The 209,471-nt window shown below is 38.7% G+C and overlaps 12 protein-coding genes across 19 annotated transcripts in view; 8 read left to right on the forward strand and 4 right to left on the reverse strand.

The window, feature by feature from the left end:
- The window catches only part of zgc:136858 (uncharacterized protein LOC678543 homolog), a 12,735-nt gene extending 10,074 nt beyond the window's left edge, over positions 1 to 2,661 (reverse strand). For both annotated transcript variants that reach the window (XM_063000039.1, XM_063000038.1), the window contains exons 1-3: positions 2,561 to 2,661; positions 469 to 547; positions 255 to 369 (exon numbers count right to left, since the gene is read on the reverse strand). In XM_063000039.1, the coding sequence (XP_062856109.1) occupies positions 255 to 369; positions 469 to 526 (173 nt within the window). In that variant the 5' untranslated portion in view covers positions 527 to 547; positions 2,561 to 2,661. The remainder of the gene's footprint in view (positions 1 to 254; positions 370 to 468; positions 548 to 2,560) is intronic.
- An 875-nt stretch (positions 2,662 to 3,536) lies between these two features.
- Positions 3,537 to 13,964, forward strand: LOC134319505 (troponin I, slow skeletal muscle-like). Of its 5 annotated transcripts, none has more exons than XM_063000714.1 (11): positions 3,537 to 3,614; positions 3,911 to 4,138; positions 4,276 to 4,330; positions 6,446 to 6,489; positions 8,293 to 8,324; positions 8,601 to 8,642; positions 10,130 to 10,261; positions 10,342 to 10,431; positions 11,922 to 12,095; positions 13,470 to 13,560; positions 13,808 to 13,964. In XM_063000714.1, exons 7-10 carry the CDS (start codon positions 10,139 to 10,141, stop codon positions 13,554 to 13,556), a joined length of 474 nt encoding a protein of 157 aa, XP_062856784.1. In that variant the 5' UTR covers positions 3,537 to 3,614; positions 3,911 to 4,138; positions 4,276 to 4,330; positions 6,446 to 6,489; positions 8,293 to 8,324; positions 8,601 to 8,642; positions 10,130 to 10,138; the 3' UTR covers positions 13,557 to 13,560; positions 13,808 to 13,964. The 5 variants fall into 5 exon arrangements, with proteins under 5 accessions (XP_062856784.1, XP_062856785.1, XP_062856786.1 ...); XM_063000715.1 differs by having other exon boundaries at positions 3,911 to 4,104; XM_063000716.1 differs by lacking the exons at positions 6,446 to 6,489; positions 8,293 to 8,324.
- Positions 13,965 to 14,693: 729 nt separating this feature from the next.
- LOC134318725 (troponin I, slow skeletal muscle-like) lies at positions 14,694 to 25,625 on the forward strand (the record flags this gene model as incomplete). Its single annotated transcript, XM_062999656.1, has 6 exons — positions 14,694 to 14,747; positions 18,182 to 18,226; positions 18,320 to 18,451; positions 18,677 to 18,766; positions 24,941 to 25,114; positions 25,208 to 25,625. Coding segments are annotated over 6 exons (585 nt in total), but the record flags the coding sequence as incomplete, so codon positions are not given.
- Positions 25,626 to 30,087: 4,462 nt separating this feature from the next.
- Positions 30,088 to 33,114, forward strand: LOC134319052 (troponin I, slow skeletal muscle-like). The gene is made up of 6 exons (XM_063000041.1): positions 30,088 to 30,173; positions 30,283 to 30,414; positions 30,512 to 30,601; positions 30,945 to 31,118; positions 31,628 to 31,717; positions 33,069 to 33,114. The coding sequence occupies exons 2-5, from the start codon at positions 30,310 to 30,312 to the stop codon at positions 31,712 to 31,714; spliced, it is 456 nt and encodes a 151-aa protein (XP_062856111.1). The 5' UTR covers positions 30,088 to 30,173; positions 30,283 to 30,309; the 3' UTR covers positions 31,715 to 31,717; positions 33,069 to 33,114.
- A 4,685-nt stretch (positions 33,115 to 37,799) lies between these two features.
- LOC134319053 (troponin I, slow skeletal muscle-like) lies at positions 37,800 to 40,519 on the forward strand (the record flags this gene model as incomplete). Its single annotated transcript, XM_063000042.1, has 5 exons — positions 37,800 to 37,889; positions 38,566 to 38,697; positions 38,805 to 38,894; positions 38,989 to 39,162; positions 40,189 to 40,519. Coding segments are annotated over 5 exons (576 nt in total), but the record flags the coding sequence as incomplete, so codon positions are not given.
- A 1,400-nt stretch (positions 40,520 to 41,919) lies between these two features.
- Positions 41,920 to 46,741, forward strand: bpgm (2,3-bisphosphoglycerate mutase). Its single transcript, XM_063000043.1, has 3 exons — positions 41,920 to 41,972; positions 45,205 to 45,826; positions 46,288 to 46,741. The coding sequence occupies exons 2-3, from the start codon at positions 45,226 to 45,228 to the stop codon at positions 46,455 to 46,457; spliced, it is 771 nt and encodes a 256-aa protein (XP_062856113.1). The 5' UTR covers positions 41,920 to 41,972; positions 45,205 to 45,225; the 3' UTR covers positions 46,458 to 46,741.
- A 13,719-nt stretch (positions 46,742 to 60,460) lies between these two features.
- Positions 60,461 to 76,342, forward strand: cald1b (caldesmon 1b). Its single transcript, XM_062999657.1, has 15 exons — positions 60,461 to 60,534; positions 63,349 to 63,483; positions 64,585 to 65,038; positions 66,296 to 66,337; positions 66,424 to 66,711; positions 66,823 to 67,146; positions 69,451 to 69,518; positions 70,236 to 70,494; positions 71,247 to 71,384; positions 71,797 to 71,840; positions 72,212 to 72,287; positions 73,543 to 73,686; positions 73,797 to 74,393; positions 75,455 to 75,523; positions 76,229 to 76,342. The coding sequence occupies exons 1-15, from the start codon at positions 60,461 to 60,463 to the stop codon at positions 76,340 to 76,342; spliced, it is 2,826 nt and encodes a 941-aa protein (XP_062855727.1).
- A 3,479-nt stretch (positions 76,343 to 79,821) lies between these two features.
- tnnt2d (troponin T2d, cardiac) lies at positions 79,822 to 87,304 on the forward strand. 3 transcript variants are annotated; one of them, XM_063000721.1, is made up of 11 exons: positions 79,858 to 79,877; positions 79,969 to 80,071; positions 80,622 to 80,678; positions 83,324 to 83,381; positions 83,477 to 83,593; positions 84,467 to 84,544; positions 84,653 to 84,766; positions 85,868 to 85,980; positions 86,680 to 86,770; positions 86,874 to 86,911; positions 87,074 to 87,304. In XM_063000721.1, the coding sequence occupies exons 3-11, from the start codon at positions 80,641 to 80,643 to the stop codon at positions 87,108 to 87,110; spliced, it is 684 nt and encodes a 227-aa protein (XP_062856791.1). In that variant the 5' UTR covers positions 79,858 to 79,877; positions 79,969 to 80,071; positions 80,622 to 80,640; the 3' UTR covers positions 87,111 to 87,304. The 3 variants fall into 3 exon arrangements, with proteins under 3 accessions (XP_062856790.1, XP_062856791.1, XP_062856789.1); XM_063000720.1 differs by having other exon boundaries at positions 79,822 to 80,071; XM_063000719.1 differs by lacking the exons at positions 79,858 to 79,877; positions 79,969 to 80,071; positions 80,622 to 80,678 and adding an exon at positions 83,118 to 83,237.
- A 2,984-nt stretch (positions 87,305 to 90,288) lies between these two features.
- dnm1l (dynamin 1-like) lies at positions 90,289 to 111,148 on the reverse strand. The gene is made up of 18 exons (XM_063000722.1): positions 110,956 to 111,148; positions 109,126 to 109,270; positions 106,308 to 106,354; positions 105,120 to 105,191; positions 104,943 to 105,029; positions 104,679 to 104,841; positions 103,756 to 103,876; positions 102,705 to 102,836; positions 102,409 to 102,615; positions 100,376 to 100,496; positions 100,085 to 100,240; positions 99,431 to 99,520; positions 99,250 to 99,342; positions 98,189 to 98,242; positions 95,728 to 95,883; positions 95,405 to 95,514; positions 92,542 to 92,701; positions 90,289 to 90,677 (listed from the first exon to the last, which is right to left on the reverse strand). Exons 1-18 carry the CDS (start codon positions 111,055 to 111,057, stop codon positions 90,621 to 90,623), a joined length of 2,073 nt encoding a protein of 690 aa, XP_062856792.1. The 5' UTR covers positions 111,058 to 111,148; the 3' UTR covers positions 90,289 to 90,620.
- Positions 111,149 to 113,410: 2,262 nt separating this feature from the next.
- Positions 113,411 to 119,292, reverse strand: dnajb9a (DnaJ heat shock protein family (Hsp40) member B9a). The gene is made up of 3 exons (XM_063000044.1): positions 119,248 to 119,292; positions 116,986 to 117,214; positions 113,411 to 116,631 (listed from the first exon to the last, which is right to left on the reverse strand). Exons 1-3 carry the CDS (start codon positions 119,260 to 119,262, stop codon positions 116,201 to 116,203), a joined length of 675 nt encoding a protein of 224 aa, XP_062856114.1. The 5' UTR covers positions 119,263 to 119,292; the 3' UTR covers positions 113,411 to 116,200.
- Positions 119,293 to 122,446: 3,154 nt separating this feature from the next.
- On the forward strand, positions 122,447 to 178,851 carry si:dkey-219c3.2 (transcription initiation factor TFIID subunit 4). The gene is made up of 15 exons (XM_063000723.1): positions 122,447 to 123,521; positions 124,654 to 124,817; positions 126,434 to 126,523; positions 126,713 to 126,868; positions 129,693 to 129,815; positions 130,920 to 131,009; positions 132,084 to 132,257; positions 132,366 to 132,441; positions 132,543 to 132,642; positions 138,264 to 138,433; positions 141,520 to 141,650; positions 145,182 to 145,307; positions 146,017 to 146,073; positions 154,034 to 154,150; positions 175,357 to 178,851. Exons 1-15 carry the CDS (start codon positions 122,462 to 122,464, stop codon positions 175,519 to 175,521), a joined length of 2,799 nt encoding a protein of 932 aa, XP_062856793.1. The 5' UTR covers positions 122,447 to 122,461; the 3' UTR covers positions 175,522 to 178,851.
- A 2,915-nt stretch (positions 178,852 to 181,766) lies between these two features.
- Positions 181,767 to 206,295, reverse strand: kctd15a (potassium channel tetramerization domain containing 15a). Its single transcript, XM_063000045.1, has 5 exons — positions 206,172 to 206,295; positions 200,252 to 200,427; positions 194,288 to 194,432; positions 189,870 to 190,175; positions 181,767 to 182,627 (listed from the first exon to the last, which is right to left on the reverse strand). The coding sequence occupies exons 1-5, from the start codon at positions 206,181 to 206,183 to the stop codon at positions 182,469 to 182,471; spliced, it is 798 nt and encodes a 265-aa protein (XP_062856115.1). The 5' UTR covers positions 206,184 to 206,295; the 3' UTR covers positions 181,767 to 182,468.
- Between the last annotated feature and the right edge of the window lie 3,176 nt (positions 206,296 to 209,471).

Raw genomic sequence — 209,471 nt, forward strand, 5'->3', positions numbered from 1 at the left:
GTGCATTAAATACAGCACGTTTCTGTAATGAGTATTATCACATCAAACCACATACTATCAGATTTAATATGGCCATATAAATATATACAAAATATGTGTTGTTAAAACATTTAATATCTTTCTGTTTTCAATTAAATACAGGTTAAAAAGAGTTTTATTTACATTTTCCTAATGTCCTATTTTTTGGAATTGACAGAACACAGGCTGTCTGGAAAGTCCACTAAAAATAGAAGCAAAAATGTTTCCTTGTCCACCTCAAGTTCTGGGGGTATGGCATGCCATGTGTGATGATGGTGCTCTCCAGAGCCAAAACAGGCTGGCGCTCAGATATTGCCTTAATCACAGTAGGGTGGATTTTAAACAGTCCCTCTGCCAAAAAAAGTTTAAAGATAAATCACATCTTTTTGAAGCATCTGATAGAATGTAGAATAATTTATTGTTCGAATATGCACTAAAGGTAGGCTTTACCTGATCTGCAAGAGGTTGAAACGAAGCGCTGCACTGTGGATGACAGCTTCCCCAGCATTTTAAATTTAAAGCAATCTCACTAAAAAAAATTTGCAAATAGCAAAAATAAATGAGCCACTCACACAACAATCATAACTCTTTTTTACAATTTAACAAAGGACTGTGTGCAAATTAAGATATTTGTTTATTTATCTTCACAAAGTGTTTAACCTTATAGGAAGACATGTGCCTATAACTTTATACCCCCTGACATCTAAGAGCAATTTAAAGCTGCCAATCAATCTAATGCCATGTTCTAGTAGGGTTAAAAGATGCAGTAGATAGAGGAAACTAATAGCAACAAAGGAATGAAATTCTAATGGGTCCCATTGTGTGGGTGATACTATATCTGCTGTGCCACATTGTCAAAATAACTCATAATTTATGAATTAACGTTTTTTTCTTCATTAAAAAAAGTTGTCTTTTCTTGATAAAGGTAAATAAATATATAAACTAGGGCTGTCGAAGTTAACGCGATAATAACGCATTAACGCAATCTCAATTTAACGAGATTAAAAAAAATAGTGCCGTTAACGCACTAATTACATTACGAGATTTTTTCACTTCTAAAACTAAAGCAATTCATTTTTCACCCACGGGAGACAGATTGAATTATTCTCACTGACCACGCTCACACGCACGTTTAATGTTATTTAGTTCCGTTTGACAAAAAAAACCCTTAAAAATAGAGCTAACAGCGAAGATAAACCGGTTACAAAAGCAGCGACCGCTGTTTGTGTTCAATTCTCTGTTCACAGTGTCGATACAAGTGATTCAAGAATCGATTCATTGTAAGCGCAGCGTAAGTTTCTTTTCTCAGTCATCTCTCCGTGTTTACTGTTATAATGAATGATGCGGTTGTAAATAAACACCAAATACTACAGAACATTTTGTGTGACTCGCTTACCTTATAAAGCTCAGGCTTAATTATACTGGTTATTACCACAGAGCGGGAGTCGACTCAGAGTCGTTTACGATTTACCGAGGTGAACCACGAACGTGCTGATAGAATCGGCTCAGATGGGATCGGACTGTATTATCTTTTTAAAGTAAATATTTCAATCAGCAGAATCGCATCGCATGTATGATGGATGGTGCACAACGTTAATTACGTGCGTTTATTAATGAACGTTTACGTTAGCTTGTCAGAAGCTTTCTCAATAATGTCTGTGCGGTGTTTTTTTTTTTTTTACAATTAGTGATGGCAAGCAACTGTTCCACTGCACTTTTTTACACTAAAAACTACTCTATTCCATAATGCTCCAGATTGCATCATTCTAAATAGGTATCGGCGAGTACAAAAATACATGTACTCGTACTCGGTTGGGAAAAAATGGTATCGATGCATCCCTAGTGAAAACACACTCACTTCGTGTAGAAACGTCCATCAAACCATCGTCACGATACAACCACAGAAAAGTCTGTTACAATAACTACGCATCTGACATATATACGAAGTCAAGGGTCTCTGCTAGATAGTATTACTGCCTAATATGTGAGTAAATAAAACTCCCTTACAGTTTTCTCTTGTCCCAGCAGTTTTTAACATCAGTACATTTAGCATAAATATGTTCACCATTTTAATTGTAACATTTCACTTAAAATCCTTGTTTTCTATAACATTTACACAGATTTTTTTTAATGCGATTAATCGCGATTAACTATGTAAAATTCTGAGATTAATCGCGATAAAAAATTTTAATCGTTTGACAGCCCTAATATAAACATAATAATAATAATCTTGGCTGCAATAGATTTTGCAAACCTAAACAGTGCAATGCATTTTGTGTAGTGTGTCATGTAGCCTATATTGCACAATACATGGCATGCTTCAATAATGTAAAGTCTCCTTTATAAAAAGCACTCATTTACTACATTTTTTACAGTTAACTTCGACTTTGGTGAATACAAACTGCATGTATAATGCTAATCATGTTGGTCAAACAGTTTTCTTTTAAATAGAAGTTTACAAGAGCAATTAAACAACTTTATAATCCCTATGCATGTTAGGTAGTCCACAATTAACTGTAATTACAGTGACTCATTTACTTACAAGGAAAGGAAGCTCAGGTCCAACAGTATTGCGATAGGTATAACTTCACAAATATTGTATTTAAAATAAACTACACAGGTAATAGCCTAACATGCACACGAGCTGGCAAGCTAAACAGAGGAAATGAACTTTGACCCAACTAGTGGTCGGTTTTTGATTAAAGGCCACGTCGTTTCAAACCGTCTACTAGCTACTACAGAGTGCGCACTAACGGTACTGTGTGTTGTGCACTGTTTTCAGTGTTTGGACGGCAGTACGCAGGTTTTGCGCATAGCATACTTGATGAACTAAAATTGTGCGCTTAATTAATTTAAAATATCTACATAAAACATTAGAAAATACATAAAATATTATACATAAATGAATTATGAATCGTATGATATTTGCAACGCCTGTTTAAAATGAAAAATATTTTGGTAAATGTTTATAATCATTTGTTATTTCATTATTTTCATCAACCGCATTGTATGGCTTAGAGCAAAACTTTTTATGATTATATTATTATTATTATTATTATTATTAATAATAATAATAATAACGTACGTGTGTTTTTAACTGATTAATTACTTTTTGATACTAATACTGTCTTTGTAAGTATAATGGAATTTTCATTGAATTTACACAATAATGTGAAATAAAATAGTTTTTTACATTGAAAATACTTTATTAATGTGTTTTCTTTTTTTAATGGACAACATAAAAAGCTACTAGTCATCGTTTTTTAAGTTTTCATGATGCTTTTACCTGCCTATCGCTTGTACAGCCTTCTTTTGTCCATCCTTTATGTGCTTTAAGAATATAAAGACAACTTGATGCTCATGAGCTCATCGACACGATGCTCAGACAGCAAGCGACTCCGAATCGGATCCGCTTGACAGAGTCACCTTAGTTTGGCAGATTTGGTCCGGCGGCATAAAGGTTTCGGTTCATGACTCGGTTCTTTGTGGCTCAGAGGTTGATTCACTGCCGCTGCTGGTCCAGAGGAAAACGTTCTGAGAGCTGCGCGTGGCTTTTTTCGGTTTAACGGTCAACTGTCGACAGCCGGTCGTTTGAGGTGAATTATTTTATCTCTATATTAACTCATATTTGCCATTCATTAAGCTATATTGGGCATATGTTTTGTGTTTTATATAAGAAACAACGGTAGCTCTGTATTTTTTGGTCAATTTTCAACAACACATTTTAGTCTGTTCCTTTCCAAGGAAAGTTTATGCTAGCTGTAAGTCCTGTTATCTAACTTGAGGTGAAGGCCTGAATGCGTTTCCTATGTTTAATTAAAGTTGTGAATAACTTGCAGAATAAATATAACCTTGGTTTTTATTTGACTTTAACTTTTACTTGTATCCCCAGCATCATATGAACTGTTGAAATGAGGAGAACATGATAAAGACGGTGGAGGAGAAATATCTTCTCGGAGCAGCCGCCTTCCGCTCCAAACTGTACAACCTCATAGATGCAAAAAGGAACCCCCAAATTCTGCACCAAGGACGTTACTGATATTTTGAAGTTACAATGTAGTGCTTGTTATTCAGCATCACAATAATGTAACCCAATATCTCAGAAATGAGCTCTTTAAAAGTAAATAAGTTAGAATATAAGCTATTGGACTGTTATTCGAAGAATAATATTTTAATATTTAATTTTATATATATATATATAACTTTTTTTTAACGGGATATTTTTTGCTGACCTGAGGTTCTTTTTACACACACTAGAGGGCGACAAAAAGCTTCACGACCCTTCGCGTTTCAACGCAAATTGAAAGAATAGGTATGAATGGGTATAAACAATGCATTTGCGTAGATTTATATTTCTGTTATAGGGATGTCATTGCATTCCAAATCTAACAAGATAAAAGCAAGTGGTGGTAAAGACCATAGTGGCTGTTTTCTGAACGCTGCAAAAAAACAAAAAACTGCTTAATAGGCACTACAGTCTGGTCCATCTGTTTCTCTACATACTTTTTTAGCCTGCTTTCACCCTGTTCTTCAATGGACCACCACAGAGCAGGTATAATTTAGGTGGTGGATCATTCTCAGCACTGCAGTGACAACTACATGGTGGTGGTGTGTTAGTGTGTGTTGTGCTGGTATAAGAGGATCAGACACAGCAGCACTGCTGGAGTGTTTAAATACCGTGTCCACTCACTGTCCACTCTATTAGACATTCCTACCTGGTTGGTCCACCTTGTAGATGTAAAGTCAGAGACGATCGCTCATCTGTTGCTGCTGTTTGAGTTGGTCATTTTCGAAACCATCAGTGGTCACAGGACGCTGCCCACGGGATGCTGTTGGCTGGATATTTTAGGTTGGTGGACTATTCTCAGTCCAGGAGTGACAGTGAGGTGTTTAGAAACTCCATCAGCGCTGCTGTGTCTTATCCACTCATAACAGCACAACACACACTAACACACCACCACCATGTCAGTGTCACTGCAGTGCTGAGAATGATCCACCACCTAAATTATACCTGCTCTGTTGTGGTCCTGGGAAAGTCCTGACCATTGAAGAACAGCATGAAAGGGGGCTAACAAAGCAGAGAAACATGCAGAGAAACAGATAAACTACAGTCAGTAATTGTAGAACTACAAAGTGCTTCTATATGGTAAGTGGAGCTGATAAAATGGACAATGTGTGTAGAAACAAGGAGGTGGTTTTAATGTTATGGCTGATCGGTGTATATATGTGTTCACATAGTCTATTACATTTTGTTGGGGATGAACAATAAAATTGTGGAAAATAACTAAAACAATAAATGGCTGAAATAATAAACACTAAAATCTTGGTTTAAGGTAACGCCTTTGCCCTGCACAGAGCCCTGACCTCAGTTCCACTAAACAGCTTTGTAATGAACTGAAACATCAATTTAGGCTTTCTTGACCAACATCAGTGCCCAGTCATACACATGCTTTTTTGCCTTCTGAAAAGAGTGGCTGTTTTCCTTTTGTTGGGATGTCTAACAAGCTCCTATGTCAGGTGTTCAAATACTGTAGAAGTCTGGTGTTTTGGGGTTGGGTGGGCTGCCTGAGAGTGTAGAAGAAATGTCCTCTAAATAGCCTTTTTTTTTATTATTGTTGTCTTACTCTGTAGTATGTATTTTGGGATGCAGCAATTTGTTCATCACTAGCCAAGTTAGTAGGCCAACAAATCATCTAACCTAATAAACTAGCTTGTAAGTTTTGCCGTTTTCTTGTAGTCTGATTATTTAATGTCATGAATCGTAAAGAACGCCAACACTCTAAAGCTAAAATATCATGCTTCCTTTATCACTGTTACAGTATTTTATGGCATTTTTGTTTAGGAAACATTAGGATCAGATTAGAAGTTGAACCATGCTGTTAATACCTGAGTGAACAGGCATGATTTATAGTCTGCCCTCAACCTATTTTCTAATGTGCTGCCAAACATACAGCAGCTAAATAGATTTAGCTTTTATGGTCTTCTAACATGGGCATGATTGGCCATAACAGATGTCTCTTAATTACTTAGTATTTACAAGAACATTATTTTATTATAAACGAGATTATTTTAAAAAATAACAAAAACAAAGGATTACATTTATGTATGTGTTACAATAATTTAGTACAGTTTGTTTTACACAGCGCTGTTTTTATTTTTTTGTAAATGATGTGATTCATTAGATTTTTGTTCCACGTGATGCATAAATCAAAACTATGAATGATTATTGTTCCCTTATGTGTGTTCTTTATTCAAGTCCAATATAAATGCCAAGCTAAATGGCATTCGTGAAGGGCACTGGTTTATGCTAACGCACATGTCAAAGCAAAGAGGCGTAACAAGAGATCTATTTTAGTGAGCCATTCACGAAAGGGGTTCCAACCCTAAATCAACCATCAAAAATAATAAAGTGACTTTTCTTCTCCAGCCTCGGCACACTGCTCTTCCTCTCTCGTCCACATCTTGTTCAAGGTAGGTTTGAGTCAGAACTATTAAATTAAATGATCTTTAATGTTAAAACTAGCTGTGTATTTTATTTGTGGCTGATTTATTGTAATTTAATATTTACTTTCATTTATTCAAAATTGCTTGTATGGTCCTTATAAGATCAGAAGGGATTTAGAAGGATCCAAAGGTATTTGAGTTACAGGTTGCTCACACTAACCTTGGTGTGTTATAAAATACTAGAGCTGATTTACTGGTGCTGTTCAGCATTGCAAAGTGGAGCAGTGAAACTAGATACTTTAGCACATTGTTCACTCAAACATGTGACCTCGAACCCAGTGCTGTTGTGTAGAGGTGTCAACTACAAAACCTTAAGTTGTCACCTCCAGGCCTTTAGTGTTCTGGCTCCTTTATTAGCTCCAATTTTATTATGGGGAGATAATAAATGTCACTTATTGTTTGTGCAGTGATCTGGTTTCTAAACATGTAGAGAATTTCTTATGAGGTCAGGGATCCAGGGTAATAATAGTTAACATAAACCAAGAACACTTTCGCAAGTACTAGGGCAGTGGTAGCTCAGCGGGTCAAGCCCCAATGCCTCCGAGTTGCCAGTGTTGAGCCATTGGGCAAGGCACTTAACCTTCAATTGCTCAAATTGTATTCTTTTTGGATAAAAGCATCTGCTAAATGCCATAAATAAAACCAATATTTCTCTACAAAACAACAACATATTTAGCCAACAGTTAAAGAGGTTAAACCTAAAAATATTCATAATATCACAAAAGTGCTAATATTGGTTTTACCTTGCCTCTTGTTTATTTTCTCTAATCATTATTCTGTCCTATTCATACATACATAATTCTATGTATGTATGTACTGTATGTATGTATGCATTATTCTAAAGACAGTGACAACAAGTCAACATTACCTTTATTACTATTATTGCTGTGGTTGTTGTTACAGTATGGCTTTAAATTCATTCAGTTTGGCAAATCAGTTAGGCTATAATGACTACAGTCTTAGGAATAATTGTAAGAGTGATATAATAAACACAGTCTTACAAATAATTGTTAGACAAATAATCATCTTACTAACCAACCTACACATGGAAATGATTGGAGAACCATCTTTAGAAACCATCAAAAAACTTGTGGAAGGTTCAACCACTAAATGATTTTATGGAAGTAAACATGGTTCTATGTCTGCAAGGGACATTTGCTTTGAGAAAAAAATAATCTAAAATCTAGCAATAGTTCACAGAGGTCTCCAGTCGTACATTTGAGTAGCCACATCACACTGTTCACTGATGAGAATGCAAGCACAAAAGAGTAGAGAAATACCATCTGATTGCCTTTATCATCAGTACTCATTGCCAAAAAGTTTATGGTCACCAACCTCAAACATCAAAGCTGCAGCTGCTTGTGTTTGTGGGACTGAGATAGGAACGGAAGCAATGTTCAAATATAGTCAGCCAGCAACATTCACAGCACCTCCCGGCTTACAATCAAAAATGCATGATACAACATTAACAAACCTGCAGAACTGGACTCAGAACATTGTGAACCGCACTGCTGATCTATATTCAGATTGTAATATGCATACACCTAGAAACTGCTTTTTGTTGTGGCCTTTTAAAAATCTTGACCAAATGACCGAAGTAACAGTGTTTCCCATCAATTCAGACATTAGAAGCAGCAATTTTACTTTCTCTGAGTGATCTGTTCATGTTGCTGCTTTGACCTAATTGGCTGGTTGACAAACTGGTGTTGTCACTAATTAATAATGACTTATTTATAAAGCTTATATTAATTTGTTTCCTTTTTTAAAAAGGGCACATAAAGAACAACAGCCATGTCTGAGGGGTAAGATAATTGTTTTTTAATTTCTGAAAGTTATTATTTATATTTGTAAATATAATATTTATTATATTATATGTAATACTTTTAAAATACAGGTTTCTTGTTAAATTAAACCTTGTACTTTTTTTCTGCATTTTTTACCTAATGAAACAGACCGGTACGTTTGAACCTTTTACGTCATTTACACTTGTATAACACTACATTCTAAAAACAACATTATTGTTATTAAAATTCACTCACATTTGGTCAAAATGTATTTCTTGTTTTTTTTTCTCTTAGAAAAAGAGCAAGTATTCAGCCTCACGCCGGCTACTCCTAAAAGTAAGACCTACTCGTAAAAGTATACTTATTTTAGTCTATTTACATACAGAGGGCTTAGTAAGGCTTATTTTTTTACTGTGCCATTGGCTGTGCCATTGGCCGGTTGGGAATCTGCATGGGCAGGATTGGTTAATGTCTGGGGGGCTGAAACAGCCTAGTCACTGGGAGGCGCACACATCAGTGTGCTCTTAGAGCCAGTCCCAGTCCCGGATAGAAATAGGAGGTTGTATCAGGAAGAGCATCCAGCATGAAAACTATGTATGCAGTTGAAAGAAAAAAATAAGTATGTAGATGCATACATATTAACTGTTATGATTGTACTGTACTATATCATACTATATATTCATACACATTTGGGAACAAATGTATTCTGTAATACAATTCAGACTGCAATACAGTTTTGTTCTACAGTACATCAGGGTCAGTGTTGCCTTTTTTATTTTTGACATAATATTTTTAGAAAAGTACCAATTTGTTAAATAAAACTGATTAAAACAGTCAATTAAAAAAGTTAAGCAGTCATAAAATAAAATGTGAGGTGGTGGTTTTCATGTTTCACCACTGCTTTGTTGTGGTCAGGGTTTCGGTTTCCGGCTTCCATGGAATCACTGGGCATAATGAAATATCACACCCAGACAGGCATAAGGACCCCTTATGCAGCCTAACCCCTCCACTTAGACATAGACAATCATTTTTGTATTTAGAAGCCTGACCTGCAGATAACACTGCTGGGGATTCAAAACCTGGATTCCAGCAGTAGTTAACTGCAACACAAAAGTCACATTAACTGCAAAGTAAATGTCTACTTTAATTCAATACAGTGCTGACCAGAAGATAATAAGTAACTGTTTACGTATGTCTAGTCTTGTGTTGGATTGGCACCCTGTATCAGATGTATTCCTGTCTCATTTCCAAGTTTTAATTTTAATGTAGTTACATTGGAGGCCATCTCAATGGAATTCAAACCAGGAATTTTGATTGAGCCAATCCAAAACTTTAATTTTGTTTCTTTTGAGTCATTCAGAGGTGGACTTGCTTGTGTGCTTCAGATCATTGTGGTGTAGCATAACACAACTGTGCATTGCCAGTTTCTACTGCAGTGATGTTTAGATTCAACAGATCTGGCAGGAATTAAGCCTGAGTGTGGCTGGTAAAACTGAACCCAATTATTAACTTTGGTTAACTGGCTGTTTTACTTGTTAAGGGTGCAATTACTTTTTATACAGGGCCAGGTAGTACTGAACAGCATTTTTCCTTTGATAAATAAAAGCATTTCAAAAAGTATTTTGTGTTTATTCGAGTTATCTGTATCTAGTAGTTTGATTATCTGAAACATATAAGTGTGACATGCACAAACGGAAGAATTTGGGGAGGCACAAAAACTACACCGAATATAGATATAGTGATAACTAATTGGGCTAAGCTAAGTGTACTTGAGCTTTGTTAGTGTGGTGGCCTAATTTTACAACTGAACATTTCTATAACAGGGCAAGCTGATGAAGAATGCCACATCTATGCTGGTGGCTGAGAAAGAGCAAAACAAGCGTGAGAGACAAAATACTCTAGAGGAAAGAGTTCCTCCTCTCAAACTCTCCGGTTTGTCTTTACAGGAGCTGCAGGTAATCGCTATACACACAATACACCTACACAACACAAGATAAAGTTTTAGGTTGTTTTTTAAGACTAAAATCTTTTACAGGAGCTCTGCAAAGACCTGCACCGTAAGATTGACACTGTTGATGAGGCACGATATGATCTTGAAGCAAAAGTGGTCAAAAATGAAAAGGAGGTATGCTATCTTGTCTTCATATCTGCATATCAAACTTGTGCTATATGAGTATGGCTAAACATAGTATAAACATTTTTAATATTGGATTACCAAAAATATAGTACAATTTGGTAATGCCAGTGAAGTGATAGTTCAGGGAACCAGGCGGGGCCAGGGTGAACCAGCAAACTCCCAATAAATAATCCAGCATCCTACTTATTAAGCTACCACATGTATCTGTTTTTTTCTGTTTACTTTAAAACAATCAGTTGCTCTAAGTATGAAAAAAATAGTTGGTAGAACATATAACCTGATTAAAAACATGCTGCTTCTTCAGTAAGCACATACACAGTTGAGTCACATTATTATTTCCACCAGCTAATATCCAGAGTAACCGCTGTGTGCAGCACGGACAGCAGCTAGACAGGCTGGGAGTAACTTAATAAACTCCTGGTAGGTTGTCACAGGTATCTGGAGCCATGCTGACTGCAGTGCATCCTACAGCTGCTGGAGGGTGCGTGGGGGAGGATCCATAGAGCGAACACAACGATCGAGGTGGTCCCACAGATGCTTAATTCAGTACAAATTAGGCGGCCATGGTAGTACTTGGAAGTCTTGGTTATGCTCTTCCAACCAATGTCGGACATTTCTAGCCATGTGACATGTCGCATTGTCTTGCTGGAAGATCCCATCCACCCCAGGGAATACAGTTTTACCCATGGTACTTTTACCCATGACAGCAACGAGGGATATATATGCAGACAGCCTATCGCACATCTTATATACCCACCAAGCCAGCTCACAAAACACGACTCCCTTCATGAGCTACATGCTGCTGCTGTTGAAAGTCTGATATGGTCATAATAATGTGACTCGACTGTGTAGTATGGTCATAAATCATTAATCAATATTGTAAATGATTCATAAGTCAACTTAACATACACCTAAGCAATTACACTGTCCAACTTGTTCAATTGCTTCTGTTGTTACGCGACAGTGGTAGCCTAGTGGGTAGAGCTTTGGGCTAGCAATCAGAAGAATCTGCCATGCAGCCAGTGTGGGACCCTTAACGCTGCCAACTCCGGGGTGCCGTATAATGGCTGACCCTGCTCTCTGACCCCAGATGCCAAACAAGCTCGGAAAAAGAATTTCATTGTACTGTACATATGTATATTTAACAAATAAAGGCATTCCATTCTATTCTAGTGGGTAGAGCTTTGGGCTATAAGTCAGATTTTGGTTAGAATCCCGGCTTTGCTAAGCAGCCACTGTTGGGCCCCTAACCGTCTCAGCTCTAGGGATGCCAGACAGTTGCTGACCCTGCATTCATACCCTAGCCTCCAAACTAGCTGGCATATCCGAAGAAAAAAACAACATTCCATTGTTCTGTACATGTATATACTTTATGTATATATGACAAATAAAGGTGATTTCATTGAACTAAATAATTTATTTTTACACTAAAATTATGTAATCAGTTATTTAGTATTACAATTGCTCTTCTGCTGTAGATCCAGTCCCTGACACAGAAGATCTGCGAGCTGAAAGGCTCCATGAACAGAACCAAACTGAAGAGGGTAAAGAAATCCGCTGATGATAAGCTGGGAGCCCTGACTGAATCCAAAATGACAGCAAAGGCAGACTTTAAAGCTAACCTAAAGACAGTCAAGAAAGAGGAAGAAAAGGTAGATTTCTTTACAATGCTATTACAAGGACTTAGTCCTTTTTCATGTACATAACCATAAAAGATCATTCTAACACTGTGTGAGTGTGTGCAATTACCTTAATACAATATGGCTTGGTGGGTAGCACTGTCACCTCACAGAAAGAAGGTCCTGGATTAAATTTTCAGGTGGAATTGTCCAGGTCCCTTCTATGTGGAACTTGCAAGTTCTTCTCGTGTCTGTGTGGGTTTCCTCTGGCTGGTAAATGGGAGAAATAAGATTGACCCTGACGGTGGTTGAGCTTAATCTTTAACTGATAAATCACGTAGAACCTGTAAATACAGTATCTGTCCTGTCATGAATGTAATCTTATGTAATTTAATGATTATTTTATAAACTACACTTACCAAACAGATGCACTCTGTGGTATACTATTACTGACTGTAGCCCATCTGTTGATCTGAACACTTTCTCACCCCTGTACCCAATTTATCAAAAGGGAAGCCCCATGGGAAGCCTCACTTACCAGATAATGGTTGGGTGGTGGATCATTCTCAGCATTGCAATCACACTAACATGGTAATGACATAGTACTGGTGTTAATGTGCATCAGGTGCAGCAGTGTTGTTGGGATTAAAAACTTACAAGCCTTCATTTAGGAACACATACCCTGCTAGTGTGTTATCGTGAGACTAGGGTAATTTTCTGTTCTCATGAACAATGTGTGAAAATTTGAATTCATGAGTTGCTGGTGATCCTGATCAGTAGAGAGTCGTTTTCACCCTCTGCCTGGATTTAGCCGGTTGTTCCCAATGTCTGCTGACTGACCTTGTTATAAATGTTAAAGATGGAAGCTGACACTTCGTATTCTTCTCCTCACTCTAAACTTTCCTTGTCGATTTTTTTTGGCATGGTTTTGACATGCAGATGATTTGGAGAATGATTTGTAGTGGTCTTCTCTAGTGGCCTTCCTGCATTTATTTCTGAAAATGCACCACTTTTGCCAGAAAATTGCTGCAATTACAACTGCTTTGGTATTTACATGTTTATTTCTTTTAAAAAGATCAAATCTGATCTTTTAGAAATAGACTGGACAAAATTATTGGCACTTTTAACTTAATATTTGGTAGCACACACTTCAAAATATCATTTGCAACTGCTTTCAGTGGCATAGTTTAATTAATAAAGTCTAGAAGCATTAAGCATTAAATGCATCAAGTAAGCATTCATGTACACAAACCAAAGCATGCTAACTCTAAACATGAATGTAACAGCTAATCCTCACCTTTTATTTCAGTTTATTTAAAACCATAATGAGTTAGGTTTAATCTTTGTGGTATTTCTTTAATGATTTTATGAAGTAAAGACTACTCATAATGAATTTCTTTTACACAGAAAGAGGAGGTGACTGACTGGCGTAAGAATGTCGAGGCCATGTCTGGTATGGAGGGCAGGAAAAAGCTCTTTAATGCTGGTCAATAAGAAGGTACATCAAAGCTGTGGAATCAATAGATAAACAAAACAAGATGACACCCTTGTGGAAACTGAAGAAAATCTAAATTCTGCATATTAATCTAACGGCTACTTTTTGTGAGAGATTTCCATGTATTTATTTTTCATGCAGTAAAGATTTTATTCAGATTGTGGTATTGTGTGTTGTGGTGTATGTTAACAATTAAATTAAATGTTTATTGAAATTTTGATGACCAAAAATTTGTTTTTTTTTTAAATAGAGACGAGCAAAAACATCTAAAGCCATCTAAAGAAGTTCTGTGGCATTTTCATAATTTCGCCTCAAGTATATGTATTCCACCTTTGATCAGATGCTATGAAATAATAAAAACTGTAAATATTTGAATGGATACTGTTTGTTCTGGAGTACAATAAACAACAGAGCTCTTATCATACATGATTTCTAGTTTTTATTACATTCATATTATTATTTATAGATTTATTTGTGGTCATTGTAATAAACTGGTCGTCATGTTCACCTTGTCAGACCTCAGCCAACACCTCTCCCCCTTGTAGGCTCACAGTGGATGGAGGTTGACCTAGGTTGTGACAAAGTAAAGAATGTGTCTAAGTAAAGGGAGCTTGAAGGGTCTAGTCTATTTTAGTGAGCCACTCACAGAAGGCCATTGACGCCATAAAACTTGATTGTAATGCCCAGCTGAACTGGCATTGTTACACACTGCTCATTCTCTTGGAGCTTTCCTGCACAGATCAGGTATGTTTTCACTGCTTATTGAATTTGTTTATGAGGTAGAGTCTTGTGCTGGTTTGAACACACCTGGTCACATTTGTCAAATGTTTCTATGATTTATAGGGTAAAAAGTAAACATATCATCCACAATTCATTGAAATTGAAATTAATTGTTTAAAGGTTATTTGTCTTTGTGAGAGCCAATTAATGACGTACACACAAACCAAACAATGTTCTGCCTTGTAAAAATAGTAGAATGTTTTAGAACAATGAGCTTTAGAAATGAATTACACTGATTAATCACACATTATGTCTTTTTCAGACCTGAAAAGTCACAATGTCTGAAGCGTAAGTATGTTTGAAATCAAATCATGTTTTCAGTGGCATGAATTTAACATGCATTGTTCATACTTTTCTTTCTAATAACTTTCCTTCTATTTCTTTTACCTGCCATCTGCATCTCAAGACCGGTAAGTCGCAAAAATCCTGCTGCATTTTACAATATTGGTGACCTTATGCTCATGTGACAAGAGCTTGTTTAAAGATACAGAATAGATAAGGATTGTTAAGGAGAAAGGATTTTATACTGCTATTTGTTGTATACTGCTATTTGTTGTCAGATCTACACTCAGGAGAAAACATTGGACTATTTTGGACCAGTGACCACACATTGTCACCCAAAATCTTAGTAATTTAGTAATGGTAAATTTGTATAAATATTTAGTATTTAGAAAAAATCGTGTTTAAATTGTGTTTATGTTTGCCAAAGTCAATTCCTACTCAATTTATAGAGGGATTTTTTCTAAATCTAATTTAATATAAGTTTTTATAATGACTGGACCTCAACATGGAAAATATTAGGTAGCATGTAAATAAGATTTAATGGCACTGTTTGGTAGTCAGCGAACATTCCAACTGTTTTTATTACACAATAAAATGATGTCTCTTACATAAGTTAATAAAGATAGCAACTCATATGGGTAATAGACAGATTTGGAGTCTTTATGTCATGGTTTAATTCTTGGCCCTGGTCACTCCAAGTGAACTTCATTTTCAATTTCCAACCTAGAGCCAACTTCCCTAAATTGGTGTAAGTGTATGGGGTGGTTCCTTGTGATAGACTGGCGCCCTGTCCGAAATTTATTCCCACTTTGTTCCTTTTGTTTCTGGGTAGGCACCCATTCTACTGATCAGAATAAAAAAAATCTAGGGCAGATAAAACACTTTTATTTGTCATATATACAGTATATATATATAGTATATATTTACTGTATATATACAGTATACAGTGTATCACAAAAGTGAGTACACCCCTCACATTTCTGCAGATATTTAAGTATATCTTTTCATGGGACAACACTGACAAAATGACACTTTGACACAATGAAAAGTAGTCTGTGTGCAGCTTATATAACAGTGTAAATTTATTCTTCCCTCAAAATAACTCAATATACAGCCATTAATGTCTAAACCACCGGCAACAAAAGTGAGTACACCCCTTAGTGAAAGTTCCTGAAGTGTCAATATTTTGTGTGGCCACCATTATTTCCCAGAACTGCCTTAACTCTCCTGGGCATGGAGTTTACCAGAGCTTCACAGGTTGCCACTGGAATGCTTTTCCACTCCTCCATGACGACATCACGGAGCTGGCGGATATTCGAGACTTTGCGCTCCTCCACCTTCCGCTTGAGGATGCCCCAAAGATGTTATATTGGGTTTAGGTCTGGAGACATGCTTGGCCAGTCCATCACCTTTACCCTCAGCCTCTTCAATAAAGCAGTGGTCGTCTTAGAGGTGTGTTTGGGGTCATTATCATGCTGGAACACTGCCCTGCGACCCAGTCTCCAGAGGGAGGGGATCATGCTCTGCTTCAGTATTTCACAGTACATATTGGAGTTCATGTGTCCCTCAATGAAATGTAACTCCCCAACACCTGCTGCACTCATGCAGCCCCAGACCATGGCATTCCCACCACCATGCTTGACTGTAGGCATGACACACTTATCTTTGTACTCCTCACCTGATTGCCGCCACACATGCTTGAGACCATCTGAACCAAACAAATTAATCTTGGTCTCATCAGACCATAGGACATGGTTCCAGTAATCCATGTCCTTTGTTGACATGTCTTCAGCAAACTGTTTGCGGGCTTTCTTGTGTAGAGACTTCAGAAGAGGCTTCCTTCTGGGGTGACAGCCATGCAGACCAATTTGATGTAGTGTGCGGCGTATGGTCTGAGCACTGACAGGCTGACCCCCCACCTTTTCAGTCTCTGCAGCAATGCTGACAGCACTCCTGCGCCTATCTTTCAAAGACAGCAGTTGGATGTGACGCTGAGCACGTGCACTCAGCTTCTTTGGACGACCAACGCGAGGTCTGTTCTGAGTGGACCCTGCTCTTTTAAAACGCTGGATGATCTTGGCCACTGTGCTGCAGCTTAGTTTCAGGGTGTTGGCAATCTTCTTGTAGCCTTGGCCATCTTCATGTAGCGCAACAATTCGTCTTTTAAGATCCTCAGAGAGTTCTTTGCCATGAGGTGCAGTGTTGGAACTTTCAGTGACCAGTATGAGAGAGTGTGAGAGCTGTACTACTAAATTGAACACACCTGCTCCCTATGCACACCTGAGACCTAGTAACACTAACAAATCACATGACATTTTGGAGGGAAAATGACAAGCAGTGCTCAATTTGGACATTTAGGGGTGTAGTCTCTTAGGGGTGTACTCACTTTTGTTGCCGGTGGTTTAGACATTAATGGCTGTATATTGAGTTATTTTGAGGGAAGAATAAATTTACACTGTTATATAAGCTGCACACAGACTACTTTTCATTGTGTCAAAGTGTCATTTTGTCAGTGTTGTCCCATGAAAAGATATACTGAAATATCTGCAGAAATGTGAGGGGTGTACTCACTTTTGTGATACACTGTATATATATATATATATATATATATATATATATATATATATATATATATATATATATATATATATATATATATATATATATATATAGGGTGTCCCAAAATTCACGCAAGTTTTGAATTTGGCACCATTTGTGCGGTAAAGATCATGTGATTTAACGCCGTTGGGGTTTTTTGAAGTCTAAGGTTTATGCCATCAAGCCCATGACCACCCACGCCTTGAAGGAGGAAATTGAGCGCTGTATCAACGAAATTCAGCCACATTTATGCAAAACGGTCATGGAAAATTTCATGGGCCAGCTGTAGCCTAGTGGTTAAGGTACTGGACCAGTGATCAGAGGGTTGCTGGTTCAAGCCCCACTACTGCCAGGTTGCTGCTGTTGGGCCCTTGAGCAAGGCCCTTAACCCTCAATTGCTTAGACTGTATACTGAAAATGTAAATGTAAATTTCGACAAAAGAGTGCGTATGTGCCAGCAAAGCCGTGGAGGCCATTTACCCGATATGCTATTCCATACATAACCCTATACTGTATACTTTATGAATCAAATAAAAATTTACAATTTTTAATTAAAAACCTGTGTTCTCTATCAAAATTACTTCTTGCGTGAATTTTGGGACACTTTTTTGGAGCTGGGGTCAGCGTGCAGGGTCAGCCATTGAACGGTGCCCCTGGAGCCAAAGGTTTAACCCCACAACCTTCTAGGTGGTAACCCACAGCTGTACCCACTAGACTACCATTGCCCAAAGGCCAATGTCAGGAGTGGGATAAAGCAGTTAACTGACATTCTAGTCTGGTTTTGAATACATAACTAAATGTTTGGCTCAGAGCAATCTACATTAATACATTAATGTTATCTTGTAGGAAAATATGGGTCCTGTGTAAATCACATAATGTAATAAATAGTTCTGCTCTAATAGTTTTTTTTTTTGCATGTGTGCTGATTTGTCTGTTCTACTGTCACCCACCTTCTCACTTTTAGAAGCCAAAACCCAAGATTTCAGCCTCCCGAAGGTTGTATCTGAAGGTGGGTGTGTTTTTGTTCTCATTTTTGAAATGCACTTAAGTTTTCTATAAACATTGCAATAAGAAAGTTTAAAACTACAGATTCCGTTTACAGACTAAAATACTAAAAAAGGCGAGCACACTGCTGGTCAATGAGAAAGAAGTGAAACAGCAGGAGAGAGAACGGGTTTTGAGTGAAAGAGTTCCTCCTCTGAAACTGTCTGGTCTGTCTGTGCAGGAGCTACAGGTTAAACATTATTTCAAAATGTTATTATATATTTGAATGGTTTGTAATTTGTATAGCCACTCAGTGTGACTGATCTTTCAGTACATTAAAAATTTTGTTGATGTTGGAAAATGTTGACGTCAAAGCCTCCCATTCTGTTTGTCAATTTATATTTTCATATAGTTTCATGTTTTCCAATAACCTCTAAACTCCTAACAGCTGCATTGATGTGTGTATTATCTCCAGGCTCTATGTCGAGAACTTCATCAGAAGATTGACATCGTAGATGAAGAGAGATATGACATTGCAGCCAAAGTGGCCAAAAATTATAAGGAGGTAATTCTAATAATACCTTAATGTACACACATACACACTTTAAATATGTAATAAATAATACCCAAAGAATTGTTCTATTCTAACGGAAAAGACAAAGACAGTGAACACCATGACTTCAATGCTTCTTATAAAAAAATTAAATCAACACCAACACCAAATATGTGGGTTCCAACTTGCATACACCAACCAATTACTAGTTCTGGCAACTGAGTGGCATCACAAAAATGCATTTTCCTTGTCATGGGGACATCATTATCATATATCATTATCATTGTTCCTTTTGTAGGCACCTGGGTTCCTGGGTAGGCACCCATTCCACTGCTCAGGATAAGGATAACCTAGGGCAGATAGAACACTTTTATTTTTCATATTTAGATATACACATGTACAGCCCAATGTAATTCATATATCACAGCTTCTTTGGAAGCTGGGGTCAGAGTGCAGGGTCAGCCATGGTCAAGAGTTTGAACCCCCAGCATTCTAGGTGGTAACCCACAGCTGTACCCACTAGGCTACCACTGTCCAAAGGTCAATGTCAAGAGTGGGATAAAGCTGTTTACTGACATTCTAGAAAATTTGGCAGTATCATTGCCAAAATTGAGGAGAACATATGGCGTCACATCAATGTCAAAACTAGAGGGCGCAACTTTTAACATGTCGCGTGTGTAAATATCCCTCTCGCGAGCACAAAAAGAGGAATTGCGTGCACACTGATCATAAAATCGCTCTCAAACTGTCTTTTTCACTCTCGAATGTTGTTTTTCTGCTCGATTTCATTGTTGTGCGCGCGCGCGAAAGCAAATTGCGCTCGGCTGCTCTTTCTGCGCGAGAGAAGATTTTGCGCTCGCGTTTTCAAAGGGGCGGTTTTGACAGTTTGGGGGCGGAGTCAGGGCCGGCTCTATCAGCGAATGCTATTGGCTCTATGCATGCAAGCTCTGTGACGTGTTTCCGTTTAGCCTTAGTCGGACAGTCTAGCTTCTGTTTTGTGAGAACCCCCAGCAAAGTTCTAAACGCAACATGTCGTATAGCGGTGAATATGTAGAGTTTGCGTTTTCAAACACAAGATCGAGGTGGATCGGAACATTCTCAGGGTTCATGTTGAACGCTGCATTCGACGGGTAAAAGAGCATAAGTTGTTCGACACGGTGATCGCTATGTCCATTTCTGTTTACTGTGTTTTGCCTGCATGTGAACTATCGGATTGGACCACTTGACAAGGCATGAAGCTAAACACTCGCCTTTATCTGCAATTTTCTTTTTAAATAACGTGTACATTTAAATATTGTAAATATATATTATAGTTTATACTCTATTTCTGTGTTTAACAAAAGCATAAAAACCAACAAAAGCCTCTTTATTATGTAAACATCTTTTATATCTACACTCTTTGATTATTTTATCAGTTCTACAATTACAGACTGTAGTTCATCTGTTTCTCTCTATACTGTGTTAGCCTCATTTCTGTTCTTAATAATCAGGACCCCCACAGAGCAGGTATTATTTAGGTGGTGGATGATTCTCAGCACTGCAGTGACACTGACATGGTGGTGGTGTGTTAGTGTGTGTTGTGCTGGTATGAGTGGATCAGATACAGCAGCGCTGCTGGAGTTTTTTAATATCATGTCCACTTACTGTCCACTTTATTAGACACTTCTACCTAGTTGGTCCACCTTCGCACATCTATTGCTGCTGTTTGAGTTGGTCATCTTCTAGACCTTCATCAGTGGTCACAGGACGCTGCCCACCGGGCGCTGTATTTATCGTCTTATTTACTCATACCAGCACAACACACACTAACACACCACCACCATGTCAGTGTCACTGCAGTGCTGAGAATGATCCACCACCTAAATAATACCTGCTCTGTGGTGGTCCTGATTATTAAGAACAGGGTGAAAGGGGGGCTAACAATGCATGCAAAGAAACAGATTACAGGCAGTAATTGTAGAACTACAAAGTGATTTTATATGGTAAGTAGAGCTGATAAAATGGACAGTGAGTGTAGAAACAAGGAGGTGGTTTTAATGTTATGGCTGATCAGTGATAGATGGATGGATGGATCGATATCAGAAGAAACAATAAATGAGCTGGTGTTTCAATACTTGTCCATATTGAGTGTGTAAAACAGTTTATCTCCACCTTTGCCGTTTCTCACGTTTTGTGAATCTGGCAGTTGTTTAGCATTCATTTCATGATGAATAGACCACTTGAATGGTGTTAAAGACTTGAAATAAAATCTTTTTACATTTAACTTTAAATGAAAGTCAGTTTTTTCTCTTTTGTAACATGATACAAGGTTTTGAATTGAACAGCATATTGCTGCCAGCTTGACACTGATAAATTCTGTAATGATTATGTCTTGATAACCTGCCGTAAGAAACATAAAAAAAAAAAAAAAAAATCAAGTTTACCCTCACATTTACTACAAAAAAATGTTTTTTTTGGAGAAAGACATGTTAATACTGTAACATCAAATTAATTAAATGACATGAAAATTTAAAGGTCTGACATAACATTTGATAATAAATAAAAGATAACTCATTAATATATTGGCAAACAAAACTTTTTACACTTAATGAAAAGATTGAGGGTAAATTGGTAATATATTCAGTCAGATATGTTAAGTTTGTTTTATGTTTTATTAGGAATTTAAAGTCATGTTTTACATTTTGGTTACATTCATGACAGAAACGGTAGTTACTCATTACACAAGATTCATCAGTTCAATTCATCAATATCAATTAATTATCAATTAATTAATAAATATAAATTATATTAATATAATAAATAATTAATATCAAACAGTCATGGACAATTTAGTGTCTCCAATTCACCTCACTTACACACTTCTGGACTGTGGGAGGAAACACGGAGGAGCACCCGGAGGAAACCCACATGGATACAGAAAGAACCCAGACCACTCCACCTGGGAACTGAACACACACACATACATTATATATATATATATACATATACCTGACACTGTGCAAGGAGAAGATGCATCAAAATGAAATTGTAATGGTATGCTTCAAAGCTAACTAAAACATAAATCTCAATACTGGTCTGTCAAGCTAGATGTAGTGTTTGTCTAGTCTAGCAAAACAATCACTAACCAGTTTACAACTAGCCTACCTGCATGGTTATAAGGAAATGCTTGCAAACGTACTTACCTTCGTATTTGTCAATGTAGCTGGTGTTGTACATTTAAAATCGTTCACCGTCAGACGAGGTTAATCTTGAAGACAACAAGTGTAAAAGAGAGAGCCACAATATCTGCTTGTTGACAACCGGCGTCTGAATACCGGAAGTTGATCTGTCCCGTACACGAGAACCCGGAAGTAAGGCGTGCATAGAGCCGGCCCTGACTCCGCCCCCAAACTGTCAAAACCGCCTCTTTGATAACGCGAGCGCAAAATCTTCTCTCGCGCAGAAAGAGCAGCCGAGCGCAATTTGCTTTCGCGCGCGCACACAACAATGAAATCGAGCAGAAAAACAACATTCGAGAGTGAAAAAGACAGTTTGAGAGCGATTTTATGATCAGTGTGCACGCAATTCCTCTTTTTGTGCTCGCGAGAGGGATATTTACACACGTGAAATGTTAAAAGTTGCGCCCTCTAGTTTTGACATTGATGTGACGCCATAAGAACATATCATATAATGCCGTCAATGATAGGGACAGTTAACTCCCTCCTCCAGTGGTGTTGATTTGCTAAATGTCATTGCAAGTGGAGCAGTAATCTGGGTTGCACACGCCAGCCCTCACCCTTCCATATAGCTTGTGTAATAAGTGAGACTTATTAAGGTGGTGAGATTTATAGCAGTAATTAATCTGGATTTAAAAAAGAACTGTTTTATATGTTCTGCTTACTCGTAACTGAATGTGAAAAAGTACCCAACTTTTCTAGTCTCTTGTTTCTTTCTGGTCTTTTTTTTTGGTTTAGCAGTGCAGCGGTGACAGTGATTGTTTTTTACGGTGGCCGAGAAGTGCAAAACAAATTTACATTTCAGAAAACAAAATTACAAAAAAACCAAAACAAATTTACAACAAAAGCAAAAACAAATTTACAAGTGCTCGGGTACCCAGTGTTTGTAAATTTGTTTTGGCATATGTAAAAGTGTTTCAGCACTTGTAAATTTATTTTCGGCATATGTAATTTTGTTTTCTAAAATGTATATTTGTTTTGCACTTCCCGGCCGCACATTTCTGACGGAAAAGGCAGGGACAATAAACCGGAAGTGCGTGTTGCTTACCTGCTGTCAATCAAACTGTTTCTCAGCGATAAAGTGAACGGAGTTTGTGATGGTGACGATAAACAAGGTTTTGTCTAGTTTGTGGAAATCATTTTATCCAGTTGACCCGCTATTGTTTTTCTTGTGGAAAGTTTTGTGCAGATGTTTAGACGTGGCGTGTGCATCTCTATTTACCGTCCGCTCTTCTAAACATCTAAGAAATTCCCACAAGAACAACAAAAGCGAAATAATGAAAATAATTAACACAAAATGGACAAAACATTGTTTATTAGGGACGGAACATTTGATACCGAGGCTTTAAAACTTGTTTCACTTTTGTAACACTGGACTCAGTGTATCGGAGCTTATATTAAAGCAGCAGGAATGTGCAGGACTGATGAAGCTTTGTGCTGAGTTTTATCTCACTCACTATATAAGAGACAATCAAACCAGGGTTACCCACCGTCCTGTAACATACACAATCCTTCTTTATCTGGAGACTAAACGCCGCGTTCAGTACTGAACTGATACAGGACGCTTTGTTCCGTATTTTTATCAATGGGAGACAGTGTGATGTATAAAACAGAAGGAAACTGCTGCTTAATTCATTATATTAAGTAGTGTTCACTTTTATTCTTAGTAACGTGACATAACCTGTTTAATACACCGCTGTATGAGCAGCACAGTGGGCGGAGTGCGTTGTTTTGCCTAAAATATGGTTCTGACTTATTATAAAGAATGAAAATAATAAATGTTAAACACCATAAATAAAACCTTTGTTCTCATGACTGTGTAAGGTCCCCCCCTGCTGCTATAACCAGCGCACACACACCGTTACTAAGAATAAAAGTGAACACTACTTAATATAATTCCCACAGTCTCCCACTGATAAAAATACGGAACAAAGCGTCCTGTATCAGTTCAGTACTGAACGTGGCGTTTAGTCTCCAGATAAAGCAGGATTCTGTATTTACAGGACGGTGGGTAACCCTGGTTTGATTGTCTCTTATATAGTGAGTGAGATAAAACTCAGCACAAAGCTTCATCAGTCCTGCACATTCCTGCTGCTTTAATATAAGCTCCGATACACTGAGTCCAGTGTTACAAAAGTGAAACAAGTTTTAAAGCCTCGGTATCAAATGTTCCGTCCCTAATAAACAATGTTTTGTCCATTTTGTGTTAATTATTTTCATTATTTCGCTTTTGTTGTTCTTGTGGGAATTTCTTAGATGTTTAGAAGAGCGGACGGTAAATAGAGATGCACACGCCACGTCTAAACATCTGCACAAAACTTTCCACAAGAAAAACAATAGCGGGTCAACTGGATAAAATGATTTCCACAAACTAGACAAAACCTTGTTTATCGTCACCATCACAAACTCCGTTCACTTTATCGCTGAGAAACAGTTTGATTGACAGCAGGTAAGCAACACGCACTTCCGGTTTATTGTCCCTGCCTTTTCCGTCAGAAATGTGCGGCCGGGAAGTGCAAAACAAATATACATTTTAGAAAACAAAATTACATATGCCGAAAATAAATTTACAAGTGCTGAAACACTTTTACATATGCCAAAACAAATTTACAAACACTGGGTACCCGAGCACTTGTAAATTTGTTTTTGCTTTTGTTGTAAATTTGTTTTGGTTTTTTTGTAATTTTGTTTTCTGAAATGTAAATTTGTTTTGCACTTCTCGGCCACCGTAGTTTTTGCCATGGGCAAATTTCAGCATTATTACTAATTTACAACTCTAGGTTACATTTAAGTTTATGGATCTATTTCAGGTGCATCCATAAATGAACGCACACAAACCAGTATGTCCCTTGACCTCACAGTTATTATCTTTCTTTAGACTTTTTTCGCAAGTATCAATGTCAACATTGGGATTTGAGATTTGGGAATTGGTTGAGTTCTCTAACACGCAATACAATTTTGTTGACTTCAGATTTCAGATCTGTCTATTAAAATCATTGAGCTGAAGGGGAAAATGAAGAGACCTGCTCTGAAGAGGGTAAAGATTTCTGCAGATGCCATGCTGGGTGCTCTTCTGGGCTCCAAGGTTAAGGAGTCTGTGGACTTCAAGGCCAATCTTAAAACAGTCAAGAAGGAGGAAGAGAAGGTAAAGCATTATGTGCAAACTAAGAATTAGCAAAATGATATTATTGTTTTATATTTTTGGTCACTGAGAATTATTGTTTGTATTTTTACACAGAAAGAGGAGGTGACTGACTGGCGTAAGAATGTGGAAGCCATGTCTGGTATGGAAGGCAGGAAGAAGCTGTTTGATGCTGGTGGTCAATGAGATTTTAAAGCATAAAGTCATAAGAAAACCTCCAAAAATAAACAGTTATTTGTACTTATTGTACTTATGGCTGGCTTACCATCAGTTATACTGCTATAACAAAAATACACAGAGCCAGTTTCATACCCACATAAAGCCCTGATAAGTTATTTCTGATGTACAGATTTAGATCATTGTCATGTTAGTTGTACAATGGATTGATCTCTGTTATAATTTATTATTATTGTTTGGAATCAGCTGCATTGCATGAATAAGTAAAAAACTAAAAATAGTTTTATTACTGGTTTTCTGAGTCTTTGTTTATTCCTAAAGTCATATTGGCAGTTTTTTCCCTGAAAATTAATAAACAGGTATTAAACAAAAGTCTATAAAAGTGTATTTTGTCCATGGCTTTAGTAAAACACACTATATGTAAGTTATGTGTCTGTGTTTCTGTCTAACAATAGCACATCAGTGTAATATTTAGGTCACTAGATCATGTGAATATAAGGTGGTCAGTAGATCATGTGAAGAATTACTAACATATCATTCTATTAAATTTGAGGCCGGGGCATTACCATAAAACCTCGCCTAGGATTTGCTGCTAGGTCAGAAGCTTAATGTACAAAGCCATTAAAGGACCCATAGTATTTGCCCAGGAGTTATCAGCAGGCATTAGAACTAAAAATAAGTGAGGAACAAAGGGTGGTGATAATTCTTGACACCTCCGTCATGGGCACAGTTCACTTAGAGAATGAACAGCTCACATTACAATAAGACAACGCTTCCACCTGCTCTCAAACATCTAAATGAAACTTGATTTATACTGCTGAGATACCAGATAAGCAGCCAATGACTGTTCTGCCATAGTGCTTGGATATTATCACTTAGCCTACATGTGATTCTGGATGATCAGCATTACTGACCTAAATAAATGATCTATGCTCTTTAATTTAGATATTCAGTATTTACATCTATATAATTCTGTATGATTACTCCACTACACCTACTTATTATTTAATGTATTTAATTTCACACAATTGTAAATAGATACACTTATATTCCTACTAATTATTTTATATATTCACACTAGTGTAATTCAGAATTATTGCACAAATATAACAATAAATTATTTTACATACCATTGCAGCCAACTATTGAAAAGTGGTGATGGCGTAGTGACATGACATGTTCAGTCATTTATTCATTCATTTGCTTTATCATGACCAGGGTTGGTGTTGGTGCAACACCTTCACGAATCACCAAGAGCAGGCAGAAATACAGCTTTGACAGAGTGCTTATAATTCCAGGGTATCACACACTTATCAATTTACTCATTCACCTACACCCAGGGACAATTTAAAGCAACCAACATAGCAATAAGGCGTGTCTTTGAAAGAAGTCAAAGTATTCAGAGAAAACCCACACGGATACAGAGAGAACATGCTAAAAACCCTCACAAACAGAACCCTGATGCTGTGCAGCATCCACATTACATACTGTGCCACTGTGCTGCCTTTAAACATAATACAATAAATACATTAACATGGATTATTACATATTAGAAAGTTCTGTATCTTTATTTTTGTCAAATCAATTTTCTCATTTGTTTCTTGTTTTGCCACCCTTTATCCAAAAGTTTCCGTAAATAGATCTACATCATAATTAGATGTACACTGTATGGCCAACAGTGGCGATTTCTCTAAGACTGCAAGGGAAGCTCAGCTTCCCCTAAAATGTCAAAAATTAAATGGTCAAATATGTACAGTTGTGTTAACATTTCATTGACTACAAATGCGTTAGAACACGTTCATCTCGAAGACGAGTTCGTTCAGAATCAGCTACTATCACAAATCGACTGACTCAAACTTCTGACTGACTCGAAGCCGAGCGTCTATTCACTTCAATGGGACTGCATGGAAAGGTTTTTTTCATTGCTTCGAAACTCGCCGGTCATTGGATAAATGCCACGATTTTGTCCCGCCCACGGACGCTGAGCGTCTCTGGGGGTGAATGGAGCTGTGGGCGGGTCTGGACGCTGAGCTTCTGCAAGAAGAGATCAGTCGAAAGGCTAAATCCCGTATTGATTGAAAGCTATTTTGATCTCTACACCATCACTTAATTACTGGGAGCTTCAGTCCCATCGCGGATTTTGCAAGTGAAGTCGAAAGACAAACTGCAACCCATTTCAGGCCATTTTCTTGCAATGGAACGGAGGGCAGTATTTATGTATAAATAAATTTACAAATTTTATGATGTAAGCCGACAATGAGCTTCCCCTCTTTGAAAGACCAGCAGCCGCCACTGATGGCCAAGTATATATATTTAAACACCTGACCATGAGCCTAATGGTATTTAAAATAGTGTGACCTCTATGTCTTTTCAGTTACACTGAGAAGGCCTTTCGGAAAACGTCTATGGATATCTGTGCCTCTTCAGAGCTCATTCAAAAAAGCATGTGTATGGCTGGGCACTGATTTTGGTCGAGATTGGTTCCAGTGCGAGATTGGTTCCAGTTCCAAAGCTGTCCAAAGAGATCAGGGCTCTGTGCAGGACACTGGAGTTTCTTTAAACCAAGTTTCTTTATAGAAATTAGAAGGGGTGTCCCAATATGGTGTATCTCAATGTGTCATATCACTATGTGCCTCATGAGAAGGAATTTTAGTTCCACCACCAACTTCACCACCCCTTCTTCACAGCATGGCCAAGTCAAATAAAAATTGTTTTATTACAGCAGTTAAGTGTGTGAATCGTGTTTGGAAGGGTTATGCAGAATGGTCAGTAGAATGTCAGAGGCAGAGGTCTATTTTAGGGAGGCATTTACATGGGCGTTAGAAACTATAAATCTGAATGATTTTCCTCTATTCGCTCTCAGCCAGTTTGTACTCTGCTCTGGATTTTCGTCCACATAAAGGTATGTCTTATTTAACTAAATATGAGAAGCTAAATAGTGTGTCTGCAAGTATTTTTTAGCTGTTTGCATGCACTTGCACACAAAAAATTAGATTAAAAGATGATGGTCTTGGCACCTTGTTTGATTGATAATTAACACCTGGAACAATGTCAAGCTTTAAACTAACGCAACTAAGAAGGGTTAAAGCCATTTGTCATTTATTCAGACACCTCTGAAAGTGGTTGCGATCCATGCTGATTTTCAGCTATGCAGAAACTCTAGATTGCTATGTTTAGAAGTGGGTCTGCTGGAAAAACAATAAGGTCAAACTGATTAAACTTCCTAATTACAGGCATTAGCAACATTTATTTATTTGTTCTATAAGCACATACAGGTTATTAGGAGTATGCACAAAAAAAATCTGGTGATTTTTCGTCATTTTGTCTTTATATATATTAATAAATATATATATATATATATATACAGTATATATATATATATATATATATATATATATATATACAATAATTTACTTTTTTTTAACATCAACTAAATCAAACAATACTAATGTTTTTTCTGCTGGTATATAGCAGCTGGGCACTTGGGTTGCCAAGTGGTTTATTGCACTAGCCAATGACCTCTAAGAGCTGAGCGCGTATGAAGACGTGGCCCAGTGGTTTATTCTGTTAGCTCACTACCGCTAAGATCTGAATTTTCAGCTTTTCAGTTTTCAGTTGTTTCAGCTTTTTTGTGTGTAGCAGGCATCAGATTAAAATGTGTTTAGGTTGACAAAATACAATAAAGTTCATCAGCCAAAAGTAATTTCTTTGTACTTTTATCAGTTAATTAAAGGTTTAAGAGAATAACCAAATGACAAATTCTTGTTTTTGTTGCTTTTTACAAAAATGTCCTCTGCATACTTGTTTTCCATCCACCTTCCAATCACATGCCAGTCAGATGATTGACTCTTAACTTCCCTAAATAACTGATGCATCTTTAATACCTCCTAAGTTCACATTTATTTTCACTTATGAGCATCATTTACATATACATTTACATTTACATTTTTGGCATTTAGCAGACACTCTTATCCAGAGCAACGTACAGAAGTGCTTCCATGGTGAAATGATTCCATAGTATCATGTGACTAATGGCATGTTTTTTGGGAGGCCAAAGAAAACCAGAATACTAGAGGAAAACCCACATAGGTAAGCAGGAGGTATTGAACTCAGATCATTGGAGCTGAACAGCACCATCACCACCTTTTGAATAATTGAATTAATGTAGTAAGTATTACTAAAACTTTAAATTGTGATGATGTTAAGTATAACATGTAAATATTCTTTGTGTGTTTTGTTAGGAAACTGAGACCCACAAAAAACAATGGCTGATGCGTAAGTTTGCTTCTTGTGTATCATGTAGAAACATTTTTTTAAGGTTTTTTTTTGTGGGGTTTTTTTTGTGGGTTTTTTTTTTTGTGTGTGTTAACTTTGTTCTAACCTTCTATTTTCTTTCTTTCTATTTTCTCTTCACTTTTACAGACCGGTAAGTTTGAAATAATATAGTAACAGTACAAAACAATTACTTACCAACCATTACTCATGCTATATGGATGGGTGAATCAGCATTCTATACCAGTAGTATAGAATTGTTCCATTATATTAATCATACAGTAAGCCTTCTAACAAGACAAATGAACCTAAACCAGCAAAATGCCCCCCACAGCATAACAGTCACCAGTTATTCCCTTGATGTTCAACACATGTACTCACTAATAAAATGAGTGCTAAATGCAGTGCACAGTGAAAGGACATGCACCTGTAAATTTTTTCCACAAATTTTTTACTTGGTCTGTCACCTTTCTGCTTCACTGATAAAAAAAAAAACAGAAATTGATAAATGTGACAGAAATAAAACAAATATAGTAATAATAAATTGTTTTACATATTACAAATCCCACAGAGAAAACCAAAGATTAGTTCAGCTCGTCGGCTTGGGTTGAAGGTAAGAATAAATCACTCTGGACATATATACCTGTGAAACAACATACACACTAATTTGCGTTCACACTGGATATATTTGGCAAAAATTAAAATGAGTTCTTTTTGTATAGATCAAGTTGCTGTACACAGCCCAGGAGATGCTGGCAGTTGAGAAGGAAGATAAGAAAAAAGAGAGAGAGACTGTCCTGAGCGAGAGGGTCCCACCCCTTAAACTCTCGGGTCTGTCTGTCCAGGAACTGCAGGTGAAGTTACTGGCATTCCTAAACTTCTGGTACCTTTAGCATTTAAACTAGGTTTACTTTTAATCCTCTCTTAAATCTCCATCTTCTTTTTACACAGGATCTCTGCAGGGATTTACATCATAAGATTGATGTTATTGATGAGGAGCGCTATGACATTGGAGTTAAAGTGGGCAAAAATGACAAAGAGGTACACACATAATATAAAAAAGTAAATAAATAATATAAAGATTTCATAAAGGGTCTATTTTATGCCGCTTGCACAACCCATGATCTGAACAAGGAGAGTCAGATCACCACACGCCCTTACCAACACATATCCAATCTGCAGGTCGCTACTTATTACCTGACAGTGTTGGTTTCCCACACATCGTCATGTTACGTACAGAGAGTCACGCTAGGCTCCATGTGACCCCCCTTCCACTCTCACAGGTGCCTGGACCAACAAAGACAAAACAAACAAAACCAAAAAAGTCTCTATGAGACAAAAATCTTGGTTTGTGTAAAAGTATAAATGTTGCTTACTTGTACAGATTGAGGAGATGAACCTGAAAATCATTGAGCTGAGGGGTAAAATGAAAAGGCCTGCCCTGAAAAGAGTAAGGATCTCAGCTGAGGCCATGCTGAGTGTGCTGCTTGGCTCCAAACTTAAAGAGTCTATTGACTTCAAGGCTAATCTTAAGACGGTGAAGAAAGAGGAGGAGAAGGTAAGTCTTTCTTTAATGTCTTGATACATCACCATCATCGTTCCAGGCGTACTGTCATGCTGCAGTGTTTCTAATGCACTGGTAACGCAGGGACAAAACAGACAAGACATTGCTAATCTTGGACCAAGGCAGTGCTTATACAATATATTCATTTACATTTGCAGCATTTGTTCTGTTGAAGGCTTTCCGGAACATTTTAAGCATGTTGGTAGGAATTTGTGGCTGTTTATTGCCTATTTGAGGTTCCTCCACATTAAACTTGTCAAGCAATGTGTTCATGGACCTCACGCTGCACAAGAGCACAATCGTGCTGGAACTGGAGCGAGCCTTCCCCAAACTGTTGCCACACATTCAAATGCATGTAGTTTATTTTATAATCTACTCTAAGCTCATTATTTTCATCTCTAACCCTAAGAACTATGCTAAATTACTAGAGGAGATTTTAATTATGTTAAAATCCTAAATGTTACCAACAGTATGACCTAAATGTGTTTGTTTGTCCACCACAGAAAGAGGAGGTGACTGACTGGCGTAAGAATGTGGAGGCCATGTCTGGTATGGAGGGCAGGAAAAAGCTGTTTGATGCTGGTCAATAAAAGGTATACAATTAAAAAAATATTTAAAATAATAAAGAGTTACAGACAAAACAAAGTATCCACATGCTTTAGACACCTTAGATTTTTGCACAGTTTATTGTGTTGTGGGTTTGAATAATTGCTTCTTCTTTTTTTTTACCACACATAATCACCCATAATGACAAAGTGTAAAATGTGTTTTAAGTTAAATTAGGAAATTAGTTTAGAAAAATCAAAAACTGACACAGCTGAGTCTATACAGGCCCACAATTTATACTGCATTGTCAGGGCAAGGGAAGTGTTCTGACAAGGCAGGTGCTTCTTAGCAGCAGAAAAATGGGGACTGGTGAGAATTGTGGGATAGATGTCAAGTCAGTTGAGGGATCTAAATACTTTTCTGAGTCTACTGTTTCAATCCTAAATAGACATAAATATAGCTTAATATAGCATAAATCATCATCAACTTAAACATAAAGGCAAACAGTGTTTGTAGTATTGCTACAAGTACTAAACCTGTCTAATAAACCTTGTAGCTATAGAGCATTGACAGAGTTTATATAATTCAACACAAAACATATACTTTTTTATATATATAGTTTGTATTATGTCACCATCCTCATGCACAGAAAGTGTTATAGTTTGTGCAAAGACAACATTAATAATTAAGACAACAGACTGTTTTAATTATTGTTATCCATTATTGATTAGTTTATAACATATACCATTAATTTGGTGAGTATTTTCATTGCAATGATTTACATTTAATGTCTGGTTAAGCACTTAAAATTGCCTCGTCATCACTGATTGATCTCATTGATATTAGTAATATTTTATTTAGTTAAATCTTTGCCTTATTTTTGTAGTTATTTTCTAAATATTATTTAAAAACATTATATAATCATAAATAATACCTGCTAATCATGCAAATTATGTGCAGAGTAAACATTTTGTATAATCTAAATAATAATAATAATAGCGTTTGGGTGGCGCAGCAGTGTAATACACTAGCCCACCACCACTGAGATTTGAACCTGGGTGCTATCGGTCAGCACATCTACACACTAGACAGACATGATTGACTTTGTCTGAGGGAAAGTGGCTAAAGTCCTATGATGGACTGGTGCCCTCTTCAGGGTATTCCTGCCTTCCACCCAATGTTTCCTGGTGGAACCAGACCCACTGTGACCATGATCGGAATAAAACAGTTGATCAAAATAAAATAAAATAAAATAAAATAAAATAGAATAAAATTAATAATAAACAAGATGGCAGGTTTCTACATTTGATTAGTAATTGTAATTAGCAAAGGATGTGATATTAATGTTATTTATCTAACTTCAAGTGGCTTGTAATATTTTATCTGTTCACTTTTCAGATTGTTAATTCTGCACATGGCTGCACTGTTTTACTGAAGAGGACTGCAGAGGTGGAAAGAAACTGCAAAACTGTAACAAACATATTTTAAGACTTTAGATATTTCATTGTGATTTAATAGATTAGGTTAACTTTTTCTAAAGCATGCATGGTTTATGCTGCATACATTAAAATGTAATATTGGCTTATTGCCAGGCACGTGCACAGACATTTTTGGGGGCAGGTGCTTAAGCCAAAAAAAAGGGCACCCATCGCCAAAATTATTAATAAAAAAAATAAATAAAAAAAAACACAGTAGAATATTTAACTTATATATTTATTTTTGTTAACACAATCAACACACATCTAATCAAATAACTCAAATTATCAAATTGCATAAATAAATGAAAAACAGGCAAAAACAAGGCCATATTGTGCACGCTTTTTAATAACCAAACAACTGATACTGATACATCTCCCTCATTTGCTTTGCTGGTAGGTGGCCTAATCCAGGATAAAAGAGAGCTGCTACCCTGAGCTGCTTGCTGTAGTTCCTTTTATTTCTGCTTTTGTATTCTTTCTTTTCTTGGCATTATGCTGCAAAATTTGTAAATGAGATAAATCAATGTTGTGCATAAAAATCAAGAGTGACTTACTGAATCTCTATAAAGGGGAGAACACAGTATACATCATTTTACTGTTTTCTGACAGAGTTGAAGCATTACACTAATAATATACCATTACTAGTATCAATTTACCTCACCAGACTGTCATGTAGCTCAACTTAAGACCTACCTTTGATTTCAAATCAGAAACCCATTTTGGGTAGTTAATGTTAACAATGGGTCTATTATTATGCTAATAAAATCAAATAGACATCTAAATAACATTTTCCTATTTATTCATCATTTTTTTGTATGCTGTTCTATATAGAGCATTATATTTAGCCTTTTACATATATTAGTTTGTAATGTTAATTACCTAGCAAAATTATTCCTCATTTGTAAACCTCAACTGTTGAAGTATAAATGCTTGCATGAAAATAACTCCTTGACTAAAGGTGACTTTTCCTACACGGCGTTTTGGCCAGGATGTTGTAATTATAAAATATTGTATGTTTGTCTCTATTTTCAACACTTTACTGTGAGAGCTACTTGACATTCTCCTGCAAAATGTTTGTGCTCATGCTTTTTTTTTCTTCAGGCTTTCACATAAAAATAAGTAAGATTTTAAATGAAACAAAACTAGTGAACTTGTCTAATTTGTAAAACTGTCTTTAAGTTCTCTGTCTGTCTGTCTGCTGCAGTTTGTCCTTCTCCCCTTCATTAAACATGACAAACATCAGTAAACAGCTGGACAAGGCTTTGAAATCACATATTTCATGACTCATGAGTACAAAACGTGTAGGCTATGCATTATGCATGGATGCTCTTTGTATGAAACACTGTCATTACCTGTCTGTCTGATGCTGCGGGTCAGAGGAGAAGTGTGTAGCAGCGGTTTGGCCTGGCGTTCAGCACTGCATGAGTACTGACCGGAGGAGGAGGAGAGAGGGGCAGGGCGGGAGCTTGTGCGCGCCGCGGATCAGATCGGGGCAGAATTGTAACAAGAACTCAAATAAATGCTCATCAGATATCAAAACACTTTTGGGGGGAATTGATGACAGAGAGGGTAATTTTTATTTTTAATATTGATGAATGTAGAAAAAAAATTGGGCTCCAGCAGAAAGGGCACTTTTCTCATCCAGGGCAAAAGGGCAGGTGCTTGAGCACCACTAGGGGTCTAACTGTGCACGTGCCTGCATACACTATATAGGCAAAAGTATTTGTTCACCTCACAATGAGCTGTACACAATGAGTATTGAATTAATAATATAGTATTATTAGTAGTAATAATTACTAGTTAATTGGAGTGAACTCTATGCGATCATTTTAGCTATAACAGCCACTCTTCTGAAAAGACTTCTCACAAGACTTTGAAGTATTTCTGTGAGAAATTGTGCCCATTTAGTCAACAGAGCATTTGTATGACTGGTCACTGATGTTGGTCAGGAAAGCCTAAACTGATGTTCCAGTTCATTCCAAAGCTGTTTAGCGAGGATGAGGTCAGGGCTCTGTGCAGACCACTGGAGTTTTTTTTTTAAATCAAGCTTTTCTTCATGTCTTTTTAAAGCTTGCACTGTGAGGACAAGAGTAAACAGAAAATAGCCTTTCCTAAACTGTTGCTGCAAAGCTTAAATCATATAATTTCCTTTATTGATCTATCGGCTGAAACTTGTGTATTCAATAATTAGAAGGGGTGTCTGTGGCTAATAAGATTATAGGCAATAACTCGTGGTACAGAACAACCCCATAAAAAGGGGTGTGAGAGCAGTAAATTCCTCAGCCTTCGGGGCATCCTGCTCTCTGTAATTGCTGCGCCCAGCTTTGCACACACCCACCCCCCAAAAAATTTGGTAAAACCATAAACCAGATAAAAGCCAGGAGAAAAAACTGGTTAGGACAGGTTGGTGACTAGGGATACGGGTCACTTTGTGAGCATAAGGTTTGGCAAGGGGTATAAAAACTTTTTGCATGCACAGGATGGGGTCTGTGCTTCAACTTCCTGCGAAGGGTGAAGACTCAGAACGCTGCAGCCTGAGAGCCTGGGGAGAGCTGATTTATTTGCAACATTTTAATAAAACGCTTAACTTTAAAATGAGTGTGTTGACCTGATCAATTATCTAGAAAAGATTCATTAGACACAACATGTCCCAATACTTTTGTCCATACAGTGTATAAGGTATGTAGCTCTAGACATTACGCAATGCTGCATGTCATCTCTCGAACTAATGATGGAAGCATAAACCCACATGGCAGGTTGTGAACAGTGTTAGAGCATGGTGTGTGTGTGTGTGTGTGAGAGAGAGCGAGAGAGAGAGAGAGAGAGAGAGAGAGACTATTGTTTTGTTAAAATGCACATAATATAACAGCTACATAATTATAATTCAATTAGAATGTATTAGAAGTTACTTCCTATAATAAATATTGCAATGTTCAGTGCTGACAAGTTAGACTACATTTCCTATATTACCTTTAAAAATAAAAATATTCCGGCTTGACAAATGTCACTACTTTTTTATTTCTTTTTAATATATTTCCAAATCACATGTATTCTGTTTTAAAGCAAAGACTAGGTTTTAACCAGAATGCCTGAGTATGGCGCTCACAATACAATACATATAAACCACACTGATCTGAGCTATTTGTTTATCTCATTAGGACTTAACAAACAACTACAACCCCCATTCCAGGTAACGTTGAGACATTTTGTAAAATGCATTTTAAACTAATGTGGTATGGTGCCTTGTTGAGGCCAGAAGGATTGAGTGCATCAGGGAAGCAAAATGCAATGCTAACAATTGTAATTTGGATCTGTGATTTTTTTTTTAAACAAAGTACCAAAGAAGATTTCTAATATTTAAAGACTGATAATATTGAATTGTATGTATATAAACAAATGTAGTTTTTGATGACACTTTAAATTTGGGACAGAAGCATTTATCACTGTCACATCACCTTTCCTTTTAATTACAATTTTTAATAAATTGTGAACTTATGATAGCAATTGTTGCAGTTTTGCAAGTGGAATTTTGGCTCATTCTTGCAAATATGAGATTTTAGATACAAGACAACTTTCATGGTCACCTTTGTATAAATATTAATGATGGCATGCAGAATTAGGACTGTCACTATCTTGCCAAAATAACCAGTGATTTCCATCATCTTGATGGCAGCATGTCTCTCTAACATCCTAATATACTCCTTTGCATCAGTGGGACCTTCACACATACGCAAGTCACCCATGCCATGGACACTGCTGCACCCCATATGATGACAAATGTTGGCCGTTCAGTGGAGCCTCTTTGTTCACCCTTCCTCTAGTGAACTGCGGTAAACTATTGTACTGTTCAGGCCATCAGTCATTGAGCAGGACATTTGCAGACAAGGCTCTTCTACATTTCTGAACAAGAACATTGTGGACAGTGGGCTATTTTAGTGAGCCACTCACAAGAGCATGGACCTCTATAAATATGCTGCCTTTCATTGTTCCTTACTCTGAAGTCATTATTCTGTTCTACACAAGGTAAGTTTTAACTTTATTGCTAATAACACAGAGTAGCCTCTGTCTGAAATCTCAGCAGGGTTAAGAGTCAGTCGTAAATTTGGCTGATGGACAGTTTAATTGCTTTGTGCCAAGTGAACCGCTATAACTATAACTGTTATGTTCTTTATATTGTTGTAGATATAACAGATTAATGTTATGACTTTTTTTTTATATACTCACTTGTATATTAATATAATGTAAAAATGCCCAAAATTAATAGTTGGACTAAAATGATAACTTTTTTAACTCTTCATAGTAACCAGAAACAGCCAAGCAGTAGCAATGTCTGAGTCTGGGTAAGTATTTCCAAATACATAATACTAAAACAAAAGTATTTTACATTATATTCTTGTTTTATATATTTATCTTGGATACTTTCTCTATTAACATTGCATTTTCCTCTTTCTGTCAAATGGCATCAGAGTGGTGAGTGAAAATAATTATATTACAAAATGACACACAATTGTATTTTTAATTATAATGAATGCTTTATATCAGACAGCATGATTATTTATTCCGAGTTGTAGTTTAGTACATACAGTACATCAGTATCATGTAAATAAAGTAAACGTATTTACAGATAATGTCTGACCACTTATAATGTCTATATGAAAGTCTACCTAAATGTATTACTTTCTGTTTATTGCAGAAAAAAACAAAGCCAAAGATCTCAGCATCACGGCGATTATTCTTAAAGGTTGGTTATGTTATATTTTTGCTGCAAAACTTCTTTGGAGGGCGCTTGGGTGGAGCAGCAGTAATACACACTAGCCAACCAGTGCTTAGATTTCAAGGTCTCAAGTCTGAATCTCAGCTCCTCTATCAGCCAGCCGGGTGCCAACACACACACACACACACACACACACACACACACACACACAATTGGCTGGGGTTTAAGAATTCATGGCAGACCCTTTGGTGGTTCTTGGATAACATATGACTATCTCTCATCATACAGTGACATTTTTAGTTTTTGTTCTAACCATGTCATATATTTGGCGCCATAAAACTAGCTGTATTTAGATGATCACAGAAAAGTCACCAGCTGTAGTATGTTCCAATTTAGTTAAAAAGTTATATGCCATATACCTGCCATAAAACTCACCACTTTAAAAACAATGATTGACACAAAAACAATTCTTAATGCTCTGTGTGCCGCCCTAAACAATCAAACAAGAACTGCTGTAATCCAGCTAAACACATAGAGAGGACAAATCAGGTTAAACCACCTACCAAATCCTGCTGCACTGGGTTATAATGACTATTAATTGGCTTAGACAATAGATGAGTTGGAGAAAAAAGTATTAAAACCAGACCAACAGGAGTTATGGGTGTTGCCAGCTTTCAGTTATTTATTTTTTTTATTACTGCAGACGAAAGTCCTGAAGAAAGCTTTTGTTTTGCTGGAGGAGGAGAAGAAAGAGAAAAAGATTGAAAGAGAAACAACCCTAAATGAAAGAGTACCATCTCTCAAGTTGGCTGGGTTATCGATTCAAGATTTACAGGTGCCTGTATTGAACATTTGAACAGTAACAAACCTATAATATGAGCCCTATAATACATTAACATGTTACATATTTTATTTACATGTGATCTCATGTTCATTTTACAGAATCTGTGTAAAGATCTGCATCGTAAAATTGATGTTGTTGATGAGGAACGCTATGACATTGAAGCAAAAGTGTCAAAAAATGAAAGAGAGGTGATTACATTCCAGTAAAAATGACTGAATACTTCATATACAAAATAAAAAAATATTTGGAGGGAGACTTTATGTAATGCTCTTTCTTCTTTAGATTGCAGAATTAAACCACAAAATATTTGAGCTGAAGGGTAAAATGAAGAGGCCTAACTTGAAGCGAGTAAGGGTGTCTGCGGATGCCATGCTCGGAGCTCTGCTTGGCGCCAAACACAAGGAGTCCATCGACTTCAAGGCCAACCTTAAGACAGTCAAGAAAGAGGAGGAAAAGGTAAAATCTGTCTATGTGGAATGTTGCATGTCCTCCTGTGTCTCCTTTGGGATTACATACACTTTACCATGAGGTTTTTTGCAGTATGTGTGTCATCAGCTCAAATAAATATGTTGGTAACATAACCGTAAATTTTTCCCTTAAAAAAAAAACAGCCCCATCTCTAAAAGGAGGTGTTAAGTGTAAAGGAAGTTGAGTGTTTTAAATTTATTTAAGGCAATAAAAAATAAATTATACTCTATAGGTACAAAAGCTGGATGAAAAGTTACGTTTCAGGTGCCCTGTCCAGTGTGTATTCCTGGGCCCAGTGTTTTTGACTGGCATTAAACCCAGGATCAGGATGAAATAGTAATGAAGATTCTGGCTTAGTGATCAGAAGGTTACTGCTTTGACCCCCAACCACCAAGCATGGTCTTTAAATAAGTGTCAACTAAATGCCATAAATAAAGAAGCATGAATAATCAAATAACCTCAGGTGACAATAAAAAAATCTATCTATCTATCTATCTATCTATCTATCTATCTATCTATCTATCTATCTATCTATCTATCTATCTATCTATCTATCTATCTATCTATCTATCTATCTATCTAGTTTTGCCTTTATAGAGGTAGTCACAAATGTATTAAACTATTACTGCATTACTCTCCTAATAATTGTGTTAGTGTACTTATTTTTTCCCACCTGGTTTCTGAATGTCGATTTATTTGTGATAAAATGCTATATTAAAATCTGTTGTTTTTTTTATTTTCACCTAAGCTATTAGTTTGTTTATAGCTGTTGGTGAGGACTATTGTTATTTAATGTCCGATAAATAAAGAACCATAGAAGTGCAGGTTGCATTCTTTTCTTCTCAAGACTATAAGTTTACATAATTGTTTACTGACTGCACCAAAGATGTTTATCTTAAGTGTGAAAAAAAATTTAACTGGGTGTACAAATGCTGCCATAATCCTTTACTATTCATTTAGACAGGTGAAAATGGACAAGTTAAATACCATGTTCAAAATGTTATCTTTTTACAGAGAGAGGAAGTGACTGACTGGCGTAAGAACGTGGATGCCATGTCTGGTATGGAAGGCAGGAAGAAGATGTTTGCTGGTACATCATCTTAATAAAAATAAAATGCAAACAATTCATACAACACAAAGTTTACCAGAGCAATGTATTAGTAATGTATTATTATGTATTAGACTAAATGACAAAGCTGTGAATAGCTGACATAAGTGGAAACACACAGAACAACAATGTTTATAATATTATTGTATACTGATAATACACAGTATAATTGTAATAATAATGCTTTGTTGTTTATGTGTGGTGAAGGTTATCAGCCTAATAAAGAAGTCTTTTTCATCCTGTTGACAGTGTTTTGAAACATACAAACATTCATACTAATTTAATTCATCCTCATGGATATTGATCCTGTATTATTATTTGTGAAGTTCAACACTGCAAACAAACATCTTCAACTAGCACCACTGAGATTCGAACCTGTACCTCAGTGCTGGTGGGTTAGTGTATTAGTGCCTGCATATTAAAATATACATTTAAAAGACAAATATCTTTAACTCCCCTAATGAGGTGCTGGATGTCAGGGTGAAAAAAGTTATGTTACAAAAGGCAATTTGAATGTATGGAAAATGGCACCATAAACCTCAATGCTTGATCTAAAAGGTCAAAACAATATAGACATACTGCAAAATGTTGTAAATGTCATAAACTTTGTTTAAAATAATAGAAAAATACGATAGCATGTTAGGGGTGGTTGCAGGTTAAAAACTAACTCCCTTCAGTTCTACCACAGCCCACTAACGGGCTGCTGATGTAGACTACTAATTATTGTCTTTTCAAAGACATTTAGTTCTGTTTAAAAAGCCATTGTATATTAGTGTGGCATAATGTCAGTGGGGGGAAAACTATTAAAAAATATTGTTTTATTTACATCCCCAATTTTAAAGTAGGAATTTTGGGTGAAATGTAAATAAAAACAGAAAATAGTGTGTCCTTCACATTTATTCTATTAAAAACAATGACAGAGAATTTAAGGATTTCACCATCTACAGTCTATAGCATTATTAAAAGGTTTAGAGAATTTAATCTGGATGACTCTGCTTGTTTTAGCAAGAAAATGCAACAAAAAAAGGTAGTGCATATACACAAAACCTGTTGTTTAGTTGGAACATTACATATTGACTTTGTGTGGCATTAATTCATTGTCTTTATAATGGTCAGGGCCACTGTGGGGCTGATTTCATGGGTGAAAGGCAGGAAACACTCTGGACAGGTTCCCAGTTCATCACAGGACAAACACACACACACACACAATGGGTGTACACAACTTACACTTAAGGGCAATTCGGACAAGCCAATCCCCTTTACAGAGCACCTGGAAAACCCTCACACGGCTACTGGAACAAAACAATGTCATGAATGGAACCAAACTGTACTAACTAAATAACTAACCCCGTATCTGCGTTTATACCTACGCAGACCCAGTAAGAACTATATTATTATTATCGTCATATTTGTTTTATTACTAATAACTGGGGTTTTAAACCTGTTTGTTAGCTTTTTAAACATTTCGGCCACCGTATTTGGTATTTTTCCGATTCAGGTTCCTATTCAAATATCTAAATATTTCTAACACTAGTGCCCTAATGTGGCGCATAGATCAAGTCTATTTTGCACCCTTCGTAGGGCTCTTTTGGCATTTGGAATTTAGCCCAGCTTAGTTTACAGCCGGTTACTGTGCAAACCGTATATGGTGACAACGCTTCGTCAATACTCAGCTCTTTGCTGTTTAAAGGTAAGTAATGAATAATATGACTGTATTTTTAGAATTGATCATTATCCAAAAGCAAGTGTGTATATTTGAACTTTTTTAAACAATTATTTTCTGCAATGTAAACACTGTTTGACGGATGTTGTCAGCGGACTCAGAATGCACCAGTTTTAAACTGCGGTGTTGATAAAAACAGTAAGTCTTGTAATAGAAACAGTAGCTATTAATTCTATTAGCAATTTCATGCACTCCACAGCACATTAGTGTATATGTATACTTAATTAATGCTGAGTTATCATAGAGGATCAGACAGGTGCCACAGTCTATCTGACCCCTGACATTTAATCTATCGTCTCTGACCTTTTGCCTTTTCTCATCTAACTGCTTACAGAGATGTTTATATAATTAGTTTTAACTATATATGTATATGACGCTTAATGACGCTTTACATACGTAACACATGATTTTAAAATGTGAAGTTGAGTGTTTATAGATGACAGATTCTCCGGGGAACAGTCATATATGCAAAACATTCTCTCCAGGAATAAGACTGTATAAATGTGTCAACCTTTACAGATGTGGATTCACTGCTTACACTACTGATACAGTAGAAGATAAAGTTTACATATACTTATAGGGGACATACACAATACGTCATAAATGTTTAGGGATTTTAATGATCTCTGGACTTCACAGCTTGGTTTCTGTCCTGACAGTTTAGTGCCCTTATAGAACCAGATGGGTGCCTTTCCAAAGTATGCCCAGTTAATTCAAATAGCAGCAGGTGGATTTCAATTGAGTCTTAGACACATCACAAGAATAATTAAAGCAAACTAGATGCAGCTCATCAGTGTTTTGATTGCCACATCAAAGGGTCTGAATATTTTTGTGAATAAATGTAAAGCACTGTTTAACCCCATAAGCATCTGCATGAAAATAAGTCAAGTCAAGTCAACTTTATTTATATAGCGCTTTTTACAATAGACATTGTCTCAAAGCAACTTTACAAAATCCAGGACCAACAGATACAAAAACCCCTGTTGAGCAAGCCGAGGGCAACAGTGGCAAGGAAAAACTCCCTTAAAATTACAGGAAGAAACCTTGAGAGGAACCAGGCTCAGCAGGGCCCATCCTTCTTGGGTGGTCTGGAGTAGGGCTGGGCGATATGGATCAAAAGTAATATCTCGATATTTTTTCGCTGAACCACGATATACGATATATATCTCGATATTTTTTCATCCCATAAGGTAATAACAAAAAGACACTTCTGAGACAAAGCTACATGTTCCAAATTTTTTACAGGCACTTTTATTAATATTCATGCTGGGGAAGCTTTACACAAGAATTATTTTTCCTTAAAAAAAAAAAAGAACTATTCTAAGAAAATGTTTGTTGTTTTCTAACGTCTCACCTGTCATGTAATGTGAATTACAAATATATTTTTAAGAATGTTAAGTGCACTATAGGGCGCAGGGAGCGAGTGTGTAGGGAACATATCAGAATTTATCGTCTCCCGCTGTGCTTGTGTTCTTCTGTTGTTTTGCACTGAGCTTGTGTGATATTAAATATAGCAGTTCTGTAATACAGGCAGAACTAATCGTTCATGTTACTGTGTAACTATTACAACATTTATAATCAGCGTTCTGCTTCATGCACTTCGTTATTATTTTACAGATTTATTTGTTGTTTAATTGCTGTTTGCTTCTTGTTTACTGCAGAGTTAGTTCATGCAATTGTATCAATTTTTGGTTGTTTATTGGCCAAGAACAAGAAATACTATAATACAAGATAAATAAATAAATGATGTGTCGGAGGTCGGGCGATCATCCAGTATAAACGTGTATATATGAAGTAAATACGTGCATGCGCTTTCGTTTTTTTAAACGAATAACGACTCGTTTTCTTGTTTTTCAACTTTGGGATTTGAAGTGAAAAACGAATGACCAGAGGTACACGGAGCTGGGTCCTTTTGTCTTGTTTTCGGCGTTCTCTACAGAATACATTATTCTGCTGCTCATCTGACACTTCTCCACCACTGAATCCGAATCATCTCCAAATAACTGAGCCATTATTATTCTTTTTACTAAGCAGCTCCTCCACCGTCTCCATGCTATCATGGGAGTTTTACTTACAGAAATGTGTTCTGAGGGCAGAAAGAATTGGCGGTGGGGAGGGGCGAGTTGTGTTCAGTGAGGGAGAGGGGCGGGGCAGGTGAACATGTGCAGAGACAAACTGGGAGAAGAGCAAGACGAACTGTCGGATCTAATTGGAACGCAACATCTATATCGATATAGACGATATTGTCTTATCCTATATCGCGTATGAAAATATATCGATATTTTATAAAATCTCGATATATCGCCCAGCCCTATTCTGGAGGATACTTTAAATAAATAGTATTTACACAAATCATACAAACACAGAATTAAAATGAACTAAAAGTTATAACTAATAATAATAAATAAATATAATAATAGAGTTATTATTCAGTCCAGTCTGTAATAAAGTCTGTAGTGAGTTCTTGACATTCTTGGTGCAAACACGCCAGGTCTCGACTTCATTCCTTAACCTTGGGCAGGTAAACAGGTTTCCATCAGAAGGACCTCGGGGGAAAACAACAGAAGCTGTAGTTAAAAATGTAAAATGCGAGTTGAGAAAAATATCAGTTTTACAGAGAGTTTTAGACTCCGGCAGCCCTAATTATTACAGCATAACTAAAAGGGAGAGCAAGCAGGTAACAAGGTCATAAACCATCTACAGACTGTAGCTCCCTTCCACATAGCCCATTAATGGAAATGGTCCATCACATTGCTTTTTGTCAAGTAAAATTGGATTGATGTCAAAGTTTTGCATAAAAGTAGCAAAGTTCTGACTTAAAGGCCACTAAGTGGCAAGATATTAAATTAGCAGTTCATGCACTGAAACCCTCCCGTTTGGCTTAACTAAAACAATTTTGCAATAAGAGGAGGCCAAATTTCTTTACAATGATGTAAAAGACTTGTTTTTTACTGTTTGTTTGCAGTTGCTGTTAAAATAGTATTAACAGTTATTAGGTGGTTGATACAGGTCTAGGTGTTGCATGATATGTTTTTTTAAACAAACTGTTTTGTTATCTGTTTTACTAAATCATTTAAAGTAAAAATATAGAAAATCAGAAGGACACAAATATATTTTTTACAGCACTGTTTATATTGAGTAAAATAAGCGTCTCCTTAAGTTTATTATACATCTCAAATGGGTGCTTTACACTTTACAGGCTCAGCACTGAACCTCCTCGATGTCGAAGCACAAACTCTTTCTTCTGCGTCATGGTGAGGGAGCGTGGAACAAAGAGAACCGTTTTTGCAGCTGGGTAGACCAGAAGCTGAGCGAGAACGGGGTTTTGGAGGCTCAGGAGTGTGGGAGGTTGCTGAAGCAGCATGGCTACCAGTTTGACCATGTTTTTACCTCCATCCTCAGCCGCTCCATTCAGACAGCTTGGCTTGTGTTGGAGGCCATGGCCCAAGAGTGGGTGCCCGTCACCAAGTCCTGGAGGCTAAACGAACGCCACTATGGAGCGCTGATTGGCTTGAACCGGGCTGAGATGGCACTAAACCACGGTGAAGAGCAGGTTAAGCTATGGAGGAGAAGTTATGACATCACGCCACCCCCCATTGATGAATCCCATCCCTATTTTGCAGAGATCTATAATGATCGTAGGTACAGCACATGTGATGTGCCAAAAGATCAGCTGCCCAAAACGGAGAGCCTAAAGGAAGTGCTGGACAGGCTCTTACCCTACTGGAATGAGGTTATTGTTCCTGAAATAAAGAGTGGCAAAACGATTCTTATTTCAGCTCATGGAAACAGCTGCAGAGCCTTGCTTAAACATCTAGAAGGTAAGCACTGGGAAAACACACCACAATCAACAAAAACTGCCAAACTTTTAACAGCCATTGATACATTTGGTGGTGAAAGTTCTACATAGTCATTGGTACCTTAATTTCTAATTAGTTATTATAAATGACTACAGTTGATTACTTCTCCATGCTCATATAAATAGGGCTAGTTTGACTGAGCCACAAGCATTAAAATGGAAAAGTCTCAAAAGTTCTGTAAAGATCTTGGGATCTGAAGTTGCTTGCAAATGGCTTTAAATGACATCTGTGATCCACTTTCTAAAATCCTCCCAGAGCTTTCTCAGTCTAATTAGTAAAGTCAAATTAGACCTATTTATGTGGTGTTATTTGTTTTAACATCTTGATAGGGATATGTGGTATCGTCCTAAATGACCTATATTTAAAGTAAACTGTACTGAGTATTTTTACCTTGTGTCACACTATTCTTTGTTTCCTAACAGGTATATCAGAAACCGACATTGTTAATGTTACTCTACCCACTGGCATACCAGTTCTGCTGGAGTTGGATGAAAATCTTCAAACAGTAAAGCCCAGAGAGCTGCTGGGTGATGCGGCCAAAATTGAGGCAGCCATCAAAAAGGTTGAGAATCAGGGGAAAATCAGACAGTAAAGCCTCTGGAGCTGATGTGCGATCTGGCCAAAACTGAGGCAGCCATCAGAAAGGTTGAGGATCAGGGGAAAATTGTCGGCGAAAACAAATGAAAATTTTACTTTTTGGTTTGTAAGATTGGTGGAGATGTGTCTATGATCCACTGCTAAACATTTTATCTGCAGTGAACAATTGCTTACTTTAGTTTCTTGATGTTGGTGTTGGTTTGAGAAGTATCGCATGTTGTAGACCGATGTAGTACATATAGGTACACATACAGTGGGGTCAAAAAGTATTTAGTTAGCCACTGATTGTGCAAGTTCTCCTACTTAGAAAGATGAGAGAGGTCTGTAATTTTCATCATAGGTACACTTCAACTATGAGAGACAAATTCTTTAAAAATCCTACCATGTGATTTCCTGGATTTTTTTTTCTCATTTTGTCTCTCATAGTTGAAGTGTACCTATGATGAAAATTACAGACCTCTCTCATCTTTCTAAGTAGGATAACCTGCACAATCAGTGGCTGACTAAATACTTTTTGGCCCCACTGTAGAACTACTTTTCCCACACCCCAGAAGTTTTATTACCATCGATATTTTAATTCAGTACACAACTAGGCTTTAATCACATCTGGGAAAACCACTAAAAGGGACATTTTAATTATTTTAAAAATGTTAATTACAGTGTTTAAAGAGAATTGGTAGATAATATAGTAATGGTATAGTTATACTAATAATAAACCAGGCTTGTGTGTTTGAATTTTATTGGTATCTGGTCTAAATAGAAAGAAGAGCATTGTGTTGTCTTAAACAAGTGTTTTGCATTGACGTGTTTACACCATTTGTTCCAAATAGGTCATTTTAGTAGAAGTCACTGGCAATGAAGTGTTTAACAATTTATGCACTGAAATACAAAATGTACCTCAACATGATTAGCATCTGGGAGGCATTGTAGACCTTATGAAGTGTGAGGTAACCCTTCTAATTATTTTATAGGATTGATAAGCTTTGAATGTTGCAGTTAAATGTTGTACTTAATGGAAATGTTGCGACAGTTATGCTTTGCACTGTGATAGTGAAAGCCAAACAATTCTGTTAAATTTCAGTGACTTAGAAGGATTTTTGCACCTTAAATACTATTTATTAAAAAGGAAAAGCACTTTTATTTAGTTACTAATATATTACTAGGGTATTATTTTTGTTTTATATTTAACTTGCACTTGAACGGGAAATACATAAAATGCATAAGTTACATCATTCAAAGCCCTTTTGTATGTTTTGTGTATCATGTAACCGTATTTTGTCTCTGTGACTGTTATAAATTGCTGTTCTGCCTATTGTCTAAGAGCCTGTTTTTATTCTACTAGATGTTTTACAGTCAGTTGCCAGTTTATAAGGTACAACCACCACATAGGAACATTTGATAAACATAAATTCATGGATTTTGCCGACTCGACTCGACTCCTAACACATCCCAAAGGTGTAATCCTTTTCATAATCATTAAACCAGTTTAAAGACCCTTGAGAAGAATGTCAACCTGAAAGAGAGAACTCCAATCAGAGTAGAACTGCCAAACATATTGATTAGAAAATCAGTATGAATAACGTTGTATTCTTTTGCAGTGACCCTTTCTCTTCAGTTAACCATGCAGCAAAATGCTACACTTAGTAGAGCCAAACCCCCTCATACAGTCAGTCCTGAAGGCTCTCTTTTTGTTATCAGGGATAGGATGTAAACATAGCGTCAGCCTAAAAGACTGTAAACTGTATTGGAGGGTGGTGCAGAGTAGATGGGATTGGTGCCAAATGTAAAGAATAAAGAATATATAGTGGCTACAAGACAAACCTGTATGGTGGGTGTACATAATAAATTGGCAACTAAGTGTACATCAATGCTGGTATTTATTTCTTCTATTATTATGAGGTCAAATTTTTATTGTCAGATGCGAAGTGCATTATGAAAGTATGTTAAGTTATGGTTTTAAGAGTGGGGTTGTGTATTATTATAAGTACTATATTATTTAAATCTATTAATGGTATTATGTCATGGGCTACCTAATTACACACTGAAGACATGAAATAAAACTGCTGGCTGTACAACATGTTTTTGATTGGTTGGTTTTGTTTGTTATTGTTTTTTCCCCCCAAATTATTATTTTATTAGAGTTTATTGCAGTTATGACCCTATATTAATATTACCAAAAGGGGGTACAGCTTTACTATTATGTATTAATTCTTGTATTTATTCTCCACATTTTTATACATCCTCCTTGTAAACAGTTTGGTTAAATGTCTGTTTTTTTGGATTATTTTATTAAGCTAGAAAACAATGACTATTAATATTCAATAATGCATATTTTTATAGACGGTGCACTAATTATAATCTGCGCTACACTAATGTTTACCAGCACACTAATACACAACATTTTTACTTTTACAAAATGATCTAAGTGCTTTACACACAGCTTTACACACAAGCACTGACACGTGTTATTTTCAGGTTTATCAGTTAACTCAATAATGCTACGAATGTTTGTCTTGTTTACAATACATTTGCTTTTATTGGTTCTAAGTAATTTGTACAGTTAAAGACATCTTTTCTGTTACTTTGCCTACATTAGGTCACAAGTACACACCCATCAAGCTCTCTAAGGTGCACCTATATAGTACATACATTTATTGATTATTTTATAAACTACGTCTATGATATAGATACACTTTGTGGGTATACAATTGTTGACTGTAGCCCACACGTTGCTCTGTACATGTTCTCACTCCTCTGTACCCCAATTATCAATTCTAAGCGACCCCAATAGGACCCTCATTGACCAAATGCTATTTGTCTATAAAGGATTTGCTGCTCAGGGCAGTCTTTTTGTTTGGATTATGATATATGTAAAAAAAATGTAAGCAGTTTCTTTAATTTTATACCTGGAGAGGGTATGCAATATACAGTGTATCACAAAAGTGAGTACACCCCTCACATTTCTGCAGATATTTAAGTATATCTTTTCATGGGACAACACTGACAAAATGACACTTTGACACAATGAAAAGTAGTCTGTGTGCAGCTTATATAACAGTGTAAATTTATTCTTCCCTCAAAATAACTCAATACACAGCCATTAATGTCTAAACCACCGGCAACAAAAGTGAGTACACCCCTAAGAGACTACACCCCTAAATGTCCAAATTGAGCACTGCTTGTCATTTTCCCTGCAAAATGTCATGTGATTTGTTAGTGTTACTAGGTCTCAGGTGTGCATAGGGAGCAGGTGTGTTCAATTTAGTAGTACAGCTCTCACACTCTCTCATACTGGTCACTGAAAGTTCCAACATGGCACCTCATGGCAAAGAACTCTCTGAGGATCTTAAAAGACGAATTGTTGCGCTACATGAAGATGGCCAAGGCTACAAGAAGATTGCCAACACCCTGAAACTGAGCTGCAGCACAGTGGCCAAGATCATCCAGCGTTTTAAAAGAGCAGGGTCCACTCAGAACAGACCTCGCGTTGGTCGTCCAAAGAAGCTGAGTGCACGTGCTCAGCGTCACATCCACCTGCTGTCTTTGACAGATAGGCGCAGGAGTGCTGTCAGCATTGCTGCAGAGATTGAAAAGGTGGGGGGTCAGCCTGTCAGTGCTCAGACCATACGCCGCACACTACATCAAATTGGTCTGCATGGCTGTCACCCCAGAAGGAAGCCTCTTCTGAAGTCTCTACACAAGAAAGCCCGCAAACAGTTTGCTGAAGACATGTCAACAAAGGACATGGATTACTGGAACCATGTCCTATGGTCTGATGAGACCAAGATTAATTTGTTTGGTTCAGATGGTCTCAAGCATGTGTGGCGGCAATCAGGTGAGGAGTACAAAGATAAGTGTGTCATGCCTACAGTCAAGCATGGTGGTGGGAATGCCATGGTCTGGGGCTGCATGAGTGCAGCAGGTGTTGGGGAGTTACATTTCATTGAGGGACACATGAACTCCAATATGTACTGTGAAATACTGAGCAGAGCATGATCCCTTCCCTCCGGAAACTGGGTCGCAGGTCAGTGTTCCAGCATGATAATGACCCCAAACACACCTCTAAGACGACCACTGCTTTATTGAAGAGGCTGAGGGTAAAGGTGATGGACTGGCCAAGCATGTCTCCAGACCTAAACCCAATAGAACATCTTTGGGGCATCCTCAAGCGGAAGGTGGAGGAGCGCAAAGTCTCGAATATCCGCCAGCTCCGTGATGTCGTCATGGAGGAGTGGAAAAGCATTCCAGTGGCAACCTGTGAAGCTCTGGTAAACTCCATGCCCAGGAGAGTTAAGGCAGTTCTGGGAAATAATGGTGGCCACACAAAATATTGACACTTCAGGAACTTTCACTAAGGGGTGTACTCACTTTTGTTGCCGGTGGTTTAGACATTAATGGCTGTATATTGAGTTATTTTGAGGGAAGAATAAATTTACACTGTTATATAAGCTGCACACAGACTACTTTTCATTGTGTCAAAGTGTCATTTTGTCAGTGTTGTCCCATGAAAAGATATACTGAAATATCTGCAGAAATGTGAGGGGTGTACTCACTTTTGTGATACACTGTATACTTAGAAGTCCTCCTAATAAACACTGTTTTATATTCGGCCATTGGTTTGAGCATGATGGCATAGATTGGCTTAGAATATTTAGCTAAATTCTGAGCCCAACCAAACTAAACCCAGACCCCTCAGACTTTCAGACTCGTTACAAACCTTGGTCTTGGTAGACTACCATGTCTACAATCTATAATCCTGTGTAACGTACCTCTGGTACATAAGTGACTGGCCCTGTCTGTGTGGAGAAAAGTTGTTTGACTTGTAAACAGCATAAAGCTCTGATGTTTACATGAACATTTTCTTCCTTTAAACATGAACTGCTGATATCAGCTAGAGCTAGCAACTTGCTCACTTACCAGTGGTGGCTGAAAATGTGTCTGAAAACAGAAACAGTATAAACTGCTGCACTGATAAAAACTTACAAATTATTTACCACCAGGATGGAAGACTAAAAGAGCTGAAAAGCTCAGAAGTGTTAAGTTTTATTACAAAGCACTACAAGCATTTTGTGATTTTCTATTCTTAAAAAACATTTGTCAGCCATTCCCATTTAAATTTCAGTTAGGATTCCAAACAGTTAAAAAAAATGCTACAAATGCACATCTAAAGAGTTGAGTGTTAATTTTCAGTCTAAAAAGACTATTGCTACTCATCATAAAAGTAAGCATCATGCAAAGATCACACTAAGAGTGCTAAAGGTCCCAATAGATACAGAAAAAGACTAGCAGAAACATCTAGTGCTTGCTAAAGTCTATGTTCATGTGCCAAATACATTAAAAAAAAATGTGTTAAGGGCAGTGGCGTAACTAGGAGCTCATGGGCCCCAGTGGAAAAAAAATTTGGGCCCCCTCAACAATGTCAAATGTCATCAAAATGTCATAAAAATGATATATATATTATTCCATATTTATCAGTGTTTGCTACATATTACCTGTTTGGCTTGCCATAATACATGCATAATACGTGCAGCCAATGGGTGGGGCAGTGAGGTGGGTGGTTGAGTTCATTGTAGTGAAGGGCCCCCCCCTGCCATGGGCCCCAGTGCACCTGCCCCCCCTGCACCCCCTGTTGTTACGCCACTGGCTAAGGGGAATTGTATTGGAGGAGGAAGAAGAAGACAGGGTATAGACAGGGACAATATATGGAGGACAGGGTATAGACAGGGACAATATATGGAGGACAGGGTATAGACATGGACAATACAGTGCCTTGCAAAAGTATTCAGCCCCCTTGAACTTTTCAACCTTTTGCCACATTTCAGGCTTCAAACATAACGATATGAAATTGTAATTTTTTGTGAAGAATCAACAACAAGCGGGACACAATCGTGAAGTGGAACGAAATTTATTGGATATTTTAAACTTTTTTTAGAAATAAAAAACTGAAAAGTGGGGCGTGCAATATTATTCAGCCCCCTTGCGTTAATACTTTGTAGCGCCACCTTTTGCTGCGATTACAGCTGCAAGTCGCTTGGGGTATGTCTCTATTAGTTTTGCACATCGAGATACTGAAATTTTTGCCCATTCTTCCTTGCAAAACAGTTCGAGCTCAGTGAGGTTGGATGGAGAGCGTTTGTGAACAGCAGTTTTCAGCTCTTTCCACAGATTCTCGATGGGATTCAGGTCTGGACTTTGACTTGGCCATTTTAACACCTGGATACGTTTATTTGTGAACCATTCCATTGTAGATTTTGCTTTATGTTTTGGATCATTGTCTTGTTGGAAGATAAATCACCGTCCCAGTCTCAGGTCTTTTGCAGACTGCAACAGGTTTTCTTCCAGAATGGTCCTGTATTTGGCTCCATCCATCTTCCCATCAATTTTAACCATCTTCCCTGTCCCTGCTGAAGAAAAGCAGGCCCAAACCATGATGCTGCCACCACCATGTTTGACAGTGGGGATGGTGTGTTCAGGGTGATGAGCTGTGTTGCTTTTATGCCAAACATAACGTTTTGCGTTGTGGCCAAAAAGTTCGATTTTGGTTTCATCTGACCAGAGCACCTTCTTCCACATGCTTGGTGTGTCTCCCAGGTGACTTTTTATAGATATCTTTGAGAAATGGCTTTCTTCTTGCCACTCTTCCATAAAGGCCAGATTTGTGCAGTGTACGACTGATTGTTGTCCTATGGACAGATTCTCCCACCTCAGCTGTAGATCTCTGCAGTTCATTCAGAGTGATCATGGGCCTCTTGGCTGCATCTCTGATCAGTCTTCTCCTTGTTTGAGCTGAAAGTTTAGAGGGACGGCCGGGTCTTGGTAGATTTGCAGTGGTCTGATACTCCCTTCATTTCAATATGATCGCTTGCACAGTGCTCCTTGAGATGTTTAAAGCTTGGGAAATCTTTTTGTATCCAAATTCGGCTTTAAACTTCTCCACAACAGTATCTCGGACCTGCCTGGTGTGTTCCTTGGTCTTCATGATGCTCTCTGCGCTTTAAACAGAACTCTGAGACTATCACAGAGCAGGTGCATTTATACGGAGACTTGATTACACACAGGTGGATTCTATTTATCACCATCAGTCATTTAGGTCAACATTGGATCATTCAGAGATCCTCACTGAACTTCTGGAGTGAGTTTGCTGCACTGAAAGTAAAGGGGCTGAATAATATTGCACGCCCCACTTTTCAGGTTTTTATTTCTAAAAAAAGTTTAAAATATCCAATAAATTTCGTTCCACTTCACAATTGTGTCGCACTTGTTATTGATTCTTCACAAAAAATTACAATTTCATATCTTTATGTTTAAAGCCTGAAATGTGGCAAAAGGTTGAAAAGTTCAAGGGGGCTGAATACTTTTGCAAGGCACTGTATATGGAGGACAGGGTATAGACAGGGACAATATATGGAGGACAAGGTATAGACAGGGACAATATATGGAGGACAGGGTATAGACAGGAACAAGATATGGAGGACAAGGTATAGACAGGGACAATATATGGAGGACAGGGTATAGACAGGAACAAGATATGGAGGACAAGGTATAGACAGGGACAATATATGGAGGACAGGGTATAGACAGGGACAATATATGGAGGACAGGGAATAGACAGGGCACTGGGGCCCATGGCAGGAAGGGGCCCTTCCACTACATGAACTCAACCACTCACCTCACTGCCCCACCATTGGCTGAATGTATTTTGCATGTATTATGGCAAGCCAAACAGGAAATATATAGCAAACACTATATATCAGTGGCTTAACTAGGAGCTCATGAGCCCCAGTGCAAAAAAAAATTTGGCCCCCCTCAACAAATTTCATATCAATGCCCCTATAGTTACACCCCTGATATACTGTATATATATTACGCCACTGACAAGGATAAAGAAGGTGAGGAGTAGATGGTAAATTGAGAAATGTGTAGGAATAAGAATTAGCAGAAGGGGGTATGGACACATAAGGAGAATAAGACGGTCGAGGAGTATTAGGGAGGACATGGAGAGGAGATGATAAGGAGAAGATGAGAACGAGATGAAGAGGAGACATTACCAGTGAAGACTAGTAACAGTAACAGGGGGCGGGGCTTAAACCGCTGGGTTTATTTAGTGAGGTGAGAGCGCGCGCAGATTCTCTCTCTCCTCATTGGTGCGCGTGCCAGCATCTGAAAGCTTCATTACAATCCTGCAGTTTCTCTCAGGTAAACCGCCATTTTCATTATTTCAGCTTTTTTATGTGAAAGCAAATAACGTTCAGAATGATGAAGTAATGCCTACATTAAACTTTACAATGATTAACTAACTCTTACAGTGTTTATTGTACAAGGCTAAGTTGTAATTCAAAGTTACTTAAAAGTTTAGAACCCTCCACAAGTTTCATGTTTTGCAAATTTTCTGAATGAAATTTTTTTTCTTTTTCTTAATTTACTATTTACTTGGTGCATTCAACATAGAAACTAGAAAACTGTTAACATAAAATGTTGCATGTTTAAATGTAAGAGTTTTATTTTTTTCCAATGTCTTAAGCAAATTAATGAAAACCATACCAACCAAACCAAAATGCTATTTTTAGGTTTCAAACATAATTTGATACTTAACCAGCGTCCAAACTGAACAGTCAAGAGTGCTACTGTGTAGTTTTATAAAAAAACAGTAGCTTTACTGGTCCTTTGTGATTTAGAATGGACACCCATAATTTAAAACAGTGGTCCTTGACTTCTGAGGACCCATTGTCCTTAATTTTCTCTAAGGACCCGCTTTAAAGTCTGCAGTCGTCCCCAATACATACAGCTCATCTACATGGTGTAAAAAAAACTTGGTGTAATCTACTTGGTGTAAAAAAATCACAACCAATCCAGAGTGTGGATTGTGTAGTAGAATGGTAGATTTAAAAGACTGGGGTTGTGAATTCCAAGTTTGGTATAACCAAATGTTTCCAGATGAAACTGGACCCACCGTGACCCAGACCAGGATAACATGGTTATGAAAATCCGGTGATTGTGATACAGACCAAATATAAGGCTCTCATTTTCAATAGGTCTTGCATTGTACTGTTGTAGTATGAAACTGACATTGCAAAATAGAGTGATAGCCTACCATCTTTAAAATTCCTTTAACCCATTATACATTTCTTAAATGACCACTCTCACATTTTATCCATCATACTTGACAGATGGATTCCTTTAACATTTTATATTTTTTCTGCACATCAAAAAGTTAATGTCTGTGAACCTAACACCTTAAACTCAGATTTGTCTGTCCATAACACCTTTTTCTAATCATCCGCTGGCCAATGTCTGTGTTCTTTTGCCAATTTTATTCTTTTATTTTATTGTCCTGTCTTAGATATGGCTTTTTCTTTGAAATTGTGCCTAAAAGGCCAGCATCCAGAAGTCACCTGTTCACTGTTGAAGATGAGTTATTTGTTTTATAGGTACTATTTAATAAAGCTTTCAGCTGGGGATCTATGTGTTATCTCTTTCTCAAACTAGAGACGTATTTATAGATTTACAGATTTTCTGCCCATACAGTTGTGGGCCTCCCACCAATTTTCTTAGCCTAATTAGTGCCAATTTGTGCTATTTTGTGAAGGAAGTAGTACGCATAATATAGGATACTAGCATTACTTTGCCACCCTTTATGTTTTTTTTAAATAAGGTGCCAGAAAAGATTTGTGGAACAATGCCATAGTAAAACAGTATCATGTATAGTTGTGTCTGTTTTCATCATCTAAAAACAATTTACAATAGTAATAAGTCTTCAGTTCAGTGAGGAACCAAGAAAATGCCCTGAATTGCTTCACTCTATTAAAGAACCAGCTATCAAGTCCATTACTCTCATGAGCCTCTCCTGGCACCTTTTAAAGAATTTCCTATGCTCCAGAGCCATTTCTTCTTGAGCTGGAAAGAATACAAGAGCACACAGACTAACCAGTAATGTTAAAAAACAGAAACTTAAACTACTTAATTTTTATTTAAGTAGAAATTGGGTATTCTGTAGATGTTCAGTGAGAAATATTAACATTTAAAAAATCCCTGCACTGAAGCTGTTCTAGCATTCTGTTTACCATACACTAAGCAGGCGTCTTGCAATGGAAAAGCTTTGAGGCTGGAGGACAGTCATGCCAAGTGAGGTCCTTTGCCTTAGATGGTATTGCTTCACATGCATCTGTCTGGCTGTGATAGATACTTCACTTCCAGGAGACTAAGAAATTGTTTCATTGCCACTCTTTCAAAGAATCTTGGCGGAATCTTCTTAATCTCACTTCTTATGTAAATGATCCAACATTTGTAAGTTGCCTGACATACCAAGCAGTGGCAGCATCTTTTAAACTTTCTTGGGTGTTACTAATTTAAAAACATTATGACCATGAAATGTTAAAGAAATGTATAATAAAACATTTCATCCACTGCCTTACTAAGAAACCTTGATCTAGGGATTTGTAGCAAGGTTTTTACCTCTGGTACAATTGTTTATGGCCATGGTGGAAAGTAGACATGGTCATGATCAAAAGCATATTTGTATAACTCAGGCCTACCTTGTGAAGGCACTAATAAAGATGAAAATATACATTCAAACAGAGAAAACCTGAGCTTTATGAATAAAAGTCTTAAATATGTTAAAGAAGTAAACAGACATGCAGTAATTTAAATATGCATCTGGAGATCTGTATTGTGCATGGAGAGTCACGCACCATCTCTCATTACTCCCCGTCTTTGTGCAAATGCCATGTATCAGCCAGCAAAGGTTGTAACCGCACTCCCTGCCTTGGATGAGCCAATCATTGTCTGAATAGGTGTCCGGCCTGCTGGTAGCAGAGTTGAGTTTTGAACTCGCGAGTTTGAGATGTCAGCTCTGGTGATCTAGCATGTTTTACTGCTGTGCCACCCAAGCTCCCCAACCTTTGAAAACCTTAAAAAAATCTCTCTGTTAAAGTGCAATTTTTTTTCTTTCAACATGTTTGAATTTTAGTGAAAATCTGAAAAGTTGGCTTGATTTCTGGTAGTTAAAGAACTTTCAGTTTTCTTGATTATTGGCTAATCCAGAATTTTTTGTTAATTTTAAAACTTTTATCTTAGTTTTAGATTTGTAATAATTCTAGCTTTTACACCTTGAGGTAACCTGCAAAACCACTTTTAAATCATGTAAATAGCTCTTGGAGCCAATCAGCTTTCAAGGTACCCAGTGCAAGACATCATGGGTGTTCCTCTGCTTTGGAGAAATGTATTGTGACATGATGTTCAACTGTTTGTTTATAAAAACAACATGGGCTCATATGTACAGTATGCATAGGAAGTTGTGCATGGAATTGTAGATCTGTGTATCTGAGAGAAAATGTGGATTTTCCAGCTAGTGTAAAGTCCAGGTGTCCATTAAATAAACCTGATATTACTTCAAGTAAAGTTTTATAAGGTGCTTGCAAAGCATGCACGTTATCAAAGACAGACCTCTCTTGTGAACAGTTTGAACTTCAAGAGCTGTTCATTGTACATAATGATACCCGGGTGTCCCAAAATGTGTGCTGCTGATCAAACACAAAGCCAGCTAGAGGAGATTTTTGTGGTGAGATGACACAAAGATAAAGTAAGTTGGCCACAATGATCAGAATGGTATGGTATAGGTGAGGTTAGACACTGGAACAGAACAGCACTATACGTTCTGTTAAGCTATTATGCTTTAAGGCTGTTTTGCTGCCAGTGGTGCATTGCACAAAGTGGACCAAAGAATTAGGAAAAAAGATTACTTCCAGCAGCTCAATGACCACAAACACATTTCAAACTGCTTTTAGAATAGCTAAATCAGGCTAAAATAAATGGCTTTTCTAAAGTCCTGACATCAACCCTATTAAGCATATGTGGACTACTAACCACAAAATAATTTAAACTGACTCTGCCAAAAAAAGAAATTGTACATTTTTATTTTTACCAATTCTGAAAGAACAGTTGCAAAATTTGTTCAAAGCCTGAAACTGCTACGTATCCGTAAGTGCGTGTGTGACCTCAATTGTGGGTACCTGCTCCTCCTTGAGAACCAAAATTGGTGTCTGTTACATTTATGACACTTAGCAGATGCATAAGTGAAGTAAATAAACGTATTTACATGCTGCTTTTAAAGGAACTGTGGTGCATATATAGAGAGATGCACTTTAGTATCTGTGAGCTTTAACGATCATGGTATCTTTTACCATGTTTGGTTATGCTTGTACACACTGATATGCAACAGTCCTAACCTCCACCTCCCTATTTTACTCCTTACACTTTACTGCATGTCATGGAATGTGTAAACTTTCATCTTTTAGACCTGTGAGTGTTGATTACTTGTTTCTGATGGAGGGTTCCCATGTGTTTGGGCATCCGGAGACAGAAACAGCGACGCTCTTGTCCCCATTAGGAAGTAGAACTAGAGGAAGATGACTGCGTGCCAGTTTTAGAGAGGCAGTAATTACATCATGTCTTTTCTTATGTGATCTGTGACCTGGATTACTGTTAATAATGCTAATTAGTGATTTATTGTGTAAAAAAGTATATACACAGAGAATAGAGCATGAAAATTGCTATATAGAAAGAAAGCAATGTTCCAAAACACAAATTAAACATTTAAACACATTAAAAATGTAATTAAAGCTTTTCAACATGTGATACTCTAACAAATACAGTAAATTGTTAGTTATTAGTTAGCATCTAACACCTTACAGTTCCACTTAATGCCAAGATCACACTACAAGTTGTCAGGTCGCTGTACAGTTCACACTACACAACTGGATCTCTTGTAATCGGGAGTCTTTCAAGTCGGTGTGGCTTTCACACTACACGACTGATCGGCCATAGGGGGTTTCACACTACACGATCTATCACCAACTGGAATCGCAGGCGAGCTTCTCTGGTCTCCCAAACTATGTTTTGTCAAGGACACAAATGCGAGAACTAATGAGGGGTTTAACGATACCACGTCCAAAAATGCATATTAACAAGTAGCGAGCGATAAAAATTTGTGCTCTGATATGCAGCGTAAAAACAAGTAGGAAAAATAGGAACAGCATGAATTGTTCTATAGTGAGTTGGAGGTTAATAAATATTTTTTGCAATGCAACGTTGGTGTTTTGCAGAGAACGATAAGGTCAGAAATACTGTATAAAACGTGTGTGTATGCCGATGTATTCTGATAATATAGTTTATATGTCCCTGTCCCACCTTTTTACAACTTCTTCCCTGCGTTTCCCCTCACCCGGTATCTTGCGTTCTCATTGGCTGTTTGAAATAGCACTTATTACCAGTCGGGCAAGATCCAGATATTCGACAAGCTAGAAATCTCTCTTCGGTCGCTCGGCGAGCCACTCGGATCCAGTTGTTGAGTAGTTCACACACAGCGATTGAGAGCCGAGTTTTGATCGCCGAGCGAACACGGAGTTGCTCCCGAGCCGGCAAATCTAGTGCCGACCAGTCGGTGAGCGAAAATCAGGGCAAAAAACATGTAGTGTTTTGCAGAACAGGCTTTAAATCTCACTTGACTGTAAACAGTGTCACCTACAGTTATGGTGAAAAAAGAAGGAAAGAGTAGAGAGGTGCCTGGAACCTGTAATAAATCACAAATGTATAAATTAGAATGTGTCTTCAGCCCCGTCTCATGTGGAAATATTCTGCGACTGTGATTCTAACTAGGAAGTCTGTGACATGGTCCGTACACCTTAGTGTTTTTCCCCAAATTATAGAAAGAATGAAGTATGCCAAGTCTTTCATGCACAGTAAAGTGTGCATCTGTACATCCCTGATAAATTTACTAAAGGGGTTGGTGATAAGGCAAAAATAACATGGTCAATAATGCATTAATGCACAATACACATTTATCCTGACAACCACTGGTCTCTGTATGGACTGGACAAAATGATTGTCACACACACACACAAACAGCATAAAGACACAGTCCTGTTGTGACTACTTCTTTAACCTGTGTGATATATATTTTGTCCCACAGTGAGGACTCAATTATTTTTGAAGTGAGACCTAATGGAAGAGGACTTTGAACGCCGCAGAGAGCTTCGGAGGCAAAAGCGAGAGGAGATGCAGAAAGAGGCAGAGAAGTAAAATACACACCCGCACTGACATACTGTGAATCTCACTTACGTTGTGCATATGCAGATACATTTACCCACAGTGCTTGGTCTCCTTAAATACTGGGTGATGTGATAGGATGGTGTGATATTTTCTTTTTTTAAATTATTTTCACTTACTGCTTGGTCAGGTTTTTGCTACGTGCTGGACACAAGACAGGAGCAAATCCCTTACACACCCCAATCCATTATAAAGTACATTCACTCACGTACTCACACCTAGGGGCTATTTAAAGTCTACGAAAACCTATTTAAAATCTATGAACCTGGAAACTATTGCTGTGCAGCACCCACTCTCAATATGTGCCAGCATACTGCTCTGCTGTGATAAAGAATATTTTAACATTATAGGTGTCATGCAATACAAGGGTCCAGGAATTTGGGTTCACTGTTGTATGTACTTCCAATGTCCACATAGTGTTCCCCAGGCATTTTGATTCAGTCCTGCTTTTTAAAACACGCAGAAGGTGGGCTGCTTGATCTAAATTATTTTAGGTGTGAATGAGTATAGCTCAGTTGTTTACAATTTGGGAAATATATATTTTTATTTTTTAGCCTTAATCTTTTAATATAGAATTTATACAGTGAAAATTGATTAATGGATACTCTGCCATGTTTCCCGTGCCCAATCATGAGTGGTTAAATGAACACGTGTTTTGATATTTTATTAGGTAAAGATGAAAGAACTCAAACTAAGATATCTAATAGCACACTCTCAGTTTCTACAGATACTCCTTTGGTCTCTTTTTACTGACTCTCCACCCTACTTGATTATAAAAGATGGCTATAGCATAGACTTGTGTCAGTATATATGGTCTGTGTGGATTTTGACCCTGTTTTGGCTAACTGGCGGTGGCAGACAGAAATTCATTATTAATCTTTTGGTACTTAATGGTGTCCACAATGCCATGTGTCCTAACACAGTTTTTAGCACCCTGAACATAGCAGATTATTAACCAAATTTAACACTCTATTTAAAATCATGCTATTTTTAAAAGCAGATCCACCTTGTTTGTTGCCAAAGTGCTCTTATTTACAAATTACGTGCACACATGCAAATGAGTACTCCATATTTAGAATCTTAATGAGTCAAAGGCTCTGTCTCAGTCTGTCTCCCTGCTGGACTTTCATGGCAAGACAGAAAGGTCTGCATTTCTCCAAACCAAACAGCGGCCTGTCAGCTTGCTTCTGTTTTCCTTATAAAGCATGTAGCATCTGTAAATCTTCCTCTCTGTGTTCTGGTAACGTGCTCATGATCTTGCACTAGCAAAATTTAACTGTACGCAAAATATGACAGCAGTTGTATTAAAATATTAAATATCCCAGAATTGGTGATAATAGGGAAGGTGCTGACAGTTTATATAAAATAATGTAGTGGTGGGGGGACTGTTAAGCAGAGGGCTTTGCATTGCTGTAAACAAATGCGTTTTAGGATGTCGTGTATCGGTGTTGCTTGGTAGGTGTATATTTTTTTTATCTTGTCTGGTATGTCAGTGGAAATTAGCAAAGGACAAATTAGTGTAATATTGTTTTGTAATTGAAAACAGACAATAGTTGCATGTTTGTCCTAACCTCAGACATTGTGCAGCCACAAATTAAAACAAACCGAAAACCAAAACTGTTAAGGTTTGTGGGATGAATCAGAATGTTTACAGTTTGAGATAATTTGCTCAGATTAAATGCAGCCTAACGGGGCTCCCTTGCTCATTCTGGTCTCACTCTTCTTATGAATCTGACAGTCCAGCTGTCCTTATAAGGCTTGGCAAGCAGTTGTGTACAATTGAGTATGACAGATATTCTGATGCTGTGTGTATTAGAGGGAATGTGTTTCTGTCTCTGGAGTGTGTACAAGTTGCTGATGGCAGAGGTACTGCAAACCACACCCACCCTCCTTTCAGAAGTATAATATTCTGTCTCCTATATTCTTTTCAAGGAAAAATAACACCAAAAAACAACATTAAAAACATTTGTTGGGTGAGTTGTAAGAAACCTAGTTCTACATTAGGCATGTATAATTTGCTGTATTGTTTTATTACTATTGCTACTATCTTTAAACCACAAAAAGTAAGTAACATTTGAAAAACCAAATGACTACGTTATTGACAACACATGAACCTGTCCAAAATAATGTGGTTAATGAAAATTAGTTAAGATTTAATCCACTTTGTGACATTTGTTTCCAAAATAGGCCACAAAACTTAAATGCACAATATGAAATGCAAAAATACTTAAGACATATTGAAAAATGCAGATGTAAAATCAGTCTCTTTAGATTCAGTTTCCTGTTTGGCAATTAAATTAAGGATAGGGCAATGCCCTTTTTATTAATAAAAATAATTATGGTTGTTGTCTATGTTTTGTATCTTTTCACCATCAAAAACATCTGTAAGTCATTGGCAAGAAAATGTCCAGAGAAGAAAAGAAAAATAACCCCCATCTGCTGTCAGTGGGCAATTTCAAACACTCTCTCTGCATTTTCATCAATGGCATGCCAAGGCAAACTGAACCAAGAGCTATTCACAGGTGAAAGTAGGACTAAATGGTTTGTTTAAAATCCTTATCTCCAGTGGTCAGACATCATAACATAATTGGTGAAAAACACACATCCTTATCTATCTGGTGTAATAATAATTTTTTCCAGAGATGAAAAGTTTTAAATATCTGTTTATTTTTTCTAGTCGCATGGTGCCGTTAGCCGTTAACCACATTAATCCTTTATTAACTTTATGAATTTATATTCTTTCTTGACTCATTTCAAGTATTTATATCTTGCTTTTTGTGTAGGATGAACTACCAAAATCCTGACGATGATGAAGAGGCCGCTCGAGAACAAAGGAGGCGAGCCCGGCGGGAAAGACTGCGCAACATGGAGAATGAAGAGAAGAGCAACACTAACTCAGAACTCAACAACACTGAATGGTAGGGTCACACAGACTTTAAAAGAACAGCGCTGATATGTGTTGCCAGTTTGGTTGAGGAGGTCAATTTTGCCACATTTTAAAACATATTGTGTTTCCATACATGGAAAGGGTTTATGCCCTCCCTGTCTCTTAATGACAGTGCACTAAGCAGGGTTCATGAAGAAATGCTTTGTATGTTGGTTGTGGAAGAACTTGACCTGCCTGCACAGACGCTTGACTTCAGATTTATTCAGCAGGTTTTGGATGAGTCGACACACCATCTACATGTCCGGCCTTATCATTATGGGTGTCTGGCCTCACTTATGCTCATGACAGATTATTTACAGATCTTATATTACCTTATAAAACAAAGATGACACTCAGGTGCTTGGACAGGTATTTGGTCTCTATCTTAAAACTGGACCACTGCAACTCATTTTTGTCAGGTTTTTCGAGGTCCAACTCCTGCAAATGATTTAAAATGCAATACCACATTACTCCACTGCTGCACTTCATTCAGTGACTTTCTGTAGTGGCCCGCATTAGATTTAAAATAAAGACAAAAATGGACCAGCCCTCAAAACGACTCAGCAAAATGTCCTAATTTTTCCAGAATGGGGTTAGACCTTGTCTTTAGCTGTATTGCCTTCTAACATTGATTAAGTTCAATATGACTTAAGACTTGTACTGAAAAAATACAAATCACCTCTGTAAGTTGCTTTTCTTAGATTCATCTGTCGAACACTGTATATGTAAATATTGACTGCCTTATTATTTTTTTTGTCTTTTTGTTTACTGTTTGTTAATTGTCTGTTTTGTACACATTTTTGTCTTAGCTGCTTTGCACAAAAGGAACATTTTGGAACAAATTTGTGTTGTTCTTGTATCTTCATTTAGCCACTTTGGCCACACACTCTCAAAACAGCAATATCTATGCTTGTTACCAAATACAGTGAACACAGTCGAGGGTCATATAAAAAAACCCTGACATTAAACTCTACCACCATCAAGTTGCCACTGTTTGGCCCCTGACCAAAGGCGACATAAGGAGACATAACATTTAACTACATCTGGTTCTGAACATAGCTATGTTCATAAGGAATGTATGTTTTGTCTCCAGTGTAACGGACACAGCAATAATTACCAATCCAGCCACCAACGATGATGATCAGGCTCTTCTAGATCGGCTAGCAAAGCGCGAGGAACGCAGGCAGAGAAGGATGAAGGAGGCTTTGGAGAGACAGAAGGAGTTTGATCCAACCATCACTGATGGAGAGATTACTGTTACTCAGACCTCTGAAGACAGGCCAGGCCACAGTAGCCGTCTTACTGATGCAGAGGAGGAGACGACCAAAAACCAGGTCTCCACATTAGAGAGTAATGCCTGGAGAGAGGAGGAAAAGAAAGACGAAGAGAAAGTTGAGGACGTAAAGGTGGAAGTGCAAGAGACCTTCACAGTAAAGGAAGAACTAGAGACAGAGCCAGCTTCAGAAGAATCAAAACAAGAAAGTCTGGAGAAGAACGTGGAGGAGAAGATAGAAGAGAGATCCTGGAGATCCTACCTCAAAGATGAGGTACATCTTTTAACCTTTTACTATATTTCCTATATTAGGACCAAAATGTTGTTGCAATCTTTCAGCCAGCACAGATGGCCCACAGGGTGAACTCCGTACATATTTATCCAGAGGCCTTTGCTGCTGGCCCATACCAATTAATAATCAGGAAATGTGTCCTCTCTGTACCTACTTATAGGGATTTATTGGATGGATAAAGGTTAAATTTATAGGTATTTTTTAGGCACTAACAGTTGCAAGACAAAGTTTGTATACCATTTGGATTTTGGAAGCCATTAAAATAAATTTTGTCCATTAAAATAGATTTAGGATCAAACAAACACAGTTAATAATTATTTACATTCCACTGTAAAAATCTGTGTGAAACCTTTCTTTTTTAGAGAAAAATAAGAAAACATTTCCAAGAACAAGAAGACTTTTCTAGGGTTATCAGCACATGGTTTACACTCCTACCTACTTGGTCCACCTTGTAGATGTAAAGTCAGAGACGATCGCTCATCTATTGCTGCTGTTTTAGTTGGTCATCTTCTAGACCTTCATCAGTGGTCACAGGACGCTGCCCATGGGGCGCTGTTGGCTGGATGTTTTTGGTTGGTGGACTATTTTCAGTCCAGCAGTGACAGTGAGGTGTTTAAATACTTCATCAGCACTGCTGTGTTTTATCCACTCATACCAGCACAACACACACTAACACACCACCACCATGTCAGTGTCACTGCAGTGCTGAGAATGATCCACCACCCAAATAATACCTACTCTGTAGTGGTCCTGTGGGGGTCCTGACCATAAAAGAACAGCATGAAAGGGGGCTAACAAACTATTACAACAGTCAGTAATTGTAAAACTACAAAGTGCTTCTATATTGTAAGTGGAGCTGATAAAATGGACAGTGAGTGTAGAAACAAGGAGGTGGTTTTAATGTTATGGCTGATCGGTGTACAGTATTTGTCTAGCTTTTTATATGGTAGGGAACCTCTACAACCTACACATTCACCGGTTTCCCTGACTTTCCCTGACCTGAAGTCCAAAGTTGCCCAGACATTGCCACAATTTTTCCATGAAGTGCAAAGTGTTTGTAAGTTATAAGTATAAGAACAATCCAGAATTCTATTATTATGGCTTGAATAAAAATCATACCATCTTAATTAGTAATTTGTGCAAGGTGAAACCAAATGGCTGGCAAACATTTTTGCAATGAGTTGTTATTCTGGATGCACTTTAAATTAGTTTTACGAATGAATGTCATCATTTTTACAGGAGTCAATCGAGGAAAATAAGCAAGCTCTCCTAAGAAATGAGGTATTGCCCTGCTTACACTAAATTGTGTGTTTTGCTTAGAGAATGAATCTGTTGCATAAATAATAAAAATGTGTTACATTTTATAGGAAGAGATTGAGGATCAAGCTGTAAGAACAAACAAAGTGGCTGAGGAAAATACAGAAAAAACAGAAATAGAAATTATGGATTTAGAAAAGAATCAGGATAAAGATGAAAGTTTGCTAGCAAAGGATGACATACTGGTTGAATCTGTACAAGAAAAGGAAAAGGTTGAGGTTGTTGCCAATGAGGAACCCACAATTGAGGTTAAAACTGAGGAGGACAAAAGGCCTGCTGGGAATGAAGAGGGGACACCATCAGAAACACCAGCTGCTCTAATTCAAGAGGAACCTCCAGTAAAACAGCAAGAGGTGAAAGAAGTCCTGAAACATATACCTGAGCCTGCAGTGGAGAAAGAAGATGAAAAAAATCAAGCGCCATTAGTGGAGAAAAAGAATAAAGAGGAGGTAAATGAAGATACATTTAAACCACCACTGGAAAACAGAGTAGTAGAAAAAGTGAAACAAGAGGAACAGAAATCTTACATGCTAGAGAAGAAACCTGAAGAAAAGCCAGACAGGTCAAATATGGAAATAAGGGTAAAGATTGAACTTCCAAAAAACCAAGTTGAAGAAAAGCCACCTATAAAAGCTGAGGAAAAATTTGTAACACCGCAGAAGATTGAAGAGAAACCACCAGTGAAAAAGGAAGATGAGCCAAAACAAAAATGGAAGAAGGAGGTAGAAGAAAAACCCAAAACAAAAATAGAGGACAAAGCTAAACCGAAGGAGGTATTTAATTCTCAACTTGGGTTCTAGTTTTGCATATCATACATTTTGTTGCTTAGTCTCTTATGATTTTCACAAAGCACTTGTTCTTGATTATCTACCACTGTACACATTACAGGTTAAGGCCTTATACACATATCCAGTTTGGCTTCTGTAATAAAACAGGGCGTTTTCTTTAAATGAAGCCATTATCAATGTCCGTACTGAGCTGACAAAGTAAGGGTGAGCACAAGTGCTTAAGGAACATAATTGGGCAGGTCATTTTATACAAATTTTATATACATATATACATTTGCCAGTCAATCTAGAAGAGCCTGATCATCATTGTTGGTGACTGGATTGGTGATTATTGCTGTAAAAACTGTGTCCTTTACACTGGAGACTAAACATCAATTATATATACAGTGTATCACAAAAGTGAGTACACCCCTCACATTTCTGCAGATATTTAAGTATATCTTTTCATGGGACAACACTGACAAAATGACACTTTGACACAATGAAAAGTAGTCTGTGTGCAGCTTATATAACAGTGTAAATTTATTCTTCCCTCAAAATAACTCAATATACAGCCATTAATGTCTAAACCACCGGCAACAAAATTGAGTACACCCCTAAGAGACTACACTTCTAAATGTCCAAATTGAGCACTGCTTGTAATTTTCCCTCCAAAATGTCATGTGATTTGTTAGTGTTACTAGGTCTCAGGTGTGCATAGGGAGCAGGTGTGTTCAATTTAGTAGTACAGCTCTCACACTCTCTCATACTGGTCACTGAAAGTTCCAACATGGCACCTCATGGCAAAGAACTCTCTGAGGATCTTAAAAGACGAATTGTTGCGCTACATGAAGATGGCCAAGGCTACAAGAAGATTGCCAACACCCTGAAACTGAGCTGCAGCACAGTGGACAAGATCATCCAGCGTTTTAAAAGAGCAGGGTCCACTCAGAACAGACCTCGCGTTGGTCGTCCAAAGAAGCAGAGTGCACGTGCTCAGCGTCACATCCAACTGCTGTTTTTGAAAGATAGGCGCAGGAGTGCTGTCAGCATTGCTGCAGAGATTGAAAAGGTGGGGGGTCAGCCTGTCAGTGCTCAGACCATACGCCGCACACTACATCAAATTGGTCTGCATGGCTGTCACCCCAGAAGGAAGCCTCTTCTGAAGTCTCTACACAAGAAAGCCCGCAAACAGTTTGCTGAAGACATGTCAACAAAGGACATGGATTACTGGAACCATGTCCTATGGTCTGATGAGACCAAGATTAATTTGTTTGGTTCAGATGGTCTCAAGCATGTGTGGCGGCAATCAGGTGAGGAGTACAAAGATAAGTGTGTCATGCCTACAGTCAAGCATGGTGGTGGGAATGCCATGGTCTGGGGCTGCATGAGTGCAGCAGGTGTTGGGGAGTTACATTTCATTGAGGGACACATGAACTACAATATGTACTGTGAAATACTAAGCAGAGCATGATCCCCTCCCTCCGGAAACTGGGTCGCAGGGCAGTGTTCCAGCATGATAATGACCCCAAACACACCTCTAAGACGACCACTGCTTTATTGAAGAGGCTGAGGGTAAAGGTGATGGACTGGCCAAGCATGTCTCCAGACCTAAACCCAATAGAACATCTTTGGGGCATCCTCAAGCGGAAGGTGGAGGAGCACAAAGTCTCGAATATCCGCCAGCTCCGTGATGTCGTCATGGAGGAGTGGAAAAGCATTCCAGTGGCAACCTGTGAAGCTCTGGTAAACTCCATGCCCAGGAGAGTTAAGGCAGTTCTGGGAAATAATGGTGGCCACACAAAATATTGACACTTCAGGAACTTTCACTAAGGGGTGTACTCACTTTTGTTGCTGGTGGTTTAGACATTAATGGCTGTATATTGAGTTATTTTGAGGGAAGAATAAATTTACACTGTTATATAAGCTGCACACAGACTACTTTTCATTGTGTCAAAGTGTCATTTTGTCAGTGTTGTCCCATGAAAAGATATACTTAAATATCTGCAGAAATGTGAGGGGTGTACTCACTTTTGTGATACACTGTATATATATATTGTGTGTGTGTGTGTGTGTGTGTATTTTATCATTATAACAATTATTATTAGAACTGTTTTCAAACAGCATTTATTCTGCTTGAAGTTATGGTCAGTGATTTTGGTGAAAGTAAGTTTAAGCTAGATGTTAAAAAGCCAAAATGGCCTCACTAAATTTTTACATTAAGCTTCCTTGGCCAATAACCATGTGTGATCCATGTGTGTTTAGGTGTAACTGACCAATTCTATCTTTACTGTTTTTGCATGTAAACAGAAGGAACCTCTGAAGCAGCAGAATGAAGAAGACACTTCAGATAAACTCAAACATGAGAAGCTATTTGGGTATAAACATCTTATTATCTTATTATTACAGATACAGAAATGACTAAAAATACATTTCACTTCCACTGTTAAGGGAGTCCATGAAGTTGGGTATATCACAAACTGTAGGAAGAAAATCAAAGAAAATTATTTAAAAAAAAATTAAAACTTAAATATATATACTTAAATATAAATGGACTTAAATATAAATGAATGCTCTCTAGCCTCAGTAAGATCCCTGTGCATTAAATTAAATATATCATCTTCAGCATACATTAAGTTAGACTCATAATGACCAAAGGTTATACTCTTATACATATTCTTATCTTTAGATTTCTAATGTTCCTACTTTTTTTTCCTTATACAATAATTCTGATAAGGAGGACTGCATGGTGGCTCGTGGGTAGCACTGTTGCCTCGCAGCAAGAAGGTCCTGGGGTCGATTCCCAGGTGGAGCGACCTGTGTCCTTTCTGTGCGGAGTTTGCATGTTCTTTCTGTGTCTGTGTAGGTTTTCTTTGGGTGCTCTGCTTTCCCTCCACAGTCCAAGGAACTGCAGTCATGTTAATTGGAGATACTAAATTGCCCTAGTTGTGAATGTGTGTGTGTGTGTGTGTGTGTGCCCTGTGATTGACTGGCAACCTGTCTATATAACCTGTGGTATATAACATATCTTACCCATCTTACCTAGATTGCCAGTAATTTAAGAGCTGACTGTGTGCACGTGTGTGTGTGTGTAGCCGTGTGGCACTGCGTTCACCTGAGGTGAAAAAACCAGACCCCACAGCAAAGCAAGAAGCTGAGCATAAGCTGGTGGAGCTGAAGCGTCGGAGGAACGAGACGGATGGTGAAGAGATTGAGAAAATGAAGCAGAAACAGCAGATGGCCGAGGCTGAGCTCGAGGAACTGAAGAGGAAGAGAGAGGAGAGGAGGAAGATCCTGGAGGAAGAGGAGAGGCAGAAAAAACAAGAGCTGGCTGAAAAGAAAGCCAAGGAAGAGGTAGATACTCTATAGTATACTCTATAGAATAGTGCAGTATGCTATAGTACAATGTAGTGTAGTATAAAATAGTATAGTATGGTGAAGTGTAGTATATTATGGTGTATTGTAGTATAGTATGGTAAAGTATAGAATGGAATCTAAATTCACGGAAAAGTGTGCTCAATTTCACGGACCTCGTCTTTGAAAAATCACAGATTCCACGGATTTTTAAAGAAAAGTGCCACATTTCACAGCAGTCATTAAATAACATTTATAAATTGAATGATAGCTTCCATTAATTCTACATTACACAGCACAGCCTACCTTAATAGCTGAATGTAAACCTAGAACATCCAGTGACGGTGCGAGGCTTCATGTTCTGTCTCAAAAAATCCCATCTGCGTCTACAGAATTGGTCGGGAGTTTTTCAAACTCAGTTACCAAAGTCATGTTTTTAGCTGTTTGCCATAGGATTGCTAATACCACCTTGTAGTGCAAATGAACCAGTAAACATGAGGCACTTGGAGGCTATGTGAATAAAAAAACGTTAAATCACTTAACACCAATTTTAAATTTGGAATTTCACAGCAAATTGCATATTACACAGGAAAAGGCTCATTTCATTTAGGTTTGTGAAGCGATTTTCGTGGCCGTAAATTAGGTAGGTATTAGGCATAGTATAGCTTTAGTATAGTGTAGTATAGTATGGTGTGTCTATACACACACACACACACACACATGTACAGTATATATGTGTATTATTATTTTAGCAAGAGAGGCAAAAGATGAAGGAAGAGATTGAGCGCAGAAGAACCGAGGCAGCTGAGAAGAAACGGCAAAAAGAAGAATCCACTGAAGACGCCAAGACACCATTCAAATGTGTGTCTCCTAAAGGAGCTTCAGCAAAGGTCAGTGGTTACAAGGCAGTGAAAAATTATTTGCCCGTCATTCGTTTTTTTTTTCTTTAATTTTTATTGAGTGGACAAAAGAAAATACTGATATTGAAAGTATAGATTTCTCTGGATTCCCTGATTTTTTTAAATATTATGTGCAATGGATAGTAAAGTAAATACATAAAAGTAAATAAATTACATAATAATAATGATTAATAAAGCATGACAAACCAGAAAAATGTATAATGTAAAAAGCTTGCAATTACAAAAACTGCAAATTAGCTAATTTAAATGACCTAAAAAAAAATTTGCAAAGCTATTTAATTTTGCATTATGTCAGTTGGTGAATGATATTTTATGCAATTCTTTGTACTGTGTGAAGATATCTTGCATATATGCATGTTGTATTTCTTATTGGTTTGTACAGATTGGGGAGAAAGCTGAATTCCTAAACAAGTTAGCCCAAAAAACGTAAGTTCCATATTTTAACACTAATTAATAGGAAAAAACATTCAGTTATGAACATTAATTCTATATTTTGGCTTTAGATTCCTTTAACAAAAACACTTGAAGGAATCTAAATGTTACAAGTTAGAAGTAAAAATTTTGCTTCATATGCACTAATCATGCACTAAAAATAATTGAAAAGCCATTTTGTGGAAAACAACCTCACCAAACTTTTGGCTATTGGTTAATTTAGTTTAAAAACATAACTGCAACATAAAAATTATGGTTTCTGGATGTTTTGCACATCTTGTAGTCCTGATTAAATTTATGTTACACAAATTCGTGTTCCAATGTTGTTCCCTAAAGAAAATAACCTTTGTCTGGCTTTTTTTTAGAACGGTAAAGGCACCCCACACTCCACTTGTATGTAAGATAGGCAACAGGCTGGAGCAGTATACCTCCGCTGTTCAGGTAAGCACCAATAACATATTAAACTTGGGCAGAACCTATTTTGCTGTCAGAACTGCCTCAGTTAAATGTGGGATAGAGTCCACAAGATATTAACAATCCTTTGATATTCAGTTCATTATTGACATGATTGTTTAAAGTAATTGCTGCAGAATGGTCAGCTGTTTTAGATCCAGTGACTGTGGAGGTCACTGAAATACACTTAACTTACTGTCATATTTATGGAAGCATTTTAAAATGCTTGTGCTTTGTGACACATTGCATTATCAAAGAATTACTGCATGACAGCAATACTTAAACAGGCCATGGCACTCAAACTAAGCCATAACATCAACACAAGGCAGGTTTTGTCCAATGACACATACTGTTTGCAACAAGTCATGACCCTATCATCTCCATGTTGAAATCAAGACTCATTAGACCAAGCAACATTTATTCAATCTATAACCATCCAATTTTAGTAAGACTGTGCCACTGTAGCCTCTGATTCCTGATTTTGACAGGAGTGAAATAAAATGTAGTCCTCTGTATTGTGGCTGTAGGGCGGCACGGTGGCTAAGTGGGTAGCACTACCGCCTCACAGTAGGAAGGTCCTTGGTTCGATCTCCAGGTGGGGGTTCGGGTCCTTTCTGTGTGGAGTTTGTATGTTCTCCCCGTGTCCGTGTGGGTTTCCTCCGGGTGCTTCAGTTTCCCCCCACAGTCCAAAGACATGCAAGTGAGGTGAATTGGAGACACTAAATTGTCCATGACTGTGTTCAATATAACCTTGTGTGAACTAATGAACCTTGTGTAATGAGTAACTATCGTTCCTGTCATGAATGTAACCAAAAGTGTAAAACATGACGTTAAAATCCTAATAAACAAACATATTATGGCTATAAAGATAGGTTACTTGTGTTACAGTAGTAGCTGTATCAAGAGTAGTTAACCAGTCTGGTCAGTCTCACCTGACTTATCGCATCAACAAAGCTTGTCTGTATGATTGTATGCACTGTTGACACATGACTTTATATGTAAAAGAATTTGTATACATATAAACCAAATGCTGGTATCATACATTTGTCTTGTATTATCAATTTAAGCTCAGTAAGGATCATTTTCCATCTTAGTCATAAAATTGGATAGAAGGAGAATGATGACAATTGGAAGTTTAAGATCTAATTTGTTTATTGGCTGAATAGCTCTGACAGTGGTAGTGCACATTTTATTGGGATAGGTAAATCCTTGTTTTAGAATAAAAAGCCAGTTTTTTTTTCAGACTAAGGATATTAAGTCCCCTAAGTCTCCTAAGGACCTTCCAGTGGTGGAGGGTGTTCGTAACATTAAGAGCATGTGGGAGAAGGGAAACGTACAGAGCTCTGCAGCTCCACCTACCAGCACCACTGACACCACCGTCAACAAGGTACAGTCAGTGAAGGTGCAGGCATAATAAAATAAAATGTCACATTAACAAATATGGTCCAAATGTGGTCAATCAATTACTGGTTATAATAAACTTCATATCCTGCTCAGGAAATAGCTGGAATGAACACTGGAGTGTCAGGTCGCATCAGCAGCTGGAAGACCAAGACTCCAGAGACTAAGACTCCTGAAACAAAGCCCCAAGAGAAAAAGATCCCCGAACTTAGGAGCCCAAAACCAACTGAGACAAAACCGACTGAAACTAAGCAACAAGATACAAAGGTTTCTGAGAAAAAGACCACAGAGGTAAAGACTCCAACAGTCGAGAAGCCTATCCCAGAGGTAAAGACCCCTGCACTCGGAAAGCCTATCCCAGAGGTAAAGACCCCAACACTCGGAAAGTCTATCCCAGAGGTAAAGACCCCTGCACTCGGAAAGCCTATCCCAGAGGTAAAGACCCCAACACTCGGAAAGTCTATCCCAGAAGTAAAGACCCCTGCACTCGGAAAGCCTATCCCAGAAGTAAAGACCCCAACACTCGGAAAGTCTATCCCAGAAGTAAAGACCGCAGCACTCGGAAAGCCTATCCCAGAGGTAAAGACCCCAGCACTCAGAAAGTCTATCCCAGAAGTAAAGACCCCTGCACTCGGAAAGTCTATCCCAGAAGTAAAGACCCCTGCACTCGGAAAGTCTGCCGCTGGAAAACCGGTGAGTACTTTAATTCTTCCAAATACCTGTTAGGTACCTATTAGTTCAGTTTTCTAAAGCATCACAACCCAACCCACTGTTTTCAGCTGTAATAGAAGGTAAACATAAGCCATAGCCCAAAGCTCTAAAAGGATAGAACAGGTAAGCGAACACCACACTCCACGTCATGACAGATAGAAAAGGGAGGCATCATAGGGGACATAACCATAAACAGCCATGGTGATCACACAAAAAAAAAACACAGGTGGTCATCCAGTTACCGCACATGGGAGTCATCTTTCACAAAGATCACAAATAAAACGCAGAGTGAGAGAGGGAAGAAGAACCATGAAAACATTTCATAGCACAGGCTATGGAGCAAGTGAAAAAAAGACAGGCAGGTTCAAGCATAAGACCTTCAGCCAGGCGTATCAGCCCCAAAAACAAAATAAGTGCACACAAATGTCAGGGAATAAGAGCAACATGCTAAAAAACAAGACCAGTAAATAAAGGACCCTGACAAGCTGCAGCGAATTAATTCTCAATGAGGTACAGAGACTGCACTTAATTAAGTGTCAATTAAAGGACCTTGCACTGTCAGTCCTCTGTGCCTTTATGCCTCTTATCAGCCCTTAACGGTGTGGAAGGTGTGCTTGATATAGTAATCTGCGCCCCCTGCCGGTCAATACAGTAGGTGGGCCTGTTACATAATTTGCCACCTACTGTATATAACGTGTTCAATAATCAGCCACCTATATAACACAATCTGTAGGCTGCATTTGGCCCCAAGACTGACCTTTGCACAATCCTGTTTTAGAAGAATGTCTTGTTCTGTTGTGCTCTAATAAGTATAATTGTCTCATTTCAATCTCCACTTTTCTATTTCCAGTCTTTTTATTGCTCTCTGAATAAGCTTTTTTGTACTCTGTAGCTCTGTTTTGGCTTTATCCTGCTTTGCTGTTTTACTCTTTCACCCCTCTGTTATGACCAGGTAAAACTGCTGTCTTTTTTAACCAAATGATTTCTGCACATATACCTGCAGCCATTAGTACCCATTGTGATGTGCTGTATGTGCTTTACAGGAACCAAAGCCAAATGACGTGTCTAAAACCCGCGGCCTGTGGGAACCCAAGGGCAACACCACCCCCAAGGTAAGTCGGGTCCTGTACATCCTACTTTCCATTTACACTTACATTTTCAGCTGATCCAAAGAGAGTTACAGAAGTGCTTCCATAGTAAACATTACCTTGCTCTAGTTCAAGTAGTTTGATTCCGTCTAAAGCACTGATACATAGCCTAGATAAAAAATTCAGACCACAAGTATTAATTACTGCATTATATTACTTTTATTTTAGCTTGCACTGTATTTGGCTACAATTGTAAGTTGCTTTGGATAAAAGTGCCTGCTATGTGCCATAAATGTAAAATGTTAATGCATTTGAACAAGAGTATAAATAGTGTAATAAAGTTTGGACAAAAGAGGATGTAGCTGTGCTAATTGCTGTGAAATAGCAAGTCCTAACACACAATACATACTACTAATTATTAAAGGGTTTTTGCTCATTTGTTTATTTTGATTAATTAAAAGTGAGATCTGGTGTTGTGTGGCAACCAGGAATAAGAGTATTTGAAATGGTATTATATTCAGAAAATCAGACAATACTAATCCAACTCAGATTCAGTAATGACCTCTTTTTATTAAGTGAGCTGACTATGTACAGGCTACAATTTATTTGAAACATCTCAGGCCTGATAGCATGCATAAATATGTTTTCATGCAGTTATGTGATACTGAACAACACCTTAATACTTATGACTTAGCCTTAATTTATTTTATTTTATTGTACTATCTTAAGGTGTTTGGACAGAGGACTACACCATTCACAAACGGCAAGTATAAATTTATACGTTTTCCCCTCTTTCTTTTTAAAAAAAATACAATTCACACAATCTTTCTCCAATCTTTCTAGTTTGTGTGAGATTATTTCTTATGCCTTTTAAACATTGTTTATATTGATGAATATAATTAATCAATAAAAAATAAATAAATCTACTGCAGTGTGGGGGCCTATTATAGGACATAAATCTATCTGAGCTCTTAATGGAGTCATATGGTGCTATAATGGTGCTTAGGGACTTCCCTTGGGGAAATGAGAGTGGAAGGGGGCTACAGGGGTGTTGCAGAAGTGTACTGTACAGGTGAGTATCTTTTATAGACGAGCGTGACAGCACAATCGCCTGTCTACATAAATCTGACCTGTTGTACTGACGTGAATGCCACATTGATCTATATATACAGATTTGACCTTGCTTTCTGACCTGTAGAGAACATAGCAGGCCAGAGGCAGGTCGAGCATGTTTTTGTTTAACTGAACAATGTAGCACTGCTGTGTCTGATGGTGAGTTGCATTCCTCACTGCAGCTGTCCTACTGTTGCAGGGCAGCAATGCGTAGCACTACAATGACAGGGACGATTTTCATAGAGGAGAATGAGTTATATTACTACCTAACTATTACTAATTAAATTGACACAATGTGGGTTAATACTTGAGTTAGAAACCACTGTAATCCGATGTGATTTAAGTAGTTCCATATGATAAAAATGGTTGGGCTACTATTACTACTACTATATACTCCTATGCATGCACCATCTATTGTTACCATACTACTATTGTATGGTAATGAGGTATCCGGCATTCTCACCCGCGTATGAGCTAATAATTGTTTGTATAGGTGCCCGGCTTGCTGGAAACAGAACTGAGATTTGAACCTGTGAGTTCGAAATGTCAGCTCTGGTGTGCTAGCATGTTTTACTGCTCTGCCACTTGTTTTTCTTTTTCTTTAGTGAAAATGTTCTTATTTATTTCCAAGTTCATCTAAGTGTTAAGAAAACTTAAACATTTACTACATTAACATACAATAATTTCACCAAGATGGACCAGAAATAAAATGTTTCATTTTGTTTTGTTTACAGGAACAAGAAAGTAAACACTGTTGACTGTGTCCTTCTAAACAAAGATAAGATTGCTGTCTGTTGTTCTTTTGTCAGTATAGTTCATCTATGTACAAAAAGGTTACTCACATAACAGTACACTTAAAGCTTGATCTTATTATCCAGGTTCACTATCTGAGCTGCCAGGTTGTAATGGATTCCTCTCATTTTGTTTTTATTTAATATACACTATAATGTACACTAAATGGCCAAAACACTGAAAATATAAATGATAAAATGATAAAATCATTGGTACTTTCTGCAGCATTGTGGTTCAAATTTCACAGATTTCTTCCTGCTAAATTGTTTTCAAATTCCCAAGGTTATTGTAAGATGCCACTTGCATAAATCAGCAGGACAGCCTGAGGTCAGCAGGACTTTAGCATTGGGGGTAGGAACATGATTCTTTACTGAGTAACTGTTGTTCCTGCAGGTTTCAGGTCTTTCAGCAGCCCTTTCTGAGTGACTTTTTATTATTCATTAGGAAGAATTTGTGCTCCCATGAATTTTCCACTTTCCCATTACTAAACCAGTTTAGTGTTGATGTACTGTGTGTAAATCTGAAGTGGCTATTCACACCAATAGTATATTAAATGAAAGACACAGAAGTGGCCCATATCAAGCCAGTAGTGTTCCATAATTAGAAATGTCACTCACACAGGCTTTAAAAACACAAATTGAGCATTAAATGATAAACTCAAACAAACAAACAAACTCATAGTCAGGTGTCCACATACTTGAATAATGATGGAAACTATAGTAGTTCCCTTCCATTTATTAACAGAGAATGATTGAAACATGTTCATAGGATGACTACTGTCATTAACTGTATACCAAATTGCACCTAGATTTTATCTGGTGTACCAGATAAAATGTCAGCTAATTTCATCCACCTCAAGCATTATGTAAAAGATAATGGAAATATCCCTGACTAGCCTAGCATAATTCACTGTTTTATTGACACTTTTAGGTTTAAAATAGAAGCTCATATAGCTCATTTATGTTATTTGTTCTGTTGTGCAGTTTCACACACATATAGTCGTAAGCAACCTAATCATAAGCAACTTAAAAAATCATTTTAACAAATATTATTTGTACTTGCTGCACTTATCGTTTTATCACAGTTTTGTCTTTTGAAAGTTATAATCTCTGCAAGCACAGTGAGATAAAGCACAGATTTAATATTCCACTCTTTTTATTGTTGTTGCATTCACGTTGTTAACCGCAAAATCATTTTTATTGCTTTAGATCATGTTGATGTTTTAGTCGTTCATGATTATCTTTTGATTATCCTTTTTATTAAGTAACATACATAAAAGGCTTGCAGGCATTTTCACAGCAGAAATAATGTTTACAAGTGCAATGCAAGAAAGTAATCAGTATTCTGTTATGTGATATTACACAAAGGAAACAAAAGTAAACCACAAAAAAGTAATATTTTCTCTTATACAAAAGAACTAAGTGCACTATATTAAGCGATAATAATTGCTTATAAATTAATAAATGTCACAGTGGCGCAGTGGGTAGCAGGTTTGATGTCCTTTGTGTGTGAAGTTTGCATGTTCTCCATGGGTTTTTACTGGAGTTCCCAGTTTTCTCCCACATGTCCAAAGACATGCAGTCAGGCTAATTGAAGCTACTAAAATTGACCTAGGTGTAAGTGTGTGTATATAAATGTGTGCTTGCCCTGTAATGGACTGGCAACCTGTCTGGGGTTGTCTCTCGCCAATTAATCTAACTTACCACAACCCTGAAAAGAATAAAGGGGGGCATTCAAAGATCTTTTTTAGCATGTTTTTGTAACTCATTTCAGATTTATATTCAGACATTTTTTTCTTAGCTTTTCTGGAAATACTTTGTTGCATAGTGTTTATATAGACATTTTAAGATGCTCATCCTATATAGTAGGATTCCAGATTAGCAAGATCTATATTAAACAAGACTGGTTGAATCAATGCCTGGCTGTTTTTAATTAGCTAGATTGGCTTGTGGCACAGCAGTTTGTCATGCTAGACCACTACTACAGAGGTAGGGGTTTGAATCTCAGTTGTGTTATTGACGACTACACAGACATGATTGCCTGGAGGGGGGATGGCTGAGGTCTTGTGATGGATAGCTGACATGTCCAGGGTATGCCACAACCCAGACCAGAATAATGCAGTTGATGAAAAAAAAAAAAAAATTACAATTAAATTGGCTTGTCAATTTTCTGAGTAATTAAAATGTTGTTCCCTTTGTGTAAAATCACACTTTGTTTCATTTTTGGTTTATTTTGCTATCCAATAACAGAGGAAATCAGAATGGAGGCAATTTAATTTTCACACTACTGTACTTGTCCTATTACATTGTATTATTTACCAAATTGTAACAATTAAAGTAATTAAACTGCATACAATTAAATACTTGTTTTGTGTTTTAACTTACACTTTCACTTGCTTTAAATGGCTTTTGCTTTAGATCTCTAGAACTACGACAGACGGCGTCTGAATCATAAGCATCCTAACAGACAGAATGTGAGATTTTTAAAATTCTTTGAATCATGTTTGGAAGTGTTGTACGGTCTAACAATAGAGCAAGGTCTTCAGTTCACACCAATGTGAACAGCGCTGGTGATCACGTGAGAGGGTGAGAGAGTTAACTCTGGTGATGGGGCGCACCTGTTCAGCCGCACACTCCAAAGAAGAGCCTCTCCTCCACCGAGAGCTGGGTAAGAATAATTCACATCACCACTGAATAATGAGTTAACTTTACTAATACAGAATTTACTATGGGAATAGATATGTTACTGATATCGTCTTAGCTAAAAGGAATTAATTTAGGCTTCCCCAAATGTTTATAGACTTTATGTTTTATGTAATGTGAAATAAACTGCATATGGATCTACATATTTGAAAAAATGGTAAATACTGTAGTACTAAGGTGACTATAATATGGTTTAATTCTTCAAATTGTTTTTGCACATCTTTTAAAAGGCTGAGTGATAGTATGCTTTATTAATACCACGATTAATGGTATAACCAGGTTTTTCTAGAAGTTTTGAGTTGTATGTGTACAACTCTGACCTAGTAAGTTATTACCAAAAGTACTAAATAAAAAACTGTAAATCATAGATAAGTGTTTTAAATGTGGATCTGCTGTTTTGCTGTCACTTATTGTAGCACACAATACAGATCAGGTATCTTAAAATGCCTCCAAGTATTGTGATACTATTTGTCCTGTAGTACCCACCACAAATCATATCTTCATTACTTTATTAGGAAATAACAACTAACAGACATGTCTGACACTGAAGAGGTTATGGATGAGGGGGTTCAGTAAGTAACATGATTTTTATTCATATTTCACATATTGTTAATTGGCTTTCTTTTTATGCTTTTAAAATAACTAAGAATTAAAATATATGCAAATACAAAACATGGACAAAATACCACTTGTGAGCACGCCTGTAACTATCCACATCTTGTAGCTTCACACCTATTGTTACCAACTACATAAAATCCACTATACAGCTATGCAGCTCATACCTTTAGCATGGCACCATCACAGGATGTCACCTTTCCAACAATTTAGTTGAAGTGCTGAGATTGTGAAGTGGAAACATTTAAGAGCGCCAGCAGTCCAGGAAAAGCTAACAGTGGGCTAACAGCCCACTCCCCTCCAACCACAAATCCTGGTGCTTGTAGCCATAAGATGATCTGTCCACAGTTCTCACATTAACTATCAGATGTGCAAAGCATGTTGCCTGTGGATTAGGTGCAGGACTTCCAGTAAATAAACTGCTTAAACTGCTTAATGCTGCAGCATCCACTGCAATCATAGAAAACCTTGTACTTATGAGGGTTCTTTAAAAAAATCTGCATTTTTTTAAAAATCTATTTATTAAGAATTGCAAAAACAAATTACATCACTTTACAACATTTTTCAAGCATTGTACCAACTTTTTAATGCCATCAGTTAAAAAATTTTTTTTGGTTGAGCACATAGCCACTGATTCGCCGCTGCTTTCAAATAATCATCACATGAACATTTTCTTCCCCTTAAAGATTCTTTAAATCCAAAAAGGTGGAAATCAGATGGTGCTAAATCGAGACTATAAGCTCTCTCTCAGACACGATCAAAAAAAAAAAACTGCACTGTGGCCTGACCTTAAATCTGTCCAACACTTTTGAGATAGCTAAAAATGCCAGATGCATACTGGGCCTAATGCTTAACTTAAATGCTTGACATAGTCAGTAGAAGTGAGTCCCTGCAGTCGTGTCCAAAATTTTAGTAGGGACCAACATATTAATTCTCATCATTTAGAAATACAAAATGTAACTAGCAGATGCTTAGGTGGCACAGCTGTCTGTTACACTAGCCCACCACTGAGATCCGGGTTATATCTCAGAGGTGCTATCTGACCGTCGGGCATCTACACAGACATGATTGGCTATGTCTGAAGGACGGGGTGGTCAAAGCCCTGCAATGGATTGATATAGCTGTCTTTTGGACAGTGTTACCTAGTAAAGCTGGATCTGCTACGACACTGACTTCTATAGATGTATCAGGATAAAGCGATTAATGAAAGTGAAAATGTAGAAGTAGTCAATGTAGGTGTGTATAGGTGTCCACATAGTTTTGGCCATGTTGTTTTTTTCTTTTTTAATTTGTTTTAATAATTGTATATTATTTCTGTGAAATAACCACATTTTCTGTTTTCAAACAGGGAGGAAGGTATGGTTTAACTTTTTTTGCATTGGTGAATTTAAGGGCTACCTTATTAGCATAATAGCATGTGTAACACTAAAGCTAAAAAAAATTTTTTTCCCTTTAAACAGTTTCTAAGAAAAAGCCATAGAACACTGGACCAGTGTCATTACTGTGTCTGATCATGCAGAAACAAACATCTCCCAAGAAACAAGGGCGTGGCAAAAACTAGGTGGTGCATAATTAATTAGTGTAAATGCAGTCTTGGTGATATTTATTTATAAGGATTGTAACGTTATGTTTTACACACTTTGGTTACATTCGTGAAAGAACAGGTAGATATAGGGGAGAACATGCAAACTCCACACAGAATGGACCTGGACCGATCCACCTGGGGATCGAACCCAGGACCTGCTGTGAGGCGACAGCGCTACCCACTGAGCCACCGAGCCACCGTGCCACCCTCTTGGGGATATAGCTTTCTGTCTGCTTGATTCAGACACAGTGACATCACTGGTCTATTTTGTTGTGCCCTTATTTTGTATTGCTTTTAAATAAAATAATAAAATGCTTCAAAGGTTTATTATTGCAAAGCCACTTATTGAGTATGAAGTAAGTTTGGGAGTCAAGGACACGGCTGAAAATTCTTCAAACTCCTAACTGACTGACTGTCTATATATTTACCCATCATTCTTTTCTCTTGATCAATCCTCATTTCCTCATCATCTAGCTCTTTACATTTTTGATTTTTTAAATAAATAAATAAAAAGTAGGGGGTATTGGCTGCCCAGCACTATGGTGTGGGAGTTTGACTGCCCAGCACAAAGAGGGGGCCACCAAAACTCCAACCCAACATTCTCAGAGCTTCCCTTGCTTCCCTTACAGTCTCATTGTCACTCTTCATTTACTACAGTTAAAGATGTGGTCTGCACTAGTAAACTTCTGTTAGGAAAATATCCTAATGTGAATGTCCTGCATTATTGTTTCAGTATTAATTAAATATAAATTAATATTAGATAGTTTGCATGTGAAAAATGGTGCATGATCATTCTTAAACGAATAGCATATAATTTCCAAATATTGTGCAAGTATACTCTCATACTATATAAAACATTTATAGTTATTACTCTTACACTGATGTTATTTTTCTGTAAAGATATAGTGGACGACTCAAAAGCCAAACCTAAGTACGTTTCTCCTCGAACACACTCCTCAGACTAATACCACCTGATACAGTTCAGCACTTTTGTTCATGTACTCATTCATTTTACAGGTTTATGACAAATATTCAGGCACCAAAAATTCCTGAGGGAGAAAAAGTAGATTTCGATGTAAGTTTCTGTACTTTGGACATCCTTCATAGTGACTGCATGATGATTTAGTTTCCTAAAATAAGGGCCAACCAGAAACTGTGTGTGTGTGGTAGGACATCCATCGTAAACGTCAGGAGAAAGACCTGGCTGAGCTGCAGGCTCTGATTGAGGCTCATTTCATCCAGAGGAATAAAGAGGAAGAGGAACTTGTTGCTCTGGTTAACAGGATTGTAAGTGTTTCTTTACAACAATTTAAGTGCAGGTTCAATTACACAAGATGTTCCACGTACAGTCGAGGTCAAAAGATTACACACATGGCACCCTGGTGGCGCAGCAGAATAATCTGCTAGCATTCTGAGCTCCCGGGTTTGAATCTCAGCTCTGATACCGGTAGGCTAAGCGCCCTCTAGCAGGCGTAATTGGCTAATTCCTACAGCAGACAAAATTGGCCTCCAGTCTGCTGGATGGGAAAGACCGGACTGAGGGGTGGGTTATTAACGCTGTGTATGGACCTTGGTTGCCCAGGGCGCCTGTACAGAAAGTGGAAAAGCGCAAAAAAAATCGGGGCGTGGCTCCAATTTAACTAGCCACAACTAGAAGAATAAAATCCAATTTTAGTGTAAATGTTGAGTATAATAGCAGCTCTTTACTGGTGGGTATACATATACTGTACACTTGTACTTCAAAATGCAGATACCAAACATGTCTTACATTTGTTGTGTAGAGAAAAATAGCCAAGGGACAACATGGTTCATCATACAACACTCTCTACAGATTCCTACATAGGAATTTGTCCCATTTTCTCTATACATTTAGTCATTTTATAGATCCCTATTACAATTCCTTTGCTGCTTGCATTACCCCCAAGCTGACTGAAAAGGTCTACAGACTAGCACCCACCACCTCAGAGACGTATGAAATCACTGACAGCATTACTTGTGCTCAGTTCCTTAACCACAATCACTGTAAGGAAAAACCTTATCAGACACGGCTAATTGCTTGTATTGAGCACATAGTTTTGAGAGCTCCACGGTGAAGGGCTAGCGTCTTCAACTGCCGCACCATTCGATTTTAACAGTGAATGCTTTTGTGTGCGTTTTCAGGAAAAACGTCGTACAGAGAGAGCCGAACAGCAAAGGATTCGAGCTGAGGGAGAGAAGGAACGTCAGGCCAGACTCGCCGTGAGTGATTTTCACCAAGCACAGAGAAACCTTAGCAGATAGTGACTACTTCTACACCGTGCAAACGGAAGTTAGGGAAACAGATCTGAAGTTCCATTTGTGTTGCAGGAGGAGAAGGAAAGAAAAGAGCTGGAGGATCAAAGAAAGAAACTGGATGAGGATGCCAAGAAGAAGAAAGCTCTTACTAACATGTCTCAGCAATATGGAGGCCTGGCACAGAGGGTAAGTGGCAGTGTTGGTAAAGCTACTTTGTAAAAGCTACCTATACCATCTGAGAAATGCAGTTAGCTGGATTAGCTACTTGTACTTTGTCTTTAATTTGACTTTTAATTCATAATTTTTGTAAAACGTTTTGTTTTCAATGGTGTTATTATTCGTAATGTTGTTTTATTAATATATTGTTTAAATGATTAGCTTTTATAATAATTTCAGATTCCAGTCAAGAACATTTAATAGTAACACTACACTGAAAGGACTGGATTTGACTTGTACTTACTCTTTTCTGTCCTCTCCTCTCCTGCACTCTCTTCGATCCTCTTTTTCTGTTTAGAAGTGTTTTCCAAACTCTTTGTTTCACTGCCTGGCTGTTTAGCCACCTTCTTATTTAAGATTTGATTAAGAACTATTTACAGTTTTAGAGCTTTTTTCATTTTGTACTGTTTGTAATAAAAGCTTTTGCCCGTCATGTTAAACTCCCTCTCAAAAATCTAATTGGGTAGTCATCAGCACAGCCAGCTCCACTGATTGGTTTACTGATGTTAAGAGCTCACCCTCAAAACTTTGATTGGGTATTTGCCAGCACAGTTAGCTCAGCTGATTGGTCACTGATATTAGATTAGACTAAATCCAGGGCCTCTGGTTAGACCCACCCAAAGAGAGGTTCCTCTTCCCTTACTGCTGTTCACCATGATGTTAAAATCAAGGGTTCACGAGCCACTAGAGAAAGAAGCTTTTATAATAGATGTTAATGGGAGCCTTAGAGGTCAAACCTCCCTACAGTCATTTTTAATTACTTTTGATTGTGGTAGGGGGTTCTGTTGGTATTTTACACCTCAGACAGATCGCTACTGCACCACCGTGCCACCCTGATGCAAATGATAGTAACAAAATGTTACTAATTTATGTAGATTGACTTTTTGAGTGTTAATGTGGCAGCATGAAAGGCTCTTTATCAAGTGTTTATAATGACTAGCAGGAGAAATGTTACACTTTAAATAAATTGTTGTGACAATATCATTGTTCTACCAATATTTACACCTTACTTGATTTACTGTGAAAATTTAGCAGTGCATCTATAATGGTCTGTGTTTTACTGTCTTTTAGACTGATAATCGTAAAGGAGCCAAGAAGCAGACTGAAAGGGAGAAAAAGAAGAAGGCTTTGGCAGAGCGACGCAAGACTCTCAATATCGACCATCTTAACGAAGAGAAGCTTAAGTATGTCACTTAATTTTTGTGGTAGTCAAACATATTGTACTTGTGATGGTAGACAGAGGGCACAATAGTCCACCAACTCTCACTCAAGAGATTGACTGTCAAAGGAAGAAAAGGGATCATGGCAACTGCTTAAGGGCCAGTTGATTTACAGGTAGCAGTTGGTGACCCTCTATACGCATTACTGCTCTCTGTGAGACCCTGTCTATGACAGTTAAAAAGAAGCAGAGGGGGGGTGTGATATTGTGCGGCTCTCCTCAGTGACGGCAGAGGTCTTCAGCGGTGAAAGAAATTACAGTAAGGGAATTGGACATGACTGGATTGGGAGGAAAAATGGAAAAATACACGGTGTATTAAAATGGTTAACAGAGATGAGGTTAACAGCCATTGGTGTATGGGACAGTTGTAGCTCAGTGGTTAAGGTATCAGACTAGTAATTAGAAGGTTGGCTGTTTATACCCCACCACCACTAAATTGCCACTGTTTGGCCCCTGAGCAAGGCCCTTAACCCTCAGGTACTTGAATTGTATTCAGTCATAATTGTAAGTTGCTTTGGTTAAAAGCTTCTGCTAAATGCTTTAAATAGCAGCGTGGCATTAAGATTTCTGAGCATGCTGAGGATTAGCTGTGTTACTAATACCACCCTACACCCAAAGTAATTCACTTTGATAACGTGAACCTCTTTACCACCTTCGTGTGCAGGGATAAAGCCAACGAGCTGTGGCAGTTGCTCATGGAGCTGGAGGCCGAGAAGTTTGATCTGGCCGAGAGGTTCAAACGTCAGAAGTATGATGTAAGTTATAACAAGAAATCAGAAACTGCTTTTTTATCAGCAAGGAGTAAGGATGTGCCTGTTGCAAGTTGTTCTGATCATCTCGCTTTTTTATCTCTTACAGATCACTCAACTGCTTGTTCGCATCCAGGATAGTCAGAGGTAAGTCCAGCAGAAACTGTTGATTTATTTATTTTTTATAATCTAAAGTTTGTTCTATTTATTTACCCAAACATACTGACTGTGTATTCCATTGTGTTTAAAATTATTCTTCCAATACTGAAAATATCTGTTTTTGAACTGTTTTCTCTGTTTCTGTTGCAGTATGAAGGGACGAGCCAAGGGCAGCAGAAGGAGGTAGAAGTGCTGACAACTATAGCTGTCAGAAAGTCAGAGTTGGGAACGTTGTGTGCACCTGCACTAAACAGCATTAAGAATTCGTTAGTTACTAAACTGAAACACCTGAATGTACACAAACATACAAAAAGTGTCTTGTTGGACATTTGTGCTTGCATTTCACTGTGGAAATAAAGTGTTAACTAAGTGCTAAATAAACTGCTTGTCATAACAACAATTTCTATAATAATCCATGAAATTCCCAGATCTAAGTGTTTAAAATAGAAAAAAATATAATATAATTATAGTTTGTCAGTCTCACCCAAATTAAAACATTTAGTCTCATGTTATATTGAATAATCAATTAATGTTATATAAAAATTCAGTCGGGCTAAAGCATGTCTTTGAAATACCTCACAATGCATTATTAAGTGATATAGAGCTTAGGTGGGCCCTCTGGTGGCACAGCGGTACATTACACCAGCCTACCACAATCGCTGGGACCCAGGGTTGAATCTATCAACCGGTCAGACGTCTACATACTATGATACAGACATGGCAATGTCTCTTGGAATATGGGTGGGGGGCTGGGTGTGTTACTGCAATGCTGCATTTTTTTTTTTACCACAGTGGCCATTTCACATTTGCTTTTTCTTCATATTCAAGCTTATTAGGAAGCTGGTGTAAAAGCACAGGGTCAGCCAGTGAGTTAGGGGCCTTGCTCAAGGGCCCAACAGTGGTTGCATGGCAGAGCCAGGAATTAAACCCACAACCATCCAACTGATAGCCCAAAGCTCTACCCACTAAATGATAATATTTCTTAATTTTCATAGTCATTTACAGTGGGGCCAAAAAGTATTTAGTCAGCCACTGATTGTGCAGGTTCTCCTACTTAGAAAGATGAGAGAGGTCTGTAATTTTCATCATAGGTACACTTCAACTATGAGAGACAAAATGAGAAAAAAAAATCCAGGAAATCACATTGTAGGATTTTTAAAGAATTTATTTGTAAATTATGGTGGAAAATAAGTATTTGGTCAATAACAAAAGTTCAACTCAATACTTTGTAACATAACCTTTGTTGGCAATGACAGAGGTCAAACGTTTCCTGTAAGTCTTCACCAGGTTTGCACACACTAGCTGGTATTTTGGCCCATTCCTCCATGCAGATCTCCTCTAGAGCAGTGATGTTTTGGGGCTGTCGCTGGGCAACACGGACTCCACAAATTTTCTATGGGGTTGAGGTCTGGAGACTGGCTAGGCCACTCCAGGACCTTGAAATGCTTTTTATGGAGCCACTCCTTCGTTGCCCGAGCGGTGTGTTTGGGATCATTGTCATGCTGGAAGACCCAGCCACGTTCCATCTTCAATGCTCTCACTGATAGAAGGAGGTTTTGGCTTAAAATCTCACGATACATGGCCCCGTTCATTCTTCTCTTAACACGGATCAGTCGTCCTGTCACCTTTGCAGAAAAACAGCCCCAAAGCATGATGTTTCCACCCCCATGCTTCACAGTAGGTATGGTGTTTACTCAGCATTCTTCTTCCTCCAAACACGACGAGTTGAGTTTTTACCAAAAAGTTCCATTTTGGTTTTATCTGACTACATGATATTCTCCCAATCCTCTTCTGGATCATCCATAAGCTCTCTGGCAAACTTCAGACGGGCCTGGACATGTACTGGCTTAAGCAGGGGGACACGCCTGGCACTGCAGGATTTGAGTCCCTCTCGGCGTAGTGTGTTACTGATGGTAGCCTTTGTTACTTTGGCCCCAGCTCTCTGCAGGTCATTCATCAGGTCCCTCTGTGTAGTTCTGGGATTTTTGCTCACCGTTCTCATGATCATTTTGACCCCACGGGATCGAGGGAGATTATCAATGGTCTTGTATGTCTTCCATTTTCTTACAATTGCTCCCACAGTTGATTTATTCACACCAACCTGCTTGCCTATTGTAGATTCACTCTTCCCAGCCTGGTGCAGGTCTACAGTTTTCTTCCTGGTGTCCTTCGACAGCTCTTTGGTCTTGGCCATGGTTGACTGTTTGAGGCTGTGGACAGGTGTCTTTTATACAGATAACGAGGTCAAACAGGTGGCATTAATACAGGTATTGAGTGGAGGATACCTTAAGAAGAGCGTCTTAAAGAAGTTACAGGTCTGTGAGAGCCAGAAATCTTGCTTGTTTGTTATTGACCAAATACTTATTTTCCACCATAATTTACAAATAAATTCTTTAAAAATCCTACAATGTGATTTCCTGGATATTTTTTTCTCATTTTGTCTCTCATAGTTGAAGTGTACCTATGATGAAAATTACAGACCTCTCTCATCTTTCTAAGTAGGAGAACTTGCACAATCAGTGGCTGACTAAATACTTTTTAGTATTCACTATTGACTATAGAGGCACAGATAAATCACTGTCTGCAAATGGATCTAGTTTGTCTATATACAGTAAAATCTATATAAAAATCAGGCTTTATTGACCAAGTATGCTCACACATACATTTGTTTTGCCATTATTAACCATTAATCTACACTTAATCACCCACCGTGACGACATAAAAATATATATTTAAAAGCCCCTTAGGCAGCAATTACAGGTGCAAGTCTTAGAAACATCTCTCTAAGCTTTACATACCTGGATTTAAGCAGTTTATCCAAATCCTCATGGCAAACTCTTTTCAGCTCCATTGAATGGAGAGCACATGTGAACAGACGGCCAAGAAAAGGAAAGTTTCTAAGTGACTGAGGTCACTGTGGTCTTGAGAACACTCAAAGCCTTAGACATTGTTTTACATTCTTGCCCTGATCTGTGCCTTGCCAAAATTTGATCATGGAGATCCACAGACAGTTTCTTGGAGGTCATGGCTTGATTGTTAGAACCTGACCAGAATTTAGAGCCACGGCAAACAATCTGATTACTTTTGTAAACAAGAGATTTTAGTTTTTGATTGTTAATTATCGTAAGTACAGATTTTCCTTCAGCATACAGTAATAGTTTAGGGTTGTCACTAAAATCCCATGTACCTTTAATATATGTAATCTTTTGACTGTAAACTGTACATAGTACTACGTACACCTAATTTACTGTCTGATTTGCTGGTATATTAAGATATCAGTGATACTGACTCATATATTTCAAAGGAAGATGGTTTGTATCTCCAAACATGTCACACCAACACAACAAACACAATGACAACTAGCATCTCTTTGAACATTACTAGGTTTAATAGAAGCTACATCAGGGACACGCATCACTTTATGATACGCACATAATAATGGGGCGTGCATGGTCGTTTATATAATAATGAAAGACCCCCCTGGTGGCGACGCTGTGCGTATGTTGACGGGATGGCATGTGCTGCCCTCAGTGTACATTAATGCGAGTCCATGGCATGTGACAGAATAAAACTCTACAATCCACACACACTAATTAACACCAGTGCAGTTTAAAGTTGTTCTTTCTAAGAGGGCCGTGAGGGCCAAGTGCAGACGGGGGGGTAAAATGAGACGGAGCGGTGAAGCAGGTTTGAATCCTCACCACAAGTGTGTTTCCCGAATCTCAGCAATGACTTGACTGGCTTTCTGCAATGCCTGCAAAAACAAAGGGGAGTGTTAGCAAAATGTCATTTTATGTGATGCTTGTAGTCACACTTTTTTAACTGACAGCAAAAGTCTACATGCCATCGGGCGCAGATCATTTCAGTACTGGTGATGAGGTGAACACGTTACGAAACGGTACACTGGGCATGTGTGCATCATTTACTCATGGATGAGATACTGCAGGACGATTCACCTGCTGGTAATGCTGGTAATGTCCTGGTTCCAGATACCACATGACTTCTGTAGATTTCTTGTGGAGTCCTCAAATGGTCAGAACTGATTTAAGGTGGTTTTCATTTTAAGGCTGATCAGCTATACGTCAACATGTGGTGCATGTATGTGTTTGTGTTTAAAAAATTAACAGCATTGGACTGAGCAACATCTATGTTTAGCTAAAAAAGCATTCTCAAATATTACTGGCATTGATTTAAGGTTTTCTAATAAAAACGACTCAATTCATTTTGGAAGACTACACACTTTAAAAAAAAGCCTAAATGTGACCTGGCTTGCCAGTTTACCTTAACTGTGCAAGTCAAATAAGTTTTCCCTGAGGTTTCATGTTTCAGTATCAACAGGAAGTACACCGATCAGCCATAACATTAAAACCACCTCCTTGTTTCTACACTCACTGTCTATTTTATCAGCTCCACTTACCATATAAAAGCACTTTGTAGTTCTACAATTACTGACTGTAGTCCATCTGTTTCTCTACATACTTTTTTAGCCTGCTTTCACCCTGTTCTTCAATGGTCAGGACCCCCAGAGAGCAGGTATTATTTAGGTGGTGGATCATTCTCAGCACTGCAGTGACACTGACATGGTGGTGGTGTGTTAGTGTGTGTTGTGCTGGTATGAGTGGATCAGACACAGCAATGCTGCTGGAGTTTTTAAACACCGTGACCACTCAGTGTCCACTCTATTAGACACTCCTACCTAGTTGGTCCATCTTGTAGATGTAAAGTCAGAGACGATCGCTCATCTATTGCTGCTGTTTGAGTTGGTCATCTTCTAGACCTTCATCAGTGGTCACAGGATGCTGCCCACGGGGCGCTGTTGGCTGGATATGTTTTTGGTTGGTGGAGTATTCTTAGTCCAGCAGTGATAGTGAGGTGTTTAGAAACTCCATCCTATCCACTCATACCAGCACAACAAACACTAACACATCACCACCATGTCAGTGTCACTGCATTGCTGATAATGACCCACCACACAAATAATACCTGCTCTGTAGTGGTCCTGAGAGAGTCCTGACCATTAAAGAACAGGGTGAAAGGGGGCTAACCAAGCATGCAGAGAAACAGATGGACTACAGTCAGTAATTGTAGAACTACAAAGTGCTCCTATATGGTAAGTGGAGCTGATAAAATGGACAGTGAGTGTAGAAACAAGGTGGTTTTAATGTTATGGCTTATCAGTGTATGTTTATAATACATCCTTGATAAACATACTACCTAATCATCCAACTGAACACTTACGTCGACTCCATTCATAAAGTGTCATGATATCTAAAGCGCCAAGACTATTAAATAATCATTTCTACATCTTAAATAAAACAGCAGAATATATAACTATTAATGGTATTTAATTGAAAACTACCCCTAAAAACGATTGCCCACAGCTACGCTGATTAAGCTTTTAAGCTACAGTATGTTAGTATGAACAGTGTACCGTGCATCACAAAAACGAGACGGGTCACATGAAGAAAATCTGGGACTGTATGTGAGTCTGAAGATAATATCAGATCACCAGGATTGGAGTCATCTTCACATATCAAAGCTGTCATTTCAGTTCTTTTTACTGCAGCGTTTACCGTCAGTTTTTACTACGCCTGTATTGGAAGTCAGTATGAACTTACCTGCAGCATGTGTGCAGCCTCTTTGCGGCGCTGTGCCATGTCCTCAGATTCAGTGAGCAGATCGTCCAGCAGGCCCGATTTATAAAGCTGCCCTACCAGCTCACTCTGCAGGCTGTCTTTCACATGGTTCACCAAAAAGTGCATCACTGCTTTTGGCACGCTGACACAGAGAAACACAGAGAAACACAGTAAGTGAGTGAGCTTTTAAAAAAACCTGTGTTTTAAATTAATGTATTTTTTAGAATGTTAACGTCATGTTTTAGAAGAAAGAAAGAAGATATCCTTTATTTGTCATGTATACATATACAGGTGTACAGTACAATGAAATTCTTTCTTCGCATATCCCAGCTGGTGTTGGAAGCTGGGGTCAGAGCGCAGGGTCAGCCAACTTACGGCGCCCCTGGAGCAGACAGGGTTAAGGGCCTTGCTCAAGGACCCAGCAGTGGCTACATAGCAGAGCCTGGATTTGAACCGCCAATCTTCCGGTTGATAGCCCAAAGCCCTACCCACTAGACTACCACAGGCCCCACTTTGGTTACATTCATGACAGGAACGGTAGTTACTGTCACAAGTAATTTCTGCACCTTACTTGTATTTTTGCACCTTATTTACTTTTTAGGCACCTTATCGGCATTGCCAATTTTACACTGCTAATGTACAACATGTCACTACCTCATGAACCATTGTACCATCTATTCACCATCATGTACTAACACTTGTCTTTAGTCCTGTCTTCTAATTACTTGTTTATATTAGGGATAATTAGGAATATCTTTTGTAGTTATTTATTATAGGATTTTTTGTATTTATTGTTGTATTTACACTGTTTTGTATTGTCTTGCACTTTTTGTACCGTGTTACACCGTGATCCTAGAGGAACGCTGTTTCGTTTCAATATGTACTTGTACAGTGTATCACAAAAGTGAGTACACCCCTCACATTTCTGCAAATATTTCATTATATCTTTTCATGGGACAACACTATAGACATGAAACTTGGATATAACTTAGAGTAGTCAGTGTACAACTTGTATAGCAGTGTAGATTTACTGTCTTCTGAAAATAACTCAACACACAGCCATTAATGCCTAAATAGCTGGCAACATAAGTGAGTACACCCCACAGTGAACATGTCCAAATTGTGCCCAAATGTGTCGTTGTCCCTCCCTGGTGTCATGTGTCAAGGTCCCAGGTGTAAATGGGGAGCAGGGCTGTTAAATTTGGTGTTTTGGGTACAATTCTCTCATACTGGCCACTGGATATTCAACATGGCATCTCATGGCAAAGAACTCTCTGAGGATGTGAGAAATAGAATTGTTGCTCTCCACAAAGATGGCCTGGGCTATAAGAAGATTGCTAACACCCTGAAACTGAGCTACAGCATGGTGGCCAAGGTCATACAGCGGTTTTCCAGGACAGGTTCCACTCGGAACAGGCTTCGCCAGGGTCGACCAAAGAAGTTGAGTCCACGTGTTCGGCGTCATATCCAGAGGTTGGCTTTAAAAAATAGACACATGAGTGCTGCCAGCATTGCTGCAGAGGTTGAAGACGTGGGAGGTCAGCCTGTCAGTGCTCAGACCATACGCCGCACACTGCATCAACTCGGTCTGCATGGTCGTCATCCCAGAAGGAAGCTGACGCACAAGAAAGCCCGCAAACAGTTTGCTGAAGACAAGCAGTCCAAGAACATGGATTACTGGAATGCCCTGTGGTCTGACGAGACCAAGATAAACTTGTTTGGCTCAGATGGTGTCCAGCATGTGTGGTGGCGCCCTGGTGAGAAGTACCAAGACAACTGTATCTTGCCTACAGTTAAGCATGGTGGTGGTAGCATCATGGACTTGGGCTGCATGAGTGTTGCTGGCACTGGGGAGCTGTAGTTCATTGAGGGAAACATGAATTCCAACATGTACTGTGACATTCTGAAACAGAGCATGATCCCCTCCCTTCGAAAACTGGGCCTCATGGCAGTTTTCCAACAGGATAACGACCCCAAACACAACCTCCAAGATGACAACTGCCTTGCTGAGGAAGCTGAAGGTAAAGGTGATGGACTAAACCCAATTGAGCACCTGTGGCGCATCCTCAAGTGGAAGGTGGAGGAGTTCAAGGTGTCTAACATCCACCAGCTCCGTGATGTCATCATGGAGGAGTGGAAGAGGATTCCAGTAGCAACCTGTGCAGCTCTGGTGAATTCCATGCCCAGGAGGGTTAAGGCAGTGCTGGATAATAATGGTGGTCACACAAAATATTGACACTTTGGGCACAATTTGGACATGTTCACTGTGGGGTGTACTCACTTATGTTGCAGCTATTTAGACATTAATGGCTGTGTGTTGAGTTATTTTCAGAAGACAGTAAATCTACACTGCTATACAAGTTGTACACTGACTACTCTAAGTTATATCCAAGTTTTATTTCTATAGTGTTGTCCCATGAAAAGATATAATGAAATATTTGCAGAAATGTGAGGGGTGTACTCACTTTTGTGATACACTGTATGTAGCTGAAATGACAATAAAACCTCTCTGACTCTCTGACTGACTGGTTACACAAGATTCATCAAATCAAGTATTTAATTTTAAACACAGTCATGGACAATTTTGTATCTCCAATTCACCTCACTTGCACGTCTTTGTACTGTAACAGGAAACCGGAGCTTTCGTAAGAAAACCCATGCAGACACGGGGAGAACATGCAAACTACACACGGAAAGCACCCAGACCACTCCACCAGGGAATCAAACCCAGGACCTTCTTGCTGTGAAGCGACAGTGCTACCCACAGTGCCACCCTGTTACACAATGTAAGAATGAACACTGAGATTGAATACAAGTAAATAATGTGTGTAAGTGATGCATTTACCTGTCCTGTATGTTCTTGCGAACAATAAGGAAGTAGCTCTTAATAAGCCTTTCGATGACCTCACAGTCCCTCTGTTCACGAGCTGAAAGCTTCCTGGCAACTGGCACCGGCTGGCAAAGAAACAAGCAAAGTCAATTACTACTAATAAGTACTGGCAAGCAGCTGACAAAACACATGCACGCACATACACGTCTATCTAACTGGATTAAAACCAAGCTAATTCCTGCTAAATGTTTAATAAAGTCCTCAGGAATCAGCCCAGACCCCAAAGGATACTGGATCCTTCAACCACTTCAGAAAGAGCAGCATGGAGCTGGACTCACCACATCCAGTAGGTTGACTGCATGGCCTTTCTGAGGACTGGCTGAAAGAGAAGCTGGCTGCCTGGACTTTTCATCTACCTGACCGTCCTCTCCTTTCTTCAGCATGCCCCTCCACGTGCCAGTGCTTGCTTCCTGATCACCCTGAGCAATAGCCACCTAGAACGATGACAGATGCACTGGAATTTTGGCCACTAAGATTCCTGACCAAACAATTACACCCCCTCATTTTCTTTAGGTGATGATTAACATTACAAGCTTCTAATGCGACTATAACCATGTCATTTTAACCATATAAGGCTAAAGCACAGATCCGTGGCTAAGCTCCATCCCGAAAAGACAACCAACCAACCAAGCTATGTGTTACAAACACACTTTGTTTCATCCATTCATTCACTCATTTAGCTGCAGTGCATCCACTATCAGCCAAGAATACACCTTTGACAAGGCTGCTCCACTAGACACCATAAACCTTCTTTTTGGCCCTTCTCTCTTACTCAGCACCCTTCTCCCGATAGAATCCCTCTTCTGCACATGCCCAGAACATTACTTTATATGAACATGCTTTACATTGCTATTGTAATCATAATGTTCCAATAGCAAAATCCTATTTTACTACGTTTTTATTCCATTTAATGGGGTTTTCACACTGGTGTATTGAAAATACAAGTTCTTGGCAATGATATCTTGAGTTCATGGCTGCTTTATGTATTAGAGTCCAATGTGACTAATCATGCTAATGGATTAATCCAAAGTGAACTTTAGTACTTATAAAATAATGACTGTAGTAAAACAAAACAACATGTTGCTTGGAAAACTGTGCAACACACTGATTTAAACATCATGTAAATCTGACTACTACAGTGTTTCCCATTCTGTGCTGTTATTGTCATTCTTACTCAACACAGAGCAACTCATCCCTAATAAAACAATCATGGGCATGCATAAACAGAAAATGATGCTTTCTTTGATACAAGCACTGCAATACAAACAAGATATCTTGGTACATACATCTAAAATAAATCACAAACTAGGGTTAGGGTTAGAATAGTTTTTAAAATAGTTGGGACAGCATGAAAAATTCAACTGAAACCAAAAACATTTGTCAGCTGTCTTTCACAGATGTTTAATTGGATAAGGCACTAAGAACAAACTGTTTTACCCTATTAACTTTACAGATTTTTGTAAATATACAACAAGTTGACGCATGCAACACATTCAAAAAGTGTTAAGACAAGTAAATTAAGACCGGAATACTGTGATATAAAAACTAGGGGCTACCTAATTCACAGCTGTGAAAATCACGGCACGAAGAGTGAAATGAGCCTTTTCTCGTGTAATATGCAATTTGCTGGAAAATTCAAAATTAAAGGTTTGTGTTTGCTGATTTTACATATTTCATTCATGTAGTGTTCAAGTGCCTCATGTTTACTGGTTAATTTGCACTATGAGGCGGTTCTAGCAATCCGGTAGTTAGCAACCGGTTACTCAAAATGTCCAAGATGTCGAAGTATAAAGCAGCTAAAAACACTACAGCAACTGAGTTTGGAAAACTTCCACCCAATTCTGTGGACACAGAGTGGGGGGTGTCAAAACTGTGTATTGTAGCTTCTATTTACTCTATCATTCAATTTATGAGTGCAATTTAATGACTGCCATGAAATGTGGCACTTTTCCTACTTATGACAGTGTCACTTTGTAGATAAAAAGTGTAGGTGCTAGACTGGCCTGCCTGCAATTCAAACTCCCATTATGGAGCAACTGACATTTCAAAGTGTTATATCAAGCAGAAATTGTTGGAAAGAAAATCCACATTCACAACTATGACAGTTACAAAACACTGTTTAAATGAAAATGTAATGCAACAGTGAAATGCATGCCTGGTCACAACTTTTTTGTTGCAGCCAATAAGATTAGAATGAACACATATATACAAAATATATATATATAAAACTGTGTAGTTCATGCATTACATTTCTTGGCTTTAATCAGTTTTTAAGTGAACACATGTCAATAAGGATTTGCTGGCTATTCTTAAGTTTTTTCCTACTGTCCCACCTTTTTTAAACTGGCTTGTACAAAGCTGATAGGGGTTATGGTTAGATAGTCAGGCTATTCAGTAAAAGCGAGGCTAATAGAAGAGTTAGTGCCATGCTTAGTGCAATGCCATGCCCACACAGCTAGTGTGTGAAAACACACACCTTGGCGAAATCCCCCTCAACTGGTGGCTGCTCATTGGCTGACAGAGACTGACCACCAGGAGCCTTTAAAGACTAAAGAAAGAAAGAGCGAGATGAGGCCTGAACTGTTATTCATTTGCTATACAGCTCTTCAGAATCAGGTCTCAGGGTTTAAGCTTGATTTTATATTAGTGGTGTTCCTGTTCAGAATATGAAGAAAGAAACTGACAGGAAGGATCATGAGCACAGGTGTGTCAGTGATTTAATGTTAGCAAACATCCTACCTTGTCACGAGGTACAGCTGAGGGAAGATCTCTCATCCTGTTACGCCTCTGTTCCTGCACATAAAACCAAGGAAATTGACATGAAAATATCTGCTTCATTAATACAGATTGGTGACCATATCAGTAACTCGTTAACGCAAAAAGTACAAGTGGTGGACAAAATACCGGACACATCTGATAAAAAGAGGTTTTACTTTACAGAGCCTATATCACAGTTTCAACCAGAGTTGGCATGAGGCAAATTACAGGGTTCTAAATAATTCACAAAGCAGGTGCCCAATTTGCAAGTGCATTAGGGTCTCATTAGTCAAGCATATGCCAAACAAAGACAAACATCAGCAAATGTGGTTCCAAGCTAAGGCTAACAAAGTGGAAAGATGGAAAGATATATGTGGTGAAACAAAGCACAAAAGCTGGACCACCGACCATGGTCTGTCCATTTCTTGCATCTGGACAGATTTACATTAAGACATTTAAAAAATGCTTTTTAAAGACGTAAAAAAAAATGCTTCTAACTAGGACGCTTGGGTGGAACAGTAGTCTAACACGCTAGCACATCACTGTGGAGTGTTTAAACTCGCAAGTACCAGTCTCAGCAGAGCCACGACTTGGCCGGGCATCCACAAAATCACAATTGGCCGTGTTTGACGAAGGGAAGGTCAATATGTGATCTTTGGGGGGCGTCACATGTGGCTTAGCGTGCCTCTCTGTATGCGATATGGCTCTGTGTGGGGACCCAGCACTGGCAGGTAATAAGAAGTGGGTGCAGATTGGACAGGTGTTGAAGGGGGCATGTGGTGATCTGGCTGTCTTTGATCAGACTGGGAGTCATACCAGTAGCAGTGGATTCACAATAATTGGAAATTACTAGATTGACTAGACAAAAGAGGGGAAATCCAGAAAAAAATGCTAGAAATGCTATTAACCCACATTAACCCTAACCCTAACCATGCTCCATATCAACCAAATTTGAACATTTCTTTTTTTTTTTATATATTCCCTCGCCAGTAGATGTTCTACAGCAGTACAATATGAACATATTACAGGAAGCATGATCCAACCTCAATATTGTTGTTCATAAGTCCACAGGCATCAGCAAAGTCTGGATGTTTGGTGTTGATGTACGCCAGCTCAATAGCCACCAAATTGTGAACCTGCAACAATATAACAAGTGTGTATGATTCTTACAGTCAGGTAACCAGTCTGTTTATGGTAAGTGCAACTAAATTAATGGAGCCTCACCATCTCATTAGTAACAGGAAGTCGTTTTCTTAGAAGAGATGTAACCACTTCTACTATGGCATCATGGAGCTTTGGAAAGCGCAGTAACTCCTACAAATACAATAACAAAATATCACCACACTGTGTGGAAGGTGCTGATGAATAGTATTAGAGCAAGTGTATCACATTTTGTCCATGATTTTTTTGAGCGCACAGACAACACAATGCATCTTACTCTCTCTATACAAGATGTAACATAAAGCCTCCACAAGGGGGCATTTGTGTACAAGTTTATTTAATTATTATTATTTTTCTCTGCGACCCATTTTTTTCGGCTTGCGGCCCACGTAAGGGTCCTGTTCTTGAGGATCTGTTTTCAGTGATCGCTTCATTTGACCTGGGGCAGGGTCTCACAGAGCACAGCATCACATGTGGAAAGTGGAGCCACACACTGCCATCCGTGATCTCGCATGTTGTGAGAGAGCTCTTTTATAACAGCTTATAATCATTAGAGCTCTTTTATATTTTTTGTATTAGCTCAAATGGCAATCAGCACAAAAGTCATCTAAAGAGTTGTAACTGTGGAACTATTTTTATATGGTCTTTTTTATGCTCTGTAGAATTTAGCATTTTTGGCTTTTTACATTTAACATACAAGAGAGTACGAATCCAGACCTGGGTGCTGTAGTTACTGCAGTGCTGGATGATTCTCTGCATCTCCTCATGTACCAGTTCCACACAGCGCAGACTCGGCTCCTCCAGCCGCTTCACCTGCCTCTTCACCAACAGCTCAAACGATACCTCTGGCACGAACAGAGCAGGACGTGGACCCTGTAGATTTCACACACAAAAAACACCTATAACTTGTTTTAGGTTCTGTGTGGTAGTGTAAAATACAAAACAGCAGTGTGGCTTATAACTATAGATAAAATAAATATTAATAATAATAATAATAATAAAAATCACCGTAGCATTTCTGATGGCTGTGAGGACATCAATGGTCGTGAGGCCACCGAGAGGGTCAACTGATTCAAGTGTCCTTCCGAAGGTCTCATGGAAAATATAGCAAATTCTGGCACCACCACACCTAAAATAGGAGCACAGGATTAGCATGTGCTTACATTAGGCAATGCTTAAAAATATGAGTACAGCATTGATGATGTGTTTGTGGGTGCAATTTTCATTAATTTATTGTCATTCTATAACAAACAAAAACAACAATTTGAACAAAAAATGTGAAAGAAAAACAAAACAAGTCCAGAGTGGCTAGTTTACACCTTTTCTGCCAATAACGTTATGCAAATGCACTCTTAACTTTGATTGCTCCCAAATGCAAACACTGTGGATTTCCTTGCTTAATCACTAGTGTCTCTAAATACCACTGCTGAAAAATAAGAACTGCTGACAAACAGGACAAGAGTGAACGTGCGAGTTGATTTTTTAAGTATGCTTTTCTCTAAGAGGGTGAAGTTTAATGCCTCAAAAGTTCTTTGTAGCCTACCTTTTTGAAGCACATACATTCAGAAAATGAATGTAAGCAATCTTATCAATATTTGCCTTGGCTAACTAAAGCTTTAACAGTGATTGGAAACAGAACTTAGCCACAGATAATGCAAAAAAACAACACTTGCCAATAAATATTTTAAATAAAACTGGAGAAAGCAATTTCTTAGAACAGAAATGTATGGAAAAATATTGTAAAAACAACATTCAGCATTGTTGTAAATAGAGATGGACCGATCGGGGTTTTTGGCACCGATTCCGATCTCCTTTCAGGGACATCGGCCGATAGCCGATTCCGATCGGGGGAAGAGGGGGATTAGCAGTAAATAAACTTAAAAAGAGCCTCACAGTAAAGATAAACCGGAGCAGCGCGTGCGTGTGTGTGTGTGTGTGTGTGTGTGTGTGTGTGTGTGTGTGTTTGTGCCTTTAGAAGAGACGCTTTGTTCACAGTATCGCTATAAGTGATTCATTGATTCATGAGTTGATTCGTTTTTATGTGAAGCGTAAGTTTCTCTTCTCAGTTATCTCTCCGTGTTTACTGTTATTAATTAAATGTCGTGGTTTTAAATAAACACCAGCTACTACAGAACATTTTGTGTGACTCTCTTACATTAAAAAGCTTAATAAAAAAGCTTAATTAAACTGCTATTACCACAGATCTGTAACCGAGTCAGACTCGTTCCGTCTAAGGAGCTAAAAGTTTTCTAAAAGTTCAGCAGATGATCCTGAACTAACGAATTTGGTAATGAACAAACTTTTGCCTCGGATTGGCTCTGTAACGTTTTCTGTTCTCATCTACATCACAAGTAAGAACCGCTTACGATTTACCAAAGTGAACCAGGAGTTTATATAACGTGCTGATAGAATCGACTCAGATGTGACCGGGTTGAATTATCTTTTTAAAGTAAATATTTCAATCAGCAAAATTACATCGTAAGAGCTTTCACGATGGTTTCTGTGCGATTGTTGATGAATGGTGATGTGATGGTTGGTGCTTCGTAGCTCAAAGTCTGGATCAATCCACTGAGCTGTTAACTTAACATGGTCTTTATATATCACACGATCGGATCGGCTACTTTTAGGAAATATCGCCGATCGCCGATAGCATATTTTGATAAAAAATCGGCCGATACCGATTCGTAGCCGATCGATCGTCCCATCTCTAGTTGTAAACCATAAAACCTAGACTGATTATCGATTTCCGTAGTTATCGCAGCAGTTATAAAGAAGCCATTGTTCCGCCCCTTACAGAAACACAGCCAATCGTGTGTCTTTGTAGGCACCCGACCGACTCATAGATGCTGCATAATTTATTCTTTATTAAAGTTTAAAACTTATTTTAAGATAATCATGTTTAGCATAATTAATGAAATACGGTATGCTTGTTTATCTACAAGAAATATTGGCAAAAACATTTGTAAGGCATCAAAAGGCAAATGGACTTGGGACATATGAATATGACTAAATTCACCAGTTTATATAAGGTGGATACTTACAGCTCAGCAGTCTCAATGTATTTGGCTGTTCCCTCAATGGTGTTGCAGTACTCAGCAGCAAACTTGGTGATGAGCTGCAGTAGGGTGGCACTCTTGTCCTCCACTGGCTCCCCATAGCTGCTGAGCAGAGACTGGTACTGAGCAGCCAAAACGTTGATCCGAGTCTTCAGCTCGGGTAAACAATCACGAATGTGGTGCATTAACAACCTGAGAGAGACATAAGGATGAAAATGTGTAAAGAAACAAATGAAACAACAAATGTCAATTCATAAAATAATATAAATTAATAAAAATACCTATTTAGGGTTCTGGCCAGGTACTTGGTTCCATTCCTGTTAGCTAAGGAAGGATACTTCTTCTGGAGGAAGGCATGCTCATCACGGATAGAATCAACCACAGACTTCTTGTTGTTTATATCGAGTTGACTCCTGTATTAAACAGAACAGACTTAATAAGCACATACTGTAAGTAAACAACACACCAAAACATCCAGCAAAAGACAAGTCTTAGTAAATTAGGAGTTAATGGCAATGATTGACCAGTTAACTAATAACCTACAAAAAGTAATTGCTGTTAAATTAATACTATTGGTTAAAAGTATCCTAAATTCAGTTCCAACAGCTGATGCGTGGTTCCAGTCTGTACAGAGTAAGAACACTAAATTGAAACCCTGACCCACCCTCAGTACACACGTGTCAGCTCTGTTTACAGCACTGTGAGTTTCTAATCTGAACTTTTTATGCATTTATAATAATTTAAATAATCAACAATTAAACTATTAAATATTAAAATCACAAACAGAAGCTGATTTGTGTGAATACAGAGTTTGACATGTTAAACTGATGTGGATATTTTGCATCATGTCCCAGTAACATATTAACACTCTGCTTATCATCTTTTAATCACTCAACTAATGTTAACAGATAAAGTTTTAATGCCTTGACTGCATCTCGATTTTGATTAGCATGTTTAGTTAGCGCTTGCAATAAGCTGCTTGCAGTGCTCAGGTAATGCAGCGGACTATAATACTAGCCCAGCAGCACTGAAGTCCAGGTTTGAATCTACCCGGACGAGGATGGGGAAAGGGGTTAAAGTCCCATGATGTAAAAAATGAATGGCTTGCTACTGACTGTTTTAAATCTACATTCATGATGCTGAAATGGTTTTGCTCTATGTGTCAATGTGTCACATTACTGCCATGTTTACTACATTACACTGTTTTTAATCAATAAAGCCCGTGTGACTTGTTGAAATGAAACTGTGATGTGTTTTATATTTTGATGGGACGCTATTAGCGGGTCTGTTAAACAAATCAGCAAAATTTGCTAATCTAATATGAGCTTTCACCTGTTGACGACTCCTATGAGTCCCAGTTTAACAGGAATGACTCTGCCCATGAGGACATCCATGGCGTCTGTGCCTGCATCCATCAGATCCAGTTTAGTCACCACAGCCAAGGTCCTTCGGCCTTAAAGGGGTAACATGGAGATTAAAATCACGGAGATGCTTCTTTGCAAAATATCTTAAAATTGTACATGGACATCAAAGCAATGAAAGAGAGTTGACTGGTCTGACAAATCATGTTTTCTCCAAGATCATGGGGAAGATCTGGCATGTGTGCACTGTTTATTAATGGAAATATGGCACCATAATGCACTATAAGAAGATCTACCTCACAACAAACAGAATTTGAAAGACCTGCTAGTAATGACCTGGTTCCAGGTATCTTCTGGAGTCCATGTCTTAGTGGCTCAGAGCTGTTTTGACAGAATAATAGGCGAGTTGGCTCACTTGTGTATGTTATATGCTTTGTTTTTAGCTTAAAACAGCTCCTTTCACGTCACAGGTTTGACCAATGTGGTCTATTTTTGGACGTGGTTATATAGTCCCATAAAACTGAGTTTTAATTAACTGAGTTTTAATATTTAACTAAGATTAATAATGACTGAATGATAGCTTTGTGTTGTCAAATCTTACAGGGTTACATGAAGGATTTTCGGGGTTTTTTTAGTTTCAAAAAGATAAACAATAATAACGACAAATTGTGATTGACAAATTAAATAAAAAAAAGTAAGCACTAACAGCAGACTGACCTAACAAATTGTCTTTAAACAGAAATAATGTCTTAAACCCTCACACTAATGTTGGCTACATTTCACATTAAAATAATAAAAGCAAATGTAAAATACAGATTTTTGCAGTTAATTAAACTCAGACTAAAGAGTAAACACAAAGTTTGTGACCGTCACAGTATGAAAGAAGATACTCACCATCAGGGTCCACCTCCCGGGCCACTTTTAGGGCCTCTGATGTAGCCATGTCTGTGTTAGCAGCTGTGACAGCGAGGATTATACAGTTTGGGTTGCTGATGTACTGCAGGATCAACTCTCTGATCTGGATCTCGATGTCTTTAGGCTGGTCACCAACAGGAACCTGTTTATCAGCACACAGGCAGACTGAACACAATCAGAACTGCAGCTCCCCAAACTATAAAAAAGCTAGCAAGTTATGATGAATATTAAGTGAATAATCACCTTTGTGATACCAGGCAGATCCACCAGTGTGAGGTTCACCACATTGGGTGAGAAGATCTTCAGGTGGATGGGTTCATTGCTGATGCCCTGAAAATAGATTACAGAATATCAATCACTAAGCAAACTGTATTAAATCGTGCAGCATGCTGTATACGTGCTGTTTAAATGAATCTGTACCTTGTTGTTGCCAGAAATTCTTTCAGTTTCAGCTTCAATTTCTTGTCTGATTTCATCAAAATCTGTGTAGATCTTAAAACACAGAGAGTTAAGCCATTAAAATAATGGTGTTCAACCATAATTTAAATAACAATTCACAACATTTCAGTCAATGACAGTAAAAGTCCTTCAAAGAATAAGATGATAATGTTTAACAGAGCCAGAACAACACATTATTTGGCCAGTAAAATACCTGGTGTGAATGTTCCATGGACAAGTATAGTGTTACAAAACTTATAATGTCTGTTTAAATAAACAAAATGTACATTTATGATACTATATTGAGCAACTTGCATTGTTTTGCACTAAAGGCCAGTAAAACAACTACTAAAAATTAATTGTGTTAAACACACTAGTGTGATCTTTCGGCTGCTTCCATATTAAGGGGTCGCCACAGCAGATCTTCCTGGTCTGCATACCAGATTTGGTACATTGTTCAATGCAAAATGCCCTTCCTGCAGGCTTGGGACTGGCACTGAGGGCACATTGGCAAGTGCACCCACCAATGGCTAGGCTGCTTGGCCACCCGCCCTCTCAGACAAAGTCAATCATGTTTGTGTAGATCCCCGACGGGCTAATAGCAACAGTGGGAGTTGAACACTGAATTGCGGCCACAGTAGAATATTGTATTAACACACAGAGATTCTGAAAGACTTAATACAGACACTTTTGTAAAAGTATCAATAATGAAGGGCTAAAATGTGGCACAGCTGGAAAAGTGGATGGTGCACATGCAATAACATGGGTTTGCACCAGTTGTGAGGACCCATGATCCGGCTTGCCCCTAACCCTATAAACAACAGCCAATCGTTGTTCATGCAGCCGCCCAGCCCAGCCGGGTAGCAGAGCGGAGTTTCGATACGATGTAATCGAAAACCCAGCTCTGGTGTGCTGGCGAATTTTACCGCTGCGCCACCCGAGAGGCCAACATTTATCTTTCTTCAAAACACAACAAATCAAAATTGATATTTCTGGTCTATTATTTGGTGTATGAATTATTTACAACATTTATTATAGTAATTAAATACAGTAATGTGAATTATTCTCCTTCAGCAACAATCAGACCCATCATAATCTAATCTGAATGTAAACATCTCAGCGAATATTTTCAAAACTGTGATCTAGTTCATCTGCAGTGCTGAAGCATACCTTGTGTTTGGTGTGTAGAAATTTGCCCCATTCTTCACCCTCCACACCTGAAAGAACACAGATATTAGGAGCATTAGCAGGACTATTCAGTACTGAATCTCTTTAGCATTGTGGGTCTCAGTGCTAGTTCTGGTGACCCACTGAGCTATTTTTAGCTTTTTCTAATTTGGCTAATTATCAGACCCTTAATATGCTGGACCAAAAACTCTAATTGAAAATACAAGGATAAATCAGCCCCAGGACTGAAATTACAAGAAGGACATTACATTTCTTTCTTCTTCAGCTGAATATGGCATAACATATAATAAAAAAAAGAACAAAAAGAAGAAAACAACTTAAGTAAATAAAACAAATTCAAGCACAATGCAAGAAGGTGGATGCCAAGCAAAACACACACACATTCATGGCATTTAGCAGATGATTTTATCCAAAGCAACTTACAGTTGTGACTAAATACAATCCAAGCAATTGAGGGTTAAGGGGTTAAGAAGTTGCGCAGGGACCCAAGTGGCAACTTGGCATCCTCCTAATTACAAGTCCAGTACCACGGCTCACAGACAGCGTTAAAAGAATGTTTATCTACCTACTATAATTACTATATTTATCATCTATCTTACACCAGCGTTTTATTTTTCAAATAAATAGAGTATCAAATACTGCAGAATGTGCTGGTAAAGTTTAGTCAAGAATGACAATGGGCATGGCACAATCACCAAGTTAAGATTGAAGAAAGCCTTGGTCTGGCCAGCAGCGACATATTAATGTGAAGCCTGGACACTGAAGAAAGAGCAAGAATCACACATTCAGGTCGTTTGAGAACATTGCATCAAAAAAGTGCTGAAAATCTCATGGAGAAAGATGATCACCACAGAGCAGGTTTACAAGATAACCAGAATGAAAAAGAAGCTATTGAACCACAATAAGTCCCACAAGTTACGATACTTTGCGCATGTGATGAGACAGTTACTCAGCAATATTGAGGGCAGTGTTACGACAGAACTTGTGGAAGGACGACTGCGATGACAAGGAAGACCAAGAATAAGCAGGATTGAAAACATCACAATGTTGATTGCATTGTCAGAAGCTAGTCTGCTACAGGCGACATGATACCGAGGGCATTGGAGCTAGAAGCTCCAAATCAAGCTTTACTGTAGCTATTTAAGTAAATGGCCATTTAGGATTAGAACTATGATAGAAGTAACAGTGGTATAAGATACCTAAGCAACGTTACACGAGAGGGAGTGCTGCTGTACTAAATATCGGAAAGCATCTGTAGCACTCACAGAACTGTGTCCCAGGACTCTGCTAGCCTATCCAAATTCTTTCTGGCAGTTTCCAATAGACTTTTCCTGAGCTTCTTAGTCAAGAATGGCATGCATTATGGAGTCCAACCATGAAGTCCTTGGTTGTTAAGTGATCAAAAGACGCTTGTATGTACATTTATAAGGAGTGAACAAATCCAGAACAAAAAAATGCCTGTCAATTAAAATGGCTAAGAAATAAAAGCCCTGTTGGTAACGCAGTAATGGGTCTGTAATGCAGAACATAGGTAAATAACAGGTAAATAACTTTACTTGTTTTCAAGATGAATTCCACCAGATCTATTGCATGTGTTACACAGCCATGTGTGAAACAGTGCAACTGAATGAACTGAAAAGTTAGAATGTGTGAATGATGCAAAGCTGTGTCATTACTGGTAAGGCAACCAAGGATTTATAAAGGTAATAAGTAAGTATTGGGCTTAGGCTTCAAATAATTGACTCAACTGATCAGTACTGTTCAATAGGCAGAGCTTTGATATCAGTGTTCTATTAAAAATTATATCTCTATAAGCCGCTCAGGTGGCGCAGCAGTAAAAACACACTAGCACACCAGAGCTGGGATCTCGAATACATCGTATCGAGTCTCAGCTCTGTCTGCTGGCTGGGCTGAGAAACCACATGAACAACGATTGGCCTGTAGTTCATATAGGGGTGGGTTAAGCCAGATAGGGACTCTCTCGTAACTGATGCACTACGACCTATGCTGGCTGATTGATGGCGCCTGCACAGAGACGGGAACAGAGTGCAGATCAGGGTGTGTCTCTGTACACAGAGCTGGTCCGCAGCTGATCTCATCGGGTGTGGGTTAGCTTCGTTCTCCTCAATCAGAGCCAGGGCCGGCATTAGTGAAGAGGAAGCATGACGCAATCAAGAAATTGGACGCACTAAGAGTCGGGAGAAAAAGGGGAGAAAATGCATAAACAAATATAAAAAATTATATCTCTATAAAACCACAAGCGCAAAAGAAATGTATTCAACAGAAACTGCTAACACAAACACGAAGGCAAAGAACAAGGAAAAAGAAACCTTTGTAAAGACGACCATTTTTCCAAGCATTGGGGTCTGCAGTTAAAAAGAAACGACAGAGAGAATAGGGTTAGCGTGCGATAACTGTATTAGCACAAAGCACTTTAGTCTCTAGAGGTTTCAGCACACAAGCCAACAACCTGAATGCTGAACATTCCAAAATATCACCTAGAATTCTTCAAAACTGAATCTAAATTTCTTTAATCACAGAAGTCGCTTGACTTGTTCACTATAATGAAGCAAAGGAATCTTTAAGGCATTGTGTGGGCAGCTAAAGGAAATCCCACAACATAACATGTCTATTGTTGAGACAGTGTGCTTGTAAGGCATTCTGGCTAAACCTGAACTGTGCCACTCAAAAACAGATGATGAGAGATGACACAGTCAGCTCACATTCAGCATGCGGACACACAGACTCTCACACAGAAATGAGAGGTGAGGGATCAGGGTGTGGGTGAAAATGCAGGTACCATTCTCCTCGCTTGTCTTTCTCCGGTCCTCTGGGTCCACATGTACCAGCTGAAGGATTAGCGGCCTGCGCGTCACAATGCCAGTGCCACGGGGTAAGAGGTCTTTGCCAACTAGGCTTTCCAAAACGGAGCTCTTTCCACTGCTCTGTTAAAGAAATAAAGCACTTCTTGTTAAAAAGGCAGTTTATTTAGATCCCTGTTTGATTTTCTGCTGCATGCACCACATATACACTGACTGGAAGGACCGCAGACCTGCACCTGAACGCGTCAACATGTGTAAAGCCAACAATCACAGAGAGTGTAAACACAGATGAAGGATCATGCTATGCCCTGTGTATTCCTTCACCAATCTGTAAGAGTTGCTATTGTAGAATTTCCATCCAGACAGTCCTCCCTCAGACACAGCCAATTAAGACTTGAACTTCGGTCTCCATTGTGGTGGATTTATGTTTTCTTTAATGCCAATTACATTGTTTCAGAAGTGAACAGATTTGTCTAAATGCACACATGCATTTAGGTTTCAGGTGCACAGATTTCCCTATTTCAATTCCTCTGCCGCTTGCTCCCCCTCGCTGACAGGGAGAGCCGCAAACTTCCACCAGCCCCATATGACGTATGTAGGCATAAGCCATAAAGAGAGAAATACTAAGAGGGAAGAATCGACCAATGTGTACCCTTCACTACTTGCGTCAGTGCCTCAACCAGACAGCAGAGGCCACATCCAATCATTCTTCTTCAGACACAGCCAACGGTGTCTGTTGAGCACCCGGCCAGGCTAATAGCAGCTCTAAGATTTTAATCTGAAAGCTTGATCTATCTGCAGCGGGGGTTTACGTATTAAATAACTCTGCCACCCAAGCACCCCCTGTGCTTCCTTTTTGGAATTTTGCGAATTTAAGTCGAACGAACGATAACTGCAGTCCAGTGTAGTTCACAATGTATTGTTCTTTGTGTAATTGTTGCTTCTGCTTTTTTTCGGTCATCCTGTAATGCTTTTCAAGTGCCCGCTGGAATGTTTTACACCTGTTTATCAGTCTGAGAGAATGCTGTTAAATCTTGTGTGGCACACCTACCTGGGGACAAACAGTAGTTCCACAAATGTTCTACCATCAGATTAGAAAACCAGTTGGACTAACAAGAATTTGTATGATTGCTTGGTATATGTAGCTTTTTTATTTCAGTGCTGTTTACTAATTAAATAAGCAGCTTCTTTGCCATGACTGCTATGTGCTGTGTGAAATCTTTTCAACCACTGAAACTTACCATTTGTATTGTGCAGTATTTAGAGATGTAGTTTTAATAGTGTCTGAATACTTTGTTTTCTTTATGGATTAAGGTTTTACCTCAGCATTTTTATCTATACGTCAAAATACATTGCGTGCAAATTTATTATGTATATTATCATTGAGGTGACAATGTTTATATCAGCTCACAGTATATAAAGCTGCTTGGTGGTATGGTCCGTGTTTTATGTAACGAACTAGAAAATATAAATTGTTTAGTAGAACATGTAAGTAATAATGTTGTATTAGTACATATACTGATATGTATATCTGGATAAACTGACAGCCATTGATGATACAAGTGGGCTGGGTGCACTCAGCTCGCTGGCTTGCTCTGTAGCTAATGCTAACTAGCTTATAGCATTTGGTTTACTGCTAAATGGAACTGTACATTTAAACCTACAGAGCACAGCAGAGGACAGAGGGGATGGAAATACGCGAATCAGTGCTATTTTTAGTCAGAAATGGTGGTTGCCACTGGGTTACACTTAGCTTTGTAGCTAACGCTAGCAATAATGAAAGTGAACGCCGCATTACAGTTAGTTACCTGGGTGCCTACCACAGCGATCTGCGGCAGCTGAATAATATCCGCTCCTACTGTGTTAAAAACATCCTGTAGTTTATTAATCACAGGAATAAGAGCCTCCATTCCTCCTGCAGATTTACCCAGTCACTATGAATGAAGTCGCTGTTTCAACACGCAGCTAAAAACGGTACAAAGTCATCCGAACGTCCCTCAAACAGCCACCATTAGCAAGTCGGTCTGACAACTGCGCGAATATTTTCGCGCACAGAACTCTGGGATTTGTAGTTTCTTTTGCAGAACGCACAACTACTGTTTACGTTCCTCTAAACTACATTTCCGGGTTTTACTCTAGGCTTCAAGCAACATCAGTAAAACGCAATGAATGTGTTGTACTGTTTTTGACTTTTTGCATTTGTATGGTTATAGTCAATTGCAGTTAAAAATAAGCATACGTTTTATGGGAATATAAAAAGAATGAAACGGATCATGTACATAATGTATTAGCATGTAGCCCCCTGTATAAAGCTGCACACAGAGCAGAGCAAAGCTGTTGTGTTTCAAATACCATTATATACTGGTGATCTGATTAAGACACATCCCTCCAATGTGTCTGCTAAACCTGTGCTATCTGCACCGTGTGCAGCCTAATACAGAAAGTTTTGGGTGTTTTAACTAAATATTTCATGTTGCGTTTTTGTATTCACTCTATAAAGAGTCCTCATTTTAAAGTATTTAATTTAGATTATTTTATTCAGTTTGTTCACTCACGTTTATATAACAGCCCTGATCATGCACCTTATAAAACAGCCTACATACTCTGCTCCATACATCACATATATTTTATATGCATATGCAAATATGCAATTAATGCCGGTTTTTGCTTTATGCATGAGATAAATATTTGTTGAGAGCATTTTTTTCCAGCCAATCTGCCAAATTTGCACCCACAACTCAGACTCTGCTGTGCTGTTCAGACAGGGACTTAAACCTTGGTTTCGATGCACTTTGATCACATATATACTGTCACACAGCATCTCTTTTTGGAAGCTTTTTCAGCAACACAGCAAAACCCTAAAATGCTGGGTAGGAAAAGAGGTTATTAAAAACCCTGCTGCTGTGCAGTTGTAATTTGATTACTAAGCAAATGTAACACAACACAGCATAGAATACTGGACAATTGAGATGACAGACTGATAGAACATCAGCAGGAGTTTTTTACAGCCTGCTCGGGAAGGAGAGGCTCTGTGCTTTTCTGTAAACAGTGTCTTTGGAAGTCCAACAGCACCTCCATGGTCTTAGAGGTGTTCTGCTGTGGATGGTTTGACCTGCACCAGGCTTCTGTACTCCTCCACCTGCACCCCACCCAATACACCAAATAACTGCAGTGTCATCTGAGAACTTCTGCATGTGACATGTACTTGAAGTCAGAAGTGTAAAGGGTGAACAAAACAGGGGAGTACAATCCCCTTAGGTGCACTAGTGCTACTGATTTTTATCTCAGATAAGGGATGCAAAATTAGCTAATTTCTTTTACCCAAAAACTGACTGTAATTAGTTGACAGTTCAACATTAACCAGTAAGCTTATAGCATCCCATCAAAACTGAGTTTCATATAAACAAGTCTTTATACTTTAATTAATGATAAACAGTGTGACAGTAAAAGTGGCAATAACGTGAACATAAACATCGTAAAGTAGAATTTAGAATGAAGATTTTAAACAGTGGTTATTACTCAGTTCATCACAAGCGCTAACTGAACAAGCTAATAAAATAATAAAGATGCAGTCGATATATTAAAGCTCTTCTTGGCAACAGTAGTGTAGGTATCAAAATGATAAGCAAAGTTCCCCACTTATACTGCAGCATTAAGCTCATTATCCAAACGTTTCTTGTAATCAAATATACGCAGATCCAACATGCAGTCAGACTCCACAGTGATGTAGAGCAGCTTTTGTTGTTCATGATTTAAATGATGTTACAGCTTTTAAAATGTTTTGGTGTTTAGGTTTGACCTGTAGCGCTCTACATGTTTGAGGTCAGAAGTAATGCGAGTCATAGCTTGATGAGAGAACTCTCTAGCTCCAGTCTTAATTCAAAATAAGCATTAACTGTTGCAAATTCATTTAAATTACATTTTTAATTGAGTGTTGTTTGAGTGTCTTTGTCAGTTATCAGATAACTTGTTAATCATTAACACCTCTGGCAAAAATATTACATTTATACCATTTAGCAGATGCTTTTATTCAAAGTAACATCCAATTGTGACGTATACCTTATACAATTTGAGCAACTGAGGATTAAGGTCCTTGTTTAGGGGCCCTATGTAGGCAACTTGATGGAGGTGGGGCTCAAACGACAACTTTCTAACTTAACTAGTCCAGTAGCTTAACTGCTGAGGTACCACTGCCTTTAATTGAAATCTCTGTTGTAAATATTTTCTTTGTACTTTTGTCAGTGAAATAAAGGTTTAAGCGAATCAACAAATACATTGTTTTTATTGTATTTTACAAAATAACCCAACTTCAGGGGGAATAATAGAGTTTATATTTTTATTCTAACCACAAGATTTATGTAAGTGCTAGATGAGCCAACTCAGAACAATGACCAGACAAGTAACAGTGGACAGACACACAAACAGAACAATTTAACAGGAAAAAGTACAAATCACAGGTGATTTATCCTAAAAACCAGACATGTTTACATATTCTATTAAAGTGTTTCATACAAACTAGGAGATATTTAGAAAAATGCTTAAAGTTATGTTGCAATGTTTTTAGGATGAATCTTCACTGTGATGTTCACATTTGCTCAGAGCAGCAGATACACTCAGGTATAATAGAATCTCTAGAACAGTGGTGGGCGAACTATAGCCCGCTAGCCACATACAGCCCTGTAAGGCTGTTTAATCCGGCCTGTCGATTATTTACAAAATTCTTCTAAAGACCACATTAATTTCTCCGTTTTTCTGCAATACTATGTGTTTTAGTTGATTCCAGTAGATGACACACTCTAAACACTACCGACCTTTGCTAAACCTCACTGAAATTGAATAAGGTAGGTAGGTAATCTTTACTTCTTAGGTAATGTGTTTATTATGTAATTTTATTAGTTCGTCCCCCCATCTGCTACTGACCTGGCCCATCTGTTAAATCTACAACCCAATGTAGCCTGTGAGCAAAACGTTTGCCCACCCCTGTTCTGAAGGATAGCATTAAATCTATGAACCCAATATGTTTGTAAGAAGCAGTGTCCAATGTTGTGTATTTTCCTTTCTTTGTGTCTCACTGGTGTGGACATTTCATTTACATTTTCAACAACCTCTTTATCCCGTTCAAGGTCGCTACAGGCTCGAACACTGGGTGCAAACAGCAATACACTGAAAGGCATGCCAATCCATCACAGAGCTTCAGCCACCAACCCCCTTTCCTTTCCTTGCTAGCCCACCATCACTACTTTTTGATTTGATGATGGGCTAGTGTAATAGACTTCTGCATCACCCAAAAGCCTGTGGTGTGTCCAATATACTGATAAAGCTAGCTCTATTCAGTTTTTACCTATAAGCAATTGCTTAAAAAAATAAAACCCAAACACGCAGTTTGCGATTGGAGGTGCATTAATCTAACCTGGACAGGACGCCAATCCATCACAGGGCCTAGGCCTTCCCCAGCCCTAAGATATAGCCAATAATGTTTATATCTAAATGCTCATTAACTGACTGCACCACTGGGGATTTGAATCCTGAACCCCTGCGGTAGTAAGCTACTGCAGTTTACCACTGCACCACCTGTGTGCCTTAAGCAAGAAACAAACCGCCTGAGGCAAGATTAGATCCATAAATTATTCTGATACATAAATTATTCTGCTCATGGCTGGAATGAGATAAAACTCTACTTTAATAAAGTAGACACACACCAGTTCACACTATCTAAATTCACTCCAGATCAATTGAAAAGGCACCTCTAAAATATATTAATAAATCCATTTAATAAACAAGCATTTAACCTTACAAGCATTTGCAAAAACTAATTCCTCCAAGCAACCTAAATTCACCATGTGCTAGTGTGTGTAGTATATGTAAAATCAGGTAGTACACAGCAATCCGGAATGTAGTAATTGAGGTTTCTATTTGTCAGTACTAAGCACCATTACATCACAAACAGCCTTGTTTTAGAAAAGCAATGATAGATACCATGAACTTGACAACTCCAAAAAAGATTATAAAATATATATATAAGGGATCATAGTTCTTTAGCTATAGTTTTGAATTTGTTTGGGTCACAAAGAAAAATCTGTCTGATCAAATCTCGCTATGGTACCTTTAGCATTTAAAGCAATGTTGTAAGCAAAAATATTCAGTTTACACACCTGCCTCCTCATCCTAAATGTAGGAAACATTTTATTTTGGTCTTTTACCACCACTTTCTACCTCTTTCTTTTGACAGAACGCCAATCCATCACAGGGCCTCAGCAACCCCCACCCTCGAACATAGCACTGTTGGGGATTCAAACCCTGGATCCCAGCTGTAGTGGACTAGTGTAGTGTACCACTGTGACACATGAGCACCCATGTAGTAAATATGTTTGCTTTTGAGTAGGCCAGAATTTTTGGCCTCTTGACACTAAAGGTGAGACAAGTTTAAGTCTCACCAGGACAATATTCTGTTAAAATGTAATAAGCCCATGAATCTATAACTTATTCCTCTGGAAAATCATCCATAAATGACACCAGTAACTGAACGGGGCTGTATTCAATCTGCACATTACTGTGCTTAATAACATGTCTAATTCTAACTGCAGTATTGTTACATAGCACATAAAATGAGGTTCGAGACATCAATCATGTACTGTGTAAACAATGACTGTCATAACTATAGATGTTATGTTTTGCTTAATTATTTCGATGTAAATAATATCTTTTGCAAACGTAACCAGTTTAGTTGCTGTAACTGTGTGTCTCCACTGATCACAGTTCGGCCATGCAATCGCAGTTAATGCATGCCAAAGGAATTTGTGTTCTAACTATGTGCTTTTCTGTCACCCACATAAAGAGATGCAAAAAGTACACATGGGTAATGAACAACCCAAATCAAATGCATTAAATTCTGAGAATGTCTAAAAGTGCTTCATGTTATAGTATATTACTACTTGAACAATGTGTCTCAGTAGCGAGTTTATACATTTCAATGTCTAATTCAACCACAAATATCTTGAATATTAATAAAAGACTCCAGCCAGAGAATCTCTCCGGAGTCTGATGAGTATTCCCTCAGGAAGAGGTACAGTCCGTATAGGTTGTGACCATATTCCCCCTCCTCTGTGTTACAGTCCTGCAGTGCTGCTTGGTCACGCTTTGAAAGCCGCCATCAGTCCGCTTCGCATGTCTGTCAAATGTAAACATTCTCTCCATGTCATCAGAAAGATCCTCGAAGAGCCCTGCTCCGAAAGCTCCTTGAAAGTGCCTCTTGTGGCGGTTGTGTCCTTGTTGGTGAGCTCTAAAATGCTCCTCAAAGTTGCGTTTCGGCCGTGCGTGCCTGTTATGGCTGTAAATATCGAAGTCTTTGAACATTTCGTCAAAGTTGAAGTCGAAGGACTGGTGAAAGTGTTGACTTCCTCGTCTGGTTCCTTCTTTGGAGAAAGCAGTGTGTCCTGACTGATCATAATCTCTCCGCCTTTTTTCATCTGATAGTGTTTCATATGCTGAAAAACAGAGGAAAAACAAAAGCGCTTAGCAACTGATGTGCTGTTATGGATAAAAACCAAAAGAGGTACAATTCAAGCCAACGCTGTACAAACACACATAAAAAAACAAGTCTGGTATGTGGACCAGATCCACTGTGACGAGCCCCAACATATTTACTGGAGCAGCCAAAAAAAATGTAAAAAATAAATCATTTTAGTTTTCAGTATGGTGTGAATTTTTTACCCCCCACACCCCCCAAAACCCTTTTATAAATAATTAGTAATTTCATTAAACAGATTAAATCTGATTGGAGGTGCTTGGTGTAACACATAGGAAAGTAGGCTATAATGTGTACTATAATGTGAACTTACCCTCAGCTGCTTCCCGAAACCTCGCCTCTGCGTCAGGGCTCTTATTCTTATCTGGATGATACTTCACAGCTAGCTTGTGAAACGCCTTCTTAATCTGTCGTTCTGTTGCATCTTTAGGTACACCCAAGAGATCATAATAGTCCTTTTTGGCTAGAATCAGTTCTGTTATCATTAAGATGCACACTGTGAACATTAATGTTGACTGCACAGTAGCCATGCCGCTGTTCGTCTGTTTGATAAGAAGAAAAACAAGAGACATGTAGGTCATTTTACAGGTCTATACAGACAAGAATCAAACCCAGCTACTTAGGAAAAGATTCAGGGAATCTAAATAAATCTCAGTCCATGTAATTCAAGGCCAGAAGCCACAGCTGAATGTGAACAACCTTTAAACCCTTAAAACAGAGAAGGCCATACATCTTTTTTTTGTAATATTTAGGTAAGGTATTGCAGCACAAATGTTTCTATCCCAACTTGTACAGTTACAGTATACACCTGGTCAGTAAAAGATTGTATGTCTTTACTTTGTACTTTTGTCAGTTAAAAGTCAGGGTGAATAAACATATTCCAGTCTTGTTTTAGTGCATTGTACAAAACGTCCCATTTTTTTCTATTTGTATACAATAAAAAATGTCAGTAACATAATGTCAACAAAATCTAAAATACCTGCTTACTTACCTGCACCCTTATTAGTGCACTTGGTTACCAAATGTATGCAAAAATTCTAGAAGTCTTTTAAATAGTACTGGAGGGATGCAACTTATTTATTACTTAATTAAAATTATTTTCCCTCAGTAATTGTGGTGGCGATCACTGTTGTCAACACCTCTGTAGATGGTGAGTTAAGGTGTGGTGCTGGTATATTGTATTAAAATTTTATAATCAAATCATGTAGTGACCATGCAGGCATTGTTAACCTGAAAAGACCACTCCTACACAGAAAGAAATCTTTCACTATAGTTATCAGATGACCAGTCAAAATAACCACTTGCTGTGCTGGTTATATCGCAGTTGCTCTAGGGCAGTGGTGTCCAAACTACGGCCTGTGGGGTATTTTAAAAATTAAATCAAAGATACATTTAACTTTTGCACTTTTCCACCGATTCCAGAGGTAAGTGTAAATGTTCAATTTGTCAGGCAACAGTTACTGTAATGACAGAATGTTATAATGTTTGCAATAGGATTACAACACTGTCAAAGTTAGATCATTCGTCACTCAAATAAAAATGACATGTCGTTGATAGTAATCAAGTAGGCCCATCAATGCATATTTTTCTACAACTGGCTCACAACAATAAATGCTCTAGGGTGTGAGCTAGTTAGATGGAAGCTTATTCATTCGAGTTTTTATGGGTCACTTATTTGCAAGTAGTCCACTTTCTTTCACGATCAGGGTGAATGTGACAGGTGCATTTTGACTGGTTCTTTTGGAAACAAGATGCTTACATGTAAAGAAGTCTCCACAGATCGTTTAAATAGTGAAAGTAAACTAGTTCAACAATACATTGTTAAATGGAATCCGAGTTATACTCTACTGAACTAATATACTATGTGGGCGTATCTGCATAGGAACCAGCTTTTCTGGAATCTAGGTACCACCCACCCACCTAACCCACCCACCTAACCCACCCACCTAACCCCCCCCCCCCCACCTAACCCCACCTAACCCCACCCACCTAACCCACCCACCTAACCCACCCACCCACGATCAGAGTAAAGCTGCCTTAATTATTCTGTATGTGTAATTCTCTGTTATCCAACGAGATGAGATCTTTTGTAATGATTTTTTTTCGAACCCGCATTCTGCAAACGCAGTTTAATAAACATTAGAGCCTTTAATTCAAAACGCTATCTAGCTTATATAACCAACACTCATCGTCCCATGCATTAGGTTTGAATACCTGAATAATTGGTTTATATACATGTATAAAACGTGACACTTTAAGCAACCTACTCTATATTCCAAACTGCCTACTACTGTACTAAATAGCACGATATACAGTATTACTTGGATTAGTGGAGTACTAATTGAACATACTATAGTAGTTCAGTAGGATGAAGTCTGGGACTCGGGCAGCAACGTGAACTACTCGCTGTGTTGTTGATGAACTAGCCAGCTATGCTAACTAAGCTAACGTTCCACAGCCGCCACCTGTATCGTTATTTAAATAAAAAACACAACCAATACTAATTCATATAAACAAATAAGATAAACGAAGTGCACACCGCATTTATTCATTTCTAAATAATGTTATTACTTACCGTCGTTACAGACATTGGCCGGTCATATAACGGTTTGCTTTCGCTTCCATGCCAAGCAACAACACGAAGCGCAATCCAATTGGTCGGTTTTGTACCACATGATCAGCACTAACCGTGGGATACTTTCAGCGGGCCGTATCAATGGTTCATTTTATTAACAAGAGCCGATTCTTTGTTCGGAAGATTCAGACTAAAGTTAGCGTTTTTAACCCGCTATTGGCTCCCAATGTGTACCTGAATGAGCCGACTCCAAGAGCCGAATCCTCCTGAAGAAATCGCTGCAAGGTGGTGAAAGACCACCAAATACAAACGCCTAGTTGTACTGAAATGTAAAGTACTTACATCAATAACAATCCGGTTTCCTCCCACAGTCCAAAAAACATGCAAGTGAGGTGAATTGGATCTACTAAATTGTCCATGACTGTTTGATATAACCTTGTGAACTGATGAAACTTGTGTGAAGATAAACTACCGTTTCCTGTCATGAATGTAACCAAAGTGTAAAACATGACGTTAAAATCCTAATAAACAAACAAACAAACATCAATAACAAAGCTAGAAAAGGTTAAAAGGAGGCCATAACACCTAATCTTAAATTGCAGGGACATCAGTCACAATAAGTTTATATTCAATATTCTGAAAACCTACATTTTCTCACGAAAATATAAAAATACAAATAGTATATGCAAGTATATATAAAATATACAAATCTAAGTTGCTGTGTGTGTTTTAACCCAGCAGATTTTCTCATATTTTCAGATTTATTTAAATTAAAACGGTTAAAGAACTTTTAATTAAAGAAACATTGTTGATGAAGTACTAAGTGCTAATGAATTGGTACATTGATTGCAGTTCAAAACATAACATATGCTGTTCTGATTAAATTGGCACAAATTCCCACATACACGATCCAAAATTTTGTAAAAACCCGCCATAAATAAAGAAAGGTTGTTAGAACTGCTAATGAGTTTAACCCTAACCATGCCTGTACTGTCGACTGCGGTTTAACAACCCCCCACCCCCTCGTGCGTGAGGGTCACCTTATGCCAAGTTCACACTAAACGACTTTCCAAGTCGTCAGGTCACTGTACAGTTCACACTACACAACTGGATCTCTTGTAATCGGTCTTTCAAGTCGGTGTGTATTTCACACTACACGACTGATCGACGATAGGGGGTTTCACACTACACCATCTATCACCAACTGGAATCGCAGGCGAGCTTCTCTGGTCTCCCAAACTACGTTCTGTCACGAAAACAAACGCAAGAAGTGATGAAAAACTTAATGATACCATGTCCAAAAATGCATGTCAACAAGTAGTGAGCGATCAATGTTGTTTGTGCACTGATGTGCAGCGTAAACTCAAAGAGAAAAAATAAATGGATCTGAGTGAATTTGGCTTGGATTGTTCTATAGTGAGTTGGAGGTTAATAAATATTTTTTGCAATGCAACATTGGTGTTATGTTTTGCAGAGAACGATCAGGTCAGAAATACTGCAAAACTTGTGTGTGTGCCGATGTATGCTGATATAAACTATATTATGCCCCTGTCCCACCTTTTTACAACGCCTCCCCTGCGTTTCCCCTCACCTCGAATATTGCGTTCTCATTGGCTGTTCGACATAGCACTCATTGCCAGTCGGGCAACTCAGATCATTTGACAAGCTAGATATATTTCCTCAGTCACTCAGCCAGCCGCTTGGATCGAGTTGTTGAGTAGTTCACACATAGCGATTGAGAGCCGAGTTTCGATCACCGAGCGAACGCCGAGTTGCTCCCGAGCCGGCAAATCTAGCGCCGACCAGTCGCCGAGCGAAAATCAGGGCAAAGATCGTGTAGTGTCAATTAGGCACTACGTAGGCTTATTTTGGTCCTGTGATGGACTGGCAACCTGTCCATTTACCTTACATTTTCGGCATTTAGCAGAAGCTTTTATCCAAAAAGGGTAAGGGCCTTGCTCAAGGGCTCAACAGTGACAACCTGGCAGTGGTGGGGCTTGAACCAGTGACATTTTCATTACTAGTCCAGTACTTTAACCGGGGGCGGCTCATACCTTAGGGCGATCGGGCGACGCACCACCAAAGGACAAAAGGGAAGAAATTTTTCTATCACAGCTGTGACTGTTCTGGACAGTCTGTCTTGCCTCGGAATATCGTAGTCCAATCAGCGTCGAGTTGTGTTCCGTACAGTACCGCCCCTTTTGGGGTGACTTCAGTCTAACTGAAAATCGCTCCGGATTGCTCTCATAGACTCTCATGTTAAGGCTCTTTTTTTCAAACTGCAGGCACTGCAATGCATTCTGAATGGGTTCCGGGAGGGCTCGCACTTACGTGCTTGCGTCACATGTAACCTGGTGTCGCGATCTCGTCACCATGACTACCATCACCTCAGTTCAGAGCAACTCCATCGTGTAATCAGGATAAATTAGCAACTTAAGAATTAGGGCCACCCAGACCAAATTTAAACATCAAGTATCTGCAAAGGGGGGAAAATCATATAAGTAACAAGTAAATTACAAGTAAGTAATGTCATTTTTAAATTGTGAATTGTGATTGCACTTATTGTATCTCCCCAATTGTTTAATTGTACTTCTTTAATCATTGCACATCATCTTTATTCTGGATCTGCTGCATCTGAAATAAAATGCTATCTGATGAAGACTGAATTAAACTGTTAGTGTGAAGCCTTTACTTAATTGTATGATTAATGGTAAAGCTGCTCTCTCTCCATGTTCAAAGTTATTTGTGAGGGCAAACTGACAGATGACTTAAGATATTAATTATTTAAGCTTTAATTTACCCACTGAACGGGTCACCTTGGCCATCATCGCAACAATTGCCCCCCTGAGAGAGTTGGCAGGAGCCGCCACTGACTTTAACCACTAGGCTACAGCTTGTTCGGGGTGTTTCCTGCCTTTCGCCCAATGAATCAGACCCACCGCGACCCTGGCCAGGATAAATCGTCGGGAAAACAGACAGTAAATGAATGAATAATGAATTGATTAGTAATTCTTCAGTCCTCCGTAGCTGCGGTGTGTTTTGGCCAGTGCACACTACGCCTACTACTCATACTGGGCTCCTCCCGAAAGCACTGTGTGTACCACGTCCGGCGTACGTACGCGAACGTGCCTCATGACGTAACCCCGTTTCCCAGCATGCACTCGGTGCAAAACAACGCAGGCGCACGAGCGGCTCAGGCGAGCGTCTTCCAAAGATGGCGGGCGTCACCGATCCGCTGGAAGATGTGCTGTATTCAGCAGTGGACGAGAAAGCCGTCAGTGACCTGGTGGGTTCGTTAGAATCGCAGTTGGGCTCGCAGAACAAAACGGAGAGCGAGGGGCGCAGAGCTGGGGTTCCGCAGACCGGCAGCACTAGCAGCAGCGGCAGCAGTAAGTTGGTGAAAGCGCAGGCGGTGGAAGCGGGAAGCGAGAACGGGGCACAGAGGGCACCATCCATCAACAACTCCTTACCTGTACCAGTCAGCGCAGTGGGCATCATGACTACCACCCGGATGCAGCCCAACGTTACCATAGTACCAAAGCCGGTGGCTCCGGGGCACGCAACTTCTCCCAACTGTTCAAGTGACGCAGCAGTAGTGGCATCATCATTAACTGCTGATGCCCTTTCTAACACCAATCACTTAGGAGCATCTACACGAGCTGGTGAGAATGGCAGTGGCGCCACTCAACCTGCCAGCACTCCTCTACCAGGATTGCAGGGTAGTGTGAATGGTGCTGGCATTGGCACCACTTCCAATGGCACAAACTCTCCTTTTCCTTCTGTCCAGTCTAATCATGTACTATCCCAACCTGCATGCCCTTCTCCAGTTCCTACTCTCGCCCTGCACCGGCCTCCACCCAGCGCTCCTGACCCCAAACTGCCTGTCCAGACTGCACCTATTACCACAAATCCAGGTTTGATCAGACCCATCCCCGCTCCCCAAACCTCCCAGATCAAAACCATTGTCCCGAACCAGCTCGCTGGTACCTCTGTGGCTGTGCGTTCCCCTCTACTTAAACCAGTTGCCCCACACATGCCCACGAGTGCCTCAGGTACCACGCTTCCAGTAGCAAGCACGGCGTCCGTTCTGGTCAAGCCAGATGCAGGCCAGGCTGCAGGCATATTGAGACCGGCGACTCCAGTTCCAGCGCCAAGCTTGGTGCGACCCGGGGTTGCTGCAGCACCAGCGCCTAGGGCTGTAGCCCCTCAGGTCATGGTCAGACCCCAACAACAGACCACCATTCAGTTACCACCGGGATTCACCATTCCACAGGGTAAGTGCCCACACTCAGAGCAGAGTGTTAGTGATGTTTCTTCTGTTCTGGGCAATAGAACCCATTTAAAATGAGCTCTTAAAGCCACAATTTATAAAAGGATTATTTCACAATAAAATCAGCATTACTATGTTTTGTTTTGCCAACAAAGTGCCAGCCAAACAGCAGTGCCATGTATTTAAAAATGTAAAGTGGCTTTTGGATTTCCATTTCTTTTTGAGACATTCAGACATTAAAAAAATATTTAGCCCCAATCCATTTTTCACATAAATTGTTTGTACTTTGTTTTCTGACTCAATGCAAAGAAGAAAAAGATTAAAAAAAAAAAAAAAAATCGTCTCATGGAAAACACGTGTAAGATCTGCATTTGTGTCCTTTATATATTTACAGTGTGTCAAAATGGTTCAAGTAGGTGAACTAATGTTCATTTCTTTTTGAGACGTTCTCCTAATTACTTGTTTCTGGTTAGGATTGAAGAAAGCTGGGTTATTACGTCCATATACATAGGCTGGGTTTAACTACACTTTATCCATAAGGTTGAAAAGAAAGAGAACCCTGAAAAACATGTGAGTTACAAGGACCAATATTGGCACTGTGTCCGTATTAAACTGCAGAAAAAGGTGCAGCAGTTTATTATGCTAGCCTTTTATCACTGGGATACAGGGTTCAACTCCCCAGTGGTGCTATCGACCAATTTGGTGTCTACATTCAAACCTGACTGGCTGTGTCTAAGTGATGAGAGTGTTGCCAAGGCTCCATGATGTACTGATGCCTGTTGTAAAAACATGAAAAAATAATATTTCATGCTATTCCCCTTTTTTTCCACTATTAAGTTGAACAAAGATATGTTTGTTTCATTTGTCAGGTGTTTGTTGCATTTCTAAACATTTAACCAATGTCTGTAAAGTGTTAATGGATGGAGGACTGTCCAAGCAGACGCATTATTTAACGCTGTCAGTCAAGTAGTCTGTTATTTCACTTTTAATTTGTCTGGCTACCACTGAGCAGTTTTTATTAAACAAATTAGTCTTCTGGTTGCCTAACAAGTCCAATCATATTACAGAGCTGCAGTAAACAAATGTTGTATTCTGTTTGTTTGTTGAGATTCTAACCGTACTTGTACATTTTGTAGGCATGGTGTTGGTCCGAACAGAAACCGGTCAGCTGGTGCTGGTTCCTCAACAGGTTTTGGCCCAGGCTAAAGCTCAGACTAAAGCGGCTTTGTCTCCTACACCTGCACCCTCACCGACCACCACAGCTGGAGCCACGTTCAGGGTCACAACTTCTGTACAGCCAGTATGTAAACGTTGCATGTTAAAGATAACAGATGTACAAATCTATTTGTAAATATAGGATGTTATTTGAAATAAGAAAAGTTGGTACCGTTTGGACCACAAGATTGGTACATTCGGGCATGTGTGAAGATTTTCGATACATGATTGGGTTCCTGGAGACCATCATTGGATTTCTTCCCCTTTATCTTCCAATGTAGTTAATTCCTATTTCTCATTGTAAATTCACTGCCAATCACTCAAACCCTGATCTGATCGAGAACAGTCGGATCACCACACTCCCCCTCTGAACCATGTCCAATCTGTGACCACTTCTTATCACCCGAGATTGCGTATCGCAGCATCAAGAGACCCTGTACGACCTCCCCCCTTCCCCAAAAAGGCAAATGGTGGATGTCTGGCCAGGCTGATAGCTCTGCTAATATCCTTGAGTTTGAACACTCTGTAGTGGTTCACTAGCGTGTTAGACCGCTGCACCACTCGAGCACCCCTGGTCCACCTAAAATTGAGGGTCAGTGTGAAAGCAGTTTTTCAATGACGATGCTTGCTCCAAACAAGCCTCACGCCTTTTTCTTTATGATTTGTTATGAATAGTCATTGGAAGGTTGCTTGTTCTGGTCTCGTGCTTGGCAATCTGCCACTGTTGTGCCTCTAAGCAAGGCCCTTAACCCTCATTCCACTGCATTGTACTCAGTAACAAGTGTAAGCTGCTTTTGGTAAAGGAATCTGCTAATTTAAGTAAATGCAATTTACATCAACACATTGAATGAATTACAGCGAAACCCAGGCCTCAATTTTCAGAACAACCAGAGATCTCTACCTATCCATGGTCTGAAAGCTGCTTTCACACATGACCAAAAAACTCATTCTGACTCTGGGTTAATACAGAACTGCTGAACTGCAGTAAAAAAAACAGGGCAATGGTAGCTCAGTGGTTAAGGTACAGGACTAGTAATCAGAAGGTCACTGGTTCAAGCCCCACATCTGCCAGCTTGCCACTGTTGGGCCCTTGAGCAAGGCCCTTGAGCAGGGCCTTTAACCCTCAATTGCTTGCAGTGTATACTCTCAATTGTAAGTCGCTTTGGATAAAGGCGTCTGCTAAATGCTGAAAATGTAAATGTAAAAAACACATCAGGGCAAAATTTAGGGCTAAACTGTTTCTCCACTTCTTCCTAACCAATGTGTTACATAATAGCAAGGGCGGCACGGTGGCTCGGTGGGTAGCACTGTCGCCTCACAGCAAGAAGGTCCTGGGTTCGATCCCCAGGTGGGGCGGTCTGGGTTCTTTCTGTGTGGAGTTTGCATGTTCTCCCCGTGTCTGCGTGGGTTTACTCCGGGAGCTCTGGTTTTCTCCCACAGTCCAAAAACATGCAAGTGAGGTGAATTGGAGATACAAAATTGTCAATGACTGTGTTTGATATAACCTTGTGAACTGATGAACCTTGTGTGAAGATAAACTACCGTTTCCTGTCATGAATGTAACCAAAAGTGTAAAACATGACATTAAAATCCTAATAAACAAACAAACAAACATAATAGCAGGTAAACATACCAGCAAATCAAATAAACAAACCAAGATGTTGATTTGTATGAAATTGGGGTCTGTCTCTTATTTTGCAGTCGCCTGTAACTTCACAAGCCATCCGGCCAATTCCCCCTGCCCAGGCAAAAGTGGTACAGGCAGCAACCCCTATCAGCCCTGCTCCACAGGTACAGTTCTACTTTGTTTTTCACTGTATGATCCAAAGCTGGCTTAACCCAGCCAACTTTTTCCCCATAGCAATTTATTAATATGTGTTATATATTAATAGAGATGGAATCATTTGACATGGTTTGCTTTAGCTGAGATTTGGTGATTCTGTGGTATTACCTGAGTGTGTATTATTGTTGTATTTGCAGAGCCCAGTGGTGACGGTGAGTACTACTCCGAAGCCCAGCGCCCCCACTGTTATCACAACTGGAGCTCGGATCCAGACTCCTCAGACGCTCGTGAAACCCGGATGCACAGTTTCAGCACCCGCTGCTCCTACGGCAGGAGTCCCTGGTCTCTCTCAGGTAGCTAAACACTGGTTTCTTGCTCACCATGTCTATACCACATATGCCAATATAAATAAGGCTAGGTTAACTGCTCACTGTTATGTTTTATTTTGCTCAGCAGCTTTGAAGCCCTTGGTGCTATAAAGCTTCATTGATTGTGTACAATGTCAGTTGTATTCTAGGAATTTCTGATTTGGTACATTTTTCGTTTCTCTTGGATTACAAAGTTTTCATTTAAAAACGGCTTCCAACTTTGGGACCCCAGAGACCCCCATTCTTTCAGTCAATCTATCCCTATTTATATAAGCACCAAGAAGTTACACTGATGATGAATTATGATTATGAAGGCCATGCCACAAAATAAAATAACATTATATTGGGCACCCAGGTGGTGCAGCAATTTGGTGCAGGATTTTCCGCTAGCACACCAGCGCCGAGATTCTAAACTCCTCGGTTCGAAACTCGGCGTTGCCACCGGTCGGCTGGGTGCCATCTAACGGGCATAATTGGCAGTTCCTGCAGCAGACACGTTCCTGCTAGGGAGGGATGGTCAGACCATGTGGGTGGGGTCTTCAAACGCTGTGTAAGGATCCTGATTAGCAGATAGAGGCGCCTGTGCAGAATGCATAGATGAAAAAGGGGTCCACTAGGACTGCGTATGGGTCGGAGGAGGCGTGAGCAGCAATATACCCACTTCGACTGCAATCAGGGATCCCCCAGAAGCGGAAGACAAATTGACTATGCTAAATTGGGAGTTATAAAACGGATAGTTCCGGTCCTAAAATCTGATTGGCTGAGCCGCGTTCGAAGCCGTTGTAAAATCCCCGATAAACGCACACCTAGGACCACCTCACATCATTCCATATTAATACGCCACTGAATAGAGAAAGTTAATGTTATTTTCGCCATCACGTTGCCTAGCAACACTGTTAATCGGATTACCTTGCGTCGCGGAAGAATGCTTTATTGTAAGTTTATACACAATAAATACATTTATGATTAAACATTGTTGTATTTATTATATTTTATGTTGACCGCCGTGTTATAAAAGCAATAAGCCACTCGAGACCGTGCGTTACTGTTACGATTTTAGCACGGGGAAAGAAGTTTTAGGCACTCCGCTTCGCGTCGTGCCAAAAACGTCATCCCCGTGCTAAAATCACAGTAACGTACGGCCTCTCGTGGCTTATTGCTTTAAAAATGGGAGAAAATACATAAATAAAATAGAAAAAAAAGAAATAACATTGTCAATTACACAATAAATTATTAATCGGTTCTGTTTATTTTTGACCTAGTAGATTTTGTAATATTTGTAAAAAAAAAAAAAAAATCCATAATTAACTCATTTGTAATTTCCAGTGTTTTATTACTGTTGATTCTGGGAATGTTGTCCATGGTTTAGTTCTAGCTGCACTACTACTTACATTTACATTTATTGTATTTAGCAGGCACTTTTTATTCAATGCGTCTGAATGCAATCTAAGCAATTAAGGGTTAAGGGCCTTGCTCAAGGGCCCAGCAATGGCAACCTGGCTGTAGTGGGGCTTAAACCAGCAAACTTCTTGATTTATTAGTGCAGTACCCTAACCATTGAGCTAACACTGCCTCTGGGCTAACTGCTTGCTTAACCATACCCATACGTTTTATTTTATTGGTATTTGATTACTTTTATAGTAATTAGGTATTTGCCACTCATAGATTTTTTGTTTTTGTATACATCTTACATATTTGATTCGAACAAAGTTTTATATAAAACAAGAACAACCTTTAGTAACCAGTAGTAGGAGTTTTTAAGTAGTGCTTTAAGGCTTATTGTAATAATTTGTGCCAGCTTAAGCAGCCACAACTGCAACCTAATGCTTGAGATAAGTAGGGGTCACGATGTCACATCACTGAAGTTATGTTGGGCCACTTTTCTTTGTAGAATTGTTGTCATTTAGTTACACAGGAGCTGTTTTTAGGGCAGAAATAGCTCAGTGGCTACAGTACTGTATTAGTATTTAGAAGGTTGCATTGTCAGGTGGCCACTGTGGGCTCCTAAGCTAGGCCCTTAACCCAAATAGCTTGCACTGTATCTGGTGATGTGGAAGTTGCTTTTGATAAAATCATCTGCTAAATGCTGTAAATGTCTTTCAAGCATGAACATTTTGTTTATGGTCCAGGCTTATTTGACCAGACCACTAAAAAAAAACCTTCATTCTGGCACCCAGGTGGCGCAGCGGGATATTCTGCTAGCACACCAGTGCCGAGATTCTGAACTCGTCGGTTCGAAAACTCAGCATTGCCAGCGGTCGACTGGGCGCCATCTAGCAGGCATAATTGGCAGTGCCTGCAGCAGACGTTTCTGCTAGGGTGGAATGACCGGACTATGTGGGAGGGGTCTTCAAAGCTGTGTGCATGGGTGAAAAAAGGTTCAGCTAAGGGCTGCACACGGGTCGGAGGAGGCGTGAGCAGCAACATACTCACCTCAACTGCAATCAGGGATCCCCCAGCAGCGGAAAACAAAATTGACTGTAGAAATAAAATAGAAAAAAAACCTTAGTTTTGTTATTTTTAAGCCAGTCAGAGGTAAATTTGTTCTTGTGCTTCAGAGTTTTGTCTTGTTCCATAACCTATTTGCTCTTAAGCTTTATATAATAGATTAATGACCTGACCGGATTTTTGAAAGAGTGGACAATTGATTGTTTTCTGCTAATAATGGCAAGTTTCTTAGACTGAAGCAGCAAAGCATCCCCACTTTATTAAACTATCAGCACCATGTTTGACTGTTGGTATAATGCTCATATTGTGAACCGCTAAACTTAATTATTTATGTGTATATATATTTCTTTTTTATTCTTAGGAAATGCAAGAGAATGTGAAAAAGTGCAAGAACTTCCTAGCTACGTTAATTAAACTGGCGTCCCATAACTCTCCCTCTCCAGAGACGTCACGGAACGTGAAGGCACTTGTGCAGGATCTGCTGGTGAGACTTGCTGCATTTTAATGGTGTCACAGACAGGCTTGTTATCGTGTGACTAACTCACCGCCAGGTTTTTTAAAATGCCAATTAAAATGCATTTGATCTATAGTATTAGCAAATTCACATTCAGTTTTCTGTAGTTCCTAAACATAGATGCTTAATTTCATATTTACTTAAGTTACATGAGACAAAACTAACATTTAGAGTGTTGATATGAACATAATCATACAAAAATAAAAAACAGTCCGTTTCCAGATTTAACTGCTTAGACTATTAATCCAAGGGGACAGCTCGGTGGGTAGCACTGTCACCTCTTAGCAGAAGTTTGCATGTTCTCCCCATGTCTATGTGGGTTTCCTCCAGGAACTATGGTTTCCAAAGACATGCAAGTGAGGTAAATTGGAGATACAAAAATGTCCATGACAAACTTGAAACTAGTAATTACCTGTCCTGTCATGAATGTAACCCAAGTGTGTAAAAACATGACGGTAAAATCCTAATAAACAAATAAATAAATCCAAGGATAATGTCAGTATAATATGAACACTAATCACAAACACCTGCTTTATCATGTCGTAATCCAGTCAGTCATTGCGGGGCAGCACAGGGCAAGAGTGTGAGTTAATAATGATGTCAAATTTAAGAATGGAAATTAAAATTGTAGTGACTTTGCAAACAATGACACGTTTGTGATATATGGCCTGGTTTAAGTTCTTCAAAAACAGCTGCTCAGAGAAGCAGCAAGTAGGTTATGCAGTTATGCCAACATGGACCAAGATCTCACAGGAATGTTTCCAACACCTTGTGGAATCCAAGCCACAAAGAACCAAAGTGTGTTTTTTGTGAAAAGCAAATGGGTTTCCTGTCTAATATTAGTATATGGTAATTCTAATGAATTGGTATGTGTGTATACATCACACTGTTTGTCTGTTTTTTCCACAGCACCAAACATAATCTCATTCAAATGAATAATTAAGGTTTGTTTGTACTGGTTGAATAAAAAAGTGACATTTTCTTCTGTTAAGTGTAGATGTCAGCTGATTATTTAAAGCAATGGCAGAGAAGATTAGTGCTGTAATGCTTGATATCTTGTTTTATTCTGAACAGGATGCCAAAATCGAGCCTGAGGAATTTACGAATCGCCTGCAAACAGAGCTAAAGTCATCTCCTCAACCCTACCTCATCCCCTTTTTAAAGGTAGCCTTTTCTTTGCTATTTCCGTGATTTTGAAGGGAAATATTAAACATGTTTTTAACTGTACAAATGTGCACGTATTTGCAAAACACATTCTTTATTTTGGTAAAACAGTATTCATTCACTTTTGCTGTTATTTAATATACTTCCAGTTCATATATCCACAAGAAGTTCACACATGTCTTTTGACTTGGTAATTACACATGGTGTGTAAATACACAAAAACATATGTTTTTATTTATGTGTTAAAATAATGTATTAAAAAAAAAAAGATTACATTTATAGCTACTGCTGGAAATTAAGATAAAAATTCTGATAAATATATCCCAGTACATTTCTTCAATCTTGTTTCATTTGACGTGTAATGCTTTGATACTGTTTACAGAGAAGTCACCACTAAATCATTGCCAAAGATTTAGTTTCATCTAGTTTTGGTTTATCTTACCATATAGCTAAATTGTTCAAATCAGAATTTATGTGCAAACGTTTGTTGCAGATATTCCTGCTGTCTGTATGTTGTCTTGCAACTCTGACTAACCTCTGGTTTTTAAATAACAGCTAAATGTTTATTGTTACTGTATACAAGCTGCAATAGAATAGACTCAAAGTGTAACTTTATGCTGAGATAAAATTAGTATAAATGCTTGGCTGTCATTTTAGAACCATCACAAACATGTCTGCCATGACTGGAAAGCTGCTGAAGCATATATTACATTGTCCACAGTCAAACAGGCTTTACTTTACCAGGAGCTGAAACAAGCCCTTGTGTTCATGTTATTAGCAACACACTTTACTTGAGCTATTTGGTGCCAGTTTTGGCAGAGTAGCTTCTTTCTTGATCGGCTGCCTCCTTGGTAGACAATAAAATCAATAACAACAATGACCAAATTAAAAAGCTGAGTTGCTGTATTTTGACCTGACATATTTGAATACAATATATACTTATGAAAGATTTATTTTGTTTTCAGTCATTCGTACACTAAATAAGGATAGATGGAGAATGATAGCCATGACACGACCCTTACAAATACATGTTATCTTTTGACTTTAACTGTATGTGTTTGTTTCTGTGTACAGAAAAGTCTACCTGCTCTGCGCATAACCCTGTTGAACTCTCAGCAGTCTCTAACTCAGCTTGCCCAAGCCTCTGTACCCCCAAGCCCGCTGACTGTAAACGCCATTAAAGCTCCACCTCCTCGCTCCCTGGCACCCACTGTCCGACCCACCATCACACCAGACAATGCTGCCACGGTGATCTATCCCAACACCATCTATATCATAAATAAGATTAGTCATTAATGCATGTTTTTTTCCAGAAACACTTACTGTCCTGTTTTTTTTTGTTTGTTTTTTCTGAAGGCGATTAAGAGGCCAGGAGTGCAGCCTGTTCCCGTACGGATGCCCGTAGTGATCACCCAGACCATCCGGCCTCAAGGTGTGTGGTCTGAGTTTTACAGTGTGACTGCATTTATAAGGTGGACTTATTATTAAATCTGTTTCAGTGTGCTGTATTAAGCATAAAAATTGTTGTTTCAGGCACAGTGGTAAGAGGACCAGCAGTACCAGTGGGTGTTGCTTTGCAAGCATCAGCCAATCAGAAACAGAAGTTGAATGATCCGGGAGGTGGAACTTTCAGGTACAAAACCGTTAGAACCCCGTTAATGTACTAAAACTCCTAGCAATGTCTACATTCTGTGATCAGCATTGTAAATGCTCAGTTGGAATTCAGTCGGAGTCTGTCTGTTGCAATTGGACTGGACATGGATTGGACATCATTTGGAAAGGCATATCTGGGTCTGTACGTGCCCACAAATTACACAACATTGTCAGGACAAAGAATCAGGTCCAATGAACTGTCTGTTGATCACCACAATTAAATTGTGACGAGGCAAAGATCAGGACATGGATCAAGGGTCATGGATCAAGGATATTGGTCATTCCCTGGACCAATCATATTGCCTTAATAATTTTAAATAGTAAAATCTTGTCACAACTTTGCAACTTTGGCTGCCAGGCCAAACTGGCTATCCTGGCAAAATAGGCCTTGGTTAGGAAAGTAAGAAATTAACCAACAATCAGTTTGAAAGAGCTCCAATTGTCCTGTGCAAAGTTGGAGAACCTTTTTCTGCAGCCCTCCAAAAAATCATTTATGGAGTGATGAGATTGAAACCGCTGTTGAGTAAAATAAATTTGCTAAGTGCAATGTAGAAAATGGAACTCTTTAGGCAGAACAGCAAGCACTTACAGGGGTTGGACAATGAAACTGAAACACCTGGTTTTAGACCACAATAATTTATTAGTATTGTGTAGGGCCTCCTTTTGCGGCCAATACAGCGTCAATTCGTCTTGGAAATGACATATACAAGTCCTGCACAGTGGTCAGAGGGATTTTAAGCCATTCTTCTTGCAGGATAGTGGCCAGGTCACTACGTGATGCTGGTGGAGGAAAACGTTTCCTGACTCGCTTCTCCAAAACACCCCAAAGTGGCTCAATAATATTTAGATCTGGTGACTGTGCAGGCCATGGGAGATGTTCAACTTCACTTTCATGTTCATCAAACCAATCTTTCACCAGTCTTGCTGTGTGTATTGGTGCATTGTCATCCTGATACACGGCACCGCCTTCAGGATACAATGTTTGAACCATTGGATGCACATAGCACAAGTATTGGGCCAAGGGAATGCCATGATATGGCAGCCCAAACCATCACTGATCCACCCCCATGCTTCACTCTGGGCATGCAACAGTCTGGGTGGTACGCTTCTTTGGGGCTTCTCCACACCGTAACTCTCCCGGATGTGGGGAAAACAGTAAAGGTGGACTCATCAGAGAACAATACATGTTTCACATTGTCCACAGCCCAAGATTTGCGCTCCTTGCACCATTGAAACCGACGTTTGGCATTGGCACGAGTGACCAAAGGTTTGGCTATAGCAGCCCGGCCGTGTATATTGACCCTGTGGAGCTCCCGACGGACAGTTCTGGTGGAAACAGGAGAGTTGAGGTGCACATTTAATTCTGCCGTGATTTGGGCAGCCGTGGTTTTATGTTTTTTGGATACAATCCGGGTTAGCACCCGAACATCCCTTTCAGACAGCTTCCTCTTGCGTCCACAGTTAATCCTGTTGGATGTGGTTTGTCCTTCTTGGTGGTATGCTGACATTACCCTGGATACCGTGGCTCTTGATACATCACAAAGACTTGCTGTCTTGGTCACAGATGTGCCAGCAAGACGTGCACCAACAATTTGTCCTCTTTTGAACTCTAGTATGTCACCCATAATGTTGTGTGCATTGCAATATTTTGAGCAAAACTGTGCTCTTACCCTGCTAATTGAACCTTCACACTCTGCTCTTACTGGTGCAATGTGCAATTAATGAAGATTGGCCACCAGACTGGTCCAATTTAGCCATGAAACCTCCCATACTAAAATGACAGGTGTTTCAGTTTCATTGTCCAACCCCTGTATATCTGGTAAAAAAAAAAAAAAAAAAATATGGCTAATACCATTCCTACAGTGAAGCAAGGTGGTGGTAGCGTCATGCTTTGTGGCAGGGACGGTGTGACTGGTAAAAATTGATGGACAGATGAACGCAGCCTATAGTGACAGTAATATACTTGAAAAAACTTTTTACCGAGCTCATGTAATGTCACAATGGGGCAAAAGTTTCAAATCCTGGTTCCAAGCAGACTGGCAGCTGTAGTTGCTGCCAAGGTTGTGGAAATCTTCTTATACCCATTGTCCTTGTGGTGCAATGAAATGATCTCCTCTCTCAGCTTTAGTGACAGCAACTTAAATAGAGACTAAATAGCAGCGGTAAAGTACGCTAGCTCACCAGAGTTGGGGTTTCGAATACATCGTATTGAACCTCAGCTCTACCTCTCTGACTGGGCTGGGTGGCAGTATGAACAACGATAAGCTGTTGGTTAGAGGGTAAAAAGTCGGATCATAGGTCCTCATAACTGGTGCAACTGCGGCCCCTGCTGGCTGACTGATGGCGCCTGCACAGGGCTGAGGAATAATGCTGATGGGGGTGTGGCCCTCCGTGCACAGTGCCTGTCAAGTATATGAACTCGACTCGTGCAGGTGAAAAATGCGGTCTGTACTGACTGTGCGTACCGGAGGGGGCACATGTCAGTTGAGAGGTGTCCTCAGTCAGCGGTGAAGGGTCGAATCAGTATAGAGGACGCATTCAGGGTAATTGGACACGACTAGACTGGGAATAAAAATTGGGGGGAAAAAGAGGGGAAAAAATATAGAGACTAAATGTACATTTTCATTTACATTTTCAGCATTTAGCAGACGCTTTTATCCAAAGCGACTTACACAATGAGCGGAACACGATGAGCAATTGAGGGTTAAGGGCCTTGCTCAAGGACCCAACAGTGGCAACTTGGTGGTGGCAGGGCTTGAACCGGCAACCTTCTGTTTACTAGTCCAGTACCTTAACCACTGAGCTATCACTGGCCCAGATAAATAAAAATAAAGACTTAAAGTGAAAAAATCTAGATAGGTAGGTACAGTGTATCACAAAAGTGAGTACACCCCTCACATTTCTGCAGATATTTAAGTATATCTTTTCATGGGACAACACTGACAAAATGACACTTTGACACAATGAAAAGTAGTCTGTGTGCAGCTTATATAACAGTGTAAATTTATTCTTCCCTCAAAATAACTCAATATACAGCCATTAATGTCTAAACCACCGGCAACAAAAGTGAGTACACCCCTTAGTGAAAGTTCCTGAAGTGTCAATATTTTGTGTGGCCACCATTATTTCCCAGAACTGCCTTAACTCTCCTGGGCATGGAGTTTACCAGAGCTTCACAGGTTGCCACTGGAATGCTTTTCCACTCCTCCATGACGACATCACAGAGCTGGCGGATATTCGAGATTTTGCGCTCCTCCACCTTCCGCTTGAGGATGCCCCAAAGATGTTCTATTGGGTTTAGGTCTGGAGCCATGCTTGGCCAGTCCATCACCTTTACCCTCAGCCTCTTCAATAAAGCAGTGGTCGTCTTAGAGGTGTGTTTGGGGTCATTATCATGCTGGAACACTGCCCTGCGACCCAGTTTCCGGAGGGAGGGGATCATGCTCTGCTTTAGTATTTCACAATACATATTGGAGTTCATGTGTCCCTCAATGAAATGTAACTCCCCAACACCTGCTGCACTCATGCAGCCCCAGACCATGGCATTCCCACCACCATGCTTGACTGTAGGCATGACACACTTATCTTTGTACTCCTCACCTGATTGCCGCCACACATGCTTGAGACCATCTGAACCAAACAAATTAATCTTGGTCTCATCAGACCATAGGACATGGTTCCAGTAATCCATGTCCTTTGTTGACATGTCTTCAGCAAACTGTTTGCGGGCTTTCTTGTGTAGAGACTTCAGAAGAGGCTTCCTTCTGGGGTGACAGCCATGCAGACCAATTTGATGTAGTGTGCGGCGTATGGTCTGAGCACTGACAGGCTGACCCCCCACCTTTTCAATCTCTGCAGCAATGCTGACAGCACTCCTGCGCCTATCTTTTAAAGACAGCAGTTGGATGTGACGCTGAGCACGTGCACTCAGCTTCTTTGGACGACCAACGCGAGGTCTGTTCTGAGTGGACCCTGCTCTTTTAAAACGCTGGATGATCTTGGCCACTGTGCTGCAGCTCAGTTTCAGGGTGTTGGCAATCTTCTTGTAGCCTTGGCCATCTTCATGTAGCGCAACAATTCGTCTTTTAAGATCCTCAGAGAGTTCTTTGCCATGATGTGCCATGTTGGAACTTTCAGTGACCAGTATGAGAGAGTGTGAGAGCTGTACTACTAAATTGAACACACCTGCTCCCTATGCACACCTGAGACCTAGTAACACTAACGAGTCACATGACATTTTGGAGGGAAAATGACAAGCAGTGCTCAATTTGGACATTTAGGGGTGTAGTCTCTTAAGGGTGTACTCACTTTTGTTGCCGGTGGTTTAGACATTAATGGCTGTATATTGAGTTATTTTGAGGGAAGAATAAATTTACACTGTTATATAAGCTGCACACAGACTACTTTTCATTGTGTCAAAGTGTCATTTTGTCAGTGTTGTCCCATGAAAAGATATACTTAAATATCTGCAGAAATGTGAGGGGTGTACTCACTTTTGTGATACACTGTAGATAGAAGTACATGAAAGTGCTGGTTTAATGTTTACTTTTAATAGGTAATTTATTTTACTTGGCTGCAAGGTATATTTATATAAAATATGTTTATCATTAAATTATTAAATAAACACCATTTATGTGTCTATTTTTTAGTTTGCTTTAAATAGTAACAATTTAGTGTTCCTAGTTATTTTTAGTAGTGGCTTGTAACAATTTTTTTTACTAGCATTATGATTAATAACTTGCAGTGTTTGTTAGCATTTTTTTTCTCTTATAATTTAAATTTAGCATCACAGATTTAACGCTCGATCACGGAGGCTCCTGAAAGAATGTTAATTACTGTTGTTTTTACAATAGAACAATAATAATAGATCTTTAAAGCCAATTCACTGATTGCTTATTGGCTTATTAGCTAAAATGATTTATTTTTAAGATAAAAGATACTTCGTGGCTGGAGCATCTGGACTTACGGCATTAAAATATAAAATAATAAACCAAAATGCGTTTAATTAGTTTGGCCACCTGGGGGCAGCACTGCTTCTCAAGTGGATTTTCCAGAAGTCAAATAGATGAAAGCAGTCAGTGAACAAAACCTACCAACCCAGACACTGACTTTAGATGTACATTATAATTATTTGCTTCGAGTGTTTTAGCCAAACACCCACTGCGAACATGTGGATAAAATCAGTAATATAAGAACTTTGTATAACAGTTTGGGGAGGCTCTTTCCTGTTTCAGCTTGACTGTCCTCTTTTATGGACCATAAAACAGAGTTCAGGTCTGGTGTGGAAGAAATGCAGTGGCTCACACCTTTGGGATATCAAATCTTGTATCATACCTTGCCAGAACTTTTTTTAGCTAGAAAGAGGATGCCAGCTCCATATTAATGCCTATGGTTTAGGAATGGGACCTTCAACAAGCTCAAGCTCAGTCAGGTGTTCATACTTTTGACCATGTAGTGTACAATTAATAACCATCACAGTGATAATTGCTTTTTCCACTGTTTGTGTCCAGAAAACCTGTTTCGAATAACTTGCTGTTAAACTATCACCTTACAATAGCCAGCTAGTAATGTATTTTTATATTGCCGGTATGATTATTGCAGAGATGATGACGACATTAACGACGTGGCATCCATGGCGGGCGTGAACCTGAACGAAGAAAACGCCCGTATATTAGCCACAGGCTCTGAGCTGGTGGGCACACAAATCCGCTCCTGCAAAGATGAGTCATTTCTGCCAGCTAATCTTCTCCACAAGCGCATCCTTGAGATCGGTACGCAACAAAATACTGTTCCTATATAAACATGTGCACAAGTGTGTACACTTATTTTCATACAGCACAGTGCTTTATGACTGATGCCTCGAGCTGCTGATACACATACTCACTTTACAGGAGGAAGGTGTCACCCCAAGCATATAAAGATTCAGTGATGTGATTTTTAAAACATCAATAATTTAATGTACAAGTACATTAATCACAAAATAATTACATTCTTTTATGTTAAATGAAGTTATATTTTGCAAATATATATTTAGCTCATAGTGTGTGGCAACAGCATTGTAGATCCTACACAGTGCACTGAACGCCCTATAGAAGTGGTTCTTAAACCTTTGAGAGCAAGTATCACTTCTGATTGAACCAAAAGCTTTAAGTGCCACTTACACCTCAGTAAGTTCTAAGCCTACTTTAATTTAACTGACAAAAATACATCATATTTTGTTTGATTTGATTGTATTTTTTTAAATATAATCAAATTTCAAATTTGATGCCTGCAACACAGTTGGAACGAGGCAAATAGGATTGAAAAGTTTAAAGAATATTCAAGTTATAGTGTTTTGAAACATTCCACAATACGCAGGTGAATTGGTTACAGGTAAGGGTATCATGATTGGGTATTGTGAGCTTAAAGCTTGGCACTTTTGTCAAACATGTTGAGACAGTTGTTAATCAGTTTAAAAAGAACATTTCTTAATGCAAGATTCCAAACTATTTAGGTCTTTTACCATTTACAGTACATAATATTATATGAGAGTTTAGAAAAGTCAGAGAAATATCAGTCCATGTAGGGCAAGGCTGGGAATTTCTGTTCAATATGCATGATCTTCTAGCCCTCAGACAGAGAAATTGTCTCATTACTGTAATAAATGTAGTCTCATGGGTGTGGTAATATCTCGGAAAACCATTGTCACTTAACGTTTTTACCATTGCATCAAGAAATGCAACTTAAAAAATCTGTGCTTTGCAAAATTTCCAGCATATTATCTGGGCCAAATCTTAGATTTACCTCCCTGCCGCCCAGGTCTGTATCTATTGAAAATATGTGGCGCATCATAAAGAGAAGAATCAAACAATAGAGATCACCGTCAGCTGTTGAGCAGCTGAAGTCTTGTATTAAGCAAGAATGGACAAATATTCCCCTATTAACAGTTAGTATCCTTAGTTCCCAGACTATTAGATATTATTAATAATTGGGAAAGTGATGTAATACAGTGGTAAATCTGCCTCAATCCCAGTTTCTAAGTTTGTTACAGGCATTGAATTCTAAATTTGTTTATATGTACAAAATACAATTAAGTCGGTCAGTAAAACTACTGATAGTGTTTTTTCTACTTCATTCAAGAGAATGACAAAATCCCAGATTCTTCATTTTATTGCATTTTACTTAAATGTCCCAACGTTTTAAAGAATGGGGTTTTGCAGCTCAGTGTAAGCACATAGACTGTTTTTATGAATCTGCTCTCCAGTATTAAAATATGTTAACAAAATCTGATATGATGTAATACGTCTGACACAGTGTTTTCACACTTTCCCTAATTTGTTATTTAAATACACTATGCTTACACATTCATCTCAAATCTACCCATTTTATGAACTACCCACTAAAATGCAGCACACGGTTTAAATCTGAATCCTCTGTGGTCACCTCTTTATCCTCCAGTTAGTCCACTACACTTTCCTTGCACCGCCACTGGCCTCTGCCGCACTGTCAGGATCTAACGACTCTCGGTGTAGTGAGGCTCGGGCATCCTTAGGCTGTGCATGAATAGTTTATGGACCTTGCTCTGATTCCCCTTTGTCAGTTTGTCATGTGTGCTGGACCAAGAGAGAGCCTGCAGACATGTTCCTGACAGGTTTGCCTCCACGCTAACCCTCATTGCATCAAGCAATATACATTCCCAAAAAACAAGTTGATTTTTATCTGACCACATATTTGTGCATTGTCATTGTTTGGTAGTAACTGCAATAGTGTAATACTACCTGATAGATGTCATGTTGTATTCTGGCACTGCAGTTCTTATACTTTTACAGTCCTTCATCCCCTGGGGCTTTGCCTTAGTTACCCCCTTAATGCACAAACACTGTGTTTGTTTGTTTGTTTGTTAGGATTTCAACGTCATGCTTTACACTTTGGTTACATTCATGACAGGAACGGTAGTTACTCATTACACAAGATTCATCAGTTCACAAGGTTATATCGAACACAGTCTTGGACAATTCAGTGTCTCCAATTCACCTTACTTGCATGTCTTTGGACTGTGGGAGGAAACCGGAGCACCCGGAGGAAACCCACGCGGACACGGGGAGAACATGCAGACTTCACACAGAAAGGACCCAGACTGTCCCACCCGGGGATCGAACCCAGGATCTTCTTGCTGTGAGGTGACAGTGCTACCCACCGAGCCACCGTGCTGCCCCAAACACTGTGTAGGACAAGCCCAGCAGTGCTGCTGTGCCTGATCCACTCATACCAGCACAACACACACTAACACACCACCACCAATGTCAGTGTCACTGCAGTGCTGAGAGTGATCCAACACCCAAATAATACCTACTCTGTGGTGGTCCTGTGGGGGTTCTGACCATTGAAAAACAGGGTAAAAGCAGGCTTAAAAGATGTGTAGAGAAATAGATGGACTACAGTCAGTAATTGTAGAACAACAAAGTGCTTCTATATGGTAAGTGAAGCTGATAAAATGGAGTAAGTGTAGCAACAAGAAGGTGGTTTTATGTTATGGCTGATGGGTGTATATACCAGTGCATATAATATATACAGTATATACGTGTACAATACAATGTGTTTCTTTTTCCGCATATTCCAGTTTGTTTGGAATCTTAGATCAGAGCACACAGTCAGCCACTGCTTAGCAGAGCCTGGATTCAAACCAACAACCTTATGATTGATAGCCCAGTGCTTTACCCACTAAGCTTCCACTGTCCCGTCAGATCACATGGAAACAGCATGTTGGCTCAAAGAAGACTTGAATGTTGAATATGTTTACCAGTACACCTCAACCAAGGACTGGGACAGTAATCATCATATTTCTTTGTTGTTTTAATGATTTTCTTTCTGTTTCCAGCACGAAAGTTTGGAGTGAGTGATGTGATGGGGGACGTGGTGAGTCTGGTGTCCCATGCTACGGAAAACAGGTTGCGCTCCATGCTGGAGAATGTTTCAGCTCTCGCAAGACATCGAACAGAAGCCTGCAAGGTAAAAGCTCGACACACTCATAATACTTATTTGTACATTTACAGCATTTAGCAGACGCTTTTATCCAAAGCGACTTACAGTGATGACTGAATACAGTTTGAGCAATTGAGAGTTAAGAACCTTGCTCAGGGGCCCAACTGTGGTGTTGATGGGGCCACTGAGATACCCCTATATATGTGATTAGTGTATGATCATATGATATACATGATCAGTGTCACCCTTTGTCAACATCAGAAGTTACAGTTGTGACCAAATATTTTGCAAGAAGGTGAGGGTTAGGGGCCTTGCTTGCTTGTTTGGCAGTGGTTGGGTTTGAACCAATGACCTTCTGATCACTGGTCCACTACCCTAACTGCTGAGCTAACACTGCCCTATGCTGATAAGGCACGCATAAGTTGCACATATGTGTATCTGTGTTGCAACATAGAAGTTTATAGGTAAGCAGTGCATACAATACAGTCCACATGCATCTTTTTTACATCTTCTTAGGCTTTCAATAGCATTTTGCTTTGGCGACACCATCGATCATGGCCAAACCATTTCAGGAGCATCAACAGCTCTGCTATCAGCCGGGTGGGTGCCTACACAAACATGAATGGCTATGTCTAAAGGACGGCAAGCCAGAGGGTTTTTTTGTGCCGCTACAATTGCGGCCTCTGCTGGCGGGTTGGATGTGCCTGCACAGAGACAAGGATTGATGGAGATCAGTGCATGACTCTCTGTAAGCGATACTCATCCCTGTGTGAACCCGCCTTGTGCAGGTGAAAAGAAGCTGTTTTGAAAGTGCACATGTCAGAGGGGGCATGTATTAGGTACATGTGCCTGGACAGAGACAGGGAATAATGGAGGTCAGTGCTTGACTCTCTGTAACGATACTGATCTCTGTGTGAACCGGCCTTGTGTAGGTGAAAAGAAGCTGTTAACAAAGTACAGGTGTCATAGGGGGTGTATATTGGGTACCGCCATCTTCAGTCAGGGTAAGGGGCTGCAGCAGTGGAGAAGGTGCACCTGGGTAAGTGGGACAAAAATGTAGAAATAAGGGAAAAATGCTTCCAGTGGCACTTAGCAAACATCAAAACTTATGTTTGTGGCACAGCTTAGTTTGTTAATAGTTGAGTTAAAAGTGAATGCTGGGAGCCAACGTAAATGTGGTGCCTCGGTTCGGATTTGTTCATTTGAAGGTCGATGGTTCAAGCCCCACCACCACTAAGCCCTAGTTAGCTCTCGGTTGCTTGAAATATATAATCTTTAAGTATAAAATTATCTATCAAATGCCCAAATACCCTAATATTCAATGTCCTTTACAGCAGCGGCCCCCAACCTTTATTTGCACCACAGACTTGTTTCATATAAGATATAGTTTCACGGGCCGGCGGGTGTAGTGATCTCTATTTATTCTTTCTGTGCGATCTGGTAATAAATGACCCACGGACCGGTACCGGTCTGCGGCCCGGTGGTTGGGGACCACTGCTTTACAGGTTTGGACTATAACCTTGTCACTGCCACATTAGACTGATAATTTGAACCTTGTGTACTATTTCTGATAATAATTTTACCTGTAGCAGCATTCAACCCTCCTCCGCTCAGTATCATGAAACTAGGGCAGCTGATTGAATTAGATTTTTACCTGTAGTCATTTACAGAAAAAAAACTCATCCCTTGGGTCCAAGTGTGACAGGTTCAGCCTGTTTTAAAGATTTGTATCATATAAAAAGGGAAGATGTGCTAAGAGGATATTACCTGTAATTCTAAAGCAGGGAAAACTCGAGTGTTGACAGAAAAACTTGTGCTTCCAGCAAGAGAGCAGTGCAAGAGCGACAGATTAGAGGCAAGAGACGAGTGCTGCCGCTGCCGCTAACGGCCTACAGCTTTTAAAGAGAGCCTGCGTGTTTGTGTGTTCCTCAGTGTGCTGCCTGGCTTTGGTCCCCGTGCTGAAAAGTGAGAACAGAGGTTTGGCAGCGAGTGTGTCAGGGATGCCTCAGAAAACTCTACGAAGCAAACAATTATGCTATTAACTCTGGGTGACCTACAAACTGCTCGGTTATGCCATGTAATAATGATGAGGGAAAGTTTGAAGCAGAAGTTGAGGGGTTGGATTAAAGTAAACATGATGTGAAGTGTGTGTGCGCACATGTACGCGGTCGTAGTTTTTCGCATATTATGTTTTATATTTAAGGTCCTACCTAATTCACGGCCATGAAAATTGTGTCACGGTCCGTGAAATTAAGCACATTTCCCTTTAAATTTAGTAGGGCCCTAGTTATGTTTAACATTTTATTTAGCGTCTTCTATTGTTTCTTCAAGTGGAGCTTTAATAGCAGAGCCATCTATTACACTAGCCCACTACTGAGATCTTCAAACCTGGATCTCAGTAGTACTATCAGCCAGCCAGGTGTCTATACAACCTGATTGGCTATGTCTGAACAGTGGTAGCTCAGTGGTTAAAGTACAGAACTTGTAGCTGGAAGGTCACTGGTTCAAGCCCCACATCTGCCAGGTTGCCACTGTTGGGCTCTTGAGCAGGGCCTTTAACCCTCGATTGCTTGCAGTGTATACAATCTCAATTGTAAGTCGCTTTGGATAAAGGCGTCTGCTAAATGCTGAAAATGTAAATGTAAATGAACAAGGGATGGCCGAAGCATTGCAATAAATTGGCACCCTGTCCAGGGTGTTCCTATTTTGTGCCCAGTGTTTCCTGGTGGAACCAGGCCTGTCATGATTTTACATTTACATTTTCTGCATTTAGCAGACGCTCTTATCCAGAGCGACTTACAGAAGTGCTTCCATAGTAAACATTTCATTTCTTAAGTTTTAGTAAACAACAGTCAAAGAACACGAATCTGCTGAAACCTGTTAGAACCAAAGTTTTTTTTTTTTTTTTCTTTTTTTTTGGAAAATGTTAGTAAATAGGTACAAGTCAGCTTAAGTGTTTAGTAAAAAGGTGAGTTTTTAATAGTTTTTTAAAGACAGCAAGAGACTCAGATGTTCGGACAGACAGAGGAAGTTCATTCCACCACTTGGGTGCTAGAACAGAGAAGAGCCTTGATGCTTGTCTTTCTTTAGTCCTGGGTGGAGGCTCAAGTCGAGCGAGACTAGTGGCTCGGAGGTTGCGTGGTACAGAGCGGGGTTTGATTAGACCGCGAAGGTAGCTTGATTTTGACCAAAACTGCTTTAATGAATCCACATGGGAGTGAATGCAACCAATCATGTGGTGCTAAATTTGAGACAAACCTGCAGTTTGATACCACCCACATACCAACATGCATACTATTTAGAAGGCATACCAGAGAAAGGCTTTTAGTTTAATCTACAGACTGTTCTCAGATGTCAGCTTCTGTTTACAACAGTTTGCAAGTATTAAGTGGAGAGGTGTCGATCATTTTCCAGGATTATTTTGTTTAGTGAAAGCCTTGATTTCCCTTATTTCTGTATGAAAAATATTTTTGTGCCACTTTTACCAATGCTCTTAATAATTCTGGAGCTGACAAATGTGTCATCATGATAAGAGACTTTTTTTTTTTTCTCTTGTAGGATGAGGAGCAGCACGAGCAGTCGTCTGATGTAAGAACGCAGCTGAAGTTCTTCGAGCAGCTGGAGAGGATGGAGAAACAGCGTAAGGATGATGAAGAAAGGGAGATCCTGCTCAAAGTGGCCAAAGTAGGTTTAAGGATCTGTGGTTCTGCACTACAAACACATCCACTTTTGTATAGGGGTTTGGTCAGGATTATAGGACTGGGGATGCAGTTCTTGGAAAATCATCTGTCAGGTTGTTTTAGTCTGTGTTGTTCATCAACTTGCCACCAGTAACACTTTTTTGCACAGTTTTTACTAACTTATACTATATGGCTAAAAGTATTTGGACATACCGTCTAATTTCTAGTTCAGGTTTTTCAGCCAAATTTTTTTTTCTGGATTTTCTCCCTCATTTATCTCCCAATAAATTGTTTGTGTGGACGGACGACCAGCTCAGTGGCTATACTACGCTTTGAACCTGTGGTTTTAAACACTTTGCAGTGGTGTGCTTCCAACTTTATGGTAACAATTTGGGGAAGGCCATTTTTTGTTCCAACAGGATTATGTCTCTGTTCACAAAGCAAATTCCATAGACATTGTTGTGTTAGTAGAACACATCACAGCTGAAACAAATTAAGGGTTGTTATTGAGTTCATAATGGTTTAATCATGTTGTAACCCATCATAAGGTCATACAGACATAGCAGTAGGTTTTAAGATCATTGCAGTATTTATTAACGATCCTGTTACATTTATTTTCTTTGTTTATTTGCAGCATAATTGAAATTATTTATATGTCTAAGTTATTAATCAATATTCTTTTTTTTTTGCTTTGTGTTTGTTTTTCTGTGCAGAGTCGTTCCAGGCAAGAAGACCCTGAGCAGGCTCGGCTAAAGCAGAAAGCTAAAGAGGTAAGCTTTGTGGAACAGTGGTACATGTAGTAGACCATCAGGGTATATATTTATGCTATACAGTTTTTTTTTTAAACTGGGTTTCAGCTCCATAAACTTTTTTTTAATTTAGTTTCAGACTGAACAAGGTAAAAACCTTTATCTTTTTAGTTCATTCTCCTACACCCTCCTACTTTTACAAGTTATTTAAATGTTAAAAAAGAAAATAATAAGATTTTAAAAAGTATTAATACCCCTTTGCTTGATACCAGCTCTACCAGACAACATATTACCTTGTGGATGTGACCAAAACATTTTTTGAATTGCCTATTTTTCAATTTATTTACATGATTAAATTACATCTCTCTTTATAACATCTTTCAGTATGGTAGACTGTTCTCATGGTGAAAAAATCATGATCAAGAGCATTCAGAATGAGTGAGGGATCTAATCATAGTTAGCTTAGATCTGGAAATGAATATAGGACCATCTCAAATGCACTAAACATACTAAACAGCTAAATGTGGTGGGTTTGCCGCAGGAAAAAGTTAATGCCTCATGGGGCATTAGACCTCCAGCACAGAGGTTGACAAAACCCTGTTATTTTATTTATAATTTTTTATTTATAATTTTATAATAGAGTGGACACACAGGCAAAACATGTATACCACAATATACTAGGATCCTGGCGTAAGACTTACCTCTAGTACGTGCCTGTATAGCAGTTGATTAGTTCCTTTTATGTCAGTGTGGGTTTCCTGTGGATGTGCTTTCATTTTACATCCCAAAACCTGCAGAAGGTGGATTGGCTGTTTTAAATTACTTCTGGCTACAAATGAGTAAGAGAATGGGTGAGGGTATAGTGCTCTGCAATGGATTGGTGTCCTGTTCAGTGTACTGCCTCAAGTACAGTGTCTCTGGGTGATGCCAGACTCATCAGACTTCATTCACTATTCTGAATAAAGTAGTTATTAAAGATAAATGAATAAATGAATTTTCAAAGAAGGCTTATTTGATAACTTTGTCTTTCGAAATAATTGTTGTTAACATTAAACCTCATTAGGCTGTCTATTTGGTTGACGGCCTGGGAAGGCTAAGTAAAATTAAGTAAAATTAATCCAGTATGTTACTTCACCGACCCAGTCGAAGAACATATTGTGTTAGCTGACCAGCTTTAATTGAGGACTGGATTTTCTACAGTTCTTTGTAGCAGAAGTGCTGGTTTATTTTGCCCGAGTGTCTGTGCTCTGCTGTGCTGGTATTGCTGGTTTTAGCACTCTGTCTTTCCTTGCACCCGAGGCCATGTAGTGATGGAGGAAGAGCAGCTTCATGAAGCCTCGTTTTCTTGTTCACTTTTTTCTTCTCCTCAGATCAGAATATAGCTACTAGAATATCGTGCTGGTCTTCATGTTACTAAGCACTGGGTGTCAAGAATTATATGTGTAAACAAAAAGGTTTTGCTTTAGCTGCAATTTCACTATTAAACAGTATAGAAAACCACTTAACATTGCAAGGAAATCATTTATAAAATAATAAACCGATTTAACCTTAATTATACAATTAAAAAAAAAACTAGATGCTTTTCTAATTTTCTTTTAATTTAAAAATGACGAGTTTTACTTAGAATAATAGTTAAGTGCATTAGCTCAGAAACATTATAACTGATTTTAAACACCTGTAGGCAGTTGGACTCCGTAATTAGAAATCATATGATTTAAATAAAAAAAAAACATATAATTTAAAAATACAGGGGTTGGACAAAATAACTGAAACACCTGTCATTTTAGTGTGGGAGGTTTCATGGCTAAATTGGACCAGTCTGGTGGCCAATCTTCATTAATTGCACATTGCACCAGTAAGAGCAGAGTGTGAAGGTTCAATTAGCAGGGTAAGAGCACAGTTTTGCTCAAAATATTGCAATGCACACAACATTATGGGTGACATACCAGAGTTCAAAAGAGGACAAATTGTTGGTGCACGTCTTGCTGGCGCATCTGTGACCAAGACAGCAAGTCTTTGTTATGTATCAAGAGCCACGGTATCCAGGGTAATGTCAGTATACCACCAAGAAGGACAAACCACATCCAACAGGATTAACTGTGGACGCAAGAGGAAGCTGTCTGAAAGGGATGTTCGGGTGCTAACCAGGATTGTATCCAAAAAACATAAAACCACGGCTGCCCAAATCACGGCAGAATTAAATGTGCACCTCGACTCTCCTGTTTCCACCAGAACTGTCCGTCGGGAGCTCCACAGGGTCAATATACACGGCCGGGCTGCTATAGCCAAACCTTTGGTCACTCGTGCCAATGCCAAACGTCGGTTTCAATGGTGCAAGGAGCGCAAATCTTGGGCTGTGGACAATGTGAAACATGTATTGTTCTCTGATGAGTCCACCTTTACTGTTTTCCCCACATCCGGGAGAGTTACGGTGTGGAGAAGCCCCAAAGAAGCGTACCACCCAGACTGTTGCATGCCCAGAGTGAAGCATGGGGGTGGATCAGTGATGGTTTGGGCTGCCATATCATGGCATTCCCTTGGCCCAATACTTGTGCTAGATGGGCGCGTCACTGCCAAGGACTACCGAACCATTCTGGAGGACCATGTGCATCCAATGGTTCAAACATTGTATCCTGAAGGCGGTGCCGTGTATCAGGATGACAATGCACCAATACAGACAGCAAGACTGGTGAAAGATTGGTTTGATGAACATGAAAGTGAAGTTGAACATCTCCCATGGCCTGCACAGTCACCAGATCTAAATATTATTGAGCCACTTTGGGGTGTTTTGGAGAAGCGAGTCAGGAAACGTTTTCCTCCACCAGCATCACGTAGTGACCTGGCCACTATCCTGCAAGAAGAATGGCTTAAAATCCCTCTGACCACTGTGCAGGACTTGTATATGTCATTTCCAAGACGAATTGACGCTGTATTGGCCGCAAAAGGAGGCCCTACACCATACTAATAAATTATTGTGGTCTAAAACCAGGTGTTTCAGTTATTTTGTCCAACCCCTGTATGTATCAGTATGCCCTAATGGACATTAAACCCCCTTGTTTAGAACCGCTATATTAGAGTTGTCATGATTTGAAGTATATATTTTTAAGCGTGATTTGTTGTAATGAGCTGCTCCCGCCACAAGGGGGCGATTTGGAGTCATGTTCTACAAAGTAGACTCGTTAGCGTAGCATACTGTACCCATGTAGCGAAACTATTTTACTTAGAAAAAAATCACTTTAATGCTTTTAATTTTTCATTTTCACCGACTTCAGGCTAAAAAAATTTCAAAAACGCGCACACATAAAAAACTTTACATTTAATGACTGGTGTTCCTAACTTGTGGTCAGTTAGAGGAAATTGTGGTCACTGACCACAAATTTGGTACAGTACTAAACAAACAGAAATGCTTCATAAGCTTTGACCTTGGTACAAGCTGAGACGTTCTGTGGTAGAACAGTTTACGTGTTTGTGTATAGTACTTTGCTACCTTTGTGTAACAGAAGCTTATTTAGGAGTCACCTTGCTAATCAGGAGAAGACAGACTCCCCTAAAGGCTCACATAACACCTCGAAGCCACAAGTTCCCACACTAATATCGTCAGCATATCCACAGATCTGGTAGCGGCAATGCCGTGGGCAACGCAGCTCTTAGTTTTCGTGTCCTTGACTTGAGTGGGCTGGTGTAATTGAAGGGCTGCGTTTAGCCCTCTTCTGCACGTTTATTAAGCTTTCGCTCTGGGGTTAGTCATTGTGCCGAGCTGGACAGCAGATAAGGATCAATAAGGGTGGAGAGCAGTGCCGGCGGCGATGCGCTCTCCCTCTGCTGACCTTTTCCGAAATGATTAGAGATTACAAGCATTTCTCTCTGTCTGTGTCTGTCATTTTCTAGCTTGAACTCTCTTTTTCTTTGTGCATTTTGTATTAAAATCTTCATTTATACAACAACAATATTTGGACAAAACACTTGCCCTTGTAGTAAATGTGTAAAGACTAAGAACAAGAACTTTGACTTGTATCTCTGTACTTGGAAGAGAACAGAAAGCTGGTTAACGTAGCTAGACACATTAAGTAGCAGTACTTTAAATTTCAATACTTTTACTTCAAATAAATTAGCACTTATGTAATGGTGGGCCTTTGTCTATAGTGCATGACAAATAGTTTATGCTAATTGATCTCAGTCATGTAGGCAAATCATTATTACCAGTTATAAAACAGTAATAGCTGCCATTTAAAAAGACTTTTTAGTTGCACCGGTTACACAGCAGTCTAAAGTGCTAGTCCAAAACCATGAGGGACTAGGTTTGAGTCTCTGCATTGCCACTGGCCTGGTCAGGCTTGATGGGTGGCACTGTCGCCTCACAGCAAGGAGGAGCAGTCTGGGTCCTTTCTGTGTGAAGGTTGCTTGTTCTCTCTGTGTCTGTGTGGGTTTCCTCCCACAGTCCAAAGATGTGTAAGTGAGGTGAATTGGAGATACAAAATTGTCCATGACTGTGTTTGATATTAAACTTGTGAACTAATTAATCTTGTGTAATCTCGAGTATCTACCTGTCCTGTCATGAGTGTAACCGAAGTGTGTAACACATGACATTAAAAATCCTAATTAATAACACAGATAAGATCGGCCATGTCTGAAATAGGCAGGATTGGTATGCAGAAGGATACAGAGGACCTGGCATGTTTTGCCATACATGTAGGGCTTGTTATGGGTATCTGTCTCTGTCCGGTGGCAGCTTCCTGACCAGCGTTGGTGTCACGAATGTGGCGGAGATGCTAAGCGAAAATGGAATTAAGTAGATCCAAACCGGGAGGAAAATGCAAAAAAGAAATAGCTAGTGACTTATCTGTAGCCTACTTAAGTGGCTAGCCCACCAGGCAGGTCCATCATCTCGTCAAAACATAACTAACACCCTGTCTTTAAAATTAGTCTGATCTCCAAGAGGCTGAATTAGTTCTCAGTCAATGACTTCATTTTATTAAATGTTTTACAAAAATGTTCATTTTGCTTGAACACTTGTTAAATAAACATTATAAGTGAGTTTCCAATAAACTGATGCTCTGTTCTTTGTATTGGTGAGAAATGGTCAAATTCTTATTCATGATAATAACACACACCCAATAGATAAAGATTTTAAATCCTTTTTTTTTTTTTAATTTGGCACAGCATTTGGAAACTGCGCTTTGTGATTGAAGTTGGTCATTAATGTAGGATTGGGAGGGGTAGAGCAACACTCTGGATTACAGATGGCATAACTAGGTTCTCCTTTCACTCCTCATCATATAAATGAATATGGAAGTAAGGCACTGCTTTGGCTCCAGGCGCTGAGGAGATGGGCACTGACACCAAGCATTCCCTCAGCTTTCAGAACCTTCTGTTTAACGTTAATATGCTGATGCAGTGTTTATGTGCCGACACTTAGTTCCCTAATACATACAGCTATCATACAGTCACCAACATCTACACTCAGCATTCATGTGTGTGGGCATGTGTGTGTTGTCTTTTTTTCTTCAGGGTGGTCATGTGTGTTCATGCATTGTGTCTGCCTTCCCATCGGATTAGTGTAACACAGACTTGATAAGCATGTTCAAGGTCGTTTTCCTTCAAATTTCAAATTCTACCGTAAATTTAAAACTATGAGGGGAGACATGGGTGCCATTAATTCATTCATTTATTCATTTATCGTTAATAACACCCGGGCGGCACAGTGGGTAGGTTCTGGGTTCGATACCCATGTGGAGCGGTCCAGGTTCTTTCTGTGTGGAGTTTGCATGTTCACCCCGTGTCTGTGTGGGTTTCCTCTGGGAACTCTGGTTTCCTCCCACCATCCAAAGACATGCAAGTGAGGTGAACTAGAGATACAAAATTGTCCAGGACTGTGATTGACATTAAATACTTGAACTGATGAATCTTGTGTAAACCAGTAATTACCTGTCCTGTCATTAATGTAACCAAAGCGTGTAAAATATGTTGTTAAAATCCTAATAAATTATTAATAACAACCTCTTTCTAATCAGGGTCATAGTAGGTTCAGCATAAGGCAGAAACAAGCCTTGAAAAGGGTGCCATTCTACTGCAGGGCATCACACACCCACCCATACTTCCATACCTACCAACAGCTAGGGGTAGTCAGAGCAGGGGTGTCAAACTCACGGCCCGCCACATCATTTTATGTGGCCCGCGAGAGCTTAAACGAGCTTGTACGATTGTTGTGATGGTTCGAGTCGTTACAGAGACGCACTTATAATTTAATGGGACACCTGCGCCTTTAAGTGCAACTGGTGACATCGTAGTCATGGCAACTAACTTTGACCTTCGCTGAGAAGCCATGTGACTTTTACGGCAAAAGAACGCAGGTAGTAATGTAAACAATAATAATAAATATAAATAATTATCTTGCAGTATAATACCAAAGCATTGTCTGTAAGTAGTGGCGTTTATATTCTCAGTTGTTTGTAAATGTTTAGTATCACAGCGTTTTAGTTATAAATTTACCGTAATTAAATACAATTGTTACTGTTACTATAGCAATTAGTATCTTTACACAAAATGCTAACTCGTTAGCGCTATTTTACGTTTGGTTAAATCTCATATTGTACCAGATGTAACACTTGACTACAGCTGTGTGCTTTTACTGTATTAAGTTCTTTATTGTTTTTATTGTTTGTATTTTTACTTCATTCTGGTGCACACAGTGTATCACACAGCTGGGAAGCAAATAAAACCGACTGTATTCTGAAGAGAGCTGTCTGTCTGTCTGTCTGTCTAGCTGAGCAAGGGGGATAAACTATTAGTGAGGGCAGAACAATTGTCTTAAAATACACTGTAAAATCCTACATTAACTGCATCTCTCAAAATGCATGCTGATTTTGTGACCTGCAAAGTGACACATCCCGCCAGTAGATGATGTTAAGAAATATTTATACATAATCCCAAAATGTGCAAGAAGATAATTAAGAAAATTAAGCAGGAATTTAATGAAAATTAAAACAAGTTTGTGCTTCAGGAAGAGAAAACGGTGCATCTCTTGTGTTATGAGGCTGTGTCTGTGGTAAAGGAGGACAATATAAATGCAGAATTTAGCCTCCAAGAAAAACAACAGACTGCAATCACAGCAGAATACGTTACAATCAGCCCTTTGAGGGCCACAATAATGCTGATGTGGCCCTCGGTGAAAATGAGTTTGACACCCTGGTCTAGAGCATCCAATTTAGCCTCTTTTTATTTTGTGTATTTTGGGAGGCAAAAAGAATCCAGAATATCCAAATGGAACTCATTTCTTGTTGGGAGAATAAGCAACACTCACCACAGACAGTGACCCAAGACAAGGTTTAAAGCCAGGTCACCCCAGACAGTTTAGCTGCAGTGTCAATGTGCTGCCCAACAACAACAATAATTTTATTTAATGGTTTTGAATCACTAGTGACAAGGCACATGCCAATAATCGGTTATACACTGTATGGCCAAAAGTATATGGACACCTGACCATGAGCTTGTAGGAAACTCTACTTCAAAAACAAATGGTATTAAAATAGAGCTACACCAAGGCTTCTTAAAAAAGACTTTAAAATATGCCTTTGGGAATTTGTGCCATTCAGTCAAAAGAGCATTTGTATGGCTGGGCACTGATGTTGGTCAAGAAAACTTCAATTGATGTTCCAGTTCAATCCAAAGTTGCTCAGTGAGGTTGAGGTCAGGGCTCTGTGCAGGTCACTGGAGTTTCTTAAAACCAGCTTTTCTTTGTGTTTATAGAGCTTGCTGTGTGTGCAGGGGCACAGTCATGCTGGAATAGGAAAGAGTTTTTTATATTATTTCCTTTATATTTGTGGCTGAAACTCATGAATTCCCAATACTCCCCATGTCCCATGGTTCCTACCGTGGCTTAATTTTATCTTTCATCACTGTACTATGTGTATTGGAAGAGCAGTACTGTGCTGTTGATCCATGCATGTACTGATGATGATGATTTTTGAAATGCTTTATTCAGATGCAGCAGCAAGAACTGGCTCAGATCAGACAGCGTGATGCTAATCTAACCGCCCTCGCCGCTATAGGACCACGCAAAAAACGCAAACTGGACTCTCCTGGTGCTTCTGGAGCAGAGGTAAGACCTTGACATTGTCCTTAGTTCTGTTGTGGCCACCAGACCTATATGATTATACTATTTAATTTAAGATCTTCTGTAAATGGCAGGTTTAATGATCCACTAGTGAACTTATAAGCAGCCTCTGTAAACAGCATATGTATTTGTTTTAAATAATTGTAATTGTGTTTAACTGACAAAGTCCGCCTCATATCACACAACTCCATAACTTTGTATTATCAGGAAATGTTTGATTTAGCAAATTTACATCAAAGTATTAGTCCCTGTTATCTGCCTATAGTATGTTTGATTATTGAAAGTGAAAGTACATTTACTGGAACTGTACTGCTGTCTGATTTTTAGAAGCCAACTCGAGTAACACGGTGTTGCACTACAGAAAAAAAATAAAACCAACTTTTAACAATCGGGTGGGGCGATAAATAATAATAGGCTAACTTTTTTGGGTAAGATGGCTGTTTTATAAGTAATGAAAGCACAAACGGAATGACGTGTCAGAACCGCACAGTGGGGAATAAGTAAAGTGAAATAGCTCAATCAGGCTTCTTGCAGTGCATCCTAATTGACCAATTAAAATTTTTAGCTGGTGGAGAGAATATTGAGATTAGTGCAATTCTGTTTTATATAAATGTGTGTAGATGCAGAACTCATTATTAATATTATTGTGTATATAATATAACAATAGTTTAAATACTGATTATTTGTCAAGGCCTTGTATTGGCTGTAAATCCTCCATAGACCTGTTTCAGTATGGCTTGGGTAACCTGTTATGTATGTCATGTACAGGTTTTATACATATAAATCATTGTTGTTGAAGTAGATCATTTTTCCATGGAAAGAACCTCAACCTTAACCCTGTTTTTTAACTAACTTACTGAATTACTCCCACACATACTTAATCATGGTAAGAAAATAAGGTGGAGCTATTGGGCATAAGGACTGGTCACACTTGTCCCTTGAATTAATAACACTGTGTGTGTTTTTTCTTTATAAGGTGTGCATTCCTACCTTTCTGTGAATCGCTGCAGCTATTTTTTGCCTTGTGTTACATTAAATACAAAATTTATCTTCAGTCATGCAGCTTGGCTAATTGCCTGACTGATTACATGAAATGTTTTTCTTTGTATAACATACATTTATTTATCAACATCAGGAAACCAGTTTTAATTGCTGTAAGACAAGCACAGCTTTGAATCAATAGGTTTCTAAGCATGTGCCGGATTTTTACGCTCATGACAAGGTAAAGTAGCAACAGCAGTAACGGTGTACTGAATAAACACGCTTTTTAATGAAGAACTGTGGGGTTACAGCCACTGACTGACTGCTGATGTGCTAATCAAACTCAAGATCATTACAATTTTAAAGCATTAGTTGCACTTGACTTTCTAATATCTCTTATGTAAAAAAAAGAAATAGCTTGTTTGACTTTGTAGATATATAACCTAAATCTAAAAGAGATTTTGTTTTGCACGGGCCGAGAGGAAGCAAGGCTGTCCATGCATGACTGATTGTTGACTGGTTATCGCCACGTCTTTTGGCTCCTCATTTGCATAATATTAAACTCTCCTTAACTTTGTTACGTTTCTGGCTTTGCTCATGTCACATAGCTGGCGGTCACTCTTCCTTATTAAAAGTAAAATCTCTGGCTGCTTCGCTTCGACTTTGCATTATACTCTATTACTTCTTTATATTCCCTGATATTGTTGGTGTTGTTGGTATTACCTTTGATAATTTCCAGTAAGCTTATGTAAGAGCCATGCTGCTGGTAAAAGCAGTGCCTTAGTTCTGGGGGTTTGAATCCCAGGCTGGGCTCACAAAAACGAAAGGTGCATGGCTTTACGCGATCCTTGCCATTGGGGGGGGACACATAGGTGCATCATTAGTGCCAGTCCCAAGCCTGGATAAACAGGAGGGCACCAAATAAATAATGCAGACGAATGATCTGCTGTGGCGACCCCTAACGGGAGCAGCCAAAAGGGAGCATTCATTCATTACCAACATTATGTTGATTTGTCATTTTAGTTTACTGTTAATTCTGTCTATTAGGGATGCAGTATTAGCTTTGCCATTGGTATTGACTAAAAAAAAGCAACTGGAACTGGTGCATTGGTACATACAGTGTATCACAAAAGTGAGTACACCCCTCACATTTCTGCAAATATTTTATTATATATTTTCATGGGACAACACTATAGACATGAAACTTGGATATAACTTAGAGTAGTCAGTGTACAACTTGTATAGCAGTGTAGATTTACTGTCTTCTGAAAATAACTCAACACACAGCCATTAATGTCAAAATGGCTGGCAACATAAGTGAGTACACCCCACAGTGAACATGTCCAAATTGTGCCCAAAGTGTCAATATTTTGTGTGACCACCATTATTATCCAGCACTGCCTTAACCCTCATGGGCATGGAATTCACCAGAGCTGCACAGGTTGCTACTGGAATCCTCTTCCACTCCTCCATGATGACATCACGGAGCTGGTGGATGTTAGACACCTTGAACTCCTCCACCTTCCACTTGAGGATGCGCCACAGGTGCTCAATTGGGTTTAGTCCATCACCTTTACCTTCAGCTTCCTCAGCAAGGCAGTTGTCATCTTGGAGGTTGTGTTTGGGGTCGTTATCCTGTTGGAAAACTGCCATGAGGCCCAGTTTTCGAAGGGAGGGGATCATGCTCTGTTTCAGAATGTCACAGTACATGTTGGAATTCATGTTTCCCTCAATGAACTGCAGCTCCCCAGTGCCAGCAACACTCATGCAGCCCAAGACCATGATGCTACCACCACCATGCTTGACTGTAGGCAAGATACAGTTGTCTTGGTACTTCTCACAATTCTATTTCTCACATCCTCAGAGAGTTCTTTGCCATGAGGTGCCATGTTGAATATCCAGTGGCCAGTATGAGAGAATTGTACCAAAAACACCAAATTTAACAGCCCTGCTCCCCATTTACACCTGGGACCTTGACACATGACACCAGGGAGGGACAACGACACATTTGGACATGTTCACTGTGGGGTGTACTCACTTATGTTGCCAGCCATTTAGACATTAATGGCTGTGTGTTGAGTTATTTTCAGAAGACAGTAAATCTACACTGCTATACAAGCTGTACACTGACTACTCTAAGTTATATCCAAGTTTCATGTCTATAGTGTTGTCCCATGAAAAGATATAATGAAATATTTGCAGAAATGTGAGGGGTGTACTCACTTTTGTGATACACTGTATATATACAGTATATATACATTGGTGTATATTTTTTACAGCAGTTATGATTTAGTTTAGGGAAGGAAGGTATATTCCCTTATAAGACTCATATTTTTTCAAGTTATAGCATAAATAATAAACCTGAGCAGATCCATTACTAGATCCATTGTTTGAAGGTTTTTGTTTTTTTATTATTAAAATAATTGGCTATATTTGCATGTATACAATTTAGCAGAAAGGCTTATTTGTTTACCAACTTCTTCCTATGCAAATTATATTTCAAATCCTACAGAGCTCTAACTGAGAGTTAATAAGTTACATATTGTGTTTCCCACTGAAGCAGTAATTTCCCCAACACATTTAAAATACTCATTATTCATTCAAATCTACAATCTGTTCTTTTAACAGTGTAGTAACTTGGAAAGTTTTTTTTAAATTATTTACTAGAATTAGAATTAGTCTGTGAATAATCTGTGTGTGCAGAGACATTGCAGAAATATTAGTACATGAACATTAGAGAATAGAATGCTACATTGTGGAGCTTCATGTTCCCAGCAAAAGTCGTCAATTGGTAAATAAAGTGCCCTGCTGACTTCTGCAATTGTGCCCTTGTGATTGAAAAAAACAAAGAAACAAAGACAATTCTACAAAATGGTACATGCAGTACTGAACTTTTAAATAGCCTCACCCAGACATTTAGAATGTCACATCAAAAAAGAGGTTTTACTGATCATGGATTTGCAGCAAAACCAACAAAGCCATTTTTCCTTCTTATTTTCCCCTCGCCATATTTCAGACTTTCACATTTGCCTTAAAATGCCTTTGGCTGTTCTTTCCCCCCTCTGTCTCCAGACCCACCCACCCCCCGTGGAGTAAGGTGAATGTGACTTTTCTAAAGGGGTCAGTGCTGGCCCAGAGGGCCATGGTGAGGCCGCTCTGAAGGGGCCAGTCAGACATTTCATTTCCACTAATGTGCCTGAAGGCTTGTGCGGCCTGGAGCATCGGCTTGCCTGCCAGGTGGCCTGCTACGCTATGAAGGTTTACTCTTATTGTACTTCAGCTTCTTGACAGAAAAAAAACGACGGAAGCTGTTGTGAGCTCTCTGTAAAGCCTGATGTTATTGTCAAACGGCCTGTGAGATAAAACTGAGTATTTGTTATTAGTGGAGCTTAATAGCCACTGAAAGTGTCCAAGTGATTGATCTTAAGTAATGTTGTAGTCACAATTGCCAGCACAATATTATGTTGTTATGAATCTAAAATTAGAGACGTGGAGTCATTTTTGATTCCTATATTCTGTGATTTCAGTGGTTAAATATGCTAGCTCACTACCCCTGAGATCCAGGGTTCAAATCTCAGAGGTGCCATTAACCAGTCAGGCATCTGAACAGATGTGATTGGCTATGTCTGAGCCAGGGATGCGAACACCCTTGGCATTGGGAGGTGCACTCTTAGTGCTAGTCCCAAGCCCAGATAAAAATAAGGAGGGTTGCATCAGGAAGGTGTAAAAGCTGCACCAAATCTGCTGTGGTGACCCCCAAAAATATGGAAGCAGTGGGGGTTGGGGGGTAAGATGTTAGGTCACATGGTTCGCCAGAACTGCTTTTACACACTGGAACTGTGCTACAGGGATGGAACAGGGTTTTAGAGGATTTTAGTTTCTTCAGTTTGGATTTAGATTACAGTTTTAGTTAGCAATGTTTAACATATCAGTCCAGATGTGTAATTGGGTTTAGTTTTGGTGACTGTCAATGCCATATCATACAGTTGACCTTGTTTGCATTCTCATCGAACCATCAGTTCTTCTGTGAGCCTTGTAGATAAGGGCATTGTTTTTCTAAACAAGAGCAATTCCACCAGGACAGAACTGGGACATGGGAATCCAAACCATGTGACCATAATGCCACCTAGTGAATAGTAAAGCCAGCATACCTTACTCACTGTAAGGATCAAAAGTCCAGGCTGATACCTCTTTCTGAACGAAATGCTGAATTAGATATGTTCCTTTTGCTTTTATAATCCAAAATCAAGTGGCCCTTCTCATGATGATAATTGCTTAAGCTTTAAAAATCATTTTGTTGTGTATACGTATACACATGAACAATACAATAGCAGTTTTTTTATTTTCATTTTCCAGCTTGTTTGAATGAGGTCGGCCAATGTATCGCTCCTCTGGACCCAAAAGGCTTAAGGGTCTTGCTCTAGAGCCCAACTGGGGCTTCTTTTACTAATCGTTTAGAAGGTTACATAGGTAATATAATGACTAATTATGCTCATCACATATTTAAATTAAAGTCTGTGACTTGCTGGACGTTCAGAATGAACTGGCTCAGCATAAACTCTTATAGATATTAAAGTAAAATCCTGTTCTACTTTTTGCCTTGTGCATATTCAGAGCAAGGTGGTATTTACATCGTGCCCTTTCGGTGGTTTCAACGTGATTGCCAGTCGGGAACAGAGTTGCTATCTGAGACTTGATGAGCCGTTGATGCCCCAGGTCAAGCCTGAAGCAGAGCCTGGAGTCGGATTAGTCATAGAGCAGGTGACGAGGGCGTTCCTTAAAGGTGTGTTCTAGGCCCAACTTTAATAAAAGCTGCCGAATAGCTGTGGGCCTGCATACCAGACTGAGCCTGCGGCTCAACTGCACACTGAAGCGAGTATTAACATGTCCTTTCCACTTTGGAGGCCAGAGGGGCTGCGGTCAGGACGGATTGAGAGAAGGTTGGGGAAAAAAAGGAGAGGAGAAGAATAGGCAGTGACAGGAAAAAGAAGGGAGGAGGATTTACTGAATTGGTACATGCGTGCATCCTTCGCTTTCATCTTTAATGACTAGGATAAAAGTCCCCGGTATGTGTCGGCTTTTTGGAGTAGGTTTATCCTGTCTCTTTGGCCTGAGTTGCATTTTTGCTTTTAATTTAATCTGCACGGCAAAGCCATACAGAAATGGGCTGAAAGATGAGGAAACTAGGTACAGAAATAAAAAAGAGAGAGGGAGCAAGAGGGAGGCATATACGCTTGCCCTTCCCTGCAGCAGAATTAACAAGGCATCACATGGAAAACTATCTGAGGCTGCCTATGAGAAGGAGGGGGGAGAGGAGCCATTAAAAGCAGCCTGGAGGGATGGACTGCACCCAATATCACTAAAGCAAGCTCTTTCAGCCACTGAAGCAAGGGCTTGCTCACAGGCAAAAAAGCACAGAGTTCTATAGCCACAATTAAAACCTCCCCTTCTGCCAGATCAGCCCGGGGCGAGGTAGACGGCGGTGGGGGAAGGGACGACTGCGAAATACCAAAGGCACACTGAAACACAGAGCCAGTAATGAGCTCAACCAAAGCAGCCCTGTTCACACGGTGCTGAAGTTTACATTTTACCACTCACACTTTAGTCAGTTCTTGACTCCACATTGGCATTCAGACTTGCTTTTTTTTTAGTGGAGAGGGGTTCGAGATCCTGTTGTGACTTTGGTGTACGTACTTTCATACAGATTTGTTTTGAACTGCCCAAGTGCAAGGACAAAATGGGCTCAGGTGCGTTAGCAGGAATTGTATCAACCCATCATGCACTTGGAGTAGCACAGTTCACTGAGTTCTTGATAGAGGCATCCAGTGACAGCAGGTGCAGATTATTAGCATACAAACACCCTGTTAGTTCATTAAACTCGCATTAACTGACCTCTTTAATGGTCCTGTTTTAAAAAATAAAAAAGAGCAATATTAACACCCATAGAAGCCTCGTTACACCGACTCTGCATCTTTATTTCTATTTAATGTTTCAAATATTTCGTAAAGCTGTTTTTTTCTTTTCTTGGTGCATTAAATTTTGCACTGAGGAGTATCACAGCTACATTTAATGTTGAAAGTTGTAACATGTCATGGAACATGGCAATCTTGGTATTTCCGTTATTTTTATAATTGTGTAATCAAAACACAGACAGTTTCATTTACATTTGAGGCATTTGGCATACACTATTATCCAAAGTGACTTACAATTATGACTGAATACAATCTAAGCAAATCATCATTAACAGCCCTGGTTGGGGCCCAACAATGGTGACTTGGTGGTGGTGGGGGTCACAATTCTTGTGCCCATATAAACATGGCTGGTTTGACTGCACCCATTGGACTAGACCACAAGCATTTCAACTGGATAGTCAGTGATGCTCTATAAAAACTTCACAAAGCAAAATGTAGAGTTTGACAGGTCAGGAATGTCACCTTGAGCCGTTTTCAGTCAACTTGAAGTCCCAGGGTTTAAGCCCCTGTACGAACAACTGTCTGTCTGTCCAGTACTGGCAAAATCATGAAAAAACTTTTACTTTATACTGAGCAAAACAGACCCTTCTAAAAGTGTCTCTAATGGTCCATCCAATTCCTGTCCCTGTATATCACCCAATATATACTTTCAATCACTGTTCCCTTGCTGTTGTTGTGGACTCAGGGTGTGCTAACTTTCATATTACTTACACAAGTATCTAGTGTTGGAAGACACAAATGTAATGACCTAAAGCAGTGGAGCAGTGACCTGTGGGTGGGAAAGGGAAAGGTGGTAGTTTGTGTGTGTGTGTAGGAAGTGGGGGGGTCCATCATATCTTAATTTTATGAATCAATTATATAGATGTAAAGGACTGCCTTCTAACCAAATCATTCAATCATGTTTCACAGTTGGAAGTCCCTTCCTAAAGTTTTTGTTAAAATATTTAATCTTTATTAATGAAAGAAATGAGGTGGTGCAGCGGTGAAGTACGCTAACCCACTATCGCTGAGATTTGGGGTTCAAATCTCAGCAGTGCTGATAGGTGATCGTGCATCCACACAGACATCTTTGACTAGTGTGAATACATAACAATATGGTTATTTTGCGTCATCCAGGTTTGAATCTTAGTGGTGCTATTGACCAGTCAGGTGTCTACACAGATATGATTGACATGTCTGAGACTGGTGGGTTGGTGGTCCAAGTCCTGTGATGGTTAGGCACCCTCTCCATGGTATTTCTGCCTTGCGCCCAGTTTTTCCCACAGAACCGGACCAGCTGTGACCCTGACCAGGTTAAAGCAGTTGGTGAAAATTAAATGTCAGCATAAAAGTAACACTCTACTTATTATCGTGTAATGACTTCGCTAATGTTGTCAAGAAGCGCTTTAATACAGGGATGGCATTTCAGTTTGTGATTCTGTTGTTTTGTTAGCGCTTGTAATGAACTGTTTGCTAATGACTTTCAAAATGTTGAACTGGTTCTGCTGACTGTGTTTATGTCCAGTGTACTGTTCTACAATACTGCCTATAGACGACATAAGTATATAGACTTAATTACATGAAACTCATTGCTGAAGCCGATATAAGCTTATTGATTAATCACAGACTAATGACGGTCAGTTATTAGTTAAAAAAAAAAGGCAAAATTTGCATTCCTAATTTTTTACATATCAAATACAATCCAAACTTTATAGCTTATAGACGATTTATTCTCTTGTTTTGGGGCTCATCATGTACTGCAGGTTTAATCACATCTTTATTTCTGCTGCTTGGTGAGTGTTTGATCTGTTAGGAGGCACTAACGGAGTCGGAGTAATATTGGCTGCAGACCTTGTGTACATGTAGTCTAATCCATTAGTGTTGAGAGGTTATTGGCTTCCTTTCTGCAGCTGAAATAGAAGCCCATTAAGAGAGGTAATGTGTGCCCGCAGCATACCCAGCAGCCCCAAAGCCAATGGAGGGTGTATTTCACACAGCAGCGCGCGCGCACACACACACACACACACACACACACACACACACACACACACACACACACACAGGGCTTAAGGAGACCGAGGGTGTTAAGAAACTACACACTGCTTTCATCTGCACTCCTTCTTTTGTTCTCTTGCTTTTATTTCAACTGTTCGTACTTTTACTCTTTGCTCTTTCTGTCATTATATCTTTATCACTTTTTCTCGGCCCACACACTCTTTTTTTGCTCTCGCTTGCTCTTTTGCTTGCTCTCTGGCACAGGCTTGGGCACAGTCTTACATTGATCTGTGAAATTCTCCCCAGGCGATTATAAAATATTAAATCCAAGTCACACTACCACTTCACTCTCTTCCTTTCAATCTCACGCTTTCAAACTCTCTCCTTTTTTTCCTGTATTAACTCACTTCTCTGCTTTATTCACTAACTCGCTTCATCTTTGTTCTTACAGTTCGATTGTATTTGTTTGAAGTGTGAATAACGTTTAGGACTCGTGAAACGGTGAAGGTCTCTGTGTAAATTTTTTATATGTTGTGTAAATGACTTTGGCAAAGCTGAACTGTGGACCTCGCCAACAGCCGCAGCTAATTCCTTTCCAAGATAGTTGACAGTTAGCATTTTTGCTACCCCAAACATTGCCGCTAAAAATCATTCTGTAAATACTAATTCGTTCGTGTTGTGCCGAACATGTGTTTGTAGAGTGGGTTGGATGTGATTTTTCACAACACCAGCATGCACATGCATGTAATATCTGATTTATCTGTATATATTCAACTCACAAAATCTTAAAAAAAAAAAAATAATACATTTACATTTTAAAATAAGAGCAATAATTAAACAACCATTTATTTTGTTAGTTTTTAACCTCACTGACAATACACCACCAGTGAAAGGTACATTGGTCAATACTTTTACTTTTACTACTATAAATATCAAAACAATCTCTAAAAAAGAATAAACCAGAAGGGTCTAAACAATAAGATCCAAGCAAATGGAAATGTAAAAAGAGCTGACTCATGCCTTTACATTCCACTTGTCAGTTAACATTCAATTTATCAAACATAAACATGGTTGACTTCCATGTTAAACCCTCTGGATTGTGGCTGTATGAATTGAACTGTTTACTTCAGTATTTCGTAGTGTCATGTGGTACCACTTAACCCAGTTAGCCTTTTAGCCTAAACTGACAAAGCCAAATGTGGCACATTTACCCATTTATTAAAGCATTTACATTGTTAGGTGAGAATAGAAAAGTTATGAATAAATTACAATTTTTAAAATCTAACTTCGAAAGAAATAGATGGGAAAATATTCAGTCAGTCTAAGTGACACAATTTAAAGGAATAGACAAACTTCATATTACACTACAGGTGGTATGCACCATGGCTTGACCAATATAAAGTTTTAAACCACAAAGTCCAATGTTGAGGAGGGTGAAAAACCAACAAAAAACCTATTAAGCAATAATACAAATGGTCAAATATAGCAATAAATATAGTAATACAACTTCAAATGGTCAAATATAGTAATACAACTTCAAATGGTCAAATATAGTAATAATAATAATAAAAAAAATTCACAGGAAAAATAAGCAAAATGACTTATTTGCGGTATTCTGTTTTATTTTCACTGTTTTTGCATTCATTTAGAATGTATCTTGTGTATTTTATACACCTGTACTTAAAATGTTTGATTCATTAAATAATATTATACTAATATTAGACTTGGGCGGCACAGTGGCTAAGTGGGTAGCACTGTCGCCTCACAGCAAGAAGGTCCTGGGTTCGATCCCCAGGTGGGGCGGTCCGGGTCCTTTCTGTGTGGAGTTTGCATGTTCTCCCCATGTCTGCAGGGGTTTACTCCGGGTGCTCCGGTAGCCTTCCACAGTCCAAAGACATGCAAGTGAGGTAAATTGGAGACACTAAATTGTCCATGACTGTGTTTGACATTAAACTTGTGAACTGATGAATCTTGTGTGATGGGTAACTACCGTTTCTGTCATGAATGTAACCAAAGTGTAAAACATGACGTTAAAATCCTAGTAAACAAACATTAATATTAGTGTGTCTTAAACATGATGCTCAAATCTACTCCAAGCATGTTATTCATACACACATCATCATCACACACATGATCTGATTATTTGATCAGACTGTTATTATTATTAGTGTGATTTGAAGTAGCATAAATGTAAACTGATCCGGTCCGAACCATTAGTGCCTGATAAAGTCAGCAAATAAGTACAGATGTTACCTGGTTTTTGCAGCGGATGATTCTGGCAGTCGCCAAGCAGATCAAACAGGTAGAAAACTAAAGACACTCTGTCCTTACACTTTATAAATAAATAAATAAACTTTTCAAGCAGCTAAACATGTTTCTTTATGGTTTTCAGACTTATAACCATTGCTCCCTATAACCATTACTGCACAAACCTGTACATTTCTTATACTCCCATCAAACCAAATGTGATTAGTCTCTGTATCTATACAAGTGACTGATGAATGTTTTAATTATACTCTAGCATTATAAAAGGCGGTTACAATCATAAATGTGGGTTTATTATAAAAAAGTATAATCATTGCATAAAATAAGACACATTGTGTTAGTTGAGCACCACCATAAGGATACCTGCATTAGTTGGGTGGGTGGGTGTCTAGGTGTGAATTTCTAGCCCTCGACCAGAGCCTTTAAGGCCTCTTTGTGTATGTGTTGATTGTTTACTTTAAAGTAAGCCATTTACTGTGTTTTTAAGAAGTTAAGCCCTGCTTCTGGATATTTTGAACACTGTTTCTGGTAAACGTTGTATCTGAAATCTATGGGCAGTTGTGTAAATGATCCATCTAATATTACCCCACCCTGCTGGAGGGGTTTGTATGTGTGATTGTGAATATGTAACCACGCCAGGGGCCGTTGGCTACATTTCAGCTTCACTGACTAATATTACAGCTTTGAGTGTGGGTTTCTACCATTTGCTTGTGTTTGATTGAAATGTAGAAGCTGGTATCGCTCCTGGTTTAGCTGAAGGGGCGCATGACCGGTTTATGATTTATTTCATATAAAAAAAAGAACGTAAGAATTAAAGCAGTGTTGATCTTAGTTTAGAATTACCAGGGTAAAGGGTATGTTTGCATTTGTGTTGATAAACCGTTTACTTTTGTTATCAATTGCACAAAAAGGATTGACAGTATTTTTGAATACTCTATTTGCTATATTATTTGTTTTAAATCTTGCCACACCACCAAATAATTTGCTGGAGGTATTTTTTAACCCATTAGATTTTGTTTCAGAAAACTTTTAAACGTCTGAAACTTATTATACAGTGGTACCTTGAAACTCAACGGCAAATGGTTCTGGAAGTGGCTTTGAGTTTTAAGGTATTTTTTTCCCATAAGGATGTGTAGGAAACCTGTTACTGCATTCCATGGTCCTGTGGAACTGCATATATTTTAGGCTTATGTAAAATAATAGGGTTGTTTTTGACACTTGTACACTGAAATAACACAAATATAATATAAAAACATTTAAATACAATTAAAAAACAGTTAAAGATCATTTAAAAAAATACAATAAAATTTGCACTTTACCATTATTTCTTAAGTGTTTGCTTATACTTCTTAATCGTAATGCTTGATCTTGAAATACCGTATTCCGTCCAGTAAAGGCTTATTCACATGAGGAACGGCACATTAGCTTTTGCACAGCTTTTTTTAATGATAAGCGTTTTAGACTCTCTCTCGAAAAATTTTTCTCAGAACCCCGAGCTATAACACAAGTTTAAAAGTAAAACAGGAGAAAAAATCCAGATAAACACAGATACATGTGGACGCTTTCAGAGTGGATTTGACGGGTATTCCACACAAATGAAGATTCGTCCCATATTTACACTTTGATGATGTTTTACTGCACCGCTCAAGCCAATAGCTGAACAAAGCCGCTGGTTATTGTTAATTTGAAATTATTTAAAAAAAAATTAAGAAACTAAACACATTGAGTTTAAGGGAAATGTTGAGTTTCTCAACGAAGGGTGTTGAGTTTCAAAGATTTTGAGTTTAGGGGACAAGGTACCACTGTATTTGTGCGTGTTTTGAACAGTCTGTGAAAATTACAGTTGCAGATCTCAGAATTGCCGTGAGGTTTCTGTTTCTTATAGCTTTTGGCTTCAGATGTGCAAACCAACAAAATCCAAACCTTAAAATGTAAGGAAAGCGCTACTGAATGTTAAATGCTGCTTGAAAATATAAAATCTAAAGTGAAGAAACAGATTAAAGAATTTTCTTTTCAACACTAAAATACAAACATGAAAATGGCAGCTTTTGTGCTGCACCGTCTTTGTCTTTATGTTTGTACAGTGCCACCCTGAAGCTGAGTGCATAGCCTACAACCGTGTACATACACACACTGTATTTGAGTGGGAGAGCTTTTTTTTCGTTGCAGCCCTGAAGCTCTGCCTGCAGCCGCTCAGGCTTTTGTGCTGAAAAGAGAGAAAGACAGAGAGGAGTTGGTTCTGCTGAAAGAATTCCTCTATTTAAAGCTTTTTCTGTTTCAGCTTCCAATCACAAAGTTGCAGAGAACAAGTACAAATGTAGCTTTCATGTGCGTGTGGAGGCTGGAATTGTTGCTGCGTGTTTAGAAGAATTGGATGCCTTTTGTTGCTTTCAGTTTAATCATACTTTTGTGAGGCTAAACTCTGGAGGGGATGCTCGGCTCCACTCCCACAGTGCTGTGTGAATCATTCGGAGTCTTTTATCTGCTTATTTTTACCTTCTCTGACCTCTGGGCTTAGAAAACAGTTGGCCGTGACCATCAGTGCAGCAGATCCGAGCCTGGGGATCTATTAACACTGCTGAGCATGCAAGAGAAAAGACTTTTGAAATGTGATACTATAACTGAGTTGCTGTATTGTACTTGGTTAGTATTATGCCCAGATTTTTACACCAATAAAACCATGTTGTTTGAGTCTGTGTTGCGTATTTGCAGCCAGTATGTCTGGATGGTCGTTGATGTTACGCAACCATCTCATCATGATTAGGGGTGCGGGAAATGTATAGCATGTACCTGAAACACAGGGTGTAAGATAGTACACCCTCGGCAAGGTACCATTTCTTTACAGGGCATCCCAACCATTTACTCATGACTGAACACAATGAGAAATCTACAGATTTATGGCTTAAAACAAGCAGAACAGGCTATTCTGCCAGCTAAGAAGGCTCCATCATTTAGGTGCCTTTACTTTAGTGCTTTTTCATTAAAATATTTCTTAAATTTCTTAAGTTTCTTAATATTATGAGCGATTTAGGAAGTTGAAATTGGCATTTGGCACAGAAAGCCAGTATGTCTGATATGATATATGCACAACATTAATATTAATGGACCTCATTACCATTGGATTGGTGCTGGGTTCAAGTTAAGGGTGAGCCAGAATTTTCTATTATGATATATTTCATTTTTAATGGTTAATTGTGGTAATAATATGTATCACAGTGGTCTTTTTTGTTTTTTTTGAGATGATGAGGGTTGCTCATTTTATATACTTTAAATTATCCAAATGGAAACTGACTTTTAAGACTAGAAGGATAGGACTTAAGGAAAATCTGAATTTGATGCCAATAAGTGCTTACATACCAATATTTTAAAAGCCTTTTGAAATGTTTTGGTTTAAAGTGGTTCATGCACACACACGTCCCATAGAGCAATGCTGGGTTTACTAGTAGTTTAGGTTATTGATGCAGCTCAATCTTTATATATGTGAACAGAAAACAGCATTCACCTGTTTAAAATGGTAACACTCAATACGTTAGGCATGCCATCTAAATCCACACCATTTTGGTAGCAGACAAAAAAAAAACTTGGAATGTTAACTTTTTTACTCTGGTGTACTAGTAAATTATTATAAAACTCTGTATGGATTGAATTTTGCTTCGCAGTATAGCCTCCGTGTGTGTCACTGTCTGTCATGGGACAAACAAATCAGCTTACTGGGAAATGTAGTTAGAAATTGTAGCTCCTGTATTTAACTGTGCATTCATTCTAAAACTATTGCAAAAGGTTGCCTCTATCTGCTAACCAGGGTCCTTGCACAGTGTTAGAAGACCCCACCCACATAGTCCGGTCATCCTGCCCTAGCAGGAACTGCCAATTATGCCCGCTAGATGGCGCCCAGCCGACCAGTGGCAATGCCAAGTTACAAACTGACGAGTTCAGAATCTTGGCGCTGGTGTGCTAGCGGAATATCCTGCTGCGCCACCTGGGCACCTTACAGTGGTAAAGTAAATTTACTATATAATGTAACTAAATGTATACTGTAATCTGGGTGTGTGATGGATTTGGTGGGATAGGGGTGGAATAGTTCTGCCTTTTCTTTACACAGCTTAATTTCATTTGTGTTTAAACATCTAAGTCTGGGCCCTGTTGTTCTGATAGATCTGGAGATCTGACCTTTATCCATGATTTTTTTTACTATAGCCTCTCAGCTGCGACTACACTCACTGGAACTGCAGCTTTGTCAATACTGCACTAATTAGAAAATCCCCCTGCCTAAAGCAAGACGTTTTAATTAGTCCTTGTGTCAACTAGTTTGCAGATTGGATCCATAGTTAGAGCAACAAACCAGACTGCAAGCCAGGATTTCTCTTAGGCTGTTTGGGTGCTTGAATAATCATGGTAACATCTACTGACTTTCATCAGGTTCCTCTATTGGGTCAGCATTGGAAGTCCTACTTTGTTTTAGACTTTGGGGTGAAGCAGTGGGAGAGTGAGACTGGTCTCAGATCAGTGTCTGCAGACCCAGAGTTTAAATTCTTCCACAATTATGTTCATATAGACCACAGGCGATTGCTTTATTCATTGATGACTGTATGATGGTGCTTCTTTAGTTAATTTTTTTAATATTTAAGTGCTGAAATCTCACTCTTCTTCCATGCTTACAGATTTTCATTACAAACTGGTTGTATAAAGCAGTTGTGATTCAGTGTTTTTATTTTCCTTATCTGATTCTGATAGTGAAGTTCTGAGTATCTGCTTGTTTAGATTATTAATATGGACACTGAATCACTACATACAAAGTATTCTAAACAATGCAAAAAACAAATGTGTGATGGTGTGTGTGTTTGGTGTGTTCAGGTGATTACCTGATTACCATAACATAGATGCGTGTACAGCATAAAATGTGTCTATTATTTTACACTTGGCGTGGGATTGAATCATCAGCGGTTTACAACAGCACCTAAGATCTACGTTCCACAATACAAAATGTAGCAGCATGCCATCAGACAGTATGTATTTTATCACCCAGCCCTACCTTCACTTTCTTTCCTGTTTAAACAGCCATGCCTCTTGCCATCTTCAAACTTTTTAGGTGCTATGTATTAAGAACCTAACCTTCCACTTCCACAAAAAGGACCTCTGTTCTAACTGTGTGTCTTTAATCTAACAAGGCTCATAGCCTGTTCTTGGACTGTTGTCTGCTTGTACTAGTGTTAGGAACAGGTCTATACAACAATACCTTACAATCACAGTATATTCAGCAACACAACACTATATTTAACTCAGTCCATGGGTAGCACTGTCACCTCACAGCAAGAAGGTCCTGGGTTCGATCCCCAGGTGGGGCGACCTGGGTCCTTTCTGTGTGGAGTTTGCATGTTCTCCCCGTGTCCGCGTGGGTTTCCTTCGGGTACTCCGGTTTCCTCCCACAGTCCAAAGACATGCAAGTGAGGTGAATTGGAGATACTAAATTGTCCAGGGCTGTGTTTGATATAACCTTGTGTGAACTGATGAACCTTGTGTAATGAGTAACTACCGTTCCTGTCATGAATGTAACCAAAGTGTAAAACATGACTACAATCCTAATAAACAAACAAACTCAGTGCATAGTGTAATATGGGTGTGTGATAATTTGTAACAAGTGTACATTTATTATTTATTTTAACAACTCTAGACTTGCTGGGATAGTGATTGAATAGGAATGTTTTTTCTTTGGACTGATTATTTTCATTTGTGTCTAAATCTGGTACCCTTTGTTCTGATATAAAAGGTAGCGGCAGATATCTAAGGACTTTCATCAGACTTGCCATCAGACAGTATGTGTTCTTACAGGGTTCGTAGCCCGTTCTTGGACTGTTGTCTGCGTGTACTAGAATAAACTACTGTTTACTGAGAAAGGACTTCTGTAAAGTGCTTTGGATAAGAGCGTCTGCGAAATGCTGTAAACAAAGCATAAACAAAATAATTTAAGTCCTTTACAATGCATAACACCACAAGTGGTCTTGATCCAATTTGATTCATTTTTGTCTTCTCTAATGAAACTGGACCAGTTCAGTCTTCCCGTTCTATATATTCTGTTCTTTTTTTAGTGCAGTTACCTGTGCTGCTCAACATGTTGAGCTTTATAGTTAATGTGGTAAAATGAGAGAGAGCCATGAGAAACACTAGAATTTTCAGTTACAGCCTGGGGTGAAGAAATGCTTACATGGGTAATGTATTCATCCATATCTTTACACATTTAGGCAAGCTTAACAAGCCCGTTCTGAAGCGCAGAGCTAGGATAGTGGCAAAATGCCTCTGGCACGTTCACCCACACATGTGCACTGAGAAACTCCATCTTCTAACCTTCCAGTGCTCAAAACTCTTTCTGCTGCTAACTAACCACTAGCACAGGCTTTCATTTGCCTGTAGGATTGATATAATGAAGATATTATTTTTATAATGCCATTAAAACATGTTTAATGAAGGGAAAACTTTTCTTTTTGCTTTTCTTCAGTACAGATTACATAAGACAAGAGGAATGTAGCTAATGTGTAGGAGATACCAGCAATGATTTTCTTTTAGTTACCAATGTTAAATCTTTCTGCCTGTGTGTCCATTCATGACAGGACAGGTAGTTACAGGTTACACATGATACATCAGTTCACATTCAGTGTCGAACACAGTCACAGGAAATTTTGTATTTTTGATTCGCCTAACTTGCACGTCTTTGGACTGTGGGAGGAAACCCGAACTCCTTGAGGAAACCCATACAGACATTAGGGAGAACTTGCAATCCCTTCACCTGGAAATCAAACCCAAGACAGCAGTGCTATCCACTGAGCCACATTGCTGCCTTACCTGTGTGATTGTTGTCAGAATGTTCTTAATATATTAAATATTAAAAAGTTTCCGCACTTTTATATTTTGTTTGGAAACGGTGAGGGTGGGAGGAGCAGTAATTGGTCGTGTCTGAGAGACTGAGAGAGCTTATAGTCTGGATTTAGCGCCATCAGATTTCCACCTTTTTGGACACACTCAAAGAAGCTTTAAAGGGAAGGAGATTTTATGTTATGATGATGTGAAAGCAGTGGTGCATCAGTGGCTACATGTTCAATCAAATACATTTTTTGCTGATGGCATTAAAAAGTTGGTATGACGCTGGGAAAAATGCATCAGAAGGTAACCATGTAGAAAAGTGATGTTATTTATTTTGAAATTCTTAATAAGTACAGTTTAAAAAAGTTCAGAAACTTTTTGAAGAACCCTTGTACTTGGGGAGGAAAGGGTCTTAGGCTGCATTTTACAAAACATTTTAACATGTTTAAACATTCTTTTAAAATACATTGTAGGTATCAATGTCAATAATATTGATGCATTGATAAATCATTGGCACTGATCGTCATGCATTAAAAAGTAATCATGCATCAGCTAATCATAGGTACATGTACTTTTATTCTCGTCAGCAAAGGATATAAAGAAAAAGTCAATTGCCTATCAGCTTTCATCCAAAACTGTCTAATCCAGCACTAAATATCTATTTTCTCGTTTACACATTTTAGACTTAATCATGCCTAAATATTTATTATTATTATTATTATTAATTTAGGATGTATGTTTCTTTTGTCAACCTTAAGCAGCTCTTACTGTTTTTAGTTTTATTCAGGAAAGCAGAAAGTTCACAAGCATCTCTGGCTGTGTCCCAATTCTCACTGTACTGTTGTTATACTGTGCTATAAGTTTTTCCCGTGTCTGTGTGGGTTTCCTCCGGGAGCTCCGCTTTCCTCCCACAGTTCAAAGGCATGCAAGTGTGGTTAATTGAAGGTACAAAATTGTCCATGACTGTGTTTGACATTAACCTGTGAACTGATGAATCTTGTGTAACAAGTGGCTACCGTTCCTGTCATGAATGTAACCAGGGTGTAGAACATGACGTTAAAATCCTAATAAACAAACAAACAGTACTGTGCTATAAACATGACAAATTAGAACTCTAGCTTTAGTGCCATCTTTATTTAAACTGCTTTTTAGTCTGCAAAATGTGGTTTAAACTGAGTGTGTCTCTCTTAATCTATTATGAAATTGGCCATGAATTGACCGCTACAATTTTTCTTACAGTGAAGAGGACTCTTGGCATTATTATTACATGTTGTGGACATTTACAGCATTTAGCAAATGGTTTTGTCCAAAGCGACTTACAGTTGTGACCAAATACAACTTGAGTAACTGAAGGCTTTGCTCAGGGGCCCAAAAAAAACCAACTTGATGTGGTGAGACTTGTGAAGTGTCCTCAAGTTGAAACATTTATCAAAGCGTCTGGTATCCCTCTGCAAGCCTGTGTGTGCCAGCAGAAACCAGACAACAGTTGTGCAAAACACAACAACAAGCAAACAAGTGATTCCCACCCATCGTACAGAAATCTTTTCATGTAAGTAAGAGCCACCTTTCCTCTGATAATCACATAATTTTCCCAGCCCTGATTCCCCTGTGAGACCACGTACTAACTTGTCTAGATAAACGCAGGAGAGAATATGAATGGTGTCAGGAGAGGGTTGATGAGAATCTGGGAGTGTAGAGGTGTGTTGTAGAAGCTTAGCTTGGCTGTAGGGTGTTCCTGTAGGGTGTGGTGAGTGTTGTGTGCCCGGAGGCCGTCTGGCACTTCTCTCACACACCTTCTTTCTTTTCTTTTTTTTTATTTATTTCTTGCTCTATTTCATTACCGAGGTGCTCCTGTATCCCCAAGCATTATAGCTACTGTCTGATGTCATGCCACAGATCCCTGAAACACACACTACATGCACAATCTTCCTTTCTGCCACTCTCAGACCAAACACTGTCCAAATCTACTTACAAAGATTTTTTTTTTGGATATTTATTCAGACAATTGATTGGCACCCTGTCCAGAGTATTCAGTGTTTCCTTATGAAAACAGACCCACTGTGACCCAGACTAGTATAAAGCACAGAAATCTTTGTGTTTATAGTGAATGTTTTGTGTTGGTTGGAACAACGGGGATGCTGTGGTGCAGTTCATTGCTTATTGTTTTCTTTTTAACTGCTGTTTCTGCTGATTTCAGGTTGTCCTGCAACCTTTTTTGAAGGAGTCTAGCAGCATGTTGTAGAAGCTTATCCATGGGCAATTTCTTCTGGCTTTATAATCTTTCCACTTACTAATTATTGTACGTTTGTGCTATTTAATAGTGTTGTGGCAAGATCATAAATGCCTTTACTTGTGTAAAATTTGACAACTTTACAATCATTGGCAACATTTTGAAGAATTTATTTATGTATTTTGTTTTGGCCATAATTTTAGCCTCCTCATATCAGTTGAGCAAGAGTATTGTTGCTGACCATTTCTAGCATAATGGGGGCGGCACGGTGGCTCAGTGGCTATCACTGTCGCTTCACATCAAGAAGGTCCTGGGTTCGATCCCCAGGTGAAGTTTGCATGTTCTCCCTGTGTCTGTGTGGGTTTCCTCCGGGAGCTCCGGTTTCCTCCCACAGTCCAAAGACATGTAAGATAGGTGAATTGGAGATGCTAAATTGTCCATGACTGTGTTTGACATTAAACTTGTGAACTGATGAATCTTGTGTAACGTCTAACTACCGTTTCTGTCATGAATGTAACCAAAGTGTAAAACATGACGTTAAAATCATATTTAAATAAATACATTTCCAGTATGATGATGCACCTTGTCCCAAAGCACAAATCATCTCAAGCTTGTCGGTTCTCAGTAAATCGTCGACTTACGATGGCCAGTTATCAGTTCAATACCAATCCACATTGGTACTGGTAAAATTTGCATCTCTAGTACTTGCTTCAGTTCTATTTTGTGGCTTATCACATCATTGCTGAGCTGTTCTTGCTCCTAGATGATTTTCAGCACAGATGAAAGTAAAAAAGATTTGCATAGTTTCAGTAATTCTAATATAAGAAATGAACACTCAATCAACTCACGAGCTTTGAGAGTGTTGAGTTTACATGTGTGATAAATTAACATGCACCATCTTTATCATCCTACAGGCATCTGGAAGCTCTTCGGGCACGGCGGGTGCCTCATCGTCCTCCTCGTCTCGGCAGGTGAGGCAGCGGATCACGCGGGTGAACCTCAGGGACTTGATTTTCTGCCTGGAGCAGGAACGATCCACATCCCGCTCACTGCTTCTCTACAAGGCTCTGCTCAAATAAAACCTCTGCCAGGCTGGAACTGCACCTCCATCTCTTCTCTTCCTCTCTCCATGCTTCTGTCTCTGGCCTCGACCCCAACTCCCCCCTTATCGTTTGATCCGCGAGGTCCTTCACTTCTGAACCACTTCCCACATGCCTCATGCATCTTTCTGTGTGCCTTCAGGCGAAGCTGGGACGTAATCACTGATCCTGTCTTTGCTTTAAGACGAATGTGTGAGGTTCATGCTCCTAACACACCGCTATATTCAGGAAGTGAATGAAAGCCATGAAGAAAGAGTCATGTGGGGATGATAGCAGCTTTTCTGTTCCCTCTTACCTTTTATTGCAGTTGGCCTTTGGTACAGGAGTCTGCGTATAGGAGAATTAGATTTTTTTATGTGATATTTGTATCTATTATGATTTTACATTCAAGTTTAAATCTCTGCTTGGTTTATCAGTTTTTAACTTAAATGCCTCCTTTGCAATATGGACACTGGAAGTGTGAATGTATAGTTTTTTTTTTTTTTTAGCAGTCTAACAAATTCTTAAATATTTTAATAACTTATGACCTTTTTTACCTCCAACACATACAGACATGATTTGTTTAGATCTAAACTGATCTTACTTTATGATTATGCAAAATGAAGGATCTCTGCTGTCCTTTGTTCATATCAGATGCCGTTTTTGTAATTCAGAGACAGTATTTTGTCACGCTCCTGTGTGTGTGTGTGTGTATGAGAGGGAGAGCGAGAGAGATGGACAGTGCGAGTGCGTAAAAGAGTGTGTTTGAGAGAGAGATTGAGAGAGCAAGTGTGTGTGTAAGAGAGAGAGAGAGATGGACAGCGCGAGTGTGTGAAAGTGTGTTTGAGAGAGCAAGTGTGTGTGAAAGAGAAATTAAAAGAATAAATGTGAGCGTGTGTATGTGTGTGAGAGAAATAGTGTGTGTGTAGGAGAGAGAAATTGTGAGTGAGTTTGAGAGAGAAATTAAGAGAAAAAGTCTGTCTGTGTTAGAGAAATTGTAAGTATGTGTGTGTGAGAGAGAGAAGTGTGTGTGTGTGTGTGTGTGAGAGGGAGAGAGATTGTGAGTGTGTGTGAGAGAGAAATTTAAAGTGTGTGAGAGAGATATAGTGTGTGTGTGAGAGAACATGTGTGTGTGTGAGAGAAATTGAGAAAGTGTGAGAGAGAGATATAAATATATTGTGTGTATGTGTGTGTACGTGCACATGTGAGTGTGTGTATATGAGAGAAATATAGTGTGTATGTGCACTAGTAAGTGTGTGTATGTGAGAGAAATTGAGCAAGTGTGTGTGTGAGAGATATTGTGTGTGTGTGTATGCAAGAGAAGTTAAGAGTGTGTGTGTGTATGCAAGAGAAGTTAAGTGTGTGTGTGTGTATGCAAGAGAAGTTAAGTGTGTGTGTGTGTATGCAAGAGAAGTTAAGTGTGTGTGTGTGAGTAATTGAGACAGTAAGTGTGAGAGTGTGTATGTATGTGTGTGAGAGAGTGAGTGTATGAGTGTGTGTGTGTGGGGTGTTGGATAAACATGCTGTGAAGAGTCAGGATGCAGAAAAGTGGCACGGTGCCATCTGTAATGAGAGGGCAGCCAGAATTTCATTCAAATGAAATTCAAACGAGGTTTGAGGTAAAAAAAAAAAAAAAAAAAAAAAAAAAGCTCATCAGTTTTTACTCATCAATAAACTGTATTTAAAGTTCACAGCAGATCAAAGCCGATAAATAAGATCAAACATTTCTGTCTTCAGCGTTGTACTAAAGTGGTAGAGTGATTGACTAGATCTGTAGGCCTGTCACAATAACATTTCAGCTGAATATTATCATACTTATAATTTAGATTAATCATTAAATTGGCTTTTTTTACTGTATATTGTTTTATAATAAAAGCATAACTGTGATGTCATAAAGCACATTTACTGAACAGGGTAATATAAATTATTAATGCTACCTAATATTAGAGACGTCCTGATCCGATAGCAGAGATGCTGTAATGCTTAAAAACCAACGGTTAATTACCACCACTAATTACTGTTAGTGTAGTTTTAAAGATGTTATTTATGGTTTCTGTTGTTACGTTATTAACCCATTAAACTAAAATGTAGGGAACTAGTTCAGCTCCAATAAGGAACTAGGACTAGCTCAATAAAATAAAAAATAATAATTTAAAGTACTGTGATTAACTTGTATTATTTTTCATGCTGCAGTGCTCAGTGCCTGCACACACGTGAATGTAATTCTCGTCACTGACTGTTTTGCCCATTTCAACCTCCCAAAAATATGCAGTTAATAGATGTGGATCATGATCTTAACAAGGATAAAATGTGCAACCAAGAATTTAAGAAAGTCATAAAAATGATTCTTGTTCTCATTTCCAGTAGGAAAGGTCCGGTCAGCTTGTGGTTGTGCACAGTTAGCTTAATTTGTTGATGTACAGGTGGAAAAACACAGGCGCGTTTACATTTACAGCATTTACGCACTTTTATCCAAAGTGACTTACAAATGTCACCGAAACAATGCAAGCAGTTTTTAATTTAATAAGGGCCTTGCTTAGTGGCCCAACATTGGCAGCTTGGCGTTAGGTGGTGCTTGTACCAGTGACCTTCCCTAATCACTGATCTAGTACCTTAACCACAAAGCTGCCACTGCCTTGGTAGGTTGGATTCCGACTGATACAACACAGATCATCCCAAACTATCCCAACAAAACGTTGTTTGTATAACCAACTTCCCTGCTGAGGATTACTGTGAGGCTTTAGTGTCTGATCAGAGCTCTGGGAGAATTGGAACACAATGAATAAATAGGAAATCAAAAGAAGGACGTCAGTACTAAATAATACTTGAGCCGCTTGCACATTATTAATAGATCAAAACTACAGACAGCAAAATCATTTCTATAAATTTTTTCATTATTAAATAAAATCTGTTGCTCAAATAATGATACCAATTGTGACAGGCCTTGATCTCAGTAATACATCAGTATAAATAAATGAATTTTAAAATGAATAAATTTGAGAACATTTATGATTTTTAAGGACATGAATTGACTGTTTTGTGAACTTTTTTTAATCTGTTCATTATTCTATCTGATCCCAACCTGAAATTCCCTGTTTTTCTCTGAAGTGAGGCTGGTTTTGTTGAATGACAGACCAGCACACAATCAAGTGTTGCTGATTAGAGGGTCAGGGTTTGATTATTTTATATGTTGTATTGTCTACAAAGACCATATATCTATTATAAACGCTATATTTTTTTGCAAAATTGAGCAATTTTTAAATGTTTGGCTGGTTTGAAAAAAGTGTTCATCTCTATGATATTTGTACTATTTTGTAAAAGAATAAAGTTCCTTACTACATGTTTGCTTCTGTAGTTTCACAGTGTTGTATACTGAGTATTGCTGTAGGATGAATAACACAGTGGCACAACCAGCAGTACTGCTGTTTCCTCACAACTGCTCTGTACTATCCCTTGTAGATCTGACAACTACAGCTGGCTTGATTGTAATTAGTAAAGATTACTAAACTCCAACAATTTATTAAAAGTCCATCATTTTCATCACAATTACAAAAGGAAAGTGAAGACATGCCTACAATACAATAATCATTATTTATCAACAAAAACATATTTAAATAATATACATTTGTACCTTATTGTAATTATAGATTTGAACACAACATTAGAAGAGCATTTTTAAATAATTCACCCAATTTCCATCACTGGCTTTCTTAAACGTTGTTCAGGTGTTGAAAATCTGGGATTTTGTGAATGTACAGATCTGATACTGGCTTTCAGTACTGGGACCCATTGGCTTGAGACTGTAGATTGATTGGTATTACGAGTCTAGAATGTAATCACTGCTGGTATTAACTGAACCTTCCAACTACTGTAAAGACTTTTGGATTTGATCCATAAATCAATGCCATAGTTGCTATCATTATGGCTAGGTTTAGTTTGGAGGTAGGGTTTGAATCCAGATCTCTAGGATCCTGTGTCCCACTCACACCTACTATGCCATCATGCCAACATCAGACTATTTAAGCTGCATTAAGGAATTACTTTAAGGGGTTTTAATTTTATCTCTACCCATGCGAAGGTTTGGACAATTCTGGTTAAATTCCATGTTTCGCTGATTATCAAAGTGGAATTTGAGGAAGGAGGGATGTAATGTTCCAAAATTTCACTAAAATATGTTGAGAATTTCACATTTTAGTAACATGTAGAGGATGCATTTACTTAAAAATCAGCAAAACATGATATTTCATCAGTGGAGTCCAAACCTTTGAATAAGACTGCGAGGTGTCCTTCAAGTGATGTAAAAAATTTTCATGGTTATGTTTGATCACATAACCCGAAATCATGTATTAGTACTGAATTAACTTTACTACACTGTTCCAGCGTTAAAATGTGAATCAAATTGACCTAAGAATGATTTCAAATGTGTTATTCTAACGGATTTTGTCATATTTAGAGTTCTGCTTCAATATTTGTGGTATACAATTCATTTATCTTAGTCATTTATCTGGTCAAGGTTGCACTGGGTCTGGAGCCTGTTCCAGAGAAACTGCAAGGTTGGGTATTTATTATTCCTCGTACCTTTCACGTTCCTTACCCTATGTTTTACAGATAGTTTTATATTTGCAGTTCCTTGCTATAACTAGTCTTTGTTTGTAAGAAGACGCTTCCCAGCTGACTAAAGGGATTGTGGGAAGGTGACCTCGGTTTCTTGAGGCACGTTAGGGGGAGAGCAGATTCTTTCAGTCTCATCGTCATTCGTCTCAGTTCTGAAGCAGCAAACAAATCTTTTTTTCTAACCTGGGAGATGTAACAATGCAGCCTATTAGTAAGGACCATTTTTATGCTAAAAGACCTTCTGGAAAGTTCTCAGCCTGCATTCATAAGAAATTCATCCGAAAGTATAGTGATTTGGAAGTATTTCTCCTAGCTAATATCACCAGAAATGATTGTGGTTTAGTTTTACTGTGAGAGAAAACAAGTATTCCACCCTTTCTGTTGTTTAATATACTTCCAGTCAATATGTTAACTTACATTTAGACACTAGGTCCTTTGACTTTGTAAATTTTTTGTATATTTATATGTACAAAGTGGTTAAAAGTTAGAGCTTTGAAACACCTACAGTAAAATTGTGGTTTAATTTTGATTAAATTTTTCTTGACAAATTATCTTCAGTTTCACAAAATGATGAGGCTCCCTCATCCCCTAAAACCTTTCATACATTTTAATAGAATTAATGTCAGGGATTTTGCTTGGCTATAAAAGCACCTTCACCCTCCTATTAAATTTAGTTTTTTTTGGCATTTAAAATTGAGTATATTGCTGTGGTGTGGGCCACTGCTCATTATTCTCTGTGGAACTGTTGTTCTTGCTGCTTCCAGGTTGTGAAATCTTGTGATGCTTCTGTTAAGGTTGTGAACTTATTACTCAAACTATTAACTTTCAATTGTAAAACCAGTCGTACTGACAAGAATATTTGAACCTTTGGAAGCTTCTTTACTCTCAACATATTTCCTATTCATTGTGATTTTTCCCAACAAAACCAGGTGCAATTAGCAGAGGAAGAGTTTATCGTTTATTTGCATTAGAACTCTACAATCTAGAACGTGTACTTTATTTATGCAACATTTACATATATACATTTTAAAATTAATCTTGTTTTTTTAAACATAACTGACTGAAGAGGGCCGTACATAACGCATTAGCCAGTGGAGTAGCCAACCAGAGAGCAGTACAGCGTACGGAGAGTCACGCACTGCTTTCCATCATTCACCAACTTTGCAGGCACCAGTATTGAGTAATTTCCTTCGTCTATCTGTTTCGACAGACATAGCCAATCATTGATAGCCCAGCTGAGATTTAAACTCGGCTCTCGGCTGTGCTGGCCTATCACACTAGACCACTATGTGTAAATTTGAAGTGAATGTGTGGATTAGATTGTATATTAAATAAAGTGAAGTACTTGCTTCCTCTCACAGCATGTTGTATAATAGTGTGCATTTTTTAAAAGCAGTTAAATTTCCTGTACACCTGATATGAGAAGTGAAAACTGAACATCTTTAGATCTTGCTGGATTGGGAAGTTTTGGATGGGAACTGACAGCTATGATTCGATGCATCTAATTTACCAACATGAGCATTTATAGCCCTGTCTAAATCATCACTGCTTTAGTGTGTTTTAATCAGAAAATGTCACTGTGAATGCAGCTTCATACACTGACCTTAGCATTTCTATAGTAAAGTGGTGTAAAGATACACATATTCATTCTGTATTTATATGTTTATTTTATTTTAAAGAGATTGTATAAAATGTCTAATCTTGATTACTCTTGTAACCAAAGTGTGCACATCTAGGGCAAAATGTGTTATTTTCAGACAGATGTGTGTATGTATTGCAGAGGACTTGGCATGACCACCCAGTAACTGTATCTATAAAGCTAGGTTTGTTTGCTAGCTGAATTTGGAAAATGGCTAGTAATCAATACCAGGTACTCAACTCAGTTCACTCAGAGCCATAGACTTCATTGTAACGTTGTGGTTCAAACTCATTTCTGATCACAGCGCAACTGCATCCAGCTACGTGAATCCATCCATGAGGACACACTATGTACTGACCTCCATTGTCCTTACTATAGTATAAGTCGATTTGCACATGAATGCATGAATGATGGTTTGTAGAAAGTTGTTTGTGGATTAAACACAGACGTGGACGATGACATCAGCGCTGAATATGATACCATGGAAGACCAATATATACACAATGCAATCTTTTCATTCGACACCAGATTTTTTTGGTGTGTTCGAGTCCTGTTGTGATGCGATGTCTTGTCCTTCCCTCATTACAGGCTCCCAAATTGTCCAATCAGGCAGCACCATGGTACAAACTGTTCATTCTCAGGGTCCGCCGCTCATTTTCTAGGTGCCCGACAAAGGTGTCTGATTAGCGTTCGGCTAGTCCAGCGGTTCCTGCTTAATCCGGATGGGCGTGTGGATGTTCTGGCAGCGGCTGTCCTCCCGGCTCAGGATGTACTCACTAAACTGAGACGAGTCCACACCTCCCCCACATGATGCCACCATGCTGAAGCCTTTCTGAAACAATCTCTCCAGCACCTGAGGAAAAAAGAGTGGTGACGATGAGCGTCAACTGTAACACTAATTGATTACAGCTGGGTGATATGACTGTTGATACTGTGAAATATTAGCATTCTGATATCCTTTCATGTTTTAGAATCATGACTGTCAGGTCTCATTAGCTTTTGCTAGCTACATTGTACAAGCAAATGTGTTTATTTTAATATAATTTAATATCATTTGACACAATCGTGATTTTTTGTCCAAGCAAGTCTTAGAAAATAGAGGTCAGTAGCACTGTCTTTCAAGCAGTTGTCTTTTACATTTCAATATTGCAGATCTACAACAGAGGCAGCACCAGCTTGAGCAGTGTGCAGGGATAAGAGAGATCTTCTGAGATCTTATGGGAAGATAAGATGATGTTATTGTCTTTTGCTGCACAAGATGGCAAACTGGATTAGACTGATGGCATGTATAAATAATTGTGTGCAAACAGGGCTTGATTTTATTGCCCAAAATAGTATTTATCCAGTCTAATTTTCCAGCTAGTTGCTAGCTACAGCTAAAATGCTAATTCTTTTTATAAATGTTATATGTATAAAATTTTATGTTTTCACTACTGTAAGCTGAACCAAACCCAAACTAAATATCACCATATGTATTCATGTTCTGTCCCAGAGCAGCCGACTGTACAGCTAGCAGAATAAGTGTGTCACAGCAGCATGGACCTGAGGACCTGGGTGTGATCCTTACCTACCATAATGGTTTGTGAGGAATTTCTCAAATACTTTCCACCTCATAAAGACAAAAGTCAATACTACTGACCACTAAATTCTAAGGATAGCTGTGAGTAAATGTGTGATGCCATGCAACGGATAGCACCCTGTTCTAGGTGTAATTCCGACTGCACAGTGTTTCATGGTAGGTTTCTGATCAGGATGGTGCAACTGTTGAAGGCAAATGAAAGACTGTGCACAAACACACTACTCACTGTTATACTGTATATTAGTATAACATTTTACATTTGTAATTTTCAAGGTAAATAATTAATAATAGAGGCTTAATAAGTGTTGATAATCACAACTAGCAATTTAATTATGGATGATACATTGAGATAAAAATAAATCAGCTCATATTTAATCTGGAAAATAAACCATTGGCCAGTCAGTGGGATGTTTATAAAACCACTAAACTGATTAGTAAACTATAATCAACTAAATACAGTGCAGTAAAGACTCTACAACACTGTCATTATGTTTAGTTTCCTTTAGTGATTATTAACAGTAACTTGGAACTAAATTAGAATGAAATATATGTAGGTTAAAAAGGTTTCTTTCTGATTAGAGTTTAAGATAAAACTGACTTCTTTGTTTAAAAAAAGAGATGACTTGACGCTTACACTGTTATTGTGATAAGCATTTGTGTCCTGCTACTTCTATGTTTGCTTCATCTATGGCAGTACAATTTTTGTTAGGCATTTCGGAGCTATTGGTACTGATTCAAATTTCAATCAGATTCATTGACACTAGTTAGATTTACATTTACATTTTCTGCATTTAGCAGATGCTTTTATCCAAAGTGACTTACAGTACTGTTACAGTATACAATCAGTCATATCCAATTACCCTGATTGCATTACACTTCTCCTCTACCGATACAACCCTCCGATACGTGTGCACGACTGCATATTTTCACCTGCATGAGGCGGGTTCGTATGCGGATCAGCCTTGTGAACGGATACAATGTATTCGAAACCCCAGCTCTGATGTGCTAGCATAATTTACAGCGTAATTTGTTTGAATTCACTTGCCTGGTTACTGAGTGGCTTGTTAGTATTAGTTCAGTATTGTATCTATTGTTTTGTATTGTTTAATTCCTACTTTTTTCTTTCAGTATGAATCTTCTGCTGAATCACTAAGCCCAAAAAGTTTGTCTCTGTCACTATCCTGGTGTTTTTAAATGAAGCACTATGATGGCTCTCACACCAGATTGTTAATATATCAAGTGTACTTGTTTTTTTGTGTTCGACTACTTGACTAAAAATGACTTAAAAGGCCCACACTACTGTTTTCAAACTTCTCTAAACATCTTAAAACTACTTTTATCCATATTTTATCATTCCGCTTTCATTTGCCTGCAACGATTCGCTCTTCAGACAGTCCAGTGAAGATGAGAAAGAGAGCAGACTTGCCCTGCAGCTGTTTACTGCAGTCTGTTGAAGAGTCAAGTGAACGTTTTTTCCCCTCTGACAACCGAAACCAAATCAACCCCTTTTTCTTTCCCTGCAACCCCAAAAGCACGGAGCCTTCCCGCCGCTGTCAAGAGATCCACGGGCTAGCGAACGTTCTCTTTACAGACCCTGTCACCCGCTCGGCCGCTAAGCAATGACACATTTTATCTGGAGCACTACTTGTAGATTTTTTTGAAATTCAACACATGCAGCCTTGAGTATTCACTTACTCCTCCACTTCTTTCAAGTGTGCTTCACATGAAAATGAAAGTTCTGCCTCAGGGCAACTGAACCAGATAAAAGTTTCTCTTAACGAGAAAAAAATACATTCAGAGCAATCGCAGCGCTCTGAGAAAAATGTGCAGCCTTAGCCACAGTTCAGAAACCTTGGGCAGAATTTGTGTTGTATTACAGGGGAAATGACTTCATCCCCTGTTTCACAGGTACAGCAGAGCAGGTACAGCAACAGCGTGCACTATGTACAAGTTGTTATAAAAAATAAAAGCATAATTGATAGGAATAGGAAAGAATATGCAAAAACTCAAGGCATTTTGTAAAGTCCTCAGTGTGTCTTAATAACTTTGAGATTCTGCACAGATTATATTGGATGGCTAGATGCTTAATGTACAAGTCTGGGCTAAAAGATATGATAGACTGACAATAATGTGAATCAGACAGAGTAAATTTTATGCAGGTTTGCAAGTTCTTCATGAATATATCTATAAAAGTCATGAAGACTCATATTTCCTTAGACTTTGTGCTCAAGCAAATCCTTTAGTACTGTCTGCTGCTGGGTATAAATACCCAAATGCAATTTTGCAGCAACAGTTTATGGAAGGCCCTTTCCTGTTTTAGCATGACTGTACCTCTGTGCACAAAGTAAGCTCCATAGAGACATGAAGAAAAGCTTGGTTTGAATAAACTCTTGTAATCAGCTTTGAAATAAGGCTTTCTTGACCAAGATTAATGCCCAGCCATACTAATAGTCTTTTGACTAAATGGGCACAAATTTCCCGCACACATTTTAAACTTAATCCTGGTCAGGGTCGCAATGAGTTTGATTCATAGGGTGAAAGGCAGGAAACACCCCGAACAGTTCACTAGTCCATCACAGGGTGGACATGTGTAAATCTGTCATAATTTTCAAGACAAATTATTACTGAATAACTGATCTGTTCCTAAGTATAAATGCTGATTTATTGTGTACATGTGTGATGATGCCTGACATGACACAGATCATCCACATGAACATGGGACAGTGATTGTAAATCAAGCAGGAATAATTCTTTCAAGGTTTTACGCTTGCTTAGAGTATGTTACTGTGAGGATGTCAGTATTGGCTCACTATTGGTTTTGCCAGCTGTTACATACAGGGGTTGGACAAAATAACTGAAACACCTGTCATTTTAGTGTGGGAGGTTTCATGGCTAAATTGGACCAGTCTGGTGGCCAATCTTCATTAATTGCACATTGCACCAGTAAGAGCAGAGTGTGAAGGTTCAATTAGCAGGGTAAGAACACAGTTTTGCTCAAAATATTGCAATGCACACAACATTATGGGTGACATACCAGAGTTCAAAAGAGGACAAATTGTTGGTGCACGTCTTGCTGGCGCATCTGTGACCAAGACAGCAAGTCTTTGTGATGTATCAAGAGCCACGGTATCCAGGGTAATGTCAGCATACCACCAAGAAGGACAAACCACATCCAACAGGATTAACTGTGGACGCAAGAGGAAGCTGTCTGAAAGGGATGTTCGGGTGCTAACCCGGATTGTATCCAAAAAACATAAAACCACGGCTGCCCAAATCACGGCAGAATTAAATGTGCACCTCAACTCTCCTGTTTCCACCAGAACTGTCCGTCGGGAGCTCCACAGGGTCAATATACACGGCCGGGCTGCTATAGCCAGACCTTTGGTCACTCGTGCCAATGCCAAACGTCGGTTTCAATGGTGCAAGGAGCGCAAATCTTGGGCTGTGGACAATGTGAAACATGTATTGTTCTCTGATGAGTCCACCTTTACTGTTTTCCCCACATCCGGGAGAGTTACGGTGTGGAGAAGCCCCAAAGAAGCGTACCACCCAGACTGTTGCATGCCCAGAGTGAAGCATGGGGGTGGATCAGTGATGGTTTGGGCTGCCATATCATGACATTCCCTTGGCCCAATACTTGTGCTAGATGGGCGCGTCACTGCCAAGGACTACCGAACCATTCTGGAGGACCATGTGCATCCAATGGCGGTGCCGTGTATCAGGATGACAATGCACCAATACACACAGCAAGACTGGTGAAAGATTGGTTTGATGAACATGAAAGTGAAGTTGAACATCTCCCATGGCCTGCACAGTCACCAGATCTAAATATTATTGAGCCACTTTGGGGTGTTTTGGAGAAGCGAGTCAGGAAACGTTTTCCTCCACCAGCATCACGTAGTGACCTGGCCACTATCCTGCAAGAAGAATGGCTTAAAATCCCTCTGACCACTGTGCAGGACTTGTATATGTCATTTCCAAGACGATTTGACGCTGTATTGGCCGCAAAAGGAGGCCCTACACCATACTAATAAATTATTGTGGTCTAAAACCAGGTGTTTCAGTTATTTTGTCCAACCCCTGTATATACAAATGTAATGGGAAATGAAACAAAAATGATAGACTATTCTGCTAGTACAAAGGTGCGTTTAATATCTGGATAACTGACTCCTGGATTTACAGTAGATTTGAGGTAGGATAGCTATGTTAGCCTGATTGCAGTGTTTAAGATGTAATAATTAGACACCAAATATGGCTCTTAGCTGGTTAGCAGCATTTAAAATTTTTTTCTAATACTAGAATAAGGAATAATGTTACTATTGTTAAAATTCTGTGTTAAGACTTTTAGTACTAACATTGTTCTATGATTATTTCTCATTTCTGCTCTTTCTCTGTTGTTTTTGTCATTTGTCATTCATGATTAAGTGGGTTCTAAAGTACTTGACTTCCTACAAAGAAAACAACTGCATTATTAGCGTGCTACAGTTAGCTGAATGTCCACACACAGTGTGAACAGTGTTAGCAGACACAGTGATTAGTTATACTGTAAGTTAATTAAGCATGTGTAAATTGCAGCAAAAAGCAGTTAAGGTTGTTTAAAGAAACCAAAGTAGGTATTAAAAATGTAATATGTGTGTTTAGTGCTGCAGGCCCTTTGCTGAAGCCCTTTTTAAAACAAAAAAGGAATTTGTCTTCAGGATGAGTTTTAAATAAATTATGCATATCATTTCCCCTTCGATTTCCCCACTCGTCTTTAGCACCACATACCGCTACATTGATACTGCAGCTGGAATTAAAGATGTCTAACAAACTCTGTATTTTTGTGTTTGTGTGTGTCTGTGTGTGTTTGAATGTAGTAAAACTTTACAAACAGGTGAATGCAGGGGACAATATCTCTAGGGCAGAAACACACATCTGTACTTGTGTACCCACACCTTTCTCCAAACCTGCCAACTCTATCCTTCCTCCTCTCACATACTCACATCTTCCTGTGTGACACTGATGTACCAGTCCTGATGTTAACCACACCTTCTACAGCACAACAAACACTTAGAATGTCTCTAAAATGATAGGCATCTGGGCGAATTAGACATCCATAATAATAATTGTATAAAGAAGCTTTCGGCAGGATTTTGCAGGCTGTGAGTAAATCACTGGCTGCAGTTTAAGCAATAATGTTTGATATGAATTACTTAAATGTGAAAGTCACATCCCATTTAGCTACTTTTATAAAAACATAAAGGCAAACTGTCAACTTTGTCTCCCAACAACTCATAAAAACAGGAGAAAACTAGACCAATGACGCCACTGTTTCTGTATCTAGCAAGAAAAGCAACACAGCTACCAAGAAGCAATCAGAAAGACATCAGAAAAAACAATTGTGGACCTCCTCAAGTCTGGTACATCCTTGAGAGCAATTTCCAAACACCTGAATGTACCATGTGCATCTGTTCCAATGATAATATGCAAGTTTAAACACAAAGAGACTGTGCAGCCATGATACACTTCTTTCTCCTATATAAATCAATCAAGGAACAATATCAAATGACCTTGTAAATATGCTGAATGAAATGGGTACAAAAGTATCTATATTAACAGTCAAACATGCCCTAAAACCCACACAACACAGCAAGGAAGAAGCCATAGCTCGAAAACCGCCATAGAAAGCCAGGTCCTCTGGTCTGATGAAACAAAAATGTAACTGTTTGGCCACAATGACTTGTTATGTATGGAGAAAAACAGGGGGAGTTTTGCAAGCCAAAGAACACCATCCAAACCCTAAAGATTGGGGGTGGCAACATAATGTTGTGGGGGTGCTTTACTGCTGAAGCAAAATTATGTAGCAATTATAAAGTAACATCTCAAGATTTCAGCAGGAAGTTACAACTTGGGCACAAATGTGTTTTCCAAATGGAAAATTACCCCCAAACATACTTCTATACTATAATAATAGCAAAATGGCTTAAAGACAGCAAAGTGAAGATAACAGAGTGGCCATCACAAAGCCCTGACCTCAATCCCACAGAAAATGTATGGGTGGAACTGAAAAAGCATGTGTTTAAGGAGGGCTACAAACCTGACTCAGTTACACCAGTTCTGTAAGAAGGAATGGGCTAATGTGATATGTTTGTGATCCAAGTTAAACAATTTAAAGGCAATGCTACCAAATAATAATCATGTGTATGTAAACTTCTAAGCCACTGGGGATGTGATTAATGTATTAAAAGCTGAAATAAATCATTGTCTGTAGTATTATTCTGATATTTCACATTCTTAAAATGTAATAATGATCCCAATTGACCTGAGAGAGGGAATGTGTAGGGTGTATGTAAACTTATGACTTCAACTGTAAGTGGTGGATCCAAAATAATAATAATCCAGCAGTGTAGCGATGACTTTTTTAACCTGCTTGACTACATCTGATACATATTTTCTTCCTCTTATCTGTGGCCCTTTAGTACTAATACAGGTATTGCTAAGGAAATTGAATGACACACATTAGTAAAGTAAGTGTACCTGTACAGAATTAAGTCTGCAGTATCCATTGAGTGGAAATCGAATGACGTGGGTGGGGTCCTGGTTCCAGCCAGCGTTAACCGAGTTGCACATGACGTCACCAGTCTCGGGGAAAATCTCCTCGATGAGAGCCTTGTCTCCACTAAGAGCAATCCTCTCGCCAAGGTCAGGGGTCACACGAACCACCAAGCATTCGCAGGGCTGTGCTCCTCGCCGCTGCTCACACTCCTGCTTCCAGCGCTCCAGCTCCTTCACCATGGGGCTCAACTGGTAGTACCGCGCCTCTTCATAAAGCAGCTGGAACTCCTATAGCCAACACAGTGGGAAGAAGGTTTTGATGTAGAGCAGCAGTAAACCACTGAGATATGGGTTCAAATTTGCTATCGGACAGCCTGGCGTCTGTACAGACATTACTGGCTATGTCTGGGGCAGGGGGGACTCGCAATGGACTGGTGCAATATCGAGGGTATTCCTGCCATGCATCCAGTCTTTCCCAATTGAACCAGGCACACCACAACCCTGACCAGGATATCCCGGTTGATTAAAATTGTGTAGTATTGTGTAGATTTGTATTAGTGTGCAGGAGTTCTGTCTCTGACACAGTTACTCTGCTCTGGAAGACCAGATTGGCTGAAATGCCCTTGGGTGCTCAGTGTCCTGAAGCCTCCTCCCCTGTGGCCCTTCCATTCTACAAACGACCAGATGGCACCTTTACTCACTGGTAGCATTAACAACACTGACAGAAAAACAGGTACTAAAATGGATAGAACTGAACTGATCTGGGAAAAGAACAACGCAAGGTAGCTGAAAATCAGGTGTAATCTTGAGAATGTTGAATACACAGTAAAAAAAAAAGGTAAAAGCTAGAAATACTAAAAGTAGCAATAGTTTGGGAAGGACCACTTTCTGTTCCAGCATGACTCTTCACCTGTGTACAATGCATGGTGCATAACATCAAGGTTTGACAAATGGTGTGGAGGAACACCAATGGCCTCCACAGAGCCCTGACCTGAGCCAGACTTTTTCTCCCAACACCATGTCTGACAGAATGGGCTCAGATTCCAAAAAACACAGTTCAAAATATTTTGGAAAGCCTTTCCAAACATGTAAAGGGTTTTATAGGTCATTGTTTTGGAAAGGGCTTTCCAGGTGCCCATATACATATAGTATATATAGAAAGCCCGGCTGACTATTTAGAGATTCGTCCATTCATTTATCTTCACTATAAGAACTGGCTGCCCAAAAAGGTCCTAAAAATTGGTTACACCTTTTGTACATGAAGAGTAGCTAAACAATTTTGTAGTTAGTTTGTTTTATAGTATTTTATAAGATTTAAATAGTGATTCATTCTGTTTAAAACAATCCATGGTTAAGAGTTTCAGAATTAAAAACCTTTCCTGGTTTTGTATGTCTAAAAAAAGTTCTTGGGGGATTGAGAAGATGGGAACCAAGTGAATGAACTTGGCTGTGACCTCTTAATTACTACACATTTATAGGGTCCTGGGAACATAGGTTCAAACTTCGCTTCCAGTCACTGGAGTTTGACCTGTTCTTCCAGTATCTGTGTGGATTCCGTCAGGTACTCTAATCTCCTCCTAACTCAGAAGGTGGCTTGGCTGCTTAAATTCCTCCTAGGTATGAGTGAGTGATTGGATGAGTATGACAACCTGTATGGCTGCCTGTGAATTCCTGCTTTGCATACAGTGTTTCTGGGTGCCAAATTGAATCAGGATGAAGCTGTAACTGAAGATGAATAAATAATAAAAAAGAAACATTGTTTCATATTTTAAAGAAAAAAATGACAGAGATCTTTGATAAGAAATTCTATCATGTCTCACACATCCAGTTTTTACTATAGAAGTGTAAAGGCTGTCGTTTTAACAGCTAACACCAGTCTCTTTTCTGCCACTCCACAAAGTTACCTATCCCTCTTAAAAACATTGACTCATCTTCCTTAAGGCTATGCCAGAGCGCACAAAGACACCCAGCGTCTCAATCCATACGTTTCATATGTACTTGAAAAGAGCTGCTTTTGATTCCACCTCACCCCCCCCTTTCTGCCTATTTCTTTCTCAACAACAACATGCATGCTTAGTCCTCAGGCCTTGAGGCCTGCCATAATTCAAAGCAAAATATAAGTCTTAAGGTGCTATTCATCATCAGTCTGTAGTGAGGGTTCTTCTACAAGGCAACATTTAAAAAATAAGTCTCCAGTAGTAGAAATCACTACGGAGAAAGACTATACTCAGTTGTAAGGCTGATTAATATTACAAGTATTCAAACTGTGATCAATTATGTTGCTGAACTATTAATTCTATAACACAGAAAAACTACAGTGTAACTGAAACAGATCAAGGATTAAGAAATAACAGCTGCTTTTGTGCCAAGGTTCTTTACATCTCAATTTATGTATATATGGCAAAAATTCTGTGGACACCTTACCATAAGCTATCCAATTTGGAAACCATGGATTTACCAGGGAGCGGTAGCTCAGTTACTGGCCTAGTTATCATAAGGTTACTGGTTCAAGTGTGTCTGTTGAGAAGTGTGTCTGTTGAAATTTGTGTACCTTAAGTAAAAGGAGAATTTGTGAGGTCAGGCACTGATGTTGGGCGAAAAGGCCTGACTTGCAAACAAAGTTCCAATTCACCCCAAATGTGTTTATCTGGGTTGAGCTCAGGACTGTGCCTTTATGCTTAATCTGTAGAATTGTGCTGCAGGGATGGAGCGCCAATGATATTCCCTCAGTTTGTGCTTTAATAGTGTTGAAGAGCACTATCTAACATGTCTGGTGACTGTGAAGACCATATGGTTCAATTAAAATCATCTTATTAAACCATTCATTTACTATTTGTCCCTTGTGGGTGGGGCATTGTCAACGTAAAAACGACTATTATATTAGAAATAGTCCCTGCCATTGTAGGGCTCAAGCATTCAGGAGTTACTAAGTCTTTAAACTAGTCTTTAAACTAGTCCTTAAACTATGATCTCTGTAACTATATTTTGTTTTATAAAAGTAACTTTTTCTTAAGTTACCATAGTGACTATCATGCATACAATTTCTGTCTCACTGTAGTACAACATAATACACATTAGCATAAAATCAACAGAGAACAACAAAATAACAATTATTTATAAAACAATTGTCAGTTAAAATTTCCCAGCTGTGACAGGCTAAATTAGTGGAGTTTTTCCTGTCGTAAACTTTTCAAACTATTTTAATCAGTAAACCAGTAATGCACATCGATCCTGTGAACCGAGTGTGTCAGAGCTAAAGCCCTACAGCGGTTAGATAGGACTGCAAACGATGATCAATTCAGTCAGTCACTGCGATTTGCATGTTTCCCAGCTTGCACACGGTGAAGAGTGTGATGGCTGAACTGTGAAAGTTTGACTGTAATGAGATGTAATGATTTGCTTTTGCTTGTTTTCTTGACTTGTAGCTGCTATCTATGTATCTGGTTTTGCAATTTCACACTATACCAAAAACATCTGTCAAAGAACTCTCCACAGTTTGGAGTTAGTATAGGCTGAGCCATGCAGATTTAAATGATGAGAAAATTGAGAAAATGCCAAAAATTGTGTAAAAACGAGTCAAAAACTGGAGAAGTCCAAGCTGTTTGTGAGGTGCTAAAATGGGCTATGTTAAAATTTTCTTTAATTGAAGGGCACTGGTAGTTTAGAGGTTACTGAACTAGTTATTAGAAGGTTGTTGGTTTAGGCCATGCCACTGTCGTAATCCTTAATTAAATAAATTGAATTGTATTCAATAATAATTGTAAATTACTCTGAATAAAAATGATGTAATATACCTCTTTTTCTAAATTTACAGTGGATTGAAGTGACCACAAATGAAACGTTTCAACTAGGGTAAAAAAAAAACCCATCAACCTAAACTTTGACAAGGACATTTTTACACTCAGATGGATTAACTGTACATTTTCCATAAAGGAGAAAATGTGTTTATTTTTAAATATATTGTGTTGTTATTATATGTATGTAGTTCCAATAGATGCTGTCCTTACTAAAGTTTACATGCATAATACAAAAAATATAACTGTGGCCTGAAATTAACAGAACGACCCAAATTAAATTATTAATTGCAAGTATTTGTATGACAATTGTTAGCTAAACAGGTTTAATTAATGGGGTTTTTTTACAGTTATGAACTCTTCAAATTATTTTAATGGTTAAAGTGATTGATGAGTGATTCAGTGAGATTTGGAACTGGTGTTGAGGTGTTAATTTAGGCGTTAACCATCACAGAGACCTGTGTTTCTCAGCGGTGTCACCAGCCTAATCTAGATTTCATGCCTGCATCATGCATAACAACTGCAATGAGGAGTTGGATATAACCCAACTGGAAAAAAAGCACTAAAACACAGTACAAAATATTGCAAACATATTAAGAAATGTACCTTAAAATCTTCAGGGAGGAGCAGTTTGCTAGTTCGAAGGTAGCTCAGAATATAACGAAAGATCTCTCCATCTCGGTCAATGAAATAGTGCTGCTTCAGACTGTCCAACACAATCGGCTCTGTTCCGTTGAATAACCGACTGATTCTGGAAAGCAGGAAGAACATGGAGCTTGTAAAAGTGGTTTTAACATTCAGTTTAGTGCAGACACAAACGCTGACTGATGTGATAGTTACAATAGATGTAAAATGGATTATTTTTGTGTAATCGACATATCTTTTATATTGTTTAAATATTGCTGTAGCATTACTGTGCCTTAAAACTGTTCGAGGAATATCAACCACAGCAGGAATAATCAAGTGTTATTGCTCAACACAGTTTGAAGAATGAGGTCGAATATTTGGTTTCATGTCCTATGCTATTTCTACTCGTGTTAAATCAACTTAAATCTTGTCATTGCAAAGATGTTCTCATTTCATTTCATCTTCTCTCTCCCCCTCTGTCTCTCTCTCTTTCTCTCGTTCTTTCCCTCCTATTCTGGAAACTGATGCAAAACACTTAATAAGAAAACCAATTCCCTCTTTTGTGCCTGCGGTGCTTCTTTTCTCATATGGTCTTGCAGTTCCCCCAGTTAGAATTTCACCATATAGCTTTAGGCAATCTTAGTTTTTCATCTCCGTTTCTTTTCTTTTTTTCCCCTCTGAAAAGCAATTAAAATGCTGCCTGCTTTCTCCCTCCCCCTGCCCCGCTCTCCTCCTCCCTCCCTCCTGATCTATCTACATTATTAAATCAGAGAAGGCCATGCTGTGTGTTAAGCTGAACAGATGTGAGGGTGAGCTCTGCCTGCTAGTTCATCCTCTCCTCTTTTAACAGGTGGTATTCTGTACCTTCCCACTCTCACGGGACGGTGAATTATTCGCCGGACCGCTGAGAATCAAGACTTCTGAGAATTGATGTTAGGATGCAGCAGGTAGAAATTTCACAACCCTACAAGTGGGAAACCTGCTGGCTGGCTTCTATTTACTTATCATATGTCTGAAATGGTAAGTGGTCCAATAAGAAGATCTTTTATACACAGCGCTTGATGTTCAGCTGCTTATCTGACGTTCTCACAATTCAGATCATAAAATCATCTTGTTATAGAGATAGCTGTGTTACAATGTCATGATCTGATAGATTTCCACTACAGAATATACGACATAGCCTTGTTATTGTCTAGACACACTTAAAAGCAATATGAATTTAAAGTTGTATTACAATATTTTCTAATATCCAACTGATTAGCATAGATCACAAAATACCTATAAAAATGATTCCTCACAATAGCAATTATTTTCATAAATATTTTACAGAATCTTTAGCATTCCCCTGTCAGAGCCATTATACATAAGTTATATTTCTTGCTAATCATTTAATGTCATTTCTGATTTGGGCCACTGTTGGAGTACCAAGTGATAAATGTGCCAGCCTTGCTCCTATTATTTCCCTGCAGCTAGCTCTCACGTGTTAACACTGTGCATACTTTAATGTATGTATAGTATAACTGTTTAAAATAAACCAACTAGTCGTTCACCAGCCAGTTTACTAGCAGTTGATTTATAAAGACCTTCAGTAATTTTTTTTGTAAAGCATTAACAAATATTTCCCCCATGTACTCCAGTCGTGATGATGTAGTTCAGATGTATACAGAATATAATGTGATCACATTTATTATTGGATGTCAGTACAAACAGCCTGACTTAAAAAGTAGACACAATTAGTATATATGAATATACATATATGGCCATTTATGTATGCAAACATTTAGACTGTGAACTGCCATCTCTAGGTCTCTCTACAGAGGTTTAAAAGTGTTTAAGTCTGGGATTTGGGTGGGCTACTCAATGACATTTAGAAACTTGTCTGAATCTGCTTGTTTTGTCTGTATGCTTTAGAATTGTCATGTTGAAACTTTTGCCTCAGAAACAGGCTGTCATTTGCTTTTTACTCAGTAGTGACTCCCATCTTGCCACTCTGATATAAAGGCCTGATTTATAAAGTGCTGCAGAGATAACTTTCCCTCCAACAGGTTCTTCCATCACTGCACTGGACCTTTGGAGCTGGGTTCCTTCTTTCCTTCCTGATCAAGGCCCTTCTTGCCCAGATGCCCAAATTGACCAGGTGGCCAACTTAAGAAAATCAAAGGTTGTGCCAAACACTTAAAGATTCAGGTATTGTTTTATATCCTTGCTTTAATGTTTGCCACAGACAGTTCCATAAACCTTATGGCTTGGCTTTTGTCCCACAATGCAGTGTAAATTGTGGGCCATTACAGACCCAGGTGTGTGACTTTTCAAACTTTGACCAGTTATTCAAATTGCAGTTGGACAATTGAGTTCTAGAAACATCCCAAAAATAGACTGGTGGTAAATCTGACAGCCATATCTATTTAAAATCAATTCCACAACATAATAAGGAATGCAAAAAGTCATGGGTTCTGAATACTTCTTGGATCCACTTTGTGGCAACCGTTTCCAGATCTTTACACTATTTCCTCCTGCTTTCACATCAACTTTAAGAACTGACCTGCTGCCTAATATACCGCACCCCTTGACAGGTGCCATCATAATGAGTAATCAGTTCACCTGTCAAACGTTACTCACTTCACCTGTGAGTGGTTTTTATGTTGTGGCTGATTGGGTCATGTATATCTATGTTTCTGTCCTGTACCAATTCATCAAAGTTGTTGGTTTTTTTTTTAAAGCTGCACTTTGCTGTTTTCACAATTGACACAACAACTTACCAGGACCACATCTATAAATGCTCAGCTATAATATTTCTTTGGGAAAGGTGCAGCTGTTATATTCTTTTACAAAAACATAGAAACCATGGTTATGTAAGATCTTGTTTGACTGTGGACAGTGTCAGTCATGTTTCAACAGCTTCTAATTTATGGTAAACCTGTTTGTGATGGTTCTACAATTAAATTAGACTATTGAAACCTAACATTGTCTTCCCCAACATTAGGTGTGTTTTCTTTCTGACCTTGACAGGAGACCACTGTTCCTCTGATATATGAACCTCTGATATATGAACCTTTGTCAATGGTCAGATCAGTTCTATTTACATAAGTTCATGTCTTAAGGTTAAATTACATAGTAAAACATTATTTACTGCCACATTAATGATAGTTAATTGCAGTAGTAGTTCTGTGGTTAAGGTACTGGACTAAAAATCTAAAGGTTGCTGGATCAAGCCCCACATCTGCTGTGTTGCCAATGCTGGACCCTTAACTCTTGTTTGGATTGTAGTCCTAATTGTAAGTAGCTTATGAAAACACATCTGCTAAATGCGATAAATGTAAAAGCCAACTTCTTTGACATAAATGTCTCTTACACATACGTAAACATGTATGTAGGGCCAGTGATAGCTCAGTGGTTAATGTACTGGACTAGTAAACAGAAGGTTGCCGGTTCAAGCCCCGCCACCACCAAGTTGCCACTGTTGGGTCCCTGAGCAAGGCCCTTAACCCTCAATTGCTCATTGTGTAAGTCGCTTCGGATAAAAGCGTCTGCTGAAAATGTAAATGTAAACTTTTGACTTTACCTGTATGTTCAGTACAGATAATTTATTGCTATATTACTATACTATAATACTATTTGGGCACCTACACCAAAATTACACACCATATACATTATTAAACATGAGTCAGTTTTTCTACAGCACAGTGATTTTAGTTTTACTGCGCTCAGCATTTCTGCTAATAGCTCTGTTAGTCAGAGGGAACTTCTGTGAAATAAATATACTGGGGGTGTGAGTGAGGGGGTGGAAACGTAGTGATGCATTCCTGCTCCACTGCACAGCAAGTGCAGCCAGAAACCCCCTTATTTAATCATGTATTAAAACGCCTATACTAAGCCTACAGGTTTTGTATTTTGGGCTAACAATCAATATCATGACACTACTAAACAGTTTCATGATACACATTGTGTATCCTCCTACTGTCATGTTTTGTATGGAAACTGGAGTCCCTGGTAGATACCCACACATTATACACTGATCAGCCATAACATTAAAACCACCTCCTTGTTTCTACACACACTGTCCATTTTATCAGCTCCACTTACCATATAGAAGCACTTTGTAGTTCTACAATTACTGACTGTAGTCCATCTGTTTCTCTACATACTTTTTTTAGCTTGCTTTCACCCTGTTCTTCAATGGTCAGGACCCCCACAGGGCCACCACAAAGCAGGTATAATTTAGGTGGTGGATCATTCTCATCAGTGACGTAATGTGGCCAGTGATAGCTCGGTGGTTAAGGTACTGGACTAGTAAACAGAAGGTTGCCGGTTCAAGCAACGCCACAACCAAGTTGCCACTGTTGGGTCCCTAAGCAAGGCCCTAAGCAAGGCTCATCGTGTTCCGCTCATTGTGTAAGTCGATTTGGATAAAAGCGTCTGCTAAATGCTGAAAATGTAAATGTAAATGTAAGTGACACTGACATGGTGGTGGTGTGTTAGTGTGTGTTGTGCTGGTATGAGTGGATCAGACACAGCAGCGCTGCTGGAGTTTGTAAATACCGTGTTCACTCACTGTCCACTCTATTAGACACTCCTACCTAGTTGGACCACCTTGTAGATGTAAAGTCAGAGACGATCGCTCATCTATTGCTGCTGTTTGAGTTGGTCATCTTCTAGACCTTCATCAGTGGTCACAGGACGCTGCCCACGGGGCGCTGTTGGCTGGACATTTTTGGTTGGTGGACTATTCTTAGTCCAACAGTGACAGTGAGGTGTTTAAAAACTCCATCAGCATTGCTGTGTCTTATCCACTCATACCAGCACAACACACACTAACACACCTCCACCATGTCAGTGTCACTGCAGTGCTGAGAATGACCCACCACCCAAATAATACCTGCTCTGTAGTGGCCCTGGGAGAGTCAGTAATTGTAGAACTACAAAGTGCTTCTATATGGTAAGTGGAGCTGATAAAATGGACAGTGAGTGTAGAAACAAGGAGGTGGTTTTAATGTTATGGCTGTTCGGTGTATACAGGCAGTGACCACTGGTAGGTCTTGAATCCAGCATCTTGGGATCCTAATTGCTGTGTGGCACCCAATCTCCCAGCCAAGCCAAACTATAAGCTTTAGACTTTAGACTAACAATATATGTGTTATAATGACACAGAAATTATGTAATGATGTATGTATTTCAACACTGGAGCAATATATTAACAAATAATAGAGATTTGGCATTCCTCAAAATTTATCTACATACTTTTGGCCACATAGTGCAAGTTATAAAAAAAAAAAAACTTGTTCAGAAACTTGTTCGATAACTTGAAACACTTTCCTCGACAATAGTAGCCACATGGAAACATGGACTTTAAGGATCTACAGGTAAATTCTGAAATCCTTTGAGCAAAATAGATAGATAGATAGATAGATAGATAGATAGATAGATAGATAGATAGATAGATAGATAGATAGATAGATAGATAGATAGATAGATTCAACTTTATTGTCATTACTCAGTACAGGTACAAGGCAACGAAATGCAGTATACTTAAAAAAAAATTATGGTATATGATTATAAATGTATATGTATTTTCTCATTTACACCAGTCAAATGTTTGCACAAGCTTATTCATAGATTTAAATTAAAATGTAGATTTATAAAGTGTTGTAGAAATCAAAATCATAGTTAAAGCCATAGTGTAGATTCTTTAAAATAGCCACCTATAGCTTCAATAAGATCTTTGTTAAATACTGCCATTCTTTCAGTTTTATAAGGTAATGCCCTCCCATAAAGAAGTTCCCATATATGTTAAACAATTGTTGGCTGATTTTCCTTTACTTAATTAAATGTATCTAAAATTATGGCTGGTAGTGTATTGTGATCTTTTTTGTTCTTTTCTCAGTAAACACAAACATGTTGAAGGAATTATGGCTATACTACAAATGTCAAGTCCTAGTTTCCTACCTGGAGTCAGGGTACTTGGTGAGAGTGGCCAGGCTGCTGGTGTACATGTGGCCTCCCACATCGATGTGAACAGGGGCGTTGGATTTGGTAAGCTGAGCAGGAAGTGGGATGCCCTGTGTGGTCAGGGGAGACACTGGAGATCGGGTCAAAGACAGGCGAGACATGCTTCTACCCTCCTGCAGAGCAAAACACAACACATGGTCATTATAGAGTACAATATAGTCGACACACACCAGCATCCTTGCTACACTATCAGTCCTTTTTCACCTGAAAACCTAAGCATCAAGGTATGCTTCAGGCCTTCAACACCTACCAGATTACTTTTACATTCCACTCAAGAATTAGTGGCACAACTCTAATTAAGAGCATTTGCATTCTGGGGTTTTTTTCTCATAAAACCGGAGGGGAGAAAAGGATGAGGCTTATTAACAAGCGTAAGTCGGGGGAGAGTTGAAGAAGGCATGGATCGTACTGTAGGTGTCTAGCTTCAGGGAACCCTGACAAAGTGTAAACTCCTAATTAACGGTATTGGGAGTGAGTGTAAGACAAGAAATATTTAAAGCTACCCAACAGTTAGGGTAAGATGTGGCAAATAAATCTTTCTTTTTCTTTATTAATCTGTTGATCGTGTGGCTTCGTAATATTTATTTAGGTGTTTACATTATTTGATTATTTGATTAAATGTTCTTCTTCAAGTTCCAATCTGTACATATACCCTTGTGAGGGCGGCACGGTGGCTAGCACTGTCGCCTCACAGCAAGAAGGTCCTGGGTTCCATCCCCAGGTGGGGCGGTCCGGGTCCTTTCTGCATGGTTTCCTCCCGCAGTCTAAAGACATGCAAGTGAGGTGAATTGGACATACTAAATTGTCCAGGACTGTGTTCGACATAACCTTGTGTGAACTGAAGAACTTTGTGTAATGAGTAACTACCGTTCCTGTCATGAATGTAACCAAAGTGTAAAACATGACATTAAAATCCCAATAAACAAACATATACTCTTGTGGTTTGTGGTTGTAAGTTACCAGTGTAGTCATATGGTCAAGACATTATTTTATAACCTTTACTATAAGCTTATAATGTATGTAGTTTGCATTATATAATTTTTTTAATTTATAGCTTCAGTTTATTAATGAGGTTTTAAGCTAAATACATTTTACATTTATTTTACAATACAGGAAAACATGTCAAGGAAACAAAACATGTAATAATTAATTACTCAAATGCTACAAAAGTGATACATTAGTAGTAAAGGAACACTGGATCATTACTTTCAAAAATTGTGCTTTGTTATCTGGGTTATTCATGTCCAAATGTAATATTTAAATAAGCATGTTAAATACGCATGTTATATGTTAGGCAAGAATAACAGAGAGTCTGCTATGGTAGACAATAGGGCTTGACACAAATGAACATTATAAGTACATAAAAAAAAACTTCTCCAGCATTTTTTTTTACCGAAATTCCCTTCCACCTTATGGTCTATGGGTGATAAACAAAAACCTTTGTACATTTTACAGTTAACAAAAGCAGTTTATCATGAGTGAGTTGTAAGTGCATGTTTGTTTGCAGGGTTTTGAGTACAGGTTTGAGTACAGGTTTTGAATACAGGTTTGGAGTGAAGGTGTTAGTAAGACATCTGACATTTCTGACCATTCAGTATGTAACTGTGACAGTTTATTACATGAATATGTGGTTTCAAAATAAGCACACTTACAAAATGAAATAGCATTACTTACCTTGTTGGTTATGGTACTGATTTTGTTCACCTGTCTGGTAAAACTGCAATTGTTGGTTTTAGTCATTCTGTGACAAAAACCTGAATTAACTGTAACTTAACATTCAATTGTATTTGCAAAGAGCTGTCCAAATATTTTTGGGTGTCGGGTTTGTTTGTTTCTTGTTTCTTCAAACCCCTAGGCACAGTTTGTCTGTAGCATCATGCCCTGAGGAAATCAGCCTTCAACCATCTGCTTTAATATTTGCAGGCTGCCTTATATAAGTAATTTTAACCCTAAAGTGCTTTACAGACATGATTTTACATACAAACCCCATTTTTGTAGAAGTTGGGACATTTTGTAGAATGCTATATAAACAAAAATCTGTGATTTGTTATTTCCCTAGAATAAACAAACAAAAAAAATTACAATGTTTTACTTACCAACTTAATGGTATTTTGTAAATACAATCAAATTTAAAATTAAATGCCTGCAACACACACAAAAACAGTTGGGACAGAGGCAGATTTACCAATGTTTTACATCAGTTTTCCTAATAATTACACTATTTAACTGTTTGGGATCTGAGGATTCTAACAGTGGCAGTTTTGCAAGTAGAATTTTTTCTTGTATCCATTTACCAAATTGTGTTTTTGCTTCTACTGCTGCATATCACCACTCCTGACTAAGAGAGCCACTATGACATTAAAGACTTCTTTTCACCTGCACAAAATGGCTTCATATGGAGATCCGTATAAAAAAAAAAAAAGCTGAAATGTGGACTAATCTGACCACAGCACACTTTTGGTCCATCTGAAATTAGCTTGGGCCCAGAGAACTCAACTGCGTAAAATTGATGTATGGCTGCATAGAATGCAAAGAATTGATTTTGGCTTTCTCTTTGCATAACAGACTTTTATGTTGCATTTTTTGCAACATAAAAAAGTGCAGTGGTGGACTGAAATCTGAGGGTTTGAAGGTCATGTATATTCATCAGTGGTTTACAGCCTTGGCCTACATGAACAGAGATTTCTTCATGAATCTTTTAACAATATTTTGTACTTTTCACAATATATGTAGGTTATCATCCAGAATTAATTTCTATTTTCACCTTTTGCATGTGACAGATTGTGACACACACTCAGTGCAAAATGTCCATTATAGAGTAAAATGCTTTTATGTGCAGTGGACTGTAAATGTTAAACAGATGGTAAAAGGCTGATATGCTCGGGGCATGATGCTCTAGGCAAACTGTTCTTGTTCTTTTCTTCCTAGGTTTGATCTTAAAGAACAAGCAACAAATACAACATGACACAAAAATGGAAGTGGGCAGAATTTGTATGTCTCTATATAATGAAGTTAAATCAGCCCTGGTTATTCAGACATTTACATTAACGACATTTAGCAGACGCTTCAAAAGCTTCTTACAATTATCACTGAATAAAGTTTTAAGCATATAGGGTTAAGAGCCTTGCTTAGGGGCCGAACAGTAGCAACTTGGCAATGGCAGGGCTTAATTTTTTAACCTTTTGATTACTATTCCAGTGCCTTAACCACTGAACTACCACTGCCCAATTCATTGGTAAGCAGCATGTTCATCTAGTCAACAAAGCAAGGGATCTTAGTTACTTACATATTACACCAGATAACGAAAAATGAAAAACTAAGATTAAGAATTTCCAAAAACAATCAATTACAAAATGATTTTATAGCCTCCAATTGATAATGCTCTCAAAATGTATAAGAAAACTGGCTGTCGGTTCCAAAACCACCTATCATTATACTAAACTGTTAAAACAACAACATCAAAAACAAACTGTGTGATATTATTTTGTGTTTTATTTTGGATTAAAATATTTCATGTGCCAGCCTTTATATGTGTTCAGCAGATGGTTTAAAGCTGATGTGCTCGGGGCACAGTGCTCCAGGCAAAGTTTGTTCTGTTTTCTAGGGTGTGAGCCTAAAGAACAAGCAACAATCACAATTAGACACAAAACTGGGAGTGGTTGGAGGACTCGGCACAACTTAATCAGATTAAATATTAAGTTACAACTAAAATTGGCTGATCAGACGAAATGTCTTAAATCAAAGTCTTGGTTAGCAAGATATTTAGCTTCGAATATATGAACATACATGTTCATACACTGATCACTACACTAATAAAAGTCAGGATATCTGTATGATTCGTTTGTATTATACAACATATATTAACAAATGAATAAGACATTCTTGAGTTCCATCTTAACCTACATCAAACTAAGACTCATTTAGGAGTAAAATAGCAAGTGATCATGTCAGCCAGGCAGTCTATGCTTAAAAAAATCTAAAATATTGGCTAGTCCAGTTCCATACCCCACATATTAAGGTAAGAAACAGTCAAAATGCCAACAACATTAAAATACAAAGTAAATGAACCTCAGTTTGTTAATTGCTTCAGGGTTAAAACCTTGTTTATCAGCCAGCCTTTAAATGTTGCAGATGGTTAAAGGTTGATTTGCCTAGGGCATGATGCCCCAAGCCAATAGTGCCTGGGGTTTGATCTTGAAGAACATGAAACAAACACAGCCTGACACACATACAGAAAATGTGGACAGCTATTTGCAAGGCACTTAATCTTGTGTTACAGTTAAAACTAGCCAAGTTTAACAAGTAAATTAACAGCACAACCAACCAGATAAGTAATACTATTATATTCTGAAACACTGCTTACAGGTAACCATGTCTTTATGTACCATACTATTACAGTAAAATAAATAGCTAATATAAGAACTATGGAAATTAAAATTTTGACTTACTCTTTAAGAGAGGCTTTTTTATTTGTTGGTTAAAAGTGACAACATTTGTCGCCATCAGTGATGTACATACAGTGTAAAATAACGTCTACTACACACTACACACAATGCACTGTTCTTGTAAACAATACATGAACAAACAATTAAATCAGAACGGACAGGCAAAGTGAATAATATTAAATAGTGACTGCTTATAAATGTTGACAATATGTGGACTAAACTGTCAAAATATCAATCCTATTTTGTTCCAACATTCAATCACAAAAATCACACTACACAGGCCACTGTTATTTATTTCTAACATTCAGCAGTTTGGGATTCTAGTTCTGACACAAAGAAAACATTTGCCAGTTTGAAAAGTTAAACTGTGCCTTTTTCTTTTAAATGTATTGAAATAAAAAATAATAATAATAAAGCAGATATGGTAAGTTAATATTTTAGTACAGTGTTTAATGGCTAGTAGCTAGTGTTATTCCCTCAGGTTAAAACTGACTCAAGTTTCTTGGCTTTCCAGTCATTGTGTTGGCTAAATTCACCAGTTAAATTCTAATGATCTTTTATTCCCTTCATAAGTGCACTACGTGTATAAAATTAAGGCTGGTACCCAATTTGTAGAGCACTCTTACATCTATCATTTATCTGTCTGGAACCAAAGCACAACTGGACAGTTAAAAAATCAATAAATGAATGAACTGGAACAGGTAGGCAGTGCTAACAGCGTTCAGTATTTATTATCTACTTTCAAGTGTCGTCAGTTTGCGCACTGTTTTTATCTTACAAAACCACTGATAGTTTAATATTATGTGTGTATGTATGTATTATGTAATTTGCATTGTTTCGTGCTTAGAATTGTCTTAATTTTGAAGTTTTTCTAGTGTAAGTAAATGATATCCTAAAAATCTCCTTATTTACTATATAAGTGCACTACACCCGGTATAAAAGTATGGTTTGTAAACACTACGTAGTGCACTAGCGGGTTCGATATTGTGGCGTTTGGAATGCAGCCACCATTTAAACGGACTTTGAGTTCCTTGATACGGTAAAGTGATGACTAATTAAGAAGCTAATGGTTAATAATAATAGGTCATAGTGTTATTAAAATTCGACATTACCGTTTCAAACATTTTATGTCCGACGCAGTGTGGCAGAATTAATGGAGGTCTCCCGTCCGTTGAAATAAGTTTCGCACAAAAAGAACAGGCGATCTGACTTCAGCACTTCTGTGCTTCTGGTGTGTAAAATTCAATAGAAAAATCAAACGTTGAATCCTGAAAAATGTTAAAGTCCGCAAAATGCTCCAAACTGGCAGTGCGAGGTGACTGTGGCTTTAAACTGGGTTAAACAAATACTCACACACTGGTAGACTGGGAGTTTATAAGAAAGCTCTGTGGGAGTGAAGCTGCCGCTCTTACCTTGGAAGTCATGACTGAACAGCGTCGCTCCTTTTAAAACATCTGATCGATCGCCTTCTGCTCTCGGTTCTGGCTTCTTTCTCTGTATGTGTGTATAAGAGATCGAGAGGGTGTAGTGAAGCCAGAGATCTTTTCCCGAATAACAGCAGAGCGGAGAGAAGAGGAATTCTGGCTCCGGGCTGAAATTGGCCCCCGGGGGAAAAGGATTACAGCTCCAATCAGCTCAGCCGAGCCCGCCTCACCACATCAACATCTCCTCCATCCTCCTACTGCTGCTGATGTTCACTATTCAGGGTCACATCTCATCCAGCTTCACTTCTGCCTCCATCCATTTTAAAACAGACACACAGGGCATAAAAGAAATGTTTAAAAAAAAAAAATCAAGACTAAGTGTGTTAGTAAGACGTTGGGCCATTCTGAGCCACTAGAAGAGCTTAAATGTGCAGTGGAGTTAACTTATCTGAACTGTACTTGGGAAGATGGGACATAATTCTTCTAAAGGATAATCTCTTAGTTAATGTTTTAATGGAAGTAAAGAGTGCTATTATATTAGTCCAAAATCATTCAAAGGTTCTTAACTGTATTGAGAACTAATAACAGTGAAGGTCATGGCATTTAGTAACCCACCATGCCTTGTGAATGGGGACGTTGTCATCCTGAAAGAGATCATTACACTGACACATGCATTAATGTATAGAATTACTGTAATAGGCCTCAAGTACTCACAGAATAAGAAAATAATTTGACCTCTTCATTGTAGGGGTCTAACCTTAAGGTCTGTACTGGGGTATACATGAACCAGTTTTACAGAATAGAGTACAGGATGACTGATCTGCCCATACCACTTTAATTCACAGTTAATTGCTTTACTATAACGCAAAGGAAACACCTACCTGGAAACATCAGCACTAGTTATGTTTATGTAGTTATTAATCCATTTGAAACATCGTCATATCTGTAAATACAGTAAAGGTCAACAAGTATTTAACCACTTTTGGCTTTCTTACTATTCTTTTATATTCTATTCTATTCTATTCTAAATATACTTTTAGTGCATATATCCACTTTACATTTACAACAAAAATTTATTTGCCCTTGTTTCTATAGTAATAAACAAAGTATGTATTTAAACTTAAATCAGAAAATACAAATTAATTACATTAGTACTTTGCGGCGGGCGGTGGCTCGGTGGGTAGCACTGTCGCCTCACAGCAAGAAGGTCCTGGGTTCAATCCTTTCTGTGCAGAGTTTGCATGTTCTCCCTGTGTCTGCGTGGGTTTCCTCCAGAAGCTCTGGTTTCCTCCCACAGTCCAAAAACATGCAGTCAGGTTCATTGGAGACACTGAATTGCCCTATAGGTGAATGGGTGTGTGTATGTGTGTCTGCCCTGCGATGGACTGGTGCCTCATCCAGGGTGTTACTGTGTGCCTTGCGCCCATTGAAAAGCTGGGATAGGCTCCAGCACAAGGCGACCCTAATTGGATAAGCGGTTAAGAAAGTGAGTGAGTACTTTGTGGCAAAGCCATTGTTGGCAATTACTGCTCAAAGACACCTAAGTGTTTTGAAGCAGTTTGATTTGATTTTGGCCAATTTTGTCCTCAGTTCCTTAAGGTTTGAGCACAATTTTAAAAATTCTGATCAATTCTGGATGGGATTTAAATTAGAACCTTGGCAGGCCATTCTAGCACCTTAACCAAAATGTTGTCATGTTGTCATTATGCAACATTCTTCTGTCCAGATTTTAATGCAACATTCTTCTGTCCAGATTTTATTATTATTATTGTTATTATTATGATTATTATTATTATTATCATTATTATTATTATTATTATTTATGCCTACACACTAACTATACTTTAACTAATGACTCCTTTACTCTATATAGTGCACTTATATTCTCAATTAGTCTATTAATGAGTAAAAGCACATAGTTCATACTAATAGATTATGAACTTCATACCAAACATGTTCTTTTGTTGAAACTTGATAACAATATCACCTTTTGTACGTCTGCATTATTTTAAATCTCTATCAGTTGGTCTGTGTTTAGAATAGAATGGTGTGTATCGACACTGCTGCAGCAGTTCTGAGCAGTACAGAGCACAAAGTGCTTGAGGCCAAGCGCGCCATTTCAATTACAGCGCGCGGCTGGATGGACCTGACCGATTTAATGGCATGTGTTCGAGAGGGAAGACAGGTTTAACCCGCGGTGAAAATAAAGCATATTCTACATGAGAGGCGATGGTGAGATTTGACAGCATGAGCACACTTTGAACTCAGCTGCTTAACCCTTATGATAATGATGTTCTCAAACTTGACTACTGCTGCCTACCACTGACCATCTTGTATTTACAGTAAACAAAGTCAGCCATCATTGTTGTTGTTTTAAAAAACATTTAAATGCGTTTTGTTTTTGTCCACAGTCTGTAGCATATAGGTCATTAACAGGGACTGTAATTTTACCTCTGAATGGCCACAAGGAGCATTAAAGTGGACCAGGTATACTAACACAGATTATTTAGAATTTCTGTTGTTTTTGTGTGATCTCATAATACTGTTATCGAGAGCTTCAGTAGGTGCAGCACTAAAACTTTCAAACCGGTTTACATCATTGGCTTCCACAATTACATGGGCTGTTGCACAGCTACTACAGTTTGATGCAAAAGTTTGGCCACCCTGGTCAAATTGCATTTTTTATTTAAATTAAAAATAAGTTTTCCACAAGATTGTTGATTCTGCATTTGTTGGTGTTGAAGGAAGCAATCTAATACACTACCCCACCGCTGCCTAGCCGAGAGGTCAACAAACATGATTGGCTGTGCCTGAAGGAGGGGATTAACCTCCTTTCTGCTTCAATAGCAACCTTTACTGTCTGATAGAGACAGTATAAGATTGGAGAGAGTACTACGATCTTTTTTGTAATTCGAAGACTCAGTAAAAATCTAGCTTCACACAGGTCTGATGAGGTGTGTGTTTGCCTGCTGCTTTTTAACAAATTGTCGTGGAACCAGCAGGGGTCTCCAGAGTCTCTCAAAGAAGAGGACATACATTGGAAGCAAAACGGTCACTAGATGTTGGAGTATTTGTTTAAATTGTATTTCAGTAATTGCAAGTAAAGAAGTTTTGCAATATTATGCATATTTTTTCAAGGTAGGAGAAAAACAGAGTACACTTGTTGTTATTTAGTCATGTATCTGAAATTAATATTAACCATTAAACAGAAAATTAAACCATTATAAGTGTGTTTTATAAGACATTATACCTGTAATACTTCCTTTATAAAAACTGAAACGTTTTCAG

This window comes from Trichomycterus rosablanca, chromosome 8, assembly GCF_030014385.1.
Source record: "Trichomycterus rosablanca isolate fTriRos1 chromosome 8, fTriRos1.hap1, whole genome shotgun sequence".
Taxonomy (NCBI): domain Eukaryota; kingdom Metazoa; phylum Chordata; class Actinopteri; order Siluriformes; family Trichomycteridae; genus Trichomycterus; species Trichomycterus rosablanca.

Excerpts from the sequence above, each read along its gene's own strand:
- LOC134319505 (XM_063000714.1), top strand. The coding sequence starts at position 10,139 with ATGAAGAATGCCACATCTATGCTGGTGGCTGAGAAAGAGCAAAACAAG. Across the intron at positions 10,262-10,341 it reads TGTCTTTACAGGAGCTGCAG|GAGCTCTGCAAAGACCTGCA; the intron begins GTAATCGCTATA and ends AATCTTTTACAG. Across the intron at positions 10,432-11,921 it reads TGGTCAAAAATGAAAAGGAG|ATCCAGTCCCTGACACAGAA; the intron begins GTATGCTATCTT and ends CTTCTGCTGTAG.
- LOC134319052 (XM_063000041.1), top strand. The coding sequence starts at position 30,310 with ATGCTGGCAGTTGAGAAGGAAGATAAGAAAAAAGAGAGAGAGACTGTC. Across the intron at positions 30,415-30,511 it reads TGTCTGTCCAGGAACTGCAG|GATCTCTGCAGGGATTTACA; the intron begins GTGAAGTTACTG and ends CTTTTTACACAG. Across the intron at positions 31,119-31,627 it reads TGAAGAAAGAGGAGGAGAAG|AAAGAGGAGGTGACTGACTG; the intron begins GTAAGTCTTTCT and ends TGTCCACCACAG.
- bpgm (XM_063000043.1), top strand. The coding sequence starts at position 45,226 with ATGTCGAAGCACAAACTCTTTCTTCTGCGTCATGGTGAGGGAGCGTGG. Across the intron at positions 45,827-46,287 it reads CTTGCTTAAACATCTAGAAG|GTATATCAGAAACCGACATT; the intron begins GTAAGCACTGGG and ends GTTTCCTAACAG.
- cald1b (XM_062999657.1), top strand. The coding sequence starts at position 60,461 with ATGGAAGAGGACTTTGAACGCCGCAGAGAGCTTCGGAGGCAAAAGCGA. Across the intron at positions 70,495-71,246 it reads AAAAGAAAGCCAAGGAAGAG|CAAGAGAGGCAAAAGATGAA; the intron begins GTAGATACTCTA and ends TTATTATTTTAG. Across the intron at positions 71,841-72,211 it reads AACAAGTTAGCCCAAAAAAC|AACGGTAAAGGCACCCCACA; the intron begins GTAAGTTCCATA and ends GCTTTTTTTTAG.
- tnnt2d (XM_063000719.1), top strand. The coding sequence starts at position 83,188 with ATGTTATTTTTCTGTAAAGATATAGTGGACGACTCAAAAGCCAAACCT. Across the intron at positions 83,382-83,476 it reads GAGAAAAAGTAGATTTCGAT|GACATCCATCGTAAACGTCA; the intron begins GTAAGTTTCTGT and ends TGTGTGTGGTAG. Across the intron at positions 86,771-86,873 it reads TCAAACGTCAGAAGTATGAT|ATCACTCAACTGCTTGTTCG; the intron begins GTAAGTTATAAC and ends TATCTCTTACAG.
- dnm1l (XM_063000722.1), bottom strand. The coding sequence starts at position 111,057 with ATGGAGGCTCTTATTCCTGTGATTAATAAACTACAGGATGTTTTTAAC. Across the intron at positions 105,030-105,119 it reads GAATTTCTGGCAACAACAAG|GGCATCAGCAATGAACCCAT; the intron begins GTACAGATTCAT and ends ATCTATTTTCAG. Across the intron at positions 103,877-104,678 it reads CCGGGAGGTGGACCCTGATG|GCCGAAGGACCTTGGCTGTG; the intron begins GTGAGTATCTTC and ends TACCCCTTTAAG.
- dnajb9a (XM_063000044.1), bottom strand. Across the intron at positions 116,632-116,985 it reads GTTTCGGGAAGCAGCTGAGG|CATATGAAACACTATCAGAT; the intron begins GTAAGTTCACAT and ends TCTGTTTTTCAG.
- si:dkey-219c3.2 (XM_063000723.1), top strand. The coding sequence starts at position 122,462 with ATGGCGGGCGTCACCGATCCGCTGGAAGATGTGCTGTATTCAGCAGTG. Across the intron at positions 123,522-124,653 it reads GGGATTCACCATTCCACAGG|GCATGGTGTTGGTCCGAACA; the intron begins GTAAGTGCCCAC and ends TACATTTTGTAG. Across the intron at positions 141,651-145,181 it reads ATCGAACAGAAGCCTGCAAG|GATGAGGAGCAGCACGAGCA; the intron begins GTAAAAGCTCGA and ends TTTCTCTTGTAG.
- kctd15a (XM_063000045.1), bottom strand. Across the intron at positions 194,433-200,251 it reads ACCAAGTACCCTGACTCCAG|AATCAGTCGGTTATTCAACG; the intron begins GTAGGAAACTAG and ends CCTGCTTTCCAG. Across the intron at positions 182,628-189,869 it reads GCAGACTTAATTCTGTACAG|GTGCTGGAGAGATTGTTTCA; the intron begins GTACACTTACTT and ends TTTTTTCCTCAG.